At 37.8% G+C, this 279,678-nt stretch overlaps 3 protein-coding genes across 4 annotated transcripts; 2 read left to right on the forward strand and 1 right to left on the reverse strand.

The window, feature by feature from the left end:
* Window positions 1–10,354: 10,354 nt before the first annotated feature.
* GTF2A1 (general transcription factor IIA subunit 1) lies at window positions 10,355–36,788 on the forward strand. The gene is made up of 9 exons (XM_039552445.1): window positions 10,355–10,622; window positions 17,666–17,767; window positions 19,419–19,623; window positions 21,931–21,995; window positions 23,995–24,070; window positions 25,921–26,054; window positions 26,950–27,270; window positions 29,136–29,225; window positions 32,257–36,788. The coding sequence occupies exons 1-9, from the start codon at window positions 10,593–10,595 to the stop codon at window positions 32,362–32,364; spliced, it is 1,131 nt and encodes a 376-aa protein (XP_039408379.1). The 5' UTR covers window positions 10,355–10,592; the 3' UTR covers window positions 32,365–36,788.
* Window positions 36,789–45,980: 9,192 nt separating this feature from the next.
* On the reverse strand, window positions 45,981–107,603 carry TSHR (thyroid stimulating hormone receptor). 2 transcript variants are annotated; one of them, XM_039553227.1, is made up of 11 exons: window positions 107,554–107,603; window positions 107,031–107,297; window positions 89,058–89,129; window positions 82,980–83,054; window positions 73,973–74,047; window positions 72,734–72,808; window positions 69,927–70,004; window positions 68,867–68,935; window positions 61,340–61,417; window positions 50,810–50,998; window positions 45,981–50,010 (listed from the first exon to the last, which is right to left on the reverse strand). In XM_039553227.1, exons 2-11 carry the CDS (start codon window positions 107,198–107,200, stop codon window positions 48,606–48,608), a joined length of 2,286 nt encoding a protein of 761 aa, XP_039409161.1. In that variant the 5' UTR covers window positions 107,201–107,297; window positions 107,554–107,603; the 3' UTR covers window positions 45,981–48,605. The 2 variants fall into 2 exon arrangements, with proteins under 2 accessions (XP_039409161.1, XP_010391981.2); XM_010393679.4 differs by lacking the exons at window positions 82,980–83,054; window positions 89,058–89,129; window positions 107,554–107,603 and having other exon boundaries at window positions 107,031–107,398.
* A 6,447-nt stretch (window positions 107,604–114,050) lies between these two features.
* CEP128 (centrosomal protein 128) lies at window positions 114,051–229,631 on the forward strand. The gene is made up of 25 exons (XM_039552733.1): window positions 114,051–114,132; window positions 115,276–115,315; window positions 116,751–116,908; window positions 118,317–118,403; window positions 119,794–119,920; window positions 120,846–120,967; window positions 123,680–123,771; window positions 124,499–124,571; window positions 131,356–131,472; window positions 138,542–138,628; window positions 140,092–140,166; window positions 141,372–141,504; window positions 143,222–143,382; window positions 150,536–150,886; window positions 154,083–154,733; window positions 158,338–158,502; window positions 161,541–161,717; window positions 163,251–163,310; window positions 165,006–165,198; window positions 191,856–191,905; window positions 194,572–194,595; window positions 210,742–210,819; window positions 212,790–212,903; window positions 216,508–216,616; window positions 220,655–229,631. The coding sequence occupies exons 3-25, from the start codon at window positions 116,765–116,767 to the stop codon at window positions 220,759–220,761; spliced, it is 3,297 nt and encodes a 1,098-aa protein (XP_039408667.1). The 5' UTR covers window positions 114,051–114,132; window positions 115,276–115,315; window positions 116,751–116,764; the 3' UTR covers window positions 220,762–229,631.
* The last annotated feature ends 50,047 nt before the right edge of the window (window positions 229,632–279,678 follow it).

Consider the following 279,678-nt stretch of genomic DNA (forward strand, 5'->3'; position numbering starts at 1 on the left):
AGTCTACTTTCGTAGGTGTTACAATCATTGCTGTCATGCAAGGGCTACTGGACAGTTTTAGCTCAAAGAAGGAAAATTTGAAAGTGTATTTCTCTGATTTGTTTTTTTGCTGGGGTTACTATACTGCCATAGGAGTTCTGCCTCCCTCTTGTGGCTACTTCTTTTATTTTCAACTTGGAAAAGAAACATTCACAGTGTAGCCATGATCAGAGTTCCTTATAATTGCCTTCCTGATACGTCTCCTCCTTGAGTTTAATAAAAAAGCCCCATTACCAAAACAAAACAAAACAAAACAAACAAACAAAAAAAACCCAAAAAACAAACAAACAAACAAAAAAACCCCCACTCTACCTGAAAGAGAGATTCTTTTTCACATTCATGTGGGAACAACTGAACACTTTTGATAAAATTAGTAGTAATTCAGGCTGGTCACATTTTGTAATTGAGTCTGAATGTTTGGATTCAACTCAGCCAAATGTAAGAGCTCCACCTAGGAGCTACTAATTTATACTTCAGGAGACATATTTTCAACTCATGCAAAAACTCATGGTTTGTATGTTTTAGGATATCACTTTGTTCTTTCCTGTCACCTTCCATTTATTACGTAGCCCTTTTCAAACATTGAGAAATCAAGCTATCTGAAGAGTTAAATAAAGGACTGTACCTCTAAGATTATAGGAAAACCAAGACAGCATTAAATGGCTGCCTTGGAATGATAGAGGCCCAGCTGAATGTAGATCTAATGTCCCTCCATTGCTTCTCCAACCCAGAAGAACATCTTCTCCCTTCAAAGTCCTTAACAGACTTACGGCATTTGCAGGGTGACTGGCCTTGAGTGTGCCTGCTCTGTGCCCTTCATTCCTTTGCAATTTACACTGATACAATATAGCACTTTACAGCCTGACACACCATTCAGAAAGAGATGTGAATTTTATCTTGAAAGCCATAGCTATAGAGTGGGCAGGAGGGACATGAACATTTGCAGCAGAAGTCTAGAGTAATGGAAAGAGATTAAGCTGCACAGTTCAGACACTACTGCTGGTCATCTTGCTTTGTCAGGTCTAAAAGTGTCTTTCTAGTTCCACACCGCTTGGTTGTGTCCTCCAGCTTCATCTCCAATTTCATATGGCTTTGGCAGCAGGGCAAGGGACTTGCTTTGACCACTCATATATTTACATGATGTTCAGATGATGTGGATAGAGATCTTGTCACTCTGGCTTTGAAGGTACTCTCATTTGCTTCACATTAGATGGTACCCATAAGCACCTCCTTGACAGCTGGCCAGTGAAAACATTCATGGGAGCTGAGCCCAGCTGAGCTCAAAGTTCAGACTACCAGGAGCTGGCTGCAGTGACAGCTAGAACTTCTTGGAAAAAATAATCCCTTGTGCCTACAGACCACATCCAATAAAGGCAGCATCGGGTCCTCACCCAATAACTTAACACTGTGTCTGCATCTGAACAGATGGGTCAGAGCATGGGTCAGTCTCTCCAGCAAAAATGCAGCTGCTTGAAAACTCTATAAACTGGAAGTTCTGTTTTCTGCTTAGCAAGTGCTCTGCTCATACTATAAAATAGTGCAGGTATTGCAGATGTGATGGGATGCCTCACTAGAAATATTTTCTTTCAACAGAGACACAGCCACACTGACTACTAATCTGCCCAGAGTCTCTGTGGGAGAAATGAGGTGGCTGATATCAGTAGGCTATATTGCAAATCTAGGAAGTTCTGTAGTGGAAGATGATGCTTAAGATGGAAAAACTCCCTTTCGTCCACAGCAGCAAGGCAGGGAGCAGGAAGCAGCTGAGGGAAAATATGAGTTCCAGTCTATAAGTGTAGCTTCCCATTTTTGAACATGTTTACAGCTGTCAAAATCTTGGTATGGCAAAGACTCACAGGTTATATAGATTATCATGAAGACTGGAGCAGAGAGGAGCTCTGGCAATGGGTCACAAGTTAGGAATGACAGTCAATGCCTAGAGCCCTGTATCTCCATTACAGGAGGAACTGGGTTGGCTCATGCCTGCTGTTTCCCTTTCTCTCAAAGCCAGGGACTCCAGTTGCCCAGCAGTTCTCACACTAGTGCAGCTTTGCAGTTAGATAATTAGCCTCAGAATGAGAACTCCACATTAACTACTCATAAGCCATAGCTGAGTTTATGCTCACTGTTCCTCACTGGAAAGACTGAATTCAGACAAAACTGAACTGGAGTTGTTTTCTGCAAATTCCACCCAGTCCTGTGAAAAACAACCCTAGGACTCATCAAGGGGGAAAAAAAAGGTAAGAAAAAGAGAGAAAAAAAAAAAAATTTGGCTTGTCTGTCTGATGCCTCTCATGCTGGGTCCCAGAGGGGACATAGAATCACCTCTGAACAGGCTGCAAAGTGTAGGGCACACCCATGATTTTTCCATGAAAGCTGTAGGACTCCTTGCCCTTAAATGAGCTCTACAAAATTCTCAGCAACCCAGAAGCTGGTGTGGATTGCAAGGCCACTCACTTGGGCACAAAGGAACAGAAGTATTAAGTGGGAGGCAGTGAGCATCCGAAGTGGAGCAAACCTGCCTTGCACAAAAGCATTTTTAGCAGACATGTAACCATGTGGCTGAGGGACAAACCACTGAGTAAAATACACCCCAGCACATCTCTGCTTGGTGGCAGTAGGCTGTGTGCCGTCTCCCACTCTGCCAGCTGTGCCAGGGAAGCTGAGGCTACACAAACACACACACACTCCCAAAGGAATCACAGGGTTATCACTCACACTGACCAGCACCATGCCATAGGTACACACTGCCTATCTGTATTCTGGCGTACCCAGGTGAATTATTCTATTTTAGGGCACCACGTGGAGCCTGAGGTATGTAAGGCCTCCAACAGCACACTATATAGGTCACTCTGCAAATTTTTTTCTATGGATATTTCATCCTCTGATGCTTGTATATATCAGGAATAACTTTGCTGAAGTTAATTCATTTCTGCTCTGGACCTTTGCACATCATAGCTGCTGGCTGGAATATATGGCAGTAATCAGTAAAAATATTTATCAGCACGCTAGGTGCAGCTCTGCTTTGGATCGGTAAAGTAGGACATTGCGTGTAAGGAGAATAATTGGTATTTTAAGTCTGCCTTTTTTTATCTGACTTTTTTGTTGTTTGGTTTCATGGATCAGAGCCAGCAATATTTTGGCTGTTACTGGAACATCATCACAGCTGAGTAGCTGTGATTCGTAACAGTTACTGTCTGAGTGAATAATGTTACTACTTTAAAAGCACTTCAGCAAGATACTAATGCAGAATGTGTAACTCAGAGGCACGCCTTTACCTCACACCCTTTCAGAGAAGCTCTAATCTTCAGAATTTTAGGGACTTTTTTTAGCTATTTAAGAATCAGTACTCTGTATTCAAATTATGAATCATTCAGTTTGCGGAGACTTCAGCGTTATGCCAATCATGCACACATGTGAAAAATGAAGGGGTGGTCTATGCTCTGACCAGTAATCTTCCTGCTACAAGCATGAGAGCTTGATTACAGCAAGCAGGGTGTGCATTTTAGTAATGGCCAATTCTTCTTCAATAAAAGGAAGCCTGGAGACTTTTCTACATGACAAAGCATTTGGCAACAACGTTGTTTTGAAGCATTTCCTCCCCTGGTCACTTATTTCTACTCCTGTCAGCTCTTTCAGTTGCACTAACACGTCTTTTGTAGGGCTGCCCTATGAACCAGATCAGGAAACTGATCCAGGTTAAAAATTAGCCAGCACAGGAGGGGAAAAAAAAAAAAAAAAAAAAAAGCACAGCAAGGAACTGGCACAACGGCAAAAGCAGAGCGTGGTGGCACAGAGACAGAACGAGCACACAGTGGTATGGGAAGGAAGTACGAATGCCTGAAATCCTCATTATCACTGAATACTTGGGGGTCGTGAGAAAAACAGAGTCAGCATCTCAAGTTGTGCCTTTACAAATTAAGTGTAGTTTTGTCAACTAGAAACATGGAAAAAAACCCACAATTTCTGATCCACAAAATCCACGGAGGTAAAAACCTCTGCTAAGGTGTAAAATAAATACAACACATAGCAAGAGCCTGGAAAAGACCTACTTGTCTCCTCCAGCTGTAGCTGATCATTTACTTGAAACAGCTGTTAAAAAGACCAGGGTGCACACCTGTGAAATGATTCCTTCAGGAAAGTCAATTTCCTAAGCAGAGGAGACACGAGTGGCCTTAGAAAAGGAATAGTTTTGCAAAATCTGACATGGAGTTTGTGTATAAATTAGATAGGGAACTATGATTCTGCAAGAAGAGAAATCCTGGCATTGACAGGAAAGGGTCAAGCAACTCTTAGTGGCAGCTTCAGAAGAAAATGCCTGATCGGTCTCCTGGCTTTTGTGGTGCTGTTCTCCAGTGTTTGAAGAGGTGAGAGATCTGTTGAAAACAGATGGGGACAGAAGGAGCTACAGTAATGAATAGTAGCCGGTCACCTGCTTATGTAGTCTTCTGTGAAGTTGCAACTTGGGTATTTTGCTTGGGGCAGGGAAGATGGCTTTCTTATGTTGGTAGCTGTGTGGCTCCAACTGGATAACTAAGTTCATAGGTTTATCGTCCAGTTTAGACATGCCCTAATGAGAAAGGTGTATATATAAGTTGTTTTCAAAAAACTCTTATGTATTCTGACAGTAAACAGTCTCTATTAAAGAAAAATTATTCATGTTTCCTACTTTGGTTCAGTAAGTACTTGGTAAGAGCAGAGCAGGCCTGAGCCTCTACAAATCTAACAATGAAATAAAAGCTAATGTGTAACTCAGAGGCATTCCTTCACTTCACACCCTTTCAGAGAAGCTCTAACCTTCAGAATTTTAGGGACTTTTTAAAGATTTCTTGAAGGCCTTGCCTGCTCTAGCACTTCAAAGATGAGACTTCACTGAAACTTTGCCTGGCCTCTGCAAGATCATGAGATGCAAAAATACACTGCTGTAGGATAAGGTTTAGTTCTCTGTGGGCTGTGAGGAGGGCTGTTGAATTGTACATATACTAGACCCTTAAAACTGGTGTTAGTGTACTTTGATAAAGCATATTGTTGTGCTTCAAATTCTAGATATGACAGTAAATCCAACTGGAAGGAAGAATAGAGATACCTTGCAATAAGGGTGATGTGAGCTATTTCATTCCATTTCTGCCTTGCTAAAAAAAAACCTTTTTGGAAAGCCTGTTGCTGAAAGCAAGAGGGACATGTTTACTGGTTTTGGTTTCCAGGAACTAGATAATGGTGAGCAGGCTGTTAGGAGAATGTCAATTAATATATATAATTTATACCATGTAATTAGGGAATTTTTATTCAATACCTGAACACTGAAAGTCATGTCACCTAAGTTTTGCTATGTGTCAGCATCCCTTCTGACTCTTGAGGGCTCCTTGCACCCAGAAAAGCTTCACTATGATGTGTCTGTTGTTAACTTCTGCTTGTGCCCAACATTTTGGATTGTGGCTTGGGCCACTTATTTTTGTTTTTAGCTCTGCATGGACACTTAAAAACCCCAAAGAAACAAAAAGAACAAAAAAATCCACCCCTCACAAACAAACAAAATTTCTCAAATTTTATTTAAGGTTATGTTCTCTCTTTTGTACAGTGAATGGAAGTAGTGAGAGAGAGGAGAAAATAAGCTCTACTCTCACAATGTGTGAACATAACTTCAAGAAGCATTGCCCATTATGAACATTTTTTAGACTGCCTTAGTTCTGTGTAGGTTCCTGTTTTATCCTTTAACACATGCTATTGCAATTTAAAGTTTAAAAGTGTTCTGAAAACATGCCATTTCAGAGATTAGGTGAGAAGGTTTAATTCCATGACTAATAATACTACTGTGTTGCCAAAGCCTTCTGAAAAGTGTTCAATGGCTTAGCTTGTTTTTAAGGTAAGAGTGTAATAAATATACTGGGTGAAAATGTATGTTGTCTCCATGCCTGAAGTAGAGTTTGCCAGTTCAAGAGCAGATTGGTAGTGTGGACAAGACAATGATGACAAATCTGGAAGGTGCGCTGACGGTGAGCCTCATTCTGTCATCCTGTAATATAGGTAAGACCAATTTTTGTTTTCCTTGCTCGACCACTCCCCCTCAGAGGGAAGGGGGACAGATTATGTCAGTAGACATAATCACAAGCCATCAACAAAACAAGTTTTGTGTTGCAAGAGCTAGGAAATTAAAAACCACTGTTGTCAGCAACACCTCATACTAGGTACTCTATTCTTCCCTGTATGATCAAAAATTATTTCAAAGAAAAATGAGTGCATGCTGATACTGCTCCGGTAGTGATTTTTCCATGTGTTGGAGGTCAGGCATACTCATGGTCTGCTCTTGGGAGGCAGAAGAGTAGTTTCAGATTTATTTTTTTTTTACAATTTTCAGATGATCCAAAAAAACCTCAATTAAAAAAAACTAACTAAACAACGCAGACAAATAGAAATTAAGATTGCAACTTACATTGAGTGTGTTTTAACTTAGCATCAAGATTTTGTGGTTCTTTCTTCCAGCTCAGTTGCTAGCTGGTGGTTTTCTGTGGCAATCACAGGCACTTTGCATCTTTGACTTTCTATATTCAAGCGTGTCCTGTCCCTCCCCCATTAGCAAATACTTATGTATCAGTTATTCCTTTGCAAATGTCTTCTTGAAAGATACACGGTGTAGAACAACCCATTAGTAGTTGCCAAGAACTTTAAAATGGAAGGGTGGTCAACCCAGAAATCATACTGAAGAAAATTTATTTCTTTCTTCCCCACCCCCTGCTGCTTCCTATTCACAAGTTCAAAAATCTCTATTCTAAAAGAAGTAGCTCCATGATGGACTACAAAGAAGATGAATTACAAATATCCCCGTATCCTAGACCCTTTGTATTAATTTAGCTACTGTTGCAGTGGTAAGTCATTTGCTCTGCTGAGGAGAAGCAAGGGATGCTTCTGGACAGGTCAGGAATCATTCAGGGCACTCAATGTAGACTGTGTGTATCTGAGTGCAAAACGGTAGCTGTAAAAGACAGTTTGTCTTTGTCTCAAACATTTGGTAGAGAAAGAAATATGGTTGCGTCTAGAATTGAGTGGGACCTTTTCTATTTTATTTTCTTCTCTAACACAGCAAGGATCAGCTTTTGATCTTGTGCACAAATTGGTTTTTCCCTACACCATCCCATATTTGGCACGATTTTTGCATTGAAGGAGAAAGTTTACCCAAATGTTATCATCTTTGTTCTTGATGTAATGTCTGTCTTCACTATTGGGTTCAAGCCTAGACAGCCCAATAGCTAAAATAGAAGTGCCCACCCAACAGTACAGCTATGTTATTGCTAAACCTGGTGAAGCCACTGAGCTGTCAGTGGTAGAAACCTCAGGGAGAAAGATGACAGACAGGGTAACACACAAACTTAGTAAGATTCATGCTTGCCCAGCAAACAAAGGAGAATGCTGGCAGATAAATACAGATAACTATAAAAGTAATGCTGATATGTAGCTTACGCCTTCTGATGCTCCCCAGACTATCAGCATTGCTCCTGCTCTATACACAAGCATGTATGTTACTCCTGTCTAACAAAATGCTAAATGAAGTAGAATCCCTTAACATCCATACAGCAGGCAGCCAGGGTGAACAGACTTCAGGAAGCGGCCAACTCGCTTGACTCCCCAAGCAGCAGCTGAATTGTCATGAATTAAATGGACCATTAGTCTGACTCAATGGGGCATTTCTCATGAGGGTTTGATTTTGTTCACAGCAATACTCTTCAGAGGCACTCAGGGGTTTGCAGTGCTCTGCCACAACTGGAGTTGTGCCTGAGAAACTGTGAGAGGGCTGTGCACACAGGTCTTGCCTTCTGGGAAGGCAGTCTGGTGAAATATGGGAAGGAGCATGATACCAGACCGAGGCAGTACTGCTAACATGCCCACATATGAAATTTTTTTTAACTAAATAGCCACCCTGAAAAACTGGGAGAAGGCTCCAGGGTAGGAAACTGTAGCCATGCAATGCCTTGGCTTGAAAAGAAAAGGGGTATGAATGGCAACCCGATTCCTTCCTGGTAAGATGCCAGTCATTTCGGCACTTTTGTTTCACAGTGAAGTACAAACTTTTTGCAAGATACTACTGCTTTCCTATCAGAGGCATCAGAAGTCAAGTAACACCAGCAACTCAAGCAATCCCTATAATTCATTCAACAGACCATGAATTAGGGCTTCTGAGTGGGCAGATCCTCTTCAGTCCTGTTGTCTGTGCTATGCAGGTGGAAAACTCCAGTAAAAAGGTGAGGTTGGACAGGTGAAAATGGTAGAACTTTGTAAACTATGCTATTCTTTTGGCCAGGGCTCCAGCAATGTACACAGTGAATAGTGACTTAATCAGCTGACCCACTCTAAACCAGTCATGCCCCTATACAAAGTCTGCACTCTATCAGGGAAGGTAGTGTTTGTTACTGTAGAAATTAAAGATTTTGAGGAATCAGAGGGGAAGGCCTCCTGTACCCACTATACCAACTAACAAACTCCTCCCCATGAGAAGACACCAGACAGGAGTTCCTGAACTTGTTACTAGGGCTAGTTAATGGGGAGGACTTCAGGCTGAAGATTACATAAGAAATGTAGTCTACATCACCATAATGGTTGAAGAGCTATAACCTACTATGCCTTGTGTACGCCAAGTCAGAATTCAATGTTATTTTTCATATATGCTTGAGTGGACTTTATACAGGTGAGTTATTGGTGGAGATCTAAGGGATGAGTGGAGTTCAAAAGTTGTGCTAAGGACTGAGTGAAGGCGGGAATGGTCAACACTGACGTAACAATACTCAGAGCTGAGAAGATTTTCCCGTATTACATGCCTCTCATAGGTTACCATAGAGAAAAAGGATAAAGAGGGAATGGAAGAAAAGACAATAAAGAGGGAAAAATGGAAGTTAAGCCAGCTGGCAGAGCTCTGACAACCTTTTGCACAGCTGAGAGATCCTGTTGTCACCATCTCGGTGAAGAACTGTTAAAAGCAGCAATGTTGCAGATCAGTGATCACCTGTGGGCCTTGACAAGCCCCTGAGGAAGGACATCTGTAACTTCTTAGGTTGTGCTGCCTCCCGCTTCCTGGCCAGCTCCAGCCTCAGTTACCAGCCCAAGTAATAGCACATTGCCTATGACAGCAGCACCTTGGCCCAGGCAGTCTTTAAGCAACTGCTTGAGAGGAAAGGCACCAGTGCTCACAATGCCAAGCAGGGCTCAAGACCCCTTTCTTGTGGGCCAGGAAGACCCATTTCTGCCTTGCAGTGGTTACTTGCAGTTTTTAATTGCCTTGGAGCAACCTCCTAGGGACTGAGGTGAGGCATGGCGTGTTGATTTCTGTGAAGCCTGGCACCAGTTGTGACCAGCAGCATGGACAGCAGGGCCTGAGCCACCTCCTCTGTGAGGGCTGCCAGCCCTGCTCCCAGCGCTCTGCCCTGGCGTGGCCGTCGTATCTGGCCCTGGTCAACAGCAGCAGTGTGTGCCCAGGTGGCCAAGAAGGCCAACAGCATCCTGGCCTGTATCAGCAATCGAGTGGCCAGCAGGACCAGGGCAGTGATCGTGTCCCTCCACTTGACGTTGGTAAGGCTGCAGCTCGAACCCTGTGTTCAGTTCTGGGCCTCTCAGTTCAGGGAGGACATTGAGGTGCTGGAGTGTGCCCAGAGAAGGGAACGAAGCTGGTGAAGGGTCTGAAGCACAAGTCTGATGAGGAGCAGCTTGAGGGAGCTGGGGTTGGCTAGCCTGGAGAAAAGGAGGCTCAGGGGGCACGTTTTTGCTCTCTACAACTACCTGAAAGAAGATTGTAGCCAGGTGGGGATCGGCCTTTTCCGCCAGGCAACCAGTGACAGGAAGACAGGGGAGGTTCAGGTCGGCCATGAGGGTGAATTTCCTCACATAAAAAGGGATTAGACGTTGGAAAGGGTTGCCCAGAGAGGTGGCGGAGTCAACATCCGTGCAGGTGCTAAAGAAAAAACTGGACGTGACGCTTGGTGCCCTGGTCTAGCTGACACGGTGGTGGGTGTTCGGTCACTGGCTGGACTCCATGCTCTCACAGGTCTTTCCAAACTAAACAATTCCGCGTTTTCCTCCCGCGCGCCGCCAGGGACCGCCCGGCCCCCCACCGCCGCCTGCCGCGCGCGCCCCGTGAGGTCACGCGCCGGGCGGGGACAGCGCCCTGGAGCGAGTGGGAGCCGCTTCCGCCTCGGTAGGGCCCGGCCGCGCAGCCCGGCGCACCCGCTTCCGCCTCGGTAGCTGTCATGGAGGCAGGGGCGGGGCGCCCCACGTGATGCCTCCGGGCCCGGCGCGGTCTCGCGGCAGCTCTCGCGGTGCCTCGCGCTCCCCCGCCCGCGTCCCCCGCTCGCCGGCCGCTCGCGCAGCGCTCGGCTCGCGCTATATAAAGGGGCGAGGCGGCAGCGCGGCGGCTGCAGCCCCGGGGCCGCGAGCGAGCCCGGCACAGGCCGCGGGGCCGCCCGTGAGCCGGGGCGGGACGCGCGGGCGCTGGGGGGACTCAGCCGGGCAGGTTTATTGTTTTAGGGGCGACTCCCCCCCCGCGGTTGGGGGCGTCCCGGGGGGCTCGGGACATGGCGAGCTCGACTAACACAAACCCCGTGGTAAGGACCGGGTCGGGGGGCGAGGGGGGCCCCGGGGGCAGCACGGAGGGAGGGGGCCGGCGGGGCCCGCCGCCCCTCCCCCGCACTCCCTTCCCTCCCGCCGCCCGCCTCGGGCGGTCCCGGCCCCTCGGCGGGCAGGGGCGGCGGGGGGCGCGGGGCAGCCTCGCCCCCCGCGGCGGCAGCCAACTTGTGGCGCCCGGCGGCGGGGAGAGAGAGGCGGTGGGAGCGGAGCGGCGGGGGCGCGGGGCGGCGGCCCGGGGGCGGCCCCGCGGGGAGGCCGGGGGTCCGGCGGGGAAGGGAAGGAAGGGGCGTCGGGCGGGGGGCGCCGCCGCCGCCGGCGGGAGGCGCCCGGGGAAGGGGCGAGAGCCGGAGGAGCGCGGGCGCTAACGCCCGCCCCGAGGCGAGGGGAAGGGGCGCCCGAGCCAGGTTTCGGTTTTGCGGTGTCGGGGAAGCCCGCCCGGGCTCCGCTGGAGCCATTTTATGTTGCTTTGTAAGAAGGAGACGATGGTTGAAAAGCACTTATCCCAGTCCGACCGGATCGGCTAAGCCAGGCGAAAGCCCTCAACTCTGGCGAGCGAGGCAGTATTTATTTTTAAAAGAGAGAAGGGGAAAAAAAAGAAAAAGCCCCAAATCTCTGCCCCGTTCCCTTCTCGTGCTTTCTGCACCTTGGCGGGTGGCTCGCTGCTGCACTTGTACTCACAGAGGTTTGCAACAAGCAGTCACACAGACCTGCGCTGCCACCGAGCCCCCACGGCCGCCGCTCCGCTCCCCGGCGCGCCCCCGGCCGCGACCCCGCCCCGAAGCGCTGGAGGAGACAAACCCGGCGTCCCGGCGGCGGGCTCGGCCCCCTTGTTTGTGGCTCTCAGATCCATCATGGCTTCCCCCTGCCTTTCTGCCTCCCTGCTCCTTGTGTTCCTCCTCCCTGTGGCTGCCCTGTTTATATAGCGCTATTGCCGCTCTCTAATATAGACTCTGCTAGGATGGGAAGGTGCTTTCCAGCCCCACGTCACCGCCTCTCCATTTAAACACCACATCAGCCTTTAAATAGGGAGCGAGCCGCGGAGCGCGGGCTGGGAGGTGCATGCGTCCGCGGCGGAGGCTGGGAGACGGGCGGCTTGTCCCTCGGATCCCGACCGGCCTTTCTCACCGCTCTCTCTTCCCTCAGCGCCGCCCGTCCCCCGTCGCCACCGGCCTGCGGAGCGGTGGTGCTTTGCGGGGGTGAAGGTGTCTCCTAGCCTGTGTCAATGGGCTTTCCTTTGCTTCTGTGCATTGCACAAAGACAGTTTTCATCTCCTCGTGCATTTGAATCTGTTTACCTTTTCCTTCCTTTTTTTTTTTTATTTTTTAAAATATTTTTTATTTTGCTTGGTTGGTTTTGGGTTTTGGTGTGGGGTTTTTGTTTGTTTTGGGTTTGGGGTTTTTTGCCCCTGGCATACGGCTCGCACACGTTCCTGTGCTCCTGTAAAGTCTTCAAAGTAGCTTTTCTGCTGCGTGGGGAAAGGAGTATTTAAACGGTTCTTTCCCAGTGTATCAAGGAGAGTCGTGGTATTTATTTTATGGTGCTTTGCCAAGGTCTGACTACAGCTGTCTTCCCCAAAAGTGAAGCTAATATTCAAGTTTTATGTATGGGTCATGGGCTGCAGATGCTACTCAGTGATTTGTGTCTTTCTGGTGTCTAAAGTCTACAAATATTTTAGTGCAGTCCAGCCAGAGCAGTGGTTTTGGAATTTTCACTACTCGGTTTCATTACAATATTTGGTGTAGTACAAAATATATGAAAGAAAATGCAAAGTGTCTTAGTTTTCTTTTCCAAATCTGAAATTTTACAGACCTGCTTGTCAGTTAGGTTTATGCAATTGCAAGGAAACATCTTTGATTTGATATTTTGTCAGCTTTTGCATCAGAAAATTCTAGGAAAGTAGTCAGCTGTTACACAGAGGGCAGTTACTCAGCAGGCTGCATACTGAATGTGTGTGATTTGAATCTTAGTTGTCCTTCTGTTTATAAACTTCTTGCTTTGTGTTTTGATTGTAAGAAAAGGATCTATTTCTGTGTAACAAATTAGGGGTTTTGCTTCTCTCTCTTGACCACGGGGGTACTGAATAGCAAAAAATATATATGTTGAATAATCTCCAGAGTACTTCTAAATATTTTTGACTCAACAATTTACTACAACTCGTTTTCTTTCACTGTATTTCTGTACTGGAAGTTCTTTTTGAAAGGTGTCAATGTTTGGAATAGTAAAAGCCAAGCTTAAAATAAGCATGTTTCAAATAGGTATGCTTTAGGTTAGTTTTCAATTAAGTAGTAAAATCCTACAATTTTGTCGAATTGGGTCTCATTCAGTAGCAAGAAATACATAGCTTACCCAAGGGTTGCCAAAGATGAGTAGGAACATTTTGAAATGCTGCAACCCATGTGACTTTAGGAAGCTGGACTTGGAGCCTAATGTGTCAATGGCATCACGTCAGCATCTGATCAAATCCAAATTGCTAGAAATCTGTTCTCTGCAATAAAGGACAAGTACTAGATGTTAACAGTTATATGTAGTATAAGATTTTACAGGGGATAAACGTAATTTATTTGTAAAAGTCTACAACAACATAACAATGTAGATTATTTGTGTTACTTTTTTTATGCACATCTTTGATGTAATTGAGACTAGAAGTAGTTACCTTTACGGTGTGCCCTTCTGGCTGCATGTGGCTGGCTTACAGTGGTAACTGCACGTCTGGGAGAAAATTAGCAGTGTCTCAGGGACAGCTGCAGAAGCAACCAGGATCAAACTGTTTTCAAATGTACAAAGCATGCTGTGGTCTGTCTCTCCATAATGTGTTGGTTATTAGAAATCGAAACTTCTGAAATCCCAAGTGTTGTGATAATAATTACAAAGGATTGCAGTTTTTGTACCCTTGAAGCGGAAGGAATGTAGGAAGTGTAAGCCCCCAAAGGCATGTGGCATTTCTTAAAATAGCTTGCTGCTTGCTCCTGGATTTGGAGTGTGTGTGTAGCAGTGTCACCATACTCAAGAGTTTTCTTTACAAGATGCACAGAGAAAGTAAAATATAATCATTCCCTTATGTTCCTGGAGGGGGAAATAGTAGATTCCAAATCTTTTCTATGTGTTTGTGGTTGTATCTAATAAATCAGGAATTTTAATTGTTGTCTTTAATCTGTAGTAAGTGCTTGGAATAGTGTTTATTGAAGAGTGATTTGAATATTTTGCTCTTAAAAGAGCTTGACATTTACAGCAATGTACTCTTTATGAGGGAGACACTTTAATATAAACCAGATGAAAGCACAATTATTTTAATAGCAATTTTTAAAGTTTCCATTTGTTCTCATTGCTTTCTCTGACTTACTGCAGAAACTTGTTGGAAAGCTCACCTACTATCCCATCTTTAGACTTATTCAGGAATTGTATTTATTTTTTGAGTAAGCAGTGTATGAAAATAGTTTTGTCATTCAACTCCAGTGTCTTAGATGGCTTATATAAACAGCTTCAGCATCATATAAATAATGCTTAAAGCTAACACTTAGTGTATGTCGAAAACAATACAGTGTCCTTTCTTTTAAAGCCTGGAACTTATGACTGTTTTGTAATTTTACAGGATATGCTCTTTTGAGGTAGGAAAAGAGCATTCTGTGATGCTCTTCAAAATTCTACTGTAAATGTTTCTTGAAGGCATTGCTGCCCCCAGCGTGGGAGATGTTCCATCCACCTGGGCTGGCTGTTCAGTAGGAGTGTACAAAAGAGAATTTCAACTGGACAGGATATTTCTTAGTATTATGTAAATGTTTATAGATAAAATCAGACAGATACTGCTTCATTATAAGCATGCAAATATTTTGTTCTCTCTTTTCTTCCTCCTAATCACAGAGCCATGAGTGTACCGTGTATATTACTGTGTGATTAGAACAGTGTCTGAAAATTCTGACCCATTTTGAGATCCAGTGCACTGTGAGGCTCATGCAGAGGGATGCATGCGTATGCAGACTGCTGGTGGGCTTGTAAACCTGCACGGTCCTTGGCTCACTTCACCCCTGCAGGACTGTCTTGTTTTGGGGAACTTAGCCACTTGCTTGGACCGTTGGAAGTAATGCAGAAGGATCCTGTGTCAGCAGTGGCAGATTAAACATATGTGCTCTTAACCTGCCTTTCTGAGGTCTTGCTAAACTAATGCTGGACGCTAGAAACCAGTATCTGCTTTAATTTGTTTTTTCTCTTACCTACATAGGGAATAAAGGAAATTTCCAAGCAGACTGTTGGGCTGTAGAGTCAGTTTGGTATCTTTCTTACAGGACTTTATAGACTCAGAAGGCTTTGTAAATAAACCTGACAGAAATACCTGATTGTGGAGATAGGAGGAAGTATCTACTGGTGGAAATTTTTAGGGCCTGTTTGTGTAAAATCCCATTTATCAGAAAAGTAGACCTAAGAGGTAATTTAGGGAGAGGAGGATTAAAGGAGAAAATGCACCCTCCATCCTGCAGGAATTTTGATTGTAATTTGAGGCACACAGGTACTTCTCTTGACTTAAATAAAGTAACTTACATGCTTGAGGTTAAGCATGTTTATTTGCAGAATGTGGTTTTGGCATTAAGGAACAGATGCTTTTAATATAATAAGGAACAATATATGGAATAGGTTAAGTAGTATTTCCGTGCTAGTGAATCGTATAAGCTTCATGCAATTTGTTTAATTATAGAAATAATAGGACTTAATATTATTAAGTAGAATGTCTTTTTGCATCTGTTACGAATTAAGTGGAAAAATAATCCTGTTAATGGTGCTTGGTATTTGAGTTACTACACAGTTTTAAAATACTAGCACTCAAGGCTGGCTTTGAAAGTCTGTTTCAATGTTTATAAGCTCAGTTAATGCAGTATTTGAAACCTGGGTAAGTGAGCATGCAGTATGGTATGTTTTGTTTCTTTTGGAGAAGCTGTGGACATAGGTGCTGTAAATGTAGTTGTTAAGGATGGCAAACTTACCCTGTGACTTGAAGCCAGAAATTTTTAGTGGTATTTTTTTGAAAGACAGGTAACAAAAGGATAAATGATAACATTTCAGCTCCTTGATCTGCAGCAGCATGTTTTAAATCTGAAATGTGATCAGTAACATAGAGTGGTTTGTTGGGTTTTGTTGGGGTTTTTTGGTTTATTTTTGCATTTCTTTCTCTTTTTTTGGGGGAGGGACTGGGCTGGCGGTTGTAAAAAAAACAAAAACAAAAAACAAAAACAAAAAAAAACCAAAAAAACCAACAAACTTGAGCATGCCCCAGTGCAGAGGTTTTTTTAAACAGTAAGGACATAATGCCTTAAGCAGCCCTCAGACTGCTTATTTCCAGGTTCCAAATATGTTCTTTTATTCCCTTGTAATCTTAATGCATTTTCTTAAGTTTTATTTTCCTTTTTTTTTTTCTCCCTGCATCTAAAGGTAAAGATTTTCAGCTTCCTTTTTGTGCTTTATTGACCACTCACATTTTCAGTGGATTAGTAAATCATGTGCTACTAGTCTCCCTACATTATTCCATAATTTAGGTGTAACAGTTCCATAACGTGTGCAATATACTCTTTAGCATGTCTGCAACAAATTCAATACTTCTGGAATGCATTAAGCTAATGTCCGTGCATAAAATAAATGCTTCAATGCATGCAGTAAATTTGTGTAGTTCCAGCACCTCTGGGCTAACTACTTGTGTTTGGTGCAGATTTCCTGTGTGTGCATTGGAGGTACAGCCTTCCTGGAGTGTCAAACCCACTGCACCAGTATAGGATGATTGTTTTGCATATATACAGCGTGTCTGATGTATGTGGCATCATTCAGGATTTATTGCTTAAGGGAGTTGGGCAGTGGGGAATGACAGTTTGGAGAAAGTTGCGGCTGCTTTCTGATCAGTTTAAAATTGGTGTACTCCCAGCCCAAGGAGCAGTCTTGGTCACTGAAGTATATATGGTTCACAGGTTGCAAGACTGATCAACCATAATTTACAGCTTGTAGTGCTACCTTGCAATTAGATGGCACAGATATTTAAGCCCAGCCAAAATCCCATTGAGGTTCATACATACAAAGCGAGGTCCAAGCTGTACTGTTTAAAAGGTACAGCATGTGCATAGTACAGTTCTCGTGTGGTTCTGTGAATTAAGTTTTGTGCTTTAATTGATGTTAAGTGTTTGCATTCTCTGTTTTAAATTGTACCTTCATTTTAAAATTCACAAAATAGCTGAAATTGGAAGGGACCTCTGGAGGTCTTCTTGCAATCCACTTGCACAAGCAGGGCCAACTAGAACCCAGGACGATGTCCAGATGGCTTTTGAGTGCCTCCAGGAATGGAGGCTCCAGAAGTTCTTTTGGCAACCTAAAGTGAACTGTCAATTCACTTTATTTTTGATCGTTTAGGTGTGAAAGCAGTGTAATAATAACATATTTTTAGTATTTCCCTAAAATGAAAAAATTGAAATGTGAAAGCATAAGTACTGATGGAAAACAGAAGTCTTCAAGAGTTTCTCAAAACAAATACGTAAGGAAGAACAGGACATTCACATGAATCCTTCCAGTTTTTTGAGCCTTCAATTTTTTTTCAGCTCAAGATCATTCTGATCTTGGTGCCTGTTGAAGTAGTAAGCGCTAGCAGGTTTCTTTTCCTGTCTTTAATATACTTTCAAACTTTGAATGTTCTTTAATGCATTTTGCACACTACCAAGCATTTTTGTGTATTTAGGATCTATATGTACAAGCAGAAAACAAATTGAGTGAATGGAAAACAATCTCCTTTTCTCTGTTTTAAATTATGCTCTTCATGGCTTGGTAACTCTTGTGCTGTAGTTACGTCACAAAGGATAGTGAGCAGTCCCTTCCCTTTTCACCTTGTTTGAGATGTTCTTCCTGATTTACACCTGCCTGGATATTTCAGTCACTCGGAAACATGTGGTGTATTCTGAAATGCAGTTTTTCGTTGGGGGGGAAATCTTATTTTAATGTTAAAGTGACAGATTTTTTTTTCAAAACAGTGCTGACTAGTTACTTTTTTTTTTTAAAGCCTAAATTGTACAGGTCTGTAATTGAAGATGTCATTAATGATGTCAGAGAAGTTTTTCTGGATGAAGGAGTGGATGAACAAGTTCTCATGGAACTCAAAACAGTAAGTTGAACTTAAAAGTTCTTTTTAATAGACCAATACAGCAGTTAGTTTCCAAATCTGGCTGCTGTTGTTCACAGTAGAAATACTAATTTTTAGTTGATTAGGCACTGTAATCTGCATATCTGTAGCCCCCATACCATTTGAATTGTTATATAGACAGATCTGCTCACCTTGTTATTTTCCCTAATCTGATATCAGCAGTCATCTGAATGCAGTGTTACTTTGATCCCCAAAACACTGCATCTTTAAAAAGGAAAAATATGTTTATTTTAGAGACAGACAGTTCTTAGTGTTTCTCTGCAGGAAGAATAAAATGTCTGCACTGCTTGATGTTTTTGTCTTTTTGAAGAGGAGTTGCATTGTTGATGCATTTTCAGATTTTTGTATGTATGGTTTGTTGTTTGCAAAAGTATTGTTGTTTGGAGGTCGGTACGTAATAAATCACACTGTATGCACCACACTTGCCTGAAGCTCTGATTCAGAATTGTTTTACGTGGAGTGTAAAACCAAAGGTCCAAAATAAAGGCAGGATGTTAACCTGAGCTCTAGTGAGTCTCCTATGTCTTTCCTCAAATTCTTCATGAGTTAAAAAAGCCCTTGGAAGGGGAAGAGAAAAAGAAGGGGGAAAAAAAAAGGCAAAACAATACTGTAAAAATAAAGGAAACTGGGAAAGTAGGTGACATCTTGTCTCATCTTCTTCAGCGAGCGTGGTATTCCACATTCACAGTATTTTTGAAGTATTAAAAAATAGATGGAGTGGGAAACAAATTGAGTTTGACTAGACAGAAACAGGTGAAGACTTTTCCCATGAGACCATGACCTGTCTTGATGGAAACACAGTAAGCGCTATAAAAAAAGTGCTTTGGTATTTGTGTCACAGATGTGTTCCGCAAATGATGTCAGAAAAAATTAATGAGGAAAGAGACAAGAAGGAAAATGAAGTATTGAAGAAGAAGGGAGCCCTAAGCAGATTTTGAAATCATGAGTCCTGGGTGCCCGTAGTCTTTTTGACTCAGATGTATTACAGAATACTTGTGTTGCTATTTTCACAAGAGCTGCACTTGTGCATCTGCGTCTGTCCTTTGGTGATATGTCAGCTGACATAAAGAAGTGTAGGGCTGGAGAAGCTGAATTTGATATTGTGGTAGAAACTATAAATGATTGTAGAGAGGCATTATCTTAGGTATACTGGTAGCTTCTGTTGAAACATGTTAGGAGGCCGTGGTCTTTAAGCAACTTTTATTGAGGAGTTCCAAGAAGAAATGGCTTGAGGAAAGTTGTAATAAAGAATTATTTTTGTGATTAAAGAGGTAAGAAAGAATGAATATAGGGAAGTGGAAAACTTGAAGTCTTACTTAAAGTTCCTAGTTTATCTCAATTCATGCTTCTATTAGGGTTGTTGTGAATCTTCCACACTTGGAAGAAAGAAAGAATGTTAAAGCTTAATCTTGGGCTGACAAGGGATATTTAATTTCTTTTCTTCACTCTGTGGAGTTACCTTTTGTCTGTATCTGCCTGAACGCTTTTTGGGCTTTTTGCACAAAATAAACAGTGAAAAGAAACTCAATTTTGGAGTACTGTTGTTACATCGTTACAAATCCTGTTGGGTAAAAGTCGTACACAGATATTTCTCTTTCCTTTTCCAAACTAGCTGTGGGAGAACAAGCTGATGCAGTCTAAGGCTGTAGATGGCTTCCATTCAGAAGAGCAGCAGCTTTTATTGCAGGTGCAACAACAGCAACAGCAGCAGCAGCAACAGCAGCATCATCACCACCACCATCACACACCTCAGCCGCAGCAGACTGTGCAGCAGCAGTCTCAGCCGCAACAGGTCCTTATTCCAGCATCTCAGCAAGGTCAGACATAATCTCTAAACACTCTGGCAAAAGACTCTGAAGTTAGTCCAGCTCCTTAGCATATCCTAAATCTAGGGCAGGATGCTTGTCTGGTGGTTAACTTTTTGTCTTTCTACTTGGCCTCTCTATTCAATGGGTCAAGAAAGCTGTCTTGGTGAAAAGTGTTTTGGTATTTGTTTTAAGTCACATTCTTTAGAAGATTTTGAAAAAGCTGAATTCTTCTCTTGGTCTCCTACAACATAACATGCTTTCAGAGTGCATGACTTTCAAAATTCCATTAGCAGCTCTAAGTTCAAACCAATATATACATAAGCAGTTGACAGTTTAGTCATGAGGTGGTAATGTCATCAGGAGCAACTTTTTTCAGAAAACCATTATTGGTTGGCATAACTCAATGCTAGGACATGAAAAATACTTGTACAATAGTCTGAATATATGTTGGGGGTTTTTTTTGTCTTAAAAGATGGCACACTCTGTAGATGTGGATGTACAAGGTATGTTTTAGCTAGGAATAATGGTATTGTTTCCTGTAGTTACTGTCTTGAGTATTCATTAATATTTTAATGAAAAACTTTTTCAGCAGTTATAATTTCATTTGAAAACTGAGATAAATACTACTGGATTTTACTGCATATATGCACAGTAAACATATCTGTTACATATGAAAGGCTTGGTTGAGTTTTCAGTGTGTTAAGTTCGTGACCTAAAATATTTCTGTGGTAGTCACAGACTTCAGTCTTCTTGACTTTCATGGATCAGAGGACCTGTGTTGTCATAGGCGCAGAAGATAGATACGGGTTGATATCCTTCCCCACAAAACCAGCCAAAACCCAACCACCATACATTGAACACAGTACAGAACTAATGTGACTAGTTTTTCCATGGTGTCGTTTTGGTTGTCCTTTTGTGGTTGGTTTGGGGCACTTTTTTGAGGGGGAGGGAAAGATCGTGTTGGTTGCTTATTTTCTTTTATAGTACTTTTTATTTTGGCTAGACATAAATCAGTTTTGTGCGTTGGGATGAAATTAATTTTGAGATGAAAGCGTCTCAATAAACGCGGCGGCTGCAAAGGCTCGGGGCCTCCGCAGGGGCGGCCGCCCACCGCGCCCTCTGGCGGCCCCTTGGTGGAGCAGCCGCGGCTCCGTGACCGCGTTCCCTGCCCTGGAACATGGAGGTTGCTCCCGGGGTAACACGCTTAAAGCTGATTTATTGTTGCCTAGTGTTTTGGCTTATGACCAAATGACAGCATGGAGACCAAATAAAATTAGGATATCAAAGTACTTCCATCGCAGAGGTGCAGTTTCGTGAATTACTTGATTTCCCTGTTCCATGGTGGAGATGGTATAGTAGTTCTTCACATGACCTGGTGCAGTCCCAGGGAGGGATCAGAATGGTTGTCATGGTGATTCCTGCTGTCCTTTCAGGTCCTGGCACAGGTTCATGAGATTTCCTTAAACTTTTGCCCTCCTTCATTTCCTTGAAAGTTGGAGATGCCCTCAGATCTCTGTACAAGGTTGTGAGATTTCCTACCCCAGACTCTTTCCCAGAAACTCTTATTCCTAATATTCTTAAGTGTCATTTGTTTAAAGGATTGGATGGACAATAGTTTGTCAATGATTAATTCATTCAAATTGCTCTGTCACTTTCAAGTTTACTGTCACTGATAATAGCAGTGGCAACCTGCTTGTTCCATAGACTCGGACACATGCACTTCGAGATGATCAACAGGTTGTTTGTACAGTTTAGCTGTCTCTTTCCTTTAGAACACCAAAACTGCTTTGTTGTGTGGGACAGGTGGTTTATCACATTTCATCTGCTTCTGCTGCATTAGAAAAACAGTGAAGACCATGAGTGTACATCTGTGCTGACTGCACATAGCTCAGGCTAACTGCAGCATCCTGTTACTTTTCATCTTGGAACAATCCTTGCTTAAGTCTGTTTTAAGAGTTAACTACTTTTGTTTTTGAAGAACTCTGATACTGGACATCATCAATTTTATCAACATTTCACTAATACCTTTAATTTCAGAAATATATTTTCAGTCTTGCTTTACCTAGATTCAGAATAGGTAAATGAAGCCCTTGAAATAAGATCTGTAAAGGCAAAGTAGTCATATCACCCCTCAGAGCTGCTGTTGAATATTGTCTTGAGAGTAAAACTTAGTAATGCTAGAGACTGCTTATTTGTTTTTGTGATGAAGCTCAACTGATGTTTGAGTGATAGTCTTTCTAAGTTGCTCTGGCTTGGATGTTATTTTGGGCAGATTGTGTACTTTTCATTAAATGCTGGGGTTTTTTTTGTTTCTAGCTCCTCAGCAGCAGGTTATTGTGCCAGATTCCAAGCTGATACCACATATGAATGCATCAGGCATGGTAAGAGAAGCAGAAGTTTATACAGGCTTACACTGTCATTATGTAAATTGTTTTGATTAAATAGTAAACACAAATCTGATATTAGTCATCAGATGCTTAAAAGTAATTTAAGACACACTGGTAAAGCTATCTGCCATCTTTCTGGGTTTTGCTGCTGCACTTACTGCAATTTAGGAACAGCAATCTATAACTTCAGTTCTGATAACAAATCTAAGACTTACCTTAAATATGTTTAACCAAAACTTTTTTAAAATCAGAAATTGGAATACTGCTGGTATGAATCTGCATGATGATGTGCTTATGTACCAGTACCCCACCATTAAGTGATGCAAGCATAGGGTATTTGCTAGATGCAGGAAAAAGCATTAAATACGCTCAAACTAAAGTTTACATTGAATGAGAGATAATTTAGCATTTCACAAAGATCTTTGCTGGTCACATTAATTTGATTCACTAATTATGTAACAGTATATAGAACTGAGTCTGGTCATTTACAGTTTTCTTGCACTCTCTATCTCTAGAGTTTAATATTGCTTATCTGATCTTGCTTTAAATGCTCTGGCTTAATTTAAGGGAAAATAAGTTATTTGCAAAGCTTTGAAAACAACCCCTAATATAAGTTAAATATGTGTATTATGATCATAATTCATAGCATTCTTACCAGTTCTATGATAAAAGCCCATAAATCAAAGTTTTATGATGCAACAAGTTTTGAAGCTGGAACAGCCTTCTTAGCCTTTACTTTCCCCTTACCTGCTGATCTTGCTACAGAAAAGAGCCTGAACTTTGTTACTTGAATAGCATGATTTACCCACAAGCCAAGAGCACATAAACATTCACCTTTTTCTTATGTTTGACAGCCATTTCAATGGGATTTGTAACTTCACAAATCCAACAGTTATATGTGTTTTTGTCCTGTCTCGGTTATCTCGGGGTATCAAAAAAATGAGTATGCCAAGCTTTTTAAACTCCACTGCTGTCAAAATGTTGATGAATTGTATACCACAGAGAACTACCATTCAGCAAAGAGTTACAATCAACTGTAAATACTGTTTGTGTTCACTAGAAACATTTAAGTTGTAATTGTTATATTGACTAGACAGATGGGGAGATCCTGTTTCTTCTAAATGGGAAATCTGCACTCTAGCCAGTAATAAAGTTTAACTCCTTACAGTAACAAAGAGTAATTGGCCATGGTTCCCTTATAGTAGGGGAAGGGAGGCTTTTCCATAGGCAGCTGAAGTTGGACCCTTGAAATGGAGAGGCCTCTACAGAAGTCTATCACCCCCTGCAAGTTAAGGGCTTAATACAGATTCTTGTGTTTGGAGCTCCCAAAATTGTGTTGGAATTCAGTTTTCTTGCAGGTTCAAATCATTACTCACTGATAGTTCCACTTTCTCTTCGAACCAGCTGTCTTGAGAGAAAAAATTAGTCATTCTGGGAACAGTCAGTACACAGTATGTGTAGATTCACTCAAAGGAGCTGTGTGATGAGGGACTTGAAATGCAAATCACTTACAGAATGAAGTGAAGTGCAAACCCGATTACTACTCCTTGTGAAAACAAGACAGGCGAACATAATCATTGCTTCAGTACCTTATGTTTCTTCGGATTTGTAGGCCCATAGCCTTAGCTGCTTTGAAAAAGTGTAACTAAAGTTGCCACATGAACAATGTAGTGTTGTACTGTATTAATAAATCAGCAGAGAAGGCAGAGGTTTATCTGCTGAGCTTGCAGAAAAACAAAGAAACCACATGGAATTGGGTTAGGGTGTGATATTTAGCGATTTTGCTTCAGTCTTCTTCCTATTAAAGAAGGAAAATAAAATAATTTTTATATGTAGTATTATGTACAGTTGAAATGCCTGCATTTCAGTAGCTGCAGGAGCTTGTGTGAAAACACTGTAAACAGCAATAAAAAGGTATGTTCAGGCAGAATCTTGTGAGATGAAACACTGTCAATATTATGGTTTTGGTTAAAAAGCTCTTCTTGTATTTCAGAGTGCTGCAGCCACTGCAGCTACATTGGCTCTCCCCGCTGGTGTTACTCCAGTTCAGCAGATACTTACAAATTCAGGTAATTGTAATGTTGAGAACAAACCATAGTTTCAAGGGGGTTTAAGAGGGAAACATTCTGGGCCTTACTTCTTGTTATTTACTGCTAAAAAGCAGAGTCTGGGAATCCACCCTTACAAGGTAGTGCAATCTCTTTATTTGATTCCTGTACTTTTTGCTCCCTGACTTTCTTATGAACCTTGTGGTTCTGCCCTAATGGTGTTGTAGGTTAGAGTCTGTGTAAGTTTTCCCCACTTACAAGCACAAGGATTGGTGTTGATGTCTTTCCCTTTTGTGTACATTTGAGCTTTGTGATGCATGATCCGAGCTGAAGTACTGTGCTGGGTATAAAAGCAGTATCGCTATTTCTGTGCAGAAACTTCAGATCCCATTATGAAAGCAACACCACATGGCTTCAGAAGAGCAATGTCTTAAGGTTTTTTGTACCTGCTAAGCATGCAAAGTGGAATTTCTTACTTTTCTAGCAATTCTAACTTTATTTCTTATTTATAGTTTCTAAATACTGTTATCCCATGCATTCAGAATATAATTAAATGTTACTTTGATGAGCAGCATATCTGATAATTTAATGTACTTTTATATTATGTTGATTTTGTAAACCTGATTATAGATCTATATTGCATAGAAAATAAAGAAAGGCCTGAGAAATCTCATTTTCTAGATCTATTGCTGCTTTTGCCAGAGTAGTTCACCTAGTATGCTCAGAATCACCCAAGACTTAACCCTCCTGTTTTAAAAACTTCAATGGTATATAGTTGACATAAAATTTAAATGTGCAGCTGTTCTAAAAATCAAAATCTTCCCAATTTTAAGGAAGCACATCTATGTTTGTTATGGCACAGAATAATCTGCAGCCCATATTTGTTACTTTTGTCGTAATACTTCAGTTTTGAACATTTATAGTCATTTCTTAGACTAGGGTTGGGGTAGTCCCTTCTTTCAGACACGTTTAGCTCTTTCAGTAAATAGAGCTTTGCATTTTGCTGTGGAGGGAGAACAGAAATCCATCTCTGAGGGCAATGTATAAAGTTCAGGATTATCTAATTTAATTTCTTCTCTGTTTAACTCCACCTTTCTGATAAGAAATGTGAAAAACTAATGCTGGAATATATCTTAGCTCTTGCTTTTTTTCAGTATTGCAGGCTATTTCCAAGTATCTGTTTGTGTCTTGGACATATTTTGTTAAGTGATGAAGGGTAAAAGATGGTAAAGCTAAAGGATAACAAAAGGAAATCAAGTGCAGGTATTGTGGGAACAGAAAGGAGAGGTGGACAATAAGTGTAAGGATAGATTTTTTTTTTTTTCCCCCCAAAAAAACACCTGCGAATAATGCTGCAAAGAAAGTTATGGACAGAGGAATTACTTGAAATGTGGCAATCAGAAGGGAAAAATTCTGAGGAAAGGTCATCATTTCATAGGACCCTGGAAATACCATGGTGTTGGCAGTGGATAGAATTTTTGTATTGTGAATATCTGTATTTCTGTTTTGGTTTATGTTGATTTGTCTTTCCGGCTGTAAAATCTGTCTTTTGAAACAGGAGGTATGCTCCTAAGTGGGAGCTATTATTTAAAATACTGTGCTGTGCTAAAGGATTAGTCTCTGGCCTGCAAAGGTAAATTTATTTTTGGATTGCATACCTCATTATCATATTTAGATGGTAAAGAACCCTATTCTTTGTTTCTGGCACAGCTGCAATTGCGTAATATCTTTTCACTGAAGAAAGTGAATCGTTTTAGTGTTTCTCTCTTTTAATTGCCACTAGTATTCTTCCAGGAAACGAGCTTCTAAACTAAGATAGTTTTAAAAGTGAACTTGTACATTTGATTAATTTGATCCTTATTTTACTACAGGCCAGATCCTCCAAGTAGTTAGAACTGCAAATGGAGCTCAGTATATTATTCAACCACAGCAGCCAGTGGTTCTACAGCAGCAGGTTATACCACAAATGCAGCCTGGCGGGGTACAAGCACCTGTTATTCAGCAGGTAAAGGAAATTTTTCGAATAGGAACACTTGGAAGAAAAAACCATAATAGTAATTATTAAAGAAGCTTGCGTTTTTGTGAGCAAGTTGAACTAGAACACAAAGTCAGAAATGGTAAAATTAAAAAAAAGAGAAAGTTGTGTCAAGTGTGGTGGGGGTTTTTGGTGGGTTTTTTTGTTTGTTTTGGTTTTTTTTAATGAACAATCTTGAAATGTTGTTTTTAATGTCACTTTTTTTCTTGCCAGATACTGACTGCAGTTTAAAATTTCTTTTGTGCTTCTCCTGATGACAGTTATAGTATGTGCATAATCCTAGTCTACATACTTGTAAATTAATTGAAATGATTCTGCGTCACATAACACACAGAACAAAATACCTAAAACTCACAGTCCTTGGTTATTTTAGTAGTGAATACAGTATGTTTTAGAAAGATTTTTGTTCAGCTACAAGGTCAACTGTTTGTCCAGACTGGGTTAGCATTGAATTTAACATAGTCACATTATCATAGTGTCACAGTTATACAGTTTAAGCATGACTAACAATATGTAGAGTTTAATTTTTTTTATAAAGAAGGTTTTTAAAAATCATCTTTTACTTGAATTAAAACATTCCAGTGCTATGCTTGGAACTCAGGTGTGGTGGTAGTGCTCATGTTTTAGAATGGATAGACTTTTAAAATTTTTTCTTAAATTTAGCAATGCAAAATGCAGAAAATGAACATCAAGTAGTAAAAGAAGGTATGTGATTAAAATTATATACCTGATATAGGTGGAATATTTGTAACTCTTCAGTAATTCGTTCAAACCAGATTGATATGCTTTAATTTTTTTCTTTGAGGCTGTGATGTGGTAGTCTGTGTCGTTAGCAGCCACAGTACTTACAATGATATTCCACCAGGTTTTGGCTCCTCTCCCTGGAGGGATTTCCCAGCAGACAGGAGTGATTATTCAGCCTCAGCAGATCCTGTTTACAGGAAATAAAACTCAAGTTATACCTACAACAGTGGCTGCCCCTACACCAGCTCAAGCACAGATTCCTGCAGCCGGTCAGCAGCAGCCACAGCAACAGCAGGCACAACCACAAGCACCACTTGTTCTCCAAGTTGATGGAACAGGGGACACATCATCTGAAGAAGAAGATGATGAGGAAGAAGAGTATGATGATGATGAAGAGGAGGAGAAAGAAAAAGATGGGGGTGAAGATGGCCAAGTTGAAGAGGTAAACGTAATGTTATGGTTGTGTTTCAATTCAGTTGTTTTCTTGGTATTTTAAAGAAAACTGTCTATTCCAAATAATAGTATGTTTCAATAATTTTGAGAATATAACTTTTACCCTTTGTACTTCAGATAGTTTATTTCTAATATTGAAGTTGTGAAAATGGTGTGTATTAGCAGAGCACCTTGAAATGCAGCTGGGGAGGATGCGGGGCGACCCAGCAAAAGTTAGCTGTGACCAGCGCCATTTAACAAACTTCAGTAGGAATATTTTTGATGTTATGGAGAGGTCAATCATGAAATCATGAAACCTTCATGAGCAAACAGAAATAGTCAACTTCACTTGAGACCAAGTGCATACAAAAGCAGGGTGTTAAGGTTGATAAAAAGGAGAGCAGTATTTGGCTCACTGATAGCACTAACAGATGTGGTCTACCTGTATGTCACTGGCTATTCCATTGCTTTCTGTTACACAGGAACAAGCTGAGAACTCAAATTTGATTATAAAGCATCTTCTAGAAACACATCTGACCTTGATTTAATAAAATACAGAGACAGGAACAGGATGGAGTTGTTGCATTCTTAATAGTATGTGCTTGATTTAGACTTTGAGTTGGCTTGGTTTTGGACTTCAGGCAGTGGTTCTTACTGAGTTTTGGTGTGTTGCACCAAAAAGCCCCACAAGAATAAGAAATTGTATAAAATGGGTAGAGGGTGGGGGAATACTACTAAGTTAAAAGTACTGATACTTTGTCTCAGACAGGAAGCTTGGTACTCCCTAAATCTGTCCCTAAAATGCATTTTGAACTGCCATATTGCTTCCAGACTTCTCTACAGCCTTTCCAATTATTTTAGATTCCATTTAAAATGCCAGTATGAACAGTTTCACAGTCTGTATCACCCATGCAAGATAGGCAGGTAAAACTTGTAAATAATCAGATTTTCTGTAGTACATTTACAGTGGTGTCTTAACAGTATTTTTTCTGTTACAAATTACAGGTTGGGTTCACATCACTTTTCCATTATATCATTCAGCATTCATGTCAGTTTGAATGTTTTAATAGTTGCCTTATTAAGTATAGGTCATTATTCTTAAAATACTGAGTGTTCCTTAACCTTAATGCTAGCATTCTGGAGGGAATTTTTTAGATGCCAAGATTTCATTATCAGCATGTCAGAAATCTTTTATTTTTTGCTTCCTTTGCTCCTCAGCAGCTGCTTTGAGTGGACCACTTCCTTAAAGATTTTGAACTCAGTTAAACATAGCATTACTTTGAATGGAATTAGGACCTCTAGTACACCTTCTTCTCTCACTAGCAACTAGTCCACTTAGCATATATATTTGGGAGTATATTTGTTGTTCTGCATTTATTAGTGGTTGTTTTAGCTGTTGAAGTGTTTGTTACATAAAAGCGTGTGTGTTGAAGTTTGTTTTCAGTTTTGGTACATCAAATGTGAATAAGCCATGGAGTTTTATTTTTATGGTCACATTGCTCCTTATGTGCCCTTAAAAATTAAACTCCATGGCTTATTCACATTTGATGTCACCTTTCCACTGCTTAGATGCTTTCTCAAAATGAAAACCTGCATACTTTTGTATGAACATTTGCAGTGAAGGAGCAGGAACACAAGGCTGCAGTGCTCAGAATCTGGCCTGGACAGAAGTTCCAGACTAAAATTCATAAGAGTTTATCTTCTCCAGATGGAGGGTAGGAAGCATCAGCACTCTGTTGGAAAGCCTAATATTCCCCACCTCAATTGCATTTTGGGTCCTGTATTCATAGACAACACTGTAGCCTCATGTTAATAATCGAAGTAACAGCTCTAATCTTGCCAAACATCATAATTTTTTGCATGTGTTTCTTTCAGGAACCTCTGAACAGTGAAGATGATGTGAGTGACGAGGAAGGACAAGAACTGTTCGATACAGAAAATGTTGTTGTGTGCCAGTATGATAAGGTAAATCTCTACAGAAAACCATCCAAGAGTTCTACTTTCTCTGTTCTTCCTATCAGATCATAATTTTTAAGTAGTGTCTTTGTGACTGTTAAGTACAGATAGATCTGTACAGACTATAATATGAATGGAAATACAGGAATTACCTATTGTTTTTAAAACAGGTTTGTGTACCATGTTTGTACTAAACTTGGTAATGAGTAAAGCTTAGAAGAATTTGGCTGCATTTTATTTTTCTTCATCCTGTCTTTTTGTGCTCTTTAACAAAAGGACAGTCTTCTGGGATCAGGAGAGGTGAACTACTGTAAGTTTGTACATTTATTGTGGCTATGAACAGGAAAAGTAGTCATCAGGATTTAGACTTGTGGAAAGCTGTTCCTTGATCACTAAAAGTATCTTTTCTGAGTGATAGGATAATTACCAGAGGAGAAGGCTCTTTCTGTGCTATGCATTGTGCTATATGAAATGGCAGTGTGGAGTGCTTGTGCTTGTTTTGCTTTAAATTCTGCTGAATGGTCTTGCAAGAATTCAGTCGTTACAGGGGATCGTGTTTTCCCTGGAATGTGCAAGGATTCATCTGTGCTGGTTTTTTTTTTAAATGTGTCTAGATGATATCAGAACCTTTTGGCTGAGGTAGTACACAGATTATTCAGTGTGGATTTTTTTTTCTTTTCCTGTACTCGATTAATTGGACTATAATGAATAGGTATCATTTTTAAAGCAGAAAAAAAAAGCTATAAGCTTGTTGAATAAAAGCTCCTACGTTGCAAAGAATGGCTGTGTTAGCAAGTCTTTGGTTATGCTCAGACTCTGCTTAGACTTGCCATCGGATTCAACACAAAATTTAAGATGAAGTGGTATCAGTATCTACCAGCCATCCATCTACCAGTGATCCAGCCATCTGTCTCCTCCAGACTGTAATCCAAAACTGTTTTGAGGCAAATTGTAATGAATAGTGAGGGACCTCAGAACAGCAGTCAGAAAAGCTTATTGGGAGCTGCTGAAGCTGAGCAACAGGAACTACTCTGAAATCCTCATCCTCTTAAAAGTTAAGAATGGGAACTTGGTAGGAAACAGTGCCCGTCATTAACTTCCAGTGCCACATGCTCTGAAAGGACTTAATCTCTTTTCAACCAATCATTGTTCAGTTTGTCTGTAAAACACATAGGTTCAGCTTAGATCTGAGCAGCTCCCTCCTGCTGTGTCCTCCATCAGCTGATGGTGGTGGAACTATGAGACATGGGCAGACAGGTAGTAATGCTCATGTAGACCTTTTTACCATCCTCTGAACTGTCTCTTGAGGAAGAGAGAGTGCCTTCTCAAATGGCCAACAGAGGATTTTTTCCTCTACTTGTTAGAAATCGATTTGATTATTTTTGAATCCTTGAAAAGAAGTTTCATAAATGCATTGTGTGATGTGTGGAGGATCACCTAGTTTTTAAACCCATTAGTTTCATATGATACTTCCTAGTTCTAAAGCATCTTCTTTTTTGCTTTCTTGTGCTGTTTATGATATTGCAGACCGTCATAACCCTCCTCAGTCATATCTTTGAAATCAGAGCTGCACTTTGTTGTTATTTGTACAACTGTTCTAACATTTGATTGCTCTTACTTTCTTTCGCCAGATCTGTTTTATTTTTCTGTAGATATGGTTTAGGGAGGAACACAGGTAACACTTCAATTTATTTACTGGTGTAGCAATGTTCTGCAGTAGTTTTTGCACTGGTATGCTTTTGGCCCCACTGAACACAGAGCTGATATTCTCATGGGAAAGTCTTAGAACACTGGAATCTCTTTCCTGGCTTGTAATTGTTAATTCAAACCCACCACTTTTATTGTCCATGTAAATTGAAATTGATTTTTTTCCCCATTGTTACTGTCTTCGTATGCCTTGAATGCCACCATTGTGTTCTTACACAATGAGTTAGGGCAGTAACATCGTTCTGCAGCTCTTCAGTAACTGGTTTTTTGTATGATCAGTACGTTTCGTCATGTTTCAGATTCTTTGTGAGCTCTTAAACTCTGTAGATTCTAACCAGCACAAATCTTAGCTGGAATGAACTCATTTTGTTGTAAAAACTGTGTTCTTACCCTTGTTTTCCCATCTTTATTCAGTTATTTATTCGTCTGAGGACCCTCCTTCTAACCTCACAGCAGCTAAAATGTTTCTGATCAGGGATTATTGTGGAATGCAATTCAGTAGGGCAAGTAGTGTATATAAGCCAGACCTTTCCTTGTTCATTTATTTGCTGACTTTTGCCACTGATGGTATTTTTTTCAGCTTTAAGTGAGAACAGACCAAACAGTACTGCAAATAATTAGTAGAGTGATATGGTCATAGCTGTTTTGGTGCTACGTTACTGTTTCTACAGCACTAATGGTAGATGGTGAGACTTCCTATGCTTGGTAAAAATGGAAAAAATGCAGCAGGGCTTCCTGTGTTTATGACTTACGTAAAATTCTAACTTTTTCTCGATCATCTTTGATCTAGAATTGCATCTTTGTTCCATCTGCAAAAGTTTATGATAGACTTTCCTTTTGGACAGCATTTCAGCTTTCTGAAAAGTCTTTGTATTCTTTGAGTATCTGGTCATCTGGTGATCTTTCGCTCTTTCAGATGCAATTTTTGATAGACTGCAAGTATTTGTCTGCTCTGTGCTTGCAGTATGTGGTGGGGGTTTTGTTCTGTTGGTTTTTTGTTTGGGTGTGGTTTTTTTAGGTTTTCCAAAGGTTACTCCTCTACCTTTTGACTGAAATTTCTTCAATTTTCTTTAGTTTTAAATAACACAAATAGGATGGACATCAGGAAGAATTTCTTCACAGAAAGGGTTGTTGAACATTGGAATGGGCTGCCCAGGGATGTGGTGGACTCATTGTCCCTGGAGGAGCTTAAGGAAAGACTGGATGTGGCACTCAGTATTTTTAATAATTTAGTAATGTATGTCTAATAGTTATTTTTCTTGCCATTATAATTACGCATTATTACCTATTTCTGAGGCAAAGTAATAGTTTAACATTTTTGCCCTGTTTTTAGATTCACAGAAGTAAAAACAAATGGAAATTTCATCTCAAAGATGGCATCATGAATCTTAATGGAAGAGATTATGTATTTTCCAAAGCCATTGGGGACGCAGAATGGTGAAGTTTTAAAAGACAAAACAAAAGAACTCCCTGTAAAAGGAAGAAAAAAAAAGCAAAACAAAAGCAGGAAAGGTTGAGACTTGGATGTATACTCCAATCAAAATGTGTATCTGCACATCAGAAATAAACAAAAGTATTGGAACAAAGGTAAAATGTGGCAACAAAGACACTACTTCAGATGAGCAAGCCATGGACTGTAGCAGCTATAGCATTGTCTGGGAGCTGGTTTTGTGTGTTAGGAATACCTTAATTATCAATTCTACATACAGGTACCTACAGCTGGTATTTAGCATGTAAGGCTTTGTCCCCCCTGCCCTTGATTTAAGATTTTAAAATACTTCTTCCACTGATTGAAGGAACTATTCCCTTTCATAGATTATTAATCTGAAAATGCTTATTGTGTGTACAAATCTTTGCTTTGAACACTTCCTTTTGGTAGTGAGGATGGTCAGAATCTTACTTAAACTGCGTGCAAGCTTTGTACAGAAGGGTAAGAATTAAGGTGTTAAATTTTAAATAACTCGTATAAGGAAAATATTTTTAATTCTGATACGCTCATTAATTATTATATCTATTTGTTGTTTTCAATGCATTTCCCCATAAACAGGTGGTTGTTCCTAGCAGTCACAAAATGGTAAAATGATGATTTGTATTTCAAAATTATTTTAATTTCATGTGATAGGTTTTATTTAGGGCTGCATTTTTCAAGTTTGAAGCACCTCATCCCCCACAAAAGTCAGATTACTTAATTTGTTAATTGCATTCTTGCTATTTAGTGGTGGTTCAGCATCACTGAACTGAAACAAGTAAGTTTCCATTGATCTAAAAAAAAAAACCCCATATTTGAAGGGTTTGGAGACCCTTTGAATCCAATACCTAGGTAATGCCATAATAGATGCATTCCCTTACCTGCTTACTATGTATGTAGTCCAGACACCCACAAATAATTCAACAGACCACAGGAATGACTAAATTTTTAATACAGAAAATCACATAAAAATTCTAACATCCTAGCTGCAACTCTTAATCAAAGATCTGCTTTACTAAAAAGTGTAGCCAGAAGTTACCTGCCGCAGTTAATGTCTCTAATGTTTCCAGATGGCATGTAATTTCATGAACAGAGCTGCACAGCTTTGAGAACACAAATTTTGTTAGAGTATCTTTAGGCTGTCTCGGTAACAGCAAATCAAGCAGTCAGATGCACTAAACCTTGTGTAGTCACTTTTTCACTTGCCTTTTTTATTGTTTATTTGTTTGGGGGTTTTTTGTGTTCGATTTGTGAAAAGCAACAAAGTTATTCCCCCCTCCTTCCCTTTCTCACCTCAGAAGTTGAACAACTTTTCTTTGTGCGTAGGTCATTCTTGCAAACCCTGCTTTTGGAAATGCAGTTACTTTTGAGTGAGGAGAGGGAATGGGCATTATACTTCAGAAACTGTTGAGGAAGGAATGTTCATGTGGCTCAAAATTTTGCATTTTGTTGGGTGCTTGAAAAGATTATAAAAAAAGGACACAGCAAAGATAATTTTAACTAAATTAGGGAAGACCATGAGAAGCAGACCTGGTTTCTGACTTTATTTTTTTGCTTGAGAATGAGACATCTTAAACATTATTTAACAAAGTCACAAGTGTATTTTAGCAGTATGTAACAACTGCTTTAATTTTCATTCTCTGATTTATTTGCCTCCAAGTGCATTTGTAGTCAGTAGTACATAGAAAAATCACGACGAATTGTAAAGAAGGTTTTATTGCTGTGATTTTGTACACCTGTGCTCTCATTGATAATGACTAAAACTGCCTGTAGGCGTGTCTAGAGCCATATGGTTATTAGAAAGCAGTCTACATTCATAAATTTTATGAAAAGTTAATTGATGATTTTTCTGATTGATTTTTCAATAATGGGATCATCATTTAGAGTGCATTTTTAGCTTGGGGCTTTCAAGGTATCTCAAACTGATTGGTGTTTGCTTTCTTCTGAACAAGGCAGATATTTTATTTTTTTACCACTGTTGACACTTCTATGTACAACTGCAAGGAAATCAATAATGTACCAACTAATTCCTTCCCTCACCTATTCCATGTCTGTTACCAGTAAGTCTTAAGTAGTGGACTTCAGAAAAATTTCCATAATGCTGCACAACCAAACCAACAAAAGGAAAAAACATCCCTTTAGCTATAGTTTCCTTTTTATACTACTGGAACCCAGTTTACTTGTGCAACACTTCATTTTCATAGAACTTAGTGATATTTCTCTCCCACATACATATACTAGAAGCTGCATAGCCTCTCTATTTATTTTTAAGGGGTAGCTGAATTTTAAAGGTAATTAAGCTTAATTTGTTCTGAAGGATGTTAGAAGCTTTCTGAACTTGCACAGCCTCTTGCAAGCTAATTGTATGGTATGCTTTTCAGATATTTGTATTTGAAGACAAAACTTACCTGTGAAGTTTTGGGAAAGCCAGTCAAACCATGCACATACCAAACTGTGCTCTTATTGCTACATCAAGTGTTCCTTTTTTTAAGTCAAAAAGCATGTTTTAATTTCATTTTATTGTAGCAGCTTGCTGTAAGAATGTAGTTTGCTTAATTTTATTATTGTACTTGAATTTTTAATCATGGTTTTAACTATATAACTGAACAGACCATTTCATTAGGTTCAAAAGAAACCATTCCTTTCAGAGGGCAAGGGATTCCCATGTTCATAAGTGATTTTTTCCCCCCTTAGAAATAGCTTTTTTTTTTTTCTCCCAATTTAAATAGTTCAGTATTATGGAAACAATTAATGGTTTCAAGAGGGCTTATGTTAAAATTTGCACAGATAACGGAGCACCTTTTTTTATGATGGAAAAAAAATGGGGAAGATAACTTCAGAATTACAACCATGATGGCTGATGGAAACTTGTAGGGCAATTGGGCAAAATTGAGTCTTGTGCCTTTTCAGTTGCAGAATACCTGTTTTGCCAGTCTGACAATGATTCTTGAGAGAGTAAATTTCCTGCAGTGCTTCAATCAGAAAAGCAACTTTTTTTTGTGCTAATTCTGTTGGGTTTTAGTGTGTGCAATCATTTAAAACCATCTAAGTGGAAAACAAATTGAAATATTTTCTTTTAAGGAGATAATAGAGAATTTAGTCACATAAGGAATTTTATTGGACTATTTAAATAAAATATGTTTTTATTCCCCCTCAGTTGCTAGTTAGCAACAAGATTTCTTTGAGACTTCATACTCCTTGTTCCTGCATTGTACTTACAACTTGCATTTAAACATGATTCAGTTTCCTAAACACTATTTAAAGTGACAGTTGTGGTCCGAGTTTATTTCCAAGATTGATATGCGATTCCGAAGCACATTTTCTAGAAGAAAGCAAAAAACATGTTGCGTTATGTAACTGATTTTTTAAATAAATGTTTTCTTATCTTTCTGCTGCACAATTAGAAGTGTTAAAGTAAACTTCATTGAGTCTGTGAAAATAATTTCACCACTTGACAGTTTGCAGTAATTATGTCACCACATAACACTACCAGAGTAAAGTTTCTTAATTTCAGTGAAGGAGTTAGAGACCTTGTTAACTAAAGTTCGTATTGATTTAATCTCTTCAATTTGTAAAAGCTCCTTTAAAAACAGTAAAGCCCCCCCAAAATTTCCCCCAAAGCAAAAGCTTCCTAATAGAATGCAATAAGATGTCCAGGAAATGAACAGTGGTTTTAGGGCAGTGCACACTGGATTGATACTGGGCTGCCTTACACAGCACCGTGGGGTTTACTGTGTGCCATCCCACACCACCCATGTACCCCCATCTGAGATTAGAGTTCTTCTCAGACTTTGAGATCAGCGACTATACAAGATGAAGAAACTTGCATATTGTTCTGTATTGGTGTCTGGCATTTAAAGTCTCGTTTTCCCATTGCTGTGATTGGTTGGGAAATGTGTAAAAACCAGTACATTGGTTTCCATGTCGTCTACTTTTTTCAGGCAGTTCATGCAGTGTGTTTTTTAATTATTATTTGGTGGATTAGATGTTGTGGAACAAAAGGAGCTTTTTGAAACAGGAAAAAACTACCTGGGGTTAGCTATATGTACAGTCATCCAATGAGACATGTTCCAGAGTGCATAGGGTACCAATAGATTATGGAGTGGGGGGACTATCCTTTTTTGCTGTTCTGAGCTACTATTGTCAACTGCTGTTGTACATATACTGTTATGTGTAAGGGGGTAAATATATTTATTATGTTTGTAAAATTCATTCTGTACAATTGCAGATCAAGGTTGCTCCTCTGTGATATACAGGATATTATGTTTCAAAGGCCATGCTTGGAATACAATTAGAGAACTTAGTATTTTGATGTACTAAGACCTATTTTAAGTTTAATATTTTGCCTTTGCAAAAACTTTAATTAAAGATGTTATTTAAAAATGTTTGCCACTTCATTTACTATCTTGCATGTGCATTTGTTTCATATGTAAGGCTTATTACTAATCCATAATAATGTTGAAGATTCTGAATTATTTTCATCACGTGCAGGTAATTTCACTGTCACTTACTAGTTGAGTTTGCCTTGCAGACTTTCAATTTAATATCATCACAGTATTATAAAAAAAATTCACAGTTTAATCTTGAGGCCAGACTTGGATATTTGTTTAAGGATTTCTCCCCATGGTAACCTAAGGCTAGGTGTTAAGACAAGATTGGTTGAAAAACTTGGTTGTTTGGGCCAGTGGTTTCCTGAGGTTGCATTGGGGAACAGTGCCCAGTGGGTTGAGGGAGGTGATCCACCCCCTCTACTCAGCCCTGGTGAGGCCACAGCTGTAGAGCTGTGTCCAGTTCTGGGCTGCTCAGTACAAGAATGACAAGGAGCTACTGGGGAGGGTCCAGCAAAGGGCTACAAAGATGACCAAGGGTTTGGAGTATCAGTCTTAGGAGAGACTGAGAGCTGGGCCTGCTTAGTCTGGAGAAGACTGAGAAGGGATCACATTAATGCCTATTAATATCTCAAACATGGGTGTCAAGAGGATGGTGCCAGACTCTTTTCAGTGATGCCCAGCGACAGGACAAGGAGCAATGGCCAAACACATGATGAAGTTCCACCTCATCATGAGGAAGAACATTTTTACAATGAGTGTGGCAGAGCACTGGCACAGGCTGCCCTGGGAGTACGTGGATTCTCCCTCTCTGGAGACATTCAAAACCCACCTGGACAAGTTCCTGTGTCACCTGTTCTAGGTGACACTGCCTGGCAGGGGGGTTGGACTGGATGCTCTGCAGAGGTCTCTTCCAACCCTAATGATTCTGTGTGACATCATGATGTTAGTCCTGTATGTGGAAATGCGAGAAAATACCAAGAAGTAAAATACAGAGTGCTTGGATGATAATTGGCTGATCAATAAGGTTTTTTCTTCATTAGTTAATTTATTCTGACAGAACTGCTTTCTGGCATAAGCAGGTGATACCTTTCTAGCTCCTGTCTAAAAGCAGTATCTTGAGACATGAACTTGTGATTATTTTTAAATCTAAATTTTGAACTTGAAACTCTAAAATAATTAGAAAGAAAATAAAATGTAGGCTATGCTGCCTGTATGGGGGGGTTGTATTTTAGGATGTGGTGATTTTGAACTAATTTTTTATCTACAGTGGCATCAATGTGTAGCAAACCAAGACTCATGAGGAGTGGTGTGTTTCGGTTTGTTTTTTTCGCTAGTACTCAGGGGTGGATCCCCTCCTCCCCATCCCCCAGTACTCCTCTTTACTCTCCAGCCCTCAACACTTAAACAAATCTAAAAAAATACAATACTGCTTTTTCGATAATATTTTCCTTACTTGAAAAGGAGTTGGAGTCGATTCTGGATAAATAACTATTAAGAAATCCAGTGTTTTTCCAAAAGAGATCATTGCTGTTGTAGCTTGCACACCACGTAAGAAACAAACAGGTCAAAAAAATGGCCTGTTATTTTGGCCAAAAGGACCCTGACAAAAGAGGAGGCAAAGCAGAATGCAAAACAAATTAATGGCAAATTTAAGTTAAAACACAAAAAAAATTCATTCCTTTGAGGAAAGATGAGAATGTTATAATTGAACGTTAAGTGTGCTTTCCCAGCTGTGGCTGAGCAAAGTATTGAAGGATGTTTTTTTTTTTCAAAATCAAGTATATTTAAAAATGCATAATTTTTTGTTATCTGATTTTTATATGGCTTGATTATTGTCATTGCAGAGGTATGAGAGGATAAGAATCTTAGTGCATTAGTATAGCTTTCAGTATATCCCTGTTTATTTTCAACTATACATTATTCCTTACAACTTGTCTTAAACTGTATCAGCTTTTGAGTATGTGTTTTGTTTTTTCTAATGCAGACTTCTGTTTGTAAAATACTCTTAAAGACTTGCCCCTTGTTTTCAGAGCAGATTTCAGCACTCTTTACCACTAATGGGATTATGCCAAAATCTAATCCTTTCAGAGGTAAGGACATCTGTAGTACAGTCAGATAAACTGCAGTTCAACCACGTTTGACCTTCGGTGTGGATATATAATATTCAGAAAATAGGTTTAGGGCAGTTTTTTTCTTTAGAGTGAAGACTTTCTCAATTATTTTTTGTGAAGTGCCTGTGCAATTACACCTTTTTACATATTATAAATGTGTATGCCGTCATGTGACCTGAAAGAGGGTTATCTGAAATAGATAATGTGGAGAGAGAATAAATGAAAATAGTGCTTTACATTACAAATGATACTGAGTTGCCCGTTCACTTCCATGGGTCAAAAACTGCTTTCTGAAGATGGATATTCATGAACTGCTATTTTAATAAGCTTTTCAATTATAACTATTTAAAAATACATCTAGTTTTTGTTTTCCTTTTTAGTTCAGGTTGATAAATAAAAATTTACTGAAATTGAAAACATGGTGTTTAATTTGGATAAGTATATTTCAGTAGCAAATCCAAAACAAGGACTATCATTAAATTATAAAAATAGTAAATAATCTCATAACAGCAAAAAATGTTGTGTGGATGTGTGATTCTGCCAAGGTAGAAATGTTTTTCCTTTGCTAGAGGAGCCAAATGAAGAATTGTGTTGTGGAAAAATCCCTCTGAATGTCTGGAACAGAAGACAGTTGGAATCCCAAGAGTCCGGACGCTGCTTTACAAGTACTGGAGCTTGCTGGAGTTAATGTCAAGGTAAAGAACAGCCCTTCCTTGCTTGTGATGTGGAAAACCATTTTGACCAGCAAAATACGGATGGCAGTCCTTTCTGCTAAAGCTCTTGGCTGCCTGAATTTTCCAATTTCTCCCAGGAATCCTGATGTGAGGTCCCTGCAGACAGGGCTCCTCATGTGTCCTGCTGTACCAGCGTCTGAGTATTTCATACAGACCTTTCCCCTTGGAGGAACAACTGGCTGAGTCTAGGTGGGCTGTCTTGTTCCAACAGGTAATGTATTCTGGGAAACATACAGTTGTGGAAGTACAGCATTTCTAAAAAAGGATTTATTGCAGAATTCACCTGGTGGGAATACTGCTTGTAGGTTTTGTTTTGGCACAGATTGCCTTTTGTTTCAGAAAATTCAAATTGTTGCAGGATGGAGGCCTTTTCCTGCTGAGCTCACCTTGTTCATGCTCTTAACGAAGAAAAAGCATTAGTGCTGGGAATAACATTGCTGACATCCTGGTTTTTGTGGGCTGAATTTGTCTGTCTGATTTTACTAAGTAGTTTTAGTCTTAAAGCAGCATCTAGTGAAATACCATGTATGTATAAAGAGTTGGCACGTGGCTTGATAAGTGTGATGATGATACTGGTGTTAAAAATCAGGTAGCTAAAGGTGAAGTATATTCACATCTGAGATGGTTTCGCATGTATCACTTAAGTTGGTTTTGGGAGGGGGTAGAGACAAAGTGGAGCAGTTCTTAAACTTAGCAGATCAAATTGCTGTTAGTCTTTATTCAGAGTATCTTTTAGCTTTCATTTTCTGCCCTGAATGATTTTCACGTCCTTAAACAGCTTTATTTCTCTCTGAGGTTCCTGTGTTGCCATGTAGCCTAAATCACTTTAGATAGTAGGTGGGAAACATAAAATAATTCTTCAAATAGAGCGTAGGGTTTTGCCATAGCAGAGAAAGGAGATGTAAAAAGAAACTGGAAAGAGGAAACAGTACAGAGGAAAAGATAAAATAATGCAGCCAGCCTTTAAAAAAACAAAAGGAGAGTTTGCAAGCATACTTTCTTGTCAAAGGAGAAGTGTATGTATGAAACAAAAACCCCCTTTTTTATTCTGAACTTTTCATGGGCAAAGTGCATGTGCCAGTGTGTCACATGCTCTCTTTGCTTTCTAATGAAAATACTGCTCTTGCTGTTTTATACTGACAGTTGCAGGGTATAGTCAGAAATCTGTAGCTGGCTAAAAAAGAATTCATCTGTTGTTTCCGCAGCTCCCTCTAGGCAGCAGCAGTAATCCACATATAACTTAGGGAATTCTCACTACAGTCAAACTGAAACCAGCACAAATAAAGCCTTGGTGCTGCTTGGTATTTCAGATGCTATCCTGTATATGTCAGCAGCCAGCCATGGGGAAGACCCCATCGGGTAACACCCTCAGAGCCTGCAGTGAGAAAGATTTTGGTAAAACTCATGTTACTGCTCAGGTTTAATTTGTTGCTGCTTTGCCTTCATAAAAGACATGAGTACTGTACTTTTTCTTCACTTTTCAAAGAAAAGCCACTGTCATTTCAGCTGAAACTGTAAGACAACCAGCATGGGTTTGGCAGTTCACCAGTTAACAGTCTCAGTGTTCGAAACAGAGCGTCTCTTCCTGGCAGCAAAGTAGGTCTTATAAAAAGTATCACAGTATATATGCAAGTAACAATCCAACAATTTCAGTCACTTTGTAATGACTGTTTAATGAGCTCTTCAATAGAGGTTGTTAATGAAGTTGATGTTCAGTTCACAACAGATTTCATTCCTTCAGAGAGAAGAAAAATTAAGAACCCAAAGGAGACTGCTCATCACAGCTGCATATTGAATAGCTGAGAACTGTAATGAGTGTGAACCTTCTTCTTGAACTCATTAGCAAAGCTTCACAAGCTTCAGTGGAACTGCACAGGTGTGCAACAGTGCAGCATGACTTGAGATGGCCACAAGTACAAGCCCTGGCATTGCATATAATCAGGACGGTGCAGAGAAGTCCTCCCAAAAAGGTGGGGTATGATTCAAGTTGATTATATTAATCCCACAGAAGTTAAACTCTTGGAAGGAGTAAGTTCAGGATGGTCCCAGTGAGATCCAAGTCCTGTGCTACAGTTCATGAGACTTTTCCACGTTTTGGAATAGTTACCCAATATTTTCAGGGTGGAAAGTAAGGCCAGGCAGTTACAAAACTACACAGGACTGGTATCCTGTCTAAGCTAAGAACCTAGAAATTACTAGGTTACTGTGGAAATTCATACCAATGTGTGTACGTGGGGGGGGGGGGCAGGTGTGGGATGGGAATAGGAAGTTAGAGCTGATGGGTTCTGATGAAATACTCTGTATATTGACCTCATAGAGCCTTCATTTGTCCACTTTCACATCATGATTTCCAGTCATACAAAAGTAAGTCTGGTCAGATGGAAGTGACTAAACAGATGAAAAGTATTCCAGCTTTCTGGAGATGTGTTATTGACCAGTGTGAATTCTAGGTTGGCGATGCTGTCAGAATCTCCTGGTGTGCGTCACTAAGACCTCTTAACCATCTTCTGTTCCAGGGCATGATGAGGGCCCTTCAACATCTCGTGCCTTAGTCCACAAAGCCTACATGTAAGTGCAGTATAATGTCATATGTTTTCAGAATCCCTACAAAGGAGGAAGAGAATGCATAAGGGAAAGGCATAATATGCAACTAAAATTCTGCCTCACTGACCAATTTTAACAGCAACCCTGAAACCATTTGATTACTGAGTGGTTTTAAAGTGCAGATGCCTGGTATCTGTTAGAAAAACAATACAGATTATGCTGTTATTACTCATCAGCCTGCCCAAAGAGCCTGGGAGGGAGGCTTTGGTTCATTTTAACACATAAGCATAGGGCTCCTACTCAAATCAAGTTTCTTTTTCTAAGGACATTTTTTGGTACAGTCTTTGGTTCCAAAGACTGTGCTGTGAGCATTAATACTTTATTTATCCCACAAGAAAGGAAGCAAGAGGGCATTTATGTTAATAAACCAAAATGCTATGGTAGTGATGTGAAATTTATCTTTGATTGCTTGTGCTATTTTCAGAATCCAAATACCATCAGCAGGGCAGGGTGTGCTTACTTCGACTATGATCTGTTGCAGATGATGTCATCTAGAACCAATATCCACTCTATGAAAAACCCCCACATGTCTCTCTGTTGGAGAGAGAGGAGACTAACAAAGGTCACCTAAAGCCGTTAAATTGTTTAGAGAAAGTTCCAAGTGTTTGTAACTACGGCTCCAGCTCAACTTTCCAGCTTTTTTCCTATGTTGTCCAAGAATGAAGAAATCTTCATGGTGTGTTATTAATGTAATGCACATAATGCAGATAAAATCACAGAAGTTTATGTAGAGAAAATAATGGCATTATCTGCCACCCTAGATCAGGATTTTCTGTCCTCCAATCTGAAATCTCAGAGCCATATGATGTTCCAAAGAATGGTAACATTGTATTTTCCCATTTTTTGTGCAGGGTTCTGAGAGAAGGTGGTTACTCTCTGCCCTCATGTGAAAGCACTTGAGCCATGAGGGGTCAATTAATTGAGGCAGTGCTGTGAACAGGGAATATGTTCTTCACCCAGATGGATTTTTTTACCTACCTGAGCTCTGAGGTCAGACCTACTGAAGGAAGATGGAATTTAAGCTGTCTTTGCAGTCTGAATAGGGAACTGCATGAACAGAAGAAAAGTGGCTGCCATGGAACAGACCAAAAGTCCACCTGTGCCAAAGTCCTGACTGTGATAGCTGCTAACAGTATGTGGTGAGCGAAGAATAGGAGAATTGGCAAGTACATGTGATACACTCCCTGAGTACTGCCTCCCTTCTGCCATGTAGTTGCAGTTCAGAAGCATCCCCAGTCATACAGGTTTTGTGGGTTTAGTATCTTCCCTCAGCTTTCTCTTCTGTGAAATTTCAGTCTCTCCATAAACCTATGTAAACTTTATTACCCACAGCAACCTTTAACAACAAGTTTCAGTAAGTCAGCTGCTACTCCTGACTTCGTCCAGCTGTGCTTTCCTTGCACCCTAAAACTTCATATAGTGAGAAGCACCATTACAGGGAGTGGTAAAGTGTACAGATACTGAAGTCAGCTGTGATTTTTGGGACAGGGAGGGTATGTCAAGAGCTAACTGATATTTGATTGCTTTGACAGTTTGCAGCACTGGGAGTTGTCACTCAAGTGTTTTGTTTGGGTTTTTTTCAGGTAATGCAAGGATCTATATAGCAAAGATAACTTCTCCCTTCCATCCCCCCCACTGATAAGAACTACTGAACATAAAATTTGGCGACCAAAGGGGAAGGCCCTGAGGGGAGACCTAGTGGGAGGGGAGGGATATTGTTTCATGTAGCAGATGAGAAGATTCATTTAGTTATTCCAAGAATTCCTGCAGTAGTCTCTCTCCACCACACAAACTTCATAGTATGAAGTGTTTTCTTATGAACTGTTCAATCCTTAGTCAGTGCAGCTGACCATATATGTTAGGTTTAAAAAGGAGAATGAATAGATCAGATTCCAGATTTAGTCTTTTGAAGAGGACCCCATGGCTGTTAGGTGGTTGTTTGGATTCTTTTGGATGTAATGAGTGATGGTTTTAGAATCCCAGAGCTCAGCAGTACTACTGCTGTTCCTTTCTATCCCTACTACACTGTCTGAAATGGCTATTTAGGACATCCCTCTCACAGCTAGTGATGGAGCTAAAACCCCAAAACTGCATCAGACAGGGTGTCATGGGGTAGGTCAGCCAAGGAGAACAATGACACTGAATGCAAGAGAAACAGTATTAACTTCTTTTATAGGAAAAATATTTTAAGATTTCCCAAAAAAGCTTGTTGAGCCTCTTCCAATTTCAAACAAAACATTTTATTCCCATGCTTTGCATTATTTCTGAAGTATTCTAGAGAACATATATACTAAATGCCAGAAATAATACAACTTGCTCACACAGATTTAAAATATCAAGTATTACATAAAGGTGTGCACAAACCCAAAAATGTCTCAAGGGATTGATCAGAGCAGAAATGGAAGAGAATATCTATAGGATACAAACATTTACAATAAAAGATCTGGCAAATATTTAAATTCTATTTTCCTGGACCTTTCCAAGAGCTTCTAAAATATTTTTTACCAAGGTAAACACAAGAAGGAATATGCAAGACAAACTGGAAATATCAAACTTCATTGATAAAGGCAGTATCTCGGAATTCTTTTAACAGGCATAATGTATATGCAATGATGAGAGACAGAAAAGTTGAATAACGTGTAAATATATCCATCATCCATTAGTAACAGCAAACAGCTGTATTAATTTACAAGAACCTGTACCAGTCCAACATACCACATCTTTCCAATGTCCTACTAGTTTCTGTGAAATAAATATTCTGGAAAGATCCATGTTACTTTGTTGTGGTTGGACACTGGCCCAATGCCAGGCACCCAGGAGAGCCGCTCGCTCACCCTCCCCTGCCACAGCTGGGCAGGGGAGGGAAAAGGAAAAAAAATTAACAAACACTTCATGAGTGAGATAAGGACCAGGAGAAACACTTCAAGGGCAAAACAGGCTTAACTTAAGCTGTAAAATGAATTTGTTACTAACAGAATCAGAGGAGGATAATGAGAAGTAAAATAAGCCCTTAAAACACCTTCCCCCTGCCCCTCCCTCCTTCCCACCGACAGCACAGGAGACAGGGCCTGGGGGTTTGGTCAGTTCATCACTGAGATTTCCTTCTGCTGCTCCAGGAGAGGAGTCTTCCCCTGTGAGGCCGTGGGTCCCTCCCATGGGAGACAGTTCTCCTGAACTTCCCTGGCGTGGGTCCGCTCTCCCGCGCAGCGGCCGCACCGCCCCTGCTGCAGCGTGAGCCCCTCCCACGGGCCCACAGCCCTCCCAAACTGCTGCGCCGGGGCTCTCTCCTTCCTCGGGGTGCAGTCCCCCAAGGACAGGCTGCTCCAGCCTGGCAGCAGGGCCCTCTCTCTCCAGCGGGTCTCCCACTGGATCACAGCCTCCTCCAGGCATCCACCCGCTCCGGCACGGGCACCTCCCCCACGGGCTGTGGGTGGATCTCTGCATCCCCCGTGGATCCCCACGGGCTGCAGGTGGATCTCTGCATCCCCCGTGGATCCCCACGGGCTGTGGGTGGATCTCTGCATCCCCCGTGGATCCCCACGGGCTGTGGGTGGATCTCTGCATCCCCTGTGGATCCCCACGGGCTGCAGGGGCACAGCTGCTGCACCATGGTCTGCACCACGGCCTGCAGAGGAACCTCGGCTCCGGCGCCTGGAGCACCTCCTGCCCCTCCTTCTGCACTGACCTTGGTGTCTCCATGTTGTTTTCCCTCACATGTTTTCCCACACAATCTTGTGACTTTGTTTTGATTTTCTTCTTAAATATGTCATCAGAGGTGTTACCAACCTCTCTCATTGGTCCAGCCTTGGCCAGCAGCATGTCCATCTTCAGAGCCATCAGCCATTGGCTCTGCCAGACACGGTGGAAGCTTCCAGCAGCTTCCTCGCAGGAGCCACCTTTGTGGCCCCCCTGCTATGTAAAACCAGGCTGTGCCAAACCGATACATACTTTTAGAAGCACTTTTAACATCAATTTTGGTTTAGTCTTTTCTCTTTCTGAAAAAGAATATGATTTAAGCTTGAATTTTCTTTTCCTCTGGTACACTAGTGTCTGTGAAGTCTGTAGGATAAATGTCCATTAGAACTTGATTGTCTTTGCTGCTGCTGAGATAGTAAATAAAGGCACTCAGGCAACTTTTTCTCCCTTTAATGGTTATGCCAGTATCAGAAGGGTGGCAGAACCTGGCCGGAGGGTGTTGCATCTCAAAAGTCCCATGTTTGTATGGGACTCTCGGACATGGCCAGATCATTACAAACACAGCTGTTTCAAGAGTAGGGAATTTTGCTGATCTGCACACTTAAGAAGCTGTCTTTGTTTCTGATGTAACACTGAACGAGTCCAGATTACAGAAGAGGAGGTCATAAATTATTATTCGCATGAGTTTCAGCAGTTTTGCTTTTAGAGTTTGCTGAGAATCAACCTAAAATGGAAACATGCCTCTCCCTCAAAATAAGCAGCTAAATTAATCTATAATGCAATATTGTAGGTTTTTTTAAATGGCTTTAACGATGAGAGAGTATTTATTTTGTGTAAGACCATCTCATGGAATTCATGAATCTAGGCCCTTGCTTTTGCTCACTGAAGCAGCCTTCATTTATATTCAGAAATACAGAATCAAATTGAGTTTTAAATATTTGGAAAATACAGACTCTAATAGAGTATGTACATGGCATTTGCAATCACTCAGTTTTCCAGCTGTAGTAGCCAGCAGTTCTAAGGGCTCTATCATTATGTTTTCTTGGACACTACTAGCCTAGATTACATAAGACCTGACTATTGTCTGATTAATTTAATTATAGTTAATCATTAATCTATAATTCCATGAAAACCAGCATAGATATTACAAAATGAATTTAAAAATACCTACCTGAGGGCGAATATTCACACAATATTTTCCATTCTTATGCCAAGGCTTTCAAATAGATGAGTGATCCATGGTAACCTTGGTAGCAGTTCTGCAGAGCCAGTCTGTGGAGTTGGCTGGGAACAGGTGTGATCCTGCCAGTAAAGCCAGGCACTCAGGCCACTCAGGTGTTAACAATGCAGCTGGTGCAGAGCAGCTCCTACCCCGAGTCCTGATGTCTGCAGGACGTGTAGAGAGCCAGGCCTCCATTCATTTGTTTGTGGTATATGAATGGGCTGAGCACAGCCAAGCCTGACCTCATCTAGCAGCAGGTATGGTAGAAGGATGCTTTAGTGGTTTAGACTGAGGGTTGTTCCTTGTGTCTGAGCATGGATTTCCTTAAGCACATTGTGGAGAATGTATGTCCCAATTACAGCCATGCTGTGGCCAGCCAGAAGGTAACTATGTGATTCTTGTAGTTGTACTGCAAATGTTACAAAGGTCAGGTAACAGATCTCACTACAAGATAGAGAGATGTTCTTAAAACATGTTGGAGGAGCTAAAAGTCAGCCTTCAATGCAGTAAACTGTAACCTAAAGGCATGATCTACTCCCTTGGTCTAAGTCTAGGTTTGAGGCAGCTCAACATAGAAAGTGCTAAAAGGACAGTTCTACCCTGTAAGAGTGAGGTAAGTAGGGACAGCAGTAGTGGTAAGAAAACAGGAGTTATAGGGTGTTCGGAGCAATAAGCATGCTCAGATTAAACAGCATTGGACTATGGTAAAAACTGGATCAGTCATCCAAAAAAACCCCAAACAACCGTCATTAACTTGACTGGGTAGCCTGGTCTTCAAAGCAAATTAAAATAAACCAGCTCCTAAATAGGTTTATCAAAAAGTGAGAGAGTGATAGTGAGGGACACAAATGCCCTAATGTTTCTTACCTGTTATCCTATGAACAGCTGCAAAATCAGTGATAATTTTCCTTCTACCAAAATAAAAGCAGTATGAAGAAGAAGCTTCTTTTCCCACCTCACTGAACTAAACCAAGAACAGCAAACAAAAGACTAGATTTGTTTTAGGTCAGGATGACAGAATGAGAAAAAATCTGTTCCAGTTTAGGCCTGGTGGAAGTTTCAGAAATTTGCTATTAGAAAAATAACTGAACCTTCTGACATGTAGGTGTTTGAGAACTTTAACCTTTTTTTTATTTTAATATGATTTTAATTATCAAACTTTGTCCTTTTTTTTTAGTCATATAAGAACCCCAAAGTCTTATTGTTGGTCTCCTGCTTCTTACATTTTGCTTTAGATTAGGGTGTATTTTATATTTGCTCAGTTTATAGATATAAATTTTCCTATTTAGGCAGAGCATTCACATCTACCTCTAGAATTATCATCAGGACCGTATGTTTTGCCCTGCACTGATAAGAGGTTCAAATAAGTGGTTTGTCCAAAAGAAGACCACTCTGGAGGTACTTTCAGCTAAGCATATTCTGGGGAAAAAGGATATGGACAAGGTTATCTTCTCATTTGATTCACTGTATGCACAATCACCCCTTGACCAGATTTTGGCTGTGATACTTTGGGATGTTATAGCTCAGTTTGCTTGCATTCTTCCATGAGAATTTGGTTCTGCATTGTCACAGCAGGAAGATAATCACTGACTGGGTCTTGAATGCTTGTGAGAATCTGACCTATCCCTCGGCTGATTTTCTGCCCGTAAGACCCACTGCTGTTTTTGGCTGAGACTGTCTGACCTCTGTAGACTTGAGCCTGATGCTCACATATCCCAAACTTGCTTAGCAGGATAAACACATCTCTACGGAAAGCTTTGGTGAAAATAGCATAAAGAAAGGGGTTGGCACAAGAATTGAGTGGGTAGAAAAGTACCAGCAAAATCTTGGAATTGGAGACAGTTATCAGTGGTTTGTTCATAATGGCAGATAAAGCATGGAAAGAGATGGGAGCCATGCACAGAAAGTCCGTGAAAATCAACACAGCCATCCGCTTGGCAATTTTGGTGTCTTTGTCCCCTGACTTGTACTGGGGGTTTCGCACAGTTACGTAGATTTTTATGTAGCAGGCACAAATGATGACAAAAGCAATAATGTTACATATTAAAACGAAGACAATGTAGGCTTCAGCCACTGGTGTTTCAGTGTCCATAGGCAAGCAGATGCTGACTTTGCTGTAGCTGCTGACACCAACCAGTGGCAAAAGGGCAAGCAGGATGCAGGAGAGCCACCCTCCCAGCATGATGAGCACGGCATGACGGAGACGAATCTTCCGGTCGGGGCGCATGGCGAAGGTGATGGCGTACCAGCGCTCCAGAGTGATCATAGTCAGGGTGTACACAGAGAGTTCACTGGCAAAGACCGTGAAAAACCCGGCTGTGTTGCAGCCAGGCCCAGTCTGCCACTCTATGGCATGGTTATAGTACTCTGACCTGGTGTGGAGATCCACTGAAGCAATCAGAAGGAGGTATAACCCCATGCAGAAGTCAGCAAAGGCCAAGTTACACATCAAAAAGCGAGGTACAGTCAGTTTATAATGACTGGTGAGAAGGATGAAAAGGACAAAAATGTTGCCTAGGATGGCAAGCAGGTTCACAAACCACACCACAATCCTCAGAAACTGATATCCCATTATATCCTCACACGGATTAAACTCATCAGGCTCTGGCGTGCATACTACGTCTTCATTGCCTCCACAGGCAGGATAGTCATAATGACTGTCAAAGGTCTGGACATTCTCTGTTTGGGGGTTCTTGAGCTCTTTGCCAAAGCCAAAATTTCCTTCTCCACGGTCTTCCAAAAAAATGTAATAATGGGAATTTTCATGAAAATTTGTGAACTTGGTGTTTGTGTCATACACAGCATCGGTGTGGTCTGTGTATTCTTCTGCATAATCTTTGTAAAACGGGTCTCTGATAGCCTTGACTGATCTCTTATGAAAGCTGTGGCTGCTCTGGTTACACATCAGGTACTCCAGGATCCTGAAAGAGTAGATGGGGAAATCACTGCTGGCATTTACAGTCTGATTGGCACACAGCATGTAAACAAAGGGAATGCTTCAAAAGCAAATCATCCTGAATAAAAATGTAGCTATAAAAATGTGATTGGATATATTTTTGTTAACAGACCATATAGTGTACGACAGCATTTCTGGCATTTTTAAAATTTTATCCTCAGTAGTATTTTTACTTGTTTGGCATCCATAATCTATCTTCTTTTTTGGAATCTACATTCTTAGTAGGTAAGAAGACATTTACCTACTGTTTATAACTTCTTGGATAATACATACAGTATTACATTCTTTTTCACTATTGTTCACAATTCCATTTGTCCCAGAACTTCCATCAGTCTAATTTCTGTTCAGTAGCTTCTTTAGAGTTAACTAGCAATGCAGCAATTTGGAATCCTGTACCTCATGGTGTGATGCAGCTGTATTTGCAGTCAAAAAATTTTCAGTAGTCAAAAGCTTTTCAATTAGAAAACATACAAGACTTGAGGGTATAAACCCTCCAACACTTTTTTCCCAGGCCTTGCTGTAGCACATTACCCTTTTCTTTTTTCTTTCCCTTTAATTATGGGCTCAACAAGAGGAGGAACTGCTGCAAAAGGTCCTACAAAAAATTCTTCTGTCAGTTTGCAATTGTAATCTGTTTCAAAGGACATTGCCTATACCTAGAAAAAATAGTTACAAAAGTGCCAATAGATGTATTTTTATATTACTAAGAAAACATTGTCTTCACTGACATACTTTAAAAATAAATGCCAGTTAGTGAAACTCACCCACTTTTTTTTTTCCAGCTCTTGAAAGCACAGCAGTGACTTGGATATGATAGGTCAGCCCGCATTAGCTGAAGAAATACCTTTACAGCTGGTAATTTCTTTAAAGCCCACGTATTTTTTGCCATTAGTTCTTTTACACTTTCCAATCCTTTGGCTGGAAGGTTGGCAACAGCTGTTCTGGAGATGTCCCTAAGTAAGTAAAGAAAAAGATGACTGGATCAGATGTTTTTTTCAGATTGTTACAGTTCTTCAGGAGTTTCACAGAGTTCTACAATAAAAATCAAATCCAGAGGAGGTGGGGATTCCATATTGCCTTGCTAAGTTCTGATACCATTCAAATTAAAGTAGGCTGTTCATTTCTCTGTGACTTTCACTGTCTTTTAAAGCTCTTGTCTTTTAATGTCTTATAGCACAGAATATGAATTATAATGAAATATCATAACTTTTAAAATTATACCTTTAAAGCCAACCAGACACAAATGCATATGCAAACACAAAGTTTTAAAAATTCTTTAAAGAAATCACATCTTCCATTGGAAGAGTTATATTCCCTTAGACTTCTTTAGATTCATTGTAACCTATTGGCACACTTTAATAGAAAGCATTGTAATTCCTAAAAGAATTCCTATATATTATCTATATACTGAAATTAAAATTTTCTGTCTTAGTCCATCCTGAATCTCTCAGAAAACTGAGTATTATGTTTATTGCTTTCTACTTGTCTGCTGAGGTGGACTCATGAGAGAGATGATGCAGAGTTGATGAGGAGGTGGCTTTTCCTTTCAAACTGCCAGGTGCCTGTCACCTGTGTTTTCTGCTCAGTTTTTGCTTTGTCCCAAAACCTCTTCTAGTGACACTTGAAGTCAAGATATTCTTAGAGTTACTGTCTGTGGAGAGGTGAACCTGTAAAAAGGGTTCTAGTGTAGAAACATTTTCTGAGCACTGTTTTATTATGAACACCCTCATAATAAATAATGCAGCTTTTTTTTACACTTTCTTATCCCTCTAGAAGTCTTGCTCATTGTCTGGTTTCTTGCACCTAAAAGGAAATTAGAACTAATTTTATGCTTTAAGCAACTTTTAAATGTCTAAAACACTGGGGTTTGCAGTGTTTTTTTTTTTTTTCTCCCCTTTTGAGTTGTTTGGTTTTAAATTGAGTTAGAAAATGCTGCTCCTCTTTGTAGGAGGACTTTTTCACTTCTAAAAACTTCCTTGCTATCATATGTTTTTTAATATGTCACAACTAATTAATTTCAACTACATAAAATTCTTTTCAATAGGTGTTTCTACCAACAGCCTGAACTGGCTCTTAGAAGAGTCTGAATGTTGCCTGCTATCACTTTACCTTCTAAAGAATCACAGAATAGTTGAGTTTCCAAATCATCCAGTCTGACCTCCTTGATCAAAACAGGGTCACCTGGAGCAGATTGCTCTGAGCTGTCCCCATTAATTTCTCAGCATTTTCAGGACAGGAGACAGCCTCTTTAGCAATTTGTTACAGCATTTGACCACCCTCATAGTAAAGAAATTTTTTCATATGTATGATGAGGTCCCCTCTCAGTCATCTGTTCTCAAGGCTGAACAGGCCCAGCTCCCTCAGTCTTTCCTTGTGAGAGAGATGCTCCAGACCCTTAATCATATTTGTAGCCCTCCACTGGACTCACTCCAGGAGCTCCAAGTCTCTCTTGGACTGAGGAGCCCAGAACTGGACACAGCACTTCAGATGTGGCCTCACCAGGGCTGAGGGACAGGATCACCTCCCTTGACCTGCTGGCAATGCTTTTCCTGATGTACCCCAGGATACCACTGGACTTCTTGGCCACAAGGCAGGACACGCTGCTGGCTCACGGACAGCTTGCTGTCCACCAGGACCCCCTCATCCTTCTCCCCAGAGCTGCTTACAAGCAGGTCAGCCCCCAGCCTGTACTTGTGCATGGGGTTATTCTTCCCCAGGTGCAGGACCTGCATTTGCCTTTGCTGGATTTCAGGCAGTTCTTCTCTGGCCATCTCTCCATCCTGTTGAGGTCCTTCTGAAGGGCTGTACAGCACCCTGGGGTATCAGCTCTGTGTCATCAGCAAATTTACTGAGGAGGCATCTGCCTCTTAATCCAAGTCACTCCCCAATCTCATGGTCACTATAGCTATGCCTGCACCCAACCTTCACATCTCCAACAAGGCCTTCCATATTTCTTAGTATAAGGCCAATCAGCACACCATTCCATGTGGGATCCTCCATTACCTGTGAGAGGAAGTTGTCATCAGTGCTTTCCAGGAACCTCCTGGACTGATTATGTTTTGCTGTGTTGCTTGTATTGTGTCAATATCCCAGAGAGGGTGCAAAGGGATGTCCCATAGTCCTTTCTTGTGGTTATATCTTTGCTTGTATTTACTGGAGTCAGCCCCTCTTAAGTCTCCCTTTATTCCTTGGGCAGTTGCTATAGCTATCCCCTTTCCACACCTTATCTCTGTTGAGCCTGGCTGTGTCCCCATTTCCCTTCAAATGTAGTTCAAAACTCCCATAACAAGCCCTGCTAAGTCCTGAGCGAAGTCCTTTTCCCCCTTTGAGACATTTTATAGAACTCTTCTCCAGTAAAACATCTTGATAAATTAGATCTTGGGATAGATCTTACCAAGAAAAAGTTGGCCTTTCAGCAACCCTCATGGGTCTCCATCAAGTGCTCATGGTGGTGGCAGCTATCTTGCAGCAGGTTAAATGCTGCGTGATGGGAGATGCTAAGACTCTTTGAAAGGGAAATTACACCTCACACACATTTGAGAGTTCTTTGAAGATGTACTGGCACAAACCTATGGAGAAAGATGATCCTGTTTGTGCAATGAATTGGGAATTCTGACAAGCCTTGACAAAATCAGATATCAAGGGCTGTTGAGAACTAATCTGTTGTGTGGCAAGGGGAATGTCTCTCCTGGATTAATTGAAAAATAAAAGAATTGGGGGAAAGCCTGAGAACAGATGACAAGTTTTCATGCTAGAGGAAGAATGGAAAACTAATTGGTATCTGAATATACAGGTCATTGCAGCAGGGCCCACAGAGGCCAGGCTGGTGCTGGTGCTACTGAAATACTCCTAAACAGGATGGGAAGGAAATGAGAGTAGCTGCAACAAAGCTTGTTTCTGGCACAAAGTAATACAAGGTAGTGAAAGCTAAAGCTGATTGTCTAAAGCAGAAGGCTCCTGCAAGAGTATGTGGCTGAGCAGGAAAATAGTCAATATGATTCAAAATTAATGTATGTAAAGTACATTTAGGAAAAAGCAATTTTAACTTTACATGGATGACAATGGGGTTTAATTTAGCTAGCACTCTGGAAAGATCTTGGAGTCCTCTGTGAATTCTAGGTCAGTGCTTTTAGTAATGTTGAAGGGGAATAGAATGCTTGGGAAAGAAATAGAAAATAGAGCAGAAAAACCTCACTTTGTAAATCTAGTATGACTGTAACTTAAATATTACATGCAGTTCTAAAAATACTAAATGCAGTTATAATAGGAGCATGGAAAGCTACAGCTAGGATGATAAAAGTATCAAGTTGTTTATATATGAAGTAATAAGGTACAGATAAGGACTTTCCTCTTGGGAAAAGCTATGTCTGGAAACAGCAGTAAGGCTATAGTGCCATGCAGATTGTAAAGAAGGTGATGGGTAATGATTATTCACTCTTGTGAGATAAGTTTTGGAACACCTAAGAATGTGAGGCGATTTAAAGAGATTTAAAAATAAGAGAAGGCATAGTCTTTACACAGAACTGCATCATTCCATTGTGAAAATCAGTGCCATGGTTTATCATGTAGGCCAAAAAGCTAAGTAACAAAAAGGACAATATACCTTTTTGTTTGGGTTTTATTCACAGTTGTGTAACATTCCCATCAGAAATGGCTGGCTCAGGAAGAACACCCTGGGGGACAAGGGCTCATGCTTTGGAAACAGCTGCTGAGAGGAGCTTCTCTGGATGTACAGGGAAGGGAGCTGCAGCTCCTGGAGAGCTGTGAACAGAAGGGAGTAGCCAGCCCAGGGCTCCAGCTGTGGAAACAATTTCCCAGGGAGGAGAGGTGAACATGCAAAGTCTGTGGCAACTCAGAGTGTTACCAAGTGATGTTAAAAAGTGTGAAAGAAACATCTGTTCAGTGAGAAGAAAGGGTTTGGAAGAATCAGTTGTAAGACTGTCATTTCTATTCTATCTTACCAAATCCTGTGAATCCTTTTATGTATGTGCCTATGGGTATATATTTAAGCAGACAAGTATTGTAGGTTTTGTTTTCAAACACTCTGTTTTATACTGGGGAGCTTGGTGAAAAGTTACAGGCACAGATGCCCTGAAGTTCTTGTTGATTTAGGATTAATCCTGTTGTAGAGCTACCTATAGATACTTGGCCCCATCCATAGGCCGTATTAAGCACAATGGCTCAGAAGTTTGGAAGTTTCCAAAATCCCAGTTTGGGAAGTCCCTAAACTGCTGCTATGTGGTGTCTGCCACCAAGAAGTCTTGTGACCTCTCTGTACCACTGCTATTGCAAATCAAAAAGCTTCCCGGGAGTCTGGTGATAATTTGTCTCGCAGTGGAAGGTAACTTCTTAGTTACTCTACGTAGGCCCACACTTCGCTAGTCACAAAGTGTGTGTCAGCTGGCCAAGAGGAAAGTGTGGCGTTCTCAGGGATTTTTTTACCTTACAAATCTAGTCTTGATGATTATCTAATCAGATTCACAATCTACTTCAAGCAGCATAGCAGCTGTCTTCAAACTAGATTGAAAAGGTTTATAAACAATTACTAATCCTCAGAGCCATGTGAATCAAAGTAGTTGGAGTTGCCAAGACTGTAATATCTGTGCCTGCATGTGGATACTAAAAGGCTAGCAGAGAAATTTTCTAGCTTTCTACAGCTGCCTGTGAAAGTCTCTGTTCTCACGCTAACTAGCTGGGAAACAGTTTGAGATTTTGTAAACTATTTCACAGGTGCAGGCTGTTTGTGTCTTTGTTTTCCACACTGAGAAAAATATTTTGAAAATGGTGTCAGAGCATTCCGCCAATCGCTCTGAGAGGCAGATAGTCAAGCACCCAATAGCGTTCTGCCACCCTTGCGAACAAAGCTATATAAGCTGATTTAGACAATTAAATATAGCCACTTCTGGCCACTTAACCCGAAACTAGACTTGTGTCATTTTTGCTGTTCTTGGTACAACAGCGACACCTGCATTCAGACAAGAGACACATTTTCCTGAATGATTTGTGTGCCAGTGTACAGAATCATACAATCATTAAGGTTGGAAAAGACCTTTAAGATCATCAGTCCAACCATCAGTCTAGCACCACCACCATGTTCACCACGTCCTCAAGTGCCATATCCACACGTTTTCTGAGCACTTTCAGGGATTGTGACTCTACCACTTCCCTGGGCAGTCTGTTCCAATGCTTTACAAGCCTTTCTGTGAAAATATTTTCCTGGCATCCAATCTAAACCTCCCCTGTCACAACTTGAGGCAATTTCCTCTTGTCCTGTCACTTCTTACCAAGCCCTGATCAGTCAAGTATGGTCAGTCCCAATCAGTCAGGGAGTATCAGTCCTGATTTTGGTCTGCTGACAAAAATGGGAACTGACTGCAGTTATGTCTGCCTCATTAACATCTAATAATATTGATGCCTAAGATGATGTTGAAACATGGCAGTGCTTACATTGCATGTAAGAGTGTCTTGCTGGCACTGCTAAACTGTAGCTGGCACACTTAAGGAAACACAAGAGAGACAAGAGGTCTGATGGACTTGTCAAGAGGATCTGTCTCAAACTGAAGTGACTGTAAAAGAGGTTAGGGAGGAAACTGATAAAATGAATGATAGCAAGTCACAAGGACTGGATGGTTTTCACCAGGAAAGTTCTGAAGCAGCTGAAGGAGGAAGTAGTTGAATTGGTAAGAGTCATGGAACCTTCAGCTTAGCTCTCCTGCTGAAAGGCAGCAAACAAGCCACTACCAAATACGATATAACCTGGGAAAGTCAGCATGTAAGGGGTTTTTGTAAAAATAAGTCCTGCCTTGCAGACTTCTCTGAGTGTTGTACTTATGATCTGCTCAAAGTCTCCCGGGACTTCTACAAGGCTTTTGACAAATGCCCACAAGGCTGAGACACAAACCAGGCAGACAAACTCTTGTGGAAGGTGTCAAATGCTCAGGATTATGGAAAAGGCTAGCAACATTCACTGCTAGCCTAGAGCCAGACCAGACTTTAGCTTTTAAGTAGCCGTGGTCTAGAGCCTGCTGAGGTACTGGGAGTGCTAGCGTAGAGTTCTACACAGTGAGACGGAACAGCAACCAAAGTGCTCTCAACCAATTTCAACATTTTGGCCTGGTAGCGGTTTTGTTTCGTCCTCACATTCTTATAAATCTCTTGTGACATTTCTAGGCTGTTGCTTATCTCAGATGAAATTTACACACTATATTGAATGTTAAAGAGACATTGGAGAGGTTCAGATAAATGTGGGAATAAAACATAGCTTATGAATTCAGAGCTGTCGTTTTCTGAAACAACTGTTTATTGTAGAAGTGTTAAACAGATATGTAGTTGCTCAGATTTTTTTCTTTTTTCCTGGATTATTATATTTTGGTCCAATTCTTTTTTGGTTTTATGAAGTCAGAATTTCAGAACTAGATCTAAGAGATAATAGCTTTTGTCAATAAGCCTTTTCATTGCTGGAAGCATGCAATTGTAGTATGAAATCCAGTAATAGCAATAATTTAAAAGACAGGTAATTAAGAAAATGAGATTGAATGCATCATAGTACAATTGAGAATTTTTACCTAATCATATACAAATTTCTGAGAACTGCAATAGTTTAAAATGTGTAAAATATATAATAGATGGACTTAAACTACAGATACTATTTTAATTCTACTGAAGGATTTTTTAAATCTACAAATTAGCATTGTTTGATTAGCAAAATATGGAGTGCTCCTCTTGCTCAAAGACTTGCTTGTGTCCCATGGCAGGAACCATTCCTAGACTGGGAAATGATGCTTTAAAGAGAAATTCTGCATTCTAGAGATAATTAACTACTCACATGTATCTTGCGTGACTGTAACGTTTTCAGCTTGGACTGTGCTGTGTAAAAGCTAATTGAACAATGAGCCTGATTGTATTTTTGTTGTACTCTGTTGAACTTTTGCTCTAGGCAGCAGCTCTTGTTGCATTTAGTAAATCAGGTCCACTGAGTTGCTGAATCCTTGCCAAGGTTTCATTTTGAGGTGAAGAGCAGTGTACTGTCATCATACTGTTAAATTAGTTTTCTAAAAGGAGCAATCTGTGGATACATCCACATACATCTGAGTATACAACCGTGACAAAGGAACCAGAATTACTGACATCTGTTTTCCTCTGTTCAGGGATTACAATCCTTGCTTCCTCTGCTGTTGTGCAAATTTGGAAAAAAAAAAAAAAAATTAACTAACTTTTTAGTACTTACTTAAGTTTAGGTGGTCTGAGAGCATGGCCAAACTCACACAACATACATATAGTCAGGCACAATTCTTTGTAGATAAATCTCATTTGGTTTCTTTAAAGCCAAAATGGAACCTTACCCTATTAGGGGTGGATCCATGTTCTGTTTTTCAGCCTTTAAGTTACTGTTGCTGCTGAAATCCTGACCAAAAAAAAGGCACAATCTGTGGGGAACATGTTCCAATGACCATAAATTCTTATCTCACTTGAGTGCATATAGGGGACTCCAAACAATAAGTTCTGCCAGCTTGGTGGAGAGGCAAGACAGAATTTCTCTTTAGAGCTCCTTATAAATGTTTTTGGTTTTTTGGGTTGTTTTGGTTTGGTTTGGTTTGGTTTTTAAATTTTCTTTCTGCATAGTGCTGCCACTATAAGCAATGTCATTCATTGTCCCAGAAAAAAAGCAATATTCTCACAATCATTTTCCATAGAGTTAATTTTCAAGATGAAACAGTTTTGTAAGTAAAACTTTCTTTTTGAGGAAGATCCAACGACCAGCTAAGAATACCAAGGTGCCTGAACCAAAAATGATGTAACAAATTATTTCTTATAACAAGCTGTTTACACTGCCCAAGGGAATATGGAGGGGCTGTATTGGTCAGACTTTTCAGACTGTTACACAAGTTAACAAATCTGTGGTCTCTGTAAATAACTCATTGGTCATGATGGTATAGTGGGGGTTATATACTAAGGCACCAATTGCAAGGACATTTTTGTCTCCTGTGGGAGGTGTTAATGGCCTTTGACATGAGACAACAACACATATGAGGTTGTCACTCAGTTTTCATTTTTTGACTTCAGCCCTCTTAAGGTAATGCATATGTGGGAGTTTCAGGAGCTCTTTTGTTCCTGTTAAAATAGTTCTAGTTCCTGAAGGTCAGCTAGGAGATGTGTCCAGGTGGAAGGATTCCACTTTAAATTGTTGCTCATATTGTGGCAAACCTTTTCTATATCACACATGCAGAATAATTCCTGGTTTTCTGTGGGTACCACAAGTCCTCCCTAACCTGCTAATAAAATTACATTAAAGTAGAATTAAAAGCTAATAACTTGAATTATTAATTCTGTACTGGTTTTGGCTGGCATAGAGTTAAATTTCTTCACAGTAGCTGGTATGTGGCTATGTTTTTGATTTGGGAGTGAAAATAGAGTTGACAATTCAGAGATGTTTTAGCAGTGCTTACACACAGCCGAGGCATTTTTTGTTTTTCACACCATGTGACCAGCGAGGAGGTCAAAGGTGCACAAGAATCTGGGAGAGGACAGCCAGGACAGCTGACCCCAGCTGACCAAGAGATATCCTAGACCTTGTCAAATCATGCTCAGCAGTAAGAGCTGGGTGGAAGTTTGCCAGGACTCCCATTGCCAGGGGACTGGCTGGGAATCAATGAGCTGGTGGTGAGCAATTGTTCTTGTTACATCACTTGTTGTTCTTGGGTTTCGTTTGTTTTCTTCCCCCTCTGATTTTTTCTTCAACATCCCTTTTTAAATTATTAAGATGGCATTATCTCAACCCATGAATTTTCTCACTTTTACCCTTCCAATTCTTTCCCTCATCCCATTGGGTGCAGGGGCGAATACGCGGCTGTGTGGAGCTGAGGTGCAGGCTAGTGTTAAACTGTGACACCATCCCAGGAGCTTTAGCTTAGGACTCGCATATCAAAGTATCATGATGTGAAATACTCTGCCTTTTAAAATCACAGTTGATTTACTGTGCTTACGTGCCATTTCTGGCCTTGTGCCCTTGAGAAGCGATACCTCTCTCGGTAATGGCACTGTAGTAAGTACCACGTCTCTCTTTAGTTATAAGTACTGCTAGGAATCTTATTAGGCATGAAGGTATATAATTCTAATAGGAGATGGATAGCTGGGCTGTTTATACTGCAAGTATAAAACATGTCCTGAGATCAAGGATCAGTGGTAGCTGGGCTAGCACAATAGTTACAGAAGACTAGAAAAAATTCAAGTCATTTGAGTTATCTAACTTGAAAACACAGGGTAAAAAGGAAGTTCTTTACAGTTAGATATGCATATCCTAGGAAGGCATCTCTAGCCCCTAAACCAAGAGGTTTTGTGTAGCTGACACATCTCAAAGCTAGCCCTTGCTCAGGAAGCTTATCTGGCTGTTACAGCATACAGTTAACTACCCACAACCCCTTGCAGCACACCATTACTTGCTCACCTGTCCGGCATAACAACAACACTGATGCTTTAAATACCCACAATAATCAAGAGTCAAAAATCTGTGCTTCTGCAAGCTCTCACCTGCTGGAGCCAGACTGATTTTCTGGAGCTGAAAAGATTCTGAAGGAAAAATAATGACTTGTGCACCTTTTGTTATTGCAGGTAGCTACTAGGATTCCTTCCAAGAACAATACACTGTTATTCTGCTATGAATATACTGTTTTCCTGGAGAGCAGAAAGTGACTGAGCACTGCCGACACCATCTGGATTTGCAGTGGAGGAAGAAATTCCCCTTTCAGTATTTCAGTTCTCCTTGTGATCAGCCATAGGCACTACATTACATACTAGACAATTCAAGTCAGGGAATGTGATTCTTCTGGAAATTCTTAACTTCTTTAAAGTTTTATTTTCATTCTGTATTATGATTCCTAATTTTAGTGAAAAGTTCTTTGGAGGATTATAAAATCAGACTGGAAGCCAAATAACAGGAGAAAAAAGAAGAGCCTCAGAAGTAACTATTTTTCTGTCTAAAATTATTTTTTCATCTTTTTCAGTTTCCTTTACCTGTGTGGTACAAGAGTCCTTCTTTTGTGTTACAATTGTGCAGCCATAAGACAGGTTGTAGTACAGAATCTTCCAGAAGAACAATTGGTAGGAACAGTATACATAATGTAAGATGCAAGCATTTCATAAATCAGTTCCCTAAAGCACAGGTTTTGTTACTGGCATTATTTCTGTAAACATGCCATTCCTGTCCCTGCTGCTCTGATGCTAATGGTTGTAAAGAAATTGTAAACTAAAATGGTATTATTTTTAAAGCTTTCTCGACTTTATTTTCTCCTACTTACAGTAGAGTTGGTCCACTGTGCACTCCCAGAAATGCATCATCATTGATAACTTCAAGGTATTTGTTCTTGTGCAGATAGCTGCAGAAACAAACAAAACACAGTGATTTGGAAGTAGCTATTCATAGGTTAGAGTAGATCCCGAGTTTACTTGCCTGCACAGATGTACAAAAGCAATATGTTTAAAGGCCATCCATTCTCGATGACATATTGAAGCATAATCAGTTACTTCATTTTCTGTGTACCCAAGAAACAAAATACAGATTTTCTATTTTGAAAAGAAATTAAATTTCTCAACGAGTAATTTATTTTGCTAAGTTATTTATTTATTATCTTTGTTCCAAATTCTTTTTCTCTCTCTGTCATACACATAAGGGCATGTGCCTACACACTGTATCTTCAAGTACATATGTGTGAGGATGAGGTGAAATAGTTTTGTTTTCTTTCATCAGAATGAGGTATGGGGAATCACATGATGGAACACATAATGAACAAACAGGAAAATAATTTCCTCCATGCTGTGAGTTCAATAAAAGTTTTAAATGCTTTAAAATCTCCATAGTCAGGTGGAGGTTTCCATATACAGGTCAAAAGTTAAGAGCAAAGTTTTGTTATAAGAAGAGCAAGGAAAGAGTTGGATGTTTGGTACCCCATTATAAACATTTACAAGCTAGTTTGCGATGGAGCTAGTAAGATAAAAAGTGCAATAGGAAGGTGGTCACAACAGATGTCAGAGGTTGTCTGTGAAGTTCACAGAGTCACAGAATATTCTGGGTTGAAAGGCACCCATGAGGATCACCAAAATTTAACTTCTGGCCCTGCAAAATACAGCCCCAAGAGTCACACCATGTGCCTGAGACTGTTGTCTAAACACTTGAACTCTGTCAGTGCTTGGGGCTGTGACCACTTCCCTGGGGAGCCTGTTCCAGTGCCCAAATACCTTCTGGGTGAAGGACCTTTTTCTAATATCCAACCTAAACCTCTCTGACACAGCTTCAGGCCATTCCCTCAGGTCCTGTCACTGGGTACCACAGAGAAGAAAACAGTGTCTTTCTCTTCTCTTTCCCTCCTGAGGAAGTTATAACTGCAATGAGGTCTCCCCTCAGTCTCCTCCAGGCTGAACAGACCAAGTGACCTGAGCTGCTCGTCATACAGCTTTCCCCTCAAGGCCCTTCACCATCCTTACAGCTCTCCTTTGGACACTTTCTAATATATCTTTCTTATATTGTGACCAAAACTGCTCACAGGACTCCACATGAGGCCACATCAGTGCAGAGCAGAGCAGAGCAGGACAATCCCCTCCCTTGCCCAGCTGGCAAGCCATGGTGTGGAAAAAATTAAGGAAATATTCTAATCCAGTCCTGGTTGAAGTCATTGGCAAATTTTTCATAACATTCACTGGATATAAGCTTATATTGATCACCATGGTGAGAAATGAGAAGTAAATGCACTTCATCTGGGTTACACAACAGAAAGTCTTAGGGAGCCAAATAACGCTTCTGGCATGTTATTCATTGGACATCACTCATGCCTTAAGCCTTGTTTCTTACAGGGGAAAATAGCTTACATCACCTTCTCAGCTGTTGTTGTTTGAAATAAGCTTTCATTCTTTATAAATATATGGCATTCTCGGATCACCTGGCATTTGTGTTTTCTGAGAACTGATTTTCATATTCTGGAAATGGCACATTATTGTTGTGAACATTGCCTTTAGTGTGCAAATTTCCTCATGATTTTGTCTGCAAAATGAATACAAAAATTCAAACCAGAGCAACCAGAGCAACCAAGTTAAGAATTAATCCAAGATTTCAACATCTAGATTGTAGTGTTGAAGGACACAAAAACCTGCTTAACCTAATAAAACCTGTCTGCTTTAATAACTAGACACTATTATACAACCAGTTAATTGCTTGTCCAATTTTGAAATATTTTCCCCTGATATTTGAGTACCATAGTGAGTAATAAACCTGAAATATAATAGCTGATTTACATGATAAAAATCTTCAAAGTTACTAATAGAAACAGCTAGAGGCTTTGGGAAGTACAGAACCATGTGTTACTAAGGAGGGGCTATGGTGTTAGCTGCCAGTTTTCATATCAATGAGTCAGGCCCATCAGAATGTATAATTTCCTGCTGCTAATTGATTTCAGTTGTTTAAGCCCTTATATTTTGATAGGTACTGCTTTTAAATGGAAAGAATAAGGCTTTGGCAAATACTAATTTGACAAAGAAAGCTTAAGTAGAGTCAGTATGGTTCCTTCTGAAAGTGCCATTAATCCTGTTGTTACTGATAGCTAAATGATGCAGAATGTCATTTAAATTCACTGCAGAAGAGAAAACCAGAACAGTGATATCAACATGTCTAAACAAATCTTAGAAGTTTTAGAAATCACATAGTTGATGTGTAATATCTAGCTGCAGTGGGGACACTAGAATAATCATAATTTTGTAGAGTTGGTGGATGGCAATGAGATACATGAATACCTCAGTACGAACTGTGCAGGAAATCTGTAGTAGTAAGTGCAGAATCTGGAGTAGGAGATGCTGATGTTTTTGTAGTGCTATGTAAGTAAATGAAGGCCCTTTTTCACGTTTTCAATCCAGTCACATCAGTAAGCCAACTATACTTGTGTCTAACAGAGTCTCTACGGACTCAAGGTCCAGGGGTAAGTGGGAAGAATATTGGGTTAAGCCTCAACCCCACCAGAAAACACCATGACTGCAGCATGCTGAGTAGGACCTTCTGAGGGCACAAAACACTAACAGAACATTTCAAGTGCTGTGTAAAACAGGACAAGGTCAGGGCATGACAGAGATACTGAGTATTCAGACAGTATCAATGCATGCCTCATAAAGTGACGGACTAGAGAGTCTGCACAAGGAAAAGCAACCTTTTATTTCATCTTGAGTGGCATGCATGCTCTGTTTCAAAATGCTAGTGTCTCAAGTCTGTTTTAGAAGAGCAACCACCAGGTACTAATATTCAGCAACTCTCAAGGACCAAAAAAGCTGAAGAAGAAAACACAGCTTAGTCTCCAAAAAGGAGAAAGATATAGATATAGATATAGATATAGATATAGATATAGATATGTATAGGTATATATATGTAAGGAACAAAAGTATGAAGGTTACATTATTGAGAGCATTCTGGGAGCTCTTTAGGGACACCCATTTTGGAGATACAGAGCAAATATCAAAAGTGAGATTTGTCAAAAGAAAACCAAAATCCTGAATATTCAAAATATTCAACTGAGATGAAAAACTGAATAATAATGTAAGGTCTGAAGATAAATTTACAAAATATTTGATTTTTTCTGGGGGGAAAGGATGTGAATGAAAAATTCTGACCAGCTATTCAACTAATTAATGTATAGTGCCACATACCTTTCTTTAAATGTGAAAGATTTCTGTTTCTCTTTGTTCATAGTACAAGGTCACTCGTGCCATGCCCTATGTTGCAGCTGGACACAGCTTTCTTGGTGGTTTTTAAAGCTGAATTATTTCACTCATTAGGTTTTACTGCAGTCCAGTTTTATCAGTGCAGGGAGTGATGGAATAAGAATGAACAGATAGATTAGGCTAAAAGGGAGGTTCTGCAACATTTTCTTACAAAGGATCACTTAGTTAAAAATCAGGTTAAGTTACCAAAGATCCTAGTTGGAACACCTCACGGACTTATGGAATTACATATTGTCTGCACCTTGTTTTCAGCTTCTAGTTTTAAAATAAGGCAGCAGAGAATAAAAAACAAGAACAGGATTAATATGCTGGACACATATTTCAGTATCACTACTATAGTATTAAGTGGGCTCTGAACATGAGACACGTTAATGTATCTATGCATCCAGCTGGATTATGAAATGGAGGTTAAAGAAAGGGAGAACAGGCAAAAAAGATGCATTGGTAAGTGAGCAGTACTAAGGATTCATCATATGATTTTTCCACACAATTGTTTATCTTAACTCTGAGCTGTGCCAAGCATTGTAAGTGAACCCTGAAACTGTATACCAAAGTAAATATATTCTTTTGGAGTTTATTTTTGTAATTAGATTTTGAGATCACACACTTTCTGCTTCAGTAATTTAGATAGTTCTGTAAAAGCTCATCACAAATATATTTTGCCATTCACTGAAAATATCTTTTAAAAACTCTTCTTTCCTCACCAATTACCTTACAGAAATAAATACTGGTGCAGCAGCACCACTTTGCAGGAGTGATGCAGTTTATGGACCTTAATGATGGGCTAAGATGAGGGATTCAAGTGTCAGATGAATGCTTTTCAGTAAAAGTGTCATTCAGCCTGTCGTTCCTGGTTTCTTACTCCCCTGCCCTTGTAAAACTTACACAGCAATACTGTGGTTTGCTGTTAAACACAGATCCTTGTTGGATGACAAGATCAACTAGGTAGTGCTGTTATTCAGTGTGATAATGGAAACCATTTATCCATGGTTTTTCACCTATACCTGCATTAATTTTTTTGACCCTCTTTAATTACATAGGCGTTTTAATACTGCAAGAGTGGTAGAAAGGCATAAGGCATAGTAGAAGATGTCCTCTGAGATTACCAAAATGTCTTCTGATTTGTGGGTGGAACATGAAGTCTTTGAATAATTTGCCAAAAATTTACTATTGTTTTTTGTCTTACTCTGTTACTTATTTTTGTCCTTGAGATAATAATTCAAAAACCATTCAAATTTCTCTCACCCTTTTCTATTAGTTTATTTTTGCTCCTGTTTTTGTTAAGTTCAAAGGCTCTTGGATAAGACCCAGACAAAAACAGGTACTTCCTTCACCGTACAGTGGTAGATAACCAAGAGTTCAAATTATAAATGTCAGATTTGAGAAAATTAAATATTTGCCTCTTGCATTAACTTAATGCTGCTGCTAGAAACAACAAATCTCTAAGCTTGCACTTAGCAAAATTATACTTTATCTTGTCATATGGTAACCGAACTACTTAAGAAAATTAGTTTAGAAATTTTAGTGTAGTCTATCAAAGAGATAAAGGCTTTACCACTTTACCACTGAAAGGATGTTCAGCTCCCTAGTTTGCCTTGCACATCTGGAATAGTGCTTTGCTCCAAGTAAATGTCATATGATTTAATTAGGAGAAAAGTGTTTATTGTAATTAACCATTTTTACTGCTGGTAGATAAACCCATGAACTAGTTTTAGTTTAGCTTTTAGTTTTTTAGTCTAGTTTTAGTTACTCTGCTGGTTGTTTTCTTTTTTCTTTTTAGATTTGATTAACTTGTGCCTCATAGCCAGTCTCTGGAAGGATTCACTTAGGATTATAAATCATAGAACATATCAGGTTGGAAGGCACTGATAAGCGTCATGGAGTCCAACTCCCTGGTCCTTGCAGGATGCTGAAAAACAAAAGCATGACTATGACCATCATCCAGATGCAATTTGAACTCTGAGAGTCTTGGTGCTGTGGCCACTCCCTAGGGAGTCTGTTCTCGTGACTGCCCACCCTCTTGGTGAAGAACCTTCTCCTAATGTCTAATCTGAACTTGATGCAGGTTCATTTTGTTCTCTTGTGCCCTATCGCTGGTCACCAGAGAGAGGAGATCAGCACCTGCCCCTCCACCGCCTCCCCTGAGGAAGCTGTGGGTTGCTGTGAGATCTCCCCTCAGGCTCCTCTTCTCCAGGCTGAACAAGCCTGGTTAGCCACTCCTTGTAAGTCTTGCCCTCAAGGCCTTTCACCATCTTGATTGCTCTCCTTTGGACACACTTAAGGGTTTGATATCCTGCTCATATTGTGGCACCTAAAACTGCCCCCAGGACTTGAGGTGAGGCCGCCCCAGTGCAGAGCAGAGCAGAGCAGGACAATCCCCTCCCTTGCCTGGCTGGCGATGCTGTGCCTGATGCCTCTCAGGACACGGGTGGCCCTCCTGGCTGCCAGGGCACTGCTGGCTCATGTTCAACTTGCCATCAGCCAGGACCCCCAGATTTCCTTCTATGGGGCTGCTCTCCAGCCTCTCACTTTGTATGTATAACCAGGATTATACTGTGCCAGATGGAAAATCCAGCAATTGTTCTTGTTAAATTGAATATGGTTGGTGATTGCTCTCAAGTCTGTCCGGATCTCTCTGTAAAGCCCTCTACTCTTGACCTTAAAAAATACTTAAATATCCTTAAAGAATACTAATTACAAATTTTTTTTTCTAAAAGTAAACAAACAGTATCTACAGAAGCTAGTATATGTTGTCTGCTTCTCTACTTCCCTGTTCAACAAAGCAGATGTTTAGGACTCCATATCTTCTAAAACTACATTTTCACTTGATTCTTTAATAATCGTGGAAATTCCAAAGAGGACAGAAGCAATAACACCTGCCTACTATCAGAGAAGCATAAAGAAAAATTTCTACAAAATAGTGTCCAACCCGTGTTTTGTCAAAATGGAAGAACCAACACAGTTCATGTATTGGCTAAGGCTTGAAAAGGTTCTGAGTATTGCTGCATGCAGCTAAGAGGGATTCAGACAAGACACTGGATTTATTTTGCCATGTTTTATATCTCTTGATTTCTGTGGGCACTAGTACAAACACTATGTCATCATGGAAAACTTCCTTTTTCATGTTAAAGTTTAAAGTAACTGAACCAGTGTGAATAAAATCAGATCTATTTCAGATTTTTGGTTTAACTCAAACCTTTCAAACGTTAAGAAGTTTAGCTAGCTGCAACGGTAAAATAGGCAGTTTGGAAAGATTAAGACCATGTGAAGGATGCTCTTATGGAATTCTTATAGAATTTAAGCCTAATTTAAAGTACTAAAAATATCTATCCTCATGTCTCTCTGGTTAATTTAAGAGCTCATGATGAAGAAATCTCTTTACTCATGAGAGTGACAAACTCTTCAGTCAAGCCTCTGGAGGACAAGAGTAAGCTCTGCCAAAGTGAATGGAGTCTCTAGAACCGATATTTATTCTGTCTTAATGATTGAGGCAGGTGATTTTGGGTATGGTGTAAAAAGGATATTCACTCAGTAAATATTAATTTTTCAGAAAATACAGTAAGAAGTTGCAGGGAAATATGAAATGGTTGATTCATGCTTTTGAGATGTGCATCTCATTTCTAGTATAAGTGGCTGGTTCCTCTGAATTGCTCCCAGCACCTTACAGCACCCTCTTTTTTGCAGGTAAGAGATACCTGTGGAAGAGCTGCTACCATTATCAGTGCTACACTTACTAAATCAAAACAGTCTTGTAAAAAAAAGCATAATTATCTTCCAAATCATCTTAGAAAAGTTCCTGGTCAAACAAAGTTTTACTGTAGCTTCAAACCAGAACAAAACTCACACTGGAATTACTTGCCATGATTTTATTTCTGAGCTATAAATACATATACTAAATGAAAGCACACTGCAAAAGACATTAAGCAATGATATTGTTATTGCTGGCTGAAATTAATATCCTCTCTTTGCTCCTTAAAAGTAATTAAAATTAAATATGTATTTTAGAGCCTCAAATAAGCAGAGAAGTTTGGGTTTTTTCTGCTGAAAGAAGAGAATGACTTGCTACTTACATCGCATCCAGATTTGTCCCATTAAAAGCATGGCCTTGAATACTGGTAAAACCATTATTGTAGAGTTTACTGCAGGCAAAAAAAAAAAAAAAATTACATTCGTGTATTTTGGGCTGCTTCAATACATGAATACCTAACATCTTATGGATCATTTTTCTTTGCAAGGGCACATTTATGGATGGGTTAATTTTAATCTCTTGAAGAAGCAGTAGTTACTGCACAAGGTCAAAAAAATGCCCAGGAGCATTCTTGAGTGCACCTGAGTCAAGGATACCATGTGGCAGGTGTGCCATCTTTCACCTCTTTTTACAGCAATGGTAGACTAAAACACTTAGCTATAATTTGCCCACCCTTAGGCTAAAAGCAGGGAAGCAAAATCCTGCTAGGATTGATTAAGGAAGGCTAAAGGAGCTAACAACTAGTAAAAAAGGTCTGATTTTACTATCAGGCCTGGCTTAAATTTTTAGAATTCATTCTTATCCTCCCTTAGAGCAAAAGGAATTTTTTTTTAGAATTTCTTTAGAATTCATTTGTTTGCATTCTAATGCTCTTCCTCCCAGTTCAGGTCATAACTCACTACAGTAATTTTCACTCCCATCAGCTCTATCTTGTGGCTCACATTGACTGACTGAATTTTATTTAACAATTTTCTTTAAAATATGACTCTTTTGATGTTTGCCATCCATTAGTTTCCATGGTATGTGCCACTTAGGTTGCAAAAAAGTTAGACACAGTTCTAACCCTGCTGTAGCTTTACAAGAGGAGAACTTTGCAGACTTTCTCCTTTGATTTTTTTCAAATATAACCATTCACTGGCACTAGGGTCATAGAAAAACAAAACCACATTAATCAAGCCAGTTTAAAGAAAAGAGCAGGACTGATTCGGATAGCTGTCAAGGTACAGAATTTATGCAAACTAGAGTGTGGATACTGTCTGTCTATGGTGTTTCTTGGCTGCAGACTCCTAGAGAGTAGGACAGGAAAAATTTTTTTATAAACATTTTGCCATATGCATTACTAGAGAGGTAATTGCCTTGTGACTTAAACTGGAAGAACTTACAGGGTTAGAGATTCATTACAAAGCCCATGGAAGGCATTTGCAGGCACTGAAGTCATATAAGGATTATCTGCAATTTCACTGCAAAAGGAGACAAAATATCACAATCAAACATTTGCCCAACAGAGCATCTCAAGAACAGCTTTGTTACTAATTGTTCTCTGCCTTGATAATAAAGTTTAAAATATAATAAATTTATTTAAATAAATTATTTTAATGTATTTTATTATGATATTAATATCATTTAAATAAATAAAATTTCCATGTTTATTATATTATAAATGTAAATTTATTTATTTAAATAAATAAGTTTAAAAGAATACCCTGTTTAGTTACATCTAAGGCCAGAAGATACATGTAGGATGAAGAATTGAGCATGTTCCAGCATCCAGGATGACAGCTCGTGAGGTAAATGGGTTTTGTAGTTCTGGTGAGGTGTGCCAGCCTGTGTGATAATAGTGGCTAATGGCACAGACAGGACCCTGGCCTCAGGAGCCAGAGAATTAGCAGAGTGAATAAGCATTAGCTGCAGTGTCAACTGAACAACCCATGTGGCTTCAGAGCTGAAATCCTGCTCTCCAAATTCAGATAAGATATCAGATAACACATTACTCAGGACAGAGGCATTTTACTTTACAGAAGTGCATCTAGCACATCTCTTTCACTAGTAAGTGGAAGAACTTACTGATTCTTCTCACCTCTTGTCCAAAAAAGTGTTTCACTACTCAGTTCTTAAATACTTTTTTACTCCTACTCTGCAGTCTTAATAAATACCATGTATCTTCAGACCAAAATTCTCTTGTAACAAAAGGAAGAAATGAAAACTAAAGAGATTTACTATGACTAAACTGGAGAAAGAAGAGAGAAAAAAAGCTGGTAGAAACAGAGGGCAGAACAAAGTCTCTGATTGCCTTTTTTCTGATTTTTCCTGAATCATATTATAGTCTGTGAAAATTTGCACAAATTTTTCTTTTTCTTCAGCTTGTGGATTAGGTACGGCCTAATAAAGTCCGTGGGCTGAGAAGTCTTAGCAATTATCCATGTGCCAGAAATAACTTCGTTCCTCTTCTGTGCTGCATTTGTGCATATATATGTGCTAACACTGAACAGTACTACAACCATTTTCATTCCAAGTAATTTTCACTGATAGGTGGTTTCCACCACAAGTCATTTGAGTTTGACGTTTTGCAGATTGGTTCATTTTTCTAGATAAATGTTTACTTGTAAGTTGCTTGACCTCAAAGGCAAATAGTAATATAATGGATGGGTTTTCCCCAGCTATACCTTATGCATTATTTAGAAACCTATTATTTTTCAAAATAATTTTTTTTCTTGATGGAAGAAACAAAAAGTCTTTCACTGAATAGCAATATTTAGAAATATACATCATAGAACTATCTTCCTTGAAAGTACAGGTCTATTCTTTAAAAACTCTGTGTAGCATATAAGACCTATATTTATCTTTTGTTAGTGATCTCTGTCAAAAAAAAAATCAAGGCAGAAGTCAAACAATGTTTGGCTTTCTGCCACTTAGAAAAGCACTGAGTTGGTTGGAAGTAAGAACACAGATGGCTGTATAAACTGCTTTGTTTCATCTAGCCTGTTTAATTCTTGGTTTTCTCTACTATGTACAAGTAGATCTAGCAGAGTTCATTCCAAGCTGAAGCCCTTTTGGTCTTTGAGAAACTCCCTAATAGTTCTTAAGATGTAGTTATATCTTACTCAGGGCTCTGAATGACTCAGGTTTCAATCTTCGAGGCCTACACCCAAGGTGAATCTATGATTTAGAACAAGGCTTATCTCTGGTCTCGAAGATGCTCGGAAGGGAAGATCTCATTGCTTCCTACACTTTCTAGCAAAACAAGCAGCATTTCTACATTGCTCTGAGGTTCATCTTGCCAGTGGCAGACCATGAATGCAGTGGGAACTGACCCTTCTTGACCAAAAACACCCCTTAGCAGCACTGAAACAAGGCTGCAGTAGATCATCAATCATGTCTTTGCAAGTCACCTTCTAACATAATAGTCCTCATTTTTAATTGCCTTTTGCCTAGCCCATCCAGCATTCAAGCCTCTTCCAGCTGAAAACTGCTACAATATAAAATTTCTAACTCTTCTCTGGGACCAAGAAGTCACCAAGATACTTCTACCTTGTATCAGGCTGCAAGTCTTCATTTGAGCTACTCTTCCTCCTTAACTTGATTACAAACCAAAATTCTAATATAGATTAAACAGGTAGATGTTGTCTCTTCTTTTTAAATACTGAGAAACACCTGCTATTTTTAGAGTTCAAAGTAGAACTCTTTGTTTCTGAAACACCTTTAAGGATAATAGTGGGAGACCTCCTTGCCCCTATTTGCATTCCCATTCTCTTTCTTCAAGAAATTGTTCTGCAGTTTGCTTCACCATGCCAGCTCAAAACTGTTAGAAGAATTTTGATAGGATGACTTGATGTTAGCAGGATGTATGCCAGCTCAAGTCCTTTGTGTCACACTATTCTGACTTCAGATTAATTTAGGTATTGGACAGCCATTGCAAACCCAGAAACAAAATAAAAGCAAAGGGCCTGTAGAAGTTGTGTATCGTGAATGTGCTGCATGTCCATGTCTCAAATTCAGGTCAAACATATCGTGCTAGGTGACCTGGCATTCTCCAGATTTGGTGCTAATGATCACTGAAATATCACTTGAGGAAAACTGCTTTGTCAGACTTACATGATATTTTTCTCAAAACCAGAAACCTTCATTATACATTTTTTTTTGTGTTCCAAGGATGGCAATATTCTAACCAGCTGTGAGGACAGATACTTACAGCAAAAAATTCACATCAAATGAATAGATTTTGTTGAGGTCTGGAAATACTCTGAGTCCAGTATTAAAAATACCACTGAAAGAGAGGAGAAACAGAAAGAATTACTGGATCACTGAACAACAATGAACAGTGCATTTAAAGTGTTAAATAGCACAGGATGGTTACTGCATGCTCTCTATAGTCAATCAACTAATTTATAATCAACTGTTCAAAATAGAAGGATACCAGAACAATTTTAAAAATTCAAAATACCAGACTTATGATAAATTATAGAATCTAAAAAATGGAAACACAGACTAAAAAGACAGCTAGGCAGATCTGCAGAGGGAAGTAGCTTGTGAGGTTGATAGGGAGAAAATAATTAAAACTCTGGTTTATTTTAACTTGAGAGATTAAGGCTGCTTCATTTAATAGTCTGGGCCCCTGAATCCTCTATCTTTCATTGAGGCTAAGAGCTGTTCATATAGCTCTAAAAAGGGATACTGTCTTAAAATGTGGAATGCTTAAAGCCCCTTCTTTCTGAACTTCTGTAGAGTGAAAATAACTGAAGAAAATATCGTTCTCAATTTTTAAAACTATTCTCCTGAATTGGAATTTTTTACTACTTTCCTTTTTATTGCTTTCACATCTATAGGAAAAACCTGGACAAATCTTTCCTCTTTGCCACTGCCCCCACCACCCACACACACAGAAGAGGCCTTTCTTCCAAATATTACTCAAAATCATAGAAGTTTCTTTAGAAAATCATGGGCATTTTTCAGGATTTCTTTCTGCCCTAGAGGTCATATGAAATCAGGTGTTTATAGGTGTGCTTTTCACATTTGGCTGACAGGTATGCTTTAAAACCCTGTATAAATGCCTCGTAAATACTAAAGACGTGTATATATTTTTTGTGTCCCTTCTTCCCACTATTTCCTACAAAAATAGAGTAAGGCAGCACTTATAAGAAAAAAAGCTAGCTGTGGAATTTTGCCAAGGAACACTAGTGTATTGTAGATATTTAATGGATAAGACAAATGGGAAAACTACTGAAGAAATTGTGAACATGTTTTCCTTTCTCACAAAAGTAGTAAGAGTTCCAACCCCTACCTTTGCTGGCTTTCTGTCATTAGAATAAAGCAACAGGCAAAAGCATGGCAATCAATTCCAAAATTAAATGCAAACTAACAAAACTGCTATAAAGTAAAGAGTCATCTGTGAAATTTAAGTACCAATTTGTTACAGGTACTAAATACTTACAGATATTTCAAAAGCGGGAGGTTCTTAAAGGCATCTGGATCTATGTAATCCAAGTTTCTAAGATTTCGAATTTCACTGTAAAAAGGGAGGAACACTGACAATTAATATTTAATTATCACAACAGAAATCAGCAATGTTAAAATGAAATTTCAGGGACCTAATTCCTGCAATAAGCTTTTTGTACTGGCCAGCACTAGCTCAAGACCAGAGCAATCTTACAGTGATGCATTATCGTCTGGATAGATGCCATCCTGGGGACTGGCCTGTTGAAGCAAGTAAGAAGTACCTAAGATTTGATTATGGATCCTTTGTCTGCATGGTCCTAAAATCAAAACAAATACCTTGTGGTAATGGCTATTACGTTGAACATAGTGAGGGTTTTGTGTCTGCAAAGCTCAGTAAAAAGAAGAAAAGTAAAATCTTCAGGATTTATAATAATCCTATCAAGTTACAACCATCTATGCACCTTATTATTTTATGTACTATTTTTCTGCTTACTATCTTCATGTGTCTGACAGTATTCTGTGTTATTTTTTCCTGTCTCTTTTACAGAACTCATTGAGAGATGGCTCAGTCACTTAACTTTGTTCTGAGACTTGAAATGGACCCACCATTCACTACATAGCCATGCGCAGCAGTATAGAGGACAGCGTATCTCTTTGCTATATAATGAGGCAAGACACAACACAAACTTCATTCCTTACATCTTCTGTCCACAGTTACGTCTTTAAATACTTCTACCCAGGAGACAGCTTGGTCTGCAAATGGCTTTTTAGTCTGCACATGTTGAAAAAACAGCCTGATCACAGCTGTGGCCATGATGGTGCTTTCTGTAGGTGTGTTGGTGGGGCTGCTGCCCCTCCAGCCACCACCATCATTGGAGTGGTGGTGGTCATGACTCTTCCTCATTTTTCTGAAATATTTGTCTCTTCCCTTAATGCAATTCCCCTCAATCTTTCTTAATCTTCTATTTTCTAGCAGATTATTTTTTTTTTAATCTATAACAACAGCCAGCAGTCTGGCTGCACCAGTCAGACTGTGCCAAAATTCTCATTATTGAGGTAGATTCAATAGAACTACCAATTTTCATCTTTTATTAAAAAAAGCCCTCCTCCATCACACATAGACATTTCATTTCCTGGACTCTTTACTGTTTCCAGAAAGATGTGGATGGTTTTGCATGTTTGCTTCTATTTCTTTACCTTAAATCAGCTCTGGACACTGGTCTCATAACACTGCTGAAATAACTCTCAGCCTTTCTTAAAATAGGAACCATATAGAAAGAATGGTGCCAGGCTTCCTCCTGATACTAGCCGTAGAGCAATGGGCCTGAAGAAAACATTTCTGGCTACTTATATAGAGAAATTTGATAAAGATGACAGATTTAGATGGCACGGTGGTGAAGGTTACGTCAGTGGTGTTCCAGCCTTAAGTCAGTCAAAGTGCTGCTACTGGACAGAGACCCAATGGGCAGAAACCAGTAGTATTTAATTTACCATGGCCTAACTGTGCCAAGTAACCTATATAATATAAGAATCAGGAAATTGGGATTTAAGACTACCTCTACCTCTGGAATTGCTTTAATACGATAAAATCAACCCAGACAAGTTGTCTAAGAAATAGAAGTGGGAAAAAGAGGCAGGAGTTAGTAGATAAATCACTATGTAGACACTGGTACAAAAACTTCAACCTCTCCATATATTGTTGTAGTAACAAAATGGTTCTGCTTCACCCTTCAAGTCATCAGTTTTCACTCTGTTTACTAAAACCCTGCAGGGAAATGAGGATTTACCTTTTACTTGCATGTTAAACTCATGTCATTAATAGCTATAGTACTGCTACTCTAGTGCTGCATTCAACTGTTCTCCACATCTGTTAGCTACTTTGAACTGTAGCTGTGTTTCTGTACTTAAAAGAAATCCTCTCAGTGTTAGTTTCTTGCTTCTCTCCAGTTATTTTATTAGTTATGTAGCTATCACACTCCCAACAGTGGAATTAGCTTCATAAACATTAACTGACATGTTTTTTCCATCACTGACTGCTTTCAGAATGTTGGACTCTTGAGCTTCCTGGCCATCTACTCCTCTGTGGACCAAGTATATTCCAGGGAAAGAGAGTCTTCAGTTCAGCCTTTAGCCTGGAAATGGATAATGCATTGGAGTATCATAGAGTCATCAGGTTTTGGCATGTTGCTATTCATAGTATTCTGCATAAATTATTTGGATGAGGGTACTGAAAATAAGAATTAGAAATCAGCAGATTGTACTAAAATTAAAAGAGCAAAATAATGTAATGAGATACGATTTTGATTTATTAAGTAATTGGGCCATGAGAGGACATTTGCTGATTAAAAAAGGCAAATGAAAAACTAATTAATCTCAGAATGAAATATTTTAAACAGCCAGATGAGACACTTAGCACAGTAATGAGAGAAAATCCTAAATAATGTGAGTGAGGGAGTCAATATGATTCAACTAAACGTTGGGAAAAGGTTTATGTCCCAGCTGTTCAATTTTCTTGAACTGGTGGTGTTGGGATTAAAAAAGAAGTATGCTTTAATATATACTGTATTTATATTTGCGTTTCACACTACACTTTGTATTACAGAGGTGTCTTAAAGCCCAAAAGGAAGAAAAGGGCCATTGTGGAGCAGACAGACAGGCTTAGAAGTGTCTAGTCAAAATAGATGAGAGAGGTATAAAAATAAAAGCTGGTTTGACAAAAGTGAATGTTACACTTAAGAAAAAAAATGAGGACGGGAATCAAATTTTCCCTACTTCTAGTCCAGTTAAATGTGCCTCCTGCATTTGACTGGCCTGAATATGTGGCCTCTTACTTTATCTGCATGAAAAAGAGGAAGATCTTGTGTGCCCTGGATATATTTAGGCAACACCAAGATGACCAGGACACACAGCTAAAGTGCAAAGAGTAGATGTATTCCATCATCTCACTGGCTGGAGGATTCAAAAAAAGTGAGCAGAGACACAGAGACTGCTAGGCTTGTGTTAGCAGGGACACAACACAGTGAGGCCTGATTCCTGCCTTACATATCAAAGCGGGCCTGGAACATGTGCAAACCTTCCCCAGGCTGTGTTTTACAATCTCTGAACTTCTTATCTCCTTTCCCTGCTTACAAAGAGGCCCCAAGCCTATAGGAAGAATGCTTTTAAGTCTTTCACAATTTTATGTTATCTTGTCAGAAAATTTTTCTTCTTTAGTAGACAAAAAACAACCAAAACAAACACAAATACGTAATTCTCGCACACTGTTTTCTAACATCTCCCCGGTGCAAGATTGGTCTCTGAATGAAAACAATTCTAATCCAATTTATGTTTCTCTCTTCTTGCCAATCTTCTATTTTTCAACCCTTTCCTCCCCACAGATCTTCAAATTCATTTCCATTCATGAACAGTGCTGCTGTTCCTGTTTTAAACACTCAAACATCATTAGTCTTAGAGTACTGAAAGGAATTCCTCCCTAAATCACAGATTTAAAGGATATCTATTGCTCCATTGATATTGGAGCCTATGAAGTTAAGCCTGTAAGGAGGAAAGATATTTGAATTGTTTTGACCTCATCAGTTAACAGGACAAACTGGATTTTACAATTTCTTTCACAGTAATCAGTCATGCGTAATACACTCAAAGGCACATAAATGTTATATGATCCTAATTTTCAAACTGTAATCAAAAGACTGCTGTGTTGTAAATATTAATCCCAAAAGGTCCATAAAGATAGAAGAACAAGTTGGTTATCAGTAAATTCATTAAGCAGGGCTTGCACTTACATAATTTATCTTTTATGAATTGGTGAGTTGAAAAGATTGAAACTTGTGAATTTAAAAAGCTATGGTTCTTTGAAAAGGAGCTCTAGGAAAACCATTAGTAGTTTTCACTGCCTAAAATGCAGATAAAGCCAAAGAGTGTACTTGTAAATGCCTAGTAAGCTAGTTCCCAGATATCTAAGTGTCTATGAGAGCTGATTTTAAATTACTTTTGAAATGAAACTTCAACACACTCTACAAATACAACTTAATCATGGCATACAGCAGTGTTACAATTCTGAGTCCTTCTGGGCATTCAGTGCGTTTAAGGTATAAGAAAACCTGAGACAGTTAGGAGGCATTTTTGGGGACCATTGATGCCAAAAGGCAAAAGGTGTCCTGAAAAAACATTTCACTTTGCAGTCCTAACTAAAATTACGGAGAGATGCTCATAAGATAGAAGCATGCTGCTACTTACCCACAAGCTAAGAGAGTTATTTGTGGGGTATTTATAAAAGTATTCAAAGTTACTTTACAAACTATTCAACTTCTACTTTATTTTTGAAAATACAGAAACCATTTAAAAACTGGCTTATTTGTGCTTTAAAGACAAATGATGTTTGAAATTTTAGTTCTGGCACTCAGACTAGGAACTAAAAATGTACTAGGTTTACAATCGAATCACCACCTGACTGTCCAAGAACAGCAATTCACTTTTCCTTTTTAATGAAAATACACAAAAAACTTTATCACATTAAGAATGGATGTGCAGAGAAAGTCACTTGATGATATAAAGATATGCGTGAAGACTTAAAAATAGCTATGAACTTATGTTTAGTTGCAAAGATATAACTACTTAGTTTCAAATCCAAATGAATCTAAAAATGAAAGTAATAGTAAGAACTATTCAAATATTAGGCTAATTAATTAATTGAGACATATGTTTGTCAGCTAACTTTTCAGAAGGGTTAATATGCTACTTAACATTCTATCTGAATTTAATAACATTTTAAAAAGCACAAACATTTACATATTTAAGTGGATTCTAAATTTCATTTACCAGACATGCTTTTCATACCTGCCTTGCAATATTGACACATTCTTGAGTCTGTTTAGGCCCAGAATTCAGAAATTGCAAATCTAGCCTTAGAGTAGCAATATAATCAATGTTATGCTGAGATACCTACAAAGACTAAGGATATCCAGGTCAGCAATTGTGAAATGTTTTAAATAACCTTTTTTTAATTCTCTTGTAATAACCTGGGCCCCCCCCCTCTACCTTCTGAGACTTACTTTGTCTGTAGCTACCTTAGTTTCTCTCACTTGTACATCTACTTCCATGTTTTATTTTCCCTCTGCAGCCAAAGTATCCATGTTATTTCATCTGCATGCACCTGTTTTAAGCCTTTGCACCACTGGCACCAGAAAACTGGCTTAGGCTCCCAACAGTCTGTTCCCTACCTCCAGACTGCAGATTTTAACAAGATTTTTTTGCACAGCACTTATCCCAGTGCTCTGAAATTCACTGCAGGTATCCAGCATTCCTCCACAAATCTCTTCAGTCTTCCTCTCCAGTTGCTTCTCTCTTCTCTCTGCAGCACTGTATCCCATGGCCTGGCATCACAAGCTGTCCAAGAGAAGTGCAGCCCTGGCCCAGAGGATGGTGGGGCTGCCCTGGCCCTTGGCTCCGTCTCACTGCAGAGCTGGAGAGTGGTCCCCCACCTGCTCTCCAAATGACATCACATATATGAGGACAAGCCACTTGAACCATAACCTTTGGCTGTGTTCCCAAATGCTCAGAGGGCTTTTAATGTGGTTGTATAAGAGAAGAATGCTTTATGAGTGAGGAGAAGAGAGTAGGGAGAGAGCAGGGGAGGGTGAGCCAAGACACAGAGAAAGGACGAAAAGAAAGAGTGAATTTTTCTGAGGTTCCATTCACAGGAATGTTTCCCTGAGAAACACAGACCTAATTACAACAGGTTTTTATTTCGTGTAATGTTACCAAGCTTCAGCTCTACTAGTAAGGCAACTACACAGAGACACTGATTGCTTATCAGACCCTTTCACAATTACATTTACAAAAAATAAATACTTATGTAATTGTATGAGACAGACAGTTCTGATTTCTTAAACAGACATACTTAAAAAATGTAAATGCAAAAAGAGGAAACAAGAAACCATTGTGAGACAAATTTAACACAATTGGGGAGAAAAAAAAACCTAGCAAAAGCTTGTTCCTTATTTACATCTTCATAGGGTGGAAATTTTGCCACTAATTACCAGCAAAATGAGATGTTGCTCATTAAAATACAGCAGGTGATCAGTATCCTTAGTTTGCAGAAGTTGCTCAGTACTTGAAAGGCATGGATGCATAAAAATATGGCCTATGCTTAAAGAGCTGAAGTCTGGAAGGAACAGAAAGTCAGAACAGAGGCACATGAACCAAATAAGGACTGAGAAAATGGGTTGGTGAAGATCAAAGCTGAAGTGCACTAACAAGCTTGGCAGACAGATCATGATGAACACAGGATGCTTATTCACGTAACACTTGGCTCATGCCAAACTATTAGTTCCTCCCTTCCACAAACACTAAATTTTCTCCTAAGAAGTTCTTACGTCTAAAAAGAAATGTTTTGAAAATGAAACTGTGTGTATAAGTTTCAGTTAGGGTAAAAAGATTATTTACATAAAGCTGTACTTTTTGAAAGTTCAAGGAAAAACAAGCTGTAAAAATAAAACCCCATGAAATGACTTTTCAAAATGTTAATCTCAACCACCTTTAAAATATTTTGTGATAATCTTAACCTAGTATTATTTTAGCAATAATACTTTAAAAATACTGTGTAAATGGAGAACATTAAATAAATGCATAGCACAAGACACAAATTTATCCCTGTTTAATCCTGTTGTTTGGAAAGTAAATCAAATTCAACAGTGATAAGTCTTAACAAATCAGAAGTTATGGAAACAATTCATAAAAATTATCAGATCTATAAATTGCTTTCTTTCACAGCTTATATGCAAGTAACTTGCCAGATGCCTGGATATTCCCTGATTAAATCATACATGTGCCTAACTTCCAAACAGATTTTATAAACCTGGTAAGCACTTTTGAGTGGTAGAGGTTGCCCTTCTTTGTGGGCTATCTGCAAAGGCCTGGGGTTCTCCTGTAACTTTTGTGAGCAGAGTTCTGATGTCTTTTCCTGGGTAGTATTTTTGGCTCTTGTGCAGAAAAAAAAAAAAAGTATATCTTGTATGTCTGTGTACAGTTTCTCTTTTGGTAGTGCCTTGCAAGAAATATAAGGGGTCCCACACTACCATACCGTTGTATAGTGGAGCAGGAAACATTCCCCCAGTGCCCTCCCCACAGCCCGTGCCAGAGGTGACATGAGGGTGGGTGCCTGTGAACTCCGCTGACTCCTGCACAGACCTCCAGCTTCCCGGTCATGGACAACACATCCAGGCCTGAGGGCTGGAGTGGGTGTGACAATGCGGTGATTTTGGAGCTTTCTGGAGCATTTTATCTTTAATTTCTAATAAAGTGAACCACCAAAGAAGTATCACATGAGGAATTTGTAGTGCATAGTGGCAGATGCTTTATTCGTTGCTTATAAAATGTGCTGCCAGTAAATGTTTCATTAAATGTTCATTTGTGTTAAACAAGAAATTCTAAAGACACAAGAACTAGGAAAGAGGAAGAGAGAACATGGACACAACGGGCTTGGAAAAAACATCTACAGAATAGGGAATGGCATTATAACCAAAGGTAAGTACTGATATCACACCAAAGTCTTGCTATGAAACTCTTTGGAATACTATTGGAGCATGTTGTTGGCCTGAAGTAGATCTCAGGATATTGCACTCTGCTTCTAGATATGCTAGTCAGGTTCAGGTTCTCTTAGAGGAGTCACTGACACTTTCCAGCATTAGTTTCTCTCTTTATCTTCATTAACAATAATTATATTTTTCTCCTGTAACTTTGTTAGTCTTTCTGTTTCACACTGTGTAAAGTAAAAGAAAAAAAAAATAGAAAATACAGCAGTGTTAAGTGATCATCTAATTCAATCTCTTTCTCTGAGTGAAGATTAAATAGATCTATGGACTTTGAGATCATACAGCCTTAAATGTCTGCAGTGGTAGAGACAATGTCTCCAGGAAAACAATTCTAGTGTTTATTTATACCAGCCATACGAATACATTTCCTAGAGTCTGACACGAATCTCCTCTAATCTACTTTAATGTTATTATTCCTTTTTCTTTTTCAAAGATTAGTGTGAAAATGGGTGGTAGCTTGCACCTCTTGCAACAACCTTAAAAAATCGATCTGCCTCTGGCACGTTTTCTTTCTGGACACAAAAGACCTTCCTCTCTGACAATGTTTTCTGGATCCATGGCGACCAACAGTGCTCTCCCATGGCACCTCTGCAAACAAAAATCTCTGAAATATGCCAAACTGTAATTTGGCTGAGCTTTACAACTGTGGCACACTTTCCAATCCCTCCTTTGGATCAGTAATGAAAACATGGAAGAGTACCAGATACAGGATGGATCCTATGGAGCTCTCTATTCAATACATTACATTCTCATTTTGACAGGGTCCTGATGAATGACAAGAATTCTCTGGATGCAGGTATCCTACCAGTTCTGTAACTGCCCTTAGTGCATCACTAGTGGTGAGGATTGGTCAGAGCATGAGAAAAAAAAGGTGTAAAAACACTTCCCAGAAGCCTTTTTCCATATTATTGTTGTTCCATTTAATAACCATATAAACACTTTTCATTCTACTAGTGCACTTTCAGAATGATTACTTATTCTTCATGTCTCCAGCTAGTGCCATTTTGCTCTGTGCTTTGGTCCTTCTGATTTTATTTCTGATCCTTATGTTACTGTTTTACGCTTACCTGCAGTAAATTGAGAGAAATAATTCTTAGTTGCCATTTTATTTCAACTTTACATCAAGCTCATGATGTAAGTCCCACTAGTTTCTCACTGCATTTACCTGCATTTCTATAGGAGGATACAGAAGAGCAAGGGAACCAAAAAGATGTATGGAAAACAAGCACAATAAAATAAGCTCAAAAAAGAGACTTACTCACTCTACATTATGGAGAAAGGAAATGAGAAAAGGAATATTTAGCTACAAAGGAGACAGGAATGAAAACTCAAACATCATCATGTATGTTATTTCCACACATCCCAAATATATCTCATCACTGCGTTCATTAATTTAATTACAGTACTTACATGTGAGTGACTTTGCTTAAACTGTTGAAGGAATGGGCCTCCAGACTGTGAAGTGTTTCATCTATAGAGATGTAACTAAACACCAGCAAACAGAAAAATAAACAGGTCTCAGACACTGAGAAGCCATGCCCATCATGCCACTTCATTTTTTATCTCATTATTTTTCTCACCCAGCTATGATGACACTGCCAGACACATGAACAGGGTCTGAAGGATACACTTTTAAAATCCTTTTAAGGGTCTTGATCTTGACTGATGCTTTAGATTCACACTGTACTGGAGAACACAGTCAAACCAAAACAACAGAGCAGTGCTAATAAGCAGCAAAAGTGGATACCAGTATTTCACAGTTCAGCATCATATTTCTTCCCTTTTCCCCACTTAAGATCACCTTGGAGTTTTCTAAGGTGAATCTAAGCCTCAGGTAAATTGGCATATTTCTCTATACTAAAGAATTAAAAAAAGGAAGGAAAGAAACAAAGATGACCTTTGGGGCATCGCTGTAAAAACTGTTGCAATTTCTCTGGAAAGAGACAAGTCATCAGGGCAACCACTACTTTGATACTGCTGAGTAAAACGTGCTATAACATGAATTTAGAGAGAAACTCTAGCCATACAATGAGTGTCATAAAGGAGTAAGGTGGCTCAGAAAGAAAACTGGACAAGAAATATTTATTTGTACACAGTTCAGACTATCATTTGCACTGCTGGTGATCCATGGAATGTGATGAGAAAACAGCTCTACAGCCTCTCCACTATCATTAGAATTATAATACTGCAACTATTATCAAAGACTTTGAAGTGTGAATAAAGTTGTAATACAACTAACTAGAGCTGATTATCAGTGTAACTGATCTATTGCTCTTTAGTTTAAATTACCTGATTCTGTCTTTCAAAATACCTCTTAGCTTTAAAATGTATTAATACTGGAATAGGATTTAAGTGATCTATCACTGTATTTTATTTACTTTTCTAATAGTATTTTATATCATATTTCTAATTGGTATATATTTCTTTAAAAATAATTCCTTATAAATTTTTATAATTATGGGTAAAATATTTAGGTACTACATTTTGATACTCTTGATCAAAATTGATTAATGCAGTTTTTAATATTTTGCATGGTTACACAAACCCTGAGCAACGTGATAAGTATTTTAAGTGCACAAAATTAAATTGAGTAGATGAGTCATAGACATCAATTTTAGATGTCAAAAAAAAAAAAACAATAATAAAAATATTGTGTCACGTGGCTTTCCTCCTTGTTGATCAGCAGACCTACAAAGACCTAGAGTCATATATAATTTAAAAAATATCTGTTATTTTACATTAATTGCAATTGGGTTGTGTTCCTTAAACAAAAGAGAGAAGATTTGTAACATTCCATTTTTCCCAATGATAGTATAAGGAGTAGTAACAGTAAAGAATAAATTAAAATATGATCATTTAACCAAGGAAGGCTTTCTAATACAATCAGTTATAAATCAGATTACTAATTTTTGTGTAAATTTTAGAAAATAAAAATCTTTGTTTGTTCAATGTCTGTTAAAAAAATATTTTAAATGCTTTAAAAAATTGGACTGAAAACTTTGTGACCAGCGCATGCCTTAAAAACCAGAAGATGACTAATAGCACTAACTGGGGGGGAATTGATGTCCTTTCCAGACTGGAGCTAAAAGCACATTACCCAAATTAATTTTAACTCATCGAGCATGAAATCTATTTTGTATTGGTCACTTTGGAGATGTATTCAACTGTCTTTGAAAAGAAAGACAAGTAACAAGTAGAGATTGCATGACTATCAGAGTCTCTTTCTAGAGTAATACTGCTTTTCCAAAGGTGTTCGCCTCTTCCAAAATGAAGGAAGGTAACAAAAGAGGAATACAATAAAGAAAATATGTCCAGTCTCTGCCTCTGTAATTTAGTGTTGCAGAGTTAGATATTTATGTGAAATGCTTTAATTTTGTTTTCCTGTAAGTCATAATGTCTGTTTCCCAGGAAATTGGAGTTTCAGTCTTTAAGGAAAATGGATTATTCCACTTTAAAAGACCCTACGTTTTAATGCACCAAAAGATACATTGTATTAATAACATATTATTAAAATTTTTTTCTTTATGTAGCAAATTGATATGTAAAAATCAGTTTGACAGAAAATGAAATTAAAAACAGATAATGAGCTAAGATTGTATCCTCCTGTAAAAGCTAGGAAGTAGGAGAGTACTTTCTGTGTGCTCCATGATCAAAATGAGTCACCTTACATCAGGCAAGCAGGTGCTTTTCTCCCATGTATGAGAAGAACCAGAGAAGATGATTCCTTCTCCCCTCTCTCACCCCTGCAGCCATTATGTACTTTCCCACCACGCTTCATGTCACATTTTTACTATATGTTGTCTGGCTGGGACCCATTTGAGGTATAGTTTTATGTCTTAAAATTCTGGTACACAGTGGGAAGGAAATGGCTTACTTTCTTCATGTGTTGACCTTTGCTCTTCTACTTTACAAGCATATGTATTTGTGTAAATTAATTAAACCACACCACCACTGATGACAGGAAAATGAGTAGTTTTATTTGCTTTAGGGTCATCTAGATAAACACCCAAACCTCCACACAAACACACTCAAAATCTTGTCTGAGGTGGGAATGTCAAACAGAAATTTGTACTAATAGTGCATAAACATTTACTTCCAAGTGCTCAGAGTGCCTCAAGAATCTTTGGGCTCTGCCTAATGAACAGATAACACAACACATTAAATGTAAGAAATAAAAATCATAGCAATCATAACTGGAAGGAGTTGCATCAGAAAAAGGAAAGCATGTTTAAACTGCCATTTTGAAGGCAAGCTACAATTCAGCACCTCCTCTCCCTACTGGCTCTGTTTAATTTGCAGGATTTCAGAATGCCTTCAACACTCATCATGAATGCAGAGATAGCTTGAACACCAAATGCACAATTTCAGAGGAAGTCTGTTTGCAGATAACACTTTAATCACCGCTGCCCACTCAGAAAGCCTGAGAGCACAGGATCAGATCAACACTTGGCAGCAGCCACAAAGCCCTCTCCCAGCCCTTATTTTCTTCCTTCTCCTTCTCTCCACCTCTCTTTGCTTTTTTTCCAACCTCAGCATCCCCTGTATTGCTGCCCACCAGCTGGCCCTGTTGTCCTCTGCCGCTGTTGAGACCAGCTTGGTAACACATGGGGCACTTCAGGAGAGGACAACCAGGAGCAGGTAAGGCAATGGAAACTGAGCTGAGGCTGTGCTGTATCAGCTGGCACTGGGGAGCACGGGAGGTGCAGAAACATGCTAGGTGAGGGGAGCTGAGTGGTGGCACTGGCTATGGGACAGCAGTGTGCACAGGGTGCGAAAGGCACTGTGTTGCGCAGGAAAAGTGGTGCACAGGAATCGTGCTTTACATGGGGCTGCTGGCAGAGGGCACTCTGGGATGCTCCTTTGTGTAGAGAAGCTGTGGAGAAAACACTTCAAGGAGCTACAGACCAGGTGTTTATGAGGTACTCATGAATGTGACCCCAAAGCATCATGCTAAGCCCAGGAAAAATGTTTCTTATCCTTGACCTTAAAAATACTGAATGTTCAATATGTCCCTAAGTCGGCAGAAAACAGCAGGTGAAGTCGTTTTACCAAGATTTAGTGTATTTGCATGATTAACAGTGGAAACCAGAAATTTCTTTTGCATTTGAATATCCTATAAAACTCTTTTATTCAGTGACGCCTTTCTGACAGCAATTAGCTTTGCAATTAAGCATGTAATTAAAATGCTTTTTCTTTCATTCATGTGGAAAAGCAGCACAGGGGAAAAATTCTCTACTTCTGGCTATCAAGAATACATAGACATGCATTAATTTAAGAGAAATTGTAGCTCTAAAATTTTTGTTTAAATAAGGTTCATAAAGAGGACAACTGAATTTTCTACTCAGTACAGATAAAAAATCCGTATTTATTTGTGCAAATCATATAGTAGAAACCATATAGCAAAATGAACTGCTGTATTTGGAAGAGTAAACACAGTATATATTCCCCTGTTGACACTTCAGAACATTTTCTAGATGAAATTGCAAAACCAGGAATGATCTGGAAATTTTCATTGCACAGTTTCATTGCACGGAAATTATAGGCTGGGAGAGGCAAATGAGACGTGGTACATTAAAGGCCAAGACATACACATAAGAGTTGCAGTTAAAATACAGGTACTGATTCCTTAACCTGAAGTTTATATCAAGAAGGTGGGAGTTCGTGTTTTGTGGTAGTAGTAATGCTATAAGAAATATCCAGATGGGCATTGACAGTATTCAAATTTAAACTGCCAACTGGAGTTTTTGGAGCCAAAGAAGAGCTGACACCCTTTTATATTGAATCAATCTCTGTTCTAAACTAAGTTTATCCTTTCTATATACGATACCATACATCATGTGAGGGATATTTCTCCCTCTCCAAAAAACCCCCAAACAATATACCATCTATCTGATTAAATTGATGGTAAATGAGGCTGCAGATATTCAAGAACAATTACTTATAATGATTACAGAAAGTCTTTACTTCAATATATCTGGATGAACCTATAGAATATAATAGGCAGACTATGTTCCCCCAAAGTCCTTTTTCATGAATTCCTAGATGGTAATACTCAGCTAGTGAGTCAAAGCTCATATAGAATTGAGACTTGCAAGGAACATCAAGGGCAAGAAGAAGAATTCCTATTGCTGCATAAGTAATAAAAAGCTGAACAAGAAAAATTGGGCCTGTTGCTGAATGTGGTGGCTTATTTAGTTAACAGTGGCCACAGATAAAGCTGAGCACCAGATTGATAAAGCCCTAAGCATTCTGATTGGATCGTACGAGCAGATCATGGACTAGAGGCCTCCTGAAGTCCCTTCTAAATTACATGGCTCTGATTCTAGGGAGTGAATTGTGAGGTGGCAGAGAAATTCACTGCATCAGTCATGCACAAGATCACAGATTATGGGCCAGCGACAAAGAACAGACAAATGTGGGACAAATTTTTGTCAAGACTGTTGACATCAACGAGCAGTACAGCGCAAGGGCAGCTGTTGAGGAATCCATTCAGTGCAGGTAGCTTGGTTTGCAGCTGCAGTGGGAGCTGCAGGTTGAGCTCTGGGTGGGAGGAGCCTGAAGCAAGGGGCCATGAACTGCTGACCTTTTGCATAACAAAGGACCCAGGGACCTGTGGCCCAGCCAGGTGAGGGAAACACTCAGAGATACAGCAGGAGCCAATGACCACAGATGTTGGGGCACTTAGATTGTGAGGGTGTAAAAGCCCAGAGATTCCTTTGTTCAGGGTCCCTGCTTGGAGGCACCAAGCTTGGGCTATTTTGTTATTTAGTTATTGAATCAAGATTAAACTATTGAAAGATCTGGACATCTGAGACTCTGCTATGGGAAATGGTCGGTCGAGCTGGTAATGGTGTGAACATGACTGTCAGAGTGGCTCCTGGATGGTCGGACAGGCAAGTTTCCTTAACATAGCTACCTTCAACAGGACAAATGTTGATGTGAGGCAAACAGATAGAGGATGCTGGTTCTGCTTGCATGGACTCTATCCATGCATATGTTTGCACACAAAGGAAGTGACACAATGGAAGTCTCTCTCACATCATGGAAATATTAATGTTTTGGTGAAAGTCCATCTCTGGTCTAGAAATGCCCCTGGTCTCCAATGAGATGTGCTACAAATCATGCTGGCAGCTGGAAACAAATTTTTAGCCAGGACCAGCAATTGAATATGTTAATTTTTTATGAGTGAAATGATTTCCTGTAATTTGCTAACTAAAACAAAGTTTTATAGCTTTATTTATCACATCGACTTCAATAAAGGGGGAGTGGTCTTGTTCACAAATGCTTAGAATGCCTTCCTATAGCTGGTTCAGGTTATAAACAATAGGATTATTACCTGCGGTTCTAAAATGAAAGTGGTGAGGATGCAAAGGTACAAGAATATTTTCATTTCCTAAGTTTTTATACACAAAGACAGAATTTTGGAGAAGGAGAGTGATTCCTAATAAAAATTTAAAAGAATAGTATCAGAAAAAGAAGAGAACTTACATCCTAGAGATGTTGGGGAGATTGGAAAAAGCATCTCTTGGAATTGTTCTTAGATGAGTCTCCATAAACCTCCTAGAGAAATAAAAGTTTGGCAGTTAATTTCCTTTGGTAAGTACAATTTAACATTAAAAACTCCTCCACAGCTTCAGCTCTACTCCAATATTTTTTGTTCTTATCTTGCCTTTTCCCAGTGTTGCCATCTTTGCCTCATTTCTATTCCTGTTCCATTATGTGGCTTGCTTTGTTTGCTGTGCTTCATCAATCTAAATTACAGCTTTATGCATCATCCCTCCCAAGAACTCAGCAGTCAGTGGTGATGATGGACCTTTCAAGGTCCACAGCATGACCAGCAAAACATATTTGCTCATTGAAGTAAATGAAGTATTAAGATAATAAGCATTCTCTTCATCATTTCAGGCTCCACAAAGATATCCTATCCCTCATTCTGAGCAAGAAATTCAGGTATATCAGCCAAAATTGAATTAGAGCAATTACATACTATCTCCACAGAATTCTCTATTTTCTTTGTAATTAATACTACATTCTTCTTCCAGACCTCTGATGGGGGGTGGCATGTACCTTACCCATCTGCAGGAGATTTCAGAAAAACCCACAATATTTAAGGGAGATACTTATCAACAGCCAAGCTCTTAACAGATGAATCTCTAGCAGACTCACTCCTCTAAACACGAAAGGAGGAAATGCTTTGGAAAATCAGCCTACAATGTCTGTTAAACTTGTAGTTACAACTTGTTGTTGTTAATCCTTGGTTTTCCAATAGAGTTTGGGAACACACTTACAGAATTTCTAGTCAATGAATAATTTGAAGAATAATCAAGAACAAATGATAAACCTTTCCCCTAGTTGCTGTTTAACAACAGTTAAAGAGAAAAGAAATAAACAAATTAGTATGATTTCCTGATTCTGTTTAGTTTCTGATTACCATAATTGTATTTGATTTACATAGACAAATATATTATCATCTTGAGATTTATCAAGGTTCTGGAACTTACATACAAGAAATAAAACTGTAGAAATAGAGTTTAATAATAACAATATCTGTAGAAATTCTTAAAAGTTTTATCTTGAATTTAAAGTATAAATTAAGAGAATGTACATTCCTATAATCCCAAGGGAAGAATCTATGTCCCAAGTGTACCTTCTCCACTCCATATACTTGTTGCAAGTATGACTAAAGACTTCTACTTTTCCAACAGTGAATTGATGTTTCTCCTGACCTCAATACACCTGGCTCCAGCCAAGCCCCTGACTGGTGGAATGTCAATTGGTTATCGCTTATTCCCCTGTACCCATAGCATTGTGACACCCATACCAGTGCTCTCTCATCCTTCTCCCTCCTCCACTTCACACACTACTTCCTTCCATTATCATAATCCTAGACAAAATATTTGTAGAAAACCTCTGTATAGTCCAGCACAGCCTGCTGATTTTGTGGTTCTGTGTCAACATTTGTCTGTATTTCCAGGCCTTTGAGGAAGCTGACAATAATTACTGTGGAAGTTCTGGTTTCAGCCAGGTTTTAACAGGTCTTAAAGTAAAATAGTGAGAATGAGGGACCTTGATGGGCTGGAGAAGTGGGCCATCTGGAACCTTACACAGTTCACCAAGCAGAAAGTGCAAAGTCCTGCACATGGGGAGGACTAACTCCAGGGTTCAACACTGTTGGGAGGAAACAGATGGAAAGCAGCTTTGCAGAAAAAAACCTGGGGTCCTGTTGGACACCAAGTTGAATGTCAGTCAGCAATGTGCCCCTGCTGCAAATAAGTCTAATGGTAACCCAGGTGCATTAGGAGGAGAAAGCAGTCTTAAGGCTTCCACCTTAGATTGTTAGAGCTCAAAAGCCAAGAAAAATATCGTTTAAGTCACTTTGGACTATCCAAGCTCACTTTTAATCCCTCTTATATACCTCTGGTCCCCTGTTCACCTAAAAAATGCTGATCCACACATTGTTACTTTCAATCCCCAATCATTACATTACTTAACTTACCACTTACAAATAATTCCATTTTCTAGAAACTGAAGAATTTAAACATCATCCTAGGTCTCTTCTTGACCTCCTGCTCTTATGTCAGACAATCATCCCACTCCATGAATGAGTGGAGTCTGACCCATCATTCGTGAGCTAGGTTAAATGAGCTCCCATTAATCTTGAAATCTTACATTAATCTTGAAATTTACACATCCTGCCAGATAAGCCTGGAAATTCTGGATAAATAAGGAAGCAAAAAGCACTTAGTAGGCCATGCCAGTGTCGAGAGGACATTATCTTTTAACAGGATCTGGAGGCAAATATGTGAAAAATCCATGTGAAACCAGTATTTTCCTCACACATAAATTGTTTCACATTTTCTATATTCAGAAATATATAAATATATGTCTAACCTTACAGACATTATTTTAACATCCACAGCAGTATCAGTGATATTACTTCAGTAAGATATATTAGGAAAGTATATATATATTTTATGTAGTTGTCTCTTCATTTTTAAAGAATTTTTAAATGCACATCTACAAAACACAATAAGTAAATACAGACCACCCAAAGAATTTCAGATTGAAATTACATGGTTTATAATATGAATCATGTCAACAAAAGCTATATGTATTTTAATGAACTATCCTCCACCAATACAGGGGGGGAAATTTACCATATGTCAATATGAAACAGAGTTTGTCAATTTGAAACAAAGTAAAAAATTTTACATCCTAATTTCTTTTTTCTGAGAAAATTATAACAAGTAATGACCTTCCAGCTTTTATATAGGAGAAATAAACATGACAGCAAAGTAATGGCTAGGTAAAGAGCTGTTGACACATTTGTTTCTAGGTTTTTATATCCAATTAAATCCAACACACACAAAAATATATTTTTTTAATTATTCTGAAATAAATGTGTTGTAGTCTTTCAGTGGTGCAAAAATAGCTATGAAAAGACATTTCACATAGTGAAATTCATGCTGAGCTTACCAGAAGATGATTACCAGCCACCTAGTGTCCAATGCTAGTATTACCAATGTGGTAAGAATGAGGGAAAGATTAACAAAGCAAAGGAACTCTGAAAGTGGGGAATCACTTCTGAATATGCAAGAAGACTATATAGCTGCTTTCCTACAATTAACTATCAGTCCAACAGAATAACATAAAGTATCTCTCAAAACTGGCCCAGCCCTAAGAAATTAAATAATAGATGCTTTCAAAATGAAAGTGTACAGGTCAGTGTTTGGGACAATTAGGTACTGAAAGGAAGTTCTTACTGCTAATGTATCCTCTTCCTACAAATTGAGGTACATATGGACACTTTCAGACTGACAGGCAAGAATTCAGGTTGGTTACTTGCTAATTTATAGCAAACAGAAAACACCAATCCACAATGTTGGAGCTTATCCTTGCTCAATTTGTGATCACCCACTGTTTATGACTGAATTTGAAAAACACCAATCCACAATGTTGGAGCTTATCCTTACTCAATTCGTGATCACCCACTGCTTATGACTGGATTTGAGTCAAAAAAGATGACTTTATAGGAAAGAATGATCCCATCCTCAGTCAGTTTTCAAATGACACCAAGCTGGGCAGGAATGTTGATCTGCTTGAAGACAGGAAGGTTCTATAGAGGATCCTGCACAGGCTGGATTGATGGGCTGAGGCCAACTGTATGAGGTTCAACAAAGCAAAGTGCCAGGTCCTTCACTTGGGTCAAAACAACCCCATACGCTACTCCAGGTTGGGAGAAGAGTGGCTGGAAAGTGGCCCAATGGAAAAGGAGCTGGGGGTGCTGGTCAACAGCAGCTGAACGTGAGCCAGTGTGTGCCCAGGCGGCCAAGAAGGCCAATGGCATCCTGGCTTGTGTCAGAAATAGTGTAGCCAGCAGGATTAGGGAAGGATTCATCCTCCTGTATGTCTCTGGAAACCATTCCATACCTTTGGTCATCCTTCCTGCTTTCTTTGTATTTCTTCCATTTCTAAGTAAATCTTCTACCCCAAGTAGCAATACCTGCTCTACAAGGTATTCAAGGTACAGGCAAACCCTAAATTTGTAGAGTGACAAAAGTATGTTATCTGTTCCTTTCCCAGTATTTTCTAATATTAGATTTAGGTTTTGGCTTAATGATTATTTGTTTTGTGTGGGTTTGTTGCAGGTTTTTTTGACTCTTCCTAAACATGAATTCAGAACTAATGCCAAGATCTAACATAATGTCAAGATCTCCTCCTGATGAAATTATGAGCTCAGAATCTGTCATTTTTAGTATATGTATCTTTATATGGTTCTCCCACTGAATCCTTTCCTCTATAAACACCAGCCTTTATTTACCATTTTGTTTCCCAGCCACTACGTCCTGTAAGAGCCTTCTGAAATTCTTTATAGTCAGCTCTTAGCACTACTACCTTAATAACTTCCTAGCATGAGTAAACTTTGTTACATTACTGTTCATCCCCTTTTTTCAGGTCATTTATAAGTGTATATTAAACATCCTAAGGTCTTACCCAGATCCCTGTGGAACTTCCTTTATTCTTCTCCTTTGTTTCCTACTTTTAATAAATAATCTTTTTGGAGAGTCTTTATCCAGATTGTCACAACCTTGGAAATTAACCAGACTTTTTTTTCCCCATAACAAAGAACTAAATTTTCCCTGTATATGGAAGTGTCTCCCTGAGGAGGAGGTAACTGCATTAACTTATATTTAATACACAAGATTCTTACATAAACATTTGTATTGGGTAGAAAATAACAGTGAAAGCTATTTCTTAAGGAAGATCTGAGTAAAGATACAAACATATGCAGAATGTGTTCTCTTTGATCAACCTCAAAGCTTAGATTTATTTACTTGTATATTAACAGCTTTATCATAGTACTCCAGTACCATGTCTGCTATCTTTGGCAGTTTCTCTAAGATTCTAAACCTTAAGTGCTGTACAGTCTGAAATACCAGCTGGTACTCCATTGCTTCGGTTACTCGTAATAGAAATGTCAGGGATGCTGACCAGATTTCTGTATCAGCATTTATTAGTTTCCCTCATCCTTCACTGAGGATTTTACACAATCTAACAGGGAGAAAAAAAACCCTTTGACAGGCAGCCATTGGATTTTTAGTACTAATCTGGAACCTTTTAAAAGAGGCTACATATTGAATGTCCATTTGCATACCAGATACACTTCTCATAGTTGCCTGTATTTAACTTGCGCTGTCATCACCACAAGTCAACACCAAGTCATTCCTTACATTCCTCATATAGGAAAAAAATCAAGAAACTTATATTAATTATTTCATTCATTGTTTATATATCTGTCCTTCATGGACCAAAACCCTGTAACTGTGGCATTGTAGGAGGACAGGACATAGATAGTTCTTGCCTCCAAATGTAATGTAGGACTGCAGAGAGATATAGATAAACATGAGAAGTAGAAAGCTATATATTTACATACATAATACACACCCATTTCTGGAATAGGGTTGCTTTCTTTTCCCTGAGCCAGAGCTCTGTCATTGTTGTAATTTATAAATGAAAGTTATTTAAGTAAAGTGAATATGAAACCAGAATTACTGCTTGTGTGTGTTTTCAGTAGAAATTCAAGCACTCTTGAAGCAACTTCCTATGTAGTTTATGTGCCTTTTATATACAAAAAATTAGGTTTCAGGGATCTTTCTGTAATTTAAAATCTGTCTGAGACTGTTCTATAAAGGCCTCTGAGGCTTTTAAAGCCTCTTTCCTCTCTGTCACATATGACCTCAGATTTCTTTGTCTCACAAAACCAGATGTTGCTTTTTTTGTTCTAATGGAATAGCAGGAAATTTCTTCATTTACATTTTCAGTGTAAAAAATACTATTAACTAAAGCATGCTGTTCTATAATCCCTGCTCAGTTAGTCAGGTTCCAATCAAATTCCTTCCTTATTCCCAAATAAACATTTAAAAATTTCTTTAAATGGACATGGTTCAAGTGGTCTGTAGTGTAAATAGGACTTGCTGAAACATTTTCAGTCTGGGAGAATGGCCTCTATAGTCCAACAACTGTGTAATACATGTGTCTGACTCATGCAAAAATCAAGAAAATGAACAAAAACAACAACAAAATAAAGAAGAAGAAAAAAAAGTAATAATATGCAAATACAAAGAAAGAAAGAAAGGTTAAGAAGAAAAATATGACATCATTTTGGTGGAAAGGGTAAAGATTATCCTCTTTTCTTCCTGACAGCCAGAAAAAAAGATAATTCTTCACTTAGAGTTGGGATTTTGCAAAGAGTATAGATACACATTTTATGAATTATATTAGAAGCAAACCTTTCCTTTTCAGCTACATGAATTTCAAAATTGCCATGAGGAGTGGCTAAGGCTCAGCTGAATGCATGTGGGTCATGGTCAGACTTGACAGAACATTGTAATAGAGGTAGTTTCTGAGGAAGTCAGATCATTTTTTCCTTTGGAACTTAATTTACCCATCAAAAGGAATAGAATTAATTTTCTAATAGCTAGGTTAAGTTCTAGACTTTCATTTTTTTAACCTTTGTTCACTCTCCTGTGACAGAGGTTTACCTTTTCCTAACTTTCATCAGTCCTTGTGGAGGAAGGAAGAGGAATGTTACCTCTCAGAGAGGTTCTGCAGGAAAATTATATTTCATATATTCTTAGTTTATATTGCCATTTGTGGAAACTCACTAATTAAATGGATAAGGAGAAAACTGCCTTTTTTTGCCATGGACTCTTTTAAACCATTTTGGTGCGTGTTTCTTTTCTGACTAATGGATCTTAGTTCCAATGACCTTTGTTAGTTACTGGGGAACAAGTGTGTGTACTGAATCTTTGGAGTGTCCTGGAGCATGAAAACCTAAACATTATCTTACTGGGTCATGAAGAAAGCTCCATCTCACCCAAGATCCTGTCCTGAACATTGACCAAAAGCAGTTGCCCAGGGCACAAGATACGAATAATCTCATATACAGGGATCATATTAGAAGAGCCAAAGCTCTGACAGAGTTGAAACTGCAAGGTATGTGTGGGGTAACAAAAGGGACTTCTGGAAGTACATGGTCCATGAAAGGAAAACAAAGAAACTGCGGGCTCACCACTCAGGGGCACAAGGGATTTAGTGACAAAGGACATGGAAAAGACCCCAGTTCCTTCTTGGTATGGTTTAACCCCAGCTGGCAAATAAGCCCCAGACACTGTTCACTCACTCCCCCCAGGGTAGGATGGGGGAGTGAATCAGAAGAGTAAAAGTGAGAAAATTTGGGGTTGAAATAAAGATGGTATCTATGCTCGCTGTGTCCCCTCCCAGCTCGGGATAGTGTGAGAAGCAGAAGAGGCTGTGACTCTCTAAGCACTGCCAACAATACTAATACATCCCTGAATTACCTACTCTTTTTCCAGCACAAATCCAAAACAGCACCACACTTGGTACTATGAAGAAAATTAACTCTATTCCAGCCAAAATCAGGCCACTTTTTTGTAACTTAGTTTTTTTTAATTTGCTCCTAGGCCTCTTAAGTCCTTTTCCTGGCAGCACAGCCTAAGGAAATGGGGCAGTACCTGCAGTAGAGGATACACTAAAGAAGCACAGAAGGGTACTGGACATACAGCAATCTATGGGACCAGACGGGTTGCACCTAAGGGCAATGGGGGAGCTGGCTGATATCATTCTGAGGCTACCCTATCATCTTTGAAAGATCATAGTGATCAAGGGAAGTTATGTCTGAAAAAGAAAAGCAGCCTGCATGTCTTCTAGTGAGGCAAAAAGGAGGATCTGAGGAAACACAGGCTAGTGGCTGCTATGCAGTTGTTTTTTGTATGCAAGTAATTTTATACATTTGAATGTCCTTTTTGCAGGTGCTATGTACGCAATCAGAGGCAAAACATATTCCTTTACTTTCATCTATATTTCTATCTTAATAATTCTTAACATTCAGTTTCACTTTTTTACCTCTGCTGAGCAGCTGGCAGCAATTATAGGCACTTAGTGGTTCTCCGATTAAACACAATAGTAGCCAGCAATTACAGCCTGTTCTTACTCTCCTTCCCTGTAGGAAGTGAACCTCTTCAGATTGCTCTTTTCAAAATTTTGTGTTCCTGTTTGTACTTTCTTTGCAGCCATTTATAGACTTTTAGCTCAATATTTCAGAAACATGGCTCTTCTCTACTGTAGAGTACATTTTATTGCAGGCCATTATAAAAGTTTAAAGTTCAGGGTAAAAAAAGTTACAGTACCATTTAGGTCAAAATCAAAATTTAGTTCAAAAGTAATGAAACAGGAATGTCTGTGATCAAAATAAAAGGAAATATATGAAGCTGTAGTGTTTTAATATGACAATTGGGTGAAGTGCCAGGTGACTGAAAACGGGGAAGCATTGTACCCATCTTCTAAAAGGGTAGGAAGGAGGACTGTGGCAACTACTGACCTGTCAGTCTCATCTCTGCTCCTGGGAAGATCCTCCCAGAAGCTACGCTAAGGCACACGGAGGACAGGGAAGGGATTTGGGACAGCCAGCACAGCTGCACCAATGGCAAGTCCTGTCTGACCAGCCCAGTGGCCTTCTCTGATGGAGTGACCACACCAGGGGACAATGGAAGTGCTACAGATGTCATTTATCTGGACTTCTCTAAAGTGTTTGACACAGTGCCCCACAACATCCTTCTCTCTAAATTGGAGAGAGATGGATTTGATAGGTGGACTGTTTGATAGATAAGAAAGTGGCTGAAAATGGTCACATTCAGAGGGTTGTGGTCAATGGCTCAATGTCCTGATGGAGAACAGTGAAAAGTGTTGTGCCCAGTAGTGGGCAAGTACACAAGTCTTGTGCCCAGCAGAGAATAATATCTTCATCAATTACATAAACAGTTGGATTGAATGAACCTTCAGCAAATCTATTGATGACACGAAGCTTAAGTGGTGCAGTTGCCACACCTGAAGGATGGGATGTCATCCAGAGGGACCTGGACAAGCTCAAGAAATCGGCCCATGGGAATCTCATGTGGTTAAACAAGACCAAGCACAAGGTGCTGCACCTAGGTCAGGGCAACCCCCGGTATCAACACAGGCTGGGGATGAACAGATTGAGAGCAGCCCTGATGAGAACGACTTGGGGGTGCTGGTGGATGAGAGGATCCAGCAATGTGTACTCACAGCCCAGAAAGCCAAACGTGTCCTGGGCTGCATCCAAAGCACTGTGGGCAGCAGGGTGAGGGAGGGGATTCAGCTTCTCTCCTCTGATCAGGTGAGACCCCACCTGGAGTACTGCATCCAGCTCTGGAGTACTAAGCACAGGAAAGATATGGACCTGCTGGTACAGGTTCAGTGGAGGGCCACAAAGATGATCAGAGGGCTGTAACATCTCTCTATGAGGAAAGGTTGAGAAAGCTGGGTTTTTTCAGCCTGCAGAAAAGAAGGCTCCAGAGAGACTTTATTGCAGCCTTCCAGCACTTAAAGAGGGCTTCTAAAAAGAAGCTGGGGACACATTTTTAGTAGAGCCTGTTGCAATAAGTCAGGGGGTTATGATTTTAAACTAAAAGGTGATCAATTCAGACTAAATATAAAGAAGACATTTTTAAAATGAACATGGTGAAACCCAGGCACAGATTGCTCATAAAGGTGGTAGATAAATCATCCCTGGAAGCATTCAAGGTCAGGCTGGATGGTACTCTGATCAACCTGATCAAGTTGAAGATGCCCTTGCTCTTTGAAGAGGCAGTTGGACTAGATGATCTTCAAAGGTACATTCCAACCCAAACTATTGTATGATTCTATGCTGTTAGTGAGGATTTTCTTGCTATTTTCTAAGTCCGTGAGAGACTTTTCTCTCTCACAGAAGAGGTAGCAGGGAATGTAAACAACCAAGCCACCTGCAACCTTGAAAAGTCTTGTTTATGGTATAGTAGAAAAATATTTTGACAATGGATGTTTTAGGATTTTGGCCAACCACCCCCAAGGGGTGGCTGGTCCTTTGTCCAATTAGACTATGAAGAAAAAAGTCTATAAAAGAGTTTGTAAAATAATTAAATAAATCAATCTTGCTGCACAATTCCTGCCTGCTGGATCTTCTCTCCTCCTCCTCCCTACGGCTGCGGGACACGGTGATATACCGTAGGAACCAGGCCTGCGGTAATAATTCTATGCTAAATTATATTAGGTTTCATTTCAATTACCTTGACTGGTTCTTCAGCCTCCATATTTATGTATCTACTTATTTCTGAGAAAAAAATAGCTCAAACTTTTCATGTTGTGTGATTCAACCTTTCTTCATAAAGAATGCCATTTAAAATACCTGTTTCTTTAGATCCAGACAGATCACACTCACTGACTTGAGTTCAAGAGAGAACTAATCTTCTTTTAGTATGTGTCAGCAGCTCATTGCCTAAATTGATGCTTAAATTGTAATGTTTAATGTTTAATGTAGTTGCTCTCATTGCTTCAACTTGAGTCCATAGCATTGCACTTTGCAAAATCCTGAGTATCATTTCCCATTGACTTGTGTAAGGTATCAGGGCACAGGCTGGATTGCACAATCTTGAATAGAATAGAAGCTGTTGACATAAAATGGCCTTTTGTAGATGGGTCACTTCTCGTTTTTGAGTAAAATAAGCTACTTTTTCTACTCTCCAAATTTTGGCTACCACATAGTAGTCGCCTAGGTATGGTCAACCAAAGCATGTTTAAAGTTGAGTTTTTGAGGAACTGAGACTGTACCTCATTTTTCTTATTCCTGTTTTGGAAGATTAGCATTTCACAGTAGTCTCTCTGAACTGCATGTGGGAAGGTTCAGTCACACCTGGTGATGAAGGCAGATCATTTAGACATTTTTAAAACACTTCCTGAGACAGTCCAGTTTTCAAAATATAATCACCTTTTATAGACTGTTTTGAGGTTCTGTAAACCCATGTTAAGGAAAACATCAAACATTTATTGATTTTGAAAATATATAAACAGTCTGTATGAGTCAGATTCATGAAAAGTTGCCCTCTTAACTGATATTAGCTATTTGCAAAAAAATCTGTAAATTACCCCTTAGTAGTCACATGAATTTTTCTTTTTCTTTTTTTTGGTAAAATTTAAGCTTTTTCTTCTCTTTTACAGATATATCAATAAGCTCTGTTTCCCAATTCAAGAGAAGGCTGTTGTGTGCTTCTGAAGTGTAATGGATTGGAAATTTTATGTCAAAAGAAAACACTGTAATGAAAACTGGCTACAGTAGCAATTCAAGATTCAGTGTAGTGTAACACTTACAGAATCAGTCTGTTGAACCTCTGTTGAAATCAACTCTAAAAATAGAGTTTTTTTAACTCTGGTATAAACTACTCTTTTGCTACTATGATGATCAAAACTCGTCATCTTCTAGGACAAGGAAATGGTACAAATGAATTTCTACTGCCTTATCACCAGTGTCTTCTGTAAAAATGTGTGATATTCTCATTGAGGTTAAGCTCTTCACAGCATTTACAAAAGAACTACTTGCAATCCTTCTGCTTTCTGTTGAGCAAGTTTGGTGTGCAGTTAAAAAATGCTGAAGTAATGCTTGTTTCTACTAGGAATGGCAATGGCTTTTTGGTTTGAGGTTGTACAGTTCCCAGCATTTGATGGGATTCTGTGCCACGACACAGGAAATTTAAATGCTCCAAATGTACAAGAAATGCTACTGATACAATGACTGATAAGGAATGAAAAATAATATTGTATTCAATGTTTACAAGATATTATTTTGGTCTTTAGCAGTTTCTCTGCTCCTTTACTGTCACTCATTCCTGTTCTTCATTTGCTCACTTTGAGTTGGCCTGTGTGTGCACAGTAAAGCAGTGCACAGTTTGTAAATAACTTCAAGAACCCTTATAACAGTGCTTCAACTTACCATTGTGATTATGAACAAATCCTTTCACTTTAACATTTCACTTTAACTGCGATGATAACACACACTAATTTTTCAACCTAGTATATTGGACCTACTGTATGTCAAATGCAGGATTTTTGTATGTTAACAGCAGGATTATAGAAGCAATACCATGCCTTTCTAAGCAAAATATGTAGGTAAATATAATAACAAGCATCAGATTTGACAAGAAACTATAGTTTCATGTAAAATACAGTATTTAGAAAACATTTTATGTTGCAGTATGTACATAGAATTATTTAAATCATTACCTGAAAGACAATTGATAAAACAATTTCATGGATTTGGTAGGTATAATGGTGTTTGGTAAAAAAAAAAAAAATTTAAGAAGGTTCAAATCAGGTTTTTACTTCAGAAATAGTTAAATACTTCTACAAGTGAAAATAACTCACTATTTTTTGGAAAATGAACTAATTGCAACTAAAACATTATTTCAAAAAGTGCTGCCATTCTATATTACCTCCAGAATATACAGAATATATGGTTATTTGACTCCAGGCAGCTTTTCAGCCACTCTTCCTTCAGCCTGAATGGACTTTTCGTGCCCCATGTCCAAATCCCTCTGTAGAGCCTTCCCACTCTTCAACAGATCAACATTCCCACTCAGCCTGGTGTTGACTGCAAAGCTGCTGAGGGTGCACTTGGTTCCCTTGTTCAGATCATCAATAAAGATATTAAACAGAACTGTCCCCAACACTGAACTCTGGGGAACATCACTTGCGACCAGCTTCCAGCTGGATGTAACTCCATTCACCACCACTCTCTGGGCCTGACCATCCCATCATTTGACCATCACTGACCCAGCAAACACTACACCCTATCTATCAGCTTGAGTCCTTCCTGTTTTTCAGAGTCTTTCAGAGAAGACAGACCAACAAGCATTTAGTTCCCAAGGTATTCCCTAAAACATTTTTAAAAAGAATTATGCTACACTCTTGACCTTCCATTGCTTTGTCACCATGGCTGAATTAAACAGTAAGTTGCATACTACACTAGGTAATGCAGCAATTTTTTGCCTATGGAACTAACACAAGTATATCTGGTTCAGGGAATTTAAATCTACTCAATTTTTTCAGTTCGTTTCAAACAAAACTCATACTGACACTGTAATTTGATAGTTTTTCGAGATAAGCATTTGATATGTTTTAAAGACTATACTGAGTTTTTATGATATTACAAGTTTCTCTTGAAAGTATTTTTTTACTGTGTTACTTCATGTTTCCAAAGATTTCCTTTTCTGGGCATGACTTCCATTTTCTGAAGGATAACCTAATAGTTTCCTTCCGTTGTCTAAGCATGTCAGTGTTCCTCATGTTTTTTTAGACTCTCAGTACTTCAGCATTAGAATAGGGATAATAATTATGTGCTTAGGTTGCAGGGTTGTCTTGTGAAGATGCATTTATGAGGCTCCGTACTTAATTCTGAAGCAATGAAGTCTATAAAAAGATAACTATTAGAATTACTTGAAATCACAATATCTCTGAATTTCAGACAATTCCTAAGATTTAGGTTTGGGGGAAATATTTTAAATCAGTGTAATTTATTTTGTATGTAAATTAGAGACATCATCGCCTTCAGTACTACTTATAGCTTCTGTGAACCAAAATGCTCTAAATTACACATTAAGCAAATAAAAAATGTGGATGCTGGTGATGCAGTTATTACAGGTAAAACTGTTTAGTCCCTATATATTTTGTTCTCCAGTTCAAAAAACCATGTTTATCAATAAGTATTTATGAGCACTTGACATATCATTGCTACTTCTAAATATCACATTTTAAATGTGTAAAACGTTGCACAGTTTCCGTATGTCCTTTATTAAAAGCTAACAATGGCATGGGGAACTAAATACACCAGCTGATTCACTACATCTTAGCCTGGTATCCACATGCTCACCCTTGCCAATATAGTAAACATGACATATTAGGGTTCCTTATCCCTGAAGGGTGAGCTGCCTTGCATTAGTCAAAAGGCAGTATCCTACCTATGGCCAATATATTGGAGCAGATGTAGAATTGTAGCTTAATACCAGATGTAAAGAGCATATTCTTGACAACTCTACTGGTTTTGTGTCTATTTATTTACCAGTTCCATTGTCCTTGCCTAATATCCTCTTGTTCAATTTCAATCAAATTTGATTGTGTTGATGTGAAAACAGCACCTGGGTACAGCATAGAAACCATATTAATATGGGAAGGGAAAGGAAGGGAAGGGAAGGGAAGGGAAGGGAAGGGAAGGGAAGGGAAGGGAAGGGAAGGGAAGGGAAGGGAAGGGAAGGGAAGGGAAGGGAAGGGAAGGGAAGGGAAGGGAAGGGAAGGGAAGGGAAGGGAAGGGAAGGGAAGGGAAGGGAAGGGAAGGGAAGGGAAGGGAAGGGAAGGGAGAAGAGAGAGATTAAGTTATTTAAGTAAGTGAATGCAGGAGACGAAATGCACACTAAATAAGAAGAAAGACTTTATTAGTTTTACTGTCAAAAGAAAAATAATTAAAAGCTACAAAAATACATTTATAAAATGAAAAGCATTGAGAAGTGCATTGAGGTGATGCTGTGATAGCGATACCATCTGATCGTGTCATCATAATGAGGGCAAGAAGGATATTACAATAATTCAAGCATTATGATGCAATTATATCTTTGGACAAATGTTCAGTAGGGCTTTGGTGATCTGTATGTGTAAGTAAATCTTTACCTCCACTTCCTAGTCATTAACCTCCACTTCCTAGTGGAACTGCTTGCACTGAAAGGCCAGGATCTCTTCTGCCATATTCCTTCCAACACAGAGGAGGTTACAGCACCAACTGTTGCTCTGCTCCAGCACTTTGCTGGTGGAAGAGAAAAACACTGCCAGCCAAGGGGCTGGGACAGAGATCTCCTCACTACCATGCATGTATTGCCACTGTCATAGCATGGAGGACTGGAGACAAGGATAGGCAAAGGCAGAAGCAAAGGAGGACCAGGAGGTGGTAAAATGGCAACAGACCAAGTCAGGGTGTCAGCTATTCAGAGAGAGGCATAAAAATATAGATATGACAAAATAATTGATAAGTTATTCCATATTTTTAGTACTGAATTTGCATACCACTTGGAATGGCTTCCCTGCCAAAGTCTGGTATGTGTATATATTATATAAGGATTATATAATCCTTAACTTCAGGCAACAAGACAAGAATTACCTATAATATACACAACCTTTTTCATTCTATTTCTCTTGTTAATTTCCCAGAAAAGGAACTAAAAAAAAAAAAATCTTATGTTGCAAAAAGGACATCTCCAAGATCAATTCTGCGCATTCAGGCATTCTGGATAAGCACCTGCATTAACTATATTTGGATAAATACATTACAAACAGTTTAAAATAAACACACTTTTCTGGCTTAAGTTCATGTCACTTTTCTCTAAAAGAGTTAGAAATAAACATTTATTGGAATTTCTTATAAGCATTTCTTAAATAAAGGTTTGCCCCATTGTCTTAAAGTAGGGTAGAGAAATGAGAACAGTCCTGATTGAATAATCAGAATGAAACTTTAATTGGAGTTTCAAGATCCTGTGCACTGAAAAGAGCTCATCATCTCCAAAAGCTGGCAAAGTGTTCTTAGACTCACCAGTCTCTTAGTCCTACAAACCCTACAAAACTGAATAGCCACACAAAAAAGTTTTTAAACCGGCAATCTTGAGGTTCACATGTTACCACCAAGAAGCAGAATTACTTGCCTAAAGTAACAAACTTGCTGGATTTAAGGAAAATTGTAGAGGGTTTCAACATAAAATGTGCAGATGTGTACAGTTACATATTAATTCTCAAAGAAGTGTTCATTTGTTCTTAAGTTTAACAGAAACTTCAATTATTTTGGAATCTTTTGTCTTTGATTCAGAACTATTGCCTATTATACGGCAAAAGGATGAAAACATGATGGAATAAAGGTAACACGCTTCACAATCTCTCACAAAAACTCTGTGTGTTATTTTATCTGCCATGTGCAAATAATCCAGTCTGAAGCATCTGAAAACACTCAGAACTGCAAACTGAAGCAGCAAACACACATAAGTAACTGTTATGGCTCCCATTTAACATATGGAGGTAAAGAAGTTTAAGACATTTACAGAGAGCAAGGGACTACAGAACTACGTACAGCCCACCAGACTTCAGCAATTCAAGTAAGAGAACAGAAGAAAAATGAACACACTTCACCCAGAGAGGAAACTTCAAACTGAAGTTAAAAAGAGGGGTGTTTTTTTTTTTTTTTGTTTTGTTGCTGTTATTTGGTTGATTAGGTTGTATTTTGTTTGTTTGTTTGTTTGGGGGGGGGGTTGTGTGTTTCCTTATTTCCTCAGATAATTTTCCCATTTGCTTTCAAATAAAAGACTATTGCAGTGCATGTTCTACACTATAAAATCACAATTGTCATTACCTGGAATATTTTCTTGATACAGTAGGGAGTACCTGTCTTGAGAAGTTTGCAATGGTCACTCTAGTTGGTGCACATGATTAAATTTCACCCAAAATAAACAGAAAAATATTTTTCATTTGTTTTTGTTAATTATTTCTCCCATGGAAATAAGATCTTCACTGTGTGTTTTTGTCTTTTCAAAACAATAGCTTATTATTTTACAGCCCCCATTATTACATATATTTAAAACACTAGAATTCTAGTGGCCAGAGTGCTTTATTTCTGGAGCTGTATGTAGAGAGGTACCTCTCAGCCATCAAACCAGCATGTTTCAAGGAAAGTATCAAATTTCATTATGTGATCTCATTGTTTCTATTAACTCTTTTAAATGTCTGTACAAAGGCATTTGCTTCTATAAACTGAAACTCCTATATTTTCTAATTTGTCATGGTAGATTTCAAAGAACACACTACTTGGTAGATTTCATAGAACATACTATAGTAACATCACTGCAATTTCAACCTAAATAAACTGTGTATATAAAAGTATAATAACAAAAAAAACTTGTATAATTTAGAATCTTAACTGAAATATTGCAGTCTAACCATCAAAAAAATTAAAGGCAAGCAAAAATAATGGAAATAAATAATTTTTTCTTTCTTTCTAGGCAAGTGATCAAATTAAGCTTTTACTTTCAGTGTTAAAAAATCTGAGCAGCATTCAAATAAGTTCAAGTAACTTAATGGTTTGTATTCTAAAATAAAGTCCTGAGAATCATTATCAAGACATAAACCAATCAATCTGTTACTGTTTTATCTTGCAATTAAATCAACTGAGTTTGAGTTCATTTACTTTATCAGAAAGTAATCTATATTTACAAAAGAACCTTCCCACAGAGACTAGAAACATTTTGTAACTCAAGAAACAAAGTAAAAGCCAGGAGTGATTTATCTGCTCAGTTTTAACTAACTAGCAGGTGCCATTTCAGTTGCACTACAGTATTTAACTGACAGATATGACATAAGATGCTCATCTGGGCTGGCAGCAGGAACTCAGACAAGATCTACAGTGCCTGTAATGGACCAAACACTTAGGCTTAGGTACCTGAATTCTCTATCACTTTGGCAAGCTCTAAATTTGCTGCTTTATCCCACACTCCACACTTTGATCTGAAGTACTCAATCTCCCAGAGAGTATACTTGGATTCTCAATTCTCATGGATTTTATTTATTTTTTCCAGCTTTAACAAAGAAGCTGAAAATGCACAGAGGATTTCGTGGAACTCTGTGAGGTGACACATCCAATCCCTACCAGTTTCTAATCACAAAACTTGTTTGATCTACCCTTCCTTCCCCTCACCTGCTAAGCACTTGCTACACAGAATCCAGCCTAGTGCTCACTTTGCCCACAAACAGCCCAGTTACTAATTTTCCAGTATTTTACACAGAACTCTTAAAATCCAATGAACAACCATCTCTTCACAGCTCTTTAAGGTCTGAGAGTGATTTTTCCTACCTCCTCCAGCCACACGCAGAGTGTGCACACTGCCGTTCCCGCTATCCTGTACCGCCCAGGTAATCTGCAGCACGTCTCCCCTCTCGCCACTTCCTCATCTCACAGGACATTAGCTCAGAGCATCTCCTGCTTGCAAAGTATGACGACTTTGCTTCCCTAAACCATCGCAATGTACTCACAGGGTCTGGGTATCCTCCGGAAGGCTGGGAATGAAGTGGATGTCCCTGCAAGTGATTTTGTAGTCCTCCCAGTCGGAGCACTCGCAGAAGTCTGAAGGACACCTCTCTATGCCCTGGCTGCACAGCACCAGCACCAGCAGCAAGTGAAAGGCTACCGTGACGCACAGCATCTTTCGCCGTCCGCTGCCGCTCTGCCCCTCGCTTCTCCGAGGGGACGAGGAGACTCCAGAGCTGCAGGGGCAGACAACGCTGCCCCGCCGGGACAAGCTGCCGGGGAAAGGCGGCACCTATGTTGGACAACGCCGCCTCCTCCCTAAGCGGGGTCAGGAAAGATCTCAGCAAGCCCTGCGCGCCCTCGCCATAGGGCAGTGTCCCTCTCCTTGCCCCGGCCCCGCGCCCACCCCGCCGGCCATCCTTCCCCGCCGCTGCCGCCCCACAAGGACCCGGCCCCCTGCTCCTCCGCACCCCTCCCGCAGGGTCCCCCGGGGCCCGCCCCCGGCAGCGCCCGTACCCCGGCTCTCACCGCCGTGTCCCGGGACCCCGCCGCTCCCCGCGCTTCGTCCGCAGCCGGCGGATCCAGCGCAGCCTTGGGGCGCCGGGGCCGCCTGCCGCGGGCGGCCGGGACTGCGTGGGGACAGCGGGCTCTCTGCCCTACCCAGCCCAGCCCAGCCCAGCCCTGCTCTGCCGGGGCGAGACTCACGCCGGCAGCGGGACCGGCCCGTCGAGCCGTTTTCAAAGGCAGCGGCGAAACGTCGGACCCCGACCATTCCTCCTGGCATCTTTGCAGAAAGAAACAGAAGGAAAGAGGTTGAGTAAGAGCCATACTAACTCACCTATGAAAGCAGTGAAGTTAAAGCAGACCTCTACGACAAGCAAAAATTCACTGACTACAAGTTAGATATGTGCTAAACGTAAAGAAGTTAAAAAAGCACTGAAAATTTAAAATTAATGATTTTGAAAATGACAGGATGGAGCAAAAGAGGACAGAGTAGCATTTTCCACATTATCAGAAAAGATGAAATCCATTCACTGAAGAAAAAAAATGGGGGGAAAAAAATCTAACCTTGACAGAAATAAAGTGGAATTATTGTCACCTTAAGTAGGTACACAACAAGAAAAATGCCAAAATAAATGTTTGTAACCTTCAGAGGAGGAAACTTGAAAATGTATCCTATGGACAGTGTAAATTAGACTACAATATTCTTGGATAAATAGTTCCCCTCCAGCTATGTTAGAGTTATTCCAATGTTTTGAGTACAACACATCAGACACTATTTTGATATAACTCTTTAAAAGTACTTTAAGTCAGCTGACCAGTATGTGTTTCCTAAATGTAATGAATCCCTTTACTGCATCTTTTAAAGGTAAGCAAATGATACTGTGCCCATAAAGAAATATAACATAAATTCTGATCTTAAGGGCCTATGTTAAGCAGTTAGATCTTGTGTACGTGAGGGATCCCATCAGTTACACTTATTCCTGTTTAGGATGGGATATCCTTAGGGGTGTCCCAGAGAGGGGACAAGCTGAAGCACCCACAACAGTGTCCTAGACAACTTCACACTGCATTGCATGAATTCCTTTAGGAACACTGGCTGCCCTATGTCCTGTTCAGTCATGTCCTTCTGACACACTGCTCACATCTGTAACTCACTTGCAGCCCTAAGAGCCACCATCCACCACCATTTTTTGGTGTCTGTACCAACCTGACTAAATAACAACGAAGCCACAGGCAGATCACTGAATTTCAAGGCAAATGAACAAGAGAGATACACACTCCACAGAGGCACAGATGAGACAAAAGGTGTAACTCAGTCTTGCCAAGTCAGACATGGAGCTCTGTAACTGTTCACCACTTTGCTCAGTGCTAAGGGAGCAGATTCCACTATGGCATAAGCCAGACTGGCTTGCTCCAGGCTGCTACCAAGGTTTTCAAGGTTGCCATCTCTCAGCAGTGGGATCATGTTCTTTCCCAGCCAAGAGCTAACGCCACATTTCATGAAGAAGAAAGCCACAAAGCAGTACAGGTTCTGAAAGTGGAAACACACCTAATTCTGTGCTGCTGCCCCATCTGGTCCTGTGCCACCCATTGTGTCCTCTTTGGAAGCTAGATGCGCCATATCCTGTTTGGCACAGTAACTGAGAGTCAGCAAGTACAACATTACCACAGTTGTTACAATCTGCAAAACTTGTATTGCTGTCCAACACACTCAGAGTAATATTGCCTGGCATTCATGAGGCATAGCCTGTCTTCCTGTTTTAGGAACCATAGACAAGATAAAAATTCTCATCCACCTATTATATCAGTTGTGGGACACAATTGTATTATTTCATAATACTTTGAAGTCTTACTGATCTCTGAGGGCAAATCACAAGAATGGGGTAGCAGTGCAAGCTCAGGGTTCCTTACTGTGTGCTCCATTCAATGCCACTGATCTTTCCCAGATCTGGAAACATCACCTCAGTGCCCACCTGTACTGCAGGGAGGCTTTTGCCAGGATCTGTGGGACTTGCCTTCTTTTTTCTTCTCATGCTGTTGTGGTTTCCATGGCCATAATTTTTAAAAATCAAATGCAAATATATCAGAGACCAAACAAACATAAAAGTTTAGTGGAGTTAGGCTTGCCTTGGATCCTCTATCCAACGGGAATAATCAGCCACTTAATGAACTTCACTTAATGTGTTACATGTTACAAAAAATCATGCAGCGCTGTACCTGCCTATAGGGTTTTCCAGGATATCAACATTCTCATCTGGTTTTCTGCTTCTTACTGCCAAAGTAACAGCTTGTCCCAGGGACACTGTATACCATATTAGAAATAAGAAATGAAAATCTCTGCTCCTTTTGGCTTTGGCAAAGAAATATGGGTTGACACAGGCTGACACAAAGCATACAAAACCATATAGCAAAACAAATGCATCATCAAAGGAATTTCTGTTGTCTTTTGGACCTATCTCTTAGCTGTCATGAGCCCATTCTACACCTGATTTCCAGGTGTGGTGGGTACAAGTTATAGTTGTTTCATCCAGCAAACAATATTGCCTGGCACTGTCCAGAGGCAATTTGTCAGCTTCAAGCAGCATAAAATTCTCTTCCAGCTTAATCTCTGTTTTCTCACAACCAATTTTGATGACTTAGTATGACTCTGAGCATAACAGAGGAGTTCCTACTTCTCACAACATGACCTCATTTGCCAGAAAAGACCAGAGATGGGAGACACATCTCTAATTACAGTACTGCTGGAGTGATTTGTTACAATATCTTGTGTGTACTCTCTGGCAGCCCGCCCCTTTCCCACTTTTATTCCAACTTCAGAGTTACTTTTTATGTATCACTGTGCATGGACAAAATAAAGGAGAAATAGTTTTACTGGTGGGAAGATAAGTAGTCCCAAGATTTGTGTCATTCACATCATAAACCAAATCCTACTCACTCATCTGGCATACTTACCTTTACTAATAGGGTAACCTGCATTAACTACTCCATCATAATTGTGTTTCAGACTCTTAAATAAGAAGAAGGGTAATTTGCTTCATTGCTCTTTCACTGAGAGCAAAGTATTTTGAATTATCTTTCATTTATAGGGAAAAAGAGCATGCACATACATACTGGCATCAGAAGCTTTGGCATGCCAATGCCTCTGTGGCAGTGGTGATAGTCCAGAAAGAATTAATGGAAGGAAAAGTATCCTCCCAGCTATTTCTAAGGGATCAAAAATGGAAACTGTGAAAGATTGTATACCAAAGAAATGGCAAGGCTGACACAAAGATGTTTGGAACAGATTCTAAAATAAATAAGAACTGCTTAATATATGGTTTCTGGGCTTGAACGATAAATGAGAGAAGCAAGGGACTCCTGTTGCTGAAGGCCTGATAGTCTTGAAGGAAACAGGACAGAACATTTAACTTCAGCCTGGGAACAGCTCCAGGTCTGGATGCACCTCCTTCTGTGCTTCAAGACTTGGCTTGCACATTCTGAACCGGGAACATCAACAGAGTTCAGAGAGAAAAATGACTGTTGCTAACCACACGGTGTTTCCATGGGCACTGGCTTCGCTCGGAAGAGCAAGATGATGTTTGCATTGTAGTTTCTAGCATGTTTAAGGAATTTGCTGGTTACAAGTCTGCAATCACCATTCAGTTGTTTCCCTCTGTCAGGGCTCTGTCCTGGCCAACCTGCCCACCCCAGCACCATGTACCCTCTGTGACAGCTCTGGGTCAGCTCAGGACTGAGATATTTAAACACTGAATTCATTCCCAGCCAGATTGTGCAGCCCTGTCTTGCTGACTCATTTTCCTGCATTTCCTGGGGACCGATGTGAAAGGTAGCATTGTCTCTGGTCTTCTCTCCAGTCCTGTCTCCTTGATAGACCTTGGACCTACACTGTAGTCTTGTCTCCAGGTGTCTCTTGCTCCTCCTATCTGGATCCTGGATCTGTTTTCATTCCTTGCCTTGCTGTGACTGTCAATATCACCAACCCAGTCCTGCTGAGATGCTGCAGGACTGTGTCACTCTCTGTGCTGTGGCCACACCTGGCTCACAGCCTGCAGTCCTTCCCTAGAGCAGCCTGTCAGAGCTGAGAGCACTGATGGACCTGACTCCCCCTGGCCTCCACTAGGACCTTCCCCCAGCCTGCACAAAGCCCAGGACCGTGTCAGCCTCCAGGGCTATCAGTCCCTGCCCCAGCACCCCCACACTGGGGCTGGTCTCCAACTGTCCTGCCTGGCCATGGCTGCCACCTTGGCCCTGCCTTAGCCTGTCCCAATTCCCTCAGGAGGTGACAGTACCTGGGGCTGTGGCTGCCCCAAAAGCCACCAGCTGCCCAGACCCTGGCAGGACTGGTGGGATAGAATTGGCTGCCAGGCCCTGTCTGCTGCTCTAGGAGGATACCCTGTGGCTCCTGGTGCCTGGCCCTGAGGGAGCTGCTGGCCTTGCATTGCCATGCTCTGTCTTCTTCTAGACAGTTCCTGGTCCTTCTGTTCAACTTTTTCAAGAATAGGCCCAGTGATGGGGCACTAAGAGTCTAAGTCTACAGATAACCCCAGGCTAGGGAGGTCTCTGAACTCTAGATCAGAATGTAAATTCCGAATAGAAAAACACAGGTAGCAATGCAATAAGATGAAATAAGATACACCCTGCATGGCAGAAATATGGGAATATGCTGCAATTATTCCAGTTTACTTCGCATTTATAGAGTTGTCTGGAATACTTTATCATCAAGAAGTAGACAAACAGGATTCTTCACAGGATAGTAAGGAAAATGGGAGGTTTAGAAACATGACCTGTATTGAAGGAATGATAGAACACAGTTGCTTAGCTTAGTCAAGACTGGAAGCGTTTTAAGCTGTAAAAAAGAACAATAATCAATAGTTCTGACCATATCAGTTTTGAAAAACGATGGCATCTAGCAGCTTAGAGTGACTGGCAACTTTTCAACCCTGTAGACTATTAATAAATGTTCCTCTTTTATACACTAAAACCAGTTAATGTATTAAAAGTATCACCAACCAGTGTACATCCACAATTATAAATATAATCCTAAGAACAGACATGCAAAATCCTGTATGCCCTGAGGCTAGAGAAATTAAGCAATTTTTATAAATTAAATTGTCCTCTTCTCTGATTCAAACAAACAAATAGGAAAGGAAATCACTTTAAAATCACAGTATGTTGCAGATCATTTTTTCTGGTGCTTTTTCTACGATCCCCGCATGTCCCTATTAATTTAAACACAGCAAAAATTGACAAGCATATTTTTCCACTTTTACAGGCACTCCCTCTAGTGACAGCCATGGTTTCTCACTTAGTACATATCATCTCAAGCACTGCAAGGCTCCAAATTCCATTGTTTTTGTGGTGCTTTCTGAAAAAAATAACATTATTATCATCTGCCAGATCTGATGTGGTTTGTCAGTTATCCTTGCACTGCTTATGTGGTTTATACACTAATCAGATAAACCACAATGGGTTCTAACAAAGAAGCAATTAGGTCTAATTGGTGTTCCATATAGATCACCAGATATCAACAGCCACATCTTGGAATATCTGCATGAGGAAATATTTAAACCGGGAAAATAAATCAGTAAAGAGTCGATTAAAAGACTTGGTGGGGTTTTTTTCTGACTAACCAACATGTTTTGCCATACTAGACACTTGGAAGATACACCAATTCCTACCTGTTTCTATTTCAGTATCGCAAATAATTTCTGGCCTGTCAGAACAAAATGCATTAGACACACTGCTTTGACACAGCATCAAGTGTTTGAACAGCCATATGAAATATTTTTTTCTAGGTTCTTGACAATTCATGTCCATATTAAAAAAATTGTCTTCTATTTCATGGTAGTTTTTGAGTTTTATGGCTACGGGACATTGAGGAATTCTTGTGCTTTTCCTTTTGCTTTGTTTCATGAAAAAGCCATGAAAAGCTTTTCTCTCTTCAAGGCCAGTCAGGGTAGCAGTGTGTAATATTTGGTCGTTTTTACTGCACATAAGGGTAATGGACACAACAGGGAGACGCGTGGCTTAAGGAAACAAGGAAAAGTCAACAAACAGGAAGGGAGATGCCTCCTTATAAGAACAGTTGCTCTCCGTAGCTCACACGCCTTTTTCCAGCGTGCCAGCCGTCTGCTCGGAAGCGGAACAGACTCGTCTGCTTTACCAGGGCAACAGCTTTTGTTTCTGCTCTTCGCAGTCGTTCAGCTGACATGTTTGTAAACACCAATGTGTATTTTGTAAAAATTTAGCGTTTCACAAAACAACTTCATCATAAACACCAGGGCTCTTGCGGAACCGCCCGCCGGGGCCCCCCGTAGGCCCAGCGGTCTCCCGGCAAGGCGGGCCCTGCCCGTCCCTCTCCGCGCTGCCGCCGCGCTGCTACCGCAAAGCCTCTCGGGAGTTGAAGTCCCGCACGCTGCCTTTCCTATGGCGGGCTCGCCGCTTATGGACTCCATGTCCCATGTAGCGCTGCGGGGGCCCGGCGCCCGGCCCGCGGCCCCGGCAGCTGGCGGCAGGGCGGCTAGTTCAAGTTGCCATAGCGGCGAGGTGAGGCGGGCGGAAGGTGCCCGGGTACGGGGCGGCCTCGCCTCGGAGCGCTGTGCGGTGAGGGCTGGGGGTGCGGGAAGGGAGAGCCGGGGCCGCGGCCAGGGCGGTGTGCGGGAGGCGGTTGTCCCGCTTCGGAGCACCGCGGGAGGGCGGGCGCGGATGGGAGCGGCGGCGGGAGGCGCGGGGCGCGGCGGCCGCGGGGTGCCTCGGGACAGTGCGGAGGCCCGGCCGGCGGCGCGCCCGGCGCCGTTTCGGCTTCCACGGTCCTGTCTGGGCCAAAGAACCAGGAGACTCTCAGAGCTGGGGTCGGCTGTTAGTGAAGTTCCCTGCGTGCCCGGCGGGAGGAGGGTTTGCAGAGGGCATTGTGTACGAACAGTGTGGAGGGTTCGTTTTCTGTGTCGTGCTGCCGAAGAGTGCAGGGAGCACGGTGTGCAAAATTGACAGTAAAATGTGGTACTGATCCCTGAAGGCACGATGATGAAATGTCACCATACAGGATCACCTTCCTGGCTTTTTCCGGGCTCAAATACAAGCACTGAAGGAAAGGGCCTTTCAGGTGTCATTTTGTTCCTTTCTGGAATGGCTATAATTTTTTTTTTTTTTTTGGTCGTGCTCTGTCTTAGTTGTAAGGCTTCAACCATACCTTTAACACTAAGTTAGTTACCTAGTGATAGATGAGTCTGTGTGGAGCTGAACAAATAAAACACTTGAGGAATAATCAGGTTGTGTACACTGACTTTATCTTTTTTTTACTTGAGCTGGAGAACTTGACGTTTAGATTGTCGGCTCTACTTCTTACCTTGCAGATCTCTTAACAAGAGAGTCCTCAGTGAAGCTGAAATGCTCTGTTTTCTACAGGAAAGAAAAATACTGAGTATTGATGCTTTTTATCAGTTCAACAAAGGTTATGATCTGTTTGGGTAGCACTAAAAACCAGTAAGAGCTGAATGATTCTCATTGTCAAGTATGTAATATGATCATGTGCTGAAATTAGTGTAGCTTTTTGGGAAAAGTAATAAGCTTTATTTTTTGTTTCAATTGATGGGCAAATGTGCATACGGAACATTTCTACAAATTTCTACTTTATGATTTTTATTTTTTTTAACCTAAAGTGAAACTTGCACAGTTCCTTTAAAAATGAGGATGTCGCTTTATATGAAACAACTTCTTTACCTTAAAAGTACTTATGGTTCCTTTTAGGTTGCTCATGAGAACAGAGAGGAATGCTTAACCATAAATTGTAAGTTTTCTTCAGACAAAATGTTCTCCTTATCGACTGCTTTCTTTTGCGTCTACCTTGATTACTGACCTTTCTTTTGTGCTTTGCCTAATAAATATTTTAATGAGCCTATTTTTGGACAGCTGAAAATAAACCCATTAATCTTTCCTGCTGTAAATCTTTATTTCCCTTTTTTTTCCCAGTGTTTGCTTTTCAATAGTTGGGGCTCTTATGGTTGGGTCTGCTTGTTTTTTGGGTTTTGTTGATTTTTTTTTTCCAAATTACAGTAAAAACCAATATTATTCCATGTTATTATTTCTACCAGTGTTTTATTTATTTTGCTTTTCTTTGTCTTTGAAAATATCCCATATTTCCTGTTTCACAGTGCTTTTTCAGTCTCATTAAGACTTCATTGCAGCTGACTAGAGTGAGGCACTGGAATAATGAATTCTGATACTATTAGTAAAAATGTGCTTTAGTGAGGTGAGATAAGAAGAGGAAAGATGAGATAAATTCACCAGTTCAGAAAATATAAGGAATACTGATGTACTTGAGCACAGACTGAGCACATTGATTTGCTCTCCTTTCCTATTGGATAGGTTTCTATCCAAGTCTGGGGGACACAAATTTGCAACCTTTTAAAAATTAAATACAAGGATCTGGAAAAATATCAAATTGCCTACATATAAAATACAATGTAAGATTTGAATCCATCCATGGTTCCTTTTTGAAATTTCAGCTCTTGGAGCTAGAAGAATGATATCTTTACTGTGACTTTATTTTTGTTGACTACAGGGTGTTCAAGAGTTTGCCAGTCTCTCTTCGTCAAGTCATTCCATGACCTTAAGGCAATCAGCTGCAGTGTGTAATAATTTAAGAAAAAAATTTGATCTAATCTACGTTTTGAGAGTTATTTTAATCTATTACTGTGTAACTTTACTATACTAGGCATAGCTGTCTGTAGTTTTTAATAATTTCCCCTGTCTGATGATTGTTGACCTATTTTCCCTCTCTCTTGCCATCCTTGAGACTTAGCAATCTCCATTCTGAATACAGCTTAGTGAGTAGTGGGAGGTAGAGGAGAATGGTTTTGCAGAACAGGATGATTGATAAAGCATTGATGTCTCCACTGTATGTTTTGGGGGGAGAATTTGCTTTGGGCCATGATTGTATGAGTACTGAACATTTGGAAGCAATGAGAGTGCCTATTTTGATTTAATTTGCTTCTAAGAGCAAGATGCCTCCTGCATCTTGACGCTGCTTCATAGTGTGAACAAAGGTAATAATTGAGGATTGGCTGGAAGATCTGCTTCAAAAGTACATCCTGCTGACCCAGACTAGAAAGGCTAATGTAAATGTAATCTGAGTCTGTGAAGTTGCTTTGGGAATATTGTGCAAGACTGTTCAGTTGCACTCAGGAATTAACATAAGTAATTTTTCTGGTCTTCCTGCCTAGGCTTCAAGATACTGATGGCAGATTCATCCAGTGATTCAGACAACTTTCTTACGGGTCGGATGGGAAGGCGGCCTTTGAGAGCATCCCACAACAGAGCTCAGATTTATGGTGCTGAAGAAGTTACAGAGAAGATCCATACTTTAGCAAGCACTTTGCAGGTTGTTTACAAAATATGGTTTTAAAGAATTTATAGAGCCTGCATTTCTGTAACACAGGGTCAAATTTTCATTTCTAAAGTTGTGGAGTATACTGTACAGATGGGAAATACTGCTTTCTGTGCAAACCAAAAAGGGTTTTGGGAAATTGATCATACTGCTTTTGAACTGAAAGTGTGTGGCTTGTTAGACTTTTATACAGCTGTTATTTCAGACAGTAGTAGAATGTTGTTAGAAACAGCCACGTGTTGGGGAATACTATTTATAAAGTTAGGAAACTGAATAGGGCCAAATCAACTTGCTTAGTTTCTCACAAGAGGCATTAAATTTTCTAGGAGAAAGTTTCAGCCTTGTCTTGGTTGTCTTTGTACTGTGTAAATTTCCAGATTTCTGATGAATATGTAGGCAGTCAATTCCTTCAGGATAGAGCTTACATTTAAAATATTTTCTAGATGTGAAAAAGCATGGAGAGAAGCATTGTTTCTAAACTTGTAAGATTCACATACCTGAGCAAGAAAAAGTGTTCATCTCATTCCTTCTTCTTCAGTGGAAGGTGCAGAGGGAATATCTGACTTTTTTTTGCAAGTGGGAGGAGACATTTAGCTATCCTGACACTATTAATGCTTGAGAATTTGTTCCCATTCTTCTCTAGCTGACAGTTCTGAATACCTAGAGTGGGTGGGTGTATGTTTTATTATTTATTGTTTGGCCAGAAGTATTTTTTTTTCCTTTTAAAATATGAGAAAAATCAATATAGAATGGTAAATTTAAACTTCAAAGCTTCTTACCTCGAAAATAAACATCAATCTGGTAAAAAAGATAATAAGTTAGTAAGAATACAGTCTGACTGTTTTTTAAAAGGGATTCTTTGGTATTCTCCTGATTCTGTCTTAACATCTTTCTAGCTGCTGTTCTGAAATTCTGATTTTAAGCTAACTGCTTTTTGTGGACTGCTTTTCAGCAGATCTCCTGTCTGATCCAATTGCTCATCTGGTCAGAGAATGCTCACGCAGTGACCTTACCTAGTGTGTTCTTCAAAAACTTGTTATTTCTCAGATCACTATTCTGTTCTACAAGCAGATAATGTTAAGATCTTTGGCTTAAAAAGGTTTTTTTACAGAATGGCTGAAACTTGAAAAAACTTTTTATTTGAAACTGAGGACTTACTGTTGTACTGAAATGATAGCATTTGGTTTTGTTTTTTCCTTTTTCTTTATTTTCCTTCCTTTAGCCCTGCTGTACCACTTCAGATTCTGATTACTTGAATAGGATTTTGAATGTGTAGACCCTTTAGAAAGCACTTATGTTTTCAATTTAATCTTAGAAATCAAGAAGGATAAAGACAACAGTAATGTTTGGTTAGAGGAGATTTCTGTTTTCACTTTTTTTTTCTAAAACTTTTTTATTTAAGGATACCAACAGAAATCTAAGACATGTTGACCATTTGCTAGGACAATACAGAGAATACAACAAGGAACAAACCAAAGCAATAACAACTGTGAGCAACTTTCAGTTTATCTTAACTTCTTAGGTCTTTTCCATTAGTAGAATTCATAGCTGAAAACTTGATATTAATGGACAGAATATATAAGGAGTTAAGTAGCTGTAAACAGAAACTTCTCATATTTATTTGAGCAATCTAAATCATAGTATAGTAATGTGTTATATAATGAAACCATGACAGGTTTTGTAGGCTTCATTACTTTTCTGGTTTATAAGCACCCAGTAGATTATGTTATGGTGCTATGCCAAGTACAATATGTGTAGCTGAAATAGATTATTAGGGAATATGTTTATTTTGCATGAATAAGTGATAAGATAAAAGCTGAATTATAGCAGGGAATGGGATTGGGATCATACTGATGCAGCTTTTTTCCTGTCATTCTACAACAGTTTCTGGATCTGTTGACCAGCTTGCTCTAAACTACAGAAAGGGTGAAAATTCTAAAATGAGTCTTCTACAAGTTTGAAAACAGGTGTCTTAGAGAAAGCAAAACAAGTTAGTGCTGCTAGGGCAAGAGAGGTTTACAATTTGGTTACAAACAAGCTGCCGCAGGTGCTGCCTTGGAACATTTTACATAGGAATATTTTACATGTGAAGATAGAGAGAGTGAAGAAGCAAATGCGTAGAAAAGAAAGCTTGTTTTCTTCAGAGAAAGAGATCCAACACAGTGTATAATTCTGCAGGAGTAAAGCATCAATTTAACCATTGTTTACAAGCTTCTCTTAGAAAAAGGAGAACCTTTAGAAATTGATGTTTTGTGGATTGTAAAATAAAGGTGTGACAAACCAAGTGGCTAAGAACCAAAGTTAGCAAATGCAGTTGTAGAAAATGAGATGCAAGTTTGAAAAATGAAGAACTAATATTTGAATATAGCTAGTTCTGTACTCTTAAATTGGGAATGTCTTCCTTTTCCTGGAAATGAAACTTCTGAAAATAGGGGTTTCTGTAAAGCTGCTTAGGGAAATTTGATAGCCATATGTAAAACTGATTCCAGGTAGGGCTGGTAGAAAAATTCTAGTAAAAACTAATTTCTTTGAAGTTATTTTCTGCATTTTGCAGGACTGTTAATGAGCATTGCTGGCAAATAGGTCTTATTTTGGTTGTAGGACACAAACTTTTGAGTTTTCATGGTGATGCACCATGTGGTGCACCACTGTTTTAAGAAACTTTATATTTTAAGCTGCCAATGTTGGAAGCATGTTTTGCTATAATTACAGGAATGTGATATATGAGATATTGAAGAAAAGCTGTTATTAATTCTTAGCTGTACTTGGCTTAAAAATAGTTTTTATTCTCTTAATGACTTTTAAATAAATAATATTTTCCATGCTTTTTAAAAAATAAGTCTGTGTTCATACTTCAATAAATTATAACTTTTCTGCAGTTAAAAGAAACACTGGAACAATCTATAGGTCAATTAAGGAGCCAGCGACTAATGCGAAACTCTGGGATGAGAAGTGCATCTCTCTCAAGCTTATATCCCAGTGACCTGGATGGAGAAGGAACATCAGGTAAAATACTTAAAGGGCTTGAGTATGCTTAAATTATGTCATATTGCTGTGTTATGCAAAGAGGAAATTAAGAAAAATGTGTAGAAATAGTGGCATGGAAACTCATCATTGATTACATGAAAGAAATTCAGTTCAAAAATTTGGGAGACCTGCATTAAGTTATGCAGTTGTTTATGTGGTAAATTTTTCCAGCTTTCTGTTACGTAGTATTTTCTGCTGATATCCCAAGAGATCTAAATGAAATGTTGATTCTTTCAGCTGAGAAAATAAATTTTCCACTGCATGAGTTGTAGGTACATACAAGTTAAAGCTAAATCCAAAAGATATTGCAGCTTCTGAAGCTTGCTTCACAGCAAAAAGGGAATTTAAATTTTAAATGCATGAGATTGTGGATGTTTGGAAACAGTGTAAAAGAAAAAAACAGAAGTAATTTATGACCCACAGAAGAGTAGGTTTTTTTCCTTGTATGTCTCAGAAAATTCATTGTATTTTAGGAAAAGGTATGTTTGGGAGGAGTATTCCTTCCAGAGCTGGTACTTAATATATTCTAGTAGAAAGCTCTAAAAATTTCATTCCTATGTCAAAGCTGTGAAATATAATAGTTTGAAGCTCCAATGGGTTTATGTGGAGGAAAAAGTGGTTGGTTGGGCAAATAAAATTTGAGGAAAAACTACTCACTCCTTGGAGAAACAATTCTACTTTCTGGAATACTTGTATGTCATGAGTAAGAAATGTTTAAATTGAAGAAGAGAAGAGCTAAAAGAATCACATGGATGTTATGTAATTTAGTAGTTGTTTTGTCTGTAACGTGACCTGGAAGGACATTGTCAGGATGAAATATGCATTTGTCATGAAGCAAAATGAAAAATTTCCCATACAAAATTTTGTCTTCCTACTTACTCTTTTAATCTCATATCTCCTACAGGGAACCGCCACTTCCTGCCCACTTCTCCTCTCAGGGATTATAGAGACTCACAGGGCAATAAACATCGAAGGTCTAGATCTGCAAGTGTTCGATTTGTCAGTGAGGCAGATAATGTGGACCAGGTACAGAACACTAATGGGAGTTCCTGTCCCACATAGGCAATATGTGGTCACCAGACTTTTTGCTTTTACATTAAATGAGGTGATTCTGAAGATGCAGCTAAGAATGTTTCAGCTATGATTTGTGCTTTCAGTGTTACCTGCTATTTTTCGTTAGGCAGTCACCTCTTGTATCTGTCATGAACTTTCATGCAAATCATTATAGAGAAAAAAGATGCAGATGGTAGTGATATCAAAAGTAAAATACGAAAATAATCTCCCTACTTTTTAGGCCATCTAATGACAAAGAAAAATAATGTCTGAATAGCCTGTTTAGTCTGGAGAAGACTGAAAGGGGATCTCAGTAATGCATATTAATATCTCAACATGGGTGTCAAGAGGATGGTGCCACACTCTTCAGTGGTGCCCAGTGACAGGACAAGGAGCAATGGCCATAAACTAAAACACAGGAAATTCCACCTCAACATGAGGAAGAACTTCACAATGAGTGTGGCAGAGCAGTGGCACAGGCTGCCCAGGGAGGTTGCCAAGTCTCCCTGTCTGGAGACATTCAGAATCCACCTGGACGAGTGCCTTGTGGAACTGCTCTAGGTGACCCTGCCTTGGCAGGGGGCTTGGATGGGATGATCTCCAGAGGTCCCTTCCAACCAATTATCTTTCACCTTCATGCTGAAGTTCAGTGGGGCTGTGAAGGGGATTATTCTGCTTTAGTTAATGGCATAGGGTATTAGTGCTTTTGCTTCTACTTCAGTGTAGCTTAGATTGATTTTGATCCAACTAGTTCTTCATCTTAGTTCTTGGTCTGACCTGTGAGTGGGATAATTTGACCCTGTACTTCAGGCAGATGATGGGAGGAGGAGAGGATGTGTTTGCCACTGGTAATTTTCATACCCCTTAACTTGTGTCTGCTTGCAGACTTCAGAAAAAATAAATTAATTACCTTAATGAGTAAGATTAAAGTGTTTCTGTTATCCTAGAGGTAGAGAGGAGATTTCACTACCTGTTTTTGCTTTTTCAGACAGAGTGGCTAGACTTGCTCGAGTGAATCTGTGTAGACTAATATTAAAGAAGCTGATTGTAAGGTATTCATTAAATCAGTCTTTATTAAATCAGTCTCAGCTTCCAAATAATTTTAAACTTAACTACAATATGTTTTCTCAGTTGACTTTTTGGGAAGCTATAGAAATTCCTAGACTTTTATTTAACCCCATTTCATTATCTTTTTAATCTAGTTCTTTCCCCATTCCTTCCTCCCCCATGGTAAGAGTGGAAAATAATCCTTGGAAGGAAATAATGTTATGTGGAAATCTTCCCTTCTAACCATCAAAAAATCTTAGGACTATTTTAGATTACTTCTAGATATTCTATAAATATCTTGGAAATTTTATTCAAAGGAGTTCCTGCAATGCATACAAAGTTCCTCGTATTAAATATGTGTGTAGGCAAATAGCTTTTTTTCCAGTTTTGATGATAACCGTTGGTTTATTCCTTATTCTTGCTTTTCAGTGAGTGAATATGGCTTTTTTCTTTTCATTAACTATTTTGTAAGAAGAGTATAGTGCTTTGAGGAATGATGAACTACAAGTAGTCATTGATCATGATTATAGGTAGAAATTAGACCAGAGATAAAGCAGTACTGCTTAACTAAAGTTGTGGCGTTTTCTTTTTTTCTGTAACTGGTGTCTCTTTATTCCCATTCTGACTTTTCCTAGCTGAAGTAATTTTTCAGCCGAATAATCTTTTGACACATTTAAGTCCCTCTCCTTCTTAGCACACACATTTTGAAAATATGCTCAATTTTTCAAAGTCTCTCAGGTCAGGTTGAAATTTCTGGGTAATCACACAAGGGAGGTAGTAGTGCCTGTGTCTGAATGTTGAGGGCAGTCAGCTTGGTTGTGGAAGATTAAGGTTTAAATTTAGGGCATAGACCAAAGGAATATTACAAATTAATAACGATAATCCTGGCCATGGAACTGTTGACAGGAATAGGTTGCATTAGGATGGATTAACTGTCACTTTCTATCCCATGAAGACTGAATGACCTATTCATTTTTTTTTATTTGCTCCCTAAAACTTTGATGATAAGTTGGGAGCCTGCTGAATGGGGAAGGTGGGAGATTTTACAGAGGAAAGTAGATGTGTGTTTTTGTTTTTTTGTTTTTTTTTTTTTCCCAAGATCTGAAAAAAGAGCATGTAAAGTCTTGGGCGATACCTGTTCTTGGTAGTTCCTGAAGACATCATACCGCTCTGCTTGTTCTGTTTCAAGTTCCTATGTCATCTATTTTTAGTAGCATATATAGCTGGGCAGAATTTGTTTTAGCTATACTAGCATCTATTAACATGAAATATGTCTCTCCTGAACATTACTTGTTCAGATGTTTCAACTTGCTTTGCATTAGCGTAAAGAGGTGGTGCAGTGTCTAAGCTCTGAACCACAGAAAAAAAGCATAGTTAGGAAACTTGGTTTAGCAAATAAAGTACTGAAAATTAAACTACAATGAGCACGTATTGTGAAGGGTTGATTGAAATAGAAGTGTGCAAGCCTCATCCAGTCATCCAGGCTCAACTACAGTTCATGGAGTTTTACTATTTTGTAGGTTATTTTTGTCTGCTTTATTTTAAAAAGTGTATATATGTCTAGATATGTATTTTTGGAATATCACAGAAAAAAACGGTTCCTAAGCCTTAGCTTAATTTGTGTACTTTTATTTACAGCTTCATTCTTTTCACCAGTCTCTTCGAGATCTCAGCAGTGAACAAGTTCGCCTGGGAGATGACATCAGTCGTGAGCTTTCAAGGAGAAATAGGTATAAACAGAATATAACTTCATGTGAAGAACAGTGTGGAAAATAATTCTTAAACTCTTTTATTTCAAAAAATAATTTTGGGGAGAATGGGAGATTGTGCAACATATAGATGAAAGCAGGATTATGAACTGCTTGTTTTATGTCATCTTCTGCAGTATTTATAAATGTAAATAACACCCATCAATTCCAATTTGTGTAGTATATGAGGCTTTCCTCAGCTTTTTTTTAAAATATGCACAAAACAACAAGGACTAGGGAATTTCTTTTATTACATCTTTGCTCCTAATTTGTTCTTTTTACTGGAGTCCTTTCAGGGCAAGCTCTCCTGCAGGCCATAATCTATATACTTTCTCGACATGTCGTGCTTTGTTCAACAGCAATAACAGGAGTTAGACTGTTAATTCCTAGTAGGAAAGTACTGTTCAAAAGGGCTGTGTGGATGTGCCCATAATTTTGTACTTGCTGACCTGATACTTAGCTGATACTTAGATGCTCTGTTTCTTCACTTGAGGAATGGAAATGCTTTTTATCATGAATTTTCCCCTTGAGTCTTGTTTGTAATTATGCTATAAATTATTATGAATAGGCTATGATCTATTATGAATAGGCTGTAGAAGAAATTGAAGTAGCAAAAAATTCTGGGAGGTTGTTGCTGCTTAAAATTATCACGGGTGTTACTTAGTTTTTGCACTGTAGAATATTGTCTTACTTATATTTTCTTATGAAGGACTGATGCTGAATTAAGAAAGACTCTAGAAGAATTGTCTGAAAAGCTCACTGAGTCCCAAAGACAAGAAACGGTGAGTGTGACTAACATGAAGAGATTATTTGTATTTAGTATTCTAAGCAAAATGTGGGCTTCTAGTTTAATGTGTGTGTTGGTAATCGGTATTGCATATTGATATGTGTATCTGAACATGATCTTTTTTAGGCTACTATAGGTTGTTGAAATATTACCCTTCGATAATTAAATCAGCAAGACAAATTTTGTATTTCAGGTGCTTGTTTTAAGTAAAAGTGTTTTAAAGGTGTGTGTATTGTGAATTTTTCTGTTTCAAAATTCACTGCCTTGGAGGAAGCTGCTTTTTAACTTTAAACATTGGTTTGAATGCTATTATACTTTTTGAAGATACCTTTGGAAAGATACAAGCTTTCCCATGTTATGATGATAAATAGTGTTGCTTCTTGTTCCTCCCTCCCTCCCTGTCCTTTTCAATCCTTATCATCTATGTAGCAAAATGGAAGGAGTCTCTTTGGGCTGCACTCTTCTCTGAAGGCTTGGTGACAAAATGTAACAAAGAAGGCAGGACAGCCATGACAGTCTTTTCTTGTCTCCTGTATCTGCTGGAAGCAGACTAACTGCAGTCTGTTTTACTTTAATCTGAAAGAGATCTGCTATTGAGATGAAAGTCAAACAGCATATTGCTGGAGGAACAAGAGAAGTTGAGAATCACCCCAGTAATTAGTAGGTGAGAATCCTGTAGGTAGTTCTTGACACATAAGGCTTGAGTGTATGCTTTATGTAAGCATTTACTGTGATATTAGTAGCAATGCTGACTTTTCAAACCAAGTGTTATATATGCTTATTTTCCCATAGGTGATTCATCTTGCCCTAAAATTGCATGAATTGGTACTAAATGCTCTGTCAAGGGCTTTAGTGATGTGTTTGTCACCGATAACAATATTGTTGGCGTGGACCACTTTTTGGTACCAGCAGACTTAATAAACATACTTGTATAAATTCCTGACTCTAGATTAAGTTGGACAGTGATTCAAGAGGCACTATATGTACCAGTTATGTTCTTGATATGATAGAGTCCATTAGGGAAAGAAGACTTGCCTTGTCAGCCTTTGTAGAAAAATAGGATGGGGTTGTCTTTGTTGAAATGTTAATTTTGATTTCTCCTAGTAGCCTGGTAGGATAAAGTAAGTTTATCTGTTAAAGAATTCTTGATACTTGCAAAATGCTGTGTTTTTCTTGTAGAAGACTTCTCAGTATACTTATGTTTTTTTCTCTTTCATGTACTAGGAAATTAGCGAATTCATTAAGTTTTAACCAAGGTGATTCTCAAAAGAATAGCTGCTACAACTGGCTACATTACAACTGTTCAGTGCCTTTGCATGAGAGAAACAAACCTTCCTCAATCCTCTGGAATGCAGGCATCCACTGTCTGTTCATTAATGAAAGAAATAACTAGCTCTTTGACCTCCTACAGTAGGGTTTCAAGATGTGAAATTGAAGGTTACAACTTTTGACCTGAGAGGAGCAAAAAATGAGAGAGGTGAAGTGTAAGAAGGAGTTTGTTCATGGTAAGGGGAATATCAGAAGAATAAGTGTCTTAATTGGGAGGGAACATTATCATGCAATAAAGCTATGCAAACTGAAATATTTACTGATATTCTTTTAGTAAGGAAACAAATGCTGCAGTAAGCTGCAGTGAGATGATTTTTATGTGTAGGAATAGTAAGAATTCACCCGGAATATTCTGCTCATTACTGATTATTGATGTTATGAAGAACATTGGCCAAATGGGAAGAAGTCTGGAAAGAGGAGAGGGAAAGCAAGAAAACGGGGAAAAATAAAAAAGACCACTGATTCAGAGTTCCTTGAAAAGATAAAAGAATTGCTGGGGTTCAATTTGCAGAAGAAACGGGTAGTTAGGAACGATCTAGCCATGTATGATGAATGGCCAAAAAGTGGAAATTTAGTGTACAGTATTAGAACAGAAAGTCATCTAATGATAATTTTGTACAGTAGTAGTCTAGTCACCTGTGAGTTAGGAGCTTCTTGATCTGGAAGTGATCTGTCTGCTTTCTGTACTGAGTGATAATCTTTCTGTGGATTTCTTTTTTGAAACTTCTCCAGTGTTTGTTACAACTTGCGTATCTTTATGATTTTGTCCTATAGCAAGGGGTTCTTCAGATAGGTTATATATTTTGAGAGGAGCTGCCACTTTTTAGGTGATCTGGTTTGTTTTTTGGGGTTTTTTTTGGTTATTTTGTGTGTGTCTGTGTTGGTTGACGTGTTTTGTCGTAGGTTTTTTTGTTAGTTGTTGTAGGGTGTTTATTTGTTTGGTTTTTAAATCTAACTACTCTTTCATCCCTAATTTTAACTTGGGAGGTTGTTCAGTTTCTTCAGAGGCTTTTCAGAGTGTTACTTTTCCGGCCGAAAAATTCTGACTTAATGCGATGTTGCCAATTCCACAACACTTAAAAAGCCTAGTGGTAGCAACATTGTGCACTGCTGCTTTGCCAGTGCTCTCTGATACTAGGTTTGGATCTTCTGCCCTGGTTCAAAGCTTAGTGGTCTCCTATTACCTCATGAGCCTGGCAGAATCAGTGAGATGAGGTAAATGCAAAAGAGAGGAACTTAGTATGGATGTTAAGAATAAAAATAACTCTCATAGTATGCATAGCAAAGCATGAGATTAGAGTACATGTAGAAACTAGGGTCTGTTATTGTAGATATTTGAGATCCTTTAGTATGTGTATGCATTTAGGAATTCTAATGAGGTTGCTTAATTCAGAATTGATTGTCATTGGTGAAAGTGAGTTGGGTAAGAGGAAATACTGTTTTTCTCAAAACTTCCTTATGCAAAGTTGTGCAGGAACTTTTGTCCTTAGTGCCTTTATGACTTTATTTGGGAGTGTTTATCACCTTGAGGATTGCCATCCTTGTATTTATATTCTGTTGTATGGTTCTTGGCAATAAATTGTCAACTTGAAATCTTGATAATTTCACAGGACGAACTCATGGTAGAAACATTCTTTTCAGTTCAGTGTCCTTAAGTCTTTATTTTTTTTAGAGACATATATCTAAATTCTTACGCTTTGGTATATTTGGGGCTGTTTGAAAATTGCCTGTATGTAGGTGTGTGATGATGAAGGTCTAAATCACTGCAGTTCTTCTGAGTCACTAGTTCAGAATTTATTTTTATTAGAGTTTTATGATTCTTAGAGCCTTTTTGATGCTGAATTTGAATACTTTAAGATCCACACAACACAATCAATGCACACTATTTTACCTGTAAAGAGAGCTTTTCCATCTCAATATAAAAACCAGATGACATTGAAGGTTGTGACACAGGCATTGTTGGATGCCTGTTTCAGGTTGAGCACTCTCCATGGCCTTGTACTTGAGAATCTATGTGCAGTTTTGGTAAAAAGCCTTTCAGGTTCTACAACTCTCTCTATATCAAAATCTCTTTCTTAACTTGACATTTTGTGAGATTCCTTCCTTCTTGAAAAGGGTTTGGATGTTTGCTAGACAGGCATAGAAGCAATTGAAAGAATATTTACTTACTTTATGGTTATATAAGATAGCCGTCTTGGATATTTTCTTGCAATCTCTTGGATAGAAGCACATCCCAAAGAGCACAAGATGCTGATCTTTAGACATAAAAAGCAACTTAATTGAAGCACAGTTTAGTTCAAATTAGGTAGATGCTTAATTGAGACGGTGCCATTATAAAATGATGATAGACTGTCTCTGGAAAACGACAGCAGTGACAAGTGAAATGGATCTTACATGGAGTTACTGTGGTTATGGTATCTCAGAGGGCCAGGATTATTGTCAGATAATAAACTGTCCTTCAGAACATTGGGTATAAGGTTTTTTGGTACTGCACAGGTGTCTTGTAAAAGGTATAACACATATTATCATTTGTCACGAGGGGAAAGTTTTAACAATATTTAAAGTTATAGCTCTGAAAAAAGTTTGCTCTTTTTGTGATTTTAATACTCCTGTTTCAAGTATGCATTGATGATAAAATACGTTGTAACAAGAAAGGCAGCAAAAATCTGTTGCAATAGATTTCTGTTAGCAGCACTTGTGCACTAGGAGTAACAGTGGAAAGCTGAAAAACAGGGCAGAAATTCACTAAGTAGGATGTGCTTTTTGTACAGTAAGCATCCAGCATCTTCCATAAGATTATATTTAGCTGCATGACTTAAATGTCACCCTGGTTTTAAAAAGGACATTCTGTTCTTTGTGTTTAATTGCAGGGGAGGAGAGGAACTTTCTGATAGCCTAATCTGTTTTCATGGATTTTGCTGCTACCTTTAAAGCTTTATGTGGAGACACAGCTCTAGTGTCATCATTGTCGTTCAGATAGTCTGTGTTGCTAAAAATGCGTGCTTGAAGTCACATTCTAATATGTTCTGAATGCAGCAGTTTACTGCTAGTATTTCATGTCGTTGTCTAGAGCCTCCATATTCTTTGTACTGTTCTTCAGTGAACCACTTGTCTACACTAAGATTTTTGGTAACATTCAGAGGTCTAGATACATATTTCATGCTAGAAATGTCCTGAGTCAAGGTCGTTTGGGATAAAGGAAGACAAGTATGTTTTTGAGTTTACTCTGCATGTACTAATTAATAAATTAACACTTAACTGTTTCTAATTCTTTTTTTTTTTTAATTCCTACTGTTGTATGCCACAGGCTGTGTGACAAACTGAGGAAGGTCAGAGAGGCTACAAAAACATGGAACAATTCTTGTGGGACATAAAGCCTTGCTGAAGTGCCAAGGTGTTACCAATACCATACCAATGTACAAAGTATGGGAAACAAATAGGGGTTATAAGCAGCATGAAAATGTTCGCTGTTTCGCGTTGGTTCTGGGGGGTTTTTTGTTTGTTTATTGAAGAGGATTATGTCTGTAACTGGAATTTCCATGCACCTGACAAATACAATGATATATAATCCATCTTTTTTAGTACGTTGTTAGAAATAATACAACAATTGTATTCTGGAGTGAGTTGAAGGAAGTTAGAGGCAAGGCAAATCACTTCATAAAATTAATTTCTTACTTGTTCTGAGTTAGTGATGATTTGAAATGAAACTAGAAGTTTGCAGGAATCTAAAGCCTGTCTAGTGCTGCCTTGTGTCATGTTATCTGCTGTGCATGCTAGACCCATGACAGTGAAGAAGTTACTGAACTCTCCTTTGGAATGTCATCTTTGGGGGTGATGTTACTTTTGAATCTTCTGTCAAGTCAAAATTGTACATTTTCTTTCGTAATAGCTTTAGTGCTCACTTGCTTCATTGTAAAAGGTAAATGAGAGATCTGAGAAAGCTTGTCTTCAGAAACATATAGTCAAAACCTTTTTTAAAAAATGCAAAAACGCTACTGTTTAATTTCTTTATTTTAGATATGTATAGGGAAAAGGATGACAGCTTATTTCCTGGTTTTGAGCAAAGATATAACAAGTTTAATGAGAGTGGTTTTTTTTGTTCCTGCTACATAGTATCATTGTTTCTGTTAGCTGGAGTATTTTATGAATTCTGAGAAGTAACACTAAGTAGTACTTGTCAAAACAAACATCGTGATGTGGTCTTTATCTTTTATACATTAGTTTTTAGTAAGTAATTATTCTGGATTATGACTTCAGAGCTTTCATAACTTAGATGAAAGTGCATGGTTTGATGCAGTACCAGGCATCTCCTGATGGTTTTAGGAAAAAATACAGTATTCCAGACTGTAAGCTGTCTATTCATCTGGCTGCACAAGCAAGAAGTGTTTTCTGAGGGATGTATTCTATTGTAAAGAAAAAGAGTGTTTTGTTTAAGCTGTGTGAAGCCCAGAACATAAGTGTAGCCTTAATTGTGTTTCTGTTGCTACATAACTGTGTTGCTCGTAGTAAAATTTTCTATCTGTGCTTATATGCCTACTGCTAATGGAGGTGTGCTTAATGGAAAAAGATGAGAACTTACCTCCACATACATCAGAAGCTAGGAGTCAAATGTTGTTTTATGTCTTTCTCTTTTTATCTAAATACCATTTGGGAATAGATATATTGCTTTCTAGTGGTTGCTTAAAATAATTAGTTTTAAGATAGGGAGGAAATGATACTTAAGTGTTTTTCTTGCTACTCTTTAACAAAAAAAATAATTTGTTGCCTCAAGAGGGTGCTGTCTGCTAGCAGTATGAATTGCAGAAGTGAAGTAGTTCTGGTATTCTAGTCTGATTGAGCTTTTATGTTCCTAGTCCAAATTGCTTTAATAAATACCTGTTGTTGTTTTTATTAGTTTGTACATGGATTTACAAATATTGGGGAAAAAGGCTTTAAGTGATGTAATTATTTTATGTTGTTACAGTTATTCTCATGTACTTAGTTCTTGTTTACTACTTTTCACTCACAGATTTTGGTGCATGAAGGAGGCAAACACTGGTCTGTTTTGCAGACTGGAGATGGGAAAGAAATGTCCCTCCAGAGGTTAATCAGGCTTGTGACAGAGAAGCTAAGACTTTTGTATTGCAACTTCACATTAGGCTGCTCTAAACTTGATAATGGGATATTTAACACTTGAGTAGAACCACCACTGTAGAGAAAAATATGCATACACCTAAAGGAGGATACTGCCAGCAAGATAACAATTTGGTTGCCTGCTTGAGTATTTCTGGAGTACTCGCTGCTATAACTAGTTATTTTCTCTTCCATTCTAAATCTGCTTTAACAAAATACAAATTATGTATTCTCTTTTCTTTTCACCCCATACTCTGTTTACATTTTTGCCATTGATATTTTCACATGTATTAAAAGGCACGCTAATTTCCTACAGCATGGGTTTTTTCCTTTTGAAGGTATCAGAACGGGTAGAGAGAAGACTTCAGGAGATAGAAGAAGAAATGCGTGCTGAAAGACAGCTCGTAGAGAGGCGCCAGGACCAGCTGGGACACATGTCTCTTCAATTACAGGAGGTATGCAAATGAGAGCTTCCCATGTATTTAGGATTTAGTTAGGAATGTGTTCCATTTGTGAGCCTGTACCTGTCAAACTGGCAAAAATGCTCGTATCTTTGGCACATTTTTTAGCTCTCAGTCCAGCTCAGCTTGTTTTGATGACCAGATGGTACCAAGTAAAGTCTCAGTTCTTCATTGTACTATCTTGTCTATAATTTAGACCTTTTTGGTAACGGCCACAAATCTTCTAAGAACCTACCCCCTATGCCCTTCCTGAAAACCCAAGCAAACAAAAGCAAGTCATTAACTGGATTTTCTCAATTAAAACATTTTGTTTTCTAAAAGGTAAGCTTTGCTTGCTCGTGCAAATGAACACTTTAATTTATTTCAACAGTCAAAACCACTGTAGTGGCCAGACAGCTTTTCATTGCTTTTCAGTTTCATTCAACAATGCCCAATGAAATATAAAACGTTATTTAGGAGACAAATAGAAATGTTTAGAATATAAGTTAAAATTTGAGACAGCTGTTAGCTTTTTTCCTGTACGTTTTAGAAAATATATGAAAAATACTTCTTTTTTTCTGATTTTACTCCTGGTTGGAAAATCTGTGTCTTAACATAGCATAACTTTTTATTTCACTCCCCTTAAGATACAATTTGCAATGTTATCTCTGTCTGTGTAATAGAATACTATGACTGGGAAGAAATAAGCAGTTCCTTGGTTTTCAATTTTAGTATTTGCAGCAAGGCTTTTTGGAAGACATTACACTGTGCAGTGATACTGAAGAACCTGAAGTTAAGAGTGATGCTATGCATTTAATGTAAAGCTAGAGACTGTTCAAAGATGTCATATTTTAGAAGATGAGATCCTTTTTTTGATATAGATAAAAAGTAGTGTTTATCGAAAGGCTTGTAATCCTTCTGCCAGTATTTCGGAAAGACTTACTGTTTCATTTTCCCCCCACTTGATGTCCTAGTGGGTGATAAGAACTAGAGTGCTGAATTTCAGTTTTCATTGCTCTTTAATATGCCTATGTCTGCTTCTAGATTCTTCAGTAGTGCCTTCAGTCTGGGGAAGGGATGTCTAATGCAATGAATTGGTGTGATTTGATAGTGTTATCTGCAGCATGGAACAATGTTTTTTTATCCTTTTAAAGGGATGATGACTTTACTTTTAAAGGCTTGATGACTTGTAATCTACATTGACACTGCCATGGTTGCCTTAGAAAGAAAACTTGAATTCAAGGGAATGAGTTCAAATGTAGTTCAAGGAATTTTCATATGATCTTTTGTAGATCACATGAATGATCATAGTCTATGTCATCATGAGCCTTCAGGCTGCGTACCTTTATTCTTGGTAGCTCATCTTTTGAATTTCATGCAAAATGAATATGAAATACTAAGTACATCCTAGACCTATTCACCTAAGATGTCCAGCTGTTTTAATAAGATGGTTTAATCCTTTCTTCTGGAAATTCTGTTTTTGCAAGTCATTTTCCCTGAGGAACCCTTTTCTAAAATACAGCTTAAGTTGCTGTATTTTAGAAAGAATGTACTTGAATTGCCTTGTGTACTTTTGCATAGCCTAGTGATTTTAAAGTAAATAAATATTTTGCTACAATTGTTATTTGGATGAAACATCTTTCTGCATAATTTTGAGCTTGTTACTTTGTTATTCTGTTTCTTGTCCTTTGTAATTTGAATTGTGAGTTAAATCGTCTCTTAACTCTGACAGTGGCCTCAGTCTTGTGGTGATCGTTGCATGGACATAATGTTCTATTGAAGTCTATTTCTGTTTTCATTTTCTCCAAGATGCTTCCCAAGTAACATTGCTGGAAAGGAGGGTGGTGTTTGGACTGACTTTTGAAATCCTGTCATTTAATATGGCCTGAATGATTTACAGCGAAATGCTATTTAAAGCATTTGTGGCTGTTTAATGATACAATTTTTTCATTAATTTGCCTGTTACACATTTTAAACCAAACCAAATCAAATGTGACTTTTGCATGTGATCAGTAATTGTTCTAATTAAGAATTCTTGTGAAGTTTGTGAAGTTTAAATGCTATTATTTTTAAGTAAAGTGCAGTGCCTGTAACTGACCACTGCTTGTCAGTGTTTTACTGTCTTAAGAGAATCACCTTCCTGAATTGCAATTATTAAATTATATATTTTCAGGATCTAACAGAACATGATGACACATTTGTTTTGTATCTGTACTTGTTTTGTACCTTTCTCTTGTCTGTCTTTTCTTTCTATGAGTTTTTTTTCTATAATGTGCAAACTTCCTGTTTGTATTGTAGTATTATTATAATCATAGACTGATTATGAACCAAGATGATATCTATTTGTATACTGACTGTTAAGAAAACTTGATGTATAAAATTTTACATCTTTAACTTTTAAATTTGCATTTTTCTTTTGAATCTGTAGCCTGTCTGTGCTGTGTGTAGTTGTATAAATATTATTTTCTCTACATATTTATGTATCTTTTACCTTAATGTGTATTGGCGCATTTAAACAGCAATTACTGCAAATTGGAAAATATAAATTAGCAAACAAATTCATGCAAATTGTGTATCTTAATTTTTTTCTATATTTTTATATAAACATGTTTCTGCTTAGAAAGGAGAACAAATATTCTCTTCTTGCCAGTGGTATTAACATGTATACATGAATTGCTTTAACAACTGCATTTGTTGTGTGAAATGAAAACTATTTTGAGATTCCTCAGTGCTTCTTTTTCTTTGAATATAAGGACACCATCACCTCTTAGTTTTTGTAAGTAATAGTTGCATTTATGCATCTATTTTCTAAAACAAGATCAAGTATCATTCTTAAAAAGAAAATGGGCTGTAGGCAGCTTTTCTGTGTGTTGGGTGTCCTGGATGGCTTTACAAAATTCTGTGCTTGGCTTCCTGGATTTTGGTGAAATGTGTCCATGTGTTCATGCTTTGCATGCTTTAGGTGAACAGAATCATCTTTATTGGACTTCTTTAATCCACTGACTGTGGTAAGGTGGTGACTACAGTTGTATCTTAAGCTAGCAACTTGGGTAGGCCAGGAAGCATTTTTTAACTTTCTCTTTGTGCAGCTGTATACTTAGATTCTGTTTGCCTCCCACTGCAAATATAGTGAACTGTAAGAAGCTGGTGGACAGAGACTGGGGTAAACTGATGGTCAAAAGTGTTACTGAACATTGTTTTTTGCATATCTTTATCACTGATCTTTTTAGACAAACATAAACTTGATCTGTGCTCTGAGCCACCTGGATATTTTAGTGCATTGTTGATACTTGCTCTTTGGCTCTGTGCTATGCCACCTGTGGCCAATGGTTTCTGTTTTGATTGTAGTTTGAATCTGTCTTTTGCTTGGAACATCGGCAAGTCTCATTCATATCTGTCACTGAAATAGCCAGGTAGTCTGTTTTTAACAGCCTGGCTGCTATGTTTAGGTAGCATGCTTGGAGCCATGCTAGTCACTAATGTAGCAAGTTAGGGAAAGTACTTTCATTCAGATTATGATGTACATTTCTGCCTTTAAACTATAGCATGAGGCTGCTTGTATGTTTCTGGTAATATGAAAAACTCACTGATCAGTCTCACTTTGAAAGAGCAAGTTTCAGTTTGTGGTCTGTGCACAGCTTTCAAAAAATCTGGTTTTATTTAAAAAAAAACAACACAGCAAAACCAAAATAAGACCAAAATCCAAAGCCTAAGAAAAGTTTGTAGGCTTAAGTTGCTGTAAAAGTTATTATTTGCTCTTGAAAGGTTATCATAAGTTGGAAGGATTGAGAACTGTTGTTCCAGAATCCTCCCTATAGTTTTCTTCATGTATAGGAAAAATTGATCTATCAAGCAGTAAGTTATGTTTTTGAAGTTTTGGGGTTCAATAGATAGTCTGTGTATGTGGATGAGGTATGCTCAGTTGGGGTATACCAGTTACATTTGTATTCTAATGCAGTCTTGTGTTAGTGAACTCTTTTATAAAGGCCTGTAAGAATTCCTCTCCTTGGTCAAATCAAAGTTCATCTAGCCTGACCACCTAGGCAGGCAGTGGAACATCTAGCTGGTCCTTCCCAAAACCATGCTGTGAAGACCTTTTCACAGGGAAATTCTCTGTCTCCTTGTGGCCGCCTCTGTACCTGCCCCCTCCAAGGCCTCATCAACTCCTTGTCAGTCTCCTTCAAAACAACCTGGACACTAGAGTGCTTTCAGAGGAGGAACTTGGTAGGAGAATCCTGTTTACTGTAGGCCTGTTCCTATTCCTCGGTGCTTCAGCTTCTCTGGGCAGTGTGTGCCTGCTGTTTGGGAGCCATTAGGGAGGAGTGTGTGCTTGAACTGTTGTCCTCAGCATCCTTTTCATAGTTCCCATTTTTGACATTTGACTCCCCCAACCCCTTCTTTGGGGACAACAAATGAAATCGAAGAATCAGTTGGATCTTTACACATTTTGTTTGCTTTTTTTTTTTCTTTTACCCTCACAATAGAAAGCTTGTATAGAGATCCTTAGTGGAGAAAAAAACAAGTGTGGCATAAATCAACAAGAGAGGGTTCTTTAAAAAGGAGTACAGAAAGGGGGCAAAACACAGAATTAACTTTGACCTGTACAATTTCTGAATTGTCAGTAAGAGCTGACATTTGTCTGGCTGTGGATGACCAGATGTTTCCATTTCTTAATGACACTGATTAACTGCCTACCTGGCACCTACTGGTACAATGCATGTTTCACAGTTGAAGCAGTGCACATAAAATGTGTTTCATTTACTGTCACATCACTTTTTTTTGCAGTATTTTAACTTTGGTGTATCTGTCTATATCTATATATATGTATGAGCTGTTTTTTCCTTAAAATGAAATGGCTATGGGCTAGTTTTACAATATGCAGAAAATAAAACTGAAGGTTATATTTATAGTATCAGTTATAGTACAGGACACATTTTTGTTTTAAATTATTCCAATTTAATAGCCTGAATATCAGCCAGTGAACCTTAGTAAGTTGAAATGGCATATTTATTTCCATGGTTTCTTCTGGGAGTTAGGATGTGCTACTGATGCAGAGTCATTTTTTGCTTTCAGCAGGAATAATCTTTGAAAATTTTACTAGTATTCCTGAATCCAGCCCATATTTTCTTTATGATTCTGATATCTCTAGCCAAATCTGCACATGAAAACATGCATGTTTGGTACTATGTTAATTATTAATTTAGTGCCAAAAATAAAGTTGGCATAAAGTTGACTGTCTGTAACAGAGCTTCTAATTTTGCTGGTAAAACTGATGGTCAGTTACAGTTAATAGACATCATGTATTCCAGGTAGGCTGTTCTGAACCAGTACTTCTGGTCATTAAAAATAAACTAATAAAAAAACCCAAAATAAAGCAAAAACCCAGTCAACTTGGGTAATGCAAAAACGGCATTAGCTGAAGCGATGATCTTAGACTTTTGTTCATGTTGCTTTTTGGGACTTCTCCCAAGAGCCTTTTTGAGTAAAATGTGTGTAGTGTTGAGTTTTATAGTTGACTGGAATGATAGATTTAAATCTCTACTGAATACTTACGAAAATACCTTAAATGTGTTACAGTCTTCTATTATCTGATTAGGAATCAGTATGACTAAAAGTATAACTCTTTATGTGGCATGATATTTTCAGTGGCATAGTTATGATTAATGTCTTCCATGGTCTCAGATTTTAATGTAAGCTGTTCACCCAGGAGAGTAATCCAAACTATACTGAAACCCTTATATTTACTGAGGTGAGGTTATACGAGTGAGGTAAGTATATATAGTCATTTATTTTCTTCAAAAAACTACTTTTAAAGTCAAAACTTCTAAAGCTGAATGCCTGGGTTCACTGAAGTTGATTAATATCTTTTATTCTGTTTTCATACACTGAAATTCCTCTCCAGTGTACAGTGAAGAGAAAATATTCAAAAACTGAATGAAATTGCACAATTTATGGGAACAAATTTCAGGGGTATTTGTTTTGTTGTTGTTCTGTTGTTGTTTTAGCAAGTAATTATGGAAGGAATAGTTGTACTTACTTATACTTCAAGATATGGGATAAAAGTAAAAGATTTGTGCTAAGGTCCCTAATTAATTGATTTGAGACTAGTGTGAAAAATGCTTGGTCATGTTGCACAGATAAAAACCGTGTTTAATTAACAGTTACAGAAATTCATGGCAAATTATCAGTATATGGCTACTGATCTCTCTCAGCTGATGTTTCTAAGTGATATTTAAAATGAACCAATGATATTGCTATGGCTTGAGATATCTAAACTTGGGTTATGTTGTAAATATTACATGTCATTAATATCTGTCATATCTAATACTTTCTTTGCCAGTGATGTGTTCTGCAAATAGTGTTGGTTTGCAGAGCGACAAGATTTTGAAATTGATATTTAAGGCATTATTATTTTTGTAAGATGGTTTAGAAAATGGACATATGTGGTTTTAGATACCTCAGTTTGAGAGGGAATGGGAAAAGTCCCCATGGATTTGTTTTATTTTCTGTTATTGTTGTCAAAGAAGGGCACATCAATGTTGATAACTTTGGTCAGGAAAGTTTCAGTTGATTCAGTTGTAGTTCTACAGCTCTAAGTGTCCGTCCAGATTCAGAAAAAATAACCTTTTTTTTTTTTCCTTATGACACAATCTTATGGTAGAGTTTTCTTGACTACAGTGCATTGTATTTCATAACATGTGCACTTTAAATTAGAGAATATATTCTTTTTCTGTGATATGTATGCAGCTAATCTGTAGGGGATCTATAGAGCCTTTTAGACCTGAATCTAAAGGTGTTTGGGGTCAACTTGAGTGTGTGGAGCTCTATACATCGGAAGGATGTTAGACTTTGTGTTTGTCCCTGTTCTCTGCATGGGTGTGTTTATGTATGCATGGACTTATATTTATCTTTTCATAACAATATACATTGTCTCTACATGGAAATATGAGATGCAGACAGAAAGCATTTGTCTAGATCTTCTTTCTTAAATGTATCAGCAGATTCTTTAATTTTTAACAGCCTTGGAATGATGGCTTCTGTAAATTTTATAATGAAGTTTACAATATATTTTTCTCCTCTAAAGGTTTTAAGGAAGCAAGATGCTAAAGCAGATGAAACAGAAGAACTCATGAGAAACAAACTTGTGAAATATGAAAGTGAAAAGCACCAGGTAAGACTTAATTTTTTCCTTTCTGTTTGGTTTTAAATGAGTGTATAGTGTCATGTGTTACAATATATGCTTCCTTTTTCTGAGAAACCAGTAGAAAAAAACTTTCTTTACTCTTTAAGAATACAAGGTGCGGAGGTTTTTTCTGCATCAGAGGCACTGAGAGTATAGCTATGCTGAACTTGTGTCTCTCCTTCAAAGCTCTTTATTTATACTATGTTACTTCTGATGACTCTTCCATCCTGCCAGGCAGACAGATTTATCGCTTGAGGATTATCCTTGATTTCTTTCTCTGTTTTGTCTCTGAATTTGTATATAGTCTGCTGTTGCTTATTTGCAGCAGCTCAAAGCAGCTTTTCTTCATCCCTGCAACTAACTCATGCTGGTTATTTTGCACCATAGTCATTTACTCTTACTGAACTCTTGCCATATTGCACTCTTTCTGTTCATAGAGAACAAGATTTCTTGTATTTCTATTCTAGCAGGATACTAGGGCTGTAGTAGGCTTTGCCCAGTTTTTTTCCCACTTGCATCAAGTTTAGCATCTTTCAAAGTTATACCCCTTTATGCTAAGCCTTTATGTAGTGTTTTATGTTATGTTGTTCTCTTCATTCCCTTAATGCTGGTCCTGTTTACATTGCCCATTTGCCAGGCTCTCAACATCCTCCTTGAGATTACTATCTCAACAATAACAATTTCTGCTGTCAAAACCTGTATTTGTTTCCAAGTGGATCTTTGAGCTATTTGTGGAAGAAGTCAGAAAATATTTTGTAGCTTTTGCTTTCGTTTCTTTTTTTTTTTAATTGTCATCAGTTTGCTGACTATTTCTGATTACACATTTTTAATATTATGTTTTTAGGAAAACTTCCAGTTTTATGAAATTCAGGGCACTTCAGTTTTTTAGTCATCTTGTTTCGAGAATAATTCAAATACATCATCTTTCAAAACACAGAAACCCCACAGGTTTTACCAATTACAGTTCTACCAATGCATGTCATCTTTAACACTTCTATGAATAAAGTGTTTACCAAAGGTGACTTCAAATATTAAGTCATTGTTAATTTTGAGTTTAAAAGTATGTTTCAAATCCAGGGACAATGTTTTTGAAACTTTGTTAAAACTTATCTTCCATTTTTTACTTTTAACCCAGTAAAAATTTGCTTTTGTGATTTTTGTTTTGGATAATATAAATGACTTTGTATCTTCATATGATACAGAATATTGTACAAAAATTATGGACTGTAAGTAAAACTCTTTTTATGTAATTTAAATAAGTATTGCAGGGATTTAGTACAAATGAAGGTTTGCTTTAAATTTTGGATGAATAAAAATACTGTGTATATTATATCGCATTATAAATAGATGCTTATATGGATTAATTTGTGTCAAAATTAAATGTTAAAATACACTTTTATATTATGATTCATATATTGCTTTTCTTTCTTCATCATCCTCTGAAATGAAAGCTTGAGCAGGAATTGGAGCAGTCCCGGAAAAAGTTGAGTGAATCTGAAGGCAGTAGAGAAGCTCTTTTGCATCAGGTAACTGCTTTGGTGTGGTAAAAATCCTAAAGTTTTCATATTAGATTGTGTCTGAGGTCTTTTTGTTTAATATTACTATCTCATACTCTGATAGCATTGTTTTATAAAGAAAAAAATGAGGTATAGGAAGACAGGTTTAAGTGTCTAAAATATGTGGACTGAGCTCATTATACTTTTTCTGCTTTCCAAACTTTTATGTGTATATGTTCATATATATTAATTATAGTAGTGGTAATAATGGTATGTTTTCAGTACATAAACACATTATGTGAAATTTCCTTTCATAGCATGCTTTAGAGCAACTTCTGTATTAGTAATCATTGTTCCGCAAAGTGCGTGCTATAATTGGTGAAATCAGATAAATCAATGACCTAGATGTATTTGCTATATTGTAACATGGAATAAGAATAAATAAACAAATACCTGAAAAACTATCTAAAGTGTGCTTCAAACAGTAGCTATTGATGTATCAATGATTAAATATAAAATTTGTAGGAATTTGGATTATTGCTTTAGAAAAAAAGTCCTTTCTCCTAAACATCCTTCTTTCAGAGGAGCTGGATAAAAAGACTGAAATAAGTAGGGAAGGGGAGGCAATTGGCATTCTCATCTTTTAGTTGTTTGACTTGGGTATCTAGCAGAAGTTTGAGTTAGCTATATTACTGTTTTGAATTTAAATCATTGTGCATGGAATATAGGGTAATATGAATTAGAGGTATTTTTCTTCAATTCAGCTTTAGCATGTTGGATTTTCTTTACTTTCCTGCATGTTGTCATCTTTGTAAGTGCTGTACTATATATGATAGGAAAGAAAAATGTGAAAAGCCCCAGTGTTTCTTATGAATAAATACATTGTATTTTTAAGGCGCACAGTTTAAATAAAACATATTGTTTGTTAAATTTGTGTAGACATTTTTACTAGCTATGTAAAGAGACAATTGCAACATATAATTTTTGGTCTAGAGAAATTAATGCTCATCTGTGGTCAACATAAATTAAAATATTTCCTTTAATTTTGAATAATCAGTTTGTGGCCTGTAATTAGGAGGTAGCTTGTCTTTGTGTTTACCATCTGCAGTACTCTCAAGATTTATTTATAAATATTTTTTGTGTGTACTATTTTTTTTAGCGTTTAATACAAGTATGGTATTTACTTTTTTGTTCTGTTTTTCATTAAACATTTGATGCTTGTGCATATATTTTAGATTGAGGATCTTCGTTCCCAGCTTTTGAGAGCAGAAGAAGACCGTGTAGAATTGCAACATCAGCTTTCATATGCTGCTATGCATCACCAGAGTTACCAGGATGTACAAGATGATGACAGGAGAATTAGAGCAGGTACAACTAACGTTTTGCACTAGAGGCCTGCAAACTAGTTAGTAGGCATGGACATTAACTTTATCTTAGAGTCACAGTCTAATTCTTCTATTATTTCAACAAAAACAGCCATTTAATTAATCAGATATAAGTTAATAAATATTGGCACCTGAATATTAACAGACAAATAGCAATGACAGTTAATTTATTATAAAATATTTTGATTTGCATGGTTAAAACAAATGAGACAATTTCAGCAAACTGAATAGTGTTTTTACAGAAGAAACACATTTGTATTATTTTTAAGTAATCATTTTCCAGAAAACTTGCATTTCAGTCCATTTGCAGTTTGAATTCTGCCATCTTGAAAATCGTAACAAGAGTCATTGACTAGGTGGTTAATAAGGCTGATGATTTTCTGGTAGAATTTTCAAGCAGCATGTTCCTGAGTGGCTAAGAAAATTTTGATGATGCAGTCAGGGCTTCTGTTTGCGCTATGCTAGCGTTTTAGAGTTGGAATAGTTTCATTTAGAAGACAAATACTTTAAACTATTTCAAGATACGATTGCATATTAAATTACCACTTTAGCAAGGTCTTCAATTAATTGTTAGTTATCTGTCTGTATTTAAACTTTTCAAACATAATCAGAAAGACATTAGGGAAAGTCTTTCTCCTTATTAACATAGAAATATATTACTCAAGGTAATACAGGAATAATGACTCCAAGTCCAGTGTCTAGGGGAATGTTTAATCGGTTTGGCTAATGACGTATTTTTGTATTTTCGTACTTCAGCTTCTGAGTTATCTTGGTTTTTAAAATAGGACTCTGACTCTGTGTTTTACAAATCTCAAAGCACTGGAAATTGACTGGATTTTTTTATGTGGCTTAGCTTAAGAAATGTAATGCAAAGTAATAATTTCAATAGTTTTTCTCCAGTCATGCTAATGTATCTGCTTAAAAGTTAATTTATTTGAAACAATATGCCTTTCATGTTAATAAAAGCATGTTTTAATTTTCCTATTAGTCTTATAAATCGAAACAAGATGTAAAAATATGAAGAAAATAAAAATATACTGGAACTGTTAAGATTCAATAGCAAGTTATATAAATGTATGCACATGTTTCACCTTGCTGTGTAATTTCTGTTTCTTCAAAGATGCACGGGAAGAAGACAAATGGAAATTTTTTTTCTTTTGCCTCTAGTAGTTGTTTATGACTAAAGACCTTTGAATTTCTGAGAGAATTTATAACTTACTCTTATCAAAACCTTTGGTTGTAGTTGCAGGATTCAGACATAAAATTCACAGATAATGTGACTTTCAAATTAGGAGGTATTACTCTGGTGAGATAAAATCTTGGCCTTGAAGCTGGTGGCCAAATCTCATTTACACCAGGACTTTCCCATTGTTTCTTCCATTCTATTTCATTTTATTCAGTTTTGTTGGGGCTTTGGTTGTTTTGTTGTTTTGGGGTTTTTTTTGAGGGGAGCAGGTGTGTCCAGGGGGAAAAGTGGAAAACCCCTATAAAATGACTGAAAAATACTGTTTAATTCAGTAAAATGCTATTAGGTTATGATTCAGGTATACCATTTTTCACAGATATTTTGGTCAAAATCAGCAGTTGTAGAGTAGCCTCAAGTAGAGAAGCAAATTGCCAAAAGTGAAATGAGATATAATTAATTTATCACAAGCTGGTATTTCTACTGAGTCTGTTCCTCTGTTCTTGCTGTTTTACAGTAGCTGAAAAATATGAGAGAGAGAAGCAGGATCTAGAGAAACATATTTTGGAACTTAAAGCAAAGCTGAGTCATAATGCTGTAATGTCAGAGGTAGAGGAACTGAAGAGATGTATAGAGCGTAAGGACAAGGAGAAAGCACAGCTTGTAATGCACATACAGGTAAGTCAGGTTTTGTTGCTTTTTGTCAAGTGGCACTTTTTTGGTTTTTCAATAATTTCTCATCTGTTTAACATTAGGTGATAGATTAGGGATTAACCTTTAAAACTGAGTAACTGTTGTGCTTGTTGTTATTTATTGTGTAAATAACTTTGGAAAGGGATTTGAATTTGCTGACTTTTTTTCTCTCCCGTGTAACACCAAAAAAGGTATTTGCTCTATTGCCCATGATTTCATGGTTTGGATTCCTTCTCTTTCCCATGTGGAAAGAAAAGTTGATCTGATTTTATCAGCACTTACCATTAATAATGGTTTTTGGAACTACTTTTATAAGGTAGTACTTCCTTATTCCCCATTCCATCATTCCTCAGAACTAAAGTTCAACTTTAAAAATTGAGATACCTTGTTCTATGAGAGAGTGCAGTAGAGTAACAAGTGTAGATCACAACTTCTCTCTTTTTTGCAATTAGATGCAATATAATAATATAATCATAAGTATTAATAGTCTTCTTTATGGTAAGCACATACTGTTTAATGTGATTCTCTATGAAAAGGATAACAGCAGCCTTTTGTACTGGAATTTTAGTTTTGACCATAAAATGAGATCTAAGTAGGCAGTAGCATTCTTATTTAAGATGGGAAATTTCTGTATTTTTTGCTCCTGTCTAGATTTGTCATTGGTAGTAGTATGTCTAAACAGTATCAATTTTCTTCTGTCTTCCATGACTGTCGGGAGAAAAGAGTTTGTTAGCAAAACCATGTGCATTATTTCAGTAGTCAAGGACTTAACATTTTATTTTGCTTGTATTTTGGCATTCTGTAAGCAAGAAATTTAGTATTTATTTTCCTAGTGAAGGTACTTACCTTGAAATGATGTTGCATCGTGTTGGAAATTCAAATGTAGGAGTTTATTTTTTTGTCTTTTCATAGATTTACAGGACTATACTGTTCAGTTTACTTCTACTGCTCTTTTACCATGAAAACTTCTGTGCTGATTTAAATCAAACTAATACGTCAAATTACATTTGGAAAAAAAAAGCCATGTCAAAATAAGTTCCTATGTGCTTTATGAAATTCGGTCATTGAATAGGTTTAAAAAGACCTAAAGTGTTTCTATAGGGGATAAGACGAACAGAACTCATTTCCTGGTGTCGATCAGCATTTGTATTTTAGCTGGTTAATACAACCCATGACTAACTGAAAACATTCTGGTATTTTGTTTGTTGTGCCTGAGAAACTAATTATTTTGGTGACATGAATTAATTGAATAAAAACCCACAGAAAAACAATTATTTTGAACTTCTGCTTGTAGAACATGCTTTCTTAAGGATCAGAATGATTTTATAATACTAATTTCCTGCTCTGAAAATACTCATTCAAGAGTGCTCAGTTGGGGTCATTGTCATTTCTCTGAGTTAGAAATCTTTGACTTCCCTCATTTTCTCAACAGAAAATACTTTGTACTTCTTATCTGCTTCCCACTGCCTTTCTCCTACAGGGGCAGTAACAGGAAAATAGCTAGTGTGTTTTTCTTTTAATGAGACATCAAGGAATGCAAGGATGTGAATTTCTAAACTTGTGTACTAACAAAGCATTTTGTCAAGCCTGTTCTAACAGCTGCTCCTATCAGATAGTCTGATTCGCAGTTGGAAGTGACCAGCCATGTTTGACTTGAGATCAATTTATCTTTGTTTAGTGGGGAGGATCTAACTGCACTTGCTTCTGATGTACATGTGATACTAGAAATTTCTTTTGATTTATTCAAATGTCATTGTTTGCAACAATTTGAGTTGTGTGTGTGTTGTACATTTAGCCCCCGACAGTTGCCATAAAATCACAATGTGATGTCAAATGGAGAGGATGAAAAAGGTTAAAACATATTCTTAAGCTCATGTTTAAAAGTGAGTTCAATCTTAAATTAATTTTTAAATTTAATATTTATTTCAGCTACTGTAGTTTATGTGAGGGTGCTGCTGTGAGATCTTGCAAATGTATACAACTATCTTAAATACATTTTTCTGCATGAAACCATAAAGATATGGGATTGTTATGGCTAACTATTAAGATTTAACTAATGTTAAATCTAACTAATGTTATGACTAAGAAATAAAGTGCACAAGTTATAAAGATGCAATACCCTACTTTCTCCGTAAGTGTTTTTAGACTCTTATGCATATAAACTTGTTTGATTTACTAATTACTCTTCATTCGAATTTGGTGTTAGTAGTCTTACAGTATTGTCCAGTACAGCAGTCAGTTTGTTAAAATATTTTAGTTTATCTGAGAGAAAATTGATATGTTTATTTAATATTAGAATTCTTCAGTAATATAAATCTTTCAGTCTTATATCTCACTAAAATTTACTTTGACTTCTTCTACAAATTAAATTGTTAGCCAGTGATTGTCATTATGAGTCAATTCAGGTATTTGAAAATCGATAGGTAACACTTCTCTAAATTTAAAGATATTCTTACAAAATAGGAGAAATCAATACCTTTGCAGACCAGTCTGTATTGCCATGCCAGTGTTCAAATACTGAAACAGTGCTACAGATGGGTTTACAATGTGCAGATACTGTTTGCTTTGATACACTTTCTCTCTAAAAACACATATCAACCTGAGAGGAAAAAAAAGGTAGTTTTGGTGTGTCTTGTATTTACATATGACATTATCTGTCAGAAAGAGTACCATGCTTTGGAAGAATACAGAGAAGGCATCACTTCAAGAAACTGATTTTATGCAACATACTTTTTACTGAATCAGTGTACTTTTCGACTGGTTGAATGTATCTGTTTTTGATTTTTCAATTCACAAAATTTATGCTTGTATAAAAAATCTAAATCTTTGGTGTTAATGGTTCTTAGTGTTTAGATGCATTCAGATTGGCAAGAGATGCAGATCAGATAGGGATGAACGAAATATCTGAGGTCTGCATTTGGGAAAAATTAATAAGACGTAATTAGGTGCAATGATTAATTGGTGTAAACATTATCAGTGACAGTGGTATGATTATGTAGCATTACAGTCTGGTGCCTGTACTGCTGAGATGCAGGGCAGGTAAGAGAGGAGGGAGAAAAACACTTACAGATCTACTTTAGGTGATTAATATAATTAGTGTGGTGGGGTAAAATGTGACTTTCTGTATTCTTATCAGTATAGAATGTTTGCACATAACAGTGACATAGGGCATTAGTTGCATAACTTCTACCAAATGAGTGGTCCTCACTTGTGTTTTAAATGTTCACATGAGTTTTAAGGAATGTTGCACTGAATACACTATGTATTGTGTTTTCTTTTCTTAGAAGAAATTTGTTGTCCTAGAATGAATTTTGTTTTGCAGTTTGGGGTGGTTTTATTTTTAAACTAGGTGTCAAAAATGCAGGGCAAAAGTATGATATGTGCAGTTAAAACTAGGGACTAGAAAGTCCAAACTGCAGGAGTATCTGGAATGGTGGTAGAGTGACAGGTTTAGTGCCTCTAGTGATTAGTTTACACTTCAGATAAGTAAGTCGGCTATAACTGGGAAATGTTGGCCCCTTTCTCTCCTTCTATTTTCTTATGAAAACTGAAAGCTAGATTACATAGTGGGATATTGGATCTAGAGAAAACTAGATGTACAACTGTTTTATTTGGGGCAAATGTTGCATCTGTTCTTGAGTTTGTTAATCACTTCTGTTATATGTTTTCCCTAGCCAGAGTCTCTCAGTTGAAACGTCTGTGGTGCTGTTACAGTCGAGGGCTGATGCAAACTTTCTAATCAATTTTGAAAATAATAGTTGCCTTCAGATCTCTGGAGCATTAATATGCTGTACTCCAGGATTTAATAGCTAGTCTTAATGACAGTTTTTAATTTTTCCACAAAAGTATTAACCTTTTATAAAAACCTTCAGATATTAAAGCCAGGAGGAGAGTATTTGATATTATGTTTATGGTGAATGACTTGAGATGTTTATTCTAATACCTTCCCCTTGATTCTGTCAGCAGTGGAATTGTGAAAATGCAGCAATAAAACTAATTGGGTTAGAAAAATTGAGACCCAGACTTGTCTTGTGTAAAAAGTGAGGAGAGACAATGTGCTGCAATCAGTTTTTTCTGTAGTAATCGCAATGCAAAATAAGCTAACAATTGCTGTATACATACACAACATATTTTACCAACAAACTGTTCTGAATATCCCGGGTTGTTTCTGTCAGGAGAACCTCCATAATGGTGTAATGTATGTCACAAAATATTGTTACAGTTCGGTTGCTTCCAGAGATCCTCACTGAGTTCTCTGTGTGACTGACCTTGAGCCACCGAAGAAAGATAATGGATGCTCCTTGAAATCTGAAATCTTTAATCTATAAAGGCAGCATTTGTCATCTGTATAGAATTTTTTTTTGGAACCACAGGTGGTTAGTAATTTTCTACTTGGAAAATAAACTCAAGTGTCCAAGGAATGCAAATTATGCAAATTTTTTCTTTTATTTTTAATGAGTGCAACCTCCTGACAGTGCTTGTCCTTTCTCCTAGATTATCTCACCGTTAACTACAGTAACAAATACAAAAGAGAAAGTTAGATTAATATTAAAACAAACAAACAAACAAACAAAAAACTCCAAAAACTAACTCCCAAATACCCTACATCTCTATATTCTTGTCTCATAGAAATCCTTAAAATATTTATGTTCATAATTGCCTAGAAGGGTGATTCCAAGATAGGAATGTGAAAATTAGGATATATTATGTAAGGTCTAAAGAAAGCATCACTCTGCCAGATTCTCCCATCATGGTGGGAAAGGGCATCCTGCAAGGCTTAGGGCACAGCTGTATGGGGTGGAACCCTTTTCAGTACATGCACAGTCATGGCTGTGACATGGAGCTCCTTGTCCAAACTTCAGTAATACAAAGCAGAAGAGGATATCTTCAGACAGTGTCTTAACAGTTGCTTATTTAGTGTTTTAAATGCCAGTAGTGCAAGCCCTTACAGATCAGACAGAATTTTGACAACTGCATCCATGTTAACACAGAGATAAGCGTTTATCATACGTCAGCTAGGAATTCAAAAGTACAGATCAGAACATTTGGGACTCCTGTTACGATATAGATACAGAGTGTGGAGATACTTTCTCTATCCTCTTGTTTTGCAGGGTTGGCTGCATGACATGTTGACTTGCTATGATGCTGTTTTCCACTTGATTTCAACTGTTGGGCCTGTGCTGGCTTAACTTTTCTAAGCAAAGTGCAAATTCTTTGCTAAGATTTATCTTATTTGCACATACTGTAAAAAGAAAACATTAGAAGTCACATTTATATTGGTACATCCATGTCAAAATCCAATTTTCCTCCTCATGCAAATAGTTTGTGTTGATAAATTTGTTGTGCTTCAAGGTAAATATCTAAAACAAATGTTCCTCTTTTTTATTATACTGTAAATCAATAAATTGGAGATTGATTTACTTCTACACAATTAGATGAATGTTTACATTTAATTGAATATTGTTTTCTGTGTTTAAGCTTAGGCTCATAGTTCATTAAAATGTTTGTGGGGGCTGTAGTTCTGTTAATGAAGTGTGTACTCTGGGGAAATTATATATAAGCAACTATTTTTTAATGAGGCAGAGTTGAGTACTACATCACTTTAGTATGACATCCTCTATGGTGTCTCCAGGAAGACATGGAATGGGAAGTGATAACAGCATGTGTAATCACATGACTGAAGGAATGATGACCCATTTTAGAAAATCTGTGGAATGGTAAATGTAATATCTGACTGTATTTTATTAGGCTATTTTTAACTTCTGCTATACTCAATTTAAATATTTATCTTTAAAGAAGTATTATAATCTGTTATCATTGGAAGTTAAGCTTATTTTGATTAAAATTTTGCTAGTTGTATCTTGTGAGCTTGTTTTGATTGTCTTTTCAGCGCAGCAAATATTATCCTGAAGAGATTGATAGAATTTACTGCCTCCCAGGAGGTGTTGGCCTGGTTTGGAAGGGAAAAAATAAAACAAAACAAACTAACAAACTGACAAGGAGAGAGCCCTTACCTTATCAACAAATCCAAGTCTCCCTCCTGCCCCCAACCTTGTGGAAGGATCTTTGTCTAAATAGTCATTCTATATCCATCTGTAAAGTTTCCAGTTCTTTCATAGGTAAAATACTTTTCCCTTGTCCATTCTGAATTGCAGGCTGTTTATTTCAGACTACATTCGCCATTTTTTCCAGTCATTCTGAAACCTAATCTTCTTCTCTAAAGTATTTCAATCCCCTGAGGCTCGATAATATGTTTGACTGACAATAGGTCAGGTCTATCAAATTCATCTTTTGTTAATGAAAAGACTGAATGGTATGAAAGCAGTCTAAATAGGCCCAAAATGCAGAATACTAATGTGAATGTCTGTGTGATGATCTTAGTAAAATACAATTTTGCTAGTGTATCTTCAAAAACTGATTTCTGAGCATGTCCTTCCAGAAGGTGTATGGACTATTTTTCCTGAGTTGCTTATGAGACTGTTCAGAGAAATGCAATTTGAGAAATGCAGCACTTTGTATTTTTAAAACGTGTGTTTTCAATTTAATTCATTATTGAAAGGCTTATATATGCCTGCTACATTTTCAAACATCTTTTGCACTTTGGTCTAGAAACATTTACCAAGCTGCTGTATTCTCTTTGTATCCAGTGCTATCAAATACACCTTTATTTAGCACATTGCTTTCATAAATGCAACCAGCATAAAACTGGGTAACAACTAGCTCATATACTATAAATTATTGTGATTGTGGTGAATGCTGTTGTTTCTTTTCCAGTTCTCATTTTCTCTCATCTTTACATTAATCTCCTTATATCTTACTATTTGGTTTTATTTCTTTGTGTAGAGTGTAATATATGGCCAGTGATTGATCTCAAACTTACAATACAGAAAAATAACAAGAACAACCAGAAGAGGAACAATTGCAGTAGTATGTATTTTATATCTTGCATTGAAATTCTTTACCATTGCAGAGGCAGAGATTCTCTGGGCTAACAGGGCTTTCCTTGATAGTCAAGCAGATTTTTTGCACTGTTCATATTTTAGATAGAAATGTGATTTAATGTTGCTATATGTTGTTTGATAAGGTTTCATATTGCATATCTTTAGAGAATGTTCGTATTTTGCTATGATGATTCCAGGTGTTAACATCTGACCTGGAAGACAGGGAGAAGCAGCAGGAAAAAATGCTGGACCAGCTAAAGGAGCTACAGAATTGCTACAAGGCTTGTGAGAATGGACGTAGACAAACTGAACTCCAGTCTGCTGAGTTAGCTCAACAGGTTGAAGAGAGTACCAAGGAAGCAGAACGGTATCTCACTGAATACAAGCATTCAGAAGCACTCAGGCTGGAGACTGAGAAAAAAAGAGAAGATTTGAAGGTGAGAGCACAGGAAACTATCCGCCAGTGGAAACTGAAGTGTAAGAAACTGAATCGTGAGATAGAAAAACAAAATCAAACTATCAGTGAACTGGTGGACAAGAAAAGTCAGGTAAGATTGGTTGATTTTTTTTTTGGTACCCTTTCCCTTTGTTTTAGAAATGAAGAGAAGGATCTTATTTATGCAAACTGTGACTTAAACTGCTTTCTGCCTTAACTTCTGGACCTCTTCTGTATAATTTTCAGAACTTTTGCTTTGAAAAATCAATTTGAAAATTGATTGTGTAGAATTTCTGGGTTTTTCATTTGTCTTTGTTCAGTATGGCAGACCACTTATTCCTCTCTTTTTCCTCCTCTAAAGTTTCTCAGGAAAAAACATGGGTTTTTTGATTTTTGACTTAGAAGAATTCCCTTATTTGTTCAGCTGCTGACACTGTTTTAAAGACAAGCACTCACATCAATGCTAATGCTTATCATCCTGTATCAGAATAATGGTAGAAGCCATCATTCTGTTGGCAATGAGTCTGTGGGTCTGTATTTTCCAGTGGCTGAGTAAAAAGTTGCTTGTTCTTATAGTGGCTAATATAGTGCTAGACTGTATGCTGTGAGCTTTTATCTTAACTTACATGCTCTGCTGGTGCAGTCTGTCGTATTGCTTTTGTTTTTTAGTTCTATACTCTCTTTTCACATATTTTCTCATGGCTTTTATCCAGTTTAGTTTACTAAATCTGATGGGCTTGAGATGGCTCCATCCTCTGCTTTGTCTTACTCGAAGATTGAGGTTTTCAAGGGCTGTGTGGGATGCAGTGTGGGATGTCTATTAATCCTGTGTTGTTTCTGATCCTGTATTCCGTTCTGAGATTGGTACATGAATGCAACCATGGTCGAAGCACAGGAGAAGTCAGAATTGGGTTATTACTGAGTTGAAATTAATAAACTCTAGCAAATCTAAACTGTGATTCCTTGGTTTGCTGTTTATCTCCTGAGTTGCCTATCATATTCGTTACTTTTTATTATTATTTCCTCTCTCCATGCTCCAACAATTCATTCTATAGTAATCTTGGTTAGCCCTATGGTTGTCCGGGGGAATAAGATTCTCAAACATTTAAGAAGCTGGTCACCTCTTGCCTAAGAAAATGGAGGTTGTAAGGAAAGGAAGAATACCTGAACCATTTTGAACTCATATGTGTCTATCAAATGGACAGATAAGCAAAAAGTAAAGGCGAGTTGTGAATAAGCAGCAGTAGATCCCAAAAAGGTTCTGAAGTCACTGTTCATGTAAGCACATAGGTCTTTGTAGAGGCACTTGATAGCACTGTCTGCACTGAAATTTTCTTTGTTACATGAGACTCCTTGACTTGGATTTTACCACTTTTTATGTGACAAATATATTCACGTGCTAAATGCAGTGCTTAAACTTTGTCTTAAGCTCCATTTAAGAAATACCGTCAGTATTTTTTCTTACTTTTAAAGTCATCACCATCCTGCCAACGAGTTTGAGGTAATTGTCACTGGTGAAGAAAGTTTCTTTATTTGAAGATATGCAATATCAAATAAACTGTGTGTCATTGTGAAGGAGAAAAAAGTACAGACGATATTTCATGTTCTCAGTATAAAGTTGGAAACAGTTTACATACAGGAATATAATCAATCTAGCTGCAGTATTTAGTATAAACTTGAGGTAACTGGATGAATATAATTTAACTAGCTTTGAAATATACAGACAACATCTGAGACAAGATTCTGTAAAAATAATAAAGAAAAGGAAAAAATGGCAGTCTGTTGTCTTTGATTTCTGTTAGAGGACTTCAAAGGATTGATGGAAAACTTTCAAAATTGGATTGCAATCATACCTTGCAATTATGAAATTTTTGAAATATTTGCAGACAATGGATGGGCTATAGAGAGATTGTTTAGGTTTCATTCTTTTGGAGTTACTGGGATAATTTAGTTAAAGTTTTGCCCATGTGGTTGTCCTTAATACTGTTTGAAAGTGGAGTTTCTAACATCTTGTGCCTTTTGAAATATATTTTCTTTTAAGTATGTAATGTAGAAAACACACTCAAAGCAAGTAACTTGCGGGTTTTAGTTTGAAATTTTTCTGGAGTTTTGGTTTTGGTGGTTTTTTGGGTTTTGGGTTTTTTTAGCCAAATCCTTCAAGTAGAATTGCAGGATAGGTTTAGGAAGGTCTTTTTGTTTGGTAGGTTTTTTTCTGAAAAAACCCATGATGGTCATCAGTCTATGTCCTCAATTTTTTATTTTTGTATTTTGCTTTGCATTGCTTATTCTTGATGTAATTGCAAATAGTTTTATTTTTAACTGCACACTTTTTAACCTGATTGCCTTTTTGTTCTGAATTATTTCAAATAATTTTGCTATATCCATAAGAAATGTGCATTCCTTGTTGAATTGGTGAAAATTCTCAGTAAAATTTAGTATCAAATTTATTAAGTCACTTTAAAGAATCTGATATATCCGAACAGATTGCCCAAACAGATTGCACAGTCTCTCTCACTGGAGATATTCAAGAACCATGTGGATATAATCCTGTGCCTGTGCTCTAGGATAAGTCTGCTTGACCAGGGAGGTTAGACCAGATGACCCACTGCAGTCCTTTAAAGCTTACACATTCTGTGATTCTGTGGTATTTTTAACATGAAATATATCAATGTTGGAAAAAACACCCAAACCCTTAAGATCCTTAGGAAAATAGTGGAATTTTTATTACATTTGACTGATTTTTATTTGGGAGATGATGTCATTATTTCTTGGCTTTGATGCATATGTGAACCAAGCTTTTAACTGCTGTTAATTCATCTACTGTGCATAATTTCAAAAATAAGTTAAAGCTGGTATACTTCATATGCAGTATTTTAGAAAATAAACAAAATAAATCAGCATATGGAGTGGACTGTGAGTAAGGTGTATGTGTCCAATAGTCCTGCCTGTATGCTGCTGCATTGCTCTATTACCTTATTTTCTCCATCTTGCTATTTGGAGGAACCAATAAAGAGACACTTCTCAGTCTGCAAAGAGAGAGTGTGAGAAGCAGAGAATTAACCAAAACTATCCCTACTTAGAAGGCTAGATAATTTAAGGACAAGGCCAAGTTTGAGATTGCACATGATCTGTGTGTAAATTTAAAGAAACACTGAATACATTTGAACTAAGTTCATAGCAAGCAAAAATTTTGTATTTTCACATACATATGTTAGTTGTTCCATAGACATTCCTAATGTCTAAGGCCATCTTACAACAATTACCTTTAATTACTTCAGATCACAGTGGATTTTTTCCTTCTTTCCTAGGCCCTTAAAGAAAAAGATGATCTGAAAAGTCAGCTTCTCTCAGCTATAAACCAAATAGAAAACCTGCGGAAAGAGCTGAATGATGTGCTTACAAAGAGAGCCCAGCAGGAAGAACTCCTCCATTGCAAAGAGGTAAAACTGAATGAAATGGAGTCACACCAGGGATCTCTTGAAGAAGAGATTGAAGAAGTTCAAGGTACTGTAAAAAAATTGGAGAATGAGTTGAAAAAGCAGGTCTTTCTACAAAATCAAATGCAAGCTGAGAAGGAACACTTGAAGACAGAACTTGAAACTATTAACTTGTTCCATAAAAAAGACCAAGAACGGCTGCTAGAAATGCAAGCAGATGTAAAAAATTTAAGTGCTGTACGTGTGGAACTAACAAACAGAATAGCAGAAGAGGAGAAAGCCAAAAAGGAATTACTTAAGAGCCTCTCAGACCTCCAGAAACAGCAGGAATCTAGTCATGAAGAGATGACTTCAGCTAACAGGCAGCTGAAGATGGAAAGAGAGGTTCACCAACAGGAGTTGGCAGATCTTAGATCAGAATTACAAAATGTGAAAATCAAACATGAACAAAATGTTCAAGAACTCATGAAACTCCTTAAACAAGAAAAAGATGATGCAGAGGCTAAGATTAGAATGCTAAAGGTACTTATTATGAAGAATTCCATTGTCAGACTTCTCCCCTCCTCCCACATAGCCCACACACAGCCCCTGCCATTGAATGATGAAAGTAATAAAGCATGGGCTTTAAAGCAATTAACACACATGTTTTTGCAGGCCATTGTAAAAGTTTAAAGTTCAGAGTAAATAATGTAACAGTACCAGTTTTAGGTCAAAATCTTAGTTCAAAAGTAGTAAAATAGATATGTCTATGATCACAATAAAAGGAAATACATGAAGCTGTAATGTTCTAATACGGCAATCAGATGAAGTGCCAGGTGACTGGAAACGGGGAAGCGTTGTACCCATCTTCTAAAAGGGTAGGAAGGAGGACTGTGGCAACTACTGACCTGTCAGTCTCATCTCTGCTCCTGGGAAGATCATGGAGCAAATCCTTTTAGAAGCTAGTCTTAAGGCACATGGAGGACAGGGAGGTGATTTGGAACAGCGAGCACAGCTTCACCAATGGCAAGTCCTGTCTGACCAGCCCAGTGGCCTTCTCTGATGGAGTGACCACATCTGGGGACAATGGAAGTGCTACAGATGTCATTTATCTGGACTTCTGTAAAGCCTTGGATGTGATACCCCACAACATCCTTCTCGCTAAACTGGAGAGAGATGGATTTGATAGGTGCACTGTTAAACAGATAAGAAAGTGGCTGAATGGTCACATTCAGAGGGTTGTGGTCAACAGTTCAGAGTCCGTATGGAGTCCCAATGTACAGCAGTGATGAGTGGTGTCCCTCAGGGATCTCTGTTGGGACTAGTGTTTAGTTATTTAATGTATCATTCATGGCTTAATAATTGACAGTTGACAGAAACCTTTAAGTGAAGATAGCAATAAAAAAAACCCTAGGTGGTCCTTAGTAGAAGGATCATTAAGATTAAATATTTTGACAGCAGTGCTTAACACTGGGGACTTAATTTTTAGTGTGTATAGCATTATTTAACTGGTCTGTCCAAATGTGGTTTTTTCTTTGGTAATGACACTGAGATTAAGAGTGTATATTTGATATAAAGTGGAGAGAAGGAAAGTGTATTCTGGATGCTGGTAAGAAAAAAATAAGTTGATTGTGACTGTGTTCTTCTATGAAATGGCAAATCCTACAGTTAGGACCTTTTTATTGTTACTGATTGTTGAACCTAGATGGAGTATTAAAAAAATTCACTTCCATTATTTCATTTACAGTTCCATGACTTTCCCAGAATCCTAAATCTACATACATTTTTTAAGAGTGGAAGGCTTGAGGGAGGTGAATTTTCTAAGATATTAGGGTATGCAACTGTTTTAGAAGTATACAAAATGATAGTGCACAAGATTCTCTTGACTGAGTGACTGTAAATGAAACAAAATAGGAAATCATATCCATCTCTAGGAAGATCTGATGAGAACATGTCATCCTGCAGGTGATTTGGTTACTTTTTGTCTGAACTCATCATTACATTGCATTTGGAGTTCAATTTTATGGAAATACTTTTCTTCCAAATTAAGGTAAATTTAACATGAATTTTATCCTTTTTTTTTTTTTCTTTTTAAATTTAGTGTTAGTGTAGCGTTTAGGGAAATCCAACAGAAAAAGTTGGGGTTTTTTAAACCTTTTTTTTTTTTTCAGGCTGCCAAGCTTGTGTCTAGCAACCAGTTGTCTTTTAATGTTACAGTAATAATTGACCTTATTTATGTCTCAGCTGCGTCCAACCTTTGTAACTGTTTTTGGAAAGGAATATACATATCCTGTCCAAAGATAGTTAAAGCTTTAAAAATAAAGGTCAGTTGAGAGAGACTTGAGGAGTAAAGGGAAATTTAATGTATTTGTAGGATCCAAAGCCTTAAACTTAAAAGAGGATGCATTTATGAGTTACTTCCAGGAAATCAAGGGTGCAGAGTCCTGTGTTTAGAGGACTAACTGCTGCATAGATTGTAAAAAGGAGTGACTTTCGATTTTTGTTGTTCTTTCCTCCCTTGCCTCACTTTTGCCTGGTTTTCTGTAGTGTGGCACTGGATGGAAAATTTATTAGGTAGTTAAGGATTTTGTGGGATGGTAAGGAAGGTACCATAAAAATACTGTATGATGGAATAGAACTGGAGAAGAACATAGAGTTTTTGAGATAGCAGTGTTAAGGAGGATCTTACTGTCTCATTACAGAGATTCTGATACTTAAACTTTTAATTTGGTTTCTTGTAGAACATCCTAAATGATTCCCAACCAATACCTCTATGATGTCTTATTTGTTATTTAAAATTGTAGATACATTAGTCATAGGAATTCAAGTGGTTTGCTTAGTGGTCCCCATTCAGCTATATGCTCAGAAGCTATGGATCTGTCCCCTAATTCTAATACATACCCTCATTTGCTTTAAAAACATGCTTCTTTTCTTAGAATGATGATGTACAAAATGTCCTAATATCTGACAGTATGGAAGTATTTGAAGTATTAATCTTTAATCTAAAGTTATATAGAGATATGTATCTATACGTATAAAATTGTTTATATGTGTGTATTTATTTTTTAATTGTTTTCTACACATTTTCCAATTGTGCCATCCTTCTTTTCCTGAAGATTGTTAAATGTTGAAATTGGGTTCAATAAAGATCAGTTAAATTACAGTCAAATCTGCCTTGTCCGTACTGAAAATTAATAAGTATTAACTTTCTCTTTTGTGTCTCAAGGGTAATATAGGTGAGGGATTTTTTTTCTTTGATTGTCTCCATCTACAGGTATTATAATGCAATTACCTTTACTAGGAACTGAGAAGCTGATTTTTATAAGCATATTCACAGAAAATGTTTTGGGCATTGCAGGCTTGTCTTTGTGGTCATAAGTCTTTGTAGACTGTGGATGCCAAAGTTCTTTCTAAAATTGTCCCTTGGAAGGGTTTTTATAATCCCTTTAGTGTCTAAATTAGTGTCTACATTTAGTGTTTAAATTAACTCATAAAACTTCTCTCCCACAATTCATCTAATAGGAAACTGGTTTTGAGTAATGTGTGTGTTAATTTGCTTCTTTGTTGTATTCTTTTTTAAATTCTAGATACTGTAGAGCATTTCTCAAATCTTTCATTTTCAGTCAGTCATTTTTTTCTTCATTTTTCTGTGTTTTCTTCATTTTTCTCTGCAATGTTTTCATGAGTAGCATTAATCGCACAAAATAGTAGCACTAAACCCACACAATTACAGAACTTAAAAGTACTAAGTCTTTGCAGTTGTTTCCTTCCAAATATAAATTCAGTATTAGTTCCTGAAATTAAATGATAGTTTTAGACTTTCTGATTCCAAATTATTTCAGTAATGGAAAAGTTGCATAAATACTAGGCTTCTCAGGATGATGTAAGCTGATGAGTGTAGCAGAGTTGAAATTCAGAATCTGAGACTTCTATTTTCTGCTTTTAAGCACTGTATGGTTCTTCTACTCTGTGATGCATGTTTTTCGTGTTCAGATAAGTGATTGCACTTAGTATAACTTAACTCAATTTGATTTTTTACATTTACCATTTGGCAATAGCGTTCCACTGATTTAAAACTTCAGAGTTTGTGTGTGTTTTAAAATAACCAGTACAGTGACTTTGTAATCTGTTTTCCCTTTACCATCAGATGGAACTTTTAGAAGAGAAAAACATAGTTAAGACTCAGTCTCGACAACTGGAAAAAATAAAAGTTGAGTGTGATAAATTGTCAGAAGAATTAACCCAAAATGAAGAAGAAAATATAAAACTAAAATGGAAATGTGAGTCTGTAAAACAAGAACTGGAGAAAAAGGTAAAATTAACTTATTTTAACCATGATTTGTTTCTCTGCTGATAATACCTAAAATAAATGATGGATTATAGAAATAGATGGTAAACCTAAAAAAACCCAGCATGTATGTATTAAAGCATATACCCTGTCATACCATAGTACACAGTTTCTGTATAAATGAAAGAAGACAAAAGTGCTTTGGCTGAGTTATGAACTGTAGCCCTCCAAAGATTTGCTAATATTATTTAGGACTAGAAATATAAATCCTGTTGCTTGCCTGATCTCTAATATAGGTAACTAACAAATGTTTAACCAACCACTTCTAGTTTTCTTCATATTTTTCTTCAAGAAGCAGTGGAGCTCTGAATAATTTAGACGTAATTTGAAGGAGATATGCAACGTAAGCATAGTAAAAGAAATTCTAACTAATGTTGGGGTGGAGGACTTTTTGTGTTTTGGGGGTTTTTTTGATAGTATGGAGATAGTTTAGCAAGCTAAAGAAATGCCAGGTTTAACATTTTTCTATCAGGAAGTGTAGGTTTCTGGGGATATGATTGCCTGACAAAAGATTTTGGGAATATGAAAACTACAGGCAATCATATCCACCAGGCCTTCCTGTTTCATCTTCCCCAACAAGGAAGTGGTTTAGAAGTTCAACTTGTCAGACTAATAAAGAGTATCTGAAATGAGAATTCAAAATGCGTTTTTTCTATGTTGGCATTTTAGTTCTAGAATATCTATTATTAAGAAAACATGTTTATAGGGGCGTACATAGGCTTCTGTAGTCTGTTGTGACCTAGCTCCAACCTTACCTAATGTTGGGAAGACGCTGTTTTTTGGACCAAAATAATCTTTTATCTCTAAATTGAAAAAGATCAGAGGAGTTTTTAAGCATGCAATCCCGTGGTCTCAGCTTTTGAAGGTAAATGCAGATGGAGACTTCTACTAGATTGCATTAATGGTTAACTTAAGAGAATATTTGCTATTGTGGTTTCGTGGCTTGTCAAAAGGAGTGTTAGGATGGGGGAAATAATATTACCTTTTGAGAAATCTCATACTAGCATAGAGTTGTGGCAATGCAGCAGAAGCTTATTGTGTTACAAAATACTTCCTTTTCCATGCTTTTAATACTTCTAATATCATTCTGTTCTTAATGCAAATACTAATTCAAAGAAGCATAGGTGTTATAGCTACCTTGGATTTTTTTTTTCATGAAAGATGGAGGAGCAGAGAATAATGGTAAAGTGATTGGTTTCTTTCCTTTTCCTTCTGCACTTCTGAGTCATTAGTGACTTTGATTCTCCTGTGGGCTCTGGGTGTAGAATGTTAAGGAATGTTAGCACACTCAGAAAATCAGGCAGATAAATAAATAAATTTACATATTCTGTTTTAGTCATGGTCTTTGGGAATGAACTTTGACATGTGATGGACTGCGTTCAGTGAATAGTGAGATAACAGAACACTGATACTGGAAATATATACAATGCAATCTTATTACTTTCAGAATACTTACCTAGGTCAAAACTGTTCAGCTCCCATCTTTATAGTACAGAAATACTGGAACCTGTCCATCTGTAAAAATCTTACGATTTCTTCAGTTTGGAATAACTGCCGTCTAACTCAAGTATTTTTTGTATTAATTAAATGAAAAAAATCAGACTGCTTATCAAGTGTGAGTGTCTCACATTTGTAGGTCACCTATATTAAAAACACCTATTTCGCTAATAGAAGTAACACCTATACATATATATGTATACAACCTCCTGAAAGGAGGTAGCAAGGTGGGTATTGGTCTCTTCTCCCGATTAGCAAGTGGTAGGACAAAAGCAAATAGCCTTAAGCTGTATCAGGGGAGATTTAGATTGGATATTAGGAAAAATTTGTTCACACGTTGGAACAGGCTGCCCAGGGGAAGTGGTTGAGTTGCCACCTCTGGAGGTGTTCAAAAGACATGTAGATGTGGTGATGTTCAGGGACATGGTTTAGTGGTGGACTTGGCAGTGTGGGGTTTGCAGTTGGACTCTTAAGATCGTGGAGTCCTTTTCCAACATAAATGATTCTATGATTCCATGTATATCCCATTCATGGAACTTGTGTTAGACATTACCTAACTCCACGCTGGTGTCTCATAAGAGCAATGTATGCAGATTTCCATCAAATACACTTCAAACAGTTGTACCTTGTCATTGTGGAGGTAATAATTATTAATAAAAATTAATAAATAAAATTAATTAATAAAAATTAATTAATAAAAATTAATAAATTTTTGAAATTCTTGCTTTTCTCACCATTCTTGGTGCAACTTGCATGCATTGGAATGTGCCTGTTAAAGTGTTCACCCTTCGCTGCATTACATCCTCCTGATCTCAGCAGCAGACAGGTGTGTTTCAATTTCACTTACTTTCACAAGATAGGTTTTTCTATATTAATTATGATGCATAATTCATTATTTTGTGTAATCCAGCAGCAGTTTTGTTTGGTTTTACATGGCAGCTCTATCATAGATATGAAAGAAGAGAATCTGAATTTTAAAAACATATGTAACATATTTAATCAACTTTCTGACATTAGATGATAACATAAAATGCTTTCCTCAGTGCCACTCACTTTCCTATGAAATATTCTTTGAGTAGTTTTCCTTTGAGAGCACACTGCCAATAAAATTATCCTTCTGGGATCTCTTCTGATGATAGAGATTAGATGCCTATAACTGATTCAGGCAGAAGGTAATAATGGGAGCATTTGCTCTGGGCTCTTTTTCTACTCATGAGGAGATTTGTAATAGAACATCTATTTTTGACTTTGAAGGTACGCTTTATGATTGTTGAGTTTGCATTTGGTAGCAGTTTCTTCCTAACTGATTTACAGGATAATAAGGAGAATCAAGGGAGGAACTTAAAAGTGCTATTAGCAGATATTATTTTTCCAGGGCAAGGAGTTGAAATTAGCATGAGTGAGTATAGTGTGATTATAAGATTGAAAGGTATATTGCTAATGATGTATGTTACATTATTAATGCAATAATTTATCTTTGTTTTGTTTTTCCTCTGTCTCTCCAGGAAAAGCAGATCATCAATGAAGAAGATCATTTGAGAAAGATGAGCGAGGCCAGACTGCAGTTTAAAGATCAGCTGCGTCACTTAGAAATGGAACAGCAATCCATTCTCTCCATGATAGGAAGTGAAATTGACGCTGCTTGTGAAATCTTTTCTCGAGACTCCATGGAGAAATTCAAAGTAATTCTAGTTTTAAGTATACTTCACATTTTGTTATTTTCTTAATGCAAGTTTGCAGCAGAACTTGTATGCATTATTGTCAGTGTTGTATAGATAATCATTCTAATAGAATTATGGATATTTAGCTGGTACAGAGGGACATTGCTAGGTATTAGAATGGGATGCTATGAAGAACTGTCCATGCATTAATTGGTACTGCTTTCTTTTCCCTTTTTTTTTTTTTTTTTTTTGTGAGAAACAGTTCTCCTTTTGCTTGTGTGAAAAGACCTTTTATGAGCCAAAATTTTGAGGTAGGTTTTCTTAGGCAGTCTAGAGTTGGGAAGTCCTCAAGAAAGGCCTAAAATGCTTTTAAAATTGGGAGAAAATGTAAGAAAGGTTTTGTTAAAAAATCACTTGGATGCTTTGTTTTTTATGTAGAGAACTAAATACTGAAAATGAAAAGAGTTTAAAACGTCCTCTTTTGAGGAGCAGGTCCTTGTATCCAGAAAACTCAGCCCCAAATTTTCAGGAAACTGGTAGCTTGCTGTAACTTTTTTTTCACTATTTTACTACTTCTCCTGCAACCCCTGTCTCCCTGTAGCTTTTCTTCTGAGTATTCTCATTTGTTCCCCAGGTTCAGAAACCACTCTTCCTCCCTTCGTATGATTCTACATGACTAATCCTCTTAAATCAACATTGTACATTTCTGAGAATAAAGAGAACGGAATGTATGACTCAGCTCGTTGCCACACTCAAAAGTGCTTGACCTGGTGGATTTTTAGCCTTAGCTGCAACCCCGGAGTACATTCATGTTACATCTTTTTTTGTCTTGCTATTTAAACAGAGAATACTTTGTAGTTCCTGGTCATTTGACTGGGCTAGGCTGCTTTTGTAATAGGAATTTTTCACAATTGACACCATTTCTCCACTCACATATGGAGTTGGGATGTTGCAGCACAAAACTAGATGAGAATTCTAAGAAAATGTGTTTGACAAACAAGCTTTCTCCTCTGTATTCTTATAGCTCAGTCTGGTTTTTTATTAAGTTTTGTGATCTGCTCTGGTTGCCAGATTCTTGATCATTGAGCCATACCTTCTTGGATTTGCTTCCCACCTCGTGCAGAGTTTTTGGTTTCTGGATAAAGTTTTGTAGATCCCTGTTTGTACAATTCTCCTTTTTTTTGATCACTGGCAAAATTAAACTAGTTCTGAATGTGAATTTTTGACTAGACAGCTAATGCGAAAAAAGTTAGTTTTTAAAAAAAAAAAAGAAAAAAAGCAGCTTCCTTTGTTATATTTTTCCTCTGCCCAGTACTTTAGGTATTGCCAAGGTTTCTAAAAAGTTTCACCCTTCAAGAAATTGCCACTACAACTTGGGTGAGCAAGGAGGAATTTGATGGATAAATACTTGTATTCAGAGAAGTCAAACACTAGGCTTAATCTTCCTTGATAAAAAATGTATTTGTTTGATGAATTTCCAGTAATCAGGACTTTCTTCCTTCTATGTCTAATTCCCGTTTTACGTCTGTTTCTCTGTCTCCTGCTTTTCCATAGGCAATATCCCTCACACCAACAGTACGGAATGATCCTCATCGCTGGTTAGCAGAAACAAAGGTAATAGTCAAAACTCCTGAAATTTCACTGAATAAGCTAATATCCAATATTTGAGCAACCTGGTGTAGTGGGAAGTGTCCCTGCACATGTCAGGGGGTTGAAACTAGGTACTAAATGATCCCTGAGGTCCTTTTCAGCCCTAACAATTGAGTGAGGGGGTGAGTCTGTGAAAGGATGGATCTGATTCAGTTGAAGGTCTGTTTAAAATGGCACTTAAAGTGTAAAAGGAAAAATACAAAAGCATTCCTTTGGCAATAATTCTGGTATTTCCAGAGTGTTATTTTAACTGACAGAATAGTTTTCCGAATGTTTCTATCAACAAGATATAGCCATCTCTGTAGCAAAATAAATAGCAATATTGTTATCACCAAATAAAGGCATTGAAGTAAGAGCAGTGATAGCCTTTAGATCTGGTTCAAATTTTTTTCAGACAAGTAAAGCATGAAAATGTAGTCAGCGGGTTAAGTTTCTCTTTAGCATTATCACAAGGCAAGAGATCGTTTTAAATAAGGCTGGTATTAAATCTGAAATGTATTAGATTGGATTCTTGGAAAATGAACGATTTTTCTTTCCACTTTAAAGCTTTCAAGCCCTATAATGTGGGGGCACATATGCTTGAAAACATCTTCAAGGTGATGATTGTAACTCATAAATCTTGCCTTTCATTTTGTAGCTTTCCTCTAGCACCCTCAACTCACACACATAAGCACATTTCTTACCCATATCTTTTAAAAGAAGTAAGTTTCTCATGATCAAAATAGATCACAAACTCTGGAAGACAACTGGTGTTTTTACTTCATGTAGAAAGGTCAAAGCCACAGGAGAATTGACTTAAGGAAAAAAAATTGCAAATGTTTTCATGTAAGAGAAGGTTATTCATGGTGTGTGGTCTGGGTAAGACTTGTAGACCAAGAAACACTACCACTATAGATAACAGAGACAAGATTGGAATCATAGGAGAAATGTTACGGGGGAAGTATTTTCTTCACTTGAAAAAGTGACACTGACATAATATTAAAAAGAACTTTCAAAGAGTGCCTAGTAATATTTTGCATACATTTCTCACCTAAGTTTGTTTAGCTGCCAGAGGGAAGTTTAGAATGAATGACTACTTAAAATGCCACTTTTATTTTCTTTTGTCGTTAAACAGGCTGTGTGAAAGTATTTCATTTGATCACTTCTAGATTTACTATATTGATCACAACCTTATCAATGAGATCTTTTTCTCCTCTGAATAAACCTTAAATATTGACTTTTGCTGACTAGAAAGGATTGATGTCACTTTTTTAGAAAGGAGAAATACTTTATATTCTTTCAACATAAAATAGAGAGAAAAAGGTATTCTGAAAGGAAGGCCTATCTCTTGGTGTCTGTGTGCACTAATTCAAAGTGAATTTCCATATCTACCCTAGCAAATTCATGCTTCTTATTTAAAAAGAAATACAATAATATAAAAGAAGATCACTATATTGGCTTTTCACATATAATTATCAACCAAAATATGTCTTTTGAGTCTCTTGAAGGTCCACATATGTTCATATAACGTCATATATCTGAATGTCCCCTATTATTATTATTCAGATAGCTACAAATGAGTAATCTGTAACTCCAAAGACAATTTGCTCAGTGAACATTTACGTCCTTTTATTGTCATTAGAATTCTTTACTTTTTATTGTACCGTTTTTTTAATATAGACTAAGCTTCAGTGGCTGTGTGAGGAGGTAAAGGAAAGAGAAAGTAAGGAAAAAAAACTGCGATGCTACTTGCTGCAAAGCCGAGAACAGCTCAAGCACTTTGCACAGATAAAGGAGACTGAACATCAGTCTCTCTTTAAACAGATAAAAAACCAAGAAAAACTTCTGGAAGAAGTTCACAGAGAAAAAAGAGGTATGTTACTGGTTTGATTTTTGTTGATAAAAGGGAGAAAGAATGTAAAATTGTATTAATTATAATTTCTATGGCACATTCAGATGTATTTTATCAACTAGTTATTGCAAACTGCAATGTGCTAGTGATAACCAAGAAAAATGCTAGGTTTGTGGGTTTTTGTTTTCCTTCGCTGACAAAAAAGGCAAATGCAATCAACTGTGTTTCAACCCAGTACAGTGGCTGAATAACACAAGAGTTTACATCATGCACAGTGGATATAGAAATATTTTCCAGCTGTACCTTCTGGGACATTGCACGACCCGGGCAAAACGGGTTATACAAGAGTCTGAGGCTGTCTGAGTTAGACTGCTATTTGCATAGCTCGCTGTGTCGTGGTATGATCTTTCATGGTATTCTCTTCCCCCAGTTTTGAAAGAAAGGTGTCACCTTTTAGGTTTTCTTCAGAAATCTTGTTCCAGTCTTTATTCAGGACTCCATACTGATACAACTGGACAGAATAAGTATTCTCTTTAATTATTTTGTTAGATGTCACTTTGTGCTGATTGATGTAGACTCATCATAAGCGTAAACTTTTAGCAAGTGTAGTTATAGCTTCTAGTGGCTGACTTATTATTGAAAATGTTTTGTGAAATGTAGCAAAAACAAAACTGCCTGATTTTGGCTAGAACAAAGTTAATTCTCTTCCTAGTAGCTGAAACATGCTGTGTTTTGGATTCAATATGATAGTAATGTTGATAACACAGTGATGATTTAGTTGTTGCACCCTAAGTCAAGGACTTTTCAGTTTTCCATGCTCCGATAGTGAGCAGGTGCACAAATAGCTGCAAGGGAGCATGGCCAGGCTGGGGGAACTGACCAAAGGGATATTCTGTATATTAGAACACTATTCCCAGTATATAAATACAGGGGAGTTGTCTGGGAGGAGCCAATCACAGCTGGAGAAGGGGCTGGACGTCAGTGGTGAGCAGTGGTATTCTACATCACTTGGGGTTTTTTTGTTTTTATTTCTATCTTTTTTGTTGTTTTCCTTTTCTTTTTTGTTTCTTTTTTATTTTTAAAATTTTATTATTTAATTTTTTAATTTTTAAACTGCTTTTGTCTAATCCCATGGGATTTAGCTTCTTTCTGATTCTCCTCTCCATTTCAGCAATGGGGTGTGTGTATGTGAGCAAGTGTCCGTATGGTACTTAGTTGCCAACTGGGATTAAGCCACCACCACAACAGCAATAACAGATAAAAACATTCTTGTAAATATTTTATAGAACAATGCTGGTTGTTTTAAAAGAATTGTAAGATTCTGTCAAAATTTTCTTCTTCCACTTACAAAGAACTTTGAAAGAGAACGTGCTTTGATCTTTCAAGCTTGAAGGTTTCTATTGCTGTCCTTCATTTGTTAAGAAAGATGGCACACAGACCCTGATATGACATTAATAGTGCTTTAGTGTTTTTATATTTGAATAATTATCTACTAAGATGATCTCCCTGAAGCCTTATTTGCCTTTTTAATGCAAGTGCATAGGAAATAAAGCAAACCTTACTTAGATCTCTGTTCTATTGTACTTATTTAGTTTAGACTTCGTGGAACAATTCACAGCCTGCATTTAAATTTCAAGCTGTAGGTCAAGTTATTATGGGCAATTATTAAACTGAAAAGAATGGTAAGAAGTAATGTTGTTAACTGAGCACAAAAAATAGTGTGTAATCTTATACCTTCTTTTTATAAGGGCCATTTCTTTTTTCCCCTCCAAGTATGCTCAGTTCCATTTGTTACTTCACATACTACAACTTATGCAGTTTTAAGTAAATGGTGTTCTCCTCTGTCTTCTCTAGAGGTGGATGCTTGTTAAAAGTAGGTAAGAGAAAGGAAGTAACTGTTAAATAGTTGTTAAAGTTTTCTGTGTAGCAGAAAACAGTAAACATTCTTTAAAATTCCACTAAATAAAGAATGAGAAATACAACTTACAAAAAGGTGACGCAGTGCCAGCAATGCAGGCCAGTGTTAGGTTTAAACCCTGGGATCAGGATAGATACACAGGATCTGAGGATACATGGGTATGAAGATAGCAGCAGAGGAAGATAAGTAACCTTGACTGCTGCTAGTGGATTTCCCAAGATATCCTCCTTGCTGTCTTCACTTAAAAACATTCATAAAACATTAATTTTTGTTTTGAATTTTATTTCTGATTTAAATAATTGTAATTTACTGTTTGATGGGGAAATAGGGAGTCAGGAGTGTGTTCATAAGCAGCTATCAAGCATCTTATTGTCTCTTGACATGCCATGTTTTTTTAATGAGATATAATTTGAAACCTGGTCATGTAAGGTGGTGATTGGTAGGGTGTTTTTTGGTGTGTTGTTTGGTGGGATTTTTTTGTTTGTTTTTGGGCACTGCTATTAAAATAGTGTTGGAGGAGAGATGCAGGTATTTCCAATTACACAGCCAATTATTTATATACACAATTAAGAATAGTCTTCATGTCTGTAAATTTATAATTCACTTTGTCATGTTCCATTTGGATTAGATCTGATAGTCAGCAATCTTGTGCATACAGATGAAGTTACCATGATTTGGCTCAGTACCAGTGTATTTCTTCAGCTTTAGCCCTGTGGTGTTACAGCCCTTCCAGGAGTGTGTCTGCTTCTCTTAATAGTATTCAAGACTTTATTAATTCAGTAAGTGTTCATTCTAATTAGAGATAGGGAAATAAAATACATCTGAGCCCAACTTCCTGTTGTCATTAATTTGATAAAATAGTTGGTAGTTACTGAATAACTGAGAGATGTAGCAGAAGCCACAGTATGGCTGTCACCTGTATGGTGTTCAACGTGCAACTGTGCAGGGGAGTACTGATGTGATGATTAAATATAAGAATGATAAATTCAAGTAAGGAATGTGCTTCTCTAAGTGACAAAGGGATAGTTGGTACTCTTTTAGAGATGCTGGTCTGTAGACTCACTTTTGTTCATGAGTGGGCTTAGTATGAAGAGTAGGAATATGATAATAAAAATTGGAGCCTTAAAAACATTGGTGGCTTTTTTGGTACGCAAAATGGAATAGCACTGGAATTGTTTAATTTCATTTACCTGATACCAAGAAAGGAAATATTATGTATTATTTATTTTTACTGCCTTTAAATCAATTTTGAATTTGAAGCCAGAGTCAGAAGTTCATAATAATGTTTACAAACATTGAACAAAATTTTAAGAACTTTTTATTAGTGCACCAATCGGCAGGTTGACTTGGTATTTAACATAATTTTCTTGTACCACTAATTAAATGACAGAGCATGTGACAGTGTATGCAAGAATAATGGAGCTACAATCTCCACATGAATTTAATTGGTTTGTTTTACAGTCATGTCAACTTAGATTGTTCTTTTTAATTTGAAAATTAAGACCTTCATTACACCAAGTCAGGTTTTTTTTAGAAATTGTAGAAGATAGAGAAATAATAGAATGTATATCTGTTAATGTGAGTTTTGAGTACTGTCCTTTGTATCAAGTGATACATTTAAATGTTTAAAAAGGGTTGTTTTTATTTTAAAAAGGGTGCAAGACAAAATCTGACTGCTTTTATATCTTGAACGGATACTCTTACATACTGAATGAAAAGCCCAGCCTTGATTATGATGCAAGTAGTAGAATGTAAACATGTAAATAGTTTAATGGATCAATGACTTGAACATGAAAATTGGAAAAACTACTTTCCCAGAGGGGAAAAAAGAAAACACAGGTAAAAGCATAAAAAAGGTGTTAAGCCAAAAGGAGAAAGCAATCCATCAAAATGATAAAAAATTTAAATTTAGGATGCAGAATGCTGGTTGGCTTTTGTTTCTTAAACATAGAAAATGGAAGTACTTACACAATACTAGGGCACCCAGTAATGAAATTTTGGGCAAATCCCAGGTGCAGGAATTAAGCAATTGAAGGCAGAATGTATTTAATTGATAAAAAAGAGCCCTTCACTTTTTTATTTTTTTTAAACACCAACGTATCCTTAACAGTATTGCTAAATTAAATGGGCATTCAATCAAATTTGATCAAATGGATGAAAATATTTTCTGCTGCATTTGGAATGACACAGATTTTAGATGGAACATTTTACCAGATTCTGTGAATAACCATGAATATCCATGTATGTGGTTGACTGTCCCCACCGACACAAACCACTTGTCTGAGTACCTGATATAGTGTGAAAATACTCCATTAATTTAAGTTCACTTATGTCAAAATTTTGAAAATGAGATAGAGAAATTGTATTCTCAAGAAATTAATTTGTTAATTTCCTTTCAATGGATCTGATAATGTAGTTTACTCCTGGAGTTTTTTTGGGAGAAAGAATAAAAATAGAGATTTATGGTGGACATACCAAAAGTAGGTAGGATAAATATTTAAACTGCTTTGTTGATGAACATGTGTAAGGAAGTTTTATTAGCTTAAATAGGCCTACTAAAACTTCTAACTATGGGGTACTTTTGTCTTTACCCTTCACCAAGGCATTTGTAAATACCTAGGATATTGCAGGCTTTTGAATCCTTCTTGTGAATCTCTGTAGAAGTGTTAACATTATCACAGTGGTACCTGTGGTGGTATAAACTGGCTGTCCATGTGGTATTATCCTGAAAAATACAAGTAAGCTAACATAAAGATTCATGAATGAGAGAATAGAGAATGAAGCAAAGTACAGTTGTGAAGCACAGAGTTTCAGGATTGTTTACAGAGTAGCAGAAGTTTCAGAGTTACCTGGTGATGCTTCAAGATCAGCTACATTTGTCTTCCATTCTTGGTAAAAGTATCATGCTGGAGACTTTAGAAATTCAGAAGTCTAGCAATATTTATGAATACAGAAGAACTGAAGAGGATGTGAGTTCTGATTTCAGGTTTGCAGATTTGTACTTTGGATACAGTTCACTACTTAATATATTTTTCTAGCATGCTACACAACGAGATATTTCAGTAAATAACAACTTGGATTCCATTTTTCCTCTTAGAGTGATTTTGGTCTCACTATCAAATTTATTTCAAAAACATTGCATTAGGTATTCAATCTGTTAACAAGGGTATGAGGAAATAAAACACATAAGTTCCAGTTTCTTAACTAAGCTTCATTTGCATTCTGGAATCACTGAGCATGCCAAGGTGTTCTTAAAATAATTTAAAAGTTAGTTTAGGTAACAAGTATTTTTTTAATTATTATCTTTTTAATGCCATTGTCAAGAATTGTACCCAGGACCTAGCACAAATTTCTTTCATTTACTGCATTTCTATATGGTCTAGCCAAACTGTGTAGTCTGAAAAGTTCATCATTCGAATCAGTGAAAGTCTATATTTGATCCTGGGTGCACCCATTGGTCTTAGAACTCAGATGTACTTTAATTGCCTTTCCAAGAAAATTTTGGAATATATTGACATTTATATAAGCTAGACATAATGTGTTGTATAGTGGTGGACATGAAGTCTGCACAGTTCTTTTGTTTTAGGATAATATGCTCCTACTTCAGAGAAGACATGGATAGTCAACACATAAATGTTTAGCAAAATAAGACCTGACATATTTGGCAAGGCTGTATCTGTTCTTTTTTAATGAAACAATGTTAGTAAGGCTGTAGTGATGCAAGAAGAGCAGGTGCATTGCTCCTATTTACAGACTGATATAATTTATCTCAAAATATTCTGCAAATATGCTGTTTTACACAAAGTCCCAGGTGATGCAGGACATATTCTGTACCAGTTCTCACTGTCTACTGAGATAATACTCTATAATCACACTTAAATTGTTACACATTTAGAATTTCTCTTTTACAGGTTATACTGCTAAGTAAAGCTTAAGAAGGTAACAATTCTAGTCCTGAGCTATGATAGACTAATGTTAGATGCTTTTATCACAAGTACCAACCTGAACTGGACAAGTCTGTGCTGTTTGTCTTTATGCATTTAAGTTTATCCCTCATGCATTTGTCATTGTGCATTGTCTCAGATTTGAGGATACAAAAATCAAATTTTGAAAGACTTACATTTTAGCTGGCTTTAGTGACAGTGTCATCTCTATGAATCTTAGTTACCTCTAGTTTCATCACTTGTGATGAAAACAAGTATATTTTACAAAGATTTTGATAAGTGATTCCTGAAGCAAGACACCAGTTTAATTTCTTTTTTTTCTGTTAGGTTCAGTCAGGATTATCTGTTACTCATTTGCTGTGGATAATGTACACTCAAAAGAGCCTGTTATACTAAAGTAGATTAAAAATGTAGGTAAAACTCTGCTTTGACAAAACCTAATATTTCAAATTATATTCCTGGTTTTTTCTACTTTAAAGTCAGTAAGTCCAATTTTTGTTTGGAAACACTAAAGCAGAAAGAGCAAAAATTTAAAGTAAGAGACAGTGTAGTACATTGAGTGCAAATACACTGACACTGAGGAATCTGTTATTAAACTGAGGAAACATACGAAATTGGGAACCAGTGAAAATCAAAATGTCTAAAATCTTTCTATTATGACCTATTATATTTCATTTAATAGTAAAATACATATGCTGTTTTGAAGACAACTTAGTCTGATTCTGCCCCTTCAGCTTTGTTTCTTTCTTTTTTATTAATTTTCTTTTTCTTATATATTGCATGATATTGCCCTTGTTTGAACAAGAGTCCTTTCTGTGGCAACAAGAAACATCACAAGGTATTTTCCGGTCATCTTTTATTGAACAGTGATCGGGAGCATCAAGTAGAGAGAACACTCTTTTAAGCATACATACAGGAAGGAATCTGAAGGATTTCAGAGAAACTCTTCATTGTACTTGGTTTTCTTAGTGAGCTTCAAAATGCATAAAGTTGAAATATCATTACTATTAAAATAATTTATTTCTTCTTATAAGTGTTCTTGCCCTTTAAATAATGTTTGGTTTTTTTAATGTGATGGGGGAAGGAGGAGGGAGGACTTCTAAGTTATTTTAAACTTTGCCAAAATGAACCTGCGTTCAGATTCCTAGAAGAATGGAAATAAACCCAAATCATTTAGAAATCTTACCCTGTGGAATTTTTTAAATTGGAAAACTGGAAATATCTGACTGGACATGCATTGCTGTAATTATCTAGTATTTTTCTGGAGCCGTTTCCATTTGACATTATCTTTTTATGCACTCATGAAAATATGGCTGCCATTGTGAAAAAGAGAAGGTAAGAGATGGGATCAAACTGTAGCTAAGATGTTTTCAAGACTTCCTTTGATTTCTTTTTTCTTTCTGAATCACATAGTTTAGGTGATTTTCTGAAACTTATGTACAGATTTTTAGTTTGGAAAGCATGATGAGCCCTTTAAATTGCTGAGTTTGTACTGCTCACTAACAGTAAGAGACTAAATTTGTTAGTTTTACTTCTGGGTTTATCTGCACATATCGGAAACTAAATCAAAATTAACAAGAGTAACCTGGGGATGGGGATTCAGTGTATATTAAATAGTTTAAATGTATTATTTGATCTTTTCTTCCTTTTGTGAATGATGACTTTTTTCTTTAAACCAAGCTAAAATAGATGGTATTCTATGAACTAGTGAGTTTTTTTTTTTTTACAGCTGTTGAAATGATGGCATAGGACTATTTATAAGCACAATTACAGCTTAACAGTGGTTTAACACTATATAATAAAGAGAATCTTGTAATCAACTGTACAACTTTATCAGGACTCCTTGAATTAATATGAAAGGTGCTGTCATGCTTTCAGGTTATGTACTATGTTTCTATACCAGACTGATATCACCAATTTACAGTTATTAAATTAAAAAAAAAAAAAAAACAACCAAACAAAAACTACCCCAACACAGACACTTCCATGCTTGTCTTGAATTCAATATTTTCCTGAGAAGTACATTACAGAAACATGCTGTCATTTAGTCTTCTTTAGGTAACAATGTCATCCTAAAGAAACTCTTTAATATCTGATAAGATGGCAGTTTAATTAAATAATATACTCTCTTATAGGAAATAAAACTGAACCAAGGGCTCTATGTTCCTCTCCTATTGTACCTATTCCCTTGGTCAAAGCCATCTTAGTCTAAAATACAGATGAATCATGTTGGAAATTTGAACAGAAATGGAAAAAAAATGCTATCTAAGATTTATTATAGTAAAATTCTTGAAATTAAAAAAGTAGTTAAAATCTTGCCTCTTGCTATATCATAGATTCAATATCTTTCAAAATTAGAGCTTGTGTAATGGTTTTGTCTAGAATTTTTTGTCTAGAATATGGTTTTCAGTGTAGTTCATTGCTATGTTAATAGCTTTTATATCCTTTCAGCTGACATGCTGTTTAAAATCTTTTTTTTTCCTGAAGTGTGTCTTCATGATATTGTGTATTTGGAGAATTGAAGTTTAAGTCCTATGTCAGTACCAAAAAATTCCTCACTTTGAGAAGAGCTTCAGTCATCAGTAAAACCAATTCTTAATGTTGACTGTACACAACAAAATAATTTTAATTACAGAATATACAATATAAGTGAATTCTTGAAAAAAAGGAAATCTAGCTGGTTTTATTTTTGCTATATAAAGATTAAATAAGTGATACTTAATCTGTTTGCACATTTTTTCCTTCTAGTGGCTTAAATATGACAAATTCCTAGGTTGAATATTCTACTCTGATGAGCATGTTCAGAATAACAACTGTATGTATCTAACACCTTTTTTTCCTTCTTGGTTTTGGTTTAAGAAAATGGGAACTGTGATTGGTACTTTTGAATGCTTTACATATTTTGTAGTTAAAAGGGAAAATCCTTAAAAGTGTTTTAGAGACAAGCAAGACAAGCAAATTAACTATACAGTTCATGCAGTATGAGTGATCAGAGCAACAAGCTACTAATTGTTTTTACTAAACAACAAGTCCTTCTATGTAATATTTAAAAAATTCACATGTAATAATGGCACATATTTCTGAATCTTTAGAGTGGGCAGAGAGAGTCACAGTATTTTTCTTGTCTGTATCTATTATGTCTCTAGGATAAAGTTGTAACATGTCAAGGGCATGATTTGAATACTTCTGTCTATTTTCAAGGAGTTGCACTGCAAGTGATTAAGCACTCTTAGTAAACATTGTTGTAAAGTTTTATTTTTTTGCTAAAACAGATACAGTATCTGAGTCATAAAGAGAATTGCTCCTGGTTAGGTATTAAAAAAAAAAAAGAGAGAGAACTGAGCTTGGTCTCATATTCCTCAGCTGAATTTCTTAATTCTGCACCACCTTTCTACTCTGAGAACTATTTTTTAAAATACACATGTTCATATTGCAGTACTTATTTTTGAGTATTTGAGCACTACACTTGTGTAACATTATATATTGCCAGTATGGAAATCTCTGTTTAGTGGAAACATTTAAACGTAAAGTTTGTCGACTTAGAATGTGAAACAAAAATTAACACATATGATTTTGTTGTGGATATTTTGTTTGTTTGTTTTAGTATACCTGGTAAATTGAGATGCCTACCACTAAAGAAAGAAGCTAAGTGCAAACCCAAGAAAACACATCTATTGAAATATATATGTCTGTTCTTCATGCATATGTACATACTGCATCGATGTTGTACGTACTTCAGCTGCCAGGAGAAAAACTTTGCCTCCCTGGTTTTAATTATATTTGATGACTTGGCCCTAAAACATTACTTTCTTGATTGGATTGACGTTCTAGGAGCAGCATTTTCTGAAAATAATTCTTGAATGTTGTCTGTATGGAAAACTGCTTCTACTTGAAAAATCAAATGATCAGACAGTATTCCGTTCCTTGCAAGACACTATATAAAATGAAAAAATCCTAGTGAAATTATTTTGTTCTAATGCGATGTGCTTAAAATCCATGGAGCACATTTTTATTAAGGAAGAGCTCAAAGGACAGAATTAAGTTAGGACACTATTGAGTGTAATGCAACGATCTTACAGCTATTTGGTGATCCATAGTTTCCCTATCAAGTTCTTAATGAATATTAAAAAACAGTTTATTTTTTAGCAAAAGCATATTTAAATTGGCAGAGAACTTAGTTTTTCAGATGCCTTTCTTCTGTCAAGCCATGAGACATGTCATGGAACTTGAGATGAAGTTTGCTTTGCATAGCTTCATATTGTCCCCGTGTCTGAGGAAGAAGGGACTTTCTTCTCCAAGCTGGGAATGTTAAGCTGATGGTTCTCGAGTGTATTAAGGGGATTGTAAGTATGTTGGGCTATGTTTTATTAGAGTGGCTTCTTAAGTAAGAGTGGAATGTGAATATTCTACTATATACATTCTTATTCTCGTAAAAGCTGAAGAAATATTAATACTTCATTCTTGGTCCATGAGGCTTATCTACACAGACTGGTTTAATGAGTTTGTACCATGGTCTATATGTATTACAGTGAAACACATGATGCTAGCAAATAAGCCGCAGAGTAGGATAAGATCTCAACTTTAGGGTTGGAATGTTTCTAACTTGTTGCAAAAACATTTCGAATTTGAAAATACAAAAATACCCTATCCTTTCCAATATATGTATCTTATATACAATATGTATATAGTATAGCATCATCAAGCTGGCTTCTGACATTGTGGAATATTGCATTGTGAGGGTAATAAAAACTGAAAGCTTCCTAAGATTTCTTTTTTGACTGTTTCAAAAATGATTGTATTTTAAAATCCAGTGTGTTTACAGTACTCTACAACTCCTATTTTGATCTGATCTTAAAACATTTCAGTGTGTGACTTGTAAAGTAACCTGATTAAATAACAGTAAGTATTTTGTAGTGTTGCAGTAAGCAACAGATTTTGTTTCTTCTGTTATCTGGAAGGAATTTTGATTTCCAAAGATTTATTTTCAATAAAGCCAGTGTTATTACTACTAAATTATGAAAATTTCCATCCTTAACTGTAATTGAGAATCAATGGTATGATTATGTGGGCCATTCATATAGATGATTATGCATTTTTCATGCGTTAATCTGTTAGTACCATACGAATGGCAACATAAAATGCTTTTAGTTCACAAAATTAGCATTTCATATTTCCTGAAGTGGTCATGTACAGGTATAGTGTGATTGAATTTGAGCATTCTATTTGTTGCTACTCATAAAGTTTTTGTAATTAATTTAGTTTTGTTCATTAGGAATTATGTTGATGATGATTTGCTAACCTATAATAATCTAATTTACTTGAGTAATAGTGTAACAGTATTGGACAGATCATGAATCGTGCTGCATCAGGTCAGGAAGAAATGTCAGTACTCAGTGTCAGTTCACTAGTACAGATGCCAGCTGTGATCAGGGCATTTTTACAGAGCTACATAAGGAGTGTGTCGTCATCAGAAGCTGGGTAGTTTTCTTTCTCCATCTGAATCACCAATATGAATAATATTTTGATGCCAGGTCAAGAAAACATAGTATCAAGTGTCTTGTACCTTAAAATTTGTTGCATGTGTTTTGTTCTCATCTGATGTGCGCTCTGAAGTACACAGTGTGCAAGTTGCATGTGTACACTGGTTCCAAGTTGCATGTCTGACATTGCTCTTTTTCCCAAGCAGTGCTTTTAATCTGTGTCCTTAGAGACAGCTCTGTTTTTTTAAATTGCTCTAAAGGCTTTGTTTGCTCTGCCTTAGCAGAGCAAACAAGATCCAAGAGAAAGAGTTTATTCCAGAAGAAATTGTAATACTATTGTACTTCAGCTCAAGTAAACTGGTTTGCTAAGGTATAAAATACACATCAAGACAGCAGAGGAGCAGATATTTACAGTAAAACAAGTTTTTATTAAATGGGAAAAATCTGTTATTGGTCATGCTAGTGCTTTGGGACAAATGAACTTAGAGGAGAAGCACAGTTGTGTGTTGCACTGTGACATTGTACTATGTGTAAAGTGTAGGTCTGGAAAAGATGCTGTCAGAAAGCTTGATAGAGTCAGAGAAACTCAGCATGATTAATTTGAAATATTACTTTGAAACTGAAAGGGTTCCATGATTTGTATTTTATTGTAATTATTAAAATTGTAGATTGTCATACAGAAAAAAAATTCCAATCCTTATGTCAAGTAAAAGGCCTTTTGAAATAAATATGCTGGCAACAAATGTTGCAGCAAAGGAAAATTATACTAGACAAAGGGGTTAAATTATAGAAGCCACAGAAAAGCAAGCATACAAACTTCTCTGTAAGAGAGAAAAAACAGTTTCTGAGAGCAAACCCAAGTTTTCATTTTCGTTATTTTCTTGTTTTCTGAAGAAAGTTTAGAACTGTATTTTCACAGTACAAAACATATTTCAGACCTAAGGCTTAAACCTTTACTTTTAGTCTGAGGAGTTTTAATTGATTGTAATTATATTTTGTCGTATGTAATATAAGGATCCAAGGGAAGAGAAATTTAGTCATTTAATAAGATTGCTAGAGGATGTAAAAACCTTACAGTATGAATTTTCAACATTAGGTGTACATTAAGAGAGTAGTTTTCTGTTGTTTTGTCTATTCTCAACAGGCATGAGCAGATCACTGCACATTTTAACCTATGTCTCATAACTGTTGTACCCTTCGGGGCGTTTCCAGTGAAGCACGTTCACCGTTTGCTTGGTACCTCTCCATTCCTCACCTTGGAGATGATGCTCCAGCTATTGAAAGCACTTTCCAAGTTTGTGTTTGTCAATCTACTTTATAATGTGGGCTGCAAGAGGCATCATATAAAAACATATCAGACATTTTAGCACCTTTGCAAACTTCAGTTTATTCCTTGCGTTTGCATTGTTGAGATTAAACAGACGTGCAGCTATAAGGTAAATAGGTAAAGGATTAGGTTTGTAGAATACTCAATGTATTCTCCTGTTTACAGTGCATTTTTGTGGGATTTTGACAGTCATTTTGCCATTTCTTTGATTGCTATTTGAATGCGTCTACCTGTAGAAATTATGTAGTGTTGAGAGAATGGGATAAGCAATTCTGTAATAAACATAATTTATTTGCAGCTTTTATCAACCTTGTAATAAGATTTGCAGTGTCTTTATATAACAAATAAAATTTTTATAGTACATTTATTATACTGCTCATACTGGATATACATTTCTCCATGTAATCTCCATTGTGAGATTAATGCCCTCTTACCTTCTTACTCAGTGAAAACAGCAGAGTAAATTTGGGTTTTTTGTGATCAGTCTCCAGGAATTCTACTGATCAGAAATAAGAAATCAAGTCTCAGTTGAAAATTACACTTATTCCACTGCACAAGAGAAAGAAAAGAAAAACAAAAGCTCTGATGTTGCTATTCAGTTACAATATATTATATATAATTTTCCTCTTAATATTCTCTTCTCTTTTGGAGTGTAGGAGAGATTTCTTCCTCAAATCTATGTATAAAAAGTTCTTATTGAAAAAATTTACTAGACTTCTTTTACTGTAGATTCTTGCAGATGGCTGTGTAGAAGGAATAATAAGTTAGTGCATTTAGATAGTGTAATTTTCAAAATAGATTTTTAGATATTAAGTGAAATGTGCTATTCACCAAAAGTTGAAATGTTTACCAGCTGAATTGTTAAGTCTCAGTTGTATAGCATCAGTTACCACGGGACGGTACCACAGGATTGTCCCACCAAGGAATAAACTTAAAGGCTAAGTACAGCTGAAAAAATTAGAAGGATTGCTGTAATGGCTTTCTTCATAACTGCTAGCTCAGTTTATTGCACCTTCCTCTATAGCAGGTGTGATAGATAGGGTGTTATATAATTTCTAGCTGCATTATGTTTGGTGTCAACAAGTCATACTGACCTCTGTGCATGTATGTTTGTTTGGTTGCACTAAATGTTTTCTTTTGGGTCCTAGGAATACATAGGGCCATGTAGTAGAATTAAAAGCTTTCTTACAGCATTTATCATGGAGTGAATCCCATGGAGATAGGACTTCTTTTGTGTTCTTTACTCCTCTGACAAGACATCCAAGCTGCTTAAAAGTCCCTTTTTTCTGAGATTGGTAGAGAAACTTAATTTCCGGACCAGTATCTTTGAGCTTCCAATATTATCTGTTCTCCTATGCTGTGAACATCGCAAATGGATTGTTTAGCTCTGATCTTCAAACAGCCCAATTAAGAAATGCACTTCTAGGCTTGGGAGAATTACTCATCTCAGGTAACAAGTGACCTTGGCTAGAAAAGCCTTCTGTCCTGCGGCTGTTGGCCTCGTTTGGTTTGCCCAGTTATTTCAATTCAAATGAGCTGCACTAGCTGCTTCAAAAACCTTGATACCCTTAATCATTGACCATTCCTTAGCTGATAGGTCCAAGATCAGTTCTGTGTATATTTGCATTAAGATCTGCAGCTGCCTTTCAGATGTAGCCAAAAGGAAATTTGCTGATATGCATAAATATGGTTGGGATGATAAACATCAAAAAAAGAAAATCCTATGATATTAAGAGAGAGAGCTTGCTGAAGAAAGTGGCATTCAATTTCCTGTTTTGTCATTTACATATGCCATACCATAATTTTTATATAGCTACCATGCCCATAAACATATCAACATAATTTTCTAAACCAAGAAATGACAAATTATCTTTTCTAGCTTGCACTTGGTAAATGAAAACAAATTAAGTTTCAGTTTCTTTCTTTGTGCTCCTGGAAAATTTTATTCATTATCAGAAAGGAAATATTTTTCCATTCAGGAGAGAATTGTAACAATTATATATTATATGCAGTGATAAAAGAGTGTTCAGCTGTATTTGCTGTTTAAAGTGTTAGCTATTATGAGGACCTTGCTTTGAGACATTTCTTGCTATATTTTCTTTTCTATAATGCTGATTTTTTTTCTTTCCAGGTTATTTAATAGGTTTTCTAATCAAAATTATGGGAGAAAAAAACATTGTTCGGTTTCCTTACATAGGTCTGTGTTACAGTTATGATGACAGCTCACATACACAAATCCAAGATAATCATGAGTTAGTGGGTCAAATTGCAGTATCCCATTCATGGAGACATTTAATATTACTGCAGACAAAAGGCTGAATTCTTATTTCTGTTTTTCTCACTCCCATCAGTGCTACTTGCTCCATCCCTTGTTGTATGGCTCCTCCTCTTTGAACCTGACTATAATCATATATTGCTCAATATTAGCCACATAGGACTGTTGGTTTTTTGCCAGTATGCTGTTCTCATTGTAATGAACTAAGACCTTTTGGAGGTCCAGGTTTGTCATTTTGCCAAAGCAGGACAAAGTAAGCAAGAGAAATGCCAGGGGCAGGGAGCAAAGAGACCTCCATGCATTCTGGCAAATGCAGCTGCAGATGCCATCTGTGATGTGATCTGACCACACCTGGTGGAACTGGAGCACTTGGTGCTAGCACCATGTCAGCTGGGTTGGACTAGCTTCTGTGGGACACAAAGAGTAATTACTTACTCATTAGTACCCAAACTAGTTTATTTGAAGCTTTAAGTAAAGAATTTCATTGTAGTATAAATGTGCTATTAGATTGTTAGGGTTGAAGTTTGATGGCTTCTCAGCAAAATTTGTCAAGTAAAATTGGAAGCGTTTATTCACGACCGTTGTATGTTACATTTTTTTTAAAAGGTTTGTTCTTTAGATTTGTTTCTAATAGGAACGTTATTGCCTGCATTCCAGCACTAATTGGCTGTGTTACTGCTGCATGACTAATGAACACCTATACACATGATAACAGTTTCATCTAGAAGTAGAATCAAGTAATTGGCATTTAAAGCCTTAGAAGCATTAATAATCATCACACAATGCTTAGTGGCAGAAATTCAGAATGTCACTATGACTTGTGTTTTGTTTGAGTTTCTAGTGTCGGAATAATTTCTAAATTTAGTAAATCTCAATTATTTCCTCAATTAGCTTTATTTTTAGGGTTTTAAATCTTTTTTTTTTCCTCATAAGAAATTCTGCATAGTTATAACTGCAAAGATTTCTGTTGTTGTAGTCAAGTCATGACAGCCTAGTAATAGTCTGAAAGAAGAACTTGAGTCTTTTGATAGATGTTTCAGTAGATAGTAGCCAAAAGAAAAGCATAGCAGTATACTCCAACTCTAGTGTTTAACTGTTGAATACCATGTGTATGTGTGTTAACAAATTCTTTTTGGCATATGTATCTTTGATAATAAGCAAGATGAAATTTGAAATTACTTTCTCTGTTACCAAAATTACATTAATATTTTATTACTACATTTAATAGTACTAAAAGTTTTGCCATGAGTAAAGTTTGTTTTGCACTTAAAAAAATTTTGCTCTTTTTGCCTGCAAATAAAAGGCATAATCCAGAATCTATAATGACTAGAGGGATTTCACTGTTGTTATTGTTTGAGATTTGGATTTTGTGTTTAAAGTGCAGTTACAGGACAATGTTCCTTAGCTCATGTAAGAGGAGGGCATAGACGGTAACAATGCTGGCTTTTCCTTCTATATTCTATCCTACTTTTTTTATCATTAAGCATGTTAAATGAAAAAAAAAAGTGGTATTGACACAAAGGATGTTACAAGATAAGAGTAATGGCAATTATTAGGGTTGTTTTAATATAATTTAATGATATTTAATGATATTTAAATGATATTTAATTTGAGCATAGATTCAACCAACAACTGTATGACTTGTTTTTAATTTTCACATCAACCTTCTGGTTGCAGCAGATTTGGGGATATAGTTTTTATAACTAGGTAATGTATAATCAGAAGATGTCAACATTCTGAAACTCCCAAGCCATTTTCAAACCATCTAACTGAGGCATTAATTAAAGGTAATGGGAAAAAAAAGTCAACTGCATTTTTGGTATCTGGTGTGTCCCATTTTAATTTTCATGGCAGAAGCCATACCTTTCAGATAAACTTTTTGATTTACTGGATCAATTTTCCATGATTCTGTTCATGTTTGGGGGTTTTTTTGTTGTTGTACCATTCTTGATATCTGTAGTTCATATTTTCAGAGAAGAAAGTTCTTATTTCTGTCTAAATTATTAATTTAGTGTGAAATATGTATATTAAAAGAAAATTTTAAGAAATTGTTAAATAGAGGCATAGAGAAAATTTTAGCCTGCAGTGGTTTTTTTTGTCAGTAGAATCATGGCATAGTAAAGGCTTCAATAAGAAAAGCTATGGTGGTATCATCCTACAGCAGTGAAGCACATTAAAGTCTGTAGTGCAAGGACACTCAGATAGGAGATTTTGTATTCCTGGCAATGAAAAGTGGCTGCTAAGACTGAGACGATTGATTAATGAGTCTGCCTGAAATTCCGGTGGTCTGACTTTATATGCTTTTTATATGCTTTTACATGTCTGTAGAGAAGAGTTGAGCAAATAATGCAAACAGAATGTTTTCTATAGCTCTTCAGTTGTGTCTCACTGTGAGTTAATAGCTGTATTGCTATCCCAGCTGTGTTAATTGTGATATAACATCTCTCTAGAAGAGATCCTTGATTCTATTCTGGCTGGAATTCAGCTTGCTTATTTGGACACTGCTTTAGAGAGCAAGCAATACCTGGGTTACCACCTCTGAATTTATAATAGTGGCAGCTGTTTAGAGAAGACACTAATAATTCTAGATAAAAAATAGTAAAGATTTGTATTAACATACAGACAGTTCTCTTCTAGATACGAAGATGTTTGCCACTTCAAGATTAGTTGGTACCAATCGCTAGTGGCTCAAAAGCTACAGTAAGGTCTCCAGATATGATCTGCTGCTCATAGGAGAGCCTGTATTTGAGTAATAAGCCACACATTCTTGTTCTGTCCCTTCTTCTCTTCCTCATTTTTCCCACACAGTTTCCCTTCCCATAGGCACCCTTCTCATTAGACCTTGCTTTTACTTGAACTTTGATATTTTCCTCTCAATTCTATGCATTATGGTGTATGCTGCTTGATGTATAAAGGAGAAAGAATTTTGGAGTAGGAGGCTAGAAAGCATTTCAGCTGTATAAAAACTAAATGCCTTTATTGAAAAAAATCAAATTCTGAATGCTAACTACCGGCCATAGTCTGCTTACTTCAGAAGTGAGATTGTTTCAAGGTTCTAAATACTGAGCACTAGTATCCAAATTTTGATTGTGTGCGCCATCAGTGAAAAAGTTGTGAGCATACCCCCCTAATATATGTATATTTATTTATTGACAATAAATACATATATATATATATATGTACACAACTTGATGATAAATAAATATACACACCTTAGTAAGTGCAACCCCACAGAGCTAGAGGACCTGGTCCTTGATTACATTTTCATAATGAAATTGTCTTTCAATCAGAACAAGACATTTTTATTTTATCACTTCAAGGTCAGCCTTCTTATTTGTCTGTGTCACTGTTTCTTAATTAAACTTACTGGAACTTACTAAAGTATCTAGGAAGTGATGCTTGTTTTGGGAAGTTGTTCTTCAGTGATTTGTTTTTTTTAACTAGAAACCCTAAGGTCCCTCAGGAGCTTTTGGAATCCTCTACGGTATGTCTGCTGCTACATAAGCGTCATTCAAAGGAAAACAACAGAATGCTTATAGCTGTGCTTCAAGATGTGTTAACTGCATATATATATTCACAACCCTCCCTCATACTCCTCCTACAGTAGTTTCAACTGGGAATCAATATGGTCCTAAACAAATACAATAGACATAATCTCTATCCCAGCTCATAAGTTATGCAGTTGCTAAGACATAATGAAGTTTTGGGCTGTGGTCACCTTTTGTATTCATAAGTTCATAGGAATATTTTGCATGGATTTCAGTGCACTTTGAACTTCACGTCAGAAGATAGAGAAATATTTTCTTTAGCCATGTTGAAATGAAGCACAGAAAATTTCCCAGGAATAGTGGGGAGCCAGGAATAGATATAAAAAATCTCATGTAAGCTTTAGAAAAAAAATTCTTATTCTTTTGATAAAGGCCTCTTAAAATACAGCACATTGGGACCTATAATTTTTTGATTGGTAACCTTATAGTTTAGGTTTTTTAATATATTTAATCTCATGTTCAGAAAACTTTTCCAATGCAATCATATTTGGACTGTAGAAGAGGCTACAGCAACTCAGCCAAGTATCTTGTGTATTTAAGCTGTGTATTTGAATATACATGTATCCACTCTTGAACTTTTGAATTCACTGTAAGGCAGACACTGTAATAGTTCAGGTAATGACAGGTACAGAGACATTATAAAACCAATGAGAATTTTAGACTGCTTCTTGGGACAAGTGGAAAGTTGGAAGAGGTTTTCTAAATGAAGTGTTAGAGATATTCGTATGCAAATTATCTACATCAAATACCAATCAAAGTGAAAAGGAAATAAAGAGAAATATCAGGATGAAACACGAGGAAGACTTATTGAAGGAAGTAAATTAGAAGCAGGAATTATACATATAAAAAATTACTGGCAGTCCAGATATCATGTTAGAAACAAAAGGAAACTTCTTCTTTTACACAATACATGCTTCAATTATAGAAACTCATTGTCCCAAAATATTCTGGCATCCGAAACAACACATATGTTCAATGAATCATGGAATATGTTGAGTTGGAAGGGACCCACAAGGATCACTGAATTCAATTCCTGGCCCTGCACAGAAGAGCCCCAAAAATCACACCATGTGCCCAAGAGCATTGTCTAAACAGTCCTTGAACTCTGTCAGGCTTGATGCTGTGACCTCTTCCCTGAGGAATCTGTCCCGGTGCCCAACCACCCTCTGGGTGAAGAACTTTTTCCTGATATTCAGCCTCAACCTCCCCTGATACAGCTTTGTGTTATTCCCTCAGGCCTGTCACTGGTCACCAGAGAGAAGAGATCAGTGTCTCCTCTTCCCCTCATGAGGAAGTTGTAACTGCAATGAAGTTTCCCCTCAGCCTCCTCTTTTCCAGGCTGAGCAGAGCAAGCAACCTCAGCCACTCTTCATGCAGTTTCTCCTCAAGGCCCTTCACCATCTTTGTAGCCCCCCTGTCTTTTTTATATTATGGCACCCAAAACTGCACACAGTGTTCAAGGTGAGGCCACCCGACTGCAGAGCAGAGCAGGACAATCCCCTCCCTTGCCTGGCTGGTGATGCTATCTGTGCCTGGTGCCCCGCAGGACACGGGTTGGCCCTCCTGGCTGCCAGGGCACTGCTGACTCCTGTTCAACTTGCCATCAACCAGGACTTCCAGGTCCCTTTCCATGGGTGCCGTGGTCATCCTCTTGCCCTTCTTGAAAATCTGGATAACATTTGCCAACTTCCAGTCAACTGAGACCTCTCCAGATTCCCAAGACTGCTCAAAAATCATTGAGAAAGGCCTCACAATGACATGAGCCAGCTCTTTAAGTATTTTTGAAAGAATCCCATCAGGCCCCATAGACTTCTAGAGATCCAGGAGCAGCAAATCCCACACAAGTTCGGGATTGGCCGGGAGTTTTATTGTTCTCACAGCCATGGTTCTCCAGCTCAGGACACTGGGACCCCAGCTCAACACCTTTGCTTTGTCTCTGTCCTTGTTTGTGAGGGATACATCCTGTAATAGGCCAGTGTTATTTGTGCACTGCTTTTTGCCATTAACATATTTTTTTTAAAGTTTTTTTAAAGAAATAGTCACGTTTATGGAGGTCAGCTAGGTCATGGATGGTCCAGATGTAGTCCTGTTTCTGTCAGATGCTTAGGTGTTCTCAGATGCTTATTTCTGGAAGCTGCCATTAGAGTAAATAATATTAACATTTTTTATCCCCCTGCCTACTCATGCTTTCTGTCTGAAGTTAGATATAAACTGCATGATTTTAGGCCTAACCCAGTAATGTATCACTCATTCCTAGAAGTCTTTTAAAAGTGATGAATATGACTTGAATAGAAATTCTCTGAGAAGATTCAGTTGCACTTCTCTGTTGTCCCTCACAGCCCCCAAATGATTACATTTCCTTTCTATAAGCTATCCTTTTTTTTTCCCCAGTAGTAATTATCTTCTTTGCAAATAAAGAAGTATAGACCAGTCCAGACTGGAGATGCAAATGTTTAAAAGTTTTGCCTCAGTACATCAGACCTAACTAAGCCTCAGGGAATAGAAAGAAAAGAGTATGTTCCGTTTCCTGTATGGTAGTTAAGTCTTTCAGGGAATCTGAACAGTGAACTGTTTCTATCTCTATTAGCTTCTGACACCTATCTTCTATTTCTTTTTCTGTTATGATTAGGGGTGCTGCTTCAGGTTAAGGTAAGCAAATGCATTACTGTAGCTTCAAGAATCTGCTTTGAATTTACACAGTAAAAATACAAGTGTATACCTAAAAGATATAAAAAAAATGAATGAATTAAAAAAAACTTACAAGTTTTGTGTAAGGTATATTCTTTTGAAGTCTTGACTGTGTTACTTGCTAGCAACTACAGTAGCTAATAAATTGCTAGCAGCTAAAGAGGCAAAGAATATTGCAAAAGGGAATCCCTTTTTTAAAATGGTATTCTTTTAAGTCTGGAGCTCTTTTTAAATGTGGGTGAGAAAACTATTGATTTAGATACAGATGAATAGCTGTTCTGGTCTTGGTGATCATGAATACTGTATTGCTTGCAGTGGTGGAAACGGAACTAAAATCTTTAAAGACAGTGGAATGTGCTCAATGTTAATATAACAGTTTGCTAATGGACTAGAAAGCTCTAATCAGTATTAAAAATCACTTGCAACCTATGGGTTTTTTGATTTTTTTTTTAAATCTTGCTTGGGATTACGTAAACACATTTTGAAATACTAATAATTTATGGGCCTTGTTCCACACTAGCAAAAATTAATGTACTAAGAAATACCTATTTCACTAAAGCTCTTTTAAGATCATAATAATATGGTTATGTAGAAATTCCTTTAATGGCTTGCATGTGTGGCAAGTCATGTTTCAATTAAAATAGTGTGAAGCATGTGACAGTACTGTTTCACATCTCAGTTGTTTTAGTGCCAGGGTGATTTGTGGTGTCTGGCCTGACAGTACAAAGGTTCAGCCTCATTGAAACATCCTTTAGTACTGAGTGTTTCTAGACTGCGACAGTTGTCACAGTACTATGAAGCCATTCATCACAACCTAACACTGGTACAGGGAAAAACTGCAGTTGTTCTGCCTCTACTAGCCATGAATATATGTATCTATATCTATCTATCTATATCTCTATCTTGTGAAACACTTTGGTTAAACTGGTTCGGCTAGAAACATCTTGATTCACCCCCAAAATAGGGCCTTCATGTCAGATTCATTGTGCGAAGGGAAGAACTTGTAAGTGGTATAATACGTGGTAAAACTTGGCTGTGTAGATGTGAGCAAGGTAAGTAATTTCTAGCTGAGAGAAACTGGTTTACTCAGCTGCTTGAAAATTCCTTCATACTTGATGGAAACCCACTTGGCTGACTTGCGCAGCTACAGGAATGCTGCATTATCTGTTCAGCAGTTTTGTGGGAGACATATCCAAACAATGACTGAAAGCTGTGGGATGCGTATTTGAAGTGAGAATAATGGGAAATACTTGAAATAAAAAAACCCTACAATTTTATGATCAAAGCAAATTTAAAGGTAATATTATCAGGTTGTCTAACTAAGTGATTTCTCAAGAGTTTGGTATACACTTATGTAACTTAAAACCTCAATATCTAGGGTTACAAACTTTGGGAAATCCAAAATAGTTTTGCTAGTATATAACTGAAAGCCTTGATTTGTGTTTTGGAGAAGAGCTTTTCTTAGCTTGATGATGCAAAAATTATGCTGACAATTTTTTCCAAACTGCCCTTCTTTTCTGGTAATAACCTATATTTCTTGCTTTAATGCCACATAGTAGCTGTATTTTTTGTGCTGTGTGAGTTGTTCTGTATTTCCCTGTGTGATCTGCAACTGCTTCAGAGCGGTGAGAGTATTGAGTCAAATCTACCATCAGCCTGCAGATATCTAGGATAGTTTACAGCATTTTACCTATGAATGCAAATCTGAATTGTAGTGTGAGTGTCAACTTCAGAGTACTCTGAATCACATTTTAGGATTTTTTCACTGTATGAGTAGATCTCAGTGACTGTAAAAATTGATTCTGTGTACACTTCCGTATTTGTGCAATCCCCTTGGCTGGAACAAGGTGAACGTAAAAATGTGGTATTGGTCCAGTTTGTAGACTTTTCTCTGGCATGTCAGTCTTCTCTGAGATTGTGAAGAGGAATGTTGTCTGTCATTATCTTCAGTTTCTTAAAAGGGGAGGTCATGCAGTGTTTGAAATCAAGAAGTTGCTGCTCCAGTTAATACAAAGTCAATGTCCTGTTTCCCACCTTTGTTGCACCCAGCACAGAGATAAAGGAGTTGAACATTTTAGTTGATGAAGGAGTTTTAACATTCTAGGTAGGTATTGGCGTATTAATGGATCAGCTAGTAAAAATAAGATAGTACTGTTGCATTTTATTCATTTCAGTCAGTAAATACCTGCTCCTCAATTTATTTTCTGATACTTTTCACCAGCAGTAAAAATTACAACTGGGGTGTTTGTGTGAAAAAAATCTGTTCAAATAACTGCGTACCCTTTTTTCCTCACTTATCTGTGTGGTATGATGGAATATATAACTTTCATCTCCAGGTTAGTATTTGCATTATTTTGCAGCGTACTGTGGTGGTTCAGTGTCAGGCAAACTGCAAGAGATAATGATTCTGGCAGGATGTTTTAAATCATAAGCTGTATTTTTCCTGTAAGTTTCATTAGTCAAATCTAAGTCACTGTAGTGTAACTTCAAGGACACTCAATGTTTATAACTCAGTGAGATATAATCTTTAAATGATTTGGGATTTAAGCACTGTAAATAAATTGTTTTTGTATAACTGCCCAAAAGTATGATCCCTAATTTTGCAGACAGTATCCTGAGCTTGTTGATTTTGAGGAGTTTTAAATACCTGAAATATATCTGATTTTTAATAGTTTTAGCTTATAGTTCCTTATTGTGTTGCAAGCTTCAATATTTAGCTAGAAATAAAAAGTAATAATGAATATCATTATTTCTATATCTCATTTATCTTGTTGTCTTTTTCCATGTATTATCTTTTGAGAAGAGCCATCAATGCCTAAAGGTGCCTTTTTCAATAATGCTATTTCTTCTAGTAAATTTATAAATGGATGTGGTCTGTGCCCTGTGAGACTAATGATGCATTGCTTTGAAAAAACCCCAAGTACCCTGTGGTTACATTAGGCCTCGAAAGAAGATGATAGCAGGATTGTTGTAGCAACCCATGCCACTGTGCAACTTCCTTTACGAACAAAATTCTAATTGGAGAAACTCAGAAGCTGTTCATAGGATGGATGAAAGGAGCCTCCACTAGGGCCAGTGACCTAGTCTGTTGCAGACACAATGCATTCTCTTTCTTAAATTTATTGCAACATTATTTTCTGGCACATGACATAAAACATATTTAAGTTTGCACAAGAACTTAAATATGGGAAGTGTTGTACAAATGATAAAACAAATCAACAGAGCTTTTCAGATCAAATATGCAAAGTTATTCTATCTTTGTAAATGTCCAGAAGAATGATATAATATGCTATATATGGCTTTTTTGTAGCTGTTTAATATATATTGCTTTAATTTTAATTTTTTTTTACTTTAGCTTCGGAGAAAACATGTCATTATTTTAGATAGAATACTAAATGGAATCATCAGTTGAAATGCAGAACTTGATTTTTAAATATATGTTCATAAAGAGTGGCTCTGTGCAGGTGTATATTTTGTCAGTTAAATAACACCTGCCTGCCCTTCAATACCTGCCTGCCCTTCCAGGGACAGAGTTTTATGAAGCGTCCTGCGGGACAGCTGATGTAGGCAGGCAAACAATAAAGTAAATGGATTCTAGATAACCCTAATTTGAGATGCAGAACTTTCAAATCTAGAGACTGTTGGCAGAAATTAGTTCAACTTACTTTACATTTGTAGAAGATCTTTGAAAGGAACCTTGTAATAGCAACCTTTTCACTTAAACAATCATGTCTGTACAATAGAATCTTAGTTACTACATTAGAATGAAAATAAAGCAAAGTCAAGTACACTAATTTAGGGGTTTTGGTCAGATGGAACATGGGGATGAATTTTTCGTTTCCCACCCTTTTCTCATAGACTTATTCCTCACTCCTAAATTTTTTTAAAGCTAGTATTACACTACAAATGTTTATCAACTTACATATAATACTGGAATATACCCAAGGAAAACATACAGGGCAGCTACTTTTCAACCCAAAATTCTTGTACTAATGTTGATGGCAGCACATTTGGCTACAGTAATTTGTATGTCAGTTGAATCATTGGACTGAAAAGCATACCAAAGAATAATCCAGAAAAACATAAATGCACCAAAACAAAGTGAAGAAATGGTAATTTTAGTAATTTTAAGAAAGGATTTGGAAAAAGTTGCATAGAAGCTATGAAGAAAGAATAGCAAGTCAATCTCTCAGCTTGTGAAAGAATTGACTAAAGTTTTTTGCATGTTATCTACATCCCTTTTAAAGGGCTGGTGCTTGGAAATAAGTCTCAATCTACATGCAGTCAGAAATTAATAATCTATGAAAAAAGAGGGTTGGGGTGCTCATGGGGAGGCTTCATAACAAGAGAAGGAGATAGAAAAGTAAAAGATTAGCGATATAAAGGAAAGATGACAAATTAATATCAGTAGAATATTTTATGTAGCTACTATTGTAAATCATTGATGCTTATCTTTATGACTATGTTAAGTATCAGTGAACTTTATTTTTTAAGGAAGTAAACACAGGTACTTTCAATTAGCTGTTCTGTCCTTGGATACTGAGGGAATTGACAGTCAGAATTCGGTCCTGATGTTGTCAAGGCAGTTTCATAATCTTGTAACTCTCCTATTTGCTAGCAAACTGGAGCATATCTGAATTCAAAGTCAGTCTCTGGCTTAGATAAAGCAGTACTCTTCTCATGCAAAACTCCTGAGTGAACTTCTGATAGTTAAAATAGTAATAAGCCTGCAGCATGGTTTTTTGTTTTTCCTGCTCTTTATAAGGTTATAACTTTAAGGTTTCCCAGAATTCTAAATATGTTGCAATTTATCAAAAACATAATTTTAATCATAAAACTATGTGAATGAAATAAGAGAAAAGCAACTCGCAACATATGCCACAGAATTCCAACAAAATTAATTTCTAATGTGAAATGTTACATATGTGCATATATGTGCCAATGTCTATAATTGTCACATGTGACAATATGAGATACTAGGATTTTATGTTATAAAGACTATAAGAAACTTTTCTAATATTTTGTCACAGTGAATTATTTTCCTTAGCAAATTTGTTCCATTTTAGTGAGAGGAGGTAATTATTGTCAGTCAAAATAGTCTGCAGTATTCTACAGTAACTTTTCATATATAATTGTGTAGCTTTGACAGTCTGTTTTAGTCAATCTTTAGAAAGAATCTCTTTGATTTTTTCATTCGGTTCTAAAAATACACCAGAAGATTGATTTCAGTATAGAAAAGTTTGTGAATCTGAAAGCCTTTTTTCCCCTACCAGTCAAATTGTCTCTCTGTTTTCTTGTGGCTGTTTTTTAGTCACCTCAACAGCCCATGCTTGGAAACAGTCATATCACTGACACATTTCATCTATTATTTAATCAGCTGAAAAGGGGTGTTGTGAAAGCTGTAAAATAAAAACTCAATGACTATTTTACATGGTGCTTTTTCTATCAGGCCATGAGACAGAAAGTTGAATTTACAAGTTCTATTTTTCATTTTGCAGAGCTACTAGAGAAGACACACAGAAGAGAGGAAGAAATGGGAGCTCTCCAGGTATATTTTCTGCTCAATTAACTAGCTACATTTTTTGTTAAATTTCTTAAAATTACCAAATTGTATTGCAGCATTATGATTTTCTGAACTGCCTTGTAGCTTGAATTCAGATTTGGAAGTATATGCAGACAAGTAAGACCCAATAGCTAGTAATACCGCTGAGTTTCTTCACTGGCTGGGTTAAATTCTCTGGGCTGCATTACTTTCTTTTGTGAAAGTAAAGTATTCTAAGTAAGTATTTAAAGCCTCAGAAGTACTAAATGTTCATAATCACCTTTCTGAGGAAGAATGGACCTGTCAATATTTGCTAGGACCTGATAGAATATTATAAATCCTTCTAGCAGTAAGGCTGTTTGTGGTAAGAACTTTCAAGTCAGATTTACCCTAAGCTCAGCTTTGGAATAGTATTTAAGCCTTACAGTCAAATAAAACATACTCCTTTCAAATGGAAATGGCTAAGAAAGCAAAAACAGGCTTGAATGTCTGAATTGTGAGGCTCAGGAGGCTATGAGGGAGGGTAATGTGTGTATTCTTCAGAATACAGAGAGAAAAAAAGAAATCTTTAACAACAAATTGCTGCAAACAATTCCCAATATGAATATAAAAAAAAGTTTACATACAATATGGAGGTTATCAATGAGTCAGCATTCTGTAAGTGTACTGAAAGCAGGGCATTTGTGAGGGAACTGATGAAGATAATGCTCATAAGGAAAATGAAATTATGTATTGATCTGAGTTTTGACCATAGGAGTTTGTTTGAAGATAAGCCTTCTCATATAATAAATAGAAGGCATTTTGAGGGCTAGAAGTATCAAAGAAGTTAGAGTACAAACAGTTTGCTCCAGTAAGAAAAGACAACTTGCAAGACCCAAAAGTTACACAACACACCAATCCAGCTGTTTCCTGTTCAAACAAAAATCTTGGCCTGGCTTTCTGGCAGCTCAAGTTCAACAAGGCTGGGAGCTTGTCTGCGCAAGCAGTTTACACAGGTGCATATCTAGTTACATCAATGTAAAAAGATCTCCTTTCATGTGAAGCAGTTCTGCATCTGCTTTCATGTGAAGCTTTATGGTTGACAAATTGTTCTAATGATATTAATTCTGACTGAATGAGGAGTAATTTTAGACTGCAGGAAGTTGCATCATAGTAGTGTCTTGTATGGCTATATGTGCCTGCCTGACTGTCATGTTCCTGATTAAATTGCTTTATTCCTTTCCCTAACTGGCAGTTCTGGTTGAGTGTGTGAATTGTAGTGAATTGAAGTGCTCTGTAGTGCTGTTTTTATATTCAAATGCTTGATGTGGTTTTTTCTTCCTTCAGATATCTGTGCTTTCACAGTCAAGTAGTGTATAAATTATCTATGGTAAATTTCCTAATACATTAGATGCTAGTCTTCAGAAAATTGTTTGGTGAGATTGTAAGAGTTTATTATATTTTTAGAATTTGGTAACTATACCATGCACTTTATTTAACGCATGAGTCATTTTGAAAACACTATTTATTCTATCACTGGAACTGTTCTACTCACTCTAAGACCTTTTTTTTCAAAGTAGTCCTCTTTAACTGAAAAAAATTATATCTGAATTGTTGTTCATTATCACCAAAAATGTATGAGATCTGTAAATACCATCTTTTTTATGGTAATGAGTGTGTGTTTTGTTTCAGAATCTTTAAAAATGAGTGTTTGCCACTGCAATTTTGTGGAGGAACAAACATCTCAGGATAAAAATTTCTGAGTTTTTAGCATATTTTTTGTCATAAGTTTGTTCTGGTGTACAAAAAAATACTCTGTATCTCTGACCTGCTTCTGAGAAGGAATAAAGACTTTAGCATGTGATATACTACCTTTCTTGAGAAAAATTTGAGTAATATTTGAGTACGGTAAGAGGTCCTGTAATGTCTTAATGGTTACGTACTTTAAATGTGGGCTCATCTAAACACTTGAATATGTGTTTTGTCAGATTACTTAAAATACCATACCTAGTCAGGATATAGTACCAGAGTACAGTATCTTGATTTTAATAGCTTCATATTTTTCTTAAAAATACTTTGCAATGGGAGAAGAATATTAAAATATATGCAATAAATTAGCTAATTCTGGGTTCTCTGTATTTTGTGCTGGATTAAAACTGACACAAGTTTGTTTCATTTGTTTGACTAATGTCATCCTGTTATTAATAAAACATTATTCAGAGCTATTTCTGGATGAAAGAATAATGATACGGAATTTACTTTTTAGTTTTCTAAGGAAATGTGTAAAAGAAAACTAAGCCTGATGCTAAGATGACATGAATTCCAAAACATGCTAGATTTACAGTCTGAGATGATCAAAAAAAGAAATCATTCTTTGGGATACGTAAGAGTAAAATAAACAATACTGAAAACCTAATATACTAATTGAAAAAATGTATTGTGGAGTAATTTTTTTCAAATCCCTTCTTACCTTGTTTCTGGGCGGTTTCTTCTTTTTGGGACAAACTACTAAATGGAGTAGTATAGAAAGGTTAGACATCCAATAAGTACAACGGTTCCTATTCAGTGAGATTTTTACAAAAAACTGTACGTGTGACCACCAAACACCCAAAATGAATCCTATTTACCATTCTTTGACTTACACTGTGTTTATATTCCTTGCTTTCTAATGGCATCTTCTATTTCATTTTTAGGAACGTATTATGGCCTTAGAAATGGTAAGTTTCTTAAATTAATTTCCTAACCTACCACAATGACATTGCTGATAATTCGTCTAAATTATGAAAATTTTTTTTTTTTTTTAATGATTGCAGTTCTGGGTTTTTAACTGTCATTTTACTTTTAAGAGAAGATGTGATAATTTTGAACTGCACCTCTCTGTGTAGATTTTTACTACAGTACTTGTGTACTCATTACATGAAATACAGTGTATTTCAGTTTTGTAATTTTTCTGTACAGTTCAGTCCTCATCCCATCCCTGGGAAGAGAAATGTTGTTGATTTTATCCCTACCAATGATGCTGTTTTTCTAACATTTCTAGTGGTTGAGGTCCATGGGATAGATCTAATATTTCAGTGACTGCTCTGTGTGCTTAGTTGTTTGGTCTGGGAGGTGCAGACAGAATCAGTTCGTCTGCCCATATCAACGCTGCCACTAAAAGCGTAAAGGAATGTAATTTTAGTCTTTAATTAATATAATTTGATACTAAGTTGGAAGAACAAAACTTCATGCCTGTACATGCCGTGAATGCGTTATCCAGATGCCCCAAGCTAGTTTGTCCATCAGGTGGAATAGCTGGAATGAGTTTCTGCTTGCCCCATAATTTTGGAACCATGCTTCTTTCTTCTCATGTAGGAATGTCCAATAAGACATCACAAATTGTTTGTATCAGGTCCTTAGTTTCTTTTCATGAGAAATCCAGAAAATTTCATCTAAAGAAACCACTACTGAGATGAAATCAATGCTGCAAATATAAATTTTTAAAATTTATTTGTGCAAATTATTATTTTATTCTTTTTGATAGTCTCTGCATCTCTGAAAACAATTTCTGATTTCAAAAATATATTTAAAATGTATTCAATGTTAGAAAAAGCTTTCATTCAGTCATGAAAGACCCTTTGGAAATCAGACTGCTGTGCTGCAGCACCCGCCTTGTGGAAGCAGAAAGCTAATGCTGACATTCAGTGTCCTGGCACTTCGTGTGGTGCTGTGTGATTGTCAGGTGTTGACAGGACATTAATTCTGATCAGAACCTTCTCTTACTCATGGTTTGCTTACATGGCAACCAGTCAGGCGTGTATCCATTGCCATCCATTTCTCATGAGCCATGAGTTTAACTGCCTGCAAGTTTGACACTGTCCGTGCCATAATTATGCCTCCCCTGATGGGGGAGAGTTTTTAAAGTCTGCCAGGAGTCCGAGAGATGAACAGGACCTTCAGCCTTCTCTGCTTTCAGATAGTTGTTTATTAAGTCTTATCAGAGAAATAGAGCTACCAACATGATCCAGACATAGCACAGAGCAGAGAATGCAGGAGAATGCCAAATTATCAAGATTACACAGTCTTTTACAGGTAAATCGCCCAATGAAAACTTAAAACGAAAGATATTTTCACTTTTCCACCAATGTTCAATAAATCACTTTGTCACGTAGACAGGAACTGCGGAATTCTTTATCCAATCATCCCAAACTACTTCTACTGCAGAATATGGAGTAGTAGTAGAAGAAGAAGAAGGTCTGGAGAACAACAATCCTCAATTTTGAAGTTTTTTGCTTTTATCTATTTACTATATTAACAAACCCAAATCCTCTAAATTTTTCACCCTGTGACAATCTTACATAATATTCTAATTCACACCAGTGTAGATTCTAATTCTTCCCAGAGGGTAGGCAATTTTCTCCATGGACGAAGGTCAAAAACAGTGTTGTCCAAGGGGATAGAACCCTTCAAAACAGGCAAAGAAATATTCTCTGCACTCTGGGTTCCTACATCTCCCCCTCCTGTTTGAACCAAAACCACTTCCTTGACAGGTTGGTCTGTGGCTCATCTAGCACAGTGGAGTATACAAGGCACAAATACTAAAAGAATTACAACAACAGTTAAAACATACAAACCTATCTTCAAAATTTTTCTCCATAAGGGTGTAAGGTCAAACCAATTGAACAAATCATTCAACAGTGATCCGCTTTCTTCTCCAAGTTTAGCTATTCCATCCTCTAATTGCCGTATACTTCCATGGATGGATTCCGAATGATCTGACAAATTCATACAGCACATACCTTCAAATTCTTCACATCCATGTCCATGCACTAATAGAAGATAATCAATTGCTGCTCTGTTTTGCAGAGTCGCTTGTCTCACACTCTGAACATCAGTTAACATATCGCTCAGTGCGAGAGAGACAGCACGAGAGTTCTTACTTAGCCAAGAGCCCAATTGATCCAATTGTCTTAAGGCTGCTCCTGCAGCAGCACCAGGTAAAAGAAGAGCTGCAGTAAGCCTTTGTCCAAAATTCCAAGCTGCAAATTTGTCATTACAATCAGACTTATATTGCTCAACAAATCTTTTCTCCCTACGCTTATGTTCTTCTATCATTTCTGCGTTAAGTGTTAGCAAGGAAAGCTTCCCAAAACTGCATGGACTGCCCTTGACATTTGAGGGGATTGCAGGCCAAATTCTGTCCCCACAAATGAGAAACATCCCTTGTGCTAATTGTAATGGAGCCTGGTTGGATGGTGTGTTCATCTTTACTGTTGAATTGCACCAAGATGTTGCATTTCTATGTATTTTGTAATTTGGAGTAACATCTGTTGCTTTGACTTTATTTTGTTTCAACCCTGGAGAACTGAATATTACACAAAACTCCATCTTTATTGAACCAAGAATTTCCAATTCCTGAGGTTCATAAGGAGCCTTGGGAAGGGATTTGGTCCCAACATCCCAACTTTCCATTGGATTCGAACCGAATTGTGAAAGTTTTGGATGAACATGTTTGGAAGGTAGCCATTTCTCTGCTGTCAACCAAACATGTTGAGAATGGATTCTTTGGTCTTGAGTGAGTGAGACAAATGGTGTCTAGGCCTGATGCATTGGCCAGAGTCTCCCAGACATTTTCTTTTGGTTGTTTCACTGGGAAAGCTGCATTGCTTAAGGCAATCAGTGAGATGATAAGGCACAAGTGTAATACCTGATTGAGCTTCATGTTCAACAGCTTTATCTCACGGGAATCTCTGATCTGCAACACAACTTGTACCACACTCTTACATACAAAATTTATACCATTAACTTTCCCGCACTTTTGCATAAGACTCGGTCCACAGTTCTTGCACAGAAAGATAACTGATGTCTGTGGCATCAACAACAGTATTGACGCTGATTCACGTCTCCGTGCTCGCCTCCTTGACAAAGGTCAAAAACAGTGTTGTCCAGGGGGGTAGAACCCTTCAAAACAGGCAGAGAAATATTCTCTGCACTCTGGGTTCCTACACAAGTTCCTTGTCCTTTCTGCTCCCAGAGCTATTTTGACACAGGCAGAGGGTAGTTGCTTGCAAATACTACAGTGTCCTGCAAATTCAGTCTGTGCTTTGTGACAAATATTTATTTTTATTTTTTCTGTAGCTTTTCTCCCTTTTATACTTCCAATGTCTCCTACTTTATAAAGGAAGATTTGTAAGTTATTGTTCTGATAGAAGAAAAGGAGAACCTATTTATCATACTATCCCACTGTCCTCCCTTTCTCTACAATCGACTCATTTCTAACTCCTGCACTTGCCAATAAAATTGTTGTAGTAGCCATGTGATGAACTTGCCAACTTAGATAATAAAAAAAAAGTTGGGAAAGGAATGTAACATGAACCTTTCAGGTTCCATTCAGAGCTCTGGGTGAATTAACCTTCCAGGCTTACCTTAATCTAACTCTGTGATTTTGTGAGTTGCTGCAAACAAGGAGGTCCCTTGCCTCTCTCTGAGCCCTGTCAGCTCCTTCTCCTCTCAGCAGTCTGTCTGAGCTGGAAGCTCCATCTCCTGTCTACTGTACCAGACAGTTTCTTGGGTCTTCTATTTCCTTAGCCAACTCCTGTTTCCAGAGGAAAGTGCTGTATTACGAACCTCCTTCAAGATATTACACATGATCTGATCACTCCCTTAAGGAGCCTAAGAGCAAAAAGTACCCATCAGAAGAAGCTTTTGGATATTTTGGCTCTTTTTTTTCAATCAGATCAATTTTCCTGTATGATTCAATAGATAGGTACACTACTTCTTGCTCCAGCAAGTTGTACAGGACAGGAGCAGAAGCTGGAAGGTAAGGAAGAGCAAGGTTAATTAGACAGACTCACTAGTGGATATAAAAGGAGCTGAAGAACCAAGATGTTTTCTGGAATGATCCTTCAACTGTTGAGAAGTTCCAGAGGAGTAACAAGTACAAGCAAAACTGAGGTTTTGAGTATCTAGAGATTATGTGTTTTGTGTGGCTTTTTTATTTTGTTAAATGCTGTTTAATAAAGTGAATTTAATTATTTCGTAGCTATTAACAAGTAAATACCCTGATTACTTTAGTAATCAATTATGTAGTCTGACATTTCAAGAGAATTAATATGATTTATCTTTAAATAAGATGATTTACTTTAATCTTGAGTATAGCTTAGTTGTTACATACAAGATTTGGCTCTGTATTATTTATAGAGAAAGGTGTATGGTTTTTTGAGAAAAAATCTGCATTGTATTTTCAGATGAGGCTACAATGGAAAGTGTATTTATTTCTTGTAAAGAGATCAGGATGCATTTTGTAGGTGCACACTGCTACTATGCCATGCTTGGGATTTTATTGGGTTTCTGTAAACTACATACAGTTCTTTGTGAGCATAGGCTGCAAATCATATTCCTCTGCCTTACTAGTACTAGTCTGACATAAAAGACTGCAAAATTTAGTTTGGAATCAACCACATCCTGAAGTTATTCCAGTGAACATATGCATTCTATATCCTTTGATCAATAAAACAGCTTGTTGCTTTCAGTAGAGAACCCAGAAGTGAGGTTACCATTTTCTTAGAATACTTGGACCAGAGTTTTCTGGACACAGTTCAACTTTTTGTTACAATGTCCATAAATCTAGGTTGATCCCAGTAATGCTGTAAGTATTCAGCAAAACTGTTATTTAATATGAATTTTCTGTTCAGCATGAACATTTATGCGTTTTGTAGTAACTCATTTTTATGTTCGTGAAAGTAAGGTTTTGAATACCAGTAAAACAAATTTCTGTCTGCATCCATTCAGCAATGTAAAAGCTATTAGATTATTATCCTGTAGTAGCAGGCTCAAATTTGCATCAGTTTTTTGGTTTATCATCCAATTCAAAACAAGAATTGAAAGGATAACAATACTAAATGCATTTTGCAGAGAGATTATGTGACTAACTGACACCATCCATTTTTAGGTGCTTGCTCTCCCTCTCTGTGTTTCTTTCAGTGTGTCTTCCCTCAATAAATAAGTCTTGCTGTTGGCTCTTGAGATTATTTCATGATTTTCATGCTTTCCTTGTATAATTGTTGAGGAAATATTGTTTCAAAGGGTTAATACTTTCTTTTCCCCTTTCTTTGATTCTTTAGTGTCTTGCCAAAAGTACCATTACATCAAAGGCCTTCTGGTCCTCCTGGAACACAGACATTCTTTGATCTTATAAAAATGACCAGGAGAGGAGGAGCAGTTTGAGATCCTCTGTCCTGCCTGCCTCGCCCTTTCCTTTCCTTTCATCGGTGAGCCAGTGTGTCACTTCCCTTCATTGGGCTTCCCGGAGTCCTTCCTCTACTCATTACCACCAAGTAACTTCTGCTTCCTGAGGGTGCTGGCAGCCTGCTGTTTCTTTTCTCCTGATGCTCAGCTTTCTCTTCCCTTCTTCCTTGATGTTGTCTTCTCATCCTATGTATCTATTGCTCTTGTTTAATACCCAGCTACTTGTCCATCCTCTGCCCCCTACTATTTGGGTTTTCACTTGTTCTTTGAGGTATTTTTGTAATACAATCATCTTTAGCTTTCTAGCCCTCAGAGTGAAAAAGCATTTCCTGTGTTCAGACGGAACCTCCCATGTTTCAGTTTGTGCCCACTGCTTGTCACTGGGCAGCACTGAAAAGAGCCTGGCTCCCTCTTCTTTATACTCTCCCTTCAGAGAGTATTGTACACAATGATGAGACCTCCCAGAGCCTTCTTTTCTCCACATTAAACAATCCCAGCTTTCTCAGCCTTTCCTCACAAGAGAGATGCTCCAGTCCCTTAAAAAATTTGTTGCCCTTTTCTGGACTGACTCTTGTATGTCTCTCTTGTACTGGAGAACCCAGAACTGGACGCAGCACTCCAAATGTGGGCTGATGAGAGGAGAGGGATCACCTCACTTGACTTGCTGGCAATGTTCCTGGTGCAACCCCTACATTCTCTATCTAAGCTCCTTTCAAAATTATGAAAATGCATTCCACATGTTGCAAATATTGAACATTTTTGCCAAAGTTTAATAAACCAAAATCCTTCAGTTTTTAATTAGAGAAAATAAAAATCTCAGGAAAAATCCTTATTGCAAAAGACTTAAGTTACCTAAAGTTATTTATCTCAGTTGAACTAGGAGTAGTAATATACAGTGTTCTCACTTTTTTTTTAACATAGTAGGTATATGTATGTAAATGTAATTTTAAAGAGAGATCCTATGAGTTCCATCCACAGGATTCTCTTGAGAAATCAGAAAATCATAGAATCATTAAGGTTGGAAAAGACCTCTGAAATCATCATGTCCAACCTTTGGCTGAACACCACCTTGTCAACTAAACCATAGCATCAAGTGCCACATCCAGTTGTTTCTTGCACACTTCCAGGGATGGTGACTCCACCCCCTCCCTGGGCACCCTGTTCCAATGCCTAAAAACCCTTTCAGTGAAGAAATTCTTGCTAATGTCCAACTTGAACCTTCCCTGGAGCAGCTTGAGACCATTTATTCTTCTCCTGACATTGGTTGCCAGGGAAAAGAGACCAACCCCCAGCTGGCTACAACCTCCTTTCAGTCAGTTGTAGAGAGTGATAAGGTCCTCCCTGAGTCTCCTTTTCTCCATGATAAACGACTCCAGCTCCCTCAGTTACTTTTTATATGAATTATGTTGGCCTTTCATCTGTAGAATATGTATCTGAGTTCTTCCACAGAATGTAGCTTGATAAGACATAGATAGATGCTTTATTTTTCTTGGTTTGCTTCATATATCACAAAATAAGTTAAATTTTGTTTGACAGCAGACTGTTGACTAGATGTTTACAGTGTGCCGCTACATCCTTCATTTTAGCTATAAATGCTTTATATTTGATCTAATTATAACCATAAGACCACAGGCATCAATACCATAGATTTTTTTTCTCTCATTATTGTGCAGCTTTTTATTAAAATAGGGAAATCCATAAGGAAGACTCATAATTTTTTTTCTACTCTGACACTGATTTGCTGTGAATCCTTGTTTAAATCACTTCTCTTTGCACTTCAGTTTTTCTCACCTGAAAAACGGAACGATATTTCTTCTTTCCCATGAAGGCTGAAAATTGAATTTTTGTAATGCTTTCTGGAAGGCTTGATGAAATACTGTTAGCATACAAAACTTTAACATAAATTACATGTAAGGATTTTTAGCCTGCAATGCTCCATAATGTTGAAGATGAGCAACAAGGAAGTCTTTACACCTTTTAAGAATGTGTTCCCACTAACATTGCTTTACTTTACACACTCTGCCTCTTGTGTTATATTTGTTTTAATTTCCGGGAATTACATCTGGATGTCTCTGATCAAAATTTAAGCAAAAAATAAAGAATAGATTCTCAAAAACTAGTCCTATTGACCCCCAGAGTACCTGGAGCACTGACTGTGGATTCACAGAAAGCTGGCTTGCCAAAAGACAACAGTTTCCTCCATGTTTCCAGCTGCTAGTATGCATCAAACAACTACAAATTCATAGAATACTTTTCTAATATTTTCCCATGTAAACAATTCCCCTAGTTAGCACAGGGATGTCATGTGCTCATGAATGAGAGGAAAGACAGTCCATGTCATTGCAAACAGGAAAGGAAGCATCCATTAAGTTCCCTTAATTAAAATGTGGTCTACCCCATGCGAAACATCTGGAATCTAAATTAAATGTTCAAGTAGTTTGACATTGGCAATGCTTTGTTAGCAAAGGTCATTTGTTTTTCGTTAGTGTAGTTTTTGAACTACACTAAGGAAATATTTAAAAAATCTTACTTGTTAAAACTCATGAAACAATAATACAGAAAAACAAGCCAATTGAGCATGTAACTTGATATCATTTTGTAACTTGATAAAGTTACATGTGTTGCCTACCTTTGTATAGGTAATGACTTCTTTCTATGCTGAAATCAAACAATTGTGTAATTGGAGTCATGATACACGTGGAATACAAAGATACAAAGTACTTTTTTTTTGTTTTGTCCGAAAGTTCCCTCTCTATATATAATGTACTATTCACAGAACGTCGCAGCTATCATGGAGTTTGCCTGGTATATAAAAGTCAGCAGAGCATCTCAGGCCTCTTAAGCAGGACCACTTCCGTAAAAGGAAAGTGTATGATGTATCAGTGGAGAGATGGAGATTGAAGCTGGTTGTGCATAGTTTTACAGATTTTAACAGGGAAGGCAAAGGATACTTTTAAACATGCTGGGTGCATCCTATTCGTGCTATTTAGGTATTCAGTACACTAAGGTATTTTAAAAACAAGTCATTTTAGATCACCTCTAACATTATATCTTTCATTTCAATTGTGAGTAACTGCCTGCTGACATGCATTGCAGTCAGTTAAAATGACGTTGCATTTAATCCTTTTATGGTTATTCTTTGGGGATTAGCTAACTGGTACTTAAGCCAACTCTAATTAAAAAAAATATCTGTGCAATACAGATAGCCATTTGTTTTTACCTGCCTCAGAAAAGAAAGGAGTACTGTACTTGAAAGTCAATGAAGTTTGGTTTCTGGTTTATGTTTATGTGATTTCAATATATTGACTATAAAGGCAAACTTTAGGAGTACTATATACAAACCTGCTCTGATTTATTTGCATTTAGCAGTGCAGCTTTCAGACTAAAAATAAAATATGTTGGATTTTGATTTAGATCTATCCCTTGAGACAGTGTGAAACCATCTATTACCAAGAACACATCAGTATAGGAGGATTAACTGTTCACATGCAGTTTAAACATCAGTGTTTGTATTAGGTCATGGAAAATAAGTAATTTGTTTTGTTATTCTCTGTGAAAACATAGAACGCCCCTTTTTATTTGAAAATAAAGTAAATAGTCTTTATTTTAAAAACAGAAAGATTAGTAGCACTCAGTCTTTTGAGGTGAACTGCTGTTAAGTAAAATGCAATTAATACTGCCTCAGCCAGTACAGTGGGCGTTTCTTCCTCTTATCAGTACCGTCAGTGCACTGGGTCAGTACCTGCTGTTGCTTGTTATACATAAGCAGACAGATGTGACTGCTGTCTTTAGGATTATTTGTAATGCATTATGGCATACAGCTTTCTGATTTCTGGGAAAAAAATTAACAGTACTTAATTGCCCTCTATATCAGGTGCTTCTAACATCCTTTTTCACATTTTATCTGTGTGTCTAAATCTATCTTTTTAATAGAATAGAGTGTAGTCATTAATGATACAAGTATGGCATTTGAACCATCTTGAGCTTGCTGTGCTTTTTGTTAATTACCAGACCAATTCTGTGGGCCAGCTAAAAGTCTTTTATCACCTTTCCCTCCCATTCTTCAGTGTATCCTTTTATTGCCACCTTCCTTATTGTATCTCCCCTAACAACAAACGTGGCTTTTTCTCTTTTTCTGTTTTTATTTGGACATCAGTACCGTTCTTTTCATCCATTTTATGGAAAAGGCAGACATTTCTGTCCCTGAAAATGTTAGCATGTGAGTTGTTATCCTGTTCAAGTCCCTCCACAAACTGCTCGGAAGACTGTGAGAATTTTAGAATATAAAAGGAACCATTCTGGTTGAGACCAAAGGTCAGTTTAGCCCAGCTATAGACATCGCAACAATGGCTAAAATAAAATGCTTGGGGAAGACTGTATGAACAGGACTGACATGTATTTTGTTTCCCACTCATTCCGAGTCCAGCCGTTCAAAGCTCAAAGGCTTCCAGACTTAGATGTAGTTTCTGTGAATTTGGAACCATTCTATGGTCTTTCTCATTCACGAATTTGCCCAGTTTTCTGCTTAAAGCCATATGAAATTTTCTATCTTTATGTGACTTCTGATTTTATGCAAATTAGTCATTACTGCCCTCAGGCATCTTTCTTCCTGGCTGAAGAGTCCTGTTCTTTAGAGTATTGTATTTAATAATTTCTCACCTGGGAACACCACTCCATGGCTTTGAAAATTCTTGTTGAACTTCTCTGACCTCTCCCTATTTCCCTTCTGAAATAAAGATCCACATCTGCACTCAGCAGTCAAGATGCAACTGGATTAATAATCTGGGACAGTTATGTTCTTTCTCTGGCTTTTTTATCCTTTCCTGATTATATTGAGTGTTGGTTTTGCTTTTCTGATTGATACTGAACACAGTGTTAGCAGCTTCATGGTAATACATATCATTACCCCGTGATCTGCTTCCTGACTAGTAATGGTTACCTTAGAACACATCATTTTGAGTGTGAAGTTATATTTAAACTTTAGGAATCTAAAATACCTTTCAGAAATCCAAGTAGACTATACCATTCTTTATCCACATGATTCTCAACAGAACCAAAACCCAAGGGCTGAGTAGGCATCTAACGCAAAGGCTGGTCTTCTGCTTTCAGGATTATATTTAATAATGTAACTAATAAGGACTAGCAGAGACACAGCTAATTTATTTTTTTCCCCCTACAAGAAGTGCATGAAATAGAGGGGATATATTTAGGAGACACTTTGGAAGAACAGACAATTAATGTCTTCCTTAAATCCACTTACAGACAGTGTTGACATGTGGTCTTGGCACTGAAACTAGAGAAAGAATTGAAAAATGGGATGGCTTAAGGCATGGGCTTACATCTAGGGCCTGAGTTCCTTTTTTGATGAGAACAGGTCACAAGTCATCTGTATTAAAACAGGGTGGGGAAGAAAGGAAAAATCTTCATAGCTGAAAAAGAAATTGCTGTAAATTGGATGTACAGTATAGCATGATGAGGAGCTACTCCACTAAGTCTGCCCTGTGTCCCAGAAAACTTTATTTCAATTCTATGTAACATCTCAGATTTAGATTTTTCTGCAGTTCATAAGTAAAATAGTTTATCAAAATATGTTAGGTAATATATACCGTAAGCTTAAAATATTTATAGTGTAATTTGATGCTGGACCAAGAAGAGAGATTGAAGGGCATTGCAATTTCAGGGTTATTTCCTGTGACGAGGCATTTTATTTCTAATGGGGTAAGGGAGTTGTTGGTGTTCAAAGTAAAAAGTTTTGCAGACTTGGTCTCCATCAAATCTGTGTCATACTAGAATGACTGCTGAATATTAGGATTTAGGATTTTTTTCATATATATTTTCAAGTTTGGATTCCTCAGGCTCTGTTGTTTCAGCTTAGAAATATACATACAGACCAATACCAGGGGCTACTTTGTGAAGAAGCAGCAAACGTTACATCTAATCGTACGAAAGTGGTGTGGAAAATCTATGCTTTGCTGATCATACAGCCATTGTAAAAGAAGCACAAAATAGGAATGAATACTGCTTTACTGTGGTAAAAGTGAAGTGGTTGATTCTTGTGAGAGGGAAACATTAGAGATTGATAGATACCTCTAGGCAATTTTACTTTCAAGTGAGGATGTACAGTAGCACTTGAAAAAATTAAAAGAAAAAAGAAGCTATTTTATATCTATATAAATATTTCTACACTATCGTCTGTGAAAAACACTTTAAATGCAACATGTAGGCCTCTTACTTGATTACATCCAGAAATACGAAAAAGAATCCATTTTATACATTATTATTAACATATATAACTGCAGATTCCATAATAATTTTCTGGTAAAGAACCATATGTTACAGAAAATCCTTGTTAGGTGAATTTTGCAAGTAGAAAAAAATATGTTGCAAACTAAGTTACACACTGAAATATAAGACTTCTAATAAAGATAATACCATAGATTGTAGTTTTGGTCCAAACATGGCTAAGTAAGTGTGAAAATCACTGAACTTCCTTTCTCATGCACCAGGTGAGAAACAAAAAAGTGCTGTTTTCTTGCTGGAAGAAAAATCCTTTATTAATTCTAAATCTGAGTTTTACAAAATTGATTTGCCCTTCTTTATTCACCGCAAGTCAGCACAAGTGTGCACCTTTCTGTCCTTTCAGGTCTTGTCCATGGGCAGTGTTCAATGTTGCAATTAGGGACCTTTTTGTACTGAGCATCCTCAGGGCATCCCATTTCAGGAAGTGATATACCTATCTTTCAGGCATAATTCATATAGTTAGTCTTGTATAATTCCTGTAAATTTTTATCAATCTAACTGAATTAATGTGTTAGTATTAAAGAAAAGCAAAACTACTCATTCTGGTTTGTGTTCTTACCTAAATGATCTCAACATTATTTTTCCTGTCTCATTTCTATTTACCTGTTCTTGCTAAGCGACTAACAAATCTTTCTTTTACTCTGTTTCACTTTGGACAATTCTTCCTGTACTTCTTAAAATCTAAAATATCTTTACGTGCTGATCAGTCCTTTTACCCCATTTTGTAGGTCGTTTATTCTTCATATTGTTCTTAAAGCAACAATTCATCCAACCCTCTTGAATAATTCTTTCCCTGTGATAATGGAGCTGTTATTGTTCTAGCACATTTGACTGCAGTGTATTCTTGTTCCCTTCTGCACAGTGTGAAGAATAGAAATTATTCAGAGAAAAAAGCACCAGATTGGGAATTCTCAACCATTTCTTTCCTACTGCATTTTGCATTCCTGCTGCAGAATGTAACAGTGGGATGAGAACCTTGTTTCATCTAGCCTACAATCTAAGAGTAAAAGTTTATTCCTAGAAAATTGGAGATATTGTTTGAAACTTTAGTCTCACAAGGAAAAAAAAACCAACCAAATACCCAGAAAACTGATTTAACCGTATGCTTGTTCTATAGAAATATGTCCTGATATTGTCAGCATATTAACTGTCAGTACAAATCTTTCCTAACTACAGAAAATAGAGAAATATTTCTGTACACATAATATTTTTGCACACATGTAATTGCAGAAACAGAAGAATGAGTTTCACATCCTCTGCCTAATTTAGTTTATCGGTACTGAATACTGACTACAAGTTCAATCCTGTTAGCTGCAAATGAATTCCATTGTTTATAAAATTTGACCTTTGTTTGTTATGGATATTTCTTAAAACCTCAAAAACTGAATGTTTGGAACTAACAACAAGGCAGACCTCATTGCTTTTAAATGGATGGTGTGTCTTCATTTAGGTTACCCTGTTCAGTTCTGATTCTCCACTCCTCACTCCTAGTCTCCATCTTTTTGAAGTTAATTGCACTTGTGCTGAGAGGCTCCCATTAATTTTTCTTACCCTCTTGTGACTGAAACTTTTAGTCTCTTCAGGTCATAAGTCTGGGATCTAAATGGAATGTTTTTCAGAATGTTGGTCAGATCGAGACTTTCCAGGACTGGCAACAGAGCTTTTGCAGTTAAGGGCAAGTTAACTCGGTTTGCATAGGCTTTACAACATAATGATATTTGATTTCAGGATTGATGAATTTTATTTGTTTTACAGATTTTGTTTTGAAGTACCAGGGCAGTAATATGGTTAATGAAGCCCATTGTTGGTAGATTGAATACCAGACTAGCAGAGCCTTATCCAAAGAAGTGTGATTTTTGGAATTGTGGAGGAAATACTGACTGTTGTTCAGAAAGTACAAACAGTACTGGTTTTACTTGCTCTTCAGCAAATAATAGAAGGGCAGTCTTTGAGACACTGCAGAGGCATCTGGCCTATGGGACATGACTGTTCTTTGTGCATGACCAACTAACTTCATCTACACACAAAACCAAAACCATGATATTTGTTTTTTTCAGTTCTTTGCAGCTTGCAACAGACTACATTTTTTGTGTGATGGGTGTGAATGTGAAATCTTATTGTTGAGTCCAACCCTAACTCTCCCTGGAGTGGTAATTCATTTTTCAGTAGTACACACTACTATGTCTAATCTAAAAATGGAAATTTGATTGTTCTATATTTAGCTCAGTGCTCATTGCATATATTTTTATTTTTTAAAAAAATAAACCATAGAATCACAGAATAAGCTGAGTTGGAAGGTACCCACAAGGATCATTGAGTCTTACTCCTGGTCCTGCACAGCAACATCCCCAAGAGTCATACCATGTGCCCAAGAGCATTGTCCAAACTCTTCTTGAACTGTGGCAGGCTTGGTGCTGTGATCACTTGCCCTGGGGAGCCTGTTCCAGTGCCCAACCACCCTCTCGGTGAAGAACCCTTCCCTAATATCCAACCTTAACCTCCCTGACACAATTTCAGGCCATTCCCTCGGGTCCTGTCACTGGTCATCAGAGAGAAGAGATCAGTGCCTTCCCCTTCTCTTCCCCTCATGAGGAAGTTGTAGCCTGCAATGTGGTCTCCGCTCAGGCTCCTCCAGGTTGAACAGACCAAGTGACCTGAGTCACTCCTCATACAGCTTCCCCTCAAGGCCCTTCACCATCTTCATTGCCCTCCTCTGGATGCTCTCTAATGTATTTCTTATTTATAGTGTGGTGACCAAAACTGCTCACAGGACTCAAGGGGGTCATAAAAGGAGATCGGGTTTGATAATAACAGGACTTTCCTGTCATGATACCAGGATGGCTGTGACCAATGACTGTGTTGTCTTTCAGGTGTTTTTCAATACTTCCCAGCATAATCTTCTCCATAACTTTACCAGGCACTAAAGTGAAACCGACAGTCCTGTAATTCCTGGGATCCTCCTTCTTCCCATTCTTTAAAATTGTGACAAGGTTTGCCAGCTTCCAGTAAGCTGGAACCTCTCCAGATTCCCAAGACCACTCAAAAAACATCAAGAGAGGTTTTGTGATGACATCAGCTGGCTCTTTGAGAAGTCTTGGATGAGTCCCTTCAGGCCCCATAGATTTGTAGGAATCCAGCTGGAGCAGCAAATCCCACACAAGTTCAGGGTCGACTGGGAGTTGATCATTCTCACAGTCATGGTCCTCCTGCTCAGGGCACTGTGATCCCCTTGGTCCATCATCCATGTTCAAGACAGAGGCAAAGAATGCATTGTCTCTGTCCCTGTTTGTGAGGTGACCATCCTCATCCTGTAAGGGACTGAGCGTTTTTCTATACTGCCTATTGCCATTAATATATATGAAAAAACTCTTCTTATTGTCCTCTACATTTCTGGCCAGCTTCAACTCCAATAGAGCTTTGGCCACATGAATTTTCTCCCTACAGTGACAAGCAGCATCTCTGTAGTCTTCCCATGTCAGTAATGTCCCCTATTCTAGCCCCTGGAGACAGCAGACTTCCCTGTGAGCTGGGTCCAGTCTGCATATCGGGCCCTCCATTCACCTTAGAAGGGTGTTCCCTATTACAACTACCCTTCATTTTCTTGTTAACAGAGGAGGTCTTGGTGCAGAGTACAGGTGGTGTTGTTTTAGGAGGCCTCACTATCCCAGAAAGACCTTCACCTGCCTCATCAGTTGTCTGGCCTTCTAGTTCCAGAGCCTCACATGTATTGTAGAAGGTGCCAGTCCTACCTGTCAAATTCTGAGAAGGTGGAGGAACCTTCCTCCTAGTACATGCCGTATCCTGCTTCCAGCCTTCATCTTTAACAGACCCTTGGCTAGCAGTCATTTGTCTAATTACCCTGCAGGGTTCTGAGTCCATCTGCTTCTCCACTACAATGGAGGTTCATGGCTCCTGAGATTCTTGAGACTGTGAGACTCTGAAAATAATCAGTCTCTCTCTTGCTTGTTTGTTCAAACACTACGTAGCCTATTCATTTCCTCCCGTAGCTCCTTCACCTGGTGACCAGCTCCTCAAGCACAGCTCACCTTCTTCAAAAAAACTATCAGCTCCAGCCTCGTGAAGAGGCATCAGGCACTCCTGGCAGCCTCTGACCTGGAGAGCTCCATCTCCCATCAGCAGGTCTGCCTGGCTGGAGCCTTTGACATGGCTGCTTCAGTGACTCCCACAGCTACATGGGATTGAGCTTTAGGGCATGGCAACACCATAACTGAGGAAGCTTAAACTAGTACACTAATAAGACTGGGGTTTTTAATGTGTGAGATGGCTGAAAAAATGGAGTAATTTTTAATGTTTTAACTTGTGTTCTGTTTCTTCAGAGTACTCGAGTAGCTTTAGACCACCTGGAGTCTGTGCCTGAGAAACTGAGCCTGTTAGAAGATTGCAAAGATACTGGAGTGAGACAGATTTCATTTGACTCTCTCAGTACTTCTAAAATATTTTGGTTAATTAATATTCTCTATGAATGTAAAGATAAGTTGTTTAATAAGGCATTTACAGTTACGTATGTTCGTATTATATAGACAGAAACATACTGCAATTTACTTTCATGTCTATTTTTTCAGGTTTTCAGATTTTTTTCAGGTTATAAATTTAGTTCTAATTATTAACACTGCTCCATAATGTAAGCAAACATTGATAACTGGGTATAACTGATCATATGTTAATTACTGTCTCAGAATATTTTTATTGAGTGATATTACATGTTAAAAAATGAAAATTTTATAATTAAATAAATTATGCCAGTAGTTTCAATATTTAACTTAATGAGTGAAGATAGATGATCTTTACAACTTTTTGTTTTGTTGACATTGACATAATGACAGTACTTGTCACTTATTTCCTTAGAACCACTATCCAATCAAGGTGTGTTTGGACACAGTAGGACACACTGACAGTAGTGGTAAGATACTGTCAAGAGTGATAAACCTCAGATTAGATTTTCAGTGGCTACGTGGCTAAATGCCTGTACCATAGTTACTTTACATATATGAAATGGGTGGTTTAATAAAAAAGAATTTGGAACTTCCTTACACAGTATAAATTTTAAGTCAGTATTAAACCACAGATCAACAAATACGTAATGATTTGCATTTTATTTGCTATGTAAAATTTCTCAATCTGTGGTAGTCATAAACATTTCAAAACATACTTGTTTGGAGCATTGTTTATTGTGTTCCTGCACAAGGTCATCAGTTAATAATTGTACACCATTTTATTGCTGTCATCATCAACAGATTTGGTAGTGCAAATACTGGTTAAAAAGTTTGGGTTTTTTATGAAAAATATTGTTGAGATGTATAGCTTTAATTTCACATTCCGGGTATCCCCAGAAGAGCTTTTTTGCTCTGACAGAGGTCTGTGTTTACCTTCTGTTTCTGCTAAAGGAAAAATTTTGCTCTCAGCAGGCAAAGCAAAGGCTTGAATGTGGGGTATCTTCAATCTCATTCACACTTGCCCTCTCTCGCTTAACACTGCTCTGAAATTATGGTGTCATTTTCTGGTTTGCTCTAGTTATAACTTAGCCAATATTTGTGAGAGTGGAATGCAAAGTCTTTGGTTTAAATTGGGCTCTGTCTTTCTCCATCATGCTTAGTTTTTTAAAGATGGTTTTCTGAAGATGAGTCCCTTTCAACACAGTGTTTTGTTTAAGAAATAATTTATTATGCAAGAGAGCTAAGCTTTATGCCTTAACTTTGAGAAGGATGTCAGTTTGGAGCTTCATTACTGTTTCTATTTGCAAATAACATACTGGATTTTTTGTACAATAGCATATTTTACTCTCAAGTGGTATGCATGAATGAAGTATTTCAAAGCTGTTCATTGTTCTCCAATGCTAGCTAGCAAGTTCTTCCCTCAATGTTTTTATCGGGAGGGAGAACGAAAGAGGAAGTAAGTTTTGATAAACTTCTCAGGTTGTGTAGGAGGTTTGTTAATTCAAGCGAATCATTAGCTAGTTCAGTGAGTAGCATTATGTTTTCTTATTAAAAATACTGTTTTGTCCATATCCTTAGAACCTTTTTTTCTTCAAGTGCTTGTTTCTGCAGTGCTGTAATTAATATTTCACATTACAGAATTTCTTTGTTAGAAGGTATGATATTGCTGAAGTTCAGAAAGGGTTACAAGAAATCATTCACCAGTTAAGGATAAGGCCATTTCCATTTTAATCTACATTTGTTTTAACATTATTTTTCTGTACAGAACATTATGCTTTTATATGGCCCCTGTAGTTCAGCCTCTGAAAGTTAGTACTTAATTCATTCTTGCTGTGGTGAAAGTCCTTGACGAAACCTGTGTTTACAATAGTCAGAGTTTCTAACTACTTTTCATGTTATTAAATCATCTAAATCTTTCAATGCATTTCTAGGAGACCTATTGCCGAAGGGAGATGATTGAGGAAAGATATATGAAGTATAAAGATATAGTAACTTCCTTACAGCAACAGCTGGAAGATTCAAAGCAAAGAGTCAGCCAAGTCAAGGTATTTGTGTGTACTCCACTTTTGTGTCCCAGTTACTTTCAATCAGCAACATAACCGTACCTTATTAACTCCTAGTACAAACACAGACTAAAATCCCGCATGAATGTTTCTGTTTCATATAGCTGCCATGGCTGATGGCATGGCAGGTATATTGACATGGCATGAAATTTGATGAATTAGGGGTTGCGTTCATTGTAAGTGCCATGGATAGTTTCCAAAAATCTTTCAAATTTTACAGAAAGGTGTCTTACTGTGTCTTACTACTCTGAAATGTTTACCTGCTTTGTCGAATTGCTGTCTACAACAATTTTTAAATTGTTTTGTTCAATTTTCTCTTATCCTTTCAAGTAAAAGATATAGAAACCTGTTTCCTCTATATAAAGGTTGACTAATTTATAAATCACATGTAGTAATTTTTCAGTAGTTGATATTTGCGTTCTTTACAAACGATTCTGTATGATGTCTCTTTCATACATAAATGAAATCCAGGCAAACAGAAGGGAAGTGATTTGCTAAAGGTCACTCACTGGACTCATAGCAGTGCTAAGCATGAATAACTAACTCCTTGCAATACCGATCCAGTGCTCTTGTTTAGAAACTTGGCTTGTAATGAGTTCAACTTTCCAATTGTTAACATGCTTTCTTTCCCTTATTAGCTTGTTCATTGTTATATCACTGTCATTGTGGTAGTGGCTTGCTTCAGCAGAACTACAGTTTCTTATGGAAGTGATTGAAATAAGTGATTAGACCTGAAGAATCATACTAGTATTTCTGCTATGTATCTCAATCAAATCAGTTTCTTTGGCAGTTTATCATACCTGTGTCTCTAAGCAATTGAGCTCAAATCAAGGATCACATACTCTATCAAAAAGATGTTTGTGTTCCCCAACTCATCTGTAGCCATCTTCCTTCTGCAAAATGAGGACATACTTACCAGTGTGTCTTTTAAAAAGTGGAAAAGGTAAAAAAAATACAGAATATTTTAGCTTACTAAGTTGCTGTTATAAGAAGGTATTAAGTTACTTGAAAAAGCCATCTTGCTCTTCTGTAAGAAAGAATTGAAAGGATGAAACAGGCGCATTCAGTCTGTTGCTGATGATAATCTTCAGTTTCTTGAATTTCTCCTCCCTCCACACAAGCGTTACTAAATTAGTAGCTATTGAAATTTGGACAACATTGAAAGGCTAAGTGGAATGCAATCAGCTGACGGTAGAACATAACACTGCACTAAGCTGACTGAACTTACTGAGCTTGTGTGACTTGAACTCAATAATCAGAATCCAGTACAAAGCTAATTCCAAAACAATTCTCTTTCTTTAGACAACCGAGAGCATTTAATGGCTTCCATTTAGTCAGGCCTAATTGGGTTTTTGCATGACATACAGTACTCATTGCTGTCACGGCTGTTGCAAATAGAACAGAATGTTCAAAACCAAGTAACAGACGGGTGCTAATCTGATTTCAGTGATCAGGCTAGCTTAGACTAAAAAAAATCATTTTAATGCTTGCCTTTCTTACCCTCCTTTGGAACTAACTCAAATGCATTGGTTTTTAGTTTTTTTCATTTTTATTGTCAGTTGGGAGTCTCTAAAATTGATTGCTGGAAGAGTGTAGGTTTGAGGACATCAAAGTTGATTCTTTCTGATATTTTTGGTTCATGCTCTGTACATAGTGCCCCTGCCATACAAAATAGATATTTGATAGGTGATAAGAAAATGCATGGTTGTTACAAAATTTTTTACATCAATCGTTGTAGATAAAATTACTTGTGGAATTAATCTTTCTCTTATGTTATGTTTATCTTTCTAGCCTTTCTTATAATACACTTGTTTCAGCTTGCTTGCCAACACTGATCTCAGACAGCCATTATCTAATCTTGTGTCCCAGCCTTTTTTCATTTTAAGGCGGAAAAATTAAACCAAAGTTGAATGTTCCCCTAAAAGAGGTTTTTTCTTCCTTTCTTATGATTTCTTTTGTCTCCACTCAATCTTCTTACTCTTCTGTAGTCTTGTCAGATGGCTTTAAAATACCTGTTGCTCAGAAGCCCAGAAAAATTGTAATTTCTATTTGTATGTGTTAAAATGGAAGATTTCCAGTAATAATAGTAAGCCAGTGGCTGGTAGAATACCATCAGGTACAACAATCTTGATTTTTCAGCTAAGAAAGGGCCAAATTATAGTAGGTAAAGGTTAAATTGGGGGGAAAACCCCATAAATATAACATAGTAAAAAAGAATACCAACAGAAGCAAAATCGAAAAAGAAAGACAGAGGAAAACTAGAGATAAATACTATGATGCAGAGATAAAAATATTTTAGGAGTTTCACTGTCACAGACAATCGACCATCTTCTCAAACACAACATACAGATGTAATTGTCAATGAAGCGCATTCTATAAATAAAAATTTCTGTAAAGAGAGAGCCATTTTGTATTGCAGTTACTGGTAGAAGCACCTTTCTTGTTTAAAAGCTCTTCTTCTAAAGCATTTCTGGAAGTAGAATGGAAAGACAAACTTTTTTTATTCTTTAAAAGTTGTTCTTGTGCTATGAACACTTTAGGTATTAAGTCTCTCATCAGCACATAAGGGGATTAATATGTATAATTCCCATTAGTCTTAATAGGAGTAAATCATTCTTCAGTGATGGAACAAAAGCTCATTGTATCTCTAAATTAATGTAGAATTTTATTTTGTTTTCTGTTTAGTTTTCAAATCTTAGTATCAGCATGAATGATAAATTGCAAGATGTTTTAAGAAAATTCCCCGAGGCTGTTTATGATAAGAATTCAGCGGTAAACTCGTGTGTTTTATGAACTGATGCATTTGTTCATTATTATCTCTTCTCATTTCAAGAAATTGAGTAATTTGGATACCAAGACAAGCTTTTAATCTTATTTTGGATGGTATTGTAACTGGGGTCTACTTGCTGCAGAGCTAATAGAGATTTTTCAGGGGTTTTTGTTTAAAAGACCTTTTAAAATTTATCTTCTCTTTTTAGCTTATAGACCAAATGACTTTCCTCACCAAGAAGCTATGCTGTATGGATTTAGCCATGAATAGTAACATTATACTTCAGACTTTATTTCGTGGTTTAACAAAAAAATTCAAAAGCACCTTTAGGTATTTTGATATGAGAAATCAGTGAACTTTAAGTTTCCTAAGTGGCAGGGAAAATAGATCTAATATTTGTTACTACTTGTATAACTTCAGTGAATTAATATGAACCATTCATTGATGAGGAAGTCATCATTCGCTGATGTCTGCCCTGCTGATATGACATGTCCTGAACTGTGGACGTGATGTGAACAGGAAAGAGCATTTTTTCAACTTACTGTAGTGGCAAAGACTTGCAATGCTGCCAGTACTTTTCTCAAGGCAAAGCAGTTTTTTGCAGACCTTCTATAGTGATGAAATGGGGATAAAAATCATAAGCAAATTAATTTGAACCTAACTGCAATACTGAGAATTCAGAGAACTCAAATCAGTCGTTTCCAGCATGTGTGAAATCACAGCATGTGCCTATATGTGTGCTACTGTATGCTTTTTGTTAAAATTTACAGCTGCTTGATAGTGACAGATAAAATTATTTTTATTTGGCTCCTATAGGATGTGAAAAGGGATGCTGAAATTTCTGATATAGAAGCAGCTGCTCACTCTTCTAGTTGGCAAACTCAAAACAGCTTTCTGTGCAGCTCACTGCTCTCCAATTCAGGTTGTAAGTATTATATCACAGAAAAAATCTACAGGTAACGTACTCTTTTCTTCTAAAAAATTTTTCTACTTGAAAGAGTTTTCTACTCTTCAGAAAAGAAGTGCTAGAACCATCTTAAGTATCCTTCTGTGTGTTAATTTTAGATACTGGATGGATGTCTTTGCCTAGGAAGTACTTCATTACATCCTATGGATAGTCGTTTGGGTTTTTTTGACTGAGACGTACAATGTATTCTATTTGTCACCCAAACCTATGCCAAAGAAAAGGGCTGCCCTTGAGTTCTGAATCTCTGCATAATGAGTCATACCTGTGTAAGCTGTGTATCTTCTGAGGGACCAAGAGAGATGTAGCATTTTCGCAGTGAAAGTTGAATTCGCTAATTCTACTTCAACTGTGCTTTTTTAAATGGTTTCTCTACCCCCTTGTGTGTATACAACTTGTGTTGTTCATGCAAAGTCATGGGATCTCTGATACAGCTGGGAAATGCTCAATAAAACATAGGACGTATTAGTTCTTACCAGGTACATAAGCACATCTTTGCATGAGTGTCAAAAAGGTTTTTAAGGGGGTTTTTTTTGATCACATCAGTACATGGATACTAAAATACTTTTCTTCAGAAGGGTGTCATCTTCTGTTTCTTTTCAATATAACCAGTTTGTGTACTGGGAACCTATTCAGAAAGTTGCATTCTATTGTAATGGTAAGTCCTATTTCAGGCTTCATTACACTTTGAAAGCATTGCATCTTAGAATGAGTGCTGTGGTACATTACTGCTCACCAATAAGTCCTGAGCTGATCTGATGAGGTTAAAGATAATTGGTTTCTCTTCCTTTCAGAATCTATGGGTTGTGGTTAATATCTTTTTGCAGAGCATACTGAATAACAATAGTAGGAATAAAGCACAGGAGCAAATATCTCCGTATCATCTGTACTTTAGGAACACTTTACCTTGACTCACAGTTGATTTTTCCATTTTCCCAAACCTCATCCCTGTCAAAGTCTTGCAAATCAAAGTACAGCTGAGCCTGTTATGGGTATAGAAAAGGAGTAACCCATGCCTCACAGCATGTTCAGATAGATGGCCTCCAGCAGTCCCTTCCAATCTCAAGAATTCCAAAAGTGATTCACTGCAAAAATTTACTGAAATTTAAAAAGGCAGCATAAATATTCCTAAAATATTACAATGTCTTTACACTGCTTAACCCAAATTAAACAAGGTAGGACTTGGTTACTTTAATACTTTTTAATAAATTTTAGGCAGTTTTATGAGAAATAGGATCCATGTGATCTGAATACCAATCTGATGAAACAATTCTGCATATTTATTCTCTGATTCAACTGTTTTTTACCAGCACTAAGTACTAAACTTTCTGGAGACAAAAAAATAAATGATTAACAAAAGACAGTAGTGATTCAATTCACTACTTAGTGCTTATGGCACTAAGATATGTGGATTACTCCATAGCCTTTGGTTTGTGACTGATTGTCACTTTATGCTGAAACTGATTTCCACCAGTTAAATGCGTATTTTGAAGTTGTTGATATAGTTCTTGAGGACAGTGAAAATTCTGCAGTGGTATTAGCATTAAGGAGATTTTCCAGTGAGTGACAAATGAAAAGTCAGCTACTTCAGTCATGATAGTCACATCAACACCATGAACTTTTAATTTCAGTAATGATATTAATTAATTATCATTTGAGACTTTGACAGAGAAGTATAATTTGACATCTTAGCTCCCAAACCTACTGTAGCTTTTAATAAATCTTCCTGTACATGTTGTCATCTGTTTTCTGTGATTAATTGTTTCCTTACTTCTTCAGAAATAGAAGAATGGATTTTTTTTTTCTTTCATTTACCTTTTGGAGCCGTTTGCAAGCCTTTGTGATTTATGTTTCCCCATTCCATCTCTCTTCAATTCATGAAACCTTACAGACTATTATAGAGTCAATAACTAGTACTAGAATCTTCCTTCCCAATGTGGGTCTCCTGTGACTTGTAGAGAGCACGAGGAAGGGGAGCAGACTCATTTGATATAATTTAACTTATCTGTGAGGGTGATGTGGGATTTCAGTTAAAATGGGTTGAAGAAAGAAGGACAAATAGTATTGGAAAATAGATAAGGGAACAAAAATCTGTTTCCATATATATATGTTTACTAAAAAGTTGCCAATGCAGCAAGCAGTTAAAAGGAAAGTAATTAACATCAACATCTCTTTTGTTACTGGTATAATTTCTGCAATTATAACAGCTTTTCCATTACAAACATATTTTAAAATATGTTGAGGGAATGTGCTTTTATTTCTATACCCATTTTCTTAGAAATGAAGAAGTTTAAATGAGAAAATAATTTATTCAAGGAAACATTTACTAGACGTGGTTTGCAGTCTATATTATTATCAGACCAAAACGGTTGGTCCAAAAAGTCACTACTAGTTGTTACCTAAAGAATAATCCTCAGAAACTGTTTTTAATGGCCACTGTATTTTCCTGAATTTTTGAGTACAAGAGTCCCTAGAGTTACACGTGCTTTGCATTAGCTTTGTGAATTGAGTCCTGCCTTTCTCTTTGCACATTTCATCACTTCGAGATTTTAACCTGGATGGCTTCCCAGAAACCATATGTCTTACAGGCTTTCTATTGTTGTTGGGAATTTATGTGCCAGGGCTTCATAAGCTGTGATAGACAACACTCTTGTGTCAACATGGTATGTAGTATGACTGATCGCACAGCTGAATAAAACCAAGTTGTCCAGAATGTAGGCTTTATTGTCATAACAATTAACTCTTGCACTGTATTGCTGATGCCTGTCTTTATCCCTCTGTGTACAGTTTTTCATAAGTTCTTAAGACTCTTTGTGTTGGCATTTATAAATAATGTAATGTACTTAAAAGTAAAAAGACATTGCAACATCACTATGCCATGGGACACCCTTGTAGAACAAAACCTGGGGCTGCTTAAGCATGAGAACCTGGAATGGCGGGTTCTAAACTTGACATCATCACTTAGAAAAATGCAAATTGAATTAGCTAAGCAATGCACTTTCTTTATGATTTTTCGCCTTACTCTGAATACTGTCCACAGGAGGTACCACTGACATAGCATACAGTAGCAGAGCTTTGGACCAGTTCTGAAAACTTAGAACTCACACCAACGTCCCAAACACAGATTTCATTCTTCTGAAAGTGAAAACTCTCCTAACCAAACTGTGAATTCTTGCTTCTTATTAAATAACTTTTGGTTATGTACTGCTACAATTTTACTGGCTCGTTAAAAATTGCACTCTGGATATTCAGTAGGACCACTTTTCTTATATGCTTGTGATACAAGGAAGGCCGTTAGGATAAAGCGATGTTGTATAAGCTGGTAGCCACTTTCCTTCCCTTAATGTCTGCCTTTTGCTAAATGTTTGGATATTTTGACTTTTTTTTCTTCAGCATTTTATCATAAGATGTTTTGTCAAATCATATTGTCTGGATTTTGATGCAATATAATGTATTTAGAAATATGCACTATATATGTACCCTGCTGTGAAGGTATATACACAGTATGACATCGTATGAACACCTGTTCAGTGTTATTTGGTGGGTTTAGTCCATGCCGTTGGTAAAGATATTCCTTCACAAAATTTTTGAGAGTTTGTCTTATTTTATTTAAACAAAAATTCTCAAAAAATAAATGGAAAATATGTCTTAGTGAAATAATCAAATTTTTGTAAATGCAGTCTACATTTCTTGTGTATAGGAAAGCTCTTGGCTATGCCTGTGTTTATATAGAGTATAAAAATCTATTTCTCTAGAAAAATAAGTTAGTTTCTCAATTCATAGCCTTACGAATATTGAATATTTATGAACACCATATTACTTGTGGAATAAATTATGATATCATATAATGAAATACATGTTTTAAATAAACATTAATGGTCAGTCAAACAAATCAGCGAATCACAGGTTCAAAAAGGCCTCTATGATCATTGAGTCTAACTGACTTCATGTCTGTCTCCGAAGATACTTAATTAGTTTTTTTGTGTGACTTCTTTCTAGCACTTATGAAAGGGATGGTTCCTTTGGATACAAGTGCCACCAAGGAAGATTCTACTAGTGTTGCTGTTAGTGAAATGAAGCTGCAAGCAGAAGGAGGAAAGCAGTAGAATATTTTACAAAACCACACCAGTTTTCTCTGTGGTAAATTCCATTCCACTCTTTTTTTGGGTTTGAACAGTAGTAATTCCATCTGCTATAGGAGCGATGCACCCTTAATGATTCAGCAATTGCCAAACACTCAAATGAAAGAGCACCAAGAGTGATTCTGATGAACTCTTGTGATAATTTAGGGGACTTGTGCACCAAAGGCTTTCTGGGATTTGCTATTCTCTTGTATTTGTTTCTGCAGTCCTCCTAGACTAAATTTATTGTATTCCTGAAATACTGTGAAGTGAAATACCTGTGACATTAATCTTTGCTATGAGCTTATTTACCCCTATACAGGAGTTGTTCTGACACTTGTTTTTTTATTACATTTAGCAACATTATTAATAATGCAAAAATATTCAGAAATTGCCTATTATGATGAGAGTCATTATACAGTGTTGTACAGACACATTTTTGATTATAGGTCTTTCAGTTTGAAAAAATCATTTAAGAAAGAAGTGATAAAACAAAATTTTCTCAAAGCTAGTGAAAATTCATATCTTGGTTTCAGGTTCAGGATATATGTGTTATAAGAATTATTCTTTTCGCCAGAACCGTTTTATCAGATGGCCTTGGTAAGGCACTTTAAAGAATCTGAATCACCCATCTGCATCAAGTGTTGAAAGGCACTTCTATGTGGCTGTGAGAATCATAATAGCAGGGTTTCGTGTTCATTTATTTATCCTGTTTTGTTCTCTGTTAGAGATGTGTCATATTGATTGTAAAATATTATGGAAATACAATATTGCACATTTGTATTTGTTCAGATATTTTTACTCTAAACAAATTAGACACAGTTTTGCATTACAGTGGTCTCAAAGAGCAAATCATAGAAGAATTTTCTGCTGTCTAAAGAAATGCAAGTGTTTCTCACAGTTCTTGTTTTATTCTCCTTTCAGCTACTTCTGGCTGGATCACTGCTAGTGTGCCTTAAAAGATTTGCCAAAGCTATCAGAGTACTGTAGCAACATTAACACCATTCAAACTATTTTGTTTTGCAGACTTCTGTCATATTTAGGAAGCCTATTTCTTGTCTGAAACACTGTCATTTTTTAGCACTGTAGGTGTCTCAGGCATAATTCACAGGTCACAGAGTGCCATCTCAAAAGAGGGTTTTTAAAAATTTTTTTTCCCTACTCTGATGAAGTGTTCTGTTGTTCCTGTGGGTGCTCTGGACAGTGCTCTTCCTTGACAATCACCTTGTATTCAACCTGTTTCAAACAGAAAAACATGCTGAGAACATCAAAATCAGACACAGAAATGAGAAAAATATTCGAGTTTATTCTCCATTCATTTTTCCATGAACTTAAATTGCTTAAAATGTAAAAAAAAATCTGATTCGGTTAAAAAGTTTTCTTTACCTTTTGTTGTGTGTTATGCTGTGCATGGTAGTGCTGGCATTGGCTTTTTGCAGACTTCTGGCACATCTGCTCATTCAGAGGGTCAAGAAAACAAAACAGGCACATCCATCTGTTCTGATCTCAACAGCCATGATAGGGACAAGAAAAAAATCAACAAATAAACTGCTCTCTACAAAGAGTGTGGATGTCATGAAACAGTGTTTACCTCAAGCCACAGTTACTATAAACTGAAGTTACTTTAAGTGGATCCAACATTTGTAATTCATTTTTTTTATTAGATCAAGAGCAGAGCTGGAAATAACGGCATTTAAAATATTTTAACTGGTTTGGTCTGCTGAAACATTAAAAAATGCAAAACGAAATGTCACCAGCTTGCAGACTTTATGGTACCTACAAATTATGGCCAAAACATAGAAAGGTCACTTTAAAATATATTATGAAACAGTAAACTTGTGCTCTCAAAACCTTATGTGGTAACAAGGTCTGGTGCATTGATTGCTGATGGATAAATGTGTACCTTACCTGTTGTACCAAAGTTTAGATGTTTTTTTGACATAAATGTGCCTGTTGGTAAATGAATGGGTCTTTAAGAGTCTGAGCTGGGAAGTAATACCAGAAATGTAATGTCCTCTCTTTTTGCTAAGGAATTTGTAAAAATCTTACCATTTTATGTATTTATACATTTTTTCCTGACTTGTAACTTAGAAATCTGAAATATGTATTCCTAAAATAGGATCACTACTTCTTTTTATTGTTAGAAAACTAAGGATAAGCAGTCCGATCTCCCTCACTATTACATCAAGTATTGGATCTCTTTTTGTACTATACAGGACAGAAATTACTACTGGGTGAAAAATTTTGGCTTTAAGACTTTAAGTATGTTCAGTGCTTAGTATATTTGCCTTTGCCCATGTGACTGGGTTTTCAACAGTTTTATATCCTTTTATAAAATTTTCTAAAAGGGCTGGAAGAACAGAAGAGACATCAAACCACACAAAAAAAAAAAAAAAGAAAAAAAAAATATTTTTACTGAGTAGACTTATGGACTCCAAAGCCAGGAAATTCTTTCTTAAATTTACCCTCTTGGCCTGGCAGTCTAGATAGCGTGTAACATTTGTCTCTCTTCCACCTTTGATAGAGGTTCATATTACAAAGTGAATTTTGTTTCCTCTTTACTGAAGGCAAAAGTTCCGTTCATGACATTATGTGAAATTGTCCCTTTGTGGTTTAAGAAATAATATTTTTTCCATATTGGTCTGAAATAATACTCTTCTGCACAGTTTCAGTTTTTAAAGTAGAAAAGCAGATAATTTTTAAATAAAACCTTTTGTATATTGCACATTTTATAAATTGCTGTCCCTTCTGGTAGCCAGATTTTTTTATACTTTAACCCTTTAATGACCTGTTACTCAGTTTTTGCCCAAAGCAGTGGTTTTCAATAATCAAAAACGTGGTATTACACACACTAAAAAATGATGGCTTATTTCTTTGTTCTGTTTAGCATTTGGTAAATCAGGCAAACTTTTATGTATGTTCTAAGTACATACAGATTTTATAAGCTAGTATCAGGCATTCTTTTAATGCTGTACTGAAATACAGTGCTTCAATACTGTGCTTTCAAAAATGCATTGGCCCTCTATTTTAGCATCAAATAGTTGTCACATGAATAAGCTATAAATTTTATGCCCTTCAGTTCCTTAACATTTTACAGCAGACTTGAGACTACTTAATTACTTTTGAGATTATATTTACTAAATAGCCCAAATTATTTATTTTTATTGTGTAATTATGTCATCCTAACAAGAAATGTCAAAATAAAAATAGAAAATAAAATTTTACAGTGCAAAACAAAGCTATTTTCTTACATTTACTTCTCAAATTTTTGTTGGAAGCCAGTCTTCCATGATGGTGAAAGTACTCCTTGGATATTCAAAGCTCAGCCACATTTTTACTAACTATTACAGCAAAGTAAATAAAGAAAATATATGAAAAACCCATCCAACAAAGAAACTACTATTCTAAAATCCATTTATGAGCTAAGGAATCTACATATCAGTTCATCTCTGGCTTGCAAGGCATAGTCTCTGCACTGTGTAGCACTGAATGGGTTTTCATGAATGAAAATGCCAGTACTACCCTGAAAGGAAATCAGTAGGCATTTTTGTAACACTGATATAACTTTATGGCTAAAAATGAGAAGTTTGCAACTTGGATGCGTTCTCATATCTATAACGTGCAGAAAAATTGATGCATAAATTTTTGTGGCACTGCTTGTTACAGTCAAATTTTACTGTACCTATGTTAAACTCTCCGTGTCTGCAGTGTGTTAGTAACAAATTTATTTCTCTCTAAGCCCTTGTCACCCCACAGAAGTAATTGATACTGAAACTAATGTGAGCTGCAGGTCAATATCTGATGATACAGCCTTGTCAAAAATGGATGTGCAGGAGGACATCACCCAAATTCCTGTGGTTTTGATCTAATTGTAGAATTCAGAAGCAGCAGTAGAAGGGATGGAAAGCAATTTGTGATTAAATTATAATTTCAGAACACTTTTATTCTTGATGCCTTAGCTTAAAAAACACCTTAGAGCTAGTATTTACATCTGAATAAAAGTGATCCCTAAATAAAATTCCATCTTGGATAATTTTTTTTTTTACATGCTTAAGTACTTTCTACTCTAGCTCAACTCAACTCTTTACTGTAGGCATGTCTAGACTTCCGTGAATATGAATTTATTTGCTTTTCTATGTAAATAACTAAATTAGATTTTAAATCTGAAGAATATTTTAGTGCTCTATACAGGAGTACAAAAGAGCAGAATCTGATCACCAAGTCCTCCAAAAATCTGCAATGCTTCTGGGAATGTTGACAACAAAAATGGAGATTGCTGTGGTTAAAATCCAGCAACATCCAGCATTTATCGTTTGTGCTAACGACAACAGCTCTCCTGTTTCTAAAGCTGAAGTTGCACATCTGTCATTTCTCTGGCTGAATTAATTAGATTTTTTTTTCTCTTCCCCTAATAATGACAAAATTTGTAGTGTGAAAATATGCAGTGATGATATTTTAAAATTTCTAGTCATTTTATTTAGGAATCTTTTGGGTGCTATTTGGAAGTAAATATTTTTGGAACATAGTTATTAACATGTTAGATTATTACATTTAAAAACATGAACTGCACTCTTTTAGAATAATTTTGCTATCTTTTTTTAGGGACATCGCTCCTTGATATGTGTTTTGTTTAAGTACAACAGTTGTTCTTGAGTTATCTGTTATTTTCATCTGTCTTCAGACCAGAGTTGTTTTGATCTTAAACTGATTTTCTCATCTGCCATCTACAGTGCACTAGTATGTCAGAAGACATACCATCATTTCTTCACGTACTCTGCGTCAATAATTTTGGTAGTTGATATTCCCATGGAATCACATTAGTGTTGAAGGCAGTTGTTTCTTATAAACTCTTTTCATATGAATTCTGACACTCTTACTTGTTTACTAAAATAAAAGCTGCTTAGTAAATGGACTAACATGAGGTCACGTGCTGTCTAATTTTAAAGATTATTCCACAAAGTATATGTCTCTTACTACATTTGTCTAGATTTTCTGATTGCCAGCATTGAGTTTACTAACAGTTTGTAGAAGGAAATGGTAAAGGACAGACTTTGCTGCAAGAACCCTTAAATATTTTTGATTCAAGGCAAAAAATGAGACTACACCTAATTTAGGACATCTGTCTAAGTGCTTAGTGTAGAACCTAAAATACTCATATTGCAAAGTATATTTCTTCAGTGTGTTAATATCCCTAAAATCACCTTCATGATTAACAGTTGCTGACACCTAAAATATTTTTGAAAAGTGATACTAAAATTTGCTAAAGATGATCAAAAGGATTTCTGTGTCACTCACATTGTTAAACAAGCATGGAACTGGGAAGCAGCCCAATTTATGTTTCTGGCATGAGGCTCTTCACAGAAACCACCAGTGACACAGTTTTTTATGTGGAAAACGATGAAGATGACCTGTGTTTTGCTGCTGGCCAAGAGAACAGTTTGCATTTGTGGCTGTTTGGTGTATGGAGTGCAACACGTGCACCATTTTTATTGAGGCTTTCACTGATGGGTGCAGCACTGGCAGCACCATTTCATTCAAACAGCTGCAACCATGAAGATATCATGTAGCTGGCAGAACTTTTGTTACATGTTTTGACTAACAAAATGTCAACAAGTCCATCAGAAACCTTGGAGCTGTTTGTTTTGTCTTCTCTGGAGCAGTTTCCAGTGCAGTCATAAAGCTAGAAAATGCAGAAACATTTGTTCAGCATGAGCTACATCAGCAGGGAGGCTCACTAGCCATGGAACGTGAATCCATTAGTATGTTGTCCATTGATTGATTAGAGGTCTATGAATTAACAAACAACTAATCTACAAAGTTTTAAAAAGTGAGACAAATTATTCTTATTTCATAGTCAAAAAATCTCTGAAAATGGAAAAATGAAGTATCAAAGTCAAGAAACACTTCATTTTTCCAGAATGCGAGTAATTTGTTAAATTTCACTAGAGTGACATACTAAAATGAAGCTCCTGAATATGTTAATCAACAGACATCAGTCCCACTTTGTGGCATCTCTTAATGTGTGAAACTTGCTCACTTTGATTTAGACTTAACTGTGTTCCATACTTAGGGAAAGTCTGTTATGTGTGTTGTGCACTGAATAGCAAAGTTGAAATCCATCAGAGACAGCTGATGTGCTACAGATGGAATACTGGCTCTTGCAGTGTATTTTAACAAATAGCTCCAATGTTCAAATTTCTGCTGTGGTATTACATTGCCAGAAGAAAGCAACAAATAGAAAAATATGTAGACTGTAGGTAAGAGTGTCAATACAATAACAGTGAATATTACTGAGGTTTCAAAGGTGTATCACTTTTGAGGCTGACACTTCTATATGTCCTTATTACCAAATGCTGATATTCTATTTTTTTTTTTTTGCCTTGGAGAGTATGAGAAGAAAATATGTTACTCACTTTTGATTTCTGGAACATGTTTTGCCATTTCATGCTGCCAGTTTCTATTTAATTTGGGGTTAGCTAAAAAAACCAACCATCTAATTCTGATACTTCATTACAAGCACTCCTAATTAAGCTAGTTGATACATGAGTCATTTTCCTCCAGATCCTTTGTGTTCATTTCATCTGAATGAAATACAGTGGTTTTTTTGCAGTTGGTGTCCTAAAACTGGAGCAAAATTATTCTTGTGAACTAGTATTTAGGTTGGGACATTCTTAAACTAAGATTGCCCAGGCATCTCATTCATGTGACACTTAACATATTACATCATATTTCCCAGTCAGCTATTGTCACTGCAGTATAGTATAAACTAACAACAAGGAATCTACAGAATTTCAACAAATTATATGGATGCGAAATGTCTCTGTGCTGGTGTGAAGTCAGAAAGGTCTGTTTAATACTTCTAAACCTTATTGTATTGATTAACGTAATAGAAATAAGCATAGTGGAATGAAATTCCTCAACATTGAATTATTTCTTGAGATAAAGTCCTTGAAAGTTTAGCAAGGAATCCAGCTCTTCATACATGTTGAAGTTCATCTTACTGTGGTAACCAGAACTATTGCAGTTTCCTTCAAACTTGATTTCTGAAATGTAAAGGTGTGTTCAGACTTATAATAGCTGTGTAGGCATCAGGTATATCCTGTCCACATAATTATGTCTCTTTCTTATAGACATTGACGTGTATAAACATGTTCATACACTGTAAAATTTTACTGGTCAAAAAGAAAATGAATCCTTTTATGCTTGGAAATCCTAACTGCAGTAAAGCTAGCAGAGGCCTTGTCTGTAATATCAGTGGAGTTACAATTTCATGCTGTCTTAGAAGAGGGGAGAGAAATACTTTCTTAGTCTATTTTTTCATTGCATTATGGAGGTCTGCAAGTCTACAATATGTGTTGGTCTGATGAGCAACAAATACTTGCTGAAAAATACATGCTCTTATAAAAATAATTTGGTAGCAAACTGCAAAACATTTGGAATAATCTGCCACTATGTCATTTTTATATTTTATATTTTTTCAGAATCTGAGAAATGAATTTTGAGTTCATTTAGGTTCTTTTTTTTTCCAAGAAGACTAAATCTAAGTTAGTTCTATAATAAAAACCATTGTCCTTCTAAATAACATTAATTCAAGCTTATGAAATTTGAAAAATTATGAAACGTTGCAGCTCTTTGTTCCACTTCAATGTGGTCTACTACAGCTTTTTCAAAATAATGAAGCCATCTCCAAGGAGAGATAGTTCATCTGTTAATGTGTATCAATTGTATTTCACACTTGTGACTAAATGTTTTGTTTCCTATCAGTTTTTCAACTGGTCTAGTAATTCAATGAGTACCCAAAATGGGAATTTTTTTGTGTGTAGATAGAAGCTAATTATATCTTACATCTAAATTCCAGCACTATTGGTTTGGTTTTTTTTACAAAAGACTCATGAAATAAACCCAGTTTTGACTATTTTGTTCTATGATATTTTTGTTTCAAGATAGCTTCACAAGGTATTTGCAGTCCACTTTTTCCATTATTCAAGGAGGAAAAAAATCCAACTTGACTATCTTGAGAAGTACGTAATAAATTTAAAAAGGTATAGAATCCTAGAATCACTTAGGTTGGAAGAGGCCCTCTAGATCAAGTTCAACCAAACTACTGCTTGACTATTACTTCCTGTAAATCGCATGGATGCACATAAAAACTAAGTGTACAGGTTGGATTTTCAGAACACCTCGTGCAGGTTTAGCAACAATGCATTGTAGAAGTATAAAAGGAGGAGCTGTTACCATGTTGGTTTGATGTACAAGTCCTTACCAACCTGTGAAGTTTGAGGTACGTGGTTACGCATGAGGTGTGACTCATGTCACTCCAGAACACCAATTTTATTGTTGAGTTGCTGCTCTGACTTCAGAATGCCTGTGCCTGATTTGTACCAATATGAAGCCTCATGTATAAAGCCTTAGTACCAATCAAACTACTAAGTGCTGAGACTTTGTCAAGTGATTGCAGTATGAAGTATATGAAAGCTGTCTTTTGTGCTCTGAGCATGTTGCTGCAAACTGAAAGCTTGGCACAATCTGCAGGTATGTTTAAATTTGGTTAAGGCTCTACCAGGAAAGTTCGTATGTTAATTTAACATTAACATTTGTACCTACTTTCTGCAATTAGACTATATAATGTTAGCCAGTGAGGCAGTAACAAAAATATCAAGCTACGTTACACTTTTGCTGACTTGGGACTTACTCCAAGCAATTCCTGAAGGCAGGGTTGCAAGTCTTCATTGCAGCTCAGGAGATAGATAGTACTTTTGTAGGATCAAAGTTGCTAGCTGTACTTGTAATTTAAAGTATAAAGTAAAAACTTGTCATTTTTGTAAACTAACATAATAAATTATTTTTCCAAGCAATGCATACCATCTGTATTCATTTACCTGACGTTGCCAAACTTTTGTAAAGGCCTGTTTTATGTAATTGATCTTTTTTAGTTTTGTGAAATATAGATGTGTGATATGGAATTGTGTTGCCCAAGTTTCTTCTTAACTTGTCTCTAGGAGCAATTGGATTTTTTCTTTTGTTTTCTTTCTTCTACTGTAATATTTCTTTAAAACTAAGATGCTAGTTTCATTGTGAGAATAAGTAGGTTTCTAACACTGTCCCTGCCCAGCTCCGTGGGGTCCCGCGTGCCCCCACAGCAGCACGGGTGGGTTCAGTGTTACAGTCGGGAGCAAAGAGCTGAGAAGGGCATTTGCGTGCGTTCCCACAGGAGCATTTATTGCTGCTACACTGTCCAAGGGTGCAGAGGCAAATAGGAGCGTGATCCCAAAATTCACAGTTTTATCCGGAGGCGGGGAAAAGGCAGCACCAGGGAACGGGGACCAATGGGGAAGCTCTGGGGGAGTGACGAGGGGCAGAGGCTGACAGGCAACCCGGGAATCCAAACTGGGGTAGATGAACATAACAGACCAATGCAGCCTGGGAGAAGCCTTTCTGGTCACCTGAACGTAAAGTGGTTCTTGTGGCACTAGGGACTTGTCTTACTGAAAACTCTCTGTCCCTTGTCATGTATGTTCACAGGCCACCACAGTTTTCTTCAAAAGTGTGTATTCAAAATTTGTATTTAGGTTAAAGATTTTTTTACCATTAAGGACCCAAAAATCTGGCAACGTATTATAGTGTTATAATAGGAGCAGGTCTTTACATTGGCCATTACTGACAGTGTTTCCAGAGGTGCCCTTAATTAGGACAGGCTGTAGTGCCTATAGTCTCCTGGAGAGTGTGAACAAGATTAATCTCATTGAACTTGAGTCTGAACAGAACATCTGCCTCCATCTAAATGAACCTGCCTTTGTAGTCAACAGGATCAGTGGCATCCTTCATCTCACCCCAAAGTAAGCAGCTAGGGTTTGATCAAATTGCAGTGAACTGCTCTAACTATATTGTTTAAATCTCCATTTAGTAAAAAGGAGAGCCAGACATCTGCCTTAGATGCTTATTTCCTGCATTATAGGTACCATGTCCACCCACAGAGTGGTGTCTATCCATGTGTGCTTTATCTGTGTTCCATGGTAAATTCTTTATTACCTAAAATAAGAGACACCCCTGGAGGCAGTGAAATGGGATGCAGTTAAACAAGAGATTGAGCCGTGACAGTATTTAATGAAACAAAAATCATTGTTGCTGGGAAGTTCCACACAGCTAAATTTCTATGGAAGCATTTAATGGAAGACAAAGCCTTGCATTTTATTTTAAAATACAAAGTAAAACAAAACCAAAACAACAACAAAAAAAGTATTGCATAATTCCATATAATGAAGTTTTCTTATTGTGGTTTCTCACAACAAGCCAAAATACAGTTTCTTTATATACTGAGAAATCAGTTATTGAAAGCCAGTAATTATTTTACTAATTCCATTCTCCTCAATTACATATTCCCTTGTCTCTTGGAGTTAAGAAGTTTTGCATGTATTTTACATAGTTTTGTGATCTGCAGTTGTTTTATAACAAACTTACTTTTCTCTGGACTCTGGTGATAGCAGAGTTATTTCTTTCACACATGCTTATTCCTCTCTTTCAGCAGCTGTTGCACAACACTTTCCCCCCCTTCTTAAATCTGCTGTCCTAGAAGCTCTACGACCTTTGCTGATGGGCTCAGCCTTGGCCCTGACAATTGAGCTCTTGTGATGGCAGGCAAATACCCTACAGGCTTCTTTACAAGTGAAAACAAGTAGTTTATTCCAATCTCCTTTTGGATACCTTCAGAATGTGATCCTTGGGTAGAATTTCAAAAGCAGCACATACTACTGTCTGGAAAAGGCTGCCTGAAAACTACTGCTGGACACATCAATGGTTCTACAGGAGACAGGATGACTATGAAGACAAGTCAATCAACATCTCTGATGCTCTTGGCAATGCACACCACTACAGCTCAAACAACACTTCTCAATGGGTAAGGAAAGTAGGTTGATAAAAAGAGTGGACAAATTGGTTTAGTAAGAATTTTAGTTGTAGTCTCAGAAAAATGCATTTGTTGTGACCTCAGATAGAAGCCCCAGCTGGCCCTCAGTTAGTAGTGTGGACCTTACCTTATGCTTGTTTTTTAAGCCAGGAACCCATTGAACTATAAAGTGATGGTTCTTCTTGGCCTGACCCTGGGTTCCTCCTGGTGCCTCAAATTCAGATAGGAACTAAACCAGAGTACAAGACTAGGTCCACAAAAGTTTCCCCAAAACTGTGAAAAAAGAACAATAGACAATGCTGAAATTACAATTTGGATTTTATCTCAGGAGCTGAGAATTTTGAAATAGTTTTTGAAATAGCTTTTGACAGCAAAGTGCAAGCCACAATCAATTTTGTCAATTTTATATAGTAATTTTCAATAGTCAGTTTTCTGACAAAAATTCCAAACAGGCAATGATATGTCTAACACTGAATCTAGCATAGACCTGCAACCAACAACACTGATAAGAGTGCAGCTTGATTTCCTTACAGTCCCTTAGAAAAAACTATACTATGACTTTACTAAGAGATGGTCCCAAAAATTCTCCCACATATATCCTGCCTAGAAATGCAGTTATTTCTCTTAGTTTATGGTGAACTCTGTTTTGGGGTAGAAATAGAATAAACTCAACTTTTAAGACATCCACTAAATACAGGCATAACAAAGTTTACTAGCATAATGCAGATTAGGAGAATATATTTTCAGATTTTGTAGCCAGGTTTGTAGTAATTTTTTTTGATTCTGTTGATCTTACCCTCAGGGCACATGCAACCTCCCATTTCCCAAATCCTTTTGTCTTGTAGTCCCCATGCATTTGCTTTATTTGTTTGAGACTGATGGGGTCAAGAACCTTTGAAAAAAGGCAGGAAGATGACTTGCCCCAGGGAGTAACTGAATATGCTTAGGCAGAAAAGTTTTCAATATGTGAGATGGGGATCTTGGACAGGAAGATCTCAGAATTAGTTGAAAATAGGACATTGCAGAGAGGAGAGTACAGATACACAACCATACCTGAGCAGTGATGGAAATAATAATTCCTGGGGACCTAGGAGGCACTGTGCATCATTTGCTGCATCTCAGAAAACCATCATGTTGTTGATCTAAGGCCAAGCCTGAAAGAAAGGACTCATTTGTGAGCAGGAGAAAATTTTTTCTAGAGATACTTTCAATCTTCCTCTGTCTTGCTTAAACATTTGTTAGGACCCACCCCTGAGGCAGGGTAACTGAGATTCTTGTTAATAGGTTAGTTGGAGTGTGTTACAGTGAAATGACACACACCAGTGTGTGTGTATGTGTGTGTGTGTATATATATATAAGGTTTATTTTGGAACAATTTGGTTGCGCTGGAAAGGAGGTATGTAGTGGTAATGGTTATTGTCTATAGTAATATAACAATATGAAAGTATAAAGATAGCACATAAGAAAATGTGTAAGGAAAAAAGAAAAGTAGAAAGAAACGACAAGAGTAGACAGTGAGAGGAACCCCTGGATCCACAAACAATACTTGATTGATGCAATTTAAATGTCTGTAGATGGAAGTGATGGTCGCTGTCTTGATCCATTGGAAGTGGGGAGAGCCCATGAAACAAAAAGTTCAATGGGTTCAAAAGTTCAGTACATTCAAGTTCAGGTGGGAACACCCAGGTTCCTGCCTTGGTGGGGGAGTTTTACACTGATACAACACTGTGGATTATGCTCCGTTCTCTGGTGGAAGGCTGCAGAAGTGAGTCTGGGGGCACTTCAGGGGTCTTTGGTAGTTTATGATCCCTTCTAAGACATGATGGCTGTTTCTCACACCTGCATAGTTGAGCCAGTTGGGCCTTATTGGAAGGGATGAACACCTTCAGACTTACGTGTAGATGTCCCAGTGCCTCTCCCAGAGGTGGGGAGAGGGAAATTTTACACCTGAGCTCCATGGGGAGGGGAATTTTACACCTGAGCCCCATGGGGAGGGAGAACATTGGCATGATAAAAAGCATTTTCCCACCTCGAAGGATCTGCTGCTTATCAGCCTTTTCACTCAAATCTGGCTCAAATCCCAGCTTGTTTCTAAACCAAGATTGGTTTGTTGTGATCATCCTCTCTAGGTGGGAGCGCACCCCCTCTGCACCTGGGCTGTTGTTATGCGGATCAGAGGTTTTACCACAGCACACAAAAACTCTCCTCCTCCTGTTTGGTTGGGGGCTGCAAACCTGGCCTCAGCAAAGCACCTGCTGCTTTTGCAAATGGCCAATTTTTAAAGTCTTTTAACCTTTAACATTTCAGTCTCTCACAATTATAGAAGCCTTCTGCTCAGCAGGACTGTTTACATGCACCTGTCCATTCATTTTTTTGTTCATGCTCATTCTCTGGCAGCTATTCTAGTCTGTCCCCTAATTCTCCTTCCTGTTTCCTGTTTTTAGCTCCAGCCTCTGTCCTTGGAGGAGACAGCTACTCTGGTCTTCTACCAGAAGGCAGTTAATTAGTCACAAATTGACTAGAGATTTTTCTTCTTGATATCACGTCCTTACTTAACATGCACATAATCGCTCAGTAAGGAAGCTTCTTGCTAGTCCAGGGCAAATTATATGTTCCAGCTCCTTTGGGGTCTTGCCAGTTAGACTCACGAAGGAAACCTTTCTTACTCATTTCCAGCTATTCCACATGTTCCATTACTGCCAAGTTGAAGTATCTTGATGCTATGGCTGCAGCTGTCACTGGCTGGCAGTAACCCCTGATGTAGCCAACTTTCCCCATACTTTATTGGCAAGAACAGAGCTCAGAGCAAACTGCTTACACACAAATGCTCACTTAAAAAGGAAAAGTACCTGAATGCACATTAAGGCAATATTTTTTTGGGAATATAAACCCTGGAACAATGGTACCATTTCAAACAAAATGTCATCTAATCTAGAATTCTGTCTCCAGATACCGAGGAGAAGTATTGAGAATTTTGAAAATATATGATGCGGGTTTTTAAGGGTATGTTTCCAGCATGTAACAATTTTCATTTCATGGAATTCCTGAACCTCTGGTGATAGTCTCCTAGTTAATGATGGACTTGAGGTTTCTTTTTGCTTCCATGAATTTGTGCTGATACTTCTAAAACTTGTATGAATTTTATCATCTGTAAGAGTCTTTTAGCAAAAGAGTTCTGTGACATAATCATGCAGTGTAGATGTGGTCAGCTTTCAGAATATGCCTCCTGCAACGTTCTAATTCAAGTGACCTAATTCTTACTGCAGTAAGAGAATTCTGCCTTCTGAAGACCCTTCTTTTATCACGAAAAGTGCTTTTCTAAAAATAATGTGGGAAGGAAGAGATTCAAGTTGTTTCTTTCGTCATCAGTTTCTGCTGTGGCTGCCTGATAGGTAGCAAGCGCTTTAGCAACAAGGATCCCATCTGGATGGGATTTTTTTAACAAGGAAGAAAGATCTGTTGGAGTTGTTAGCTACTGGACAGAGGTTGGAATCTTCTGGTCTTATTCTGTAGCATTTTGAAGCCAACATGTGAAACAGATTCTGTGACCTTTGATGGAGGGTCTGTCCTGTAGGCACAGTCTAGTTTTAAGAGAACACTTTTTTTTTCTGAGGAACTAAGGCGTTCTGCTGAACAGATAAGTCTGGCTAATAAAATAAATGAGACTAGCTCATTTGGATGCTCAAAAGGAATGGATGGACAGAAGACACCTGGGGCATAGCAAAACTGCTTTCTTCAAAGTAGAGCTTCTGAATGAAGTTGAGAAGAATCAATGTTCCCTGTTCCCTCAAGTAGCCTGGTTTAATCAGATATAGACTAATAACTGTAACTGTGTCTTTTTATCTCACAGTAGAAGATTAATGTTTCATATTGGATTGTTGTTTTATACTGGAATTCAAAGCCCACGTAATCTTTTGTTGGATCTCAACAGACTGCACTAACATAGGATCATTAAGAATCATAGGAACATTACAGTTGGAAAAGATCTCCAAGATCATCAAGTCCAACTTTGTTAATTGCTGTTCAGAATGTACCATGTTACAAGGTGTTTCTGCAGTCTCCTAGATAGGAAATATCATATTTACTGTGATTTAAGATACAAAGTTTAATTCACAGCTTTTGTCCCCATGCTAATTTCAAGGCTGGGAGCAAGTGTGTGTTACTCTGTATTGCTCCATAGCAAAGGTCCATCTAGCTCAGTGCCCTGTCTCCAACATTGTTAAGGAATAAATTGCTAGGCAAGAGTTTAGGCAAGCATCTGGCACTGCCTCCTCAAACTATTCTCCCAACTTCTTGCAAACTGTATCTCAGAAACCTAAACCAAAACTTGTCATTTTGCTCTGTTTTTCTGGTTAGACATGTGTGGGGAGGCTGTTGGTTTTCTGCAGCGAGGAAGGAAACTTCTTCCCTATTAGATGAATGAAAGGAATTACCCTTTGTGAGATAGTACAGAGTGCAGGCAAACCTAAAATTTTTTTCAAGCATACACAAAATTTAATCTGCAAAATAACAGCCACTGCTGCGCACAACTGGGCTCTTAAATCACCTCTCATCTCTGCCTATCTGGAAGTGTTTTCTTCCTTGTCTGATCCTGAAGGATCCACTTTTTTCAAACTTAATGGTTCTGGGGAAGTCCATTGTTTTGTGGAATATAGGAGTGTTCCTCCTTAACGATTCTTATGACCACTGGAGTCTTGACCTACTTCTAGCCATGCCTGTGCTACAGGCAGTGGAGAGTTTATTGCAGGGAGGGGCTGTTCTTCAGTGGAGCGGTGCTGACAGCGGTATCCGCCACGGTGCCAGAAGGACTGATGTGGGTGACGCAACAGGGGTTGTTCCATTTATTTCAGTACTGAAACAATGTCACAGTGGGATGCTGGAAGCTACATGGGAGATGAGATATAAAAGCTTACTTTTCAATGCTCCATTACTCTATTTAGTGTTTGCTTGCCTTCTCTATTGTGTATTTGATGAAGTTTTAAGTATTATTTATTATATTGTTAATGCTACATGCCATACACTGTGGATGCAATGGAGATGGTTGGTAAATAAAATAATGAGTATTATACTTGAGAATAATGAGCCCTTGCATGGTGAATGGCATGAGTGAGCTGGTACTTCTGCAAAATGTTTTACTATTCGTAGTCTTTCTGTACCTTTTCTTCCTACATGCCAAGCCTGTAATTAAACCTGCCCTCTTGTTTTTCATGGTAGATAAGGAGTGATATCTACTTTGAATTTTCATTTTAATTTCCAGGTATGTGGACTGTCTTGGCCAAAGCTGCAGACCTGTGGCTAAACCAGAAAGACTCCTGGTTTATCTAAACTCCCAAGTCTCCTTGCTTTATCTGAAAGACTGCAGTAATATTTTTAGGTATTTATGGGTAAAAGTCTGCACTAAAAGTGACATTAAATAATCTAACGAGTAGCCTTTGTTAGTAGGCTAAGCAGAAAAAGAGTGCAGTGGCACTTTCTTCATCACAGAATGTAAGATACCATTCTACTCTCCAGTTCTGAATTTTTTAAAACTGGTAGGAGCCTTGAATTATGTCTGTAGATTTTGCTTTTCTAAGTTTGTGTAAGTGAGCAATTGAGGGTAACAGCCATGCCAAGTACAGAGGAGAATTAGATATCAGTTGGGGGAATTGGGAATAAATCAACACAGGAAGACCTTGAAAGCAAATGCACGAGTCACGGAAGGAAAAAAAGTACTTCAAAAGGCAGGAGCCTGTGATTGTTTACAGCTGTCAGGAAACATCGATCCTGCTCCCAACCTTCTTTGCTATTTCAGGAAAGAAAAGAAATATGAAGAATTTAATTTTAATTATCTAAAATAACACACTAGGGAAGTAGGCCATGCCAAGGCCTACTCTGTATCTAATATTTCACATAATTTGCTTGCTGCCCTGGCTGAGAGCTGCTATACATGCCTGTCATGTGAATTGCAGTTCCCCAAGGCTTTGGGATTATTCAGTTTTGTGCCATAGCACTCAGTTGCTGTTGCTTTAAACCTGATTAATGAATTGGAAGTTGAGTTGATTTAGTACTTCAGGTACCAGCATAAAATTAATGGTTGCATTTACTTGTTCAGGATTTTTTATTAGTAAATATTGCCTTATTCTCCCTGTTGTCTTTGAAGAAAGGCAGAGAAGAACAGTAGGGTAAAGTTCAATATAACTCTGTTTCATTAAGCTCTGGAAACTCAGATGCAAATGAGGGGGACAGAAATCGGGTGCAAATTACCCCTCTCAAAGAAATCTCCAGGCAGCATTGGAACAGGTACTTTAGCTGCAAAGACATGCAAAATTGCTTCTGTTTTGTTCACCTTCCGGCTAGGAAAACGTTCTCTCCCCCCTTAACAACAGCAGCAACAAAAAAATACAAACAAACAAAAAAATCAAGGGAATGATCGAGGTCTGCCCAAGTAAGAGCAAATACCTTTCTTATCCTCCTTGGGGCTGCCTGGCATGACAGTAGTCGAGTGTCCCGCTACCCTGGAAGGAGTTCAGAGCATAATCTGTAGTACAGTCTGAGAACAGGAAGGGGACCTGGGAAGGCAGCACGCCCCTGCTGCTATGCCAAAGTGCCACAGTGCACTACTGTGTTTGCTGAGCCCCCAGCTCAGAGAGGAAGTTTTGTTTCATCTATTCTGGCAACTTCACAGTTTCCCTTCTAAGCCCCTGAAACTGAACTGTGGTTGTGTCACACGAGATGCAAAGGGCAGGAAAAACTGGGTTGGGATCAACAGCACAAAAATACAAAAACACGAGTGAAGCTAAAGCACTACCAAGCGTTTAAATCATAGAATCATGAAGATTGGAAAAAATCTTGCCCTTTACATAGGTGCAGCAGATGAAAGTCAGCAGTCAGAAAAGTAGAGCTGCTCCGAGAGCACCAAACGTGTGCCATTGGGATAGACTACCAAGAAGCCCACTGGCCTCCTCCTGGGAAAGCTGTCCATGCCTAAACCTACCCTACAATGGTGGAGGCAAGGACAAGAAAGTACAAAGCTACTACCTCTGGAAAACAAATACTCTTTTCTAACCCTTTCCACCCTTGCCTCTCCCTGTTGATGAAAGGAAAAGGCAACAGAGTGTATGTAAAATTCTTTGTGGTGCAAATTGATAAAAAGGCTACATTACTGGGTCAGACTCTTTTGATTTTCAAGGATAGTGGTGTGGATTTTAGAGTCTCAGGTTACTGATAGCACGGTATTAAAATATTCTAAATCCTATGTTTGTCATACAGATTTAGCACATGTAGTGAACGGAACTAAACTAACCCAGATAATCCCAGGGGTTTATGTAGGATGATGCCTCAGCTTCAGGTGTTCCAAACTTTGGGTGTTCATTTCCTTTAATATGGTCTCCAAAGGTCTGCAGTTCAAAGGCAAAAAAAAGCTGAGCATTTGCAGTTAAATAACACTGTGTACTGTTTATTCTATTAGTGATGGTGATTCAGGCGCTTGTATCATTCTTTCTATCAGACTTTGACACGTGTATGTCTATTGTTAGATTAGCTGATAGTTACAAAGGGCTATTGCTTGAAACACTGGAATGAAGCCTGGCCCTCTTGGACATTTTAAGAGCTGGTTTATTTGTCTTTCCAAAGTAATTTATCTAAATAGGCCAACACAATCAAATTACATGGGATTCTAAATACATTCCACTGCCCAGTCTGACATCTTAATTAGAACTTTTAAAAAATAATGATTACCTTTTGGCTCCCAAAATTTCACTAACCTTTCTTAAAAATTGGCCAGTGAATATCACTAGCAGCCACACAAAACTATTTGTTTTTTAAAGCTGATCAGACTTTCCATTGCCACATATCCTGGCAAAAAAAGAAAAAAAAAAAAAGCTGCAAGAAGAAATACAATTTCTGCTGGTTCAAAAACACAAAAGCAGGGAATAACTGATAGTTGCAGTTGTAATCTTGATCTTGCATAAAACCTTCTTTATCCACCTTTGTCTAAAGTACTGCCTTATAAAAACATTTATTTTCCAATATAGTGTAACATACTTGTGTTGCACAATATTGTGAGTAATTTAAAATACCACAATGATTGCATTGGCTTTTCCATGCTGCTTCCAAATTTTTTTGCCGCAGGGACTGTGTAAGTGGAGCTGTTGCTGTTAAGTGTCATTTTGAGTTTTTCTCATGTGCCTCAAAGTGGACTATCATCTGTGAATGAAGGACAAATATCTACTCAGAGAGAGGCTTTGGAGTGCATGAAAAATAAACAGCATCAGAGCTCAGAAATGAGTATTTAACAAGATGCTAGCTAGCATTACTACCTCCTTTAATTTTCTGTGGGTTGTCAAAGTGAAATAAATTTTATACAATTTAAAAACTTCTTGAATGCACAGTTAACTAATTTACACCAATCTTTCAAATAGAGCAAATACTACCACCCCACCTCCCCGAATTTCAGTTGTCAGAATTGCAAATGGTTCTCTTAGTATTTTGTTCCAGGTGTGCTTGTCTAGCAGAGACTGATGGTTTAAGATAATTATACCTGACCACAACTTAGATCAAAACTCCACTAATCCAAGTAAAGTGAGTACAATTTTCTAAAGATTAAAATAAATTTATTAAATATTTGTTCACTTATTTGGTGCATAAGAACAAGACTGCATTCAATGGAAATTAAATTAGAAGTTTCATTCCAGCATGCCAAATGCAAAGCAGCCTCTGAGAGACACCAGCAGCAAGAACTGGGCCTTGAGACAACTTCAAACCATATTCATTACCACTTTCATTCTAAGTGACCAAAATGAACCTAGTCTGACCTGAAATTCCATAAAAAGCAGACAGCTGAGACATGGGAGTTTCAGAAAACACTGCTTTGACCTACAGATCTGCTTGTATTGTTTGCTAATGTAGACATAGCCTTTGTGACTTTGTGAAGTTTCAGCTGTCTGTGAGCACTTCTTTGTTTAAAGTAGTTGGCAGTACTTACTGTCTTCTTGAATATCACTTTCACCTTCACAGGTATATGGTACTGTCCATTTACAAACTATCTGAATGAAAATAGCTGGATAAACACATCGTGTGGTGTGTGAGCAACTGGCTCACGTGTCAGGCACAAAGGGTTATAGTGAATGCAGTGACATCAGACTGTTGACTGGTCACTAGTGGGGCTCCACAGGACTCCATCCCCAGTCCTGTGCTCTTCAACATCTTCATAAATGACTCGGACACAGTACTGGAAGGGATCCTAAGCAAGTTGCTGGTGATACAAAACTGGGAGGAGCTGTTGACTCCCTAGATGACAGGGAGGCTCTGCAGAGAGGCCCCAACAAATTAGAGGGCTGGGCAGTCACCGAAACCGTGTGGAGTTCAGCAAGGTGATGGAATCTGCTTGTGGGATGTATGGACAGACTGGGAAATGAGAGGCTGGAGAGCAGTGCCAGGCAAAGGGACTTGGGGGTCCTGATCAACAGAAAATTGAACATGAGCCAGCAGTGCCCTGGCAGCCAGGAGGGCCAAGTGTGTCCTGAGGGGCATCAGGTACAACATCACCAGCTGGGCAAGGGAGGGGATTGTCCTGCTCTGCTCTGCACTGGGGCGGCCTTACCTCAAGTGCTGGGGGCAGTTTTGGGCACCACGATATAAGAAGGACATTAAGCTATTAGAGAGTGTCCAAAGGTGGGCTATGAAGATGGTGAAGGGCCTTGAAGGGAGGTCGTATGAGAAGTGGCTGAGGTCACTCTTGGTCTGTTCAGCCTGGAGAAGAAGAGACTGAGGAGAAGTCTCATTGCAGTTACAACTTCCTTGTGAGGGGAAGCAGAGGGACAGACACTGATTTCTTCTCTCTGGTGACCAGTGACAAGAGAGGAGGGAATGGCCTGAAGCTCTACTGAGGGTGGTTTAGGCTGGATATTAGGAAAAGGTTCTTTACCCAGAGGGTGGTTGGGCACTGGAATAGGCTTGCCAGGGAAGTGGTCATAGCACCAGGCCTGACAGAGCTCGAGAGACATTTAGACAGTACTCTTGGGCACATGATGTGATTCTTGGGGATGGTGCAGGGGTTTTACTCAATGATCGTTGTTCGTCCCTTCCAACTCAGAATATTCTGTGATTCTGTGAAGATAATGAGCTTCAGAAGTTTGACACTGTGTGTGTAGAGACCATAATACAAGTCAGTTACTATATTCCTTATCTGCCTGTTGCAATTCTGTGAACATACTACTTCTTATTGCACTGAAGATTCGGACTCCATTTCCATTATCACAGCTAGCATTATGTCTAGTATTTTCCTTTAAAATTTGAGATTATTTTGCAGTGTAAAACAGTACAATTTGAATCTTTTGATAGATTAAACAACATACAGAAGAAAAAATGGTCAGTACCATATATTTCTGTGATTTCTGCCTTGTAGTTTAGTTGAACCAAAGAAGAAGCTGGTGAAGAGCCAGCTTCTTAAGTAGAACACTCACTGGTTTGGGCTGCAATGGGTTCTCATCCTGCCTTTTTCAATATAGTCAGTTTTATCTGCTTTTCTCTCTCAGTATGAAGAGAGTAGAGAGCTGCAGTCAAAACCAAGGGAATCTGCTGTCCTGAAGCCATTGCTAATAAAGCATGGCAAAAAAAATTGACAAAGGGAAGGACGGATGGATGGACAGATGGACGGACAGACGGACGTCCAGTAAACAGAATAAAGCTATCAAACACTGAGGAATGCATATAGGAACCTTCATGAAACAGAACAGAAAGAATTAGGAGGGTCAGAGACTTGTTAATAGCAGAACTGTTGGCACGATGGCTGGGCAGACAGTGAAATAAGAATTCATCAAATGCAGAGTGAGAAAATGAGAGAAGAACAAAATGAGTGCTAAATGAGAGAAGACAAAGGACGTGTGAGGACAGAAATTCATCTTGATCACCTAAGAATGTCTGCTCTTCATACATCCATTGTCTTGTGCTCGTGCAGTAGTTCTAGAAGCTGTGCTTCTTGCTAAGGAAATTGTAGCCAGTTGGTAGTTCTAGGAAAGAAATTTAGAGATGAAAACAACGATACCAAAGTGAGAAGTCCTTGCTAACTCCAAGAAAATATATGTAAGATGACAGGTAGAAAAAACTTCACATTATCAGTGATAGAAAAGGGAGTAACAGAGCTAAAAAATATACAAGTGAAAATTGAAGTTGAGTAAGATGCAGAGAAAAGAGAAGATGTTTAAGATCTAATATAATGCACGACCCAATACAGTGTCTCAGTCAAAAACCAAACAGAGCGTGCTGAAATCAATGAGATGACTTAAGGAAGAAATATAGACTTTATTAGGAACAGGAAAAAGAACAATTAGATTCTTATTTATCTTCCTAAAAGAGTGAGATATAAAAACCACTGCAAATATGATTTTGTTTATTGGCAAACAGGTAACTGATAATGCAAGATTATGACTAATAGACCAAAACAGTTTGCAGGCTGTTTATGGAAAGCTTTGTGAGAAACAACAACCAGAGTTGTCCTGGAAATGAAAACTTAACTATTTTGCACACTAAAATACCTTCTCTCATGCTCCTGAATGAGCCAACCTTCTTCAGATACACTCTAAATAAAAGAAAAAGACAATGGTTTGCATGACAGGATTTTCAACTTTTCCAGGTTATATATAATCTGTACTTCTGCAGCAGGACTTTCGCCCAAGCGGGGTAAGTCAAAGCTTGTCTTAGTTTCCTTTCTGAATAGGATAGCCTTGCCCTCAGCTGTTGAGTTGCTGGTGAAAGAACGGCAACATTTAATAACTGAATTGTTCATGTTCAATGGCATATTTTAAAGAAAAAATAGGACCAGGTCAAAACTTTACTGACAATAGAAGCATACCAATTTTCACAGCAGAGAATGTGGAAGAGAAGAAAACAGGAGTCTTCCAAGCATTAAAGATTTTTTGTTTTAACATTTTCTTTGGGAATTCCAAATACCTTTGCAATTTTGTCAGCTTAATCTAACCAAGCAGTGGATGCTTGCACAGGTACTGAATAAACACTGTGCTGGAGATAACTGCACATTTTTTTTCACCAGTAAGCACAAGGAATTAGAGTTCCCAAGCTGAGCAAATGTTAGTTTTCCAGTTGAGTGAATAAAACCTGATGTGCTTAATCAAAACTGATTAGGCAGTGCTTGAGCTTGTACTTTATGTAACTTTGTTATTAGGGTATTTCTGTTGGCAAATGTTTTAAATACCCACTAGTTTGTTTCTGAGATGCTGGATAATAATTGACATTTGAAAAGAAGGGAGAGAAGTCGAGGAAATCTAGGTAAGAAGCAGAACTTCCCCTCTTCAACCAAATTAGTTAGAAATTAAATTAGTTAGAAACTTAAATCCTCTGCAATCAAAAAGAAAGCAAGACAGGCATCAAAGTTTCTGGACGTCACATATGGGTGAAATCTTGTCCCAGTAAAGTACATTGCAAAATTAGCATCAATTTCAGGAAGGACAAGCAACTAGGATTCTCTTTCTTTATCTTGACTGTATCCACTTTTCTTGAGCCATTGAGGAACCTTTCAATCTCAGTCTTTTGATTCTTGTAAGTCAGTAAGAATGGAACCCTGACAGATCTCACATGAAGGATCTAGTGCACTAGTGGGTTCCATCTTTGGCCATACAGGCAGGATTTTGGAACTCTCACGACAATGACATTGAATTCAGTATTTCATGCTGCAACCTAGAAGCTATTGTCAAATTAGGAGGCTTTCTTCTCTTCAAATTTTGGCTATCTTAAAAACTTCACAATTATTGACCATGAAACCTTCTAAAATTCAGACATATCACAGTTCCAATTCTTGCAGGTCACTCTATAATATTAATATACATCTTTCTTTTATGTTATTTTAAAATCCCTGTAAAAAAATTCACAGCTCTAAGTAACTAATATCTATTGTGGAACGGTTAATGCTTTAGGATGAGTGACTCAGTTTGCAGAATTGGTATAGCTAACTTTGAATGACTTCACATAATATTAGCAAAACTTTAATTCGTTATTTGTAGCTTGAGGTATTCTGAATATTGTTATTAGTTCTGCTTTATGTTTGTACTACAGTATAAATGGCAGGGTTTTTTTGAATTATGGAGTAGTTAGTTTTGAGAAGGACCCTGAAGATGGTTGAAAAAATGGCTGCATATGGTTTGGATCAGAAACAGCCATCTGAAGGGAGAAGTAATAAGCAAATCAGCCAGCCAGCTAAACAACACAATATAATTCCTGCTAAATCTTTGGCACAGAAGTGCCCTCCCAGTGCCCCAAAGCATCTGGGAAATTAGTATGACATTTAAAGCCTGACAGATGGTGAGAGCATCCTGCATGTACTCGGACCATGCCAACTGAGGATACCTGGTCTTTCATGGTCCGAATTGCACTTGAATGCAAAAAACTTTTCAATCTTCTAAAACTGAGGCCATCTAGATGAAAATAATATCTGGTAAATCTAGTTTGTCTGGTTTTGATGAGAAACAGAGCAGGTTAGATATTGGAACAGAACACTAAAGGCTTCAGAGTGAAAATTGAAAGCTTCTCTCTGTGAAACTGGAATGTTTTCTGATCCATACTCTCCCTTAAATGATCTCAGGTTAGCAACTGTTTGTTAGTGGGATATTAACTCTTCCTGAGACAGACTTTTAATGGAGGATTCTGCCAGTCCTGTTCCTTCTGGAGAGCAAACTGAGATCCCTTGGGGCAGGAAACAAATTTAAGTGGTGTTCCAAGAAGTTTGGCTCCCTGGAACGTAGTTGAATAGGGTAAACAATACATGTCTGCACTGAGCAACCAAGCAGCCTTTTAGATGGCTGGCACTTCCACAAGGTGGGTATTCTCCACTGCAATACTAGTTAAAAATTGGCATTAAACATGTCACCTTCCCATTCTTAGGGACAAAGCTCATATTAAACAAGAGGCTACACTACATATGTAGCTATTTTGCTCGAAGTTTTTTTAGTTTTTTGAAAATTGTTTCCAATATTGATGTCTCCAGCATTGTGGTTTTCGTGGTATTTTTGAACTTGTATGAGTTAATGATTTTGCTTGGTTGGTTGGGGTTTTTGGACAACATTTTATTTTTCTGAATTTACTAATTATGTGTATCAGCTTTCTACTTGGCTGTGTTGGTATAATTTTGCTCCATCATAAGGCTTTCTAACAGTCAGTGTGCATTCACCATGTGCCTCTTTAGGCACCTTTGGATAAACACCATACTGCTTGAAAGGTTTTAGCTCTCTTAGATGTTCCTTCCAGCTGTTTTTAAAAGAAACATTCTTGGTCTTATGTGTTTCTTACTTTTGAAAGAGAATGCAATTGAGTAGATTTTTATATTTGTTTTCTTGTTTTTCCTTTGGTGGGTGATTTTCCAGTTCGTTGTTTTTTTTTTTTTTTCCATTTCATGGATACCAAATCTAAGCATGTTAAGGCTGATGCTACAATTCTTTAATTGTAAAGATTTTAAATGTGTTTCTCAGCACTACTCTGCAACAACTCAAGGGCAGCTTCTGTTTTGGGGTCCCTAATCACTCACCCATTAACCATTTGTTGATTGTACGTCAGAGCATAGGACCAGTGTCAGAAGCGTGATATCCATTCTATTGACATCGAGTGCGTTCAAGTCTAGAGTTGGCCCTTGCAAACGTGTTACAGTGGGGATTCTGTAACACGATGTATCAAACAAGGACGGCCATGGAAAAGAAATGGACCGATTCTTGATAGATGTTTCAGAGATTTCTCCAGCTGCATGGCCGGAGCTCAGCCGAGGAACTGCTCAATCACGGGACCAGAGGGTCCTTGCCCGCACAGGGGAACACAAACCAACCCATGGGGAACGAGGCTGACCAGGGGCAGGGAAACCCCGTGCCTCCCCTCTGGGCCCCTCTCCCAGGACCCCATGGCAGGGGGAAGGGCCCCAACATTTCACCCATTTATTTTTAACAAAAAGAGATTTAAAACTTAACATTGAAAGCAACTGGATAAACATAACAAGAACAGTTTCAAAACAAAATAAGCCACCCTCCTGAGTCTTTAATGTCCAAACAGATTCTCTGGAACATCTTAAGGCTGACAGAAGGGAGACAGGACTCTCTGAGCATGCTTTGTGGGGAAACTGAGGCAGGAGAGGGTTTAATTTCTTCCCCCCCCCTTTTCATCCCCCACTCAGCATTGGAAAGGGATATTTGGGGAAACAACTGGCAAAGGTATGGTTTTGTGAGGGAAACCATGGATGAAAAAACGGATTGGGAATACACTGGGGGTAATAGGATATAGGGTAAAAGGGAAAGGTGGGATTAGGAAAGGGAGACTGTAGGGGGGGCTTATAATGGAGATACTGTCTAACATGACTACGATTTTTAGCATGTATACTGCCTTTTACAGAAACACCATCAGGCCCAGTGACCTCTGATGCTCGTAACCCTTTTCTACCTTGTACAATTTTGAATTCCACCACTTCTCCATCTCCCAAGCTTGGGATGCATTTTTCAGGGTTGTTCCTTTTAATAGCAGTTCTATGCACGAATATGTCTTGCTGGTTGTCACATCTCGTTATAAAACCATAATTTTGTTTAACATTATACCATTTTACTATTCCTAAAACCTTAGCTGCAATGATCTTTTCCTTTTTCCAAGTGGCTGCTGTTTTCTGTCTTGCCACGTTTTTGCTTTCTCTTTTGCTGTCGCTCGCTCCCGTGTTGGAATTGTCGGGGCTGCTCGTGTCTGCGCGCTCTTCCCAGGGTCGCATTCGGGGCCGCGCGGGCTGGGCCGGGCTGTGCCGCTCAGCACTCTGCGCTCCTCCGCCTCTGCTCTCAGCTGCGCTGCCCCTGCCAGGCGCTGCACCCACGTCTCGGCCGGGCCCCTGAGCGATGACTCCCCCGCGCCCTGCTCCAGCACGTTTCAGCTCCACCGCCACCAGCCGCCGCCCACGCGCCGCCCCTCTTGGTCAGGCGTTCATGGGGCTCACTTCACCATGCACTGCACGGGACCGGGCAGGCACCGCCGGGTCGTGTCGCTCCCGCCGCGCCTCGCTCCGCCACCGACACTGCGGCTCGCATGGCTCCGCCCGCACGCGGGAACTGCCTCGCTGCTGCTCGCAAAGGGCTCAGTCCACGTGGCCTGGGTCACACGGTCCCTGAGCCAGGCTTCCCTTCACCAGGACACAGCTGACATTGCTCAACAGTCTCGGTAATTAAATAATATTCACGAAAATATTCTTCCATCGGCATATATTTTGACTCAGAAATTAACTGTGTCCGAACAGTGTTCCAAAAGTCTTTGGTAAGAATTAAATCCCAAGAAACACAGAAAAAGTTCTTAAACAACCATGCCAGGAAGCGTTTCAGTTCCTTTTGAGCTTGAATTAAGCTAAAATTTACAAATCGTTGTTCAAGAATCTTTTCAAGTTTAAGATAAATGTCCATATGCGGCTCTGAGAGCCAAGAGTATTTCCACGGTTCTTCCATAGTTTAGATATGGAATAGCAAAACAAAAACAAGAAGAGGAATACAAAGTTTCTTTACTCACAAATCAGTCGCTGTCCTTAGGGATCCAGGATCATCCTGCCCGCATTAGCCACCATTTGTTACAGTGCAGATACTGTAACACAATGTATCAAACAAGGAGGGCCGTGGAAAAGAAATATATATGGACCGATTCTTGACAGATGTTTCAGAGATGTTTATTTCTTCAGCCGCATGGCTGGAGCTCTGCTGAGGAACTCTTACAGTCACAGGACCCGAGGGTCCTTGCCCGCGCAGGGGAACACAAAACAACCCATGGGGAACGAGGCTGACCGGGGCAGGGAAACCCTGTGCCACCCCCCCAGGGCCCCTCTCCCAGGGCTCCATGGCAGGGGGGAAGGACCCCAACAAACATGATCATTTGTTACTGTTGAGGCAGCAACTGACACTTCTTTCAAAGAGCTGAACTGTTATTTACAGTTCATAAGAGTGATGCAACTCCATATTTATAGGAAACAAAGAGCTTTGCTCTGTGCTATAGATACAGAAAAGGAAGACTTCAAATATTTCTTTAACCTTGAGTAAATAACTGGTGAGCACTTGTGATTTCTATTCCCAACCCACCTTTGAAAGCTTGAGTACTCTACCAGCTCTGCCATCAAAATCACTGGTATGGATTGCTGTTGAAATCAGGCCACCGTCTAAGCATTTTGATGTCAACACTGAACATGAAAAGGTTTTAAGTTAAGAAGCAAACCTTATTTTCCCATGATTATAATTTCTTATTGGTTATGATCTGAAAATATGGTGCATTTCCCTTCTAGTGTGTGTAACTTTTTTTGAAATTGCATTTTCTTTCTTTACCAGAAAGTTTATGGAACTGTTACAGTTTCTAACTAGCTCTGATTGAAGGCATGTTTCCTCTGTGCATATGTACTTTTCAACGCAAATTTGGGAACTAGAGGTGTCATCATGGCCAATGGCCATGCCTGAGCAAGTTATACTCAAAATCCTCAAGTTTGCATCAATAGAGCTACTAAAAAAAATGAGGTTTGGCTGACTCTGCCACAGTCAAGACTGTAGGCTGAATAGGACAATTAAATAGAATGAAAAATCATGGCTGATACCTCTCAAAAAAGATGAAGAGGTAGTGGTAGGGTGCACAGATGTTTGTTGTTTTATATTCCATGCAGAACATGTACTAAGTACTTTAGGTAGTACTTTTCTACTTTTTACTAGTACAATCTACTTGTAAGATTGGAAAAATATTACTTCAGTAACTTTGTAACAGACAAAGTGAAAACTCAGACTCAAGGGGACTAATATTAGTGTGGCAGAATCTGGATAGTTTTGTTTGCATTCTACAGAAGAAATTGGTATTACAGCTTTTGCTATCCAAGTGTATTATTTCTAATGAGTAAGAGTCTGGAGACCAGTCTTTCCTCTTCATTTTCTTTGTGTGGGGAAGCTTTAAATGAAATTACAACCTGCTTTTTGTAACTTGTAGGCCAACCTCCATTACTTATATACTTCCAGCTCAAGGCTGGAACAATAGTTGAAACTCTGAAGCTGAAAATAACTTTTACTGTGTAGCTGCTAGAACACATCCTGCTTATGAGCATTGTGTTTAATTTGCATTGTTTCATACCCTGTAATGGAAAGGAGTCCATAAGATCCTGGAATCTGGACCACAGTGTCTGCTTCCATTGTTGCAGAATTCAGTCCTGTGGAGACAAATGCAGTTGTCATCTTTGCTTTAGCATTAAACAGTACTCCATAATGTCATTTTAAAGCTGCAGGCACAGTTTTGAGCTGTGACTGCAAATTGTTACTTGGCTGGTAAAATCAGTAGGGAGGTGTTAGAGTCATTGTCTGGAGTTTATTTTTGAATGCTTTCCATCTAAAAGGCAAGACACCAATTTCCTTTGGGTTCTTCTTTTCTGGGTTTCCCTTGGCTTCCCTAATGGATAACTGTTCTCTGATGCTAACAAAAGTCTTCATCATGTCTCTGTTTTGAAGTTTTCACTCTCATTTAAGACATGGTGTAGGGTCTCCAGTGACACGTGAGTTTCACATACACAATGATATATTCTGTAGGTAGGGATCTGATTGTGCTCACTGATGAATTCCTGTTGAGGGAAGAAGAATTTATGCTTAATATCTCAGATTTAGCACATGCCTTTAACGTCACATACCTGCAGGTGCTATTGATATTTATCCAGACCTTGACATGATTGATCACAGTCCATTTTTGAGTATCACTATTCATTTCTTCCTGAATATTCACAGGGAGCAATAGTGCACAGCTGCCCCAGTGGGAGTAATTGGCTTTAAATATGAAGTTCACAAAAATATTTTGTCTGGCTGCTTCTCTGTCTTCTCATCTTCTGTGCAATACGTGCCTTCCTAGGCTAAAACTTTTGTAGTGCAATACTGCCCTAGCAAAGATCTGTGTCATGTTGTGAATACAGTCAGTCCTGGTACTGGCAGAGACCTCAGAAAGATATCACAGTCATATGCTAAACACTAATATAACATAATATGTTCTTAGCTAGGAATTATTTCCCCTAATATTTAGCCAAAGGAACAAAAAATTTAGTGTGTTTTTTCAACATTAGGTGAAGAAATATAGATATGTTCATATTTTGAACCTTTAGACCTTTTAAGTAGGAAACACCTTTTCTTACTAATGCAGTCAGATTGGTTGATGAAATAATCTTAACTTCCTTGCTTTCACTTTCACCCTGCAGATATTATTAGGTTCAGTATCAATCTGTCAGCTTAACTGCTGTGTGCTAGTAGTGCCCAGTCCAATAAAACATTAATGACTGACATTTATAATGGCATCCAAGGATTTCAAACTGTCTTCTGCCAAAGGTTACTTTACTAGTCAATCCATCCTTCATCTCCTTTAACTCCTGACAAGGAGTTAAAGACATCGATCAGTTACAGAAATCATAATGTAAGAACATGTGAACAGCCATTCCTTGTCTGACCAGTGATCCATGTAATTTACCTGCCTGTCCATGACACTGCCCAGCAGAAAAGGCTTAGAGAGGAATGCAGTGAGTGAACTCTATATTCAGTTTCCCTTGAACAGGGGTTTAGAAACTACATCCAGAGCACTTTCAGCGACGATAATACTTTCCATTATTCTGATTCCCGAATCCTTCTTATTTTTTTATTTAGTGCTGAATAGTAATGGATTCCCCATTGTAATGATTTGTTGAGTGAAAAGTGGTTCATTGTTTTTTGCCTTAAATCTGCTGCCAGATCACCCATTTTACTTCCTCAGCCTGGAAAGCTATCAAGAGCAGCAGAGCAGGATCTGAAGGATCCTATCCAGATCCCATTAGTAGAAGGACAGAAGGTCAAGATCCCGAGAATGGCCATGACTACCAGACTTCATGTATTGCAACACCACTTGCAAGTGTCAAGGCCCCTTTGTGCTAGCAGTGATACAGACTTCTGAGAGTAAGATGCAAAGAATTGATACTCAAAACAGAAGAGGCTGTCAAACTGGAATAGTGAAAAAGCAGGATTGTCATTCTTTCTGTCTGTTTGGAAAGAGCTAGAAAGTCAGTGCTGCTGCTGCCCAGACAGTAGGCTGGCAAATATCATTGTTCACCATCCTCCCACTTTTACTCAACTTTCTTCAGCTACTTTAGGCCTTTCCTGCTTGGACTTATATCAGGAAAAGAAGCAGAAGTTATGCAAAGGATTCAAAAGGTGAATGGTCAGCAGAGCAGTGGTTCTCTCACATGTCCTGAACCTTATTGCACCAGGATCTCTGAGACTGGGATGTTCAGAAACCACTTGCTCCTCCCTACACAGGACCATGATAGTGCAGAACATAGACTCCAAGACAACAAGTACTGATTTCTAGTCATGGAAGCAAGCAGCTTCAATGGGCAGGAGAAGGTAGAGAAAGTTCCAGATCAAGTATTCTATTAAGATTTATGACTACAACAACCCTATGCCACACCTATTCTGTTGATGCTCCCTTGTATAAAACTGCTGTCAATAAAGGTGCATTCAGACATTGGGTACTAATATGTGAAGCAAAGTATGAGGCTGAGGTAAAATTTGAGGAAAATGTAAGAACAAGCAGTTATCCCAGAATCTGCAGTTCTAAATTTGTAGCATGAGAGCACCAATGAATGTCTTAAAACCAAACCAGAAAAAGTACCTGTAGAAGGTGACAAGAAAAGGTAAGTACAGGCAATTGCATACTGATATTTCCCCAGAATATTCTCCCAGCAACCAGGAGTCTACACAGCCCTCTAAGACTTTGATGAATTTTTTTTCTGTGGGTTGTCCATTCCCTTTTTGAACCTGTATGACCTTTGTCTTCTATGGCCATAGCTTAAACAGCACAGTGATCAAGAAGTACTTCCTTCTGATACTTTTGAATCTAGCCCTTATCATCTTGCTGTTCTCTAGTTATTGTATTGAAAAGGATACTAAAAATTCTTTCACATTTTACTCTTTATCTTTTAAACCACTACTATATTTCAGATTAAATGGTCTCAGTTTCTGATTGTGGAACCTTAGTTAATTAGTGCTTTTCTGGTTTGGGCTCCCTACAATACTGCTACATGTCCTTTTTTGATATCTCTTCTAATTCTCCTTTTGGGGAAGAGAGGTCAGACCTACTCAAAATTTTCACAATACTGATGAGTCAGGGAGTTATGCAGTGGAATAATCCTGTTCTTATGACTGCTGGTGTTCTACAGTCTTTTTTTGACTGTTACAAATTATTGAGATTATGTTTTCATCAAACTATTTACTAAATCTTCAAGATTTTCATCCTGCTTTGAATAAGCCAGCCTGGAGCAACAGTTTATATGTGAAGTTCAGGTTGTTTTTCCCCATATGCATTTATCTAAGCTGAATTTCAATTGTCATTTCTTTGCCAAGCCACTCATTATTGTGAGGCTTTTCTGAAACTGCCTCTCTTCTATATTGCCTTGAATAGTTTAGTGTCAGCACCATTCTTTGTCACCTTGGTATTCTTACCCCTTTAATTCATTTATGAATACGCTGAGAGCCTCAGGTCCCAGCACAAAACCCTGTGGGACTCCACTGGCTTTTTGTTCTTTGGCTCTGTTTCTGATCTCCTTAACAGTTCTTTATCCAACCAAGGACATTCCCATGTTGTTTAGATTATTTAAGAGTCTTTGGGTGAGGAACATTACTGAATGCCTTTTGAAATTCCAAGTAGACCATATCAAAGGGATACTCCTTGTCCACATTCTTAATTGCTTCTTCAGAGAAATTAAATAAATTTGCAAGGCACAAATTTTCTGTAAAAAACCCACAAGAAACAAATAGTGTTAACTCTATTCATATTCATCCACATGTCCATTAATTTTAATATGTAGGATAAATTCCAGTAACATTTCAGAGGGCTGTGAGGCTCATTGGTGAGGTCTTCCTTGGGTCTCTCTGAAACTTCCAAAAAAGAATCAGCTTCATGTTGGCCATCCAAGCAATTTTAGGTAAGATGCAATATACCACAATTAGTGCCTCACTACTTCATCTTGAGTTCCCTTAGAGCTTTAGAGTGAACAGAAGTTGATGATGGCTTATAATTAATTTCTTATGTCTTTTGCAAGTTTCTTTCCGTGATTTTTATTTCTTCTTCTTTTTGACTAGTCTTACTGTGCTATTTTTTCACTTAGCATGCCAGCACTGAAATTTTCTGAAGGGGTGCTTTCACACTTTAAAAGCTGATCTTATTCTACTTTCTTCTGGTGCTTTTTGAGACTTTCTTTATGTGCAGTCCTACTTTGTCCTGAGAATCCAATAAATGGTGACTATTCCAAGCTGTGGTTAGAAGCTGCTGAAAGGAGGAGTGGCTGTAGAAAAAAACAAAGTAAAAAGAAAGAAGCAGTGAAGAGGAAGGGAGTATACTTCTAGTGACCAAGCATCTTGATGTGTCTCTATAGGAGAGCAGGAAAATGTTACCTATGCTTCACCAATGGAGTTTGGATAGGCTCATGGTGTTTTGCTAAAAGGCATACAGGATATTTACTGTAGAGCAGAAACATGAACTCAAATCTTTAGAGTTCAGGACTGTCACACAGCCAAAGCACCAGATGGATCTCTCTTGCTCTTATAATAAATGCCATTGCTAGGATGATCTTAGTTCTATTAGCAAGTCAACATTTTCACTAGAAGAGTCGCTTGAATAATATTACAAATGAACTATAAAGAAAGGAAAATAAAAACAGAGAGATCAGGGCCAATGGCTTTCAAGGAGCGTGCTTCTTTCTTAAATATTTGGCTTGTTACTTCAAGAGGCAGTTGTGCGAAAAAAGGATTAAATAGGGGAAATACAAGAGATGCAACTGGGATGTATACAGCTTCTCTTGAGAAAGAAAATGGAAAAACGTGTGGAAGTATGTGGGGAAGAAAAAGTACTTTATTCTGCTATCTTACAATGTCAAAGAAAAAAGACCTATGTCAATATTTTTGTTTATTCTGAGGATTTAATTTTTCTACATGCAAATAATGAAAAAACAGACATAGAATGAAGGGAACAAAATGTCAACACACTCTCCCAAAGAATTAATTTTTTTTTAATAGAATTTAAGAACAGTGCTTCTATATATAAAATGATGGTGCATTATAGAAAGTCAGCCAATGAGAAATGTTTACCGGGAGATGTATTTGTTCTTACCTATGGTTCTATGTATGGGTCTTACCTATGGTTATGCTGTCTGCTGATTAAAAAGCAGGTTGCAGAATTGGATACTTTTCTTCTGCTCTTGGCTCAGGCACTGATTAGTTTGTAACCTCTGGCATGTTACTTCACATGTCCCACCTGTAGAAAAAATTGGAAATTATAATACAACATGAAATATTTTTACTGTAAGTGCTTGTAACAATCTGACCTTTAGATGATTGGTGTCATAAGTCCTCAGCATGTTCAGATTTCAGTATGTGTTGTGTATTTTTAGTTTCCTTTTTCAGTAGTAATTCTTTATATGAAGATAAGCTATCTGGACCCACTTTGTCTTTCATGGTCTATTTCCCCAGGGACTGGAAACTACCAATTACCATTTTGCATTCAAAGCAGTTTCTTATATACATTTCTGTTCATTCTGGCTTAAATACTATGGGTTGTATGCTTACATTTTAAAGTATTTAATTAAAAGTAAAGGACTTTAGAATTGTATGCTATTATAAGTGTTCTGAAGTTATATACATTAAACATTTAGTTTTAATATAAAACATTTAAAAATGCCTCATACTCATTGTTCAATTTTGGATCTACTGTGCCTTGGGCCCCACTGAAGTACAATGTAGGAATGGATAGGAAGTTTTAATACAACTCTCTGATACACAGAATTGTGTTTAAACCCTTGCTGCTTGTGCCATCTGTGCCTCTGCACAAGACTCTTTAGAGGGGAAAGGAAGATGAAAGAGAAAAAAAGGTACTTCAGGTAATAAAATATATGCACTTTTGCACTACAAATATGAATACAGTTTTTAATTGTTGCAGTAACTTGAAAATGATTAGTCAGTTGTGAAATAACATTTATTTTCTATTGAAGACAGCTGAGCTAGATCTTTTTCTTTACCACTCAGAAGCATTTTTTAAATGAGTTTATTCCTGTTTTTGTAGATTTGTGACATTTTATGTGCTACCAACTTTAGTGTTGTGAATTTGTAGGTATAATCATCTTTAAAAATTGCCCATCCTCAAGCTATCAGAAGCAAAGAAAGTAGTTTTACAGTACCTGACAACATAACATATTCAGTTTAGATTCCATAATTTTCCTACCCTGAAACTTTTAAACATGAAACATTTGTTAAATACGCCCCTGGCCTGATCAAAGTGATAAGGTAATACTGTGAAATGTTGGGACCTTCCAGTTTTTCCCAGATAAAATATAAGACCTTCACCTCTTTCAATGTTCAGAATAGGACTCTCTTGAATCTATTCCAGAAATGTAAAAATAAATAAAAAATCAATACTTCCTGGAATATAGTACAAAGTTTGGAAGAGCAGCAGAGATAAGATAAGCTTCCCATGTGTGAAATCCTTTCACTTTTGGAAAGGCTTTCCCGTGTCATGAATTTCCAGCGAAAATATTATCAGGAACTGATATAATGTCCTGAATGAAATGGAGTAGATCCCTTTTCCTCTCCTCATTTCACAAGCTTCTCTAATGGACTGTGCTATTCTGCACACTGAAACCACTAACAATATGGGAGTTGGAAACAGGAGAAGGACAGCTTTGCGGCCTTAAAACTCTGTGAGAGTGCCTACTGCTTCTGATGGACAGAACACACAAGGATGTTGTTTTTTCTTCAAAGCTCTGGACACCAGTCTCTTGGATTAGATAGACAGTGGACCTACTTGTAGGAACCCGGAGTGCTGAGAATATTTCTCTGCCTGTTTTTAAGGGTTCTTACCTCCCTGAATAACACTGTTTTAACCTCCAACCTTGGAAAAAATTACCAACGATCAGACAAGAACTAGAAAATACAGTGGTGTGAATTAGGTGATAGACTACTATGTAAGATTGTCACAGGGTGAAAATTTTAGAGGTTTTGGGCTTCTCTTTGTAGTAAATAGATAAGAGTAAAAAATATCAAAATGGAGGGTTGTTGTTATTCTCTAAACCTTCTTCTCCTTCTACTACTCCATGTTCTGCAGTAAAAGTAGTTTGGAATGACTGGATAGAGAATTCCACAGTTCCTGCCCGTGTTACTGAATAATTGGTAGGAAAGTGAAAATAATATACGTTTTTAGTAACTATTGGTTAAATTATCTTTAAAAGGCCACGTAAATCTTGATAATTAGACTTCTCTCCTGCTTTCTGTGCTCTATGCTGTACCTGGGTCAAGCTAGTGTCTCTGTTCCTCTGATAAGGCTTAATAAACAACTGTCCGGCAGCATTGAGACTCCAGGAAAAGTCTTGGTTTATCTTCGAAATTCCTTGCAAGGACTTTTAGAAAATTCTCTCCCATCAGGAGGGATTTGATTTATGGCACGGTTCAGTGTCACCTACTGTAACATAGAAACTCTTAAATGGAATATAAGTGGTGCTGTTGAGACAAATTAAGACATAGAATAAAACATCTAACAAAAAGGCTGTGAGTTTAAAGGTATTTTGCTGCTTGCTTTTTGGATGAGCTCCCAACAGAAAAAAAAAAACCAAAACAACCCCAACCTAATATTTAGTCTTGTCTTTAGCTATGTAAGAGGAAAATATGTTGCATCATTTGTCTGCTGCTTCCAGGTGCTTAAAAAAGCTCAGTGGTTGCTCTCACTGAAACTTGAGTGCCGTCCAAATGTTAAAATCAGTTTCTAAAAAGCTTAGTTCATTCTAGAAGGCCATGCCCTATGGGACAAAAACCGAAGGACTCACTGCCCTACTTTGTCGCTATCATTGGCACTTCTCTCTCAGTTTTGTTGGCACAAGTCTTTGTGAGACCATGTAATAAACTGGATCAAGGGCTGAAAAAAACACCCTTCTTTTCTGATGGGTTGTTTTGAAGAAGGAGAATTTCCCTTGCTCAGTTTACAATGAGATACTACAAACAGTTGTGCCATCAGTGGCAAAGGGATCCTACACCCCTTTCTAGCAGTGAGTGGTAGAGATGAAATACGTCAAACTTCATTATTTCTGGATGGAAAATTTATTCTGATCACTAGTTAGATAAAACTGTTGTACTATTGAAAGACTGCAGAGGGTATATAGGCACCAATATCCTTCATGCATTGAAGTTCAAAGCGTAGGAAATCTTCACAGGGAAAGGACATGTTATGATGTCTTCAGAAAAGCTGTGCATGTTTGTTTATAATTTAAAAAACTGGAAAGATATGTAAATAGTGCTCCCTCCTCTAGAGACTTCACAGTACAGTTTGGAAGAAGGCAAAATGAATGCAATAATTAGAAAGAGAAGTATAGAGAAAATATAGTTTTGAGATCAGATCCTGGTAAACTGTATCAGGTTGTTTTATTCATAATCCAACAAAGAAATCTGTCATGGTTTAGGAATGGTACTTCCCCATTCAGTGCTTCTACAGAGACTCTCCAAACCAAGCTGCAGCTCACTTGCTCACTCCCCCCTTTCCCCTTTTCCTCTTCCCTTCAGAAGGCTGGAGAGGAGGATTGGAGGCACACAAGGTAAAGATCACAGGCTGGGATAAGGACAATTTACTGGAAACAGCAATGAGATAAGAAAATGAACAGTAATGGCAAAAATGCTAATAACAAAGCATACAAGACAGACAAGCGATTCACATGTGATTGCTTAGAACAGGTGTTACCCAACCCCTCCCTCCTCCCACTCACTGGACCAGAAGAAGCCCCTTCTCCCTTCCCCTGTCCCCGGCAATGATGTGTGAGAGACTGAACAATACCAATGCTCTGAAAAGAAGGTGTAAACACCAATCCAGGCTGTTTGTTGATGACTCTTGCTCAGTTTTGAGAGGTGGTGGTGAATATATATGCTGAAAGTCTATATATGCCTCATATTTCTAATTGGTTTTGTTCTTATTTCCAAAATATTCTCAGCAGTCTTCCAGGGCAGGGAGCAGGGCCGTTGGCAAGAAGCCATTCAGTAAGCTTTCAGTTCAGCTTCCTGCGCTGTACATGTCCTATGAATAAATAAGTCTTCACTGCTTTAGGCTGACAACTTTCATTGAGTTAATTTATTTGAGACTGGTCCTAGTGTGTGGATTTTGGTTTTTTTAAGATCTGTAGAACAGGTGATGTTGAAGGGAAGTGTTATGAAACAGAACCTGGACTTATCTTTTGAGGCTAGGTTTTTCCCTCCTGATCCTCACTTCAATTACCACAGCTGGGGTGTGGCACTAAGCAGATAATCCTCCCTTCAGCAGCACAGCTGAATGCTGTTAATCTTTCAAATTGTCTTTAATTTAACATGCTTGTTGGTTAGTTTTGGATGTGCTTCATTAGTAACTAAGTACATCACTAGAGCAAGAAAAGAATAGTTTTCTTTCCTTAGCTGAGAATCAATCCTTGAGAAAAATGTGAAGTTATGATGATGCTGATTCATGTACTGCCTGAGGTATGAAATACAAGTAGCTTGCTGGAACTTTGGTTTTTTTTCATCTTTACTAACCCTTAAAAAAGCATTAGTAGCTAATTCAAATGACTGGTGGCTTAAGAATACTGAATGGGGTAAATTTTTAATCTGTCTAGGTCTCTTTTATAGTTTGGCTGCTGCTGTATGTGTAGCAGCAGAAGAAGCCAGTCTGGTGTACTCATGTACCAGAAAAGTTCCTCTTGCTTGCAGGTGTGTGTGCATCTGGAAAATGGCTCTGAACAATAAGTGTAGAGTAGCTGTAGTTAAGTACAAACTGCTCTGTAGTATTTGTTCCTTCTCATTCACCTTTGTCCTTTTCTTCTTTTCCCTTTTCATATGTAGTGTAGTATTTGAGCCAAATATCAAGCTCAGTAAGTACTCTGATGTATCTATGCTTATAATATGCTAAAAATTATGTCTGTAAAGGCATCCTGCTTGAATGTGTAAGCCAGTGTTCGGTGTTCAGTTCTGACAGGTTTCTGGATGTACTATAAGACTAGTTATTCTTGAAGAATAGTTCATTACAGTCTGATTTTCCTCAGGGTTTTTTGTTTGTTTTCTTTATTGTACTGAAGCTCATCTCTATTGAGGCTGGCTCAAAAAGGCAGACTTGTCCACTGTTATAAACGGACTTTTAAGATGAAAGGTTCTTAGTCAGAAATTTCCCAGATCTGAGGTCTTTACCACAGCTGTTCTGCAAAACTTGGGTCTGATTTCCTTGTACTATAAAGCCTTTTTTTATTCCTTCAGCTTTTAAAAAATATTCTCAATATGAACAAACAAAATTCCTCTCCATGGTCTCTTATTTGCTTGAGTGGCATCATTAGCCTTAGACTACTCAATGACAGTTTAAGCGTGTTATTTATTTTATAGTTTAGGTTAAGGGACTGGGATTATATTAAAATTTTCACCAAAAATGGAAGCAAGAACAGAAAATAATACAGATGCAAATGTAGCTAACCTTTCCATTGGAATTTCCTGATTTTGAAAGTGGTTTACCAGACTTGGATCAGATTTTGAAACATTTATGCCTCCGTGTAACTTTGTATATACATGGATAACATTAGTCATTAGATAAATGTCTGCAGGAACATAACAGTGCGTTCACTTTATATTTTTTTAAATTTAATTTTCTAGATTTCCCTTAAGAAAAAAGAAATGCTTGAAAATTCTCATAAAAGTACTCCAAGTAGGATTACCAAGGCTGAGAGAGGTCAGTAGATGGGAGCTTCCCTGAGACCCATTAATCACCAGGAGACAAAAAAATACTGTGGACAGATGGCACATGACTGTTCTGCTCTTCTGCCCCTCATTTATTTTTTGCCAAGTACTGAGTGGTGGGATATGGGAGACTATAAGTCCAAAGGATGAATGCTATGGGGGAGAGGAGGGCTTGGGGCATTGAGAGTGTTAAGCGGAAATGTGTTTGTCCACAGGTTGGTGGTTATATAGCATGGGAAGATGGAAAGTTCATTTTAGTGTAATTGAGAGTCCTGGATTGCTTTGGAAAAGGTTACTTTTTGCTCTTGTGAGGACAACAAAATTCAACTGTCTTCTCCCAAATGGGCTAATCAATTTTAATGTTTTTTGCTGTGAAATTTTGGGAAAAATTAGTCCCTCTCCTGTCTCCAAAAAGGAATCTCTCTTGCAAAGACTGGATCATTTGAAAAAGCTTACTAAAACTGAAAGGTTTTACAGTTATTTTCATTATGCACAATAAAACATATATCACAGACCTGACTTTTCCAGTACTGCAAAATGTATTTTGTGACCTTCCCTTGTCTCAAGACCTCCTTTAACCCAGTTCTTCCAAACACTGGAAGATCTCTCCCCTCTCACAGCAAGAATTGTGTAGTAAGGTCCAGTCTCCTTTTCTTTACAGCTGCTGAAGCTGTTCTTTGCACTGAGATCCTTAGATCTCAGAATGACCCTTTGGGACCAATAGTAGCAGGTGTTAATTGGAACAATCTTTTGGCTGCTCTGATGCTCTCTAGGGATAAGCTGGGGTTTAAAAGCCATATGTATGCATGCCAGATCTGAATAGTTAAAGCAGAAAGTTTGATGTTTCACATTTCAGGTTTTGTCATGTTTTTCCCTGGTACTCATTTTTAAACGTACAAATGGAATTTGTTTTGACAGGGATCCTGGGCAGGAGCCAAGGTGTTCATTCACTTCAGGGTATTGCAGATAACAATAGGAATAAGAAATAGTTTATTTTTCTCCTTTATTAAAATTAGTAAAAAATAAAGTAATCCTTATGTATTAGAATCAACCTGCATTTGTGTCTTTTCAGCATAGTTTGGATAAAATGGGATTCACTTGGGCACTTTTTCAAAGATATGACTTAATCTTCACTCATTATGGTTGCATTGGTAGTTAGTACACAGCCATTTAGAAAAAAAAATTATCCAGATTTCAGTATATTTAATCATATTCCCAATACCTCCCTACTTGATTGTACTTTCTGTTCTTGAATAATGAGAACTTGGTACCTGAGTTTGGCCATCCAGCATTTTTGCTTTCTCACAGAGATACAAAGGGATGTATCTTGTATTCCATCCAATAAAGATTGGGTTTTGACTTATTTTTGGACTCTGGCAGGAGATCTTCTGATGGAATGAACAGTGTTTAAACATGGGAGTCTGGTCTTGGCTCTTCTACCTCTAAGCAAAACCTTTTAGACTAAATGTCACTGTGGAGCCTAACCTGTGAGGTAAGCCATGAGATGACCAGTGCGGGAGACTCTTACACCTGTAGGATTTCTATCAGCCTAGGAATCTGATAAGAATCTGTTATTACTCTAACGAACAACTACATACACAGAGTAGTAGTGAGTGTATTAATTTTCTATGAAAAAGGTTTTGAACAACTAAACTAAATGAATCAAAAAAAGTAAAGCTTGAATTTTAAAAGCATTTTGTCAAGCTTTTAAAGTTTGATAATCAACAAATTTTTACCAGAGAGCTTTACAAAAATTTTTATATTTATGTATTTTGGGAGTCTTTGGGGTTTTTTTGAGCAAAACACAGAAAATGTTGATACAAAAGACTACTTTTTGTGGAAATTTAATTTCAGTGGCAAAAATTTTATGTTGTCATTTCTCTTTTAGTCTGCATTTACTGTGAGCTTAAATTCACCACTTTGGACATTTTGTCTTGGTTTTTTTCCCCCACAAATATAAATGATCAAATAAGAGCAAGAACTGTTTTCTTCTATCATATAGGGTTTGTGATTTTCCTGCTTTTTGAAAAAACCAGCATTTTCCTATTGCATGTGTCAGGATAGGAATATCAGGCTGTACTAGAGACCAACAACACATTCAATACAGCAGCAGACAGCAAAAAAAGAAGTAAATCTGCACAGTTTTAAAATTACTTCAATCTTAACCCTCCCCACCTTTTAAAATTTCTTTTCTGTCCATTTACCATGTGTGCCAACTTTTCTGATGGAGTTTACATGGTTGAGTACTCTAAAGAAGATCTCACAATGAACCACAAGCCTTTTTCTAAGCCTTTGTAGTGTCCGCAACTTTTGATCACATCTTAGAAGCAGCAGTTGTGGCCATTTGATGATAAATCATTTGCTGGCAGGCAGAGGTCCACTGGGCTTTGCTCCCACTCTTTCATCTTCAGAAACTTTCTGTATAGAAATATTTCTTTCTCACTAGAAGTTCAGTGCCTTTGTTGGCATTTTTCTTTTATTCTTTTTCATTTTTTCCCTCCCCCTTGTAACAAGTATGTTGCTGATTTGATGTTGTAGATTGCAGTGACAGAGAGATAAAAATGCTCTGTGGATTTGCAGGCTCTGATCTGTAAGCAGGCAGAATGATTTTACTGTCACTGGGCTTACAAAATCTTGGCATTAGGCTACCAGAGAGACTTTGCCCATCCCACCCTGTCCCCTATTTCCAAGGTGAACTTTGGTTTGTGGAATTGCAGAACAAAACCAGCCTTTCAGTCGCCGCACCATTTACATTTGCTAAACTGTGCTAAGTTGGCACACTTTTTTTTTACTTTTACATACTATGAACTCGTGATTATCATAAATCCTGAGGTATTTAAGAAGTAAAATCCCTGGGGAGCAGTGGTGGCCTGTGATTTATGATATATTTTCATGGGTCATGTTCTTACTAGTCTTGAGGAGGTAATTTCTGCAGACGTGTGATGAAGACCACTGTGAGCTGGAGCCATGGGTAAGAATAAGTAGATCTGATAGGCACAGAGACTAGAGACTGGTCTCCCTTTCATTCCCTTTTCACTGCTGCTGTTTTAAGAGGAGTGTGGGAAGCAGTCAGGTTTCCCCAGCATAGTGATCCTTTCTGTGCACACCTCCCGTGTGAGATGTTTTCCTGTGGCATGCTTTATACCAACCTCATATGTGGAGATTGCAGCAGGGGAGAGGGAGAAGGGAACCTGACCTGGGTGTTTTGCAGCAAGTCCTGACCAACATGAGGCTTTGGCAAAGCAGCTGGTATAGATTAGAAGAGCCCTTGGATTGCTTTCATCTATGGAAGGGCAGGGCTGGTGAAAAACTGCCCCCAGGATAGGAGAAATGCGTTGGTTTTTCATGGATCTCATCCTCAGCCTCCTCCTTAGTTACATCTAATGAACAATGGTACAGCTGAGAATGTGGCCACACACAGTTTGGAGAGTTTCTTTTTGTAACTAGATCTTGGGAAAGATTTCCCTTCAATGCAGAATTTCATGGATTTCCTTTGTGAGACTTGTGAAAATAAACAAATAAACCATGTCCTGCAGTTGGAATGTTTTGGACACCATGAAATGAATTTTATTTCCCTGTCTAGATATACCAGGGCACTGCTTGTAACAGATACCCTAATGGAATCTGAGCACATTTAGGTGTGGTTCTTCCAGTCAAGTGTCAAGTATCTGGAATGAAAGTATATAATAAATATGAGATGTTATTTCTATATATTTTTAATATCTATTTAATTTTTATGCATATGTATATATATGAAAAATATTTGTTAAATTAATAAGAATTTGGCCATCAGAGCTTATTTAGTGGTTCATGGCATCTGCTTTTAGGAGATTACCAGCTGTTTACCGTCTATTGCCCACAATAACTGCAACTGCTCAGACCTCAGTGTGTTTCCCACAGCTTTCCTGAAATGGTTGAGCCAGTTCTGCAATACTGAAGTGGCTCTGATAAGTGTTATCACTTGATTGTTACACCTTGTTCAGGCATAGCAAGTTTGCATATTTGTATTTCTTTTACAGTATTAGCAAAAATTTATTTATGATAATTTAATTTGCAGTTCATCCCTTAAGTTTCTTTCTTTAGAATGACTTTGCCAACTGGTTTGGTAATACAATAGTATTATTTTCTTTAGCATGTATAGTATAGAATTGAATGCCCCACTCCTAGGTGTGACAAAATATTTATGTCCAGAGAAGATGCACAAAAGAACAAATAGAATGTTTAGAATATTTACTAAATATTGATAGTGCCAAATATTACTCCATCTTTTGCAGTCATGAAGGTTATTCTAGTTCAACAAAATGCTCATAGTAAATAAGAGAGGAAAAAGAGGAAGACAGAGATTTGGATATGTGTAGGGAAGCTAAGCATAATAATGCAAGGGGTTAACTCTCAGCTTTGCCCCAAGCTTTTTACGTTACATTTTTGCCTCTGTCAAACTGGCACACAGAGGTTTTATGTAACCTGTCAATAACCACCAGTATAGGGCTATGGAGCAGAAAGTGTTAAAGAAAATCACATGATGCATGTTTTTGAAAAGAGGAAGGACACAGAGAGTGAGGTTTTGTGAGAAAGACCTCAAGCCAAAAGGGGGTACTGTGAAGACAAGTGCTTATTTTTGAAGTCCTCAGAACTGAACATCTCTGCAAAGCATCAGAAGTGCTCCAGAGACAAGAGACTGGGTGGCACCATGCAGGTGATAGTAGGGAGTAAAATGTAGGATGACTTTTTTCAGCATGTGACCCATTCGATCAGCTTAAATACCTAGTGTAATTTCAAGTAAGAGCATACTAGCGCATTACAGATGACTGAATGCTGGTGCAGAGCTAGATTACCTTTTCCTGTTCATGTATACCCAGGTCTGCTCACATTTCTTTCCAGAGTGACTAAAACAGCCAGAAACAACAACATTAAGTCATGTACAGCCCTTGCAGGATGTCTGAAAGAATTTCCAGATATGACTTGACCTTCCTCTGTTTTCCATGGCTTGATATAAAGCATGATTTTCCAATGCTTTCTCATTTTAATTTGTGGTCAAGCCAGCAAAAAGATTACACCTTCAACTTCCTGCTTTAAAATTATTATTTTTTAATGTTTTGAAGGTAGTATAATGTGGAGAACTGAAGTTGAGAACTTTCCTCATAAACTTGCAAGATACCAAGATCTCAATGTGTTAATGAAATACTGGCTTCAGGGGTGACTAGGGAGTACCAGACAATATAAAAGGATTAGGTCGTCCATTTGCAAACATGTGCATATACATTAGCACCAAGCATGAACTTCAGTGAAACAAGTAGTTTTAGACCCTAATTTACCTCTACTGCAGTTTGCTGTTATCTAGTCTTAAAGCTGTTGCTGGGAAAATCTAATCACCACTGTGGTTTAAAATTCTCATACACATGGTAAAAACTAATCCTGTATCTATAGATAGCCACAAATAAATCATATGTGCTGTAATGCATTCTCTTGCTGACATACTAGTTTTCTGACTGGTTTTGAATGGCTGAGGAGTCCCTTTCTGATGATTTTAGATTACATGATAAAGAGGGTAGCCTCTCCCTGACAATTCCACTGTTGTCTATGACCATGTTAGAGCTGTTTTAAAGTAGCTGGTCTCCAGAAAGATGCACTGATGCCCAAACTGAGGCCTTTAATTAAGACTAAGTGTGACTGCGCTGCTGTTTTAGATGTTAATGTCACACCTGAAAGAAAAGCTGAAAGGGGAAGACCCTCAGGAAGGGGGTCTGCTCTTGCTGTTCTTAATACTTTGAGTAGCACAAACGCAGTGAAGTACCCAGTATGTCTCCTCCATGGCTCTAATGGAGACTGAAACATGAAGAACTGCTTCCTAAACGATGTCCAAGTTGCAGCCACTCTCCTGTTTTCTACTCCTGTGATTTAACCTTGTGGACTTCTCTAAGAGACCAAAATCTGCCTGGGAGGTACTCCTTAAATTACTTCGGGTTGTCTCTTTGCTACACCAAGCAGTCCAAATTCACACACACACCCCACAAATGGTTCCCCCTTTTGCACTAAGAGATCTTTTGTGAAAATCTGAAGACAGAGCCCTCAGCTGAGTATGGGGTGCTTTTCACCTAGGCGTGCGCAGTTTGCAGGAAATTTGAGTCACCCCCCTTGCGTTCTAGACACCGCTCACCCTTTTCGGGGTGTTGGGCTGGGTGCGGCTGCAGCAAAACATCTTTCCCCTATTACAGACTACACACAACCTTGCAACCCCTTCTGTCTGTCAGAAATCCTGTCTGTGACGCCAGTTTAATGTCATGATCTGCTCATACAAGCGGGGGTCGTGATGGTTTGTTTATAGATCTCAGAGTGCAAAAGGACATAAGGGATTTCAGTTTTAATCAGAACAGTGCACCTTTATTAAGTGCCCACAACATGGTAATGCGATAGAGGAGAGAGAGAGAGAGAGAGAAAGAAAGAAAACAAAGTAAAAGGGTAGAGAGGAAGAAAAGGGGGGGAATATCTACCAACAGATGAGACAAAATCCTCGTGGTGTAAGAGACGGTCCAAAGATCCCTCATCTGCCTCACGATCATCGCCAAGGACAGACTGAACACAGGAGTCCTGGCCTGGCTGAGGTGGGATGTCTGCCAAGTGTTGCCTGCGGGTGTGCCCACTGGGAACTGGTACGCATTCCTGAGGAAATTAGTGCAGGTCACAGTGGACTGTGCTGTTCTTGCTGCCCAGGCGGGAAGGACTGCGCTGAAGCGGGAAGGAACGACCTGTCCTATACACCTCTCTGGTACACCTGTCTTGTACGTCTGTCCTGTACCTGTTTCCCAAAGCAACGGACCTCATAACAATGGCTGTAGATTTCCCCACCTCCTGGCCAGTTGCCCCTTGCTTCTGAAAAGAACTATAAAGGGACTTTCTAAAATATTTGAGACAAGATCTCCCCATGGAAAGAAGATGAATCTATTGGCAGAAGACCACAAGGACTTCGTCTCATCTGTTGGTAGCTATTCCTCCCCTTTTCTTCCTCTCTACCCTTTTACTTTGTCTTATCTCTCTCTTTTTCTCTCCTCTATCACATTACTGTGTTGTGGGCTCTTAATAAAGGTGCATTGTTCTGATTAAGACTAAATCTCTTGTGTCCTTTTGCACTCTGAGATCAATAAACGAACCATCACGACCCTTGAGGATCATGACAACTGCATCTACTTCTCCAGTGTGGGAGTTGTTGAAGGTTTGAGGCAAAACACTTTAAAATCAGTGTGAGTCGTTCTTCTGGCTCTTATCAGGCTTTCTGTTCTTTGGTGTCATGGTAACGTATGACCCTCAGTTGACTTGTAATTATACACTTGAGGTACAAAGAGAGTGATAGAATGAAGCTGATGTTTTATTCCAGTAATAAGCTTACTGAATAGGGGAGGATTTACTGCAGCTGGCCTGGGCTAATGGCTGTGAGTATTGTGGTGGCTGAGACTTCCCTCTCATCTGAGAGGAAATTCTGAGGAACAACTGACTCCACCAAGACCAAAACATATTTACTAGTGGGAATTAAAGGGACCATGTGATCCAAGGATGTCTCTGGGCTGGGAATGCTTCCAGAAAAGAGATGAGGAGCTAACATATTGGAAGTTTGGGTCAGGACACACAAGCTGCTGCTGAAAGGGCCGTCTACAGTTGTCTTCTGCACATCAAAACAGGGGATCTCCTCTAAGAGAGAGAGGGTTTTTTTCCCCATTGCATTTTCCCATTGCTGGTCTTCCAATTCTTTGATTATGTGAGCAAAATGGGGACCTACTTACATGCAATGATTGGTCCAATCTCTTCCGGTTGCTGGGAATTCCTACTGAAATCTCCCTACAGCGTCAGTGCTGTGTCCTCCTTCTTCCAGCATGATGTGATCCTTTTATTTGTATAGAAGGCTGGAGTAACTTAAAAGCTGCTGTGAAACTTAATAAAACAACATTAAACACTTAAGCCTCTGATCTTCACCTTCATTCACTGTATGTTCTCTAGGAAAAATTTTCCCCTACAGGTGAAAATGCTACCTCTGCCAAGGCTGTAAACTTTCCTTGTAGATTTTGAGGTAAATTAATATGTTTGACATGTATGTCCCAGTATATTTATTTTGCAGTATCACCTAGTAGTGACAGATCGTGTTGTCTGAGATACACAAAAGAGAAAGCCTGAGTGCTTACACGTTTACATGTCCTACAACTATTTCTGCGTTTATTAGCTTTGCTTTTGTTCTGTCTCAGATAAAAAAATAGCATATTAAAATCATTACCCGATCAGTTTCTTTTTGTGAGGGGTGGAGGAGTAAGAGACAGGAAGGCACATGTTTGCACATATATAAGCATATAGGGATGAATATCCACATACCTTGGTAGACAAATACACTGGACATGTGAGAATTTAAGAACACCAGATATTCTATAAAGCATGTCTGTTCTTCATGCAGTGCTATATCTAGGAGGCACATGAGTAGTTGAAGTATAGAAATCTCCTCCAGGTGACTTGTTGCTCCTTTGGTACTTTTACATAAACAAGTAGCCCTAGTAGTTGTGGATATGCATCTTTAATGAATAGACATAGTTCTTTTTCACTGCCTGAATCTGAGAAAAATGAACATTTGGATGAGGATAGCTTGCATGATTTAGGTAACATTCTGAAATTCCACTTTGGTTTTTGAATGTTAGCTTTCATTGAAAATAGTACTATGTTATAGTTCTTTCCCATCATCGGAATTTCCCATAAACAAGAATCTTGCTTAAAGCCAAATTCAACTCTCATGAAACTCCAGAGATTAATTTGGCTCATCATGCTATAGGCAATTACTGTTATATGGATTTTTAATCTGGTTTCTTCTTCTACAATTTTTTTCGGTTGGACTTTGTTTTTGGACACACTCTCTTTATTATTCTATTGTTATAATTCAGCTGTAGTTATCCCCTGCTGCTTTTATTTCTGATTCTCATGGATTTAATTCAGAAAAAAATATACTTGGTATAGTATGATGAATTTTGTCACTAGACCTATTAGATATTAACTTACATATGCCAATAATGTTGTGAAATAATTTTTAAAAATTGCTACATGGAATATAAAAATTAACTTCAGAGCAAAGTAAAAAACCAATCTCTATAGTTACATAACCCTGGATATATTTTCTTTTAGAAAGCTCAGTAAGAAAACTGACTTGTGCCTCTATTTAGAGCTCATTAACTGTACATATTTAGTTCTACCCATGTGGTGCTTCCTTGTTTTTATATTTAACATTAATACTTTAATTGCCAATAGCTGAACAACAAAGAGCTACTATAGTCTGAGTATCCTCTTAGAATTTCTCTTCTGTGCAGTAATCTATTCATTTTAAACTTGAAAGAAGAAAACATATTAGTGTAGGAAAGTAGAACACTTCTTCAATTCCAGTAAAGTAATTCCCTCCTTTTCACAAAAAATCTTCTGACTGATAGACCTACTAATGAAGAAACAAATGCCTCTATCAAAGTCCAGTCCTTAGGATTCCCTGCTTTCCTCAGTTGTTACCATCAGTTGTGAGGAAAAGCCATTTAGACAGATAGAGTTGGCACTCATTCTATCAGGGCAGAATTTGTTTTATGATTTTGGGCAAGGACCCTCTTTTGGAGAGACAATTAGAGTAAACATTTTATCCTCCCAGTGGACTGTCTTTCACATTGTCTTGTGGAATGGTGTTACTACAGTTTTTTGTAGAATATACTTGGAAATTCCAAGTATATTTTGTTTTCCATTTTGCTGCTAATGGCTGAAGAATTGATATGCACTGTAATTTTTCACAGAACTATTTACTTTTCTTTTGTCATTGGCCTAATAAAAAAAAAATCCAAACTTTTACACTGAGACAATGGAAGTTTTAACAGCTTAGAAAAAACCAGCATTTTGTTTTCTGTTTGATACTTCTTGCTTAGTCCATTCTGTGCAATTTTCTTTCCTCACATCCTCAGCAAATACACAGCATACCTTTCACACGAGAGCTTTTTCTTGAGACCTGTCTTGCAGGTATTTTTTTCTTCCTTTTTTTTGGTATTGCTCACTCCCCACTGAGCAGGGACATTTATGGCACAGAGGTTGCTAGCACAGGAGGGCAAAGTCTGCCGCCTGAGATATCAGTGACCTGGGAATAGCATGGTCTAAGTATATTTTTATGGCTTCAACCTTCCTCTAAAGATAGAACACTTTCTCTATCAGTTGGAGAGACTGAATAGCTGCATCTGCACCTAATAATGCAGGTGGTAATAGCCCTGCCATTGCATAGCATTTTCTCCTTGCCTTTACTTTCATTTTTCAGTTCTGCTTGCTGCTGCTTTAAACAAAAGGCATTTAAGGATGTGATGTGACTTGAGGTAGGCAAGGGACACCTGTCTCTAGTTTGATGTCCTTGCAATACTTCATAATGGAAGATATAGGCAGTTCATTACAAAATATAAATTAATCCTTTGTCTGGAAATATCCTGGGAGGACGTACGAAGCTGAACAAGTAAAAGACAATCTTTAAGAAATACTATCTAAAGACTTCTGTCATCTTCTTTGGACTCTCTTAATGCTATATAAGCTCCATTAATTACAGACCAGGAAGTGGATTGCACTCAGTGTATTGATAAAAGCTCACAGGAGTAGGTAGGTCAGTCAGTTGATGTTCCTGAGCATGCAGATGCTGTGTTACTGTGTTGCTGAACTCCAGCTCCACTCAGGGCTTTGTTTGGTTTGGAACTGCTAGGTCAGAAATGTGCACTTATTTAGGGGATGTATATTCTTGTGCTAGATATACTGAGGGGAATAAAGAGAAAGGATACCTCAATTTACATCTGCTCAGAATTGACTGGAAATGCTTCTGGAACTGAACTGTGGCACTAAATATGAGAAGACAAATTCAGATTTTCAGCACATACTCTATGTAACCACGCTGAAAACAATTGCACTAGATTTGCAAGAAGCGACTCAAGTGAAAAGCTGGGTTGTTATCATTTAAAAATGTTCAGAGAGTGGGTTATAATGTCACTTATCTACCATGGTCAAAAGACCATGTTAAGTAAAAGTAAAGAAAAAATTATTTTAATGGTGAAATATGATAGTTTTTTTCATAATTTACTCTCTGAACCTGGCTCACTGTGCTTGTGCCTGGTAAGTTTTTCAGTGTAATAGAGAAAGTTAAACTTGGCCTAAAGTGCTCACAAAAGACCAAAAAGTGAAAATAAACAACAGAGATGGTAGTTCTATACTTCTTTATACTTAGGTATTTTTCAAACTAACATAAGTGTTGGAGTTCAGACTCAGTGGCAGTTTAATGCAGTTTGATACATTTAAATTCAGTATTTGTCAAAGTTACACTGCAGAATTGTTGCATAATTTCACTTTTTCATAAGTAAAATGAATTGATTCTGAAACCTTTTAACATCAAATATAATTCTGCTGTTTACCCTCATCTTCAAAAGATAAGCAATGTGGTACTCCCTTCATCCCTCACGTGCTAGAGAAGATGTGAGCATCAGTGCTGAAAGGCATCCTATAGCAAACAGTTGCTGTTATCTTTTCAGGGTCCACCTAAGGAGGTGGATACGTTTGCAGCAGTGAGAGTTATGTGTCAGGAAGGTTTACTTAAAACAGTCAGCGAAAGTCTCCTAAGTAAATTAAAGCTGGGAAAATTCTCACTTGTTAGGGCATTTAATCTACCCTGGTTTTCTGTGTACCTTCAGGGAGCAAACACGGGAAAGGTTTAGCATGAAAGCAAAACATCCCAAAGAGCTATTTGCTTCTCTTTAGTCTCCACAAGAAAAGAAGACAAGAGTTTGAGGAGGTCCCACCCTTAAACAAGATTGAGAGCCAGACCTCATTTTAAAGATTATTTGGCAGAAGAAAGACAGGAAAGTTTCCTGCAGCTAGTTCGTTTGAATGGTGACCTTTATCTTTCTCCAAATGAAAATGAAAACTCTTCCTACGCTGCATGACCTCCAGTGAGGTTAGTCAGTTGCATCATGATGAGATGATGTTATATATCAACATCTGTTTCTACTGTGTCCTTTTCCCATATGTGTGTTCCATGTTAAGAATTTTTCTTCTTTTTCTCTCTCCTATTTTTGCTCCTTCTTAATATCTGGGTTTTTTTTAAACTATACTTCATCCATTCTCTCACTGCCCAGAAGTGTGACTGTGAGAAGAAAAGCTGTAGGCACAAGAAAGGAATGAAGATGGCTTCTGTTTTTTTTCCACAGTTTCATAATCTTTTGCAGTTTAATGAGTTATCTCTGCTGCAAGAGACCTCTGCGATGACTTTGCCAAACTGCAACTGTTGTAATGTAGTGCAAATTAAATGAATTTCAAAATTGGCACAGAAAGCATAGCTTTACATGTGTTCCTCCTAGGAATGGATCAGAGAAGGAATTTTAGTTGCAATTGGTTAGAATGTTGGCTAGGAAAACATTAACTGTCCATTAAGAATGAATAAACTTTTAGTATGTAGTAGCATGCCAAATTCAAGTCCGAAATGTGATCTTTTTTCTGCATTCTCTCTCTTAATCTAGATTTTTAGTTAATTCTTATTTCCAGTAGCTGTTTCCCTTGGAAAACATTGTGCTTGCAAAAGCTCTATTTGTTAAAGAGTTCTGATTTCAGCTATTATTTCTGATAGTTGACTAGCATATAAAATTCTCAAACATACCATGTAGAACACAAGCACAGCATATATCATTAGAAACCAAGTCTTAAAAGACACAACCTACAGGAAATATTGAAACTGATACTTAAAGGTAATATCATTGTAATTAACCCTTTGTGATCCCTCTTAAAGGGATCTTAAGAGTGTAAGGACCTTTATGGCACACTGGCTCTTCTTTACCCACAAAACTGCTTTCTGTGCAAGTGATTTTTTCTTGTCATTTTGATACTTTTTCTTGCAGATCAGGTCATTTTTTGCTTGTCATGTGAGGGCCTATACATCCTCTGCCTTTGCAACAACAACTGTTATAGAATCTGCCCTCTAATCATGGCAAATTTCTGAATCTGTTTCTGGGAAGGCAGAGGAAAAGATTTCTGAAGCAACAATGCTTTTCACTAGTATTCACACAAGAAAGACCAGGATGGTAGTTGAGCACACTGTTCCTTCATTACCCTTCCTGGACAAGGGCTGTCCATCTGCTTGCATAGTGCACAGCCCAGTAAAGCCCTAATTCTAGGAGAAACTTTTTGGCGCTGAGTGGTTAATAGTAAATCTGCCATAGAGCATGACTCAGCCTTGGTAGTAAGATAAACAAATGGAAAAGATCTCTTCAGTCTCAGGTCTGATATATGCTGCAAATTTAAGCTGAATTCCACCCTGAAGCATGATGTCCAAGCAGGAACATTTCACCAGATCAAAAGATTGGTGAGTCACAAACAAGTAGTGTGGAAATGAAGTCAGTGTATAGAAACATGATTTTCTAAGGATCAGAAAGAATCTCGTGAAGCACTGAGGTATAAAGAGAGATGTAACTTACAGGTAAGGTAGCAGTAAAAAAACTGCTTTCATGGTTTCATGGGGTAAGGAGTTTGTGTCTGCTAAGGTCCTTCAATATGTTTGATGACAGCCAAGAACACAGGCAGTACTATGCATCATGATGAGATTTACAGGAAAATGGGATCCCAGTGCAGGTGCCAGCTGGAAAAACCTAAAGAGCTCTGAAGAACTGCCAGCGCAAGTACCCTTAAAATGCCAGGTAAATGCATTGACTAGCAGCTTCTGGTAGCCTTTAGATTGGCTCTTCCTGGTGGTGTAAGAATTGATTATAATAATTTTAGAAAGGAAGGTGTGTAATGGCTGTTTTGCCGGTGGAAATTTTGGTCACTTCCAAGGCTAGGCAGCAGACCATACAAATGGGTGGAAGGGCTGAGGCCCCTTTCTCTGCAATACTTTGTGGACAGAAGAGGAGAAATATCTTGCAGACTGGTTTCATCCTTTTTATACCTTTCTTGTCCCTCAGGAACACGCTCATGGGCACGGAGAACTGAGCACAGACCTCTAACAGGACACACATGAGTTTCAAGACATACAGTCATCAGAAAGCCTAAATAAGGGAATAAGTTTTGACCTTTTTCATACTCATTTCCAAGATTGCCTCTCTCCTGATGAGCAGTGGTGTTAATGTTTGTTATGCTGTTTTGTTATTTTTCCAGGAGATGCTTTTACCCGTAGTGCAAGTACTTATGGTTGAGCAGCAAAGAGGTAGCAGGCTCAGTGTGACACAGCTTTACCCTCACAAAGGCAAAAATGCTGAGTCTTGCTATTCAAAAGGCTGTAAAATGAATATTGCTTAATGTAGCAGTGCTAGCAACCTTAGCTGTGCTTTTATTAATATATGTGCACCTCCTTTTGGCAGAGATTACACTGCATTTAAAAAATGCTGCAGATGCTTTTTGGGGGATCTAAGCCTGTCCATGTGGGTGGTGTTTTCTTTTTAAACAGCAGCAGGAGATTTCAATCATGCTGCAGATTTCACACTTGAAAGAATGTACAAAAGGTCCCATCCTTAGTCTGCTGAAAAGCTATAAAAAGGCTTAACTTTTTAACTGGTCTAGTGTTGGGGAATATGTAAAAGGATTTCCATCTAGCAAGCAAACAAAGGTACATCAGAATTAAAAGAAAATTCACATCTAAGAACTGGAAAAAAATTGTAGTTTTCATCTCTTTAAATTAGGCCTTGGATGAGAGCCTGAAAATTGAGTCTCTAGAAGGATTAGGAAGTAAACGTCTTCACTTTTCAGTCTATTACAAGATTATATCAGAGCTCATGATGAGTTGTTAAGGTGATGAAATACCCAAAGTTCAAGGCACCAAACTTCTGCTGATGGCTGTATTTGGTAGCTGTTAATCTAGCTTCTTATTGCAGATTTAGAAAAATGAGCTGTTCTGACTTAATCCTCCCTCCTTGGAATTACCAGTGGTTCAGAGACTTACATGGTTTACCTCTCTCAATAGCTCTGTATTGTCTTTCCATCTTCATGTGTCCACTTGTCTGTGACAAATACATGAATAAAGAATTAATGCTCTCTCTCTTCACCCACCCCACTCAGTACAGTTTTGCATCTTACTCAATAACAACAATTGTGAAATTTCAAACAATGATCCATCAAGTTCGTTCTGAATGCCTGGGGCTTCACAGAAAGGCAGCAGCCACGCCACATCTCTGTGCCTTTAGTCCACAGTTCAGTATTGCGGCTTTGGAAAACAGAAATGGATTTCATCCCTGGTCTTTGGTGATCTGCTGAAATAGTAATGCATAAATGTTGTTAACCCTCTAGTAATGGTAGAATTATAGAAGCTGAATGCATGAGTGTTTTCTTCCCAGACTTCACAGCAATCCTTCTCAGATACTTTCCAATATGTGCTTGAAAAAACATATTGAAGAATTGGAGGTGTTATCTATCAGGAAAAGTTTGTCCTTTGCACACCCTCAGTATTTTATACACGCTTTTCAGTAGGGAATTTAATAAATTACAGTTTCACAGAGAGAAAGAAGTAAGAGATGCAGCAAGGTGAGAGTCATTTTCATTTAGATTTCTTAATAGACACCTCAGGAAACTCACATTCCTCATACAATACTAGTGCTTCTCTCCATTCATCTCTATGTGCCTCAGATTTTGGGTAGGAAGAGGCAAAGATGGGCCATAACAAAGTCTTGTAAACACCAATGGTTGTAGTGACTGGGCAGAAGAGTGGATAGGAGACAAGACATGAAAAAATGACCTCAAACTCTCTATCAGGCGCCCAGTCTGAGCACCAACCTTGTGACCTGTTCAGACTGCCTAAGGAGGTCTAATAGACCCTCTTGACCCTCTTTCACATGAAGGCCGTTCCAGTTTTATACCCCTTCTTTAATATTTTTGTTTCTATTTTATGTAAATCAGAATGCCTACATTATTCTTAGGTGCACTTCATCTGGTTTTAAATCCTATAAATCTCATGATATGTTATAGCCCTAAGCCCCATAGGTGCTATTTAAGTTGAGAAAATTAATCACAACATTATTTTCCATCTCTTGGTGAGACATGGGATTGCTGGCTTCTGGAACAAGGTGACAAATCAGAACCACAGACTATCCTGATGTGGAAGGGACCCACAAAGATCATCAAGTCCAACTTCTGGCCCTGCACAGGACAGCCCCAAGAGTCACACCATGTGCCTGAAGCTGTTGTCCAAGAGCTTCTTGAACTCTGTCAGGCTTGGTGCTGTGACCACTTCCCTGGGGAGCCTGTTCCAGTGCCCAACCACCCTCTTGGTGAAGAACCTTTTTCCCAATATCCAAACTAAACCTCTTGTGACTCAGCTTCATGTCATTCCCTCAGGTCCTGTCACTGGTCACCAGATTGAAGAGATCAGTGCCTGCCCCTCCTCTTCCACTCTTGAGGAATCTGTAGACAGCAATGAGGTCTCCCCTCAGTGTCACCTTCTCCAGGCTGAACAAGAGGATAGAAGGGAAGTATCTTTTCACTGTGTAAAATTTCTTGAATTGCTCCCTTAATGCAAATTTTTTAAAATTCAAAGCAGTGCAGGAATGAGAATCAATACACTTTACCTTTATCCTTAGTGATCTTAATGGTACTAGAGTTACATGTTGGAAAGGTTTCCTGGAAATTTCTGTCCCTCAGATATTTTCTCTCTCTGCCAGTATGCCAAAACCAGCCGCAACATAAAAAGAGTGACTGGAGATGATGCTGTTCTCCTTTTGGCTTCTTACGTGGCCATATGACTCAGCAAGTGTTGAACTCCAGATAAATGGTGCAAATACACATTTAAAAATGTGCATGGGTAACTCAAACTGAATCAGCATTTTTAGCACTTTCTCTGACTCTCCTGATTTTCTATTGCTTACAGGAAAACACTGTGGGGAAAAAAGAAAGCTGGTGAGAGGGTGGTAATAAAAGAGCTGTGAGACCTGTTTCATGTAGAAGCAGTGGCAACAGCATGTTTTATGTAACTGCTTCATCTTCTTCATCTTTTCCTTTGACATGTTTGTTCCTTTCTTCACATTGTCCTATCACATAAAAACAGACTTTTTCTTTTATAGGAAAGATTGTTTTGTTTCTCTCTTTCAAATCTTTTATTAATTATATATAGGGAAAGAGTTCATATCACACATTCTCTGTAGTCTTCTCCTTTATGTGTCCATCCAGAGGTGAGATGAAATTAGCCTTCATGGGTTGTAAAGCACTTTTAGAGCTAAATTTGAGGCTGAGAAGGAGTGTGGTAATTATGCAATGTTAACAATAAATAAAAGTCAGCAAGGCAGAAAGGATGATTGGGAATTTGGACTCAGATGTCTAAACTGGCAGCCTGGGAGACTATTTAGGGTAAGAGTGAAGTATGCAACAGCTGCGGGTTGTGGCAAAGGAAGCTTGGATGTATATAGCTTATAGCCTCTGTGAGGGTTGCACTCAAAAACCACCTTGGATCTAGTCAGAAACAAAAACCTAGTATAAAAGAAGTATAGTTACATTGTCATTACAATTTTATCATGAGGTCTGTTCTCAGATGTGAGGTTGATTTTTGTTAGATCAAGCTACCTGGTCTACCTCTTCACCAGGCTACTTTTCCATGAAGGAGGTGGTGGTTTCTGTCCTTCTCACTTTAAAAATGCTTTGAAACTAACAGTAGTGAGGCAAAAAAATGCTAGTGATAATTTCAGTAGAGGTTTGTTGAATTGTGGTAAAGGAGAAAACATTTTCAAAGTATCTGAAGAAATGGACCACCATGTTCTCACATGGTGTGAACTGGAAAGGCTCCATCTTGTGTCAACGGATCTGTCCTAATCTGTGCATCAGCTGACAGTCTGGCTCTTTATGAAGATCATTTAATAAATGGGTGGAAATTATCACACAAGACCTCTGCCTCAGCATAAGCTCTCCCTGCTAGAAGCACACAGTGCTCCAGGCAACAAATGGAATGCTGAAATCAGAAAAAAATGGCACAATCAAAACTCTGGCATCTGAGAAGCTGTACTTTTGCAGAATTTTCAGCTGGTTTGTAATAGTGTTTCAGGACTGGCACACTAACAGGTTTAAATGAGTTTTAATCTGCTTATGTAATTTAAGCACCTCTGGGAGGGGTGAGCATTCACTAAATTATTTGTTATAGTGAGAGTTCTATCATATTGAGCCAGATGCTGCTTTCCATGAGATATGCTATTGTGTCTGGCCCAAACTAAGCTGAATAACTCCATCAAATTCGATTAGGCTAAAAAATAGGTCTCTGCTATGTATTAAAATGCATCAGAGCACATCCTTGGCTCTTCTAAACACCTGAAAAGTAACTTTATCAGCCATGCTACAGCTGACACTTTTTCCCCTTCCTTTGATATTACTTTTGGACTCTTTCTACATCATTACCCATCCTACAGACAAATGTTCCTAACAGCTGATTTAGTTGAGGAGAAGTACAGTGGTGTGAAATGGCTCAGAGGTCTCCTTTATTGCTGTATATTGCAGAATGTTATCCAAATTAGAACAAACTTCATTTTGTAGGGAACAAAGAAAAATTGTTCAAGTCCATGTTCTGTATTATTTATTCTCCCTCCATTTTGTTAATTGATACACTCATGAGCAACATAGCCCTGCATAATTTGCAAGCAAAGATCTAGTCCTTTGTTTCTCCCATGACCAGATAGCCCTTGATTTGAAGAGGAGTTTGGAATTTACTAGGAATATGAAAGCAAACCATCATATAAGGCATATGCTCTCTTGGCATGGGTTACAGCTGAGGTAAGACCCGACCAGAAATCTCATACATGTAAATAATGTACACAAGTGCAGTATAATTTCTTTTCACTTTCTGAAACATTTTCTCTAAGAGCTCTACTTCATTTATTTATGGTTGAAAGTATCAACAACTACTGGATGGGCCTGAGCTATATTTTCTGTCTTAAGTTCTCTGTTAGTTCCCAAGGAAGGATAATTGTATCTGTTTGCAGAGCACCAAGCACTGTTCCTTTGTGACTTTGTGCTCTGTAATCTGTGCTTGAACTAGCTCAATTTGACTGACTTGAACTGACTGCTTAGATTGAGGCCAGTGTCCAAAGTCTCTGTTATAACCTGTTCTCCAGTGTAGCCTTTTCTTTTACCTTTTTCCTCTCCATCTTCCAGGACCAGCCTGGCATTCTACTTCCTGCCATTCTGCCCAAGTTCTGTATCACCTCTTACAGTCTCTGGCAGATGGGACCCTATCAGTGTCTGAGACACTGATATCTTTGTCTCCTAGTTCTTGAAGGTTCTGGATCCTATTCATGC

The sequence above is a fragment of the Corvus cornix genome, chromosome 5, assembly GCF_000738735.6.
Source record: "Corvus cornix cornix isolate S_Up_H32 chromosome 5, ASM73873v5, whole genome shotgun sequence".
Taxonomy (NCBI): domain Eukaryota; kingdom Metazoa; phylum Chordata; class Aves; order Passeriformes; family Corvidae; genus Corvus; species Corvus cornix.

Coding starts and splice junctions, on each gene's coding strand:
- GTF2A1 (XM_039552445.1), top strand. CDS start 10,593: ATGGCGAGCTCGACTAACACAAACCCCGTG. Junction 21,996..23,994: donor ATATGAATGCATCAGGCATG/GTAAGAGAAGCA, acceptor CTTGTATTTCAG/AGTGCTGCAGCCACTGCAGC. Junction 24,071..25,920: donor GCAGATACTTACAAATTCAG/GTAATTGTAATG, acceptor ATTTTACTACAG/GCCAGATCCTCCAAGTAGTT.
- CEP128 (XM_039552733.1), top strand. CDS start 116,765: ATGGCAGATTCATCCAGTGATTCAGACAACTTTCTTACGGGTCGGATG. Junction 143,383..150,535: donor AGCTTGTAATGCACATACAG/GTAAGTCAGGTT, acceptor TGATGATTCCAG/GTGTTAACATCTGACCTGGA. Junction 161,718..163,250: donor ACTCCATGGAGAAATTCAAA/GTAATTCTAGTT, acceptor GCTTTTCCATAG/GCAATATCCCTCACACCAAC.
- TSHR (XM_039553227.1), bottom strand. CDS start 107,200: ATGCTGTGCGTCACGGTAGCCTTTCACTTGCTGCTGGTGCTGGTGCTG. Junction 61,418..68,866: donor GGGACAAATCTGGATGCGAT/GTAAGTAGCAAG, acceptor TTGTTTCTGCAG/CTATCTGCACAAGAACAAAT. Junction 50,011..50,809: donor AGCTGGAAAAAAAAAAGTGG/GTGAGTTTCACT, acceptor CTACTCTTTCAG/GATCCTGGAGTACCTGATGT.